At 35.5% G+C, this 243,516-nt stretch overlaps 2 protein-coding genes across 3 annotated transcripts; one reads left to right on the top strand and one right to left on the bottom strand.

Annotated features, from left to right (window-relative positions):
- Positions 1 to 23,001: 23,001 nt before the first annotated feature.
- LOC150105858 (protein ILRUN) lies at positions 23,002 to 144,938 on the bottom strand. The gene is made up of 6 exons (XM_090393630.1): positions 144,661 to 144,938; positions 92,029 to 92,183; positions 67,622 to 67,819; positions 46,113 to 46,259; positions 31,355 to 31,491; positions 23,002 to 23,652 (listed from the first exon to the last, which is right to left on the bottom strand). The coding sequence occupies exons 1-6, from the start codon at positions 144,813 to 144,815 to the stop codon at positions 23,563 to 23,565; spliced, it is 882 nt and encodes a 293-aa protein (XP_090249756.1). The 5' UTR covers positions 144,816 to 144,938; the 3' UTR covers positions 23,002 to 23,562.
- Positions 144,939 to 192,874: 47,936 nt separating this feature from the next.
- Positions 192,875 to 225,123, top strand: LOC150105857 (uncharacterized). Of its 2 annotated transcripts, none has more exons than XM_090393629.1 (3): positions 192,875 to 193,007; positions 195,981 to 196,047; positions 221,658 to 225,123. In XM_090393629.1, exons 1-3 carry the CDS (start codon positions 192,999 to 193,001, stop codon positions 221,855 to 221,857), a joined length of 276 nt encoding a protein of 91 aa, XP_090249755.1. In that variant the 5' UTR covers positions 192,875 to 192,998; the 3' UTR covers positions 221,858 to 225,123. The 2 variants fall into 2 exon arrangements, with proteins under 2 accessions (XP_090249755.1, XP_090249754.1); XM_090393628.1 differs by lacking the exon at positions 192,875 to 193,007 and adding an exon at positions 194,856 to 195,229.
- Positions 225,124 to 243,516: the final 18,393 nt, after the last annotated feature.

Below are 243,516 nucleotides of genomic sequence, written 5' to 3'. Positions count from 1 at the left end.
TGATGAGTATATAGGGCAAATGATTAATATGGGGATTTCAACTAATGGGACATGGATTGGGAGGAGGAATGGTCACAGCAGGAGGAAAAAATGGAATTTATGCAGCTGCTGAGAGAGAATTACCTGAGGCAACACATGAAGGAGGGGGCACGAGGTTCGAGTGTGTTGCATGTGATCATTGCATTAGAGAACTTAACATGAACCAATCTAGCTATGTTGCTCTGCTTGGAAAAGTAAAAGTTGTCTTGATCTAGAAGATTGCCAGACATGCAGAATTTTCTATTAAGAAAGGATATATGTGGAATTACAAAGCAAGTGATTGTGATAGCTTTCAGCAGAGCAGTGGCATAAGAAATTGGGGGAGGTGGGGAGAGATGTTTATGCATTGGAGATGGTCAAAGGATGTTTGAAGAGAACAGTATCTGAATGTATGCCTAGAGTCAGGATGAATAGTTTAATTGAGCAGAAGTTACACACAAAGAAAAGATTGTGGATGGATTATAAAGAAAATGGTGATTGGCATGTCCATGAGTAGTATATATATGGTGTAGGCAAGAAAGGTAATTGGTATGGTGAGGAAGGCCAAAATTAATTATGAGAAAGCTACCTGAGGCCAAAAGAAATCCTAAGGAAGTCTTTTGCTGTGTCAAGTAAAAGGAGAAATGACTGAAAAGTGCTGATAGTGGGGAGGTAAGAGGTAACTGAACCAAACCATTTAGTTGATTTACTGAGTAAGTATTTTTCACAGGTGCACCATCCAGATGGTGACATTGACCGATACAAGAATGGAGGTGCTTAAAATATCACAAACCTCTACGAATTCAGGCATGGGATTAGATGGCATGTTGGTCTGTGTATTATGAGAATGTTCAGTTCCTCAGACCAAGCTGTTTAAGCCTCAGTAGTGAGAAAGTGCCATTGGAGTGGAAAGAGGACAAAATACTCCCATTCCATAAAAGAAAGCAAGACAGAAGTAGCACTTTCAAAATGAAGACAAGCAGCAAAATGTCATTGACATAAAACCAAAGAGAGAGAGTTGGGGGTAAATGGATAAGAACAGCATGTCTTTCAAATGGTTATAAAAATTGCCCAAGGTGGAGTGCCTTCAATCTATTTATAGATCTTGTTTTTTTCCACTGAAAATCTCAGGAGTGCTATTAGGGAAATTGGTGAAAGAATTCAGAACTGTGTAGATAGAATAGTGATACTTTATAAGGAACAACGTGGTTTTGTGAAGGGTAGGTCTTGCCTTCGTAATTTGCTTACTTTTTATAATCAAATGACATTGGAGTAGGATAAGGAAAATAGCTACTGGGTGATGTTGCTAGACTTTGCAAAAGCATTTGGCAAGATTCCACGTAGAACTATCGCATGATTGGAGTAGATGGGGATATTGGATGGATGGATATGTGATTTGGATTAGAGTGGCTGATGAACAGATATCAAAGAATGGTTTATGGAGGAGTTGAATCCAAGAGAAGCAAGTGACCAGTGGTATGCCACAGGGCTCAGTACTTAGTCTTCTATTGTTTAATTTGTATATCGATGGTATAGGACAGTGGTGGGGAACACGTGCGAGTGCCAAAAATTTACAAATCGAGTTACTGACATGCCGGGCAGTTTTTAATGGGGGAAAAATTAATCTAACTTTATTTATAATTATAATTTTATAAAAAAATATTTATTTTATTTATAATATAAATACTTTGGAGAGCCTGTGTAACTCAGTGGGTGTGGCGTTTGCATACCACGGCGCTTGGCTGCACGAAGGAAGACTTGGTTTCGAGTCTAGTCGGCGACTAAAGGAAATTTTTCTAAGCCTTTTTTCGACCGGTTCCCGAGTTAGTCGATCTCTGGCACGGGCAAGCGGGTTTTTCGTCCTGTAAACTCATCGACCGTAGAACCACATTATTTCAGACATTAAATATATTGTGTTAGGGTTAGGGACCACGAGATGGCGGCACATTTGAGCCGTCTCTCTTCACTGTGTACCGCTTAATTAGTGATAGCCTTGGGGCATCTATCTCTGATTGGTACCAGTGGAGATTGAACTGCCCACTCAGTCTCCAAAAGTTAGATAGGGCTAAATGGCCTCGCCTACTCCCCGTATACGGGAATAAAAAGGCGTTAGCTGATTTTTTTTTATTTTTTTTTTATAAATACTTTGCAAAGACATTTTACAGGATTCCATACGGAACTCTATTGCATAAATTAGAGCAAATGAGTATGGATCCGATGCTAGTGATTTAGATAAGAGAGTGGCTAGTGGATAGATATCAAAGTGGTGTATGGAGGAGCTGAGTCCAGGAGAAAGCAGGTGACGTGGTATATCTCAGGGTTCAGTGCTTGGTCCTGTATTGTTTAATTTGTACATCAATAATATTGGGAATACTTTGAAAGGAAATATCCACTTGTTTGCTGATAATGCAAAATTAGGAACAGTGATAGTCAATTCAGATGATGTAGATATCTTGCAGGATGACTTAAATAGGCTGATGGTATGGAGTAAAGTAATGGACTAAGGCTGTCAGTGTAAGGTGATGCACTTCAGGAGGATGAGATCACATGCTGTTTACTATAGTGATGGAACTGAACTGCAAGAAGTTGACAAGACAAGGGACGAGTTGGGAGTTATTGTAGACTGAGAACTTAAGTTTAAAGGGCATACATATATCAAAGATTGCCTAAACATCATATCAGATTACATGGTTGAAGAACACACTAACAAGCAGGGATAAGGAAGTTATTGTTTCACTTTGTAAGGCATTAACAAGACTGCATTTGGACTATTGCACACAGATTCACCTGGATTTCTTGGTGATGAAGAAATGGAGAGGATTCAGAGGTGAGTTACAAAGATTATTGCAGGTCTGTAGGATGTTCTCTACGAGGATAGATTGAAGATCTGTGGGCTCCAAAAACTCGCTGATAGACGTAGGAGAGCAGATATGATAAAGGCATATAAATTGTTAAAGGCATAAAGGGATTTTATAGGATTGATACTGATGACATTTTTAAGGAATGAGGGCCATCCCTGGATATATATAAATTTATAATATTATTCAGTGTAAAATTGATTATGTATTTATTAAACTTATTTTAATGATGTTGGTTTGAAATTAAAAAAAAACGGTAGTGAGAAAAATATTTATGCATTGTAACTCACCATACACGTCAGCTGATCAGGGGAAGCAGCAGAAGGATGTCAACTTGTGGGTGAAACACTTACCGTATTTACTCGAATATAACTTGCCCTCGCGTATTACTCGCGCCCCTGATTTTACTTTACGAAAAAAACACATTAAACAGTGTGCATATACCTCGCACACGAAAAATATTTAAACATATTCACGGCGAGACGATAGTAACTCATTCCCTCGGTTAACCACACGTCCTCCCCAACAGCCATTATACTGCAGATGCAAGAAAAACAGTTTTATTGTATCCTTGAATAAGGCACAGAGCCTTTTGTAGTCTGTGTAATATATTTCTCAACAAATAGTGCAATTAGAAACAACTGAATAAAAACGGCGCTAACTAATGAATCACATGTCACCTCCCACACACACACCCAGAAACTATGCTGTATAGACTCGAGCAAAACCATATGTTGCACCAGAAACACAGTATCTAACTAAAACTATTGTCCATTTTTTCAATTACATGAAATAAGTGTTTGTTGTATTGCATTTGAAATTCTCAATGTCATTATTAACTAACTTCAAATAAAATTCTACTACGAAATAAAATATGCCATATAATTCACATGTGAGTTCGCCTGCCTGCTCAAATGCAAACAAGTAGCAATAAAATTCAACCAAGGGTTGAAACTTTGTGCGAGTTGAGCCCGCCAGCAATGAGAAGTTCCCGTCAGAACGATAAACGACACCCCATCGTGAATGTGTTAAAACTAAGAATATATAGTGAATGTTATGGAATTCGGTTGAAGAGAATTAGCATTTCAACTCAAAACTTGGTTGCATTTGTATTTGGGCCGCATGATCTTTTTTTAATAATGCACCAATCATATGCACGTCTTCATAGCTGCTCTCTCATGTAAAACAAAATTTAACTTGTAGCTATTGTAACAATTTAAAAAAAAAGGCTGAATAATTTATAAACTTATAAAAGGATATCACCTGTAAATCGTTGACTTGCCAGCAAAATTCTCAGATGTTCCTCCTCTGGCATGTGTGCCATAGGTTCGCCATCTGGGATATAGGAAATGATTTGACAGGAAATATTCAGTTTGCTGACGATGCTAAACTGGGAAATAAATGAAGGTGATGCAGAGATCCTGCACTAGCAGTACAGGTAAATGGCTGCCAGTTAATGTGGCCAAGTGTAAGGTAATGCAGTTTGGGAAGAGATTAGAATTAGAAGCTGTTGTACTATATTAATGGTGTGTTGCAAAGGTAACCAAAGCATATCAGATTATATGGTTGTTGAAGAACACTAACAAGTGGGGATAGAGAAGTTATTGTTTCCTTATATAAGGGGAATGGTCAAAAACAAGAAACTGATCTTGAACTTTGATAAAACAAAAACAATAATATCCGGAGAGAAGAGAAATAAAGGTCAATTGCCAAGAGCTGGAAGGAGTCAGGAACGTCACATATCTAGCAAGGAACATGATGCATGAGTTAGACTCTAAAAAAGAGATAAGATCCCCGATAACAAAATCTAAAGTAAACCTACAAGCAATGGACAAGATATGAAAAGTACACGTAAATCAGTAAGCCTCCCCATAAAGCAGGAAACATTTCCCAAGTGCTCTCTTTAGCTGTGAGACATGAGTAATGGTCAAAGATAATAACAGACTCTGTGAGATGAATATTGGCTTTCGAAATAACATGTTATAGAAATATTCTATTGGATATGTACAACACCCAAATATAGCAAAGAAAATCTAATGCACAAAATAATTCCGAGTAAAGTATTTTGGACATATCTGTAGAATGGTAACAGCAGAAATATGCCTAGTACAATGAACAGTATAAATAGAAAAGGATGTACAATGCGAAAGTGGATAGACGGGGTGAAGAGTTTGCAGGATTTGAGTCACCTGGCAATGGACAGAAGTAGCAAAGAATGGTGAAACAAGCAACAGGCATTAGATCCATGGACAATGATGATGATGTACTATTAGTCCTCATTTTTTCATGTCTTCGATACGTTCTGCCATACATCTCTCTCCTGACCAGACTGTATCACAGCAAATTCCACATAAACAACTTTCTTATATTCTTGGTAATTTCGAATGGTGTATTCACCATTTAGCAGTGAGAAAGCATTTTTTTTAATTTCTTGTTGGTACAATACAATATCTTTGTGATTTTGTCTACTCCTTTTTTTTTTATTCATTTGTATCTCTAGAGAACATCAACTATCTGTCAGTTCATGTTACTTAAAGTTAATAAACTTGAAAGCTTGTGCATGATGCAAAAAACTTCATTAATAAACTAATGTATACCTTATCAGATAATGATGTAACCTCTGATTCTTAAGATTAAACTATAAATTTATCTCCAGATGAGCATATTTTATCTACCAGAAAACAAAAGTTTCTCTCCTCAAAGAGTGTATTAAGTGTCAGGTTTCATTTATCCAATCTCGATGAACGGGCTTGCTCCAGCCACTAGAATTAGCATCCTTACCTACAGAAGTGGAACATATATATAGACAAACTCACTTCATAACTTTCTCACTTTTAGTAACTAATAAGAACAACGTGAAGCAGCTGCTTCGTGATCCATATATATGTATATCTTTATGTGTACTTCAAACATTGAACTTCATATTTTGTCTAAAGGTTTCAACTTTGCCTTACCTCTGTCTAACATTCCAAAGGTAAACATCATTATAAACATAGACACAAGGACTAACGGAATTACTTTTTGGAATTGAAGGTGCAAATTCACTTGCCATCCAACCACTAGCAGTACTTTTCAAAACTAAATAGCCACTCATAAATATGCAGGCAAAAGAAATATTACAGTAGTCATGGACACAGACACATATGTTGGCATATATACAAGCAGAACACACTGATGCATCCCACCACCTATTATCGTACTGGAAGAATATGATGCTCCTAAGTCAGTGCAACTGTGTCCGTGTGAAATGACTACGAGAAGGGAACTGACGGAGTTTGAAAGACGCATTGTGATTGGATGCCATGTAATAGACTTATCTGTTCGGCAAATTAGGCTGTTCCAGATCAACAATCAGTGATACCAAATTATAGGCCAATAAGTATGTTACGAGTGATAGTAAAAGTACTGGAAAAATTGTTCAAAAAGAGAATTCCAGAATTTGTGGATAATAATATTATCCTCTATGAAGGATATCATGGCTTTGTGAAGAGTCTGTCATGCCTTAGTAATTTAAGAAGTTTTTAAAATACAGTGACAGCTGAGCTGGATAAAAGAAGCAGTTACAAGATGATTCTGCTGGATTTTGCAAAGGCATTTCGGAGAATACCACACTGAACTCTGTTACGCAATTTTGAATAAATGAGAATATATATGTGACATTTGTTATGTGAATAAGAGGCTGGCTGATGGACAGATATCATACACGGAGCAATAGAATCTAGGCAAAAGCTTATTAGTTTGCCACAAGGTTCAGTGCTTGGACCACTGCTGTTCGATTTATATATAAATGATATAGGAAATACCCTGAAAAGAAATATTCAATTGTTTGTTGATAATGCGAAATTTGGTAGAGTAATAGTTAATCAAATCGATGTGGACGATTTAAATAGGCTATTAGTATGGGTACTCGTAGTTTACAAGCTGTATACCACATTAATGGAACTGTACTCAGGAAATAGATGAAGCAAGGGATTTAGGGGTAATGGTAGTCAGAGAGCTGAAGTTTTGAGGATATATTGCTAAGATAGCTCATAATACAGTATTATTTGGCTGTTGAAAAACACACAAGTAGAGATAAGGAAGTTGTTGTTCCTCTTGATACTTCCATATCTGTATTACTGTGCATAGGTCTGGTCTCCTGAGTTTCTTGGTGATGATGAAATAGTGGAGAAGATCGAGATGCGAGCAACCAAGATGGTGAATGGTTTGTGGAACATTCTCTATGAGGATAGATTGGGGGGGGGGGGTAGGGGCAAGCTGCAAAAGTTGGTTGATAGGCGAAAACGAGAGGATATGATAGAAACATTTAATTATTTAAAGGGTTTTATATGATTGAAGATATAACTTTAGAACTATAGTTTCTAACTATAACTTTATATAACTATAAAGTTATAGTTTATAGGGGTATGGGGACTAGATTTTTTTGCTTGGAGAGTTGTGAATGAGTGGAATGAGTTGTCGGAGTCAGTTGTGAATGCTTTGTTTGTTAATGGGTTCAAGGAGAGGTATGATAGTTTGTGGATAGTTTGGGTCTCTCGCGATGAGTCTTCGGACTCCATGAAGGTGCCACCTACAATAATAATTTCTCTCATAGTTTTCACAAGCAAAGCAATGGGCACTCAAAATAGTATTTTCGTTTATCACATGTAAGTCAAGCAATTATTCAGTCAACATTAGGAGTAATTTTGCACTTTCATTAATGTATGCATCGGTATTATTGAAGACATATTAACACAGCAGCATGTTTTTTTTTGTTTTTTTTTTAATCGGCTTGCAGAATCTTTCTAGAGATTTCGTGCAACATCTAGTAGAAAACATCTTTCTCTGACGTGTTGGGATGACGTTCTAGTGGTACGAATTAAAAATACGTTGTTCATGCATAATGGATATCCAAGTACACTTCAGTTGTGAGGCCTAAAGATATTTTAATCAAAGATTTTCTGGAAGAATTGGTTCTGATATAAACGGGCTCTTTAGCCTACCTAAATCTTGTAGATTATTACTTGTAAAGCTGTTTTAAATGAGTGGTATAATTTATGAGTTATTAATGGGTGGTGTAATTTTTCACCTTTTAAGAACAGAAAATTGAACGTTATATCAAATGGGTGGGAGTCTCGAAAAATTAGGGCCAATTTAAGGGCCCCAAACAATGAGATTTAAAATTGAAGAATTAAAAGTAGATGTGATTAAAATTGAACATTAAAATATTATTTTCTGTTAAATTTCTTATCAAAAAAATTTTAAACATCAGCTAACTCCTTATGTCCTGGTTTTCCCTTTCAGTCGTTTCCGACCATAGGCATTGCCCATTAAGTATTCCTGGTAAGATTTTTACAAGGTAGTTCATCATCCCCCCCCCCCCACACACACACATACACTTTTATCCGGGCTCTGCATATGGCTGGGACGTATTCATGATGTAATCCATGTGTTCAGGGCAGTCGCCAGATTACATCGCGCCCTGAGGCAAACAATTAAATATCTTCCCTGATGGATTATAAGAAAATTAAGAAAATCTCCAATTGCTATTTTGTTTTTATTACAAGAGAAACATTAATGCAAAACGATTACATAATAATAAAATTAAATGTTTACTCTACGGGGATATCGCACAATAAAACTGTTTATAAGCTCTTCTAAATTTAAATTATGAGCTATGTCCGCCTCTATCGAAATAGTTGCTACCAACCAATCTTTATTGGGTAGTTGCTGTTCGCAAATAATTTTTAATCAGTTTAAGCTTGGAAAAACTTCTTTCCGCACCTGCTACGCTAACAGAAATTGTTAGCGTAGCTGAAAACGAGCGCCCTTATTAAGCCGCGCTATGCTACACCTTGTCGACGGTACTGCACGTGTGTTCACGGGGCCCGTTTTCCTCTTCTGGGGGATGAAAACCATCCTACCTTCGTATGAGACTGGCTAACTCGCCTTTTAGTCGAACGAGAGCAGAGGAAAAGTTCCTCACGTCACTAACGAGGAATCGAACCCAGGTCTTCGTCTATACTGACTGCGCTACGGAGGCTCCTTATATGTCCCCTTTTTTATTATTTTCATATATTTTTGGGGTCCATGACCTGCGGCATAACCACAAACTGGTCATAAGGCAGTGGTTGTATTCAACAGTGCTTTTTTTTATTTATTTATTAGGCCTTCTCATTGTGATGTAATGTTGCATATAGATCTGTAGCTCTCATCTAGGTGGTTTCTCATTCTTTTGGAATTTTAGTACAGTTGTTGTACATAATGGGAAATATTTTTTGAATTATTTTTGGCAAAGCATTTATACTTCACTAATAAATTAGTTTTTTTGGAAGTTCTTTGAGTTTTTCATTTTTGTCTTTAGGTATCTTGCTGTTTTCACCCTTTTCTCCCCTTAGTCTTTTGGATTTCTTTTCTTTGGTGCACAAGGAATTAGCTACCCAATATATTTTTAGTATCATATGCCGCTCGCATTGGAAGCAATTCTTAGCCATAAATCAGCACATTGTTTTGTCACAGGTCCAGTAATAGCAGAACCTTTCATCTCTTTGTGCTTACTATTATACCTGCATTATCTTCAAAATAAAGAAACACACCACCCATTCGTCGAAATGGTTTGGATACAGTTCTAATTTCTGACAGGCAGCCTGGATGTGGTTTCCCTTATTCGCTTGAAAAAGCCATATAATAGTTATTTAGTTGAGTATGTAGATATGCATCCTTTGATTCCTGTATCGCTGTTTAATGTCATTGCGTTTACTTATCAATTCTTCAGTGGTTTGCGTTACCTATTTTTATTGAGAAGATAAAGTCTTGGTGACCAAAGTTCTAGCTACTACTCCATGGATGGATTGTGCTATACTGTATAAGTGAAGTTCTGGGATGATTCTCAGTCATTAGACCTGTTTGTTTTGCAGTGCTATATACCTGATTTATATGTTAGTAAGAGTTAGGTCATTCCAGTGACATTTGCTATTCTTGTTTTAGGTTTAAAAGTACTCTGCAATTTTGAGCTGGTGTCACCCATTTTTCCATTCAAATATGATAGATTTGTGATCTTTCATATTTGAAAGATCCAAATACACCTGCATTTGGATGTTCTCTTCAAGGTTTGTGTAGAAATTTGCTCTGTAAATTGGCAAGGTTATGATTGTTACATAGTTCGGCTAGAAAATATCCATTTTCGTTTGTATTGAGATACATTAAAAGGTCCAATGTCTTTTGTAATTCCTAAAACAGTTTATAGTTATGGCCATTATTTTTTGGCAAAGCATTTATACTTCACTAATAAATTACTTTTTTGGAAGTTCTTTAAGTTTTTAATTTTTGTCTTTAGGTATCTAACTGTTGGAGATAAACAATTCTATTGAAGATAAACGAGATGTAATTATTGATACTTCTGATTAGAATTTAGTTTCCTCTATTATCGTATTTGTCTGATGATGAAAGTCAATTTTTTGAAGTTTGATATGACTTCACTCCATTCAAAATCTGTTCTTTGTGCTTAGAATTACACCTGCATTATCTTCAAAATAAAGAAACAAACCACCCATAGATGAAGACCACATAAAGGGTTTCAGGCTCTGCTCCAATGCAAAGTTCATGAAATTTTCCACATTTCATGAGGGTACAAACAGTATGAACATTGTAAGTGGATACAATGAGTGGATTTCTCCAGAGTTGATGTTTGAGTGCCTAGCTCTTGCTTCAGCTTATGGGCCTCCACCAACAGGCTTCATTCTCTTCGAGAAAATGGATTGGGGTTACACCATAGGATTCTTCTGTATCTCGTTTCTTTTGCATAATCAGCAAAAACCTACATATGGGGGTGATTTACTGACATGCTTCACCAGAAATGCTAGCCTGCTGGGAGTATATTAAGCATTTCCTAGGGGTGTAGGGTAACAACTGGGAGGTATTGCTCAAGTTTTACTCCCCCTAATCACTATTATCTGAATATATATATAACATTTTATAATTGTTATTCAGAAAAATCTGCCTATTTTTGTCTTCTCTAAGTAACACTAATTATATTGATGTGTTACCTCTCTAATGCTGCTAGTTCGTTCCACTTCTTTTCCACTGATACTTCTGCATTAAAGGTGCCATCCTGGAATCTGATGAGTTGGAGTTTGTTCCAGTAGTTGAATTTTCCCTCTTTGCCCTATTCTCTAACAAAAATAACAGGTCCTTATCTTATGCAGTAAAGACAGAAACTAACAAAAAGAGACAAGTAGAATACAAAGATGGAAGTTTTGAGGATATTAACACACATAGGAAAGACAGGATAAAAAATGTAGGCATTAGAAATGTTACTAGAAACTCATGTTAGAGGATTAATGGAGTGAAACAGCACTGAGTAAGGATTAACATTAATTCTTCTGTTATTCATCTGTCACTGAGACATCAATAGGGAGTGAAATATGAGACGTAACACACACAAAGACGACATAAAACCCAAATGAAACTCGTGGACGAAAGACCAGAATGCCAACTAGGTTGGGCACCTGTTGACTGCCTAGGATTTACATCCTAGGTAGTAACTGGGATCCTGAAGCACTGATGGCTACGTTAGCCTACTGGAATTCAATATAATTTATTTAAATTAGGCTGAATTCTGAGAGCAGCTGCATATTCCAAAAATAGCCTTTCTCTTTTAAATTTACTACAATGGAGCATGGTGGTTTTTTCCCAATTAATTCTATGAGCTATATCTAAAGTATGGTCCACAAGACCTGGTTGACAACAGATGAATTTTTTGTTCTTCCATGTGGATGTTGATTTATCTTCCTGTCTATCCATGGTAGGCCAACTTGCAGGAACAGGGCATTTTATGAACTCTGGGCACAGAGCGAGCAGATCTTTAGTAGAACATATAAGGATATCATACCGCCCCCACCCCCTCATTGGTCATATCACTTCCTCTATATAAAAAAATTCTCCATTTTAAAACTTCTGAGGGTTTAATGTTAAATAACAGATATGTTAGTTCTGTTATTGCCTCACTGCTCCTCAATATTCCCTTAAATGACACCTCTAGTTCACTAAATCACTTCGTTTTTCCTTCCTGATATTAATGTTCCTTTGCTATACATTCTGGATATTTCTCTTAGGACAAAATTTATACACAGATAGAGAGTACACCATTATGGGTTCTCCCCTTCTCATAACCTCCCCTGCCAATTTTTTTTTTTAATGGCATATATTTTGAAAAACAAGCTATCGACTTAGCCCCCCCCCCCTCAAACTTTTATCTGGTTAAGATATGTGGATGAATGATCTGTTCTTCATTTGGCCTCAAGGCCCAGACACATTACTCTTTCCTCACCCACCTCAAATAGTCTTCTTCCTAAAGTCCAGTTTATCATGGAAAAAGAAACTAATAATAGTTTAGCCTTTCTAGACATCTTGGTAATACAACTACCCAATGGTAATCCGATTTTTTCAGTGTACAGGAAACCCACCCATATTCATAAACTTTCCCATTACCCTCCCTCTCAACAATACAGTATCATTAAAATATTATAACAAGATGACGAATACGTTGGACAAGGGGTATGCATATACAGTAGTATATTTAGATTTTGCAAAGGCTTTTGATAGATTGCCACATGCCAAACTAGTAGTTAAACTGTAATAAATTTAGTTTAATTCTTTATCCAAGTGTAAGCAAACAAAGTTTGTGCCTGAAGTATCTTCAGGACTGAGGCAACTTGTGGTAAAGGTGGACCAAGTTCTCATCACTCCTTGTCTCAGTATCTCCCATAATGCAAAACACATCTCCTTGCAGACATGTATAATACTATGCATTAAGGGAAGGGCCACTACCCAGACAAGTTTCGCCCTGTATTGAGGTCTCGTCAGTGGGAGCCAGACCCAGAAGCAATGGAGAAGTCATATTTACCTATACTAGTAGTATAGTAGTTAAACTGGAACATATGGGGTTGGATAGTAGATTAGTGCACTGGATTGGAGATTGGCTGTCTGATAGGTATCAGCAAGTTGTGTATGGGGGAGTGCTATCACAGAAGAGGAAAGTCACTAGCGGCATGCCCCAGGGGTCTGTTTTGGGCCATTGTTGTTGTTTAATTTGTATGTAAATGACATTGGAAAGGGCTTAAATGGTGGTATACAGTTGTTTGCAGTGTGAGTTATGAGAGTTATGGTGAGAAGTAGAGCAGATGTATTTTTTGGTGAGAGTTATGAGAAGTAGAGCAGATGTAGACAAAGTGTGTGGAGATGTCAGTTTAATGTTGTAAAGTGTGAGATTTTAAAATTTGGAAAGCAAGATAGACTACAGGATTGGTGGGAATATTTTACAGGAAGTTGAGAAGATGAAAGATTTTAAGGGTTATGGTAGATAAGGTCACCCAGTTTTCAAAAGGATGATGAGATGTTAGAGGGAGTCCAGAGATAATTGACTAAATTGGTTTCTCTTCTCTGAAATATGAGGACAGATTGAGAGAATGCAAATTACAGTAGTGGATAGAGAAAGATGAGAAACATGAACAAAACATATAAAGTTGGTAATTACCGAATTATTGTGGATGAGATTTTTCATAGAATATCTGTTCACAGGGGAAGAACAGGAGGCTATCCCTGGAAGCTGTATAAGGTGGGTGTGAGCAAGGAGAATTTTTGCATGGATAGTGGCGGGTCAGAATGCATTGCCTGAGAGTGTGATGAGTGCATTTAAGTCAAGGTACAATGAGCTGTCCATGTGAGAGTGGGAACTCCTGCGATGAGTCTCTTGACTCCATGGAGGTGTGTTGATAATAATAAAACACTGACCAATAGAGCCTGTAACCACTGTTCTAATGAGTCTTCTCTTAAAGCAGAACTTAATCATATACACCACACTTTCTATTGTAATGGCTACAGTTTTTGCAGTATCAAAAAAATAAGCCAACCTCCACATGGAAGAACACAAAAAGTACATCTGCAGTCATGACTATAGTCAATCGGGCCTTGCATAACATACTTTAGATTTAGCTCATAGAATCAATTAGGGAAAAAAAAACTACCATGCTTCATTGCAGTAAATTTAGAAGAGAAAAACTATCTTCGGAATATGCAGCTGCTCTCAGAAATCAGTCTAATTTAAATAAATATAGTTGCATTAATTTACCCAAAATACAAGAAACACCAATACTGCGAGATCTTGGTTTACATCCTAGGCTGCCAACAGGTGCCCACAGATGACCCACCTAGTTGGGACTCTGGTCTTTCATCCACTTGTTTCACTTGGTTTTGTGTTGCCTTTGTGTGTGTGTGTGTGTGTGTGTGTGTGTGTGTGTGTGTGTGTGTGTGTGTGTGTGTGTGTGTGTGTTACAAGTCTCATATTGTACTCCCAATGATGTCTCAGTGACTGAGATGAAATATTGGAAGAAGTAAATAATATTGTTAATCCTTTCTCAGTGCTGTTTTACTCCATTAAGCCTCTAACATGAGTTTCTCCCAGCACTTAAGCTTGTGAACTCTCCCTTGAAATGGTTTGAACATGTAAAGAATAGGAAAGGACCTTGGAACTGTAGGAGCAGTTATTGATAAAGAGGAATTAAAATACAAAATGAGAGGAATATTAAATAGAAAAAAAAATTCATAATATAAGTAATATTGGGTAGTTTTTACATAGCAAAAACTAGTACAGTAATTTATATCATGAATATTATTGAAAAGTATATTATTTTATTTTCAGTATGAAATTAATGTTAACTATTATCCACAGAGTAGGGTAACAAAATAAGAAACCAATACATATATTTGTTCGAATCTTTTTTATTTGACATTTTGTGATCCCAAATGGGCGATTTTGCAGCATTTATTCACCGTAAAGATACAATCTCACAGGTTGCACACAAGTTTTTATATATATATATTTGTTTATTTATATATATATATATATATATATATATATTAACATCCACCACCCTCAAAATATTTTTCAAGCACACTATTCATAATGTATGATACAACAGATTTCATAGAGCAGGAAAAAAAGATCTAATTATCAAAAATAGCTAAACTGGTATTTAGGAGTAGAATGCTATACATTAATAATTGCTAAACTGAATTCACTCAAACATTTGGTGAACCAATGTGAAGGATATCTGATATATATAGAAAGTAAATTTTGCAGATAGAATTTAAAATGTTAGAATTTGAATCTCTTAATAATTATACATAAATACACATCTAAATTTGGTGCATCATACAATGATATTGCACACGGTAAGCAAAGGTTAATTTGTACAATTTTTACATATGCATTTCAAATAAAGTTTCTGAAATTAAAAGAAAATAAACATTTACAGGAGCCTATTGAAGTAAGTAATCTAGCAAAAAAAAAGGTGATTTTTTTAAAATCTCTCTCAAGGAATATAAAGAAAAGAATAATTTATAGCACAGCATCACTCATGCTCATCGAGAAGCTAACATTAATTATCAGATTGATTTCATCATACAAAGGTACATTTGCTCCACTTTTATATTTAAATACTTTCATATCATTACCAACTAGATATTTTATACTAAATACATAATTTGCACATATCACTCATCATGATCTTGATTCTGATGAAAAATTTTACAGTCTGAGTTATGAGTCATTCACACAGTTATCTCACCCACTATATAACTTGTATTTAGTTACAAAGGTGAACAGTGATAAAAAGTTGCAAATACGGAGCTGAAAAACAATGCAAAATGGCTAACACAGTTTCTCCCTCCCCCCTTCCCTCCCTCATATTTCCATGTCCAAAGGAAAGTGGTAGCACATTTGCAGATTTAATGTATTTTGAGTTTATCCAAAAACGATTAGAAAATTTATCCAAACTACAGAAGAACAGTACATAGTTAATTTCTTTCTTTCTTAATTTCACTGTATTATTCCTTAAATCAAAAAAGTTTCCTGACAAATCTTTAAATTAGATTTGATGAAAACAAAGCATTATATAAAAAAAGAATGAATAAACAGATAAGCAGGCCTATATTAAAACTCCATCTACAGCATTCACAAGAATATGCCTTTACACTGAACGCTAAACATCAGAATTTAACAATCATAAAGCTACACACACACACACCCCACATACATATAATACTATTACTTGCAGAACCATTCATCATTTACTGTTATTTAAAATTAATCTTCCCTCAGCAAAATACACTGGGAGCTAAAGATATACTCCACTGAAAACCGGATTAAGAGCCCTTTATAATTAAGAAAAAACAACAAAATTGTGGACAAATGAGTGTGTGTGTGTGCATGCACACGCAACACACACACACACACACACACACACACACACACACACACACACACACACACACACACACACACACACACACACTCATTTGTCCACTTTTATATATAAAAAAAAAATAATAATTTGTTGTCTTATCTCCTATATTTAGGGATCCATACAATTTCAACAGATTTGCATAAATCAGCCCACAACACATTTATTTGCTATGGGCCTTGCAGCCTCGTGTGTGTGTGTGGGAGTGATTAATTAAAAAAAAAAAAAGTGTATAACTAGAAACCTCTGCAATCCAATTTATGAATTGTCACATTATCAGCAAGGGCTTATGAAAGCTTCCCAGTAACAGTAATAATAATTAAATAAGCAATCAAAATAAACATTTGTGCATTTTATTTAGTGTGTGTGCACATTTCCAATTCATTTTTTTTAATTGCACAAAACAAGTATTTACAGCATGCAACTTATAAAAATTTTCAAACTTTTAAGAATCACTTTACATTTCATAAATTTTGCAAAAAAGAAAAATGGAAATTATCACACAAAAAAAATGCACCGCAATAATTTATTTACAAAAAGCCAATCACACAGAACATTTTATCTTTCATTTACACCACTAACTCACAAGCTTTTAACAGCTGTCATTGAGTGTACAAAGGAACAGTTCACAAAACTTCCTTGTTAAAAGAATAGCACCTTTCACATAATAAATCATTTGCATAAAGAATGCAAAACCTTCACATTACATGCGAAAGTATCATATAAGCAAAAATTAATTTATTAAGAAGTAATTCAAACCAATGAAAGATGATAAACAATGTCTCACTTAAATCTGTAAAAATAGTAGTTATGCCAAGAAAAAAGGACAATCATAAAAGAATAACAACAACAAAAAAAACTTCTGCCTCCAGCTTTTATATGTAAGTAGGAATCTTATAATTTTCTCTTAACAATAATATGTACTACTATGCATAAATATACACCACAGTTATAAAACTTCCAATCAAGGCCACTACATTTTTGTTAATACTGAACATTACTGTTAAACTGGAGAATTCACAATATTCATAAGTCTTTAAGAGAAAATTGTTAATGCATAAAAAAAGCTGGTACACAGTTACAACCAATGCAAATGGAATTTACAAAGGAAGTCTTTAAAAGGTAGCATAAAATCTTACACAAAAGCTTAGACAATGTCTGATAACAACCCCAAGTTAAGACTCATTGGAAAAAGCAAAATACACCACCCCAATAAACAGCAGCAAATGGTTCACTTGTTCAAATTATTTTCAAAAGATAAAAAGATGAACTATATCAACATCAAAATGATCAATTAAGACACAAGAAGAGACAGAATGAAGACAGTCAGTAAAAAAGTGTGTAAAATACACGAATGACTAATAAGCTAAAACAATTCTGATTCTGCTGCAATTATAAAAAGAGTTTGAAACATGCTACACCTTTTCTCACATTAAACTGGCTAAAATAACTATTTTGAAATTACTATTTGTAACAAGTTTTCCTTGCTGGAATAAAAATCAAATTCTCAATGTATCAATAATAACTAGTATCTAAACTTTAAAATACTAATTTCTCTATCACTGCTTATGCACTTCCATTGCAAGACATTACATACATAATACATTCATACATACATACATATATATATAAACATGCATATGTACGTACAAGAAAACTACTTAGAAACAACCATACCATTACTGAAGCCAAGAATGATAATTACGTATAAAGGTGTAAAACATCTCTGTATAACAATCCTGATTTAGATTAAATACTCAGCTAAAATGGCCTTGACTCTACTAGAGGACAAAAATGTTTGCAATTGTGAATATTAAGTCTTCTTTATCAGAATTTCATATCTTATCAGTGTTAAGAAAGAATAGTAACTTTACTTACCAACTACTATTTAATAAAACAACGGTAAAGGCTGTATGGAGTATAACGATTCAAAATGTTCCACCAAATACAAACTCTAATAAAGTTGCTACAAGGAAAAAGCTATTTCATAATCCTAAAATGTAGAGTATCAAAGAAGCAAATTCTAGTGGGGAAAAAAACTATGCTTTAAAGTAATATAAAAAAAAAAATGCTAATACATGATAAAAAGGACAGAAATTTTGTTGTTTGCTTGACTTTCAAAACCACCTCAATAATCCATAAATATTATTCGTTTTCAAACAGCCTCCAGACTGCTATTGAAATATACTGCTACTTAAAAAAAATAAAAGGAGAGGAAAGTGACCACAAATTAAAGTACACTTTTCTTTATCAGAAAGAAAGGAGGCTAGCATACTACTATAAGAACTGGCTGAAAAATTACATGCCTAATTTTCAAAAAACCAGTCATATTTGCATTATCCTTAGCTCAACAAAATGCTATAAACATGGTATATATTCTCTATTAGATAATAATCAATAAAAGAGAGAGAAAAGGTGTGTAAAAAAAAATCGTTGTATTACTTCCTTAATGTCTCATAACAGAATGGTCTAGCCTCATCAGTCTTAAGGATCCCAGAGGCAATCAAAATCAAGTTCAGAAAACTGGGCATTCAAAGTAATGATACTCAACATTTTAGTTGTCCAATAATGAAAATATTATAGAGCTAAAAAATTTGTAAAAAAATGTGTTAGATATGTAAAAAAAACTTGTTTTTGTTTACTATTCTTAACACTGAATGCAAAATTAATTACATATTTTCAATTTTATTTGAAAACAGAAAAGTCAGTTTTTCCTTATTTAGACATGCTTGTACAAGGTTGCAATACAGTACACAATTCATATATAGTGGATAAAATTTATATCTTCAATATTCTTCGTATGTCTTTTTACTTTTTTTTTTAACTTTGGTTTAATACATTTTAACTGAAGCAAGAAATTTGGTCATCTTAACATACTGACTAATCAAAATAACTGCTTGAATTACACAAACAAATGATGCTGTAGAATATGCAAAATTGCATACAACATATACTTAAAATGGTGCCATGTAAAATAAACACTACTTAAGATCACTTCCACCCCTCCCACACATAGCATGTTAAGAATGTTCCAAAAATTTTGAAGTGAAGAAACAATTCTAGCTATGCAAAATAATTTTCATCAGAGTTTCTCCACAATCAGCTAACAGTTAATATGCACTTAATAAAATTTTACTTTCTGAAGTCATTTTTCTCTCACTATCAATACCATATTTGTTGAGGACAAATCCTGAAAGGAATCTCACAGTAACACAAATGAATGGAATAAATGAGATGAAGATGGATGGAGTAAATTTTATTCTCAAATATGCTTTAATCTTCAGCCAAAAGTTAAACAATAACAATTCGGAAGCACTATCAAATCGCATTTTTAAAGGAATTATACAAACATATAGAACCTAATGCTTCTACTTCAGCTGTCATCCAAAAATATTTGCTGATCAACAATGGAACTTTTCCTCTCATTATTTTATTTTTTGCAACAGTGATACATTTTAACTTTATAATCATTCTGTCATAATTTGCATAGCAAAAAATTATTTCTACATGATGGCTTTAAGTAATACAGTACTTCAGTCAAAACAACAATAACACAACAATCAGTGGCTATATATATTGCAATACCTATTTCTAACTTAATAAATGTGATGTATGCTGCACCGGTCTTATGATAATGTACTCTAAAGTGCAATTCTAATGAAGTACATTATCTTTTATTGTATTACATTTTAAATAAAATCCAATAATTTTGAAATGACTAATATGGGTAAATGTTCTTAATGTTTTGAATTAAAAACATTAATTTACTTCAATTTAATGAAAGGTTACAAGTGCAATCTATTTCTGCCAAAGGTAATCTATATAAATCTTTCAATATGACACTTAATTATTATCATAAAATGAATTTTTGCCTGAATTAAAGGATTATCAAACTATGCATTTTATGAATTAAAACTATAGGATGCAAGAGTTATTGCTATTTTTATTTATTTTTTTCCCGAATATAATAGGAAATTCTATATCCTATATTCAAAGAGGTAGAGATGAAGAGAATTCTGTGCATGATCTTGTACAAGAAAGAAAAAACAATATAGGTATTTATATGATGGTGCGACATAATAACAAGCACATAGTAGTATTGCTATGAACAATACTGAAGAATTATTATGAATCTTGTAAGTACATTTTCTGATTTCTTTCAGAGAGAGAGAGTTTCCTTCCTTCTCTTAAATAATACCATTTTATTTTATTTTATTTATTTTATTGTTATTTTTTGGCAGTTGGTTTACATGCTTACATTTTTTGTAATTCGTTATCTACTTCACCTAACCATACTTTACATTTATAATTTCCTACTGATATACTTTAAAGCAGAGCAATAGTTATAAAACTTCATCTTAGCTTTAGTGTAACTGACACTTAAGAACTTTCAGATTACCAGCCATACTTCCTTTTATGTGTTATAGCATTAGTTTGAAAGAAATTCAATAATTTATGTCACATTTAGAATAATTATGCCTAAGCTGTAATTATAGTTCTACAACCTATTTAATATCAATTGGAAAAGACCCAATAAGTCCTGTTCATTGGCTAAAGAAAGATATCGAAAGCATATACAGAAATTCCAAATGTGCTAAAGAAATGCATTTCGTTAAAACAATTCCATAAAAACTATTTATGAAGAATTCATTTTCTTTCTCTATTCAATTCATTCATTCTCCCTCTATTCCAAAACCCATTTATATATATTCAGTATACTTGATTAATTAAAAAGTGTTAAACCAAAGTTTTAAAAAAAAATTCAGGATTGAACATTGCAATGTTCATTTCTCTATGAACAGACAGGCACTTCATACAAGCATGTGTATTCTAATAAGCTACCCTTGGAATACATGCAGTTAATAGTTGCTGCACAATTCCAAAGAATTAAATAGGAATTTTACAGAGTTCAGTGGACAGTGACTGCTTTAACATCTTAGGAAAAGTACACGATAAACTAACTACTGTGACTTTAATCTTAATGCATTATGACGAAATGCAGTTATTCCACATACAAGCAATCTATTTTAAACAGACTGCATTGATAAAATCTATTTACAGTGAACATGTAGGCTCCTGCTAACAATGAGAGTGAAGGATAGAATATAAGGGTGATTATATAGTAACAGTGATTTAAGTAACAAAAAATATGCAAGTTGAGCAAGTTTCCTCGATAAAAATTAACACAATCACATCGCTAATACCATTTCTTTTTCAAAAGGGATTACACTGCCTTTTAAGTCTTCTATGTCAACATTTGCAGTATCAAATATCTGCTGAAATTTCAATAATGTTCATAATTGCATTTCACCAGACAACTTAATGTACTATTTTTGTAAATATATTAATGGAAGACCCCAATAGTGGACTTACATTTTTGGAAGATTAAAGATGACTGTTTAAAGCCTGTACAAATATTGCCCAATTTATTTATAAGAATATTTTAATTTCATTTTTATAATTGTTCCTTAGTTGATCTGTTACTAAATAATTGGTTTTAAGATAAACTCCAAATCATAAATCTGTTAATGCATGCAGTCTGCAAGTACCAGAGGCTAAAACTGAACAACCTTAGCACTTACACAAGTATTTTTTTTTTCTCTTGCAATATTTTATCACAGATGATGTGAAGTATATGGCTACAAAAAAAGTAGCCTCAGTATAAATATCAACAAGAGGTGCCAAAAGGCAAATATTTTGATAGAAGTTAAATATTAGGATAAACTTTCTAGCTCTAAAGACAATTCTTCTTCATTTGAACACATACATTAATAGCACTACATGCAAGAAAGTCAAAATGTTTTTCATATAATTAGCATGTTATGTTTAAAGTAAAACTAATGAATGTCTTTTTTATTTCATTAGACCATAAATATTATTGTGAAGAATTTTCCTTAAATTTGATGTCAAGGAGATCATTAATCATTTTGTAATTATATATTCAATTATACAGATTTACAAAACTCATGCATAACTTTTTGCTATCTTCCTTGCCAATCTACCCATTAAAGGAAAAATTTCTTACAAAAACATTTTATAGCTACTCAAAAAACCATTCTTTCAATAACTTTTAATTTTAATAAATCTAAACTGAAAATTTTTATGAAATATAATTTTGAATTTCTATAAAATTGAAAATGAAAGCTTGTGATATTTAAAAATCTTTCTTTGTTCCATAACAGCTTCTGTGTTCCTTATAAACAACACTGCATGATTTATACATACTACAATACTGAAGGGCTGTATGACAGAAAGAAAATGCTTTGTATACTAGATATCCTGCTTCATTGCATGAAACTTTTAATTTTGTTTATTACATATAATTTTTGGTAATCAAAAAAGTCCAGCTTTGTTTCAGTTATTTTTAAGCAGAAGTTTTTTATGTTTATTTTAAAATAAGAGAAAACATTTTTAAACCTAAGTTTTTTTTGTTAATGATATGATTAAAAATATAATTTTGAGTATAAAGGCAAGCAACTTTTAAAAAAGCATTAATAAGCCAAACAGATATACATATCCTAATGGAAATGTAGTCAGACCTGCTTTACTCTCAACTTAAAATACCTAAAGATAGAAATGAACAAATACACACCACACTAATGAAATACAGAAACATTCCAATAATAGTCAGGATCAGTTTACACTAAACAAAATAATCTAACTGCCCCCCCCAAGAACCAATTTTTATAGATATGTGATAACTGACCAAATGATGGTAAAGGTACAAAAGTATTAAGGAGATAGTTATTTTAAAATATATGAATTAAGTTATTCAAAAACATATAACCTAAAAGTTATATTAAAATAAATATTTTTAATGCCAACAGGTCTTCAAGGCTTAGATGAGTTAACCAAAAATAAAAGGTGATAAAAATATTAACGCTTATTAAGTGCAGCAATAAGCCAAATCATCAATATTATAAAGTTTTTTCACTGATAGATGTTAAAACATTAATAGTACATATTAACAAATCTAACTGAAAACAAAGTTTATGCTGTATTTCCAAGCCATTTTAAAATTAAAAAAAAATTTTTTTTCAGCCTTTTCAAAAAAAAGAAAATTCTGATCTATGCTAAAAATTTAATCTGAAAGTTTACAAACTTGACAAATGTGAAGCATTTCAAAGCTAGGTTTTAAAATTTGTGAAGACCAGAATATATATCGAGAACTGAGTGAAGAAAAAAGGGCACAGAATAACATGTTATGTAATCCCTCATGAAAAACTGTAACTGATGTGCATTTCTAGGCTAATATTCCTGGTATGTGCCACAGTATATGAAGTTTTACTTTAAGGCAGAGAAAATTTATCGTCATATACTGCATATACGACCAACCTCTGTAACAGGTACAATGAGATCATTGTGTTAAGGAAAGGAACAAAAATAATTGACAAACTGATCCTATATTATGGCATCATTTCTTCACTGGATGGTTCACAATTGTGGGGCTGTTGTGGCAAAGTACATGAAGTTAGTTGTTGCTGATCACTAGATCCCTGAAAAAAAAAAAGTTTAATTGAAATTATGAAGTATACATACATATACACACACATCATATGCAATGAGCGAGTCATCTTATGCTTTGCAATGAAATATAACTGGAAAATAACTCATTATGGGTGTTTAATCTTTTTCTTTTAAACAAAATAATTTTCATAGAAGATTAAACTTGTGCTCCATACAGTTTTATAATTACTCACTGCATAACATAATTTTAAAGGAATATACATAACCTTCTGCAAAGCAACATGATCATGCTTGGCACAGTCAAATATAAGATACCAAGGAAGAAAACAGTAGCACAGAGAATTTCGAAGTGGATCATATAATTTTCCTCATGAAACTATAACTGAAGTGCATGTCTATAAATCAGCCTTAATTTCAACATACAATGGCTATAATGCATAAAAAAAAACAACTAACTTTAACTTGTTAACAGCATACAGAGCTATAATTTTGAAAAATATATCATATTATGTGATAATTTTTTTATGAATTTTTAATGGAATTTTGTACCATTATAACATTTATTAGACACATGTATTCACAAGAATATAATCATTTTATTACTGCAAATATTTCGACCTGAGACTAACCCTGAAACTAATTGGTCATCATCAGTGTATCAACATAATCACAAGGTGAAGATACAACAAAGAATGTTAATTCTATTATCTCAACTGTAACTGCCCACTAGGTGACTTCTGGTACGTGACTCAGTTCCGTGAATAGTAAATTATATATTTAGTTTAATCCTTTATCCAAGTGTAAGCAAACAAAGTTTGCGCCTGAAGTATCTTCAAGAGTGGGGCAACTCAAGACAACGTGGACTAACTTCTCATCACTTGCCTTAGTATCCCATAATGCAAAGCACATCTCCTTGCAGGTATAATGCTATGCATTATGGGAAGAGTCACTACCCAGACTGGTTTTGACCTTTATTCAGGTCTCTTCAGTGGGAGCCAGACCCAGAGGTGATACCAAGGTTGAAGTACTTCAGAAGTCATATTTCTATATACGAGTTGCCAAAAGGTGTCACATCTTATTATTAAATTACTCTAGATTAGAGAAAGATGTTGGAAGATTTTTCACTTGGTTAGACTATAAATTATATATTTATTTTAATCCTTTATCCAAGTGTAAGCAAACAAAGTTTGCGCCTGAAGTATCTTCAGGACTGGGGTAACTCGTGGTAAAGGTGGTATACTTCAAGCGCAAACTTTATTTGCTTACGCTTGGGAAACTAAAAGTGAAAAAACTTCCAACATCTTTCTCTAGTCCAGGGTAATTAATAATAAGGTGTGACACCTTTTGTCAACTCATATATGGAAATACGACTTCTGCATTGCTTCAACCTTGGTATCACCTCTGGGTCTGGCTCCCACAGAAGAGATCTTAATAAAGGTTGAAACCGGTCAGTAGTGACCCTTCCCATAATGCATAGCATTATACATGTCTGCCAAGAGATGTGCTTTGCATTATGGGATACTAAGGCAAGTGATGAGAAGTTAGTCCACCTTTCCCACGAGTTGCCCCAGTCCTGAAGATACTTCAGGCACAAACTTTGTTTGCTTACACTTGGATAAAAGATTAAACTAAATACATAATTTATAGTCTAACAAAGTGAAAAAAACTTCTATAAATAGGATTAACAATTGACTATTTAGACTTACGTGCTGGGTTGAACTCATTATGGGGTTTAATGGAATAAATACAGCACATATAAATAATAAAACACATTTAGTCACTCCCATATTTCATCTCAGTTATTGAGACATCACAGGAAACAATAGTAAAATCGCAAAAACACAACACACAAATCTGCACAAACACTAAGTGGAAAAGATTAGCCTGAAAGCCTAAAGTCCTATGAGAAGTGTCCTCCATGGGCACTGTTGGCTAGTCTTAATTGGATTGGGTGAGAAGCCTAAGAATCAGTTTCCCAAATCTTGGGAAATTTAATATAATCATATTTGTTAAGATTAGGTCGGTTTTTAATTCTGCTTCCAATTCTAAAAGAAAAATCTTTCAAATTTGTATTTTTTGTGTGAAGCATAATAATTTTTTTCCCATTTGATTCTGTGTAAAGTATCCAAGGCATGTTCAGCAAGCCCCTAACTGACCTAATACTAATGGCGATAGATGTATTTTTTATGTTCTGCTAGGTAGATGTTTGCAGATCTCCCAGTCTGGCTATAATAAGATAAGTTGCAGGAACAAAGAACTTTGTAAACAACTGAACTGATAGAGTAGTTAGAATGGTAGAATGCCTTTACATTTACTGACACTGAACTGATATCCATTTTCCCATGCCCATAATTCCAGCCTATTAGAATCATTCTGCAAGTAGTGCATATCGGCAGCATTCCTGATTACCCTACCTATCTTTGCATCATCAGCAAATAATTGTATGTTACTTCTTCTTGATATCATCAATGTACAGACTGAATAACAGTGGACCAAGCACTGATCCTTGTGGTACACCACTGGTTACCTTAAATCTTGAAGACTCACATCTTTCCCGTAGACCACTTTTTGATATCTGTCAGTTAGCCATCCTCTTATCAATGCTAATATTCTATAATCCAAACCCATATTCTCCAATTTAAGCAACAGTCTACCATGCTGTATTCTGTCTAAAGCCTTAGCAAAATCCACAAGTATCATGGTGTATCCATGTCTAGTTACAGAATGTGAGCAAGTTGCTAAAACATGACCTTCCCTTAGTAAACCCATGTTGTTCATTGCAAAGTAGAGATTTGTTGTCAACCCATTTCTGAAAAAGCCATAACCAATGAATGCGATCCATAACTTTTCCATACCTCTGAAATCTTCCCTGTTCTGAGACTCATATTAAACAGCCTGGTCAAAGGAATAGCCAGTTCAGCTGAACACTTATTCGGTTTGTGTAACTGCTCTTTATACCTCATCATCATGCACCTGAGTTTCTTCATCCAGTGAAGAGATAGCAGTGAGCTCAATGTAGCATACACTAGGTTGATAGCTTTAAACAAATTTTAAATAGTTATTCTTTCATATTCATTCTTTCTTTTACTTGCAGCATATCCATGGAATTCTTGTGGATTGTTTTTAGCATGCAGAGCCAGTTTCTTTTCATAGTTGCGACTATTTTAGTCTGCTGCTTATAATTTTCATAATGGACATCATCCTTATGCATACGGTATTCCTTTCACATTATCCTTTTCTTACGAATCTCTTGCTTAATAAGATTACATATCCATTTGACTCCTACCCTATTTATTCCTCAAACTCTTGGGATACATTCTGATATCGCATCATTTAAGTATTATTTAAATGCTTCCCATGTACTGTTGATATTCTTCCCATTCAGCAACCGATCCCAATCCACTGAACTCAGTATATTCCTCACTTGGTCATAATTCCTGTGTTTTTAGTTCACCATGTAACCTTTTCTGAATGGAACATTCATAAACTTATATATGGATATATGATGACTGTTTCCTGCCAACAGTTTCTTTTCTTTTTTTTTTAATTAGTATATTATTTGTCAGGTCTTCAGTTTTTGATCTGTCTTTACTTTTATGATCCTTTAAAGCCACTCTAAATGCACTAATCTCCACCTCTATCTTAGTATCCCTCTGAGTCTTTTTCCTGTTTTTACATCAAACTTCTGTGTCACTAATCTTTCATCTGCTATCCTATTTGTTACCTTACCATCTTAGATGTCTTTTCTGATATTGTCATTTTTAATATGAGTCTTCCAATGAAGCCATCTATTTAGTCATGTGATTTTTCTTAGGACTCTCATACACTGAAGTGCCACTGAATTAGGGATACTATCTAGTAATGTGTAATGTGTAAAATTTTGTTGCCGAAATGAAGCTTATTAGCTCTTTATATTTAAGTAACTTAATGGTTGCACCTGTTTGGAAACTCGTATAGCAGAGTATAAGTTCTTTTCGCTATACACTTTGGTATTAACTTGATCTAGCTACTCACTGATGAAGCCTCAAAAAAGGCTGAAACCGGTCTGGGTAGTGACCTCCCCACCATAATGTAATAACAGCATACATTTCCTAGGAAATGTGTTTTTACATTATGGAAAATACCTAAGAATAGTGATCAGAACTTTACCGACTTTGCTGCGAGATTTCCGGTATTGCACTACGTGCTAGGGTCACTTGCATTTAGCGGACGCTTAGTGATCGCCGATACTTTATAGTTTACTATACTATATTCGGCAAGAAACTCTCTGATACCAATCTTTGAGTTTCTTATTCGGTTTTAAAACAATGTGGGGTTTAATATCCCCTTAATTTAAATAAATAGTATACTGATACCTCTATAGTTTTTAGGGTCATCTCTATTACCTTTCTTAAAGATAGGAATCACAGTTGCTTTTTTCCATTCTATTGGGGGGATACCAGTTGAGTAAATTTTATTTAAAAATAATAAGAGTCTTTCTTTGAATCTTGTTCCTGCGTATTTATATAGTTCTGAACCTAGCTTATCTTCTCCAGGTGATTTTCCGTTTCTTGTTTCTTTCAGGCTGATTTCTAATTCTTCTTCAGTTATTTCCTTTTCATTAATTGTTTGCCAGTTGTCTCTTTTAAAATATTTGTTTGTCCACAGTTCTGTGTAGTAATTTAGAAATTCTTCTAATTTCAATTCAGTGTTTAATTTTATGTTTTCTTTGGTATCTGCATTTAGGTGTTTCAAAATCTTATATGCATTGGGTCTTATTTTATATAAATCATGTTCTAAATTAGAAACAAATTTATTCCATGATTCTCTGTCTTTTTCTGACTTCTCTTTTAGCTATGGCTCTTATTCTTTTATATTCTATTTCATCTTCTAATCTTTTACTGCTTAACCATTTGTGATAGGCTTCTTTTTTCTTTTTGATTATTTCTTTGATTGTATCATCCCAGATCTTCAGTTTTTTCCTTTTATTGAATTTTTTGGTCTTTCCTAAGCTTTCATTTGCTGCTGCATTTAGTATCATTTTTATATTAAGCCATTCTATTTCTATTTCTTCATTTTGTTTTATTTTATCTAGATATTGGTTAATTCTTTGTTCATATAGCCATTGTACATTTATGTCATTCAATAGTCTAGTTTTATAAACAAATGTTTCAATTTTTCTTTCTGTTCTTGTTACTTGTAGCCATTTAGGTGGTAATCTTAATTTTATTTTAACAAGGAAGTGGTCACTGCTTATTTCATATCCTCTGTGAACTCTAACATCTAGTGAAAATTTTGATGTCTTTTCATTTAATATGAAGTAATCTAATATTGATTTCCATCCTCTTGCTGCCCAAGTTTATTTATGTATGTGTTTATGTTTATAGAAGGAATTCATTATTTTTAGGTTATTATAAACTACAAAGTCAATCAATTTTTTACCATTCCTGTTTAGAGTATGTTCTCCATGTATTCCTATATCAGTATTAATTTTTGTGTTTCCAATTCTTGCATTTAAGTCTCCTGTTAAAATTATATAATCATTTTTATTTATTTTATTATATATGTTTTGTAGCTGATTATAAAAATCAATATTATCCTGTTCTCTTCCTTCTTCTGGGGCATATCAACAAGTTATTGTTAAATAGCCTCTATCTATTTTTATTCTAGCTTCTATTATTCTTTCATTCCATAATTTAAAATGTTTTAACTGTTTTGAAAGGGAGTTATGAATCCAAATCATGACTCCTGCTTGTGCTCTTTGGTCTCTGTCGACTCCACTGTATATCACATTAAAATTTTCAGTTCTCATAGTTCCTTTTAATTTCTTTTTTGTTTCAGTGATTACTGCTATTTTAAAATTTCTTTCATTTAATAACTGGTCTAATTCTATTTCTTTATATGCTATTCCTCTTACATTCCAGTTTGCTATGTGTATTATATTTTGTCATTTCCATTTTCATTTTCCCTTTTCCATTCCAGGGTCGTTTCCCATAGATTCAATCCGATTATCTTTTTCTGTCAGCTTACAAGTAGGATTATGTTCTCCATGTCAGGGGACTAGCCTGACGATGGAATAGTTCAGTGGTAGGGCTGCTACCTTAAGGCTTCTGAACTAGCCTTCTTCTGAATTTAAACCCATAGGAGGAATAGGGTATATTGAAGGGGCAAGAGTAGATTATAGAAGAAATATAGTAAGGTTTATAGAGAGGGCATAGTTGTAAGGCCAGAAATGAAAAGACCCCATGGCCCTCGAGTACTCTAATAGCATAAGGGTCATAAAGTAAGAAGAGTTGGCTGATAAGGACTTATAGGAAAGATTAAAGTAAGTGGATCTTCCTCAAAGTAGAAGAAGGAGAGGATAGATCCAGCTAGGGATCCATGGGAGTGCCGCTCCCCTTACAATCAAGATGATTGCCCCTTATGGCCCTGTTGGTCCATGAGTCCTTATTCAGTATATTCGGACCACCCCACCATATATATATACACACACGCACGCGCATGTACACACACACACACACACACACACACACACACACACACACACACACACACACACACACACACGGTGGGCTCCCCTATCTGCCACCCAGGGGACGCGCTCTTAAGTACAGATAACTAAACTAATGCCTATAGGAAATTGTAGATAAAGGAACTGGAAGGACAAGCCATTAAAGTTTGATAGTAATGTTTCTTGATAGGGTCTTACTGTATAGATTACAGTTTATTACATGTTAATTTCTCCAATCTTGGAATACGTTAGCTTAATTAAGTGTAAATATTTTGCTAAAATGTATAACATGAATTTTCTTAACAAACCCTTGTGCTTTTACCTAATTAGTTGCCTGATTTAATGAATCCAACGCACCACTCATTAAAATTCGGACCTAAATGGAAGTTAATTGTTTAGTTAAGACCACGACTGCAAACAAGGTTAAATACAGAAGGTATTGATATTTGGAAACTAGATATATGTGTAGAACGATTGATCAAGTGCCTGTCTGAGAGGTCACTGCTTGACTGAGAAGTTATCCAATCTAAGGGTTCTGGGTGGTACAGCGGAACAAATAAATTTTCCCAGGACCTTAAGAGGATGTAACTCCAGATTTTTGCATCTAAGGAATTGGCTCTGCTCAGAGACAATCCCTTTGTTAATTTAATTCGCGCACGTGACAATCTAAGCGGGAGAAGTACACATAGATCTCTATATAACTAAATTATAATAAAGGACAAGAAAACAAAATAAAATAAGAACAAAATAAGAGATCATAACCCCCCCCCCTCGAATTTTTTAATGATATATCAAAATTAGTCAGTAGGAGTTCCATAAACTGATAATTTGTACTGCATCTGTGTTTTTTAAAGTTAAATAGACTTTGTTTAAAAAAGTTATTTTTTATTAATTTTGACCAGTCTACTGTTACTCACCAGGTAACAAAATCTTCTCACCACAAGGGATGACAGAATATCTGTCATGCCTTGGAGATGTCTGTAAATATCATTCATGATATTTATAGTTGACTACCACTACAGCAAACACCACTAAAACAAACTCACTCACCACAACAAATTACTGAACCAGTCATGATCAAAGTCCCATCTCATAGGTACAATACTATGCTAAAAGAAATCCATTATAGCAAACTATCCACTAAACAAACTGTTTCTGTGGTTCTTTATAAGTTTGTTACAGTGAGAGTTCACTGTACCTACGTTGTATCTAATGATTATTTTTATATCTTTTATACTTACATGAATTGTGATTTGTCTTACAGGTGAAGAAGGTATGCTAGTGTTATGGGGAAATGATGAACCCATGGTGGACATCACAGGGTATTGACAATTATGGTCATTGTGGGCAGGTGATATTAATGGGCTAGATGATGTCACTACAAATAAAATCATTTAAAATTTTATGAGTAAACAGTGTTATCAATTTATCAACAAAACAGTGTTTTGTTATTTTCAAAAAGAAAAGAATATAAAAAAAATAATGAACATATAATGTACAACTGCTTAAACATAAAATTGAAAATATCATATGTTTAAAACTTCTATTTCTAAACAAATATCAATTATTCTTTCTTTTAAGAGACTATAGAAATTGATGGTTCTCAATTAATGGGGTATTCCTGTGGGGCACATATCAGGATACCAAGGAATTTGTGCATATGTGCATACACTTGTATGTAGTTTAAAAAACATTTCATATTTTTGTATTATTTTAAACTTCAGTGATTTTTAAATTATATAATTTTGTATTCTGAGCCCACGTAACTCAGCCAGTAATGACAATGCCCTTTAATAGGAAAGACCTGATTTACTAGTCTAGTTGGCCTGAGTGGTTAGCATAACCTCTCTCCAACCAATAAAATGAAGGTGCATCCTGTTGTGGAAATGGGATGTTTGTAATTGTCTTTAAGAGTATATGAATTTCATCGCCCAGTAACAAATGTCCCCCGAGACAAACGTCCTGCTTAATAGAGGCCTGAAATGGGTTGGAAAAAAAATCTCCGTTTGGTCTCTAGAGCAGGATTTCCAAATTAGCTAAAAACTAAATTTAAAAAATATCAAATTTTTTAATAATAAAAAGATCCATTAATAATCAAAAGATCTACTAAGTGTATTACTGTACTACAGGTTCACAACTTTTTGTGGATGGGAATAACATAAAAAAATAAATAAAATAAAATAAAAATATAAGAAAAATCTTTACAAGTGCATCTCAGGTGAAGGTGAGTTAGTTATACAAAGATGGAAGGGGGGAAGGGTTTTCCCTTCTTGGAAATTCTGGGTTTATATCCCACAAGCAAGTAAGATGGATCCCATGAAGACAAATCTGCAGACATAACACACATATCCATCCTTCGAGGAAGCAGCAGAAGAATGGCAAGCCAGCTACAAATCAAAAATGACTGTAAATACCTAACCAGGGGACATCCTTAGATGGAAAGGAAAATTTTGTATTTGAAAAGTTGGATATTCTTTGGGAGTGTGACCTACGATAACTGAAGAAAACGTGTTTTATATACACTGCTTGGAAAGAGGACGTGGGCATGGGATGTAGGACCTCATTTTGCTGCGATGACTGCAGCAATCCTATGAGGCATATTTTCCACAAGTGTACGTTAGCAATCAATGGGAATTTTAGACCATTCTTCCTGTAGGAATGTAATGAGGTCCTGGACTGTTGTGGGGGTGGAGGTCCATTGATCACACCCGATGGTCTAATTCATTCCACAGATGTTCAATAGGGTTGAGATCAGAGCTCTGTGGAGGCCAGTCAAGTGTGGTGATGTTCGTGTACACAAACCATGCAGTTACAGCAGCAGCCTTATGACACGGTGCATTGTCTTGCTGAAATAGACAATGTCAGTTCAGTGGAAATGCCACAAAGTAGGAGGCAATGCATTGTCCAGCATGTTCAGATACCTCTTGGAGTTCAGAGTTTGTGCTCAACACAAACAGAGGTCCAAGACCAAACCAGGAAAAACAGGACTAAACCATCACACTTGCACTTCCGAATTTCATCGTTGGGCTTATGCACTTTGGTAAGAGACCCACGGTCGTCCATCTACTCAGCAGAGGATGTGGTGTGATTCGTTGCTCCATAACACAGTTTTCCAGGCTTCCAAATTCCATACACACTCTTTGCATCACCATTGAAGATGATGATGCTTGTTGGTTCAGGTAATGCGGAGCTTGCATATTGTCATCCATGGAATACCACGCCATACCATGGAAACCCACGTTGTCAGACTTTGTTCTGCATGTTTTTGTACAGATTCATGTTCCAGTCGATGCCCGGAACTCCACATTCAATGTGTCAGCTAACGAATGGCAGTTATGAAATATTATCCTTCATAGCACCCTACGATCACATTCAGTGAGTGTGGTGGGTCATCCACTATGGGTAGCACTTGCAGTTGACTCCATGCACTTCTTCCATCTCAGTATGGTATCACTAATTGTTGACCTCAGATGGTCCAAATGTCAACAATTTGCTGAACAGATAGGCCTGCAACATGGCATCCTATCACAATAATTTTTTCCCCATTTAAATTGGAGGGGGGGGCCTGAAAATTGCAATCATTATTTTCATAATAATCCTCATCCAAGATATGTACAGATTCTAATCTTTTGAAATAACTGCAAAAATGATTTTCTGTTAAGCTGTTTAAGAGAGCCATCATAATTTTCTGGATATCTTTTAGGAATGAATGAATGTATTATTATTATTACCTGACACCTCCAGGGAGTCCAAAGACTCATCGAGGGAGGGCACCTGCTCTACAGCTCTCTGTCATCACCACTCAATCCACATAACGAACTGCAACTACACCAACACCATCTAATGTCCATCACCACCACTAGTATTTTCAGACAATCACAAACATCCATGCTCACGGCAGGATTCGAACCCGCAGCCTTTTGACTGGAGAGCACATATGCTATCTGCTCAGCCAACCAGGGCGGTATGATCCTTGAAATAATTTTAGGAATATAAACAAATCACAGGGCCAGGTCTAGTGATTATGGATGATTTTCTAGAACTACAATATTTTTTTTTACCCAAAATTTCTTGACTGAAAGAATAGCTACTGCTTTGAAAATTGTTCATTCATCCACTGCAAAATATCTATCCATAAATACATTTCATGCTCAGAAAGATTTCTCATTACTACACAACAAGCTTAGGTTTGAAATTACACATTTTATAACTATAGCCATTTACATCACCACACTTACTGAACCAACTTCTCTTCACTTACATTCCACCTACTTCTGTTCTTTGAAACAGCTTCTCTATGTCTTCCTAGTCTAAGTCTGGTGTCAGCAAATTATGGCTTGTAGCCCTGATATGGCACTCTGCCTATTACTGCATGGCCTGCAAGTGAAGGATGGCTTATAAATGAATTTTGTCAGAATCATAAAATTACCATTCAGTAACCATAGAGTAGTGTTAATTAATGTGATGCAGCCATGCTCATTTGTTTATGTATTGTGTGTGGCCACTTTTGTAGATGTGGCAGTGATGTTTTGGAGAGGGGCTGATCAATTTTGATCCCAAGTTTTTTTTTTTAAATCAATTAATGTATTGTAATTACCAGAAACAAAATAAATAATTAAAAATTAATTTTTAAAAAATTATATATTTTGTTTAATAACTTGTATTAAACTATCTAGCCCTCAGAAAATGTATTGATCCCTGCTCTAACACAACTGGCAACTGTTCAAAACACATGTCAACAGATTTCTCCTTACTCTATTTGCCCACACATGGCACTGAAGTGCTACAAGTCTTGCAACCTTTTATGTGTGTGTGGATGGGTCAGATATATATATACACACAGCAGATGTACACTACAGCAAATACCACTATAAAAACTACTGAAAAGTCCTGACATAAATCCAATATAGTAAAATATGAATAGTAAAAGCTCAAAAACTTCACAATAGCAAAATGAATTTCCTGGTAAATAATATCAAAATTAGTAGAAAAAATGAAAGTTTGAATTCACTTGATGACAGAATGCCAAGGATTGGCAGGAACCATATATAAAGCAAAATGACAAGATGAAATTTTAAGATAAAGCATGAAATTATAAAAATGAAAATCCAGAATTAATGTTTAAATTTTGAAATGTTACATTACCTTAAAATAATGTCACTTATCTGAAATCTTCATAATGAACTAAATATGTACAAATGGTACTATTAAAATCAAAAACTGAGGTAAAAAAAAACTCAAAATTCTAAAAAACAAATTTAGGATTTTTTACATTATGAATAAAGAACAGTTCATTCTACGCAAAATGAGCTGTTGACCAAACAAATTTTTATTATTATTACCTAAGACGTCCAAGGGAGTCAGACACACATGTAAGGAGGCAATATATCACCCACACAAGCTCTCATAACTTTTCTCATAACAAATTCATTCCCGATTCACTTCTTTCCTGATTGCATTCGTTCACAACTTCCACGGATGTCCTCTCCACTTCCATGGATATCCCCACCCCTCTGTGAAATAAAAAATCCATCTACTGGTATCCTATATGACTCTTTCAGAAGTATGAAAGCCGCTGTCATGACTCCCCCCTCTACCTAATGTTCATTGTGTCTATAGCCCACAAATGCTCAGTCTCTCTTCATAATCCACATTCTACTGTCCCAACATTATCCCTACCTCTCCTTTGCACCCTTTCCTTTTTTTTTTTTTTTTTTTTTTTTTTTTTTTTTTTTTTTTTTTTTTTTTTTTGCACCCGGCTCCTGGTTTCCACCCATCATCTTGGAAACCAGGAGCCCAGATCTGCACACAAAAGTCCAGTATGTCAAAAGCCTTGTAGAGAAACAAAAATTACTTCCTTATCCTTCCATATCAATGTTCATTTCAGCAATGTAATTATCCTCTGAGCATCTCTTTTACTTAAACTTCAAATTAAAGAAACACTGTAGATTGTGAAATATTTCTTTAATTTACTTCTAAGGGAAGTAAATTCTACTAAGCAAATTATTCTTCTTTGCAGTTCTGTGGTTAAAGTTTATGCTAGCAGTACATCAATTGGTCTCTGTCAAATTAGGAAGCTGGCATTCACTCTAAGTGAGTCAATCACTTTTCTCTCAAACTGACAAATGTTCATCCCTTGTGTCTCCTTTCAATTTGGTAAATGAAGGTGACCAATTATAAATTTTAATGACTACTGAAGTTTTTAGGTTATCTTTGATTTTAATGGTAAAGATTGTACATATTTAGTCTATTATAAAGATTTCAGGTAAGCAACATTATTGAAATTAATGGAGCATTTCAAAATTTCATGTTAATTCTGGATTATCATTTTTATCATTTCATACTCGCACTTTTTTCATATTATCATTTTGCATTTTCTATGTAAGATTTTTGCCAATTCTTTGTGTTCTTGTCATCAATGTGTAATTTCCTGCTATTTCCCTGCCTTTGTTCTGTTTCCCCATGATACTTTATTTTCTGTGATTGCTTCTGTTCTGTTTTCCCCCATTTTTTTTTTTTTTCCCACAGTTCATTTTGCTCCATTTCTTACAATTTCTTTTGTTCTGTTTCTCATGATTTCTTCTGTGTTATTTCTAAAAGTGTATTTTTTATTATTATTATTTTCTGCAATTTCCTTTGTTTTATGGGAATTTTTATTTGTTGTCAGGAAGGGTACTTTTTTTTTTTGCATGCAACCCTGTCATATGCACCATTAGTAAATTACTCCCTCAATTCATTTTGGTTTAACTCAACTTCAAAATAAAAAGAAAACAACTGAACCTAAGTTCCCAATCATACTTGCACACATATTCATATCCCAAGATATCACATATCAACTTATCCTCTTAATCTATTAACACGTTCATTGCCAATCACACGATGCGAGTTCTCACCAAACGGCCGATCACGCGTTATCGCGTGGACGTCGCTAACTAAATGAAAAAATAAAAAAAATTTGGCCACCACACGAAATTCCAATTTTCAGCTTGGCAATGAAAGTGTTAACCACCATTTAAGTCATTAAGAGATTGAGTCTTCAGATATCTTTATAATCAAAAGTAAAATATCTTTAATTTACAATCATCATCATCAAATTTCTGCCATGTACCCTCAAGGGGTGTACAGGATATGATAGTACTACATGAAAAATTTACATCATTACTAACTTCCTATCTACAATTTTCCTCCGAATCAGTCTGTTACTTGTCAAGATTCCAACATTATCAGATCTTATATTTCTATCGTCTAAGGCACTTTGTACAGTATCAATCCACTTATATCTTGGTCTTCCTAGGGATTGTTTTCCTGCAATCCTAGCAGAGAACACTTGTTTTGCTAATCTTTCCTTCCCATTCTATTTAGGTGACCATACCACCTGAGATTAGCTTTGCTAACACATTCCTGGATGCTGACAATGTCAACTTCTTTCCTAATATCCTCGTTTTTAATATGATATTGCCATTGATGCCATCTGTTCACACCTGTAATCTTTCTCAGGACTCTTATATCTGCGGTCTCTAGTCTTTGGTCAAGTGTTTTACTTCTGACCCAGCTCTCAGATCCATAGGTTAAAACTGGTTTGAACACTGTCTTGTATACAACTAATTTAGTGTTGCTATACAACTGAGAAGAGACCTCCACATAGCCTTTAAAGGAATGCGGAGAACTGACCAGGGCTTCTGACCTAATGTCCAATCCTCACCCTTCTTGTGGTGCACCCTGTTGGGTATCTACCTGGATACTGAACAAACGAGGATGGACTGGCAATTTGGGATTTAGCCAACCAAATTGTATTCTTATTGGTTAAACCAAATTACAAAATGATGGCACAACATGACAAAATTAATTTACAAAAAGAACACAAATATATAAAACAAGAAATCAATTATAACTTAACTAAGCAAGCACCAGTATATACTTCAGATCACAATTTAAGTCATTCTTTTTACATTGCTACTTTCAATTATATAAGACAACAGTTATCTTTTACAGAAAAAACTACTGGAATTGTTTCCTTTCTTGTTTCCTACAAAACTCTCTCTCTCTATCTATTGGATTCATACAGTGGAAAAAATTAATACAGAAAATATTTGTTATATAAGAACATAACTCAGCTGAATTTTTTCTTGTACCCCAAATCAAAGAATAAAGAAAAGTTTCTCTTCATGCAAAACAGCTGAGTAATTTAATTTACTTTCGTAAGTCACAACAAGCTTTGTTGAACAAATTACTAAACCGTATCATTAGTTCATCACTTTAGAATGAATTTACTTTCTACATGAAAGTCTCGGCATACTTCACTGATTAAATAATTAAAACCATATCACCAGCTTCAAATCATCTTTCAGACTGAGAATCTTAGATAAAACAAATTATGACTCGCAATCTTACTTTACTGGGCCAATTTCTATATGAACTGAAAAGCCTAATACATTTGTTACTTTCAGTTTTAACTAAATAAATCCTATACGGATTAATGACCAAAAAAACTTTATACTGATTCTCTTTTTTAAAGAATTTTCTCTCTCTCAGTCTTCCATTTCCAACTTTGCATCTAATTTCTTTAATCTTCATATACTGAAGACACAGAACTCCACATTTCTCCTCTACTGCATTATCTTTTCCTTCTTCCAAAAAAGCTCCAGAACAGATGATACTTAGAGCAGTCAATTAGCATTCTTTTCACTTCTGCACATGCACAAAAAAGGTCCAACATCATTACTGGTCACAGAAAATATAGCACTAAAGTTCTATTTCACAGTACAGGGAAGTTATTTAATTATAATTTTGTAATGAAACAAACAGAGAAATGAAATGAAACAAGAAACAATTAAACATGAAAGAATGAAACAAAATAACGTTATTTGGTTCATAAGGATCATGCACCAAGGTAAGTTCATTTAATTACTTTCAAAATGTGAATAAGGCCACATTGGCTTTTCTCGTAAGCAGTGAATTGTACAAACACTTTTATTCACTAAACTTCTCATCTTAATTTTATTTATACATAAGCAGGAGTTCAGTAGCCACAATTAAAACATTTCAAAAGGTTTTAGCTTGTAACATAAAAAAAAAAGAAAACATTTAAAAAACTATAAAATAATAGCTTTTTTTAACTTCTTAACTTTAAAATTGAATTCATTTTTAATTTTAATTAGTGGGATATTCAAACTTTAATACAGATATCCTACAGAATAAAGTGGAGGGGAGTCAGTATTTATTTATTTTTTACCTAAATTCACTATAGTGAAAGTTGTACTATAAAAAGCCACCTAAAAAAATTACTGCAACAATTACAGCAAACCTTGTGCTTTAACAAGCTATGTCTTCATTTACATCGATGATATTTTCGTAATTTGGTTGGGAACGGTGGATGAGCTGACTGCTTTCAAAGATTATCTGAACAACTTGCATCCCAATATAAAATTCACTCTTGAACTAGCACAAAAAATTACCGTTCCTTGATATCCTTGTTGAAGTAAACATAGAAGAAAAAAGGTTATTCTTTTCATTATACAGAAAACCTACCACAATGGGAAGATTTTTGAATGCCACTTCACACCACCATCCATTGCAAAAGATAGGCATAATTAAAACTTTACAAGACAGTATAACAACATGTCAAGCATGTCAATTAAAAGGAATGAAGAACTGCACTACCTCAGACAGAACCTCGTGCTTAATGGTTTTGAACCTAAGATGATCAGAAAAATTCTTAATGCATCTCCTGCAACTCTCTTACTTAAACAAGATTTCCAGAATACAATCATGCTGCCTTACATCAAGAATGTCACAAATTGGCTACATTGATCCATAAGTACAACATAGAAGTGGCTTTTTTACCTTTACAAAAAATATCAAGATTCTCACATTCACCAAAAACCTCCACATCACCCCATGAAAAAATCAGCCATATGATATTCATTGCTCTTGTGGCATTTGTTATGTAAGCCAAACAGGAAGTTTGAGAGAGATCTGCATGTCTGAATATGTAATAAATGTCGGAAAAAAGAAGAGAGCATAAATCAAGCCACACAACCACTACTGGCCATCAAGTACTTTGGCAACAAACAAAAATGACATACATTCAACCTAACTGTTTTACAAGAAAATTTAAAGAAGTCTCGCAAATGCTTAGGATACCTACAAAATGCAATAAAAATCAAGGCTTAATTTTACATCAAGTATGGTCTGCTTTCATCAAAAATTTAACTGCCATAGACTTAGGATATAACACATGTGATACCACAGAACTTGATAGAAACAACTAGCAATGGTCCAACATGCATATAGTAACAAATCTACCATCATTTATATTCTGGTTTATCAATTATATTTAACAGTTGTGAAGCTATCAAAAACATCTAATGTGTAATTAATTGTTAATAAGCTTTTGTTGTGTAAAACTTTTACGTACCGCTACCGCTGGTGATGTAACTCTTACGATGTACAAAACTTGTTGGATTTTAATTGCTTATTTTTATTAAACTCTTTATATTGTAATGTGGTCTCAATACTGAAAACTTCCCACAACACTATGCCTTACGTATTCCCTAGAGATTTGCTATAGGAAGCATCTACTGTATAAAAAATTGTTGCTGCAACTCATTAATTTCAGTTGATCATCTGATCAGATAAAGCAAGTTCCCAGTGTACAATTCAGATAAATACTGTTTAACTTTGCTTTACTGGAGAGTTGTGGTGATAGTGAAGTTTTTCCATGAGTGTTCTATCCATTTGTCAAAGATGATTCAAAAACTAAGTATTTTTGAACCGAAAATACTTAGTCTGTCAAAAATACAAAGATGACATGAGCATGGTACTTGACAGACACTTGGTAAGGAAAGAGGTGGAAATGTATCCTTTGTAGATGGTACAAAGGAATACCGTTTCCAAACTGGTTTGAAGGAAGCATACAGATTGAATTTACGAAGAATCCATGCTTTTTGTTTTGAGGTATTGAAATTCTTTTCACATTAGATTGTAATCTGATAGAAGGATATCAATTATCATTAATTTTTTTTTTAATGGCAGTTGAGTTGTATCCATTACACACAACATTGCTTTTAATTTTATTGCTGTTCTTTCATGGTATCATATCCAGCATTGTCGGAATAAAAAAAAAACATTTGTCACAATATACGAACAGCAACAATTTGGTTAACAGTGGGGTCCGATTAAAATAATTGTAACAGACAACACAAGGAACTAAAGTCCTAATTATCTATAGATGGCACCATCTATTGTTGGATAAAGAGAAAGAGAGAGAGAGAAAAAACAAGTATTAATTTGATCCTAAGAAACAACTGTCTCCCAGATTTTTGATAAATTGATATAGCCATACCTGTTGAGCTCAAACACATGGAAAGGCTTATGTGTTGGCAGTACATGTTAACTTATTTTCATGGTATTGATTACAACACAGAATGATAAGAAAATAATTAATTAAATTAAGGGGATATTAAATCTCACATTATTTCAAAGCCAAATAAGAAACTCAAAGATCGGAATCAAAGAGTTTCATGCCGAATATAGTAAACTATAAAAGTTTCGGCAGATTGTAGCATAAGCTAAAGCACATAGTTCAACACTAGGGCAACTCGTAGCAAAGGTGGGTAAAGTTCTGATCTTATTTTTAGAGGGACCTGTGGCATAGTATATTATTTTGGACAAACTGGCCATTCTGTGGATAAAAGAATTAAAGAACATCAATATTATATTGATTACAACAAACCCTCAGAAGTCTGGTCTAGCACAACACAGTATTACCACTACCCATAATATCCAGTGGGATAAAGCTATTCTACTTCATAGATGCAGGTTCAAATATGAACACCTCTTTAAAGAAAGTTGTGAAGCTTTTTTTACACTGACCGAATTTAAATCGAAATGATTGCCTCTCTCTCTCCAAAGATCTGGGAGATTTTTATTTTATGTAATCATTAAAAAACTAATTATCTTAAATATTAATTATATATTAATTTCTTTCATTTCGTAGCTCGCGACAACATTGTATTTTAATAGGTGATCCACCGAATATTTGTTACTTGTATTCTATTCCTATCTTTTTGTAACACTGAAGATGTACTATTATTTTTAGTACGAAATATCTACCTTATTTATTAATTAAAGTTATTACTGTGGACTTACGTGTTGTTTTTAATAAAGTTCTGATCACTATTCTTAGTATTTACCATAATGTAAAACACATCTCCTAGGAGATGCATGATGTTATACATTATGGTGGAAGTCACTACCCAGACCGATTTCGAGCTTTATTGAGGTCTCACCAGTGAGTAGGTAGACCTAGATATAATACTGAGGTTATAGCAAAAATAACTTATATACTTTGCTATACGAGTTGTCAAAAAGGTGCATCCATAAATTACTTAAATAAAGAGCCAATAGGCTTCACTTCGGCGATGTAACATTATTTAAATTAAGGGGATATTAAATCTCACATTATTTCAAAGTCAAATAAGAAACTCAAAGATCGAAATCAGAGTTTCATGCCAAATTTAGTAAACTATAAAAGTTTCGGTGTATTGTAGCATAAGCTAAAGCACATAGTTCAACACTATTTCGCTATAACCTCAGTATTATATCTAGGTCTACCTACTCACTGTTGAGACCTCAATAAAGGTCGAAACCGGTCTGGGTAGTGACCTTCCACCATAATGTATAACATCATACATCTCCTAGGAGATGTGTTTTACATTATGGTAAAAACTAAGAATAGTGATCAGAACTTTACCCACCTTTGCTACGAGTTGCCCTAGTGTTGAAGTATGTGCTTTAGCTTACGCTACAATCCACCGAAACTTTTATAGTTTACTATATTCGGCATGAAACTCTGATTCCGATCTTTGAGTTTCTTATTTGACTTTGAAATAATGTGAGATTTAATATCCCCTTAATTTAAATAATGTTACATCGCCGAAGTGAAGCCTATTGGCTCTTTATTTAAGTAAAATAATTAATATTTATTAATATTTTCAAAAGAGTTGAAAAAGAGTTACAAAAGAATTCAAAAAAGTTGTTCATTACAATTTTTTTGAAACTAGTCCTTCTGTTATACCAAACTGTTGTTGTGAATTTTTGATGCTCCATACTGTGACAAACTGTTCTTGTGCTCTGAAGATGATGGATATAATACTAGCGAAATATCAGCTAATAAGTTAATACATATTAATTATTTTCTTATCATTCTGTGTTGTAATCAATACCGTGAAAATAAATTAACATACCTGATAAGGTTCGGAGAATGTTTTAAAGCTGCTGCTGATTCCAAAAATAATCTCTCTGACTTACAATGACTTCTGTGTAGCACTTTTGTTTTCTTCCATTTGATTCTGTGTTAAGAGGTATCCAAGGCACGGTCTGCTAGTCTCAGATTGCCATAACAATAGTGGCGAATGTATTTTTTAAGTTCTCCAAGGCAGATGTCAACAGTTCTTCCTGTCTGTCCATAGTAAGCCAGGTCACAAGTACAGGGCACTTCATGCACTCCTGAATGTGAAAAAGGAGAGAGTTTTTCCTTAGGTGAACGGATGAGAGTTGCCAATTTGATATATGGTTTAAATGTGGTGTGGAGTTGATATTTATTAAGCATTCTAGATATCTTTTCAGATGTGCCCTGAATGTGTAGGATGGTAACAGTTTTACTGTAGTCTTGCATATTAAGGCAATGAAGGGGATTTCAGGAAACATTTAGTATTTTGTCAATTCTTTTAGGGATTATAGCCATTAGCTAAAAAAGTGTGATGGACGTTAGTGAGTTCAATGGTAAGAACATTATCATTGGAACAGACAGCTCTGGCTTTGCGAGTTAGAGTTTTAGGATACCATATTGTTGAGCTGGATGAAGTGTGATTGGTTGTGCAAATATCTCCCTGTATGTGTAGGTTTTCTATAAACAGAAAAAGATAATGAACTATCAGGAAGGCACGTGACTAGTATTATCAAAGAACCGCAGACAGTCATTAGCTTCCTGTTCCACTGGGTAATGGATTTTAGGGTGTTGGCGATTTAAATGCACTAAAAATGTTCTAATGTATCTGAACCATGTGGCCAAAAAGCAAATACAGTGCAGCCAAACCAATTTAACCCCTCTTTTTTTTATTGCTTGGTTTTCTAAGTCTTCTGTGTTGAAATGGCTAAAGGAAAAGAAAGGGGGGGAGGCATAGCTGCCCCATCTAGTTGTTTATATATCTTCCTTTTCCATGCAAAATGACTAACTGTACTGTAAATCTGAATAATTCAAATTATATCTGGGGGGGGTGACTTTAGCAAATCCAGGATTTCAATTAATGGTACATTGGTAAATAGTGAAGTATTATCAAAACTAATCATCATGTCTGAACTTTTTAAAATATGATCTTTTAATATACTTTTTTTTAGATGAACAGAATTTTTAAGAAAAGAGGAAGAATTACCTGTGAGAGGAGCTAGTAATTTAGCCAAATGTTTAGAAAGTTTGTATGTAGGACTGTTTATACTATCCATTGGGCATAGGAGTATATATCTTGTTTGTGAATTTTTGATGCTCCATATTATTCTGAGTGTTTTCACATGAAAAGGCTTGAGTTTGTTAACAGGTTCTTTTGGCCAGGAAGTGACTTTTTTCAGTAATTTACAAATGTTATTCTTTTGTTAATTAGTAGGATCATGATCTATGATTTGGTATGACTGATCTTGCAAAAGTATGTGCATTTTGCTTTTCATATTCTGTTAGATTCATAATTACAGTTGCATTACCTTTGTCTGCTTTAGTTATTAATATTGTCATTACTATATAGGTCTTTTAAAGCATTGATTTCTTTTTTTTTTTTTTTTTTTTTCATATATTGTTTCTGGGAGGTTTGGATTGAATTAAGATGTTGGTTACATCCAAACGAATGTTATTGGCTAGAACTGGAGGCAGATCGCAGACCCCACATTCAAAGGACACTATCATTTTCACTTTTGGAACTTGCCTAGGTGTAATTATAGCAAAGTTATGTCCTCAAATTAATGCACTGGCAGCTTCATCCATTACCAATTATAAATTTACAACGATGTGATCTTGTTATAATTGCAGTTGTTCCATAGCAATACGTTGGAGGATTTCAAATTTTTTTCTGATGCTAGTTTTTTACTTTTTTTTTTTAAATGTTTTATCTGCCATTGCATTAGATGCTGGCAAGGATTGTCCATGGCTCATGGTTTAAAATAAATAAAAAAAATCACTTCTTTAAAAGAGCTATACAGTAATAACAATATTATAATAACTAAAGCCATTAATTTAATTATTAATGTGTACATTTTGATAACACTTGTTGACATGGAATGTCAATGAGCGTCATCAAAAAGTCTGTTATGATCATCACATAACAGACCTGTGTCATTATGGCCTCCTGAGCAGGTCATACTATCTTGACTCAACTGCCTATAAATGAATAAATGAGGTATGACTAAATTCCCTTCAATAAATTTACTATAGATTAATGAAATTTTGAATTATAAATTTCAACAGCAACTTATCACATTGCTAATCAACAAACATGTTTTAACAAACAAACAAATAATGTTGAAATAATAAAAATGATTTAAAAAAAGAGAAATAATAATAATGATGATGATGAAAAAAACAGGAATGGTAAATGGATGTAAGAATTACATCTTACACTTTTTTTTTTATTTTGTGAAGCTTGCAAGAAAGAATATAACAGTCATTTATCTAAGAATTTAAAATTAGCTATATACAAGACATTGGTCAATCTCCAAGTGTAAAAGATGAAACCAATCTTTCAATGGAAAGATTTGAGTCCAGTCCACAGCAGGCACCTGCAAGCCTAGGAATACACTCTAACATGTGATCGCTGATCTTAAAATATGACTATAGTGAATTAAAAAATTTCAACTCTCCGATGAATTACAGATAATCTAAATAAGACAGAAAGAATTTTATTAATCCAGATGCAAAAATAAACTATAAAAAAAATAAAGTTAAACAGTTACCTCCGTATTTACCAGTTGGGGAAGCGAAAGGATTAACAGTCAGGTGAGATGTACGTGGTGGTGATCCTAACTGATGAAAAGCTTCCATCTGCTGAGTTAACCCTAGGAGTCCTCCTTCAGCCACTGTGATGATCACCCATATTACTTCTATAAAGGAGATGAGAAGAGAAAAAATAATAATAAAGATACAGCATATAATTTCTAGAGTCACATTTAAGTATTATTCAAAAAATATTTTCTATTATTAAGACTGTCATCTGTCATTAACCTACTATGATAAATAAATATCGATTTCCATGTGCCTCTCTTCAGCTGAGAACAAAAGCTCTGGCTTTTTTGCTAACAATATTTATTCATTTATTTATATATATCAATCCCACATACATAGGTAAAAGAACCTATGGCACATAAGCTGTGTGTGGTGGGGGACACTTAATGGGCTAGGTTGTTCCAGAGAACACAGGTAAACAGAATAAAAGAGGAAGAGAAGCAGGTCCAGTAGGTTCACAGCTGTACTGGAAAGGAATGTTGAGAAGCCACTCCTCTTGTTTTAACAAACCCAGCAGAAAGTGGAAGAATGATCATGAAGTGACCAAAAAATATTATTATTATTATTATTATTATCATTGTTCTGGGAAACTCCAAGGAGTCGACAGACTCATCGAGGGAGGCCCTAACATCATGTCAAGAACAACTAATCAACATTCACACAGTATCTATCATACCTTGCCTTGAACTCATTCACGGTCGTAGCACCCACAACAGACTCTGGAAGCTTATTCCACTCATTTACCACTCTCCAAATAAAGAACCTAGCTCTAACACCCTTGTCAACCACGCTCTTGCCCAGCGTCCATGCATGGACCCTAGTCCTCCCACCACCAGTCATATTTTCAAAAATAACTTCTGGATCAATCTTATAAAAACCCTTCAGTAATTTGAATGTATCAATCATATCACCCCTCCTTCGCCTATCGTCCAATTTCTGCAACCCACAAATCTTCAACCTATTCTCATAAGGTTCATTCCACAGACCTGCTATCATCTTGGTCACTCGTCTCTGGACCCTCTCCACTTCCTCCCCATCACGAAGAAACCCTGGTGCCCATAGCTGGGTACAGAAGTCCAGATGGGGTCTTATCAAGGCTCGATACAGAGGAACAACAACTTGTTCGTCTCTGCATGTTAAAGTATTTTTCAGAAGCCAAGTGATTTGGTGAGCTGTTTTAGTTACTTTTGCAATGTGTGCCCCCTAAACTTCAACTCCCTATCCACCAACACCTCCCAAATCCCTGGCCTCATCAATCTCCTGGAGTATGGTTCCACCAATGCGATATACTGCTGCTATTCTTTTCATCCCAAAGTGCATAACCTTACACTTTGCCACATTAAATTGACATCCATTTTTCCTAGCCCAGTCCTCCAAACTATCCAAATCATCCTGTAAAATTTTGACATCCTGTGCACTCACAATTGCTCTACCCAACTTTGCATCATCAGCAAACAAGTGAACGCTTCCTCTCAGATCCTTTCCAATATCATTGATGAACAAATTGAAAAGCAGTGGTCCAAGAACAGATCCCTGTGGCACTCCACTAGTCACAAGACGTCTTTTAGACTCCACTCCTGAATAAACCACTCTTTGATATCTCTCTTTCAACCACCCTCCTATCCATCTCACCAACCCTATATCTATCCCCATCTGCTCCAGTTTACTGATTAGGGTTCCATGTGGTATCCTATCAAAGGCCTTGGCAAGGTCCAGTAGTATCACTGTAAACCCATTACCCCTATCCAGTTCAGCCGTCACTGTGTTATAAAACGTGAGCAAGTTACTGAGGCATGATCTACCCTTCACAAAACCATGTTGTCCCCCATACAATATCCCATTTTCATCTATCCAATCCTGTATTCTTTTCTTGACTAATTTCTCTAAGACCCTGACAATGATTCCTGATATGCTAATCGGTCGGTAATTTACAACAGCAGTCTTGGAACCACCTTTATGCAGTGGAACAATTTTTCCCTCTTTCCACCCGCTCGGGACTAACCCAGATCCGAGACTCAAATTAAACAAAATGGTCAAGGGTACTGACAATTCTTTAGCTGCTTCTCGTACAACACTAGCTGGTATACGATCCAATCCCACAGATGTATTGACATTGAGGTTATGCAATAGACTACTCACCTCCACTTCATTAACCACAATTCCCGTATAATCTACTGGTTTATTCGTTTCTGCAATGTCATCACCTGGATGATATATTCTTGCAAAGTGCTCACTCAGTAACTCAACTATCTCAACTGATTCAGTTACCTCCCTACCATCGGCATTCTTTAAAATCAATCTGCCATGTACATTTTTCCTTTTACTTGCTACATATCTAAAAAACTGTTTAGGATTCTCTTTAGCCTGCATGGCCAATGTTCTTTCGTAATCCTTTTTTGCTTTTCTTACCACACTCATCACCCTTCTGGCCTGCGCTTTATACCATTCATGTGCCTGCCTGTCACCCTTCTCCTTAAATTCCCTCCATAGTTGTTTCTTTTTTTGCAGCTCAAGCTTAATGGTGTTATTCATCCATTTAACCCCTACTTGATTTATTATTCGGACTCTAGGTATACAGTCAGCCATTGCTTCATGCAAGCACTTCTTAACTACCTCCCATGCGCTATCAACTTCTAGTCCTTGCAGTTGTACATGCCATGGCACTGAACCAATCAAACTCCTAAGCTTGTCATACTTTCCAGCCTGATAATTCCACATGTACCCTGTCTTAATTGAAAATCCTACATCCATTTAACCCCTACTTGATTTATTATTCGGACTCTAGGTATACATTCAGCCATTGCTTCATGCAAGCACTTCTTAACTACCTCCCATGCGCTATCAACTTCTAGTCCTTGCAGTTGTACATGCCATGGCACTGAACCAATCAAACTCCTAAGCTTGTCATACTTTCCAGCCCGATAATTCCACATGTACCCTGTCTTAATTGAAAATTCTACACCTTTAGCCACCTCCCAAGTTAAGACCCTATGATCACTCTCACCGATTGGTGGCAATGTGGTCATATTTGTTACAGCCAACTCCTCAGATGTAATTACTAGGTCAAGCACTCTCTGACCCCTAGTATTTTCCATTACATGCTGTCGCAGATAGTTATCCCTTAATAACCGCATAAAATCCAGTTCCTTCCTTCCGTGTGTCCTCTCCTCACTCCAATCAATGCGACCATAGTTGAAATCTCCCATAATAATCACCCTCCTTCCACTCATTTCTTCTATTTGCTTGTGCATACTGTCGCCACCATCTTTTCCATCACCTGGTCTATAGCAGCACCTAATTGTATATTTAGTTCTGCTAGCCACAATCTCACACCAAATGGCCTCAAATGTGCTCTTTTCTCTATCCTGCAATTCAACTTCTATTCTCCTTGGCTGGAGCTCATCAGCTATCATCAACAATACTCCTCCCCCCATTTTATTCTCTCTGTCATTCCTGAACACACTATACCCATCACATTCAATCCCACTAGTTATATCATCTACAGTCAGCCATGTTTCACTAATACCTATAACCTGTGGTCTGGAAGTGCCAACCATGGCCAAAAACTCTTCCTTCTTGTTCCTAATACTCCTAGTATTAGTGTACATGAATTTAAGACCCCCATTAGCCCCAACCCTACCCTGATGCCTTATATTAACTATCCCACTCAGATTTGTTGTCCTTATTTGCTCTAGCATATTATATTCATTCTTACATTCAACTGCCTCCATAAGGACTGTATATCTACCCCCCCCTTAACAAATCTAGTTTCCCTGAATTTGCACATCCACTACATTCAGCAACACTTTCTCAAGTCTTCTTACACCGTAACCATTCAAATGCAAGCCATCCATCTTATATAGATCCTTTCGCCCATCAAACTCACTCCACAAATTCCACACCACTCATCATACATAACCCACGCATAAAGTCATTCGCAATTATGGCCCTCCTTTTAAACATTTCACTGTCATACCGTGGCAAAAGACTAATCATTCTAACTCTCTCACTCTTTTCTTTTGCTATCTCAAACAATTCATTCAGGTCTTCTATCATTTCCATTTTATCTCCTTTCAAATCATTCGTACCTGCCACAACAATCATTTCTTTCACCCTTTCCTTTTGCTCTCTAATAGACTCAGTTACGTCCTTTATGGTCGCACCAGGTTGGTATGATTTTGTCAAATCCTCTACTAACACACCTCGTACTAACGAGTCTCCATACAGCACTCTATTCTTCATTTTGTTCATGTTCACATTCATACGTCTATTTTTCCTGTCATACCTTTTATTATTGGTTGGTTCATTCAGTCTACTTTTGTTCATGCACTCTAGCTGCTGTTTTGCTCTTTCTATCGCACTATTCAACAACGTGATCTCACTCAATGCATCCATCTCATCTTTTTTATTCTCTGAGAAACCATTTATACTATCATTCACACTTTCTACATTCACACTCTCACAATTTTCATGTACAACCTTGCCGTTTCTTGTCATATCCCTATTTCCTTCATTCTGAAGGTTGACAAAAATATCACACTCACGATCCGAAATACACTGCAATTCCTCATTCTCCCTACATTTTCTACACACATTCAATCCTTTATTATCATCTAACCACACTCCGACCGCACTCCGCAAAGCGTACATTTCATAGCTAGTACACTGACTCATTTCTTTTATACTACCATTCTTTGATAAGGATGGCGAACCATCATTACTGGCCGCCATTTTCCTTCGCACAGGTACCATACTTATTTGCAACGTGTTTTGTCAAATTATACGTTATAATACACCAAAAACAGACGCACTAAAATACGCAAGGCAAACAAAACAAAACTACACAATATTAAGTAATTTGTATCGATAACTGAAAATGATACTTATCTTATCTGGAGCTTGCACGAACACTACACATTACGAATTCATCTAGCGGCGACTTCCCGACATAGATTATGTTATAAAACACTTTAGTACACTAACCACGCTAATAAAGCTCCAATAATATACCAAAATTACACACTTAAGTCCATTAAATTGAATCCAAAACATCAATAAATCAACAAAAATCACAAATCTCTCAGGAGCTCTCCGATAGCACGTCCGTTCACCGGCTAGCCTCGACACCCGAATCCGCAGAAAAATATCTGCAGAAAAAGAAGACACGGAGCTGAAACAGCATGCCTGTGAGACAGAGGCTGAAGAAGTGAGTTAGTAAGGAAGGGGTCATCCACCAGGTAAATCACTCTCCAGCATCAAGAACTTCTTAAGCAATTTGAGGTGCACCACCTCAAACACATGAACATTATTCTAAAAAATGAGTAGATTTGGGATTTATACAGAGGGGGGGGGGATGGTGAAAGGTAGCATCTACAGTGGAAAAGAACACCTAGTTTTTTTAGATGGTGAGGAAGCTATCAGTGTAATGTGTTTGAGCCAGGAGAGAATGGAAGTAAATGTCAATCCAAGGAAAAAGATTTGATCCTGTTTGGTAATTCATGTATCACTGAGGATAAAGAGAGGTGAGCTGAGATCACTTTTGCTAGAGAAAAAACAAGATTGTGTTGTAGTAGCACTGAAAGTGACCAGGTTATCCTCACTTCAAAGAAAGAGAGTATGGAGAGAGTTTAAAGTACTGGTTGCGGATGATCTTGAAGCTTGAGAGGTCTGAGTACTGCAAAGTTTGTCAAATGAATAGGACAAATGGAGTATAGTATTACCATCAGCAAAAATGGATAGGATTAGTGGTGACTAAGAGTAGGTTACTTACATATAGGAGAAAGAGCACAGGTGATGGAACAGAACCAAGAAGAACTCCAGCACTGGTGGCAAAGCACAAAGAAAGAGAGTCATGCTCCATGACAAAGGAAGCTAGTTAATTGTGGGGATAGGCCAAAGGATGACAATTTACTGAGCAGTCCTCGATACCAGATCCAATCAAATGCTCTGGAAATATCAAGAAGAGCAACACATTTCTCCAAACCATTCATTGGACAAGATGGATGATGTAGGCTAAAAGGTGAGGTGTGGATCTAGATTGGTGGAATCCATACTGGTGGCTGTTTATTAACTGGTAGGCCTTTAGGCAGTGGAGAAGTTGATTGTTGATAACTTTCTTCATTATTTCAGACAGCATTGAGAAGATGGCAATAGGAAAGTAGTTTGATAGCAGACTTATCCTTTTTTTGGAATAGACTGAATATGTGCTTGTTTCAATGCACTGTGATAAATGCCAGCTCTGGAGTATAACATTTAAATACAACTGGAGAGATGACATCAGGACCAGAAGACTTTTTTAGGGTCTTAGTTGCTTAGTATTCTTCTAATGTCTTTTTTTACTGAATAACTGATCTGCCGATAAGACCGACACTATAAGTTATAGCTGGTCTGTGTGCCTGCGATTATGGTTAAGGTATTTGAGAAGTTGGTGTGGACTAGGATTCAAAAGTGATTCTCTATGATTTCAGCATGGGTTTGTTAAGGATTTTAGCAATCTCAAAAAAAAGTGACAGTCACTGGATAAGGGAGATGCATATATACAGTGGAAGAGCTGAAGTCCTTTAGCTGGAAAAGCCTAGATTCAAATTCCATCTGACTGCAAAGAATCTTTATCAGGATTTTTCAACTGAAGGTGAGTTAGCTGGTCTCATACAGGTTTTTCATCCTGCAAAATAAACTGGCCAGAAGAATGCATGCAATTTATAGCCACAGTAGATAATGCAAATAGGATTAACCACCCTATTATAAGTAGTATCAGATTTCTAGAAACAAAGCTACTTGGGAATGAATGGGATGGCATATACCAGGGGTGTTCAACCCGTCGATCGTGATTGACCAGTCGAATGCAGAGCGATTTTTGGTCAATCTCTTGTGTATTCCTCCTTACTTACAAATTTAATTAAAACTGAAAACATAATATTTTATTTATCATTATTTTGTATTATTTTTAATTCGCTTTAAGTGTATTGCTATTGTTTATTTCTTTTTTGTGAAAATTGTCAAATCAGTAATTTTCTTATAAGTCCGGGTAAATGAGTTAATTTGAATCGGTGGAAGTCAAACAGTGAGCCGAGTGAATACGATTATAAGCAAAGTGTAAAAACTCTATTGTAGCTTAAATATTAAATATGCCAAAGCACATTACATCAATTTTTTACTTAGATTAAGTCCCATGTGAATAGTATAAAAAAATAAACTTTGTTTGTCTTGGTATAGTTTGTATTAGATGTTTTTGTAAATAACTCTTTTGAAGCTAACTGTATATACTGCTTTAATAAGAACATGTTAGAGTGTTAAAAACAAAGGCAATGTTTTTGTCGCCGAAGCTGTACATGGCAGCATTAGAAAGATTGTTATCGAAATTTGTATGTACGAGAAAGGCTTGCAGGCTCTAAGTGTAAACATCTCTGAAGTCAGTCAGAAAGATTTCAAACAACTTTCCGATGGCCGGCAACTTATGATCAGAAGAAAGCGGAGGAGAACAAAAGGTGTGCCGAACTTTAAACTTAAGATGAAAGACTCATACTGATTCTTTGGAGGTTGCCAAACTTCATGCAGGGTCCCAGAGACCTAATAAAAAGAGACTGAAGCAAGCAGAAGGGGCCCCGGTTCCAGAATTGCTCTCAGAAAGGAGGCTGCCCGGTCCAGAGTCGCTGTCAGAGAGACTGCCCGGATCCACGTTGCTTGAGAGAGGAGTTTCTCGCTTCCAGAAAGGAGCTTCTTGGTTCGAGACGTCGCTAGAGAGAGAGACTACTTCTAGGACGCAGACAAGGTTTCAAATTGCCGAAAGGAAGAGTTCCAATTGCCGGAGAAAAGTTGTTGTTGTGTTGTTGCGTTTTCATTACAATTTGATGAATCAAACAACTTCACTGATATTGCTCAGTTAATGGTATTTATTCGCATGGTATTTCAAGATTATTCAAGTAAAGAAGAACTAGGGGAAAAGACATTTTTTCGGCATTTGATGAATTTGTGAAACAATACAAACTTCTGGTTTTTAAACTTGTGTCAATGGTGCTCCTGCAATGATAGATAATAAATCAGGCTTCATTTCATTATGTAAAAACGATGGCAAATATCCAGATTTTTTAACGTACTGTATTATTCACTAACAAGTACTGTGTAGTAAAAGATTAAACACAAAAGATGTTTTGGATATTACATTTAAAATTGTAAATTCTGTTCGAGGAAAAGCCCTGCAACGGTTATTTAAATTACAGGCAGATGATGATGATAAGGAACTTCTATTGTACAATAATGTTCGCTGGCTCAACAGAAGTCAATTTTTAGAAAGATTTCTTTCTTGATTAACGATATAAACAAATTTTCTTGATGAAAAAAATTATTTATCCACAATTGAATGATAAAAGATGGTTGTTGCACTTATCATTTTTAGTAGATTTCTGTACAAAATTAAGCAATTTAAATTCAGAGTTACAAGGTAGAGATAAAAAATTTAATTGACATGTTAAGTTCAATAAAAACTTTCCAACAATACTTACTTTTATTAAAGAAAAATATAAATGACTGCAAATTTTGACATCTCCCATATTTATTAAAATTTTTTAACAAAATCAAGAAATGCTTCGCTATGATTTAAAAGAATTTATTCATGAAATAGAATTAATTGAGGAAGAAATAAATTCAAGATTTAAAGATTTTAATAAAACTGAAATGATTGTATCTTTTATCAATAATCCATTTCAAGAAAACTTGAACATCACAGAAATTTCAAATAAAATTAGTGGGCTGTTTGATATAAACCAAGCTGAAGTAGAACTTGAGATAATAAACATTCAGAATAGTTTACATTTAAAATCAATAAACAATGAAGTCATTTGGAAGTATGCACATGAGAAATTCCGAATATTAACTGATATTGCGCGAAAAATTCTGTCGTGTTTCGGATCGACATACTTGTCAGAATCCGCTTTTTCAAATATGACCGTCATAAAAAATCAACTATGAAACCAAAATACAATCGATCATTTGGGTGATTGTCTGCAATTGGCCACTTCTTCATATCAACTTGACTATGAAAATATTGCGAGGTCCAAACAATGCCAAATTTCACATTAACTTTTTTTTTCTTTTTTAATCAACCAGCATTTCCCATAACTTGTGAGTTTGTAATCAATCTGTTATTTTTTCTAACTTTGGTTTTCTAAAATAGAGAAATAAATATTTTATTCCAATATATTTGTTTTTTTTTTGTTGTATTAAAATATTTGTTGTATTAAAATAATTAAAAGTGATAAATAAATTTTTAAATACACAAATAAAGTTTTTAGTTGTGCATTTTTTTTTTAGTTGTTTATTTGTACGTAATCAGATATCAGGTTGGGGAAATGTGATCTATATAAGAGAGTAGATCGGCGAATGACTTTTTATAGAAAAGTAGCTCGTGTAGTAAAAAAGGTTGAACACTACTGGTATATACAATGGTATATACCAGTAGTGTATATACCAATTTTTAAAAGGTTTCTGATAGATTGCACATGAAGCTAATAACTAAATTGGAACAGATGGGATTAGATAAAAGATTTGTGAGCTAATAGGTGACTAGCTGTTAGATAGGTATCAGCAGGTTGTGTATGAGGGAGTGCTATCCCAAAAGTGGTTTGGTTGGGTTTAATGGCACAAGGACATGCCAATACAGATTATAGCAGTACACAAAGTAATAATTACTTAATAAATAAATAAAGCAGTAACTCAAAACAGGCATAGAAACTGGTATATAAAAAGTTTAAAAAAGTTGTACAAGAAAAGCATAAAGTTCATAAAAAAAACAAACTAAACCAATTAAGTATTAAAAGCTTATATATAATAAGTATATTCCATAAATACAAATTATATATATACAATGATAAATACTGATATTCTGTAAAAATTTAAAAATGAAAGAAACACTTCAAAGAATCTGATAAAATCTGCCTGGGCTTAGATAGATTATGAATAGAACTAAAATAGTGACTGCTCAATGACAAAATAAGGGTAGTAGATTAAGATGTGAATGATGGTTAAACTGGTATCAAAGAACTCACACACAGGTGTGACATCACTTCTCAATAGGAAGAAGTGTGTAAGATGAACTGTGACATGTGCAGGGCCAAGCAAGCAAGAACAACTTCTTCTTTACATTCCCCATAGAAATTAGACCATGACAATTTGATTTCTGGTTTCAGTTGATAGATTTTTTCTTTTATGGTTTCACAGTGGTCAGCATTCATAGTGAATGAATTTATGGAGACACAACACACGTGTTACAATAATTACTTTACTTAACATTAAGCAACTAACAATCGACGTTTCGACCTCTGTATTGAGGTCATCATCAAGAAAACATACATATGAACAATATATAAACTACATGCTGCTGCACTATACAAAAGTAAAATGAATGTAAATGTTTGTTAATCATTTATCCTAGCCTGACCTCTGTTGGAGGGGAAAAAAAAACTACATTACACAATTTTTAAAGTCCTCTCATATTAAGATTTTCTTCTGTTTGAGGTTGTTCTGGATGCTATATGGGTTGAAGATGGATCCTCCAAATTCTTGGAATAATTAATCCATCATTTTTGTTCAGATTTGGATGATGTTTCAGCATTTCACAGGCTTCTTTGAATTTTCTTTCACACTAGGTTTTAGTGCAGTGTAGGGGACTTGGTGCTTTTCCAGTTAATTCTGTGACATGTTTGGGGTGCATGGTCTGACAGGCCTGTTTTACCATAGTGGAGGAATTTAATGTGCCGTTTGTGTTAATTTTTTCTAAATGCGATGGTGCATCCTGTTTCCTACCTAGGTAAGGTTGGTTACAGGTACACTGAATTTTGTAAATCCCTGGGTGGGCAAGATATGGAAAAGGATCTCTGGAGGAGCTAAGTAAATCTTAATTGAGTTAAGGGATATTACATCCCATATTGTTTCTTAGCTGAATAAGAAACTCAAAAGAGTTTCATGCCGAATATAGAAATTATATAAAGTTCGGTGATTCCAAGCATAAGCAAATACCTGGATAGCAGCAACTGACGCTATCCAGGTATTTGCTTGCGCTTGGAATCGCCGAACTTTATATAATCTCTATATTCGGCATGGAACTCTTTTGAGTTTCTTATTCGGCTAAGAAACAATATGGGATGTAATATCCCTTAACTTAAACAAGTTATATGTCACCGAATTGAAGCCTTTGGCTCTTCATATATTTAGTGAGTAAATCTTAATTTTGCTGGGAGTTTGAAGGTTGTCTTGATGTTGTATTTAAGTAGTGTTCTACCTATTTTTTCTGAAATACTGCTAACGTAGGGTATGGCTATGGCATTCTTGTAATCTTTTTTGCTTTTAATGGCTTTTTATGGAGGATCTTGCAAACTTTTTTTTTTTTATATTATAGCGAAGTTTCTAGCACTAAAACAACAAGAAAGCAACAGAAAATCTGGATGCAATGTCTAGAAGAACAGCCAATTACAAACCAACGAAACAAGAAGCAGCCAATTACTATAAGCGAAATTAGGAGCAATCAACCACCAACAGACCACAGCCAAATAATCAACAAATCCAGCTACAACCTTAATGCCGGAGAACTCTCGCTTCTGGAGAAAGGCTTGAACTATGCTATTGCATCGAGGTCAGTTAACAAATTAGATTTTATTTATAACATTGAAAGAGGTCAAAAATCCCTCCCCTCCAATTTAGCCGACAAAATATGAATGGAAACATCGTACATATTAAACTCTAATAAACAAATAAATTGCAACCTAACCAGAACAGAAAAATTAGCACTTAAATCCCTAAAAAAATAACACAGACATCATGATTACAGAAGAAGATAAAGGTAATGCTACTGCTGTCCTTGATTGTACAGCATACCTGGATAAAATGAACCTACTGGTATCTGACCACAACACATACCAAATGGTGAATTACAACCATACAAACTGCATCAAAAAGAAAACAACAGAATTAATCAAATCGGTGATCACATAGCCAGAGGAAACAACCAAAAAACTTATACCACATTACACCCATGCTCCCAGAATTTACGACCTGCCAAAAATACACAAAACAAACACACCACTACAACCAATAGTTGAAGGAATCAAAAGCCCTAATTATCACTTAGCCAAGAAATCAGCGGCCACACTCAAGGAGTTGGTAGGTCATTCCTCCTTCAACATAAAAAAAAAAACAACACTTCATGAACAAGATTAGAAATATCACACTCAATGACAAAGATTTATTAGCTAGCTTTGACATAACTGCCTTTTTCACTAATGTCCCAATCAATGATACTATTCTTCTCTTACAAAACATATATCTGCCCAATATCACATCCCTCTTTGCCCATGTACTCTGCTCCGGGTATTTCGCGTGGAAAGATAATTTTTACCTACAAAAAGAAAGTATGGCCATGGGCTCACCCACTTTCTTTCCCAATAGCTAACTTTCACATGGAAGACTTCAAGCAAAGAGCTCTAGATTTGGCAAGCCTAAAACCCAGAGCATGGCTCAGATATGTTGATATTTTTGCCATTTAGCCCACAGCCGCAAAACATTAAATACATTCCTAAGCCACCTGAACAAACAACATAAACGTATCCAATTCACCATTGAAATCAAATTTGTATATTAAAACAAATCAAACATTTCTAAAGTATATGAGGTAATAAGTAAAACAGCATAAACGGACAAAAAGCAGTTTAGAAAAATAAAACTTGAAGATGTGTATAAAACAGATGTAAAAAGTGTAAAAAAAAGTATTAAAATTCATAAAACATTCAGAAAAAAAAAGTTTTTAAAAATATATATACAATAAATTACCCTATCTATTCTTCTTATTTCAGGCTTCTCCACTTGTCACCAGCTGCCTGTTCTCAGATTCAACTCTGTATGATTCCTCTAGTCCTCCTTCTATAAGCCTCTTTTCTGAATCGCTTTCATAATAGTCCCTTTCCATGTAGCACTTTTTTTGTAGTGCATCATCATCAAATTCCCGCCATGTACCCTCAAGGGGTGTGATATGATAGTACTACATGAAAAATTTACATCATTACTAACTTCCTATCTACAATTTTCCTCCAAATCAGTCTGTTACTTGTCAAGACTCCAACATTATCAGATCTTATATTTCTATCGTCTAAGGCACTTTGTACCATATCAATCCATCTATATCTTGATCTTCCTCTGGGTCGTTTTCCTGCCAGACTGGCGGAGAACACTTGTTTTGCTAATCTTTCCTTGCCCATTCTGTTTAAGTGACCATACCACCTGAGATTAGCTCTGATAATGCATTCCTGGATGCTGACAATGTCAACTTCTTTCCTAATATCCTCGTTTTTAATATGATATTGCCATTGATGCCATCTGCTCATGCCTCTAATCTTTCTCAGGACTCTCATATCTGCGGTCTCTAGTCTTTGGTCAAGTGTTTTACTTCTGACCCAGCTCTCATATCCATAAGTTAAAACTGGTTTGAACACTGTCTTGTATACAGCTAATTTAGTGTTCTGACTAATATCTCTCTTAGTGTTCTGACTAATTTCTCTCTTATTCCATATGAATTTATTCAATTGACTTCCTACCATACCAGATTTGTTAAATCTGTTGTCTATTTCCATATTTAATTTACCATCTTCACTAAAAATCGTGCCTAAGTAGCTGAAATGTTTTACTTGTTCCACAGGTTCTCCATTCACAACGCAGTTGACATTTTCAACGATTCTGCCAATTTTCATTGTCTTTGTATTGCTGACCTTAATACCATATCTATTACAACAGTTATTCAATTCAGTCAGGGAATCTTGCAGACTTGTAGCAGATTTATTTAGAAGTATAACATCGTCAGCATAAAGCAAAAAGCTGACATTAACATCTCCAATTTTGATATCATGTTTAATACCACTTTCCTTCATAATGTGATCCATGTTGTTAATGAATAACAGAGGATAATGTACATCCTTGTCTCACACCAGATTTAACATTAAACCATTTTCCTGTACTACCATCAATTCTAACTGCTGATTTACAACTCAAATAAAGACTAAGTATTGCTTGATATAATGCCCCATTGACACCATATAACTGCAGTGTATTGAATAGCTTCTCTCTTGGCACCTTGTCATATGCCTTTTCCAGATCGACAAAACTTAAATACAGATCTTTGTTGTATTCCCATGATTTCTCGACTATTTGTCGTAAAGTGAAGATCTGATCCTGACAGCCTCTATTTGGCCTGAATCCAGCCTGTTCTTCACCAAACTTTTCCTCCACAACTTTTCTCAACCGTTTCTCAAGAATAATAGTATAAATCTTACCAGGAACACTCAGTAGGGAAATACCACTGTAGTTCTCACATTCGGTTTTCTTTCCCTTTTCATATATGGGTACTATGAAAGCTCTACTGCAATCATCAGGAATTCGTCCCTCTGTCCACGCCTTCTGAGCTGTGCAGTACAGCCACTGTAAGATTTTTATACCGCCATACTTAAGCATTTCTGGTCGAATATCATCTATTCCTGCTGCCTTTCCACATTTCAAGCCTTCGATGGCTTTTTCTACTTCAAGTATGGATATGTATTCCTGATTGTATGCCTCTTCAGTGTTTTTTACCAATGTGCTATCACTATTTGTTCCATTTAGCAATTTTTCGAAGTAATAACTCCATACTTCAAGGATATCTTTTTCTCCTGTTTTCATGTCACCTTTATCATCTCTAATTCCTTTGACAGCACTCTTTCCTCCATTTCTGAGCTTCTTCAACAACCTCCAGAATATCTTACCACCTTTTTGATATTTAATTTGTATGTTCTTGCCAACATCCTCCCATGACTTTTATTTAGCTAGTTTTACACAGTGTTTAGCTTTCTTACATTTGTCTCTGTATTCTCTAAGTACACATGCTGACATTTGCCAGGAATTTCTGGTATGCTTTCTTCTTTTGCTTCACTGCCTCTTTTACTTCCTGTGTCCACCATGGAGTTCTGATTTTTCTATCCTTGCAGACAACCTCACCACATGCCTCTCTGGCTGAATCAATCAAGGTTTTCTTCAAGGTTTGCCACTGAATCTCCAGGGTTTGGTTCCTGTTCTCAAACTCTTTCATTTTATCTTCAATAATCTTTGTGTATTTTAGTCTACAGTTCACATCTGAGAGCAGCTCAACTTTTATTCGCTTTAAAACTTTCTTACATGTTATTCTTTTCAATATGAAATTCAATTTTATTCTGCTCAAGACTAAATAATGATCACTTCCAATTTCAAATCCTCTGTACACTCTGGTGTCCTGCACCAGGGAAAAAACATCACTATCAACAATAACATAGTCAATAAGACTTTTCTTATTCCTTGCTTCTTCTCTCCATGTGAATTTGTGGACATTTTTATGTTGGAACATGACGTTAGTAATAATCAATTCATGTCCTGAGCAGAAATCCGACAGGTATTTGCCATTATTATTAGTTTTGCTCTTTTCTCCAAATTTTCCCAAAATATTTTGTATGTCTGACAATCACTACCTACTCTGCTATTTAGATCCCCAACAAGGACCAACTGTTCCTTTTTCATTATTAGTAGCTTTCTCTAGAGCCTCAAAAAATTCTTCCACTTCTACCTTAGCAGAGCCTTCTGTGGGACCATAGGCACAAATAAGTCTCATTGTCCAGTTTCCCATTCTGATATCAAATTGTCAGCCCATCCTCATTTGTTCAGTATCCAGGTAGATACCCAACAGGGTGCAGCATGAGAAGGTGAGGATTGGACATTAGGTCAGAAGCCCTGGTCTGTTCTCCGCATTCCTTTAAAGGCTATGTGGAGGTCTCCTCTCAGTTATACAGCTTTGACCCTTAAGCACCCCCATGCTTAAGGATTAAGAATTATGACCAGTTCATAATTCTCAACAGCCATTGTTTTGTCATTCTCTAGATGTGTCCATACCATTTCAAAGCACATGTCTCTATCTCTCTCCATAACATAACTAATATGCATATCATTTATATTAGAAGGTAAACATTAATGCTCTGCAAAAATTTAAAAACCAGGGTGACATTCAATGAGTCTGATAAAATCTGCCTTAGTGTACAGGACTCAGATAGATTATGAATATGACTAAAATAATGACTGGTAGTGATGCAATCTTATATATTTTAAAGCAAGCTCTATAGTGTACAGCTCATCTGTAAAGTTATTACATTCTAGTAGGATCTGAGCAAATATCATGCTGTCTAGAAGATGCCACTAGTGCAGATTTTGAACCATCTGTATAGATAGGTAAAAAATCTAGTTATTCAATTCTATGAGCTCCAGAACAGTGAGTAGACAACAGGAGGTGTGGAAATTTTTGGTATCCTGCAGAAAGAAAAAAAAACTACATGGTGGTACATACGAATACTGAAATGGAAGTGTTTAGTGTCTGGGCTACATAGTCTATCCCAATATCTAGGGCTTGTAAGTGAGCATTTATTTGCAAACCAAAGGGTCATATGGCAGTTTGATGGGTATTGTACAGATTCTCCCATGGTATACATAAAAACAGTTGGCCACCTGGGATGGTCTGGCAGAGACTTTCTTTTTTGTAGCATATAACAGAGACAACTGTTGACATCAAAGTTACAAAGGTGTTTTTCATTTGCCTCAACATACTTGGATGGTGAAGTTCAAAATGCACCAACTGCCAATTCTTATGGCTCGATGGTAAACAAGGTCTAGTCATTGTAGTATTCAGTGGCAGACCCTAGACTTTTGACCCATAATCAAGTTTCGATCATATAAGTGACAACAAAGGGAGTAAAACATATTTATTCCTGGGATACAAAACATATGTCTGCCTCACAAGAGGTGGGAGATGCAAAGGATGTTCATTGCCATGAGTGGTCAAGACCATGTCTGCAGAAAAAGTGCACATAAACTATCTTCTGCTGTGAAAATCTGAACCCATTTGCAAGAACCCATTTTGGATGACCACTAGCTTGCTGCAGCTGTCTTTCTATGATCCTACTGTATGAATGAAACAGAAGATAGTCAAGTATCAACACAGAGGGCATCACTTATGGTTAGAGGGAGTTGCTCGGTTAGCGAGTTCACGTTGATTGCAAAAAGCCTGACACTTAAAACTGAACTTCATGGCACCCCTTCCTCTTGCATGCATGGTTTGGAGAAAGCAGTTCCCACTCAGACTTAGATTGGTTAGATAAAAGGTTCTTGATAAAAAGGAGATTCCTTCTAAAACCAAAATTGTATATGTCTTTCAGTATTGCAAATCTCCAAGCAGTGTCATATGCTTTTTCCATATCCTAGTGATACTAGATACTTGCATTCAGTAAGGTATCTTTAATGGATGCCTCCAGCAGGATCAGATGATCAATAGTAGAATAATATTTTCAGAAGCCAGATTGTGTTCAGTAAAAAAGGTTGTTTCTCTCCATAAGATGAGAGGTAGCCATTTTTTCCAGAATACTGCACAAACTCAGAGCAATTGGATGATAGTTATTTGGAGATTATAGATCCTTCTTCCTGGATCCTGAAAGGCAATAATAATTGCCTTTTACCAGGTATCCAGAAATATACTCTCACAGAAAATTCTGTTGTAAAGACACAATAGTTGATTTATGGGTGATGGCGACAGATGTTTTGCCATCCTGTAAATAGATATTATCTGGTCTGATAGCAGTTGGACAGTACTTAAGTAAAGCAGCATTTCTTCTTTACTGAAGAGTCTGTTGAACACTCAAGTTGTCACTGGAAAAAAAGTGAATTTTCTATTTTTCTGTATTTACTTTTTTGGACATATTGGTTTATCTGCAATTGAGCTTTGAAGTCAATGTTTTGTTATAATCCACGACAATTCCATTGCAGGAATGCTTTCATTATTTCTTTTTGGTGGTATCATCCGGATTCCTATGCTGAGAGGTTTTGTTTCAATCGTCTTGTTTTTTTTTTTGTTTTTGTTTTTTTTGAGAATTGTGGACAACTGGTATAATCATTTTTTCTTCTGGAAATATCCAAGATGCTGTCAAATTCCACTCCCTCTAGGACAATCAGTAAATCAGTATAGTAATTGTTTTAACTTTCTGAGGGTGGAGCAGAAGTTGACAAGTCTACTAAAGGGTTGGGGAGGTATGGCTTTGACCTTCTGTGATACATGTTCCATTATTTTTTTAATAAGAGGATTTTCCTGTAGTGGGACCATTTTTGGCATATCTTGAGAGTCCATATTGATTTTTCTCTTTAATTTGTTCTAAGGAGATAGCGAGCAAGTCATATCTTTCCAGGATGTTATAGTTGTTAGAAGTGACATATGTATCAACATCCTGACTGATACTTTCTTTATAGTTGCCTTCTTGGCATAAGATAGTTTAGCAGATGTTGTTGCTACTGTTGTGGTATACTGCCTCTTCACCTCTTGACAGGTGATACATTGCTGCTTTTAATTTTTATCTCATTTTTGTCTTTCCACTTCAGCATGTTCAGGAGTATGCTGGGTGGTCTCCCTTACAGTTAGAGCATTTCATGTGTTGCTATGATTACATTCTTTATTCTCATGATCTTTACTGCCACAACAGGAACAGATGGCAGAGCCACAACAGGAACAGATGGCAGAGCCACAACAGAAGTTTGAGAATGACCATATTTCTGACATTTAGAGCAGCATAAAGTTTGGGATATAGAGCATTACTAGACAGCTGGGATAACCTGCTTTGACAGATGTTGGCAGTTTTGGCTTGTTGAATGTAAGGATTCTGCTTATGGCTGTCAATCCTTGGTCCTTGAGTTCAGAGCAGATCTCTTCATCAAGAAAATCAAAGAGGTTACCCTCAAATATTTCACTTCTGGAAAAGTTCAAAGCTTTGTGAGAGGTGACTTTGATTGGCAATCCCTCAATACATGTCGCACAAAGTGGTTTTTCAGCATTAGAGGATTTACTACCAGATTGTTACTACTTTTGTGGCATAAGGCTTCTTCACCTCGTAATAAGGGGATGCACTGCTTAGTCTTTTTTTTTTTTTTTTTTTTTATTTCCTTTTCATTCTTCCACCTTTGGCATACTCAGGAGTAGGCTGCATGATCTCCTTCACAATTAGGGCATTTCGGTGTTTTGCACTTTCAATCTTTGCTCTCCTGATCTTTACTGCTGCATCAGACAGAGATGGCAGGAAGAGCCATATCAGGTAGTCTGAAAATGACCATACTTCTGACATTTAAAGCAGTGCAAAGGGTTAGGATGTAGAACCTAACTGGACAGCTGAGATAACTTGCTGAATGTAAGAATGTTCCTGGTGGGAAACCAGGTGTCCATTCCTATCTATGAGGATTCTGCTTATAATTGTCATTCCTCGTCCTTCAAATTCAGAGCATATCTCTTCATCAGGAACGTTAATGAGGTCACAGTCTGATATTTCACATCTAGAAAAGTTAAAAGTTCTATAAGAAGTGACTCTGATTGATATTTCAACAACAGATGTTACACAAGTAGTTTTTCAAATTGATTTGCTGTTAGTGAATGAAGTTTCTTGATTAATTTTAGAGATCCTGCCAATCCTTTTGGATGAATAAACGTGATATTTTTTTATGGATGTTCCCCCTGTATAAGAAAAAGGGTGTATTTGTTGCTGTCTCTCATGTTTGCATGGTTTCTGAACTTCGTTGGACTTAATGAGCCCCCCCCCCAAAAAAAAAAAACAACAACAACAAGAGGATGAAAAATTATTCCTTCTCAGGAGGAAGTAGTTAAGCATTAGAGCTCCCCACAAGCAGTGACTATGCTCAGAAGTAGAATGCCACACCAGCACCACAGTAAGCCTTGGGCCCTGTCCCCAGACCACAGGAAAAGAGACTTACTGCAACACTGATTACCCCTTGCAGATAAGCCCACCAGCTGAATGAATGAATCTAGCTGGACCATTAATGCCTGTCTTGCTGAAGCAGAGGCCAAAGTAGTGCAAGACTACAAGGCCCTTTATGATTGTCCATGGATCACACCATGGATATCAGTGATTTGGTCTGGTGAAAAAAAAGTGAAAAAAAAAAAAAGACTCAGGAGAGAAGCAGAATAAAAATAAGGGAAGAAAAGCATAGAAAAAGAATAAGGATGAAAAATGCCAGTACCATCACTGGGAGGTCTCCTCCACCACAAACTGGTGTCTCACATGGAGGAGGACCCAAAAGAAGAAAGTATGCTGCAGGAATCTGTTTTGGAATAATTATTATTTATCTTGTATGTTAATGATATTGGGAAAGGCTTAACTGGAGATATACAGCTGCCTGCAGATGATGCAAAGTTGAGAACTATATAAAGAGCAGAAAAGATGCAGCCTTACAGGAGGAGCTAAGAGAATATGTGAGCAAGTGAGCAGAGCTACCAGTTTAATGCTGCAAAGCAAAATCTTGAGATCTGGTAGGCAATGATGGGATGCAGAGTATACGATTAATGGAAAAATTTTAAAAGAAGTGGAAGAAATAAGAAATCTGAGAGTGGTGGTGGATAAAGTCCTGAAGTTTAGGAGGTCACACTGCTAAAACTGTGAGACCATCACAACAGATTATGACAATGAGGAAGAAAACCTTCACAAGCAAAAAAAAAAAAAAAAAAGAGGTTATGGCTCCTTTGTATAAGGCTTTGATCAGGCAGCACATGGACTATAGGCAGATCTGGTTGCCTGGTTTCAAAGGCTTAAGGATATCTTAATGAGGCTCCAGAGAAATTCACTAAGTTGGTGTTGGGTCTCGATATGAAGTACAATGAGGGAAATATATGAGTTTATATGAAATTCTAATTTCCCATACATGTGCTAACTGTTTTTTAAGATCTATTACAGGTAGGGGGAGAGATGTAAACTATTTACTAACCAAGCTAACAAATGGGTCTGAGAGTTGTGTTACAAGTCAAAGACAGGGGATCACAAATATGACATCAATGGCAGAGCACATTAAAAATGATAGAATCATTAAAAATATAAAGATAGAAACGAACCTGACATTGTTAACAAGGAACATGTAAGCAGAGCTAAATCTCAGATAGCATGGTCACTAAAACAGAATGGGAAAGGAAAGATTAGCAAAAGGGGTGTTTGATGCCAGAAAAAATTCCACAGATAGACCAAGATCTAGATGAATTGATTCAGTTAGAAGTGCCAGGAAAAAACTGAGATATAAGATCTGACAATACTGGAGTCTTGACATACAGCAGAGTAATTTGCAGGAAAACTGTCAACAGGAAATTAGTAATACTGCAATCCTATCAAAATCTCCAATCTAATAACCTAATATGTCTATGTTCAAGTTTTAAAGGACACTCCCTAGGACTAATTATAATTTGTTACAATTTTTGGATGTTTGCTGAATACTTGGTTGTGTCTATGTATACAGCTATTACCATATAGCACTCTTAAGATGCTGATGTAAAGTTTTGCAAAATATTAGCAAATCTACTAAAGTCTGGTTTATTAATCATTTAAAAAACAATTTTTACCTCCAAAAAACTGTCCGGTAGCTGTACTCATTCTCCATTGTCCCTGATAAATTCCTGCCATTTGTGGGCTAACCATTTCCACTGACACATCAGTCATTTCCTGAGGTTTCAAAGCATTTACTAGAACTCTGTCCTCATGTGCTAACTGATCTCCAGAAGTAAACCTTAAACAACAACCAGGAGGCCACACTTCATTACCTGAAAGAAAATTGAAAAGTAAAATATAATAAGATAAAAGAAAAATGCATTAAAAGCTGTATAATATGGATTAAAAGCTGAATAATATGTATAATAATACATATGCTTAACACGTTCGATGCTATGCTACTTTGTCATAGTTTGTTCCCATACGCCAAGCAATTTCACTTCTTCAAGGTCAGTACGGGGCGGTAAGCGACATACGAGTATACTCTTAGTTGGCTTGTGTGGAGCATATACTTTCTACGAGTATACTCATAGTTGGCTTGTGCAGAGCATATACCTTCTATGAGTATACACAGTTTTGCTGCTAGCTCCACAAGCCAAGCATTTTCACTTCTTCAAGGTCAGTATGGGTAATCTCGTTGCCGGCGGTAAGCATCATACGAGTATACTCGTAGCTGGCTTGTGTGGTGGCTCATATACCAACTACGAGTATACTCGTAGTTGGCAGCGAACGTGTTAAATGTAACAAAGATCAAGTTATGTTAACCTTTTCATCATTCAATTAAAAAAAAAGAAAAGAAAGTATCACCTAAGTCTTTAAAACTTATCAGTGCAGGCTAATTATAAATATCATAAAATCAACACCCTCATGTTTTTTTTTTTTTTTTTTTTTTTTTTAACAAAGAGAAAACATAAGTTTTGCATCAATACAAAAACTAAGGAAGAAACGTGTTGTTGGAATAATAAATATTAAAGATGATAAAGGAAGAAATACAGAGAATGTAAAAAGCTTTAGCAATTCTGTTACAGTTATTAGATTGATGGAAGAGATCAATTTGCATTTTGAATATGTTCATTAAATCAAGTGCTTTTTCAATTATTTAGTTGCATTTTCAACTATTTAGAAGATAGTTTTCTCTGTAAAGGATTGATATTTTGGCAAATGAAGAAGAAATCAAAACATCTAACAAGCAATGAATACATTAAACATTTTGTGTTCATGTTTTCAACACTGAAAATGTGTGAAAATATTTAAAGGTATGTTTAAATGTTTTATAGTTAGGTTGAGGGCTCATTATTCTTGTTCAAAGTAATATGATGGTATGGACAAAATTACACTGCACTGTTTATTGAATTGCAAAAATTAATGGGCTTTGATGTGCTTCTTTAAATGCATTTGTACAAGTCACTTATAAAATACTTTTTTTTGACAATATACTTTATATAGTTTCCTTCTACATATATCTTACATTTTGTTAATGCAAGCATAATCTTATATGTGTGTGTTGTTTGTGCGTGTATAGCTTGTATTACAATTGCACGTATGTGAGTGCAATTATAATACAAAATTAATAATGGAAAAAACTCACGTACAAAGATTATTTAATAGTATAATTTTCGCCTTCAGTACATGTTAAGCTCAAATTAAACAATAACTGACAATTCCAAAAAGCGCCACCTAAGTAGCTGGTGTAAGATAACCAAAAAAGGTCAATAAATTTCCTAAAATAAAATAAATAAAATAAAATAAAATAAATCAACACAATAAAAAGTTAGGAGAATGAAGCAGAGTTTCACGTTTCTTTATAAAGGCGTTCCATGAGGAACCGACTTTTGTGAAGAACTCTTGTGTTTCTCCAATGAACTCTATGTCTAGTGAAGATGGCATGTTCTGCAAGTCCAGACTTTTCAGGTTTAAAGTATTCAATATAAGATTGGTGTTCTTCTAGCCGAATAGAGGCAGATTTTCTCATTTGTCCGAAATAAGATAATCCACAAGAGCACGGAATCTGGTAGACACCTGGATGATTAAGATGTGGAAGCTTGTCCTTAGGAGAAGTGAGAAAGGTGGAGATTTTTCAAACTGTCGAAAGGCAACAAAAATATTCAGTGGTTTTAAAACTTTTGCTATACGTTCGCTGATGCCTTGTACATAAGGGATAGGAATGTGCGTTATTTCTTCTGTGTTTGAAGAGGAAGACATATTAAAACTACTCAAAGTTCTTTTAAGAAGCAATTCTTATAGCCATTAGATAGAAAGGAAGAAGTAATATATTGCAATTCTTTCTGTAAAAGATCGTCTGAAGAACAAAAGGAGTGGGCCTGATGAATCAGTGTTTTAATAGTTCCTGCCTTTTGACTGGGATGGTGATAAGATTCCGCATGGATATAATGGCCTGTATGAGTCTTCTTTCTATAAACTGAGAAATGTAGGTTACCATCTGGTTGGCGAAGAATTTAGAAGATCTAAAAAGGCTAACTGCTTATTTCATTCTACTTCTAAGGTAAACTTGATCCTAGGATGAAGTGTGTTTAACTTAGTGAGAAATTGTTGAAGTTCGTCGCCAACCAGATGGTAATCTACATTTCTCAGTTTATAGAAAGAAGACTCATACAGGCCATTATATCTATGCGGAATCTCATCACCATCCCAGTCAAAAGGCAGGCACTATTAAAACACTGGTTCATCAGGCCCACTCCTTTTGTTCTTCAGGCGATCTTTTGCAGAAAGAACTGCAATATATTACTTCTTCCTTTCTATCTAATGGCTATAAGAATTGCTTCATTAAAAGAACTTTGAGTAGTTTTAATATGTCTTCCTCTTCAAACACAGAAGAAATAACATGCATTCCTATCCCTTATTTACAAGGCATCAGTGAACGTATAGCAAAAGTTTTAAAACCACTGAATATTTTTGTTGCCTTTCGACAGTTTAGAAAAATCTTCACCTTTCTCACTTCTCCTAAGGACAAGTTTCCACATCTTAATCATCCAGGTGTCTACCAGATTCTGTGCTCTTGTGGATTATCTTATTTCGGACAAACGGGAAGATCTGCCTCTATTCAGCTAGAAGAACACCAATCTTATATTGAATACTTTAAACCTGAAAAGTCTGGACTTGCAGAACATGCCATCTTCACTAGACATAGAGTTCATTGGAGAGAGACAAGAGCTCTTCACAAAAGTCGGTTCCTCATGGAACGCCTTTATAAAGAAACATGTGAAACTATGCTTCATTCTCCTAACTTAAACAGATCTGACGGCTTACGTCTGCCCCCTTTATGGAAGATAGTACTTTATAAATCAGCTAATCTTTCCTAACTTTTTATTGTATTGATTTTTTTTTTAATTTAATTTAATTTTATTATTATTATTATTTTTTTTTTTTAGGAAATTAATTGACCTTTTTGGTTATCTTACACCAGCTACTTAGGTGGTGCTTTTTGGAATTGTCAGTTATTGTTTAATTTGAGCTTAATATATACTGAAGATGCCTGTGACACACAGGCGAAAATTATACTATTAAATAATCTTTGTACGCGAGTTTTTTCCGTTATTAATTTTGTAACGATATGTCTACTCACGGTATACCTCTTTTAAAACTTATTATAATACAAGCTACACATACAATCAACTTTTTACATAAGAACAATCATTGTCATAATAAGCTAAATAACTTACAATAAACATCTAAAAGCAATAGCAAATGAAGGTTTAATATTTAAAAATAAAAATTTATGACCATCTCAAGCCAAATTACACTCAAGAATAAAGAAAAGAATTACCTAATGTACACAAAGAAAGCAAACACTACAGATCTTCATGCAAAACAAACGGTTAATCCTTAATATTATAATAAGTAAGGCTATTTAATAATTTTAAAGACAGATAATAAATTTATTATTATTTCACATTAAGCAAGCAAACAGTATTTAAACTTTGAAACTTGAAAAGGTTTGAAAGTAATAGCTTATATAGTACTTTAAGATATTGCTTTCTTATTATACTTTCTTCAAATAATCTATAGCATGAAATGTCTCAGTATTACATTACTATACATCAACTTCAAAGAGTATATATATATGTGTGTGCATGCACATATGCTTTAATTAGTACTTTTAATTAAAATTTTATTGGTCTGATAATTGCCTTGAACTGCTGGTTCTCTTCAAGAATAAGCAGAAATCAAGACTACATGCATTCAGGTCTAGAAGAATTATCATTTGTAAGTGGCAAGGTTCAAGGTTTTGACTCTTCTTCTTCATGAAATAATACTTAACTAATGAAAAAAAAAATTAATAATAAGCTGTGCACAAAAGTTAATTCATTCATGGAATTAAACTTTCCACTGATGATGTAACCTTTCATAGAAAATCCTGAAATAAAGTCTAACTCTTAGTTAAGTTTCATATAATCAATTTCAAATGTATGAGGATGTCAGTTTAATACAGCTGTAAGATTCTGAAATTTCAGATCCATAGATGGGATGATTGCATCTTCTCTTGGCAGGGCAGGGCTATACTGGAAGAGGTAGAAGCAAAAGATCATGGGATGATGGTAAACAGAAATTTGAAGTTCAAAGAATATATTCCAAAGGTTGTGAAAGCAAGCCCAGAAGACTGCTGCAGTATATTGAGGAGGAAGTTGATAAGAGCATACTTGTAATACCTGTATAAAGCCTTGGGCAGGCCAAATCTGGATTATTGTGCTCAGACCTGATCACCAGAACTTGTAAGGAGATGAAATAACTTCAGAGGTAGATTAAAATGATATTGTGACTGCAAAACACAAGTTGTGAGAATTGACTGAGTGCAAAAATTTGCAGTTTAGTGGAAAGGAGACAAAGAGATGATAAAACTGAGACATTTAAACTGTTCAGAGGCATTTACCAAATTGATACTAAGGAGATATTGCATGCAGTAGAACATATGCTATCCCTGGAAACTGGGTAAAGATGTAATGAGTAAGAGGATAAAAACATTTTTGTATGAGGAGTGGCAGGATGATGGAATGCATTACTTGAGAGGGTGGTTAAGATGCAGACAGTGAACAAATTTAAGGAGTGGTATGATAAACTATGCTGTTTAAAGCAAATCTGCCAAGATGAGTCATATAACTCCACAGACATCCATAATAATAATAATAATGTAAAAGAGCCTCAACATTGTTCAGCACACAAAGACTGAATTGCTAAATTTTAGTACCTGAGTAAGCTAGGGTTCATATTAAAATTAAACACATTTAGCTAACATACACATATTACATTAGACTTTGGATAATAATGCTATGCATTTCCAAAAGTTTATCAACTATTCCTTTTCTGCAATTAGATGTTTCAATAAAAATGAAAACATCAATGAAATATTTCAGCAATTATATTCAACAAAAGTGAAATGAATTGCACTTTTCATAAATTGAGCAGTAACCCCTGCATAACATCAAAGATATAATTATGCCTGCACTTACTGCCTCAATTTGCAAAAGGTGCAATTCATTTCACTTTTGTTGTCACCAAAATATTCCATTATGATTACATTAAAAAAAAAATTTTTTTTCAAGTAATCATCATCATTGCAATACTGAAAAGTTATTTTTATTTTATTTTATAACAAAATTCATTTTATTATACAGTGAATTATACAACCTAAATGAGTCATACAGTGAGTTATTATAGAGTGGGCCCAATCTCCTGTTATTACTGCAGTTTGACTACACTCAAGATCAAAGACAGAATTCCAGAAAGAGGATAAGAAGAATGATAATGTTCAGAGGTGTTGTCTTTTAGTGAGGGCTGTTTAAAAAATTGATAAATGTATGTGTTCCCTTTTTAAAAAGGAATGTGGTTATTTCATTATTTTTGTGTGAGAATGATCACTCTAAAAACAAAAATTAAAATATCAAAAGATACTGGACAAGGTCTCATAGGGTATCACAAAGAAAATATTTTTTATGTTAATGCAGCAATACTAAATACGGTTATTTAGTCTATTTGTCAAATGCATAGTTACTGCAGGTTATCACAAAGGGAATCTTATTAATACTAATAAATAAAAATAAAATAAAATAAATTTTAGCCTATTTTTTCTACCCACTACTGGGTGAAGGCCTCTCCCATTGTGGGAGGTTTTGGGTCTACTGCTCCCATGGTGACCCAGTCCATATTGGGAGAGGACATAACAAACATCCATGCCTACGTGGGATTCGAACCCACAGCCTATTGGCTGGGAAGCAGATATGCTAACCACTCGGCCAGCCAGGCCGACTATTAATACTAATAATATGATCTTATTAATAATAATTATTTTAAAATAAAAAACAGAGCTCTATGTGACTGCACACAATAAGAAAATAAGACCTGTGAAAAAGAAAAAAAAAAAAACCACTATCCATTTGAGACATATCCTAATGAAGTGCAGCTTAACTAACAGATTTTCCTCTAAATAAACTTATTATGCTGCCTACTATATTCCTACATACATCTTCAAGGCCCACTCTTCCTAACTGGGTTGTGGGGGCAACAGCTGCAAGAGGAACTTCCAATGGTCACGATCCTCTGCCACCAAGCTCAGGTGTTCTGGTGGGATTCCCAAACGTGTCCACCCAAGGTTTTGGATATAATCTATCCAGCGAGTCCTTGGCCTTCCACGTGGCTTGCCAAGCCAGAGGCCTGCTGAGGGAGCCTCTCATGTGGCATTCTGACCAGGTGCCCGTACCAGCGTAACTGTGATCTCTCAACATGGAGAAGCAGCGGTTGAGTATTGAGGGTTTCCCGAATTGCAGAGCTTCTGACTCTGTCGAGTTTTGTCAGCCCCGCAACCCCTCGAAGGAACCTCATTTCAGCTGCTTGGGTTTGTGTCCACATTCTTTCGGTCATTACCCAACTCTCATGACCATAGGTGAGGATGGGGACATAGACTGTATTGAAGACAGCCAACTTTGCCTTCTGGCTTAACTCCCGCTTCAATACTACTGAACGGCCAAGCTCCCGCAATATTGAGCTTGCTAAGCCAATTCGATTATCTAGCTCTACGTCCCATTTTCCATCATCCGTGAATATGGAAAATGGGACCCAAGGTATTTAAACTTCTCCACCTGTCTCATTGGGACTCCACTTACATTTAGAGTGCACTGGGATGGTTGTCTTGAGACCACAAATGTTTCAGTTTTGGCCACACTGATCTTCATTCCGGCGTCTGCACAAACAGCTACAAACCTATCCAGGGTCCGCTGGAGGTCACCTGTGGAAGAGCTAAGCAGAACTAGGTCATCTGCAAAAAGCAGACGTCCAATGCTACATTTTCCAATTCTGACACACTCACAGCCTCGGCTGTGCCTATCAATCCAGTCCATAAATATTATGAAAAGGAGGAGTGACAGAACACACCCTTGGCGGAGGCCAACAGAAACTGTGAAAGGTTCAGACTTTGTACTGTTTACCCTGACACAAAACTCTGGGCATTCATACAGGGACTTGATGGCAGGTAATAGTTGACCATCCACTCCATACTCCTGTACTACTTGCCAAAGCTTATCCCGAGGAACCCGGTCATATGCCTTCTCCAAGTCCACAAAACATGTGTAGACATTCTTGGCATATTCCCAAAATTTCTCAAAGACTTGCCTTAAAGTGAAGATTTGGTCAGTTGTGCTTCTACCAGGACGAAAGCCACATTGTTCTTCCTGGAACTTTGACTCAACTATGCTCCTGCACCATCTTTCCAAGCACTTAGCATACACTTTCCCAGGCAGGCTGAGCAGAGAGATGCCACGATAGTTACTGCAATCCTTCTGGTCTCCCTTCTTAAAGACTGGTATTATTATGCCTGTCTGCCATTGCTTTGGTGCTCGCCCAGATATCCAAGCAGCCTGACACACTCGAGTCAGCCAGAGAACACCGTCTCGATTTAAGGCTTTTAGCATTTCGGGCCGAATTTCATCATCGCCAGCAGCCTTGCCCGATTTTAGCGATTTTATTGCTAAATGGACCTCTTCTGCTGTGAGACTAGTCATTGCCCCGATCTGCACCTTTTGGATGTCCACAACTGCTGGGCCACCCGGGTTAAGAAGGCTCTCAAAGTATTCCCTCCATCTGTGGAGGATATCCTTCTCAGTTGTTAAAAGTGCACCATCAGAGGCCTTAATTGCCCTTGCTGTGCACGATTTCCTCCCTCGAAGGCGGCGGATGGTCTGCCAGAATATTTTGTTTGCATTTGCATAGGATAAGTCTAATCTTTCTCCAAAGGATTCCCAAGCCTTCTGCTTTGCTGTCTTTACTGCCTTAGCAGCAGCTTTTCGTGCCTCAGCATACTGCAAACGCATCTCAGGTGACCTGATTCTAAGCCATGTTAGGTAGGACTCCTTTTTTGCCCAGACAGTTTTTCGGACTTCTTGATTCCACCAAGGTGTCCTTTTCTCACTGCCCGTTGCCACACCGAGCCACTTTCTGCCACACCATGAGAGTGCAGAGGCAGTGACAGCTGTTCTGAACAGCTTCCATTCCTCCTCAACATCTGCAGTATGCTTGGGAATCTCTTTGAACCTGGAGGAAATGTCATCTGCAAAATTCTTCCTCACAGCCTCATTTTCCAATGTCTCCCATTTCACAATTTCTCCCATATAGCTGCTTAGGCCTACCAGCGTTGATGGTAGCATCTGGTTTCTGAAGCCGTAGAGTGCACACAACAAGGTGGTGGTCAGTTGACAATTCTGCCCTTCTTCTCACACGACTGTCCAACACTGAGGAAAATAGGTCTGCTGAGACTATAAAGAAGTCAATCAGAGACCTTTGTTCTAGTGTATCCCTGTACCAAGTATACTTATGGACTTCTCGGTGCTGGAAGAATGTATTCATTATGGACAAGCTGTTAGTACAGCAGAAGTCCAATAATTTCAACCCATTCACGTTAAGGTCAGGGGCACCGTTCCTCCCAACCACACCCCTCCATGTCTAGCCATCTGTTCCAACATGTGCATTGAAGTCACCCATTAGCAGGACTGATTCCATGTCTGCCACCCTGTCAAAAGCAGCATCCACTTCCTCTAGGAAGGTAGAGTATTCTGACTCCAGATTAGGTGCATAGGCTTGCACCACAGCCAAATCATGGTTTTTCATCTGAAGCCTTAACACACATACCCGTCCCCCCAATGGGATCCACTCAGCAACACAGTCTGACAGCTGGGGGCTTGTGAGTATCCCCACACCCACCTGAGCAGACATTGTTGGGCTCACACCAGAGCATCCACCCCTTATCCAGGTCGACAGTTCCAGAGCCTCTCCTCTTGGTTGAAGAAAGCCCGACTAAGTCTAGCCGGTAGCGCTTGGCTTCCTCAATCAGTTCCAACTCCTTCCCTGTCAGAGAGAAGATGTTCCAGTTGCCTAAAGCCATAGTCTGGTGCCGTTGTCGTTGCCATTTCCATCCTTTTGCAGAACCATTTCTTTGCGCTGCCCCTAAACACCTCCCCAAACGGGTAGCGGGCCCATTAATGAAGTTTCCTCTAGCAGTGTGCTGAGGAGTGGTGTCTAAGGGAGACTGTAACATATTTTTCAAACAGGTCCCTCTGCCTAAAATCCGAACACGTCCCTTGGTAACCTGCATGATGGACGATGCGGTATGAACATTTTTTGATGGCCTGATCATGTTACAGTGTTTGATAATGTCCTGTTAGCACAAGACGAAATGACATAGAAAAATAGGAAAGATTCCCCTCGAATACTCTAATAGCATTCGGGGGAAGGAGCAAGAAGAGAAGAAAGAAAGAATCAAGGGACTAGTCTACAGATAATATAACAGATATATATTACATGAAGTAAGGCATGGTCCAGCATCAGGTACCTCGGGTTTGCCACACCCGTACTCACTAAAGTGAGCCCCTGAGGGCTAATATTAAAGTGAAATTTCTTCTTCATCTTACATTAAGTCTTAGACCTATTGTAATGATGTTTAACACATAGTTACTGTTAGTTATCACAAAGGGAATCTTATTAATACTAATAATATGACCTTATTAATAATAATTATTTAAAAATAATTTATTTTTAAATGATGTTACTGTAATCCACTGTTCCACCATTTTTAAGGTTTTCCCTACTGGAAATCCCACTATTCAAATCAATAAACTATAAATTCATGTAAGTAGAAAAATAATTCATAAGTTTATGGATTATAATCCCTGAGTTATTCGGCTGATATATTTGGATCATATATTCCAGCCTTCAGCAGCTGCCAATCAACCTTTTGTTCATCAGCAGTGACAATCAATGATATCCACAGCTCATGACACACATATACACACACGCACAGAGTGTGCACATGTGCTCTTCATGATCAAACAGTAAACTAACATTTTATCCCCCACTCATTCCAAATTATAATGCAAGAATAGTCCTGCACTTGTGTTTTGATATTTAGTATTTGAGTTTTCAAAATATTAACTGCAGAAAGTAAATTTTTGTTTGTTGTTAATGCTGAAAGTAATTATTTGCTATTAATTTATTGCATATGAAACTGGCAAAGAGCTCATATGGTACAAAGAAAAAAATTTAAACAAACAAACACACACAGGGTGATACCCCCAATAAATAAAGTTAAAAAAAAATAATTAAAAGCCAGATTTGCTCAAATTGTGAAAATTGGATATAATACAGTATAAATAACTTTTTATAAAATAAAACAAAAATCATTTAAAGACAGAACAGGTGACAGTTTAATTAATTAGTTGGTATAATAACAGACAAACATATAGATGAAAATATAAATTTCAGAAAATCGGTGGAACAATTAAAAGGACATTGAATAAATAAAATAAAAAAAAAGATCGGAAACCTAACTTAAATTTTATAAAGTGATGGACACTCCCACTCTATCTAGTCTAGCCATAAATACTGTTACAACTTGAACAGTGCATAAACCTTTAATCTATCAGCAAATCCTTTACCGCTTTCAGCACATAAAAAAACAACACATGCATAAGATGCATATAGCAAAACTTGATATTTGAAATGTCCTCATTTTGCCTTCACACATGCCTGAAGTCCATGAGGCCACATATCGATGGTGGCACTCACAACATCTAACAGAAATGTTGCCAATGCTCGCTCCAAATCCACCTTCAGGATGGCAATACTGGGGTATCATTTCTTGCAGGCTACTCTCTTGAGCTCCAACCAGAATATGAAGTCTAACTGATTCAAATCCGGACTTCCAGACAACCAATCTGATGGTGACATGTGGTCATATACATTCCCACCAACCACTGTTGTGTGGTCCTCGCCTTGTGTGCAGGGACTGAGGACCTGTTCTTTGACAGTCAGATATGTCTTTTCTATTGTTATAATGATTAATAGTTCAAACAGCCTACTGATCCCAAGTGATTTTAGCATGTTGAAGATAACAGGTGGCTACATTCCAACCTTGTGAAGTGCTATTACAGCTATACGGTTCTCATAATCTCCCCTCTGTATGTTAACCGTGGTCTAGATAATTCTCTACTGATAAACAAATGAATGTTGGCAGTACACATCACCACTAATGGAACCGAGCTCATGCAATTCTATGAGCAGCACAGGTATGCAAAAGTTGTAACAATATTTACAACATGATTGTGTTGTGTTTCATCATTATCATTAAATTCCTGATATATATATATATCCGTAAGGGGTATATTCATGAAAAATTACATCATTACTAACTTCCTATCTACAATTTTCCTCCAAATCAGTCTGTTACCTGCCAAGACTCCATTATCAGCTCTTATATTTCTATCTCCTAAGATACTTTTTTACTGTATCAATCCACCTACCTCTGGGTCTTTTTCCTGCCCACCTGGCAGAGAACACTTGTTTTGCTAATCTTTCATCTCCCATTCTGCTAATGCATTCCTGGATGGTGACAATGTCAAGTTCCTTTCTAATATCCTCGTTTTTAATATGATATTGCCACTGTTGACATCTGTTCATGCCCCTGATCTCTCTCAGGACTCTCATATCTGCAGTCTCTAGTCTTTGGTCAAGTGTTTTACTTCTGACACAACTCTCACATCCATAAGTTAAAATTGGTTTGAACACTTTCTTGTAAACAGCTAATTTAGTGTTTTGGCTAATTTCTCTCTTATTCCATATATATTTATTCAGTTGACTTCCTACCATAGCAGCTTTGTTGATTCTGTTGTCTATTTCCATCTTCATTAAAAAGCGTGCCTAAGTTAGCTGAAATGTTTTATTTGTTCTATAGGTTCTCCATTCACAATGCAATTGATATTTTCAATGTTTCTGCCTTTTTCATTGTCTTTGTCATGTACCATATCTATTACAACAGTTATTTACTTTAGTCAAGAAATCTTGCAAACTTGTAGTGGATTTATTTAGAAGTGTAACATCGTCTGCATAAAGCTAAGAGCTGACATTAACATCTCCAATTCTGATATCATGTTTAATACCACTTTTCTTCATAATGTGATCCATATAGATAATGAATAACAGAGGGGATAATGTACATCCTTGTCTCACACCAGATTTAACATTAAACCATCTTCCTGTACTTCCTTCAATTCTAACTGCTGATTTACAACCCAAATAAAGACTGAATATTGCTTGATATAATGCCCCATTGACACCAAATAACTGTAGTGTTTTGAATAGCTTCTCTATTGGCACCTTATCATATGCCTTTTCCAGATCGACAAAACTTAAATACAGATCTTTGTTATATTCCCATGCTTTCTCAACTAATTATCGTAAAGTGAAGATCTGATCTTGACAGCCTCTATTTCGCCTGAATCCAGGTTGTTCTTCACCAAGCTTTTCTTCCACAATCCTTCTCAACCATTTCTCAGGTATACTTGCATAAATCTTGCCAGGAACACTCAGTAGGGAAATACCTCTGTAATTCTCACACTCAGTTTTATTTCCCTTTTTATATATAGGTACTATTAGAGCTCTACTCCAATCATCAGGAATTCGTCCCTCTGTCCAGGCCTTCTGAACTATGCAGTGCAGCCACTGTAAGACTTTTATACCACCATACGTCAGCATTTATGGTCGAATATCATCTACTCCTGCTGCCTTTCCACATTTCAAGCCTTTGATGGCTTTTTTTTCTACTTCAAGTATGGATATGTATTCCTGACTGTATGCTTGTTGAGTGTTTTTTACCACTGTGCTATCACTGCTTGTTTCATTTAGCAATTTTTCGAAGTAATTACTCCATACTTCAAGGATATCTTTGTCTCCCATTTTCATGTCACCTTTATCATCTCTAATTCCTTTTACAGTACTCTTTACTCCATTACTAAGCATCTTCAACACCTCCACAATATCTTGCCACCTTCTTGATATTTATTTTCTATGTTCTTATCAAAGTCCTCCCATGACTTTTGTTTAGCTAGTTTTACACAGTGTTTAGCTTTCTTACATTTGTCTCTGTATTCTCTAAAAGCACAAGCTGACTTATTTGGCATGAACTTTTGATATGCTTTCTTCTTTTCATTCACTGTCTCTTTAACTTCCTTTGTCCCCTATGGAGTTCTGATTTTTCTAACCTTACAGACATCCTCACCACATGCCCCTCTAGCTGAATAATTCAGTGTTTTCATCAGGGCTTGCCACTGAATCTCCAAGGTTTGGTTCCTTTCTCAAACTCTTTCATTTTATCTTCAATAATCTTTGTGTATTTTAGTCTACAATTCATATCTGAGAGCTGCTCAACTTTTATTCACTTTAAAACTTTCTTACATGTTCTTCTTTTCAATATGAAATTCAATTTTATCCTGCTCAAGACTAAATGGTGATCACTTCCAATTTCAAATCCTCTGGCAATAACATAGTCAATGAGACTTTTCTTATTCCTTGCCTCTTCTCTCCATGTAAATTTATGCACGTTTTTATGTTGAAACATTGTGTTAGTAATAACCAGTTCGTGTCCTGAGAAGAAATCCAACAGGCATTTGCCATTAGTATTAGCTTTGCTCTTTTCTCCAAATTTTCCCAATATATTTTTGTATGTCTGAAATCATTTTTTACTCTGCTATTATGATCCCCAACAAGGACCAACTTTTCTTTTTTCATTGTGTCAGTTGCTTTCTCTAAAGCCTCAAAAAATTCCTCCACTTCTACCTTAGTAGAACCTTCTGTGGGACCATAGGCACAAATAAGTCTCATTGTCCAGTTCTCCATTCTCATATTTGCCCACATTACTCTACTTGAGACTGCCTACCATTCAAGAAGGTTAGCCTCATATTTAATGTTGAATACTATGGCTACTCCTTTTCCTTGATTGTCATTGCCTGAATATAATATTTGTATTTATTGCTCAGGAAGATCTCACCAGTTTTTGCGTTTTTTGTTTCAGTCAACATTATTATGTCAATCTGGTACTTATCCAATTCCTCAGCTAGCTCCATTTCTTGGCCATTTAGGCTTCTTATGTTGATAGTACCGATCTTGAACTCTGGTGATGTTGAGTTGGGGTGGGTTTTAAGATTTTTCTTCTTTTCACTGACTTTTGATCTAACTTTTCACTGTTTGACCTGGTTCCCTGGCAAAAACAATGGGGTCCTTGTTTAACCAGGTGACACCCCAGCCGGCATGACATTCTGTCATGTTGTACCATCATTTTTTACTTTGGTTTAGGTCAATAAGACTACAATTTGATCAGCTAAATCCCAAATTGCCAGCCCATCCTTGTTCGTTCAGTATCCAAGTAGATACTATATACCTAACAGGGTGCACCATGAGAAGGTGAGGATTGGACATAAGGTCAGAAGCCCTGATCGGCTCTCCGCATTCCTTTAAAGGCTATGTGGGGGTCTCCTCTCAGTTATATAGCTTTGACCCTTAAGCATCCCTACTGTGTATTATAATGGTTCAGAAATACGGATTGTCAAAAAGATAAAGTGGAGAGATCAAATGACAATAGAAAAGAGATTTTTTAAGAAGAATTAAAGGATGCACAAAATAAGACTATATAAAAAATGAAATCATCAAAAGAGAACTAAGTGTTTATGGTTTAAATGAAAAGATCAAGGAATATACAAAGAAATGGAAAGAGCATTTATATAGGAGGGAAAGATAACGGCCACCAAAAGAAGTGGATAAGTATAGACCAAGTGAAAAAAATAAAGAGAGAGAGAAAGAGAAGAAGATCAGAACAGGTAGATGCCTAATCCTTGATGACAAGAACTTTTTTACAACTTTTAAAAATTATATCTCCAATACTTTTTGCTTCTAAAGCTAATAACATACATTCAACATAGTCTCCTCCCACCCCCACATACCCAATTAATTCTATCATTTTTGAGCCTAATGGTAAAATTATGCATCACACTCTTGTATACACACTCAGAATTGATCTCATCTCTTCTTTGAATGCTTCTTTCAGTTGTGCTATGCATTATTTGTAAGCTTTTTTTTTTTTGTAAATACACAGTCCTTTAAATAGTTTATTGCAATTGGCTAGCGCATTCTGCTGTCAACTGAAAGGTTGGGGAATCAAGCCAACCCAGGGACAGTGAAGTAAGTCTTAATATTTCTGGTGCAAAAATTCCCGATATCAGTCACACCATCTGGATGCAAGGCCAAGGAACTGATTGTTTTGGTTGGCACAAATGATTTGAGAGGTGAGAAGTAACCTGCAAGGAATGACATAAAGGTATTGTTAGAAGAGGCAAAACTGAAGAAGCGAAAAGGTGATGATTGTAAGTGTCCTTCCATGATATGATAGAGGGAAACTTGGGAGGAAGGCGTTGCTAGCTAATGAGTCTATACAGGTTGTGCAGAAGGAATGATGTAGAATCTGTGGTCTGTGTTTGATGGAAAGAAGGATTTGTAAAAATGCTGATGGACTGCATCTAAATGGTTTTGGTGTTAGGTGTGTAGACAGAGCTTTGTTCACAAGTTCACAATGTTGAAGAACAAATTCAGGAAAATTTAAGCAGTTAGAGTGAACAGGTGAGTTTGTGTGAAGGCACCCATGAGGTGAGTGTGAGAATGACTAAGTGTGGAATCTAATCTCTCAAGCAAACTATTGAATAGGGTAGTCAATTCAGGAAGTAAAGGTGGGTGCCTAAAGGGATGCTGTGGTTTCTACGTACTAATGCCTGAAGTATCAGGAACAAGAGGGAGGAGTTTCTGGCATTGGTTAGTGCAACCTTACCAAAAGTTATAGACATTAGTGAGACTTTGCTAACAGCAGATGATGTAGTACAGGGTGAGACTGTGAAAGGTTTAGTATTTCAAAGAAGACAAGAAGAGTGGAAGCAGTACTGTGATGGTAGCTGACGAATTGCAGCCAAAAAGAATAGGAGATAGGCAGAAGGGTGGCTGTTCATTTGAAACAGTCTAGTGGAAAATCAATGTTAGTAAGACAAAATATACAGTTGGTTGTTGCTATAGGCCAGGGGGTTCCCACAGATGATCTGGAACACACGAATTGGAAATTAGTACAATGAGTGCAGGTTGAGTGATTATTATGGGGGACTTCAACTATAGAGATATAGACTAGAAAGAAGAAAGATCACATGGCAGGAAGGAAATGGAATTTATACACCTACTGAGAGATAATTACTTGAGGAAGCATGTGATGGAAGGGGCTAGAGGAATGAGAATATTGGACATGGTCATGGGATCAGAAGAGCTTTCCATAACCACATTGCCTCTGATTGGCAAAAGTTACCAATCAATTTTGACCTGGGAGATTGTAAAACATGAGGAACATACTGTCAGGAAGGGGTGTATGCGGAACTAAAAGGCAGGTGATTATGACAAACTTTGGAGGAAGCTGATGGAAGATAGTTAAGGGTCATCTAGAGGAAGCAAAATTATATTGTATACCTAAAGTAAGGAAAATTAATCAGGTGGGAGTTAGATGGATGAGTAATATCATTAAGCATGAGCTGCAAAAGAAGAAAATGCTGTGGAGAGTATATAAGGAGAAAAGAGCAAACTCACGAACAATACAAGGCTCAAGCAAGAAAGGTGACCAGTATGGTAAGGAAGGCAAAATCGGATTATGAGAAGAAACTAGCTGAGCAGGCCAAAGGAAATCACAAAGAGTTCTTTCATTGCATGGCAAGTAAGAGGAAGAATGACTAAGGAAGAATTACTGCTTTAACATATATGACACACACTAATGTGAGAACGGAGGTGAATGAACTGGAGGTTCTTAGGATAGTGCAAAATCTCAATGTAAATACAGTTGTGGAATTACATGGGATATCAGCTCAGGTTTTGCGAGAATGTGCACAGGAACTGGCAATGCCACTGATTAAGCTCTTAATTTAAGTTTCAGTTGTGGTAGAGTTTCAAGGGAGTGGAAAGAGGGAATAATTCCTTTGCATAAGGGAGGTTCTAAAACTGCAGTAGCAATTATAGACGAATTAATATCTTAGGCATGGTGGTAAAAGTACTGAAAAAATTGGTCAAAAAGAGAATGCAAGAATGGGTGGATAAAAATATGATACGGTATGAGGGATTTAGAGTAACAATGCTGAGTTGGATAAAGGAAATGGCTACATGATGATTTTGCAAAGGGATTTGACAGAATACCACAGAGAACTCTGTTAGGCAAATTAGAACTAATGGAGATAAATATGACATTTGCTATGTGGATAAGGGGGTGAATGCTAGACAGATATCAAAAAGTGGTATATGAAGAGGCAGAATCAAAGCTAAAATAAGTGACTAATGGTGTGCCGTAAGATTCAATGCTAGTACCACTACTGTTTAATTTATAAATTTATAAATTAATTTTATAAATTTATAAATTTATAAATTTATTTATAAATTTATTTATAAATTTATTTATTTATAAATTTAAATTTATAAATAAATTTATAAATTTAATTTATAAAAATACATAAATGATATACAAAATAATCTGCAAATAAATACTGTCGTTTGCTGATGATGCAAAATTAGGTAAAATAATAGTTAATCAAGGCAATATGAAGAGTATGCAGGATGATTTAAATTGGCTGTCAGGATGAGCAAAAAATAATGGGTGTCAGTTTAATGTGAAAAATGTCAAGTTATGCATTTTGAGATAAACAGATTACAAGCTGCATGCCACATTGATGGAACTGTACTCCAGGAAATAGATGAAACTAGAGATTTAAAGTTTAGAGGACAATTGCTAAGGTTGCCCATAAGATTACTTGGCTACTGAAGAAAACATTAACAAGTAGAGATAAGGAAGTTGTTATTATTATGCTCAGGTCTAGTCTCCTGGGTTTCTTGGGGATGAGGAAATAGTGGAGAAGATTCAGAGCCATGTGATGAAGGTAGTGAGTGGTGTGTAGAATGTTCCCTATGAGGATAGATTGTGGGTGTGTGGATTGAAGAAGTCGGTTGATAAGAGAAAAAGAGGGAATATGATAAAAACGTTTAAGTTGCTTAAAAGATTTTATAAGATTGATGCAGAGGAAATGTTTCAACACTTGACTACAGAGCCAGAACAAGGGATCATGCCTAGAAGTAGAATAAAGGTGTAGTTAGTAGGGGTGAGAGGACTAGATTTCTTGTTTGGAGAGTTATGAATGAGTGGAATGGGTTGTCAGAGTCAGATGTGAGTGTTGTCTGTTAATAGGTTCAAGGGGAGGTTCTCATACAATAACAATAATAATAAAAAACCTCATAGGCAGAAATCAGTAAAGTTTAAATCAAGGCTGTTGGTAGTTTGGGTCTACTGCGATGAGTCTTCAGACTCCATGGAGGTGCCTATACAATAATAATAATCATCAATAACCTCATAAGAAATCAGGACAATTTAAATCAGGGCTGTTGGAAGTCCACTCAAATTCATTCTTGTAACTGATTACCCATATCCCCAAGTGTTTAGGGGTAGAGCACCATTCTGCTGGAATCAAAATTTGTTTAAAAATGAGAGATAAAGCAATGCTAGTTCTTTTCAAAACATCTCAAGCACATCCACATAGTGTTCGTTTGTGATGGTAATGTTTCTTCCTCTTCAAAGAAAATAGTTTTCAATTAGACCTTCTGAGGAAATTGCCACCCAAACAATGCATTTTTTTTTCATGTAAACATCTTTCTGCAACTTCTTGAGGTTGTGACCCCAAAAGACATTTTTAGAATTAACATTTTTATAGAGATCAAAGTGAATCTCATCTGAACATAGAAAGACAACTAAAAAAATTTAGACTATCCTTAATTTGAGCAAGCAATTTATCATCCATAAATTTCTTTTATTTATTTTAGTTTATCTTCACAAAGAACTTCTACTTGATGTACATACACAGTATGGGCATTTCCTGAAATCACCAGAATTCCTCTGTCTTGGTATTCAAAGTGATTGACTTATTTTTTTGTAATGAATCGTATTCTATAGATTCTCATACCATTTCAACAATTTCTTCTTCTGTTCACTTTCTCAGTTTTCTTAAATGGCATAGATGATCATCAGATTTTGAATTAAGAAAACAGGCCCATAATTTCTAAATATGGGAACTGTCTTAAATTAAATAAATAAAAAAATTAAATATTTAAAAAATATATCTGTAAATCAGACCTGTTTTTTTGTGGGGCATGCAAAAAAAACTATATACAGTGGTATCTCGCGAATCTGAACTAATAAGAACCATGCTCGTTCGGATTAGCGAATTTTCCCCCAAGAGACAACAATAACTAGCGTAAGACAAAAATAATCAGATTCTAATGGCACATCAATTTAATTCTGTAAATAAATGAAGTAACTGATAGAAAAAAGCTGCTGTACTGTAATGTAAAACTTAAAAAATAATACAGTACACAAGTTTATTTTAGTAAAAAATTTAGTTTGTATGTACCTGTATTGTTGAGGATTCTGATTTAATAAAATTGCATAGTTCAGAACATAACTTAATTTGAATAAAAAATACCACTTTCTTGTAGACAACAAAAAAAGTTTCACAAAATAACACACAAAAAAGTTTTTTTGTGTGTATTATTTTAACACAAAAAAATACTCAAATGCTTCTTATCGGAGCTGCATTAGCAATAAAATTTTGTGGAATGGTGTGTCATTCCACTTAGCCCATTCTATACATGTATTAAAACTGTCAACTGCATCTTCATGTTTTACTTTTTTTTCTTCAAGTTCTTAATCGTCATCATCGTCTTCTAATTCATTTGGTAGCATCATATTTATAATTTCAGCATCTGATTTGATTTCGAATTCACTTTCGGTTCTACCTGTAATCCATTCCGTAATATCTGTTGGTGAAATTTCAACATCTTGACTTATATTTTTAACCAAATTATGAACATTTTGAATTTCCTCTTTTTGTGTATCACCATAGTTATACTGTATTGTAATAATAATAAAATAAATAATAAATAACAAGTTCTTAATTGTCATCGTCGTCTTCTAATTCATTTGGTAGCATCATATTTATAATTTCAGCATCTGATTTGATTTCGAATTCACTTTCGGTTCTACCTGTAATCCATTCCGTAATATCTGTTTGTGAAATTTCAACATCTTGACTTATATTTTTAACCAAATTATGAACATTTTGAATTTCCTCTTTTTGTGTATCACCATAGTTATACTGTATTGTAATAATAATAAAATAAATAATAATAGTTAAAATAATAATTATGAAATAAAAATAATAGTGCACAAAATAATAATATGTAGTAAATAAAACTTTTTTTTTTCTTTCAAACAGTACTTCGGATTACTGGAGGGTTCGGACTAAAGAGGTTCGGATTAGCGAGATACCACTGTATGTTGATTTTTTTTGCATGCCCATAAAAAAACAAAAGTTCTTCATGGTTGCTGAGTAGCTACAGTTCCATTATCATCATTAATATAAAACTCATATTATCATGAACTGGTTTATTATAAAACTCATATTGTCATGAGCTCAACACAGTTTTTCATTATTGCCAAACTGAATATTTCCATTTAAATCATTACCTGTCATTGATGTACAAATTAAACAGCAGCAGTCGAAGTACAGAGCCTTACAGTACGTCACTAGTCATCCATCTTCTTCTGGATTTAATTTCCCCATATACTACTCTCTGATTGTCCATCAGCCATCCTCATAACCATATCTATTTCCATTTGCTCCAATTTATGAAATAAAGTTCCATGTGGTATCCTGTGAAATGCCTTTGAAATAAAATAAATGCCTGTAGCCATTTATTTTATCCAACTCTATCACTTTATTATAAAAATTCAGCAAATTAATAAGGTGAGCCTACCCTTCCCAAAACCATGTTGCCCACTTAGAGTATAATATTCATGTCCACGCATTCTTGAATTTTGCCTTTTACCAATTTCATCAATGCCTTAACCACCACTTCTGAGATACTGACTGGTCTGTAATGTGCTACCTCTGCCATGGAGCCTCCTTTATGTAACAGAATTCCATCCTGTTTCCACTTTTTTTTTTCTTCCCCAGAGCTGAAACATAAAATAAACATCTTGGTCAGTAGAGCCACTAATTTCCTTGCACATTGTTATAATGCATGGGCATATCTCATGGCTATATCTGCATTAAGATTCCGCAATATCCTAAGCACCTCCAATTCATCTACCTTTATTTTCACATCAGTCAATATCACATTTGCCACTGCATTATCTCCACCTGATTGGTACACTTTTACAAAATGATCACTCAAAACTCAACTATTTCATCTGCTTCTGCTAACTCCCCACCATCAGCACTCATTAAATAGCCATTCTTCCTTTTACCTGCTACATAAACTTTGGGATGTTCTTTGGTCTGTTCAGCTAGCTTCTTCTGCCTGTGCTTTGTATCACTCATGATCGTGATGAACCATTTTCTCTTTATATACCTTCCATAACTTTTTCTATTTTTTGCAACATTCACTTAATGATGTTACTCATCCAATTCCTACTTGATTTACCTGTTTTGTAATTCCACATATACCCCTTCTTAACTGAAAATTTCACATCTGGATCTCCCAGGTCATGACTGCATGATCTCTCTCTCTCTCTCTCTCTCTCTCTAGCTGGAAACAACGTGGCTAACCTAGTTACTGACAAGTTCTCTGCTTTCATGTAGAATGTAATATATGATCACGCTGTTATAATTTACTGTTTTGTTATTAATACCATTGCAGCCATGCCATAAGGCAAGTATTTTATGTCAATTATATGTATTCACCTTGCAGGGTAAAAGCACATTTCTGGGGGAGGGGGGAGCAATCTCCTTTGTTACCAGCTAATTCAGCTAGTCATAATTACCTCACAGGGATGGAAGGGGGTGATGAAGCACAACACATAACCTCTCTCCTACTGAAATGCCAACCTCAACCTTCTCATGGTCCATCCTTTTCTAAAAGTACAAAAGAGGCACTGGCGACCAAGTACGGTCGGTATAACCCTAACAGAGTAAATGCTGTTAGATCTGCCTGTCCACTAGCATTGGACTTACCCAGCGACAGGCTAGTAACTTGCCCTGGGGAAATTCAATATACATTCAAGTCTCATCCAAAGAAAAGCCGTACAGATTATCAGGGAAAAGCCGTACAGATTATCAGGGAATGAACCACAATTCAGGAAAAGGTAAATGAAATTAGAAAAAGGAATACATATTGAAGATTGCAATATGGAATGTGAGAAGCAGCTCATACAAAGAAGAGGAACTTGACAAACAACTAAATTAAGCTATGTATAGTAACAAAAACAAAGAAAAAACAAAAAAGGTACAAAAGAAACAACTATATACAAATCTACAGTGGGATAAAAAAAAAAAGAAGAAAGAGCAAATGCAGGTATAATAATTATGGTACATAAATCTCTAAAGAACAATATTGTATATTATAACTATTTGAACAAAAGACTAACAGAAATTAGACTCAAGATAACACATAACAATAATTGGTGCATATGCACCAGAAGAGGGGAAAAGAAGATAATAATATATTTTATAAAGAATTACAGAATGCCATATATAAAGCAAACAAAACTATTTACTACTATTTTGTAAATAGTAGTAAATATTTTACATAGGAGATTTAAATGCCAGAATAGGAAACAAAAATTACAAAACAAACATAGGTAAATTTGACGAAGATACTTGTAACAGATACTTGTAACAGACTGCGAGATTTTGTCATTTATAGTAATATGAGAATAATGAATTTGGTGTTTACGCACAAGGAAATATATAAATATACTTGGTTAGCCAGAGGATGCAAATCAGTAAATGACTATGTTATTTCAAATTTTAAATTAGCGGAGTTAATATTAGACATAAGAGCATATTGAGGCTTTAAATTAAACTCTGATCGTTATATGGTATCAGCAAAAATTGAATTTAAACCAAAGTAGCTAAAAATACATAAAATTAAAAATTCTTATCAGCCAAGTTACAAAATTTCTTCATTATAGGATCCCCATGTTGGACAACAATATCAAAAATGCACAAACTTAAAAACAGAAACCACAAATGAATCAAGTGACATAGAAGAGGAATAGGAAAATTTGAAACAAATTCTCACGAAAGCAGCAACAGAAAGCTTAGGAATAAAGTGCAAATGGATTAGAAAAAAAAAGACTACGAGACTGGAACAAAGAAATAGGAAATATAATAAAAACAAACAAGGACAGTTACTAGAAATTGCTAAATTCCAAAACAATAGAAGCAGAAATAGATTATAAAAGACACAGTGCAATTGCAAAATGAGAAGGAAAAAACAGAGAAAGATGGAAAATTTTGTAACAGAACTAGAAAAGGACATATTTAAACCACAACCGAAAACCTATAAAGTAATAAAATACGTGAACAAAGAAATAAAAGAAAAGATAAAAATACAAACAATAGATATAGAAAAATGTGTGACCTATTTCCAGAATCTTTAGACAGATGAAAACAATGAAATACAATTTTTATAAAACAAAGAATGACCTAACAGAAAATATCACAATGTTAGAACCGAAAAATACAATAATAAAGAAGATGAAAAATAGGAAAACACCAGGAGAAGACAATATAAATATGGAACTATACAAAAATGCCGGTGAAAAATTTAATGAAAGACTTGTGAAATTTTGTAATATGGTTTGGATGTCTGGAAAAACTCCTAACTCTTGGACAAATGCACTGGTTATCCCAATCTATAAAAAACGAAATAAAGGAGATTGCAATCACTATAGAGGAATTAGTCTGCTAAATACAGGATATAAAATATATGTAGGAATACTAAAAGAAAAGCTAAACAGTATTGTAGAGGACAAACTATTGGACTAACTTTCCCTTAATACTTCAGAATGTTTAATGGCTGAAATTGCTCATGCTGATATTATGAATAAACTGCAAGAACAAATCAAAAACACACATATATATATATAGTTTTGTTTAAGTACAACAAAATAAATGAAATCTCCAAAATATTCATATTTTATAATAAACATTTCAGTATCAATAGTAAGATTAATAATTAATACGTACAACACAAAGCACATATTAAAATCTTAATTTTTTTGTGAAATACATTTTAAACAAAAGATTTTTACCCGAGTTCTGAATTTTCCACGTTTTTAAAAACTTAGTATTAGGAGGAACTGCTTCTCCTTCACCAATTGTTACATCCTTTACAAAGGACATAGAAGGAAAATGATCTTTAGGGGATTCAAAATCAAAATATGCACATACAGCTGCTTGAAGATTCCTGGAAATATATTTAAAAAAAAAAACAATTTTAAGAAATATATAACTTAAATATTCCTAATAGGGTAGAAAGCCTCATTCTGGAATAAATAAGCATAATAGATTACATAATAATACATTTAACCTTTTACTGAAGATGGCAAACCAAATATGAAAACGGTGAGAAATGAGTTGAATAAGTTGATGTGGAGATGAAGAATTAAGTAGCGCATACTATGAGTTGTGTGGTGGAGAGTATCCTCCCAGGGTGAGTCCTTAGACTCTATGGAGATGTCAGGTCGTAAGTCAAGGACAGCCTGTAATAACACAGACTGTCCTTACTTACGCCCATTCCTATTTATGATGGCCATCGCACTAAACCTAATTATATTATTTTTGACTCCAGACTTTCAACTGTAAAGTCTAACAGTGACTATTCCATCCACCATTTGATAGAATCAGTTTGGCACACTGCAGTAAGACAGCCAAGTTTGTTACTGTTTGGATATGTCTATAATCACATGTTGACTAGCATTATTTGCAAAACTTTTCATTTTGTATGCATGGTACATACGAAACTCGTTAGAATGTCAAGGACTGTCTTGTTTATTAAGTATAAACAAGATAGTGTAAAAAATAATTTTAACATGTAATACAAGATTACAGCTGAAATAAAATAGCTGATCCAAGAATGGAGTACCACAGGCATGAGAACTCTGAAGAAAATTGAGAGAGTGAACAGATCACATCAGTGGTAGAACCAAATAAAAATGAAACTATCAGAAAAGAACTTGACATTATTAATATTCAAGAACATGTAAGTGGACTTATAAGAGATGGTATGGTCACCTAAACAGAATGGAAGATAAAGATTTAGTGGTCCCATGGACTTGTCTGAAATTCCAACTAATTCCCATATTTGATTGAAATCAACTGTTGAATAAGTACTCTACAGGTGTCTGCAGAGGAGGAAGGAAAAACACAATCGATTTTTTTTTTTTGTTATATTCCAAGTGCTCTAGTTATTTCACTGATTAGATTTAATGAATTGGGTAGGCTATGTCCAGTTGAATACCTCTGATGATTAAAGTGTGAATCAATAACATTCACATTAATCATTCTTGCAACAAGCATATTCAATAACTGTAAGAATCTCTGTTATATCTGATTTTTTTTAAAAAATACTCTTTTTAAAACAGATGAACTCTCCACAATTGAGTTAATTAATGTGTATTATTGTTCTTGCAAACTATATTTGAAGTAGCATATAAAAGCTTCAATTAAATTTACCACACTACTTCATCAATAATACATCACTGTTGGATCTTTTAAAATAGACATCCTAGAAGAAATCACTACACACGTTCCCACAGGAAACAGAAAACAAGCAGTTCTCTGGATGCTGAATTACTCAAGAAAACAGTGCAACATTTATAGTACAGCAAGTTATATGGCATCGGTCTTCTGCCAACTCACTACCACTTCTGCCAATTCTCTATTTTCAGAATGAGAAAATGTAAGATCAACTTGAAACAAGCATTTCACCTGCCAACAATCAATCATAATGTGCACTAACAAGTCACTGCATCAATCAAGATCTATATGCATGTTTTCCTTCTTCTATATCCAATTTGTTTTTAGAAAACATTTTATTTTTAAAAAGAAATGCCTGTCCATAAAACTTCTAAGTCAATAAGCAGTGAAATTCAAACTAACATTGTCCAGCATGGGAGGCAACAAATGCAACTGGTATACACTAAAAGACATTTATATCAATTAACTGTTGAATTAAATTATGATTTGTAAATGCCATCAGATCCACAAGTATAGCTTCAACTAATAAGTCTGAAAGATGAAAATTACCTAGTTTCAATTTTGAACAATTCAAATTGCACTCCCTTCCTTCCCCTCTGCAAAGGATTTACTAATTTTCATAATTTATCAACATCCACAATTTTATTTCTAAACATCTAAAGTTGGAAATGGGCCATTCTTAACTGATTAGTTCACAATAACCATTTTTTACACTGAAATATGAAACTTTTATAAGGACTTTTTACCTTCCAAAAAATCCATATTTTCAGAAAAAACACACACAATTAAAAAACAACATGGTAGCCTCATTTGTAACTCTAATAAATCCCGAACAATCTACGATACAGCTTGTAATGTTAACTAAACTTCAAATCTGATCAACACATGACTATTCGTGTTATCTTATAAACAGTAGCATGATAGTATTCAAATGAATGAGCACATCCTTCCTTTTCCTCCACTTAAAGTTCTCTAACTATCCTATATGTCAGTGATATATGCCAGCCTGATTAGTTGGTTGGAGAGTAGATAGCATTTCCACTCTCCAACCGACAGGTGGCAGGTTTGAATTCCACTGCCCAGTGTAGATCACCCACACCGGAAACCTGAAAGGACTTGGGAAGAAGTTCCATGTTAGCTTTGTATGAAGACTTGAGCAAGAATGCTGCAGATTCAAATTTTTTTATTATTAATAATGGTAAATTAACTGTGGATTTTATATGTTTATATGTAAGAGCTACTGTAGAAGTTGCGTGCTTGTAGTATTTGTAGTGTGTGTGTGTGCGCGCGCACTTGTTTGGTTCAGGTTTTTTTTTACTGCTCTGCTTTGTCTAGTAATAGAATTTTGATTTCAGTCATTTTGCAAAATTTGAGGTGTATTACATGTACTCCCTGGATTATCCACACGTGATAAGTTATGGATTTTTAAGGCAAATGAAAGAAGATATATGTAATGTAAGAAATGAGACTAGAATGTGAAATTGATGGGCAGTGATGTACTAGAGACTGAGGATAAGGGTAGAGAGAATATAACAAGAAGAATAAATGCTCATCTGATAAAAAGCAATGAGAGGTAATGTGAAAAAGCAATTTGTAACCAATAAAGTTATGAAAAATCAGTCAAGTGATCTGGTGAAAGATGCAACTGGTAGTGCGAGTGACATAAGCATTACAAGCATAGCAAAAGCGATACAAATGTGGTGAATGACACAGCAGAATAGTAAAACAGAGAAAGATGTGAAAGACAGAAAAACAGCAGATGAAAGACAAAATGGTAAAGAAACTAATATGAAAGCTATGAACATGAGGGAGGATATTAGAGAAGAAATGGTAAGGTTGAGGAACGAATTGAGGCATGTGCAGAATGAGATAAGATATTTAAAGATGAGATTAGTGGTGGGAGGGGTAAGAATGAAGGTGCCAATGGTAGATAAGTCAAAAACGAATGACTGCAGCAGAATGATCAAAAGTAGTGTAGTGCTGTATGGGAAATTTGTGGTGAAAAACATGAAAATGGGACAAGTGCCAAAAGTATGTCTGAGAGACGAAGTAACAATAGGAAGATTGATCAAGGATATGCCAAAGAGAGGAAGTGCAGAAGAGTTGACTGGCTGCAAGGAACAAATAATTTGCAAGGAAATGTAAATCAGGTAACGTGGGATTTATGAGTGTTGGCAGAGACAGTGAAGTGAACATGTGTAAGAGGAAGAATTGTGTGTTGCCAAGGTATAAATAGTAAGGAGCTGAGAAGAAGAACAGCAATGATTATAAATGGTATGAGAACTAGAATGTGCAAAAAGACAGGATTTGAGTATGTAGATATATGGAATAAATCTGCAGATGGTCTGCATTCAAGTGAGAGTAGCTATGTGAAGCCGTGTAGATTGTTGATGAGAGAGCATAGCCAGGGAAAGTCAGGGAAACAAAAACTGCTGTGTTAGTTATCAAGATCCTTATAACATAAATAACAAAGGAAGACAGGGATGTAGGGATGGCTTCAATGAGAGCAACAGAATCAAAGGACTCAAATGACGAGGTGAGGAATTGTTGAAAGGAGAGGAGGACCAGGAAAAAGGGTGTCAGTAAAAATAAATAAATTCTGTGTGATGATACTGAGTTCCCCCCTTTTTAAGGGAGTTGACGGTACCATCTAGCCACCCCAAATTTTATCCGGGCTCTGGAACCGGCATAGGCTGACGAATCAGACCTATGGCTGGGTCAGTATTCCTGACTAATCCGTGTGTATCCTCGGACCGGTTTGCCTGCTTGCGGGATGAAAAACACCAGATAAACTGGTGGAAAAAACCCTGCTGTCCACGCCCAAGACCGGCTAACTTGGCTATGGCTGAGGAAGATCCTTAAGCTCCTCACGTTGTTGACGGGAATCGAGCCTAGGACACTCCTTCCCCAGGCATATGGTTGCGAAGTGCAAAGCCACTAGGCTAACCGCACAGACACTGATGTCAGTGAGATGTGGAAGATGATACTTGTATGACTAGAATATGATGATTATAGCATTTTTCAAAAAAGACAGAAAAAATAAAAGAGGAGGTGGGATACTCATGATTTCAGAGAGTTGGATGCCCTTCATGTGGAACTTAAAAGAAAGCAATGATGATAATGGCTGTAGAAAGTTTTTTACCACGGGTATACTATACATTAAAGATACCAAGAAATTTTATAAATTTGGTTTTAATCCTTTTTCCCAAGTAAGCAAACAGTAGTGTCAGTGTTTGCTCCTGAAGTATTTTCAGGACTGAGGCAACTCGTGGTAAAGGTGGAGTAAGCTCTGATCACTTTCCTTAGTATCTCCCCTAATGCAAAGCACATCTCCTTGCGGACATGTATGATGCTATGCATTAAGGGGAGGGCCACTACCCAGACCAGTTTCGACCTTTATTGAGGTCTTGTCAGTGGGATCCAGACCCTGAGAAGCCAAGGTTGAAGTAATGCAGAACTTATAAATTTGTGGCAACTTGTATAGATAAAATTTATAAGTTCTGCTTCAACCTTGGCATCTCAGGGTCTGCCTCCCACTGACGAGACCTCAATAAAGGCCGAAACTGGTCTGAGTAGTGACCCTTCCCTTAATGTGTAGCATCATAGATGTCAGCAAGGAGATGTGCTTTGCATTAGGGGAGATACTAAGGAAAGTGATCAGAGCTTACTCCACCTTTACCACGAGTTGCCTCAGACCTGAAAATACTTCAGGTGCAAACTTGACTTACCTGCCTGTTTGCTTACTTGGGAAAATGGATTAAAACCAAGTTTATAAAATTGCTTGGTATCTTTAATAAATAAAATAATAATGGCTTTCAGGCCATTTGGCGTGAGGTTGAGGATAGCATAACCTTTACAGCCCAGGAAATGGAGAGGGATATTATTCTGGAATGTTTAAACAGATGACACTGGTAAGTGACAGGAGGGTGATAATAATGGGTGACTTTAACCATAAAAGCATTGATTGGAAGCAGGAAACAACTTGTGCAAGTAAGGAGATTGAATTCCTCAAGTTATTTAGAGACAACTACCTTATGTGCAGGATTTGACAAATACACTCATCCACTTGCCCATGGCAAGTACATTTTGTCAGTTGGTGAGTAGTTACAGACTGGACAAAATAGAATACTTTTTATAGGAGGAATAACAGGAGTCAGTAGAACTACCACTGACTTAGTGGGGCATATCATTAAAAACTGGGGTGAGAGATTCTTGGACAAGTATATTTTTTGCATAGCAAGTAAGATTTTGCATAATTTGTTGAGCTCTACTTATGTAGCATAGTTGAAGCAACATGTGGGAGGTGATTGCTGGATTTAATATCTCATACAGTGATAATAGAAGATGTTGCCATGACACCACCAAATAAGGAAAGTGATCATGTGGTTTTGACATGGGGAGTGGCTACACAAGTATGAGCTTCAGGAAACAAAAGAGAGGTGGAATTACAGAACAGGTGACTATGATAAATTAAGGAAACAGGTTGGTTTGATCAATTGAAGAGGAGAGAAATCAGCAGCGCATAGGACTTGGTGAGAAATGAGCTATTTATGGCACTGTAAGATAGTATCTCTAAGGTTAGGAGGAGAAATAAAGTAGAGGTGAAATGGATGAATCAGGGAATTATGCAAGAGCTTCTGAGAAAGAGGATGTTATGGAGGAGATATAAAGAACAAGGTTCCTAGCCTATGCTTTCTACTCCTCATACAGCAAGAGTAAAAAACATAAGCTAGGAAACTGACAGGTACAGTGAGACAGAAGAAATTAGCATACGAGAGGAGACTGGATAAAGCAGTAGAGCAAAACCTGGGAATTTTAGAGTTATGTCTAGTATAAGAAAGGATGAATATAGAAGACTGACTTTAGTTGCTGGAGATGAAACACGGGTCACATCTGCTGAAGATATAGTGGAAATGTTCAATGAGTATCTCTTGAGTGTATTTCATGTAGGGGGGGGGGTAGGAGTAGTGTTGAATTATAATTAGAAGGAAGACAGAAGACTAACAGTTGAAGAAGTGTTTAGAATATTATATAACCTGGATGTTAATAAGGTTGCAGAACTGGATGGGATATTACCATGTATATTGCGAGCTGATGGTGCCCTTGACTCCACTCAGGAATGGTCCCAAAACAGTAGAAAGAAGGAAAAATTGTGCTACTGCATAAGGGAGAATCCAAATGACTGGTGTTGAACTATAGGCCAGTGTATATATATCAGGTGTAGAGGTAAATGTGTTAGGGGAAGATGGTTAGAGACACAGAATACAAATTTAAGATTGATGAGAATGGAAACCTTTTAAGAGAGTGGCATGGATCTGTTAAGGGAAAGTCTTGATGTAGTAACCTGATTACATTTTTATAATAGAATGACTAGTGTATTGGACAGAGGAAAGGGTTATAGAGTGATTTATCTGGATTTTGCTAAAGCAATTGATAAGAGTACTACATGATAAACTACTGTTGAAATTGAGCAGAATAGTGAGTTGATAAGTTTGTTACAGAGATGGTTAACTGACACAGGTCAGTAAGTTGTGTATAAGGGTGTAAAGTCCTCCCCAAAAAAAGGGAATTATGCAAGGTGATAAGTGAAGTACTGCAGGATTCTGTTCTGGGACCACTGTTGTTTAATTTATATATCGACGATATAGTTCAGGGTATGAGAGGAGATATTTAGTTGTTTGCTAATTATGCTAAATTAGAAAGAGCAATGTCAGGAAGTTCTGACATGATGTTGTTACAAGACGATCTGAATAGGCTGGTGCTTTGGGATGATTTTTTTTAAGTATCATTTTTCTACTCCTCATACAGATATTTTTTATGACAAAAAAGAAATCAAAGGTCATACTACGACAAAACACAGGTCACAGCAGTACATATGGTAATTGGTTAGTAGGACAATCACAAATATCCATGCCCTTGGTGGGATTTGAACCTGCAGCCTACTGGCTGGAGAGCAAATATGCTAATCACTCAGCCAACCAGGCCCGTGCTTTGGAATAAAGAATGGGAATATAACTTCAATGAAACTAAGTATAAAGCTATGCACTTTGGCCAGAGAATGCACCTAACATGGTAAGTAAAAATATTCTGTTTATATGCTGAGAAAGGAAAAATCTGAAAGCAATATAATAACTCTATAGCCTGCTGGCTGTGTGAATAGCATCTATCTAAATTTGTTGGAGACAGATGCTATTCATTCAGGCCATGAGTCTAAATCCTATGGCAGACAATTTTTATTGTCCAGTGCAACACCAATACTGTATATGAATAAGTGTGGTATATATAGATTACTGTGTATAAATTTATTTAAGGGATGAGGATATAGTGGAAAGGGTCCAGAGACAAGAGGGAAAATGCATGAAGAAAGTTCAGGGAATGTAGTTTCAATTAGCAGATGATTGGGGGGGGGGGGGGCTGATCTGATATAACAGACATATAAGTTGGGTATAGCATAATAAGCAGCAGATTAATGGAGAAATTTTTCATAGAATGGGAAAGACAGGTGTAGAACAATAGACCATATCTAGAAGTTATATAAGGGTATGAGAAATGGACTGAAGAACAAGTTTTTTGTGTAGACAGATGGATAGTGTGGCTGGTGAATGGAATGCATTGCTTGAGAAAATAATAAGCAGAAATTTGTTAAAGAAAGGCTGCAATGAACTACAAACAGTCATAAACAAAACTAGTCAAGTGGATAGCATCTCTGCACTCCAATGTGAAATGGACATTTGGGAATATCTTTAGGTGGCTGATCATATGCATATGTGATATCACCACCACCTCACTTATTGGAAGCCTAAAAGTAGTGTCATACTAATCTCTGGAGAATGTTTTACAGATTATATAATTCTTAGCCCGAGTCTCCGTAGCTCAGTCAGTACAGACGAAGCCTTTTGGTCGGAAAGACCTGGGTTCAATTTCTGTCAGTGACGTGAGGAACCTTTATCTGGTCTCTTTCGATGAAAGGTGAGTTAGTCTCATACAGAGGTAGAGGTTTTTTCACATGGAAACTTGGGGTTTTGATCCCTCCAGAACAAGCAAACCAGTCCCGTGAACACACATGGAATAAAGTCATGAATATGCCCCAGCCATATGCCAGTCCGTGATTTAACCATATGAAACACGTTATTGTGATTGATACAGATGATGAAAGCAGTGAAATATATACAGTGGTGCCTTGGTTAACAATGGCCTCAGATAACGATGAGTGGCTGTAAGAAAAAAATTTCTTGGTTAACAACTCTTGATTATGTGAACCTCTATCTGAATCTAAAAAACCGGAATTTTCCAATCAGACTCAGCCATGCGTGGGAAGACATTGTCAAATAGAGAACAGCCACACGGCATAGCTGTGAAGCTCAGATATGTTTGACCTATCATAGCCAGCTGTTTACTTTTTCTGTTTATTGTTTCTTTTCTTGTAGTGTACTGTGCTTTATTTTAAAAATGTGGTCATAAATGCGTCTTATGATGAAAATGAATATTTAAGCATTTATTTTTTTATGTGTTGGTTCATATAGACAATAAATCAGCGGGTGCGTGTCACTGTTCATTCGCCATCAAAAGGCAAAATCAAATCTCATCTGTATAATAATCGTTGTATCTATAAGCTGCTAATCAGTGTGTGTTACGGTAAGTGCGTAGCTAATATTGTCACCTTACAAGCAAAATGCACTAAATCAAAAATTGCAGGTTTTGAATTTAACTGTTAACTTTTATTTCGAAAAGTTTTTTTTTGAACTTTTATTTTCAGGTGATGATATGTTCTTTGTATCCCTTGTCTTAGTGTTGTACAATTTGTAATAATACCGTATTTTGAGTATCTTTTTTTTTATAAAGTGAATTTTTTTACCGTGTGACAAAATGGGTCCCAAAAAGAAAGCTAGTGAGGGAAAAAAAACAGAAAAATTTTCTCTATTGAACAGAAGAAAGAAATAATAGCAAAACATCATGAAGGTGTGAAAGATATGCAGCTAGCTCGAATATATGAAACCAGTCATTCTACAATATCAACCATTTTGGCTAAGAAAGAAGAATTTATGGTAGCTAAGGTTGCTAAGGGAACTTCAAGGTTGAATGTCAGAGGGCTTCTTTTTGAGCAAATAAAAAATCTATTACTAATTTGGATCAAAGAATGAGAAATGGCAGGCAATACTACATCTCAAAATGTAATCTGTCAGAAAGCTAAACAGATTTATCAAGATTTGAAAAAGAAGACTTCGGGGTCAAGTTCTGAGGTAGATGATGATGATTTCAAAGGTAGCAGAGGTTGGTTTGACAACTTTAAAAAAAAGAACAGGAATTCATGGTGTAGTCAGACACGGAAAAGCAGCAGCAGATAAATTTGTCAATAGCTTTACAAGAATTATAGAAGAAGGAGAATATCTACCCCAATAAGTCTTCAATTGTGATGAGACTAGGTTATTTTGGAAGAAAATGCCCAACAGGAAAACACTTCCTGGGCATAAACCAATGAATGATAGGTTAACATTGCTTTTAGCAGCAAATGCAAGTGGAGACTGCAAGGTTAATCTACCACTCAGAGAATCCCCGAGCATTCAAAAAGTTCAATGTCTCTAAATCCAATCTCGGTGTTTTGTGGAAGTCTAACAGCAAAGCCTGGGTCACAAGAATAGAATTTAGAGACTGGATTCGCGAAGGGTTTGGACCAACTGTCAAAGCCTATCTTGAGCTAAACAATCTGCCTCTAAAAGCCATTTTAACCTTGGATAATGCACCTGGCCATCCAACGGGCATAAAAGAAGAGCTACCTTAATTTTATTTTAGGTGATTTTTCTTCCTCCCAAGACTACATCTCTGATTCAACCTATGGATCAGCTGATAATTGCAAATTTTAAAAAACTTTATACAAGGGCACTTTTTATTAAATGCTTTGAAATGTGTAAGGCTACCAACATAACCCTAAGAAAATTTTGGAAGGAAGAATTCAACATTGTCATAGCAATTAGGCTAATTGTAAAGGCTTGGCAAGAAGTAACAATGAAATGTCTCAAGGCAGCATGGAGGAAACTGTGTCCTTCCTTTGGTAATGAAGAAACTTCAGATGAAGGACACAAATTGGTGGTCAAGGATATTGTGGCAACTGCTCATGATCTTAACTTGGAAGTAGAGGAAGATGTAGAAGAATTATTGGAGATGCATGACCAAGAACTGACTACTGACAAGCTTTTCAAGCAGCAATGTGAAGAAAAGGAAATGGAAATTTCATCTGAAGATGAGGACGGAGAGAAAGAACAAATTACGACTGCTGAAATCAAAAATGTTTTGGCAAAGTGGGAGGAAGTTCAAAATGTTGCTATGAAATGGAATCCAAACAAATCTGAGGTTATCAGAACTGCAGATCTATTTAATGAAAAGTAATATTTTCATTAAATAGATCTGCAGAAACATTTTCAGAAACATTTTAAAAAAGAGGCAGAAGCAAACAAACCTAGACATGTTTTTTACAGATCCATTAGTCAAAAAACTCCGAAGTGAGCCCAATTGTCCTTCTGGTGAAGATTGATAATTAAAAACTGTTTTCATGAACAATTCATTTTATTAATGTTAATTTTTTTGTAGCAAATACATATACTGTATAATAAATAAATGATATTTACCATATTTTTATGATATTTTAAATGAGTTTTATCTGTATTTTTAATATGTACTATGGTTGTGGGGAGGAGCCGGAACAAATTAATCGATTTTCAATTAAATTTTATGGGGAATCGCACCTTGGATAACGATGGTAATCCTGGAACGGATCACCATCATTAACTAAGGCACCACTGTATGTACATATATATATATATATATATATATATATATGTACATATATATATTTTTTGAAGTTCGATGTAGAAGTTCAATGTAGTGGTTGAGACAGTTGTAGGTATCCTCCCGCGAGGAGTCTTCGGACTCCTTGGAGGTGTCAGGAATAATAATAATATATATTGTAAAACAATATATATATATATATATATATATATTGTAAATATCCTTCTAATTAAAATTAGAAGGATATAAGAAAACTAAAATATATTCAGTGATATTTTTATTTAACAGTGTGATAATGTTTTTGGAATAACAGCAAATTAAGTATCAATTTATTGTTACAAGTATATAAAAAAAATAAAATGTGATCATTTTTAATATGAAATTTATATATAAATCTAAATAAAATGTTTTATATTAACAAAGATCTTAACAAAAGGCAGTGCAAAATGAAATTTCATTAAAAACAGCTTATTTGCATACTAAGTTGTAAAAATTTACTGGATATTGCAAATTTCTAAATGTGCTGCATCTATATGTCCAGTGCCAGTATTAGCCAGTCTCATACAGAGGTGGGAGGTTTTTTTCACCCAGAAAAAATCTCCTATGCACCATCACAAAAAAAAAGTAATGGCCAGAGTTTATATTTTGATCTTTTTAATGCACTAACTGCATTCACCATCCAGATCATGGTCTTTCAATTGGGCATTTTTTACTTACCACCCCAGCATTAATTAACTGTTTTGATACGTGACTACTATACTGCCTTAGATTATGATCTTAAGGTGATGTGAACATTTCATGCTCACATCACCTTAAATGCATAACATCAAGATTATTCCTAACAGCTTCAATTTTTTCATATTATTCAGCCACTGACACTATCTGTTCATGTTGCTAATATTCATCGGAATGCTCATATCTATTGTTTCTAATCATTAATCAACTGTTTTATTTCTAACCCAACTTACTTAAAACTGGTTTGAATTCTCTTATATACAACTAATTTAATCTTTTGGTTAATTTCTCTCTCTCTTTTATTCCATAAAATTAATTTAACTGGCCCAGCACAATACTATTATTATTATTATTATTATTCAGGCCTCCAAGGAGTCAAAAGACTCATCGAGGGAGGTCCTTCCTAAGACATAAAGTCTGTCAAGACTCATCGAGGGTAGGTTCCCCCCCCCCCCCCGAGAAACATAAAGTCTATCATACCACTCTTTAAACTCACTGACCGTTCTCGCTCCCACCACTCCATCAGGCAATGCATTCCACAGCTCAACACCCTCCACACAAAGAAACCACTCCTTACCCTCTTGCTCACAGTTTCCTTTCGTAACTTCCAGGGATGGCCTCTTGTCATCACTCCTTCCCGCTGATCAACCAAGCGAAAGAACTCCGCAGTGTCAACCCTGTAACCACCTCTCAACAGTTTAAAAGTCTCAATCATATCACCTCTCCTTCTTCTATCCACCAAACTCTGCAGTCCACATTCTCTCAGCCGATCCTCATAACTATCCTTGTAGAGTCCTGAAACCATCTTTGTCATCAGTCTTTGTATCCTTTCCACAGTTAATTTATCCCCTTCAAATCCTGGGGACCAAATCTGAGAACAATAGTTCAAGTGTGGTCTGATCAGAGACTTATACAATGGAATGATAACCCTCTTATCTCTGCAGGTCAGTGTCCTTCTCATAATAGCAGCAATCCTCTGTGTTACCTTCACCACCTTTGCAATATGTCCCCTAAACTTCAGGTTTCTATCAATCATCAACCCCAGATCTCGTCTCCCCTACTTCCTCCAGTATAACTCCTCCCATAGAGTATGCAGCATCCCATTGATGTTTCCCAAACCTCAAGACCTTACATTTTGCTGCATTAAACTGACACCCCCATTCATTTGCCCATCTATCTAGCTTATTTAAATCCTCTTGCAGGGCTACCACATCTGCACTATTACTAATAATCCTTCCCAGCTTTGCATCATCCGCAAACAACTGAATATCCCCCTGCAATCCACTGGCTATGTCATTGGTATAAAGGTTAAACAATATAGGTCCTAGTACTGAGCCCTGTGGGACCCCACTTGTAACCCTCTGCCTCCTGGAAACTGCTCCACCATACACAACTCTCTGATACCTATCAGACAGCCAATCCTGAATCCAGTTGACCAATCTGACATCCAGACCCATGTGCTGCAACTTAAATATCAGCTTATCATGTGGCACCCTGTCAAATGCCTTCGCCAAGTCTAAGAAAATTGCAGTATATGCCTTTCCCTCATCTAATGTTCTTGTAACTTTATTATAAAAGGCTAGCATATTGCTAAAACAAGAGCGTCCTTTCACAAATCCATGTTGATTCTCACAGATAACATTACCCTCATCTGCCCAATGCTGTATACGGTCCCTCACTACTTTCTCCAAGATCTTAACAACTACTGATGACACACAGACTGGCCTATAATTAGACACTTCCAGTCTGTTATCACCCTTATGCAATGGCACTATCTTACCTTCCTTCCATTCCCTGGGCACCTTTGCCAAAGCCAGACTTTCATTGAAAAGCCACGTTAAAGGTACTGTCAATTCCCTAGCACATTCTCTCAAAACTCGTGGTGAAATACCATCCAGTCCCACAGCTTTACTGACATCCAGAGTACTCAGTATCTGAAACACACTCTCCTCCTGTACCTCCAGACCTCGAACCAGTCCTATCCCTCTAGCATTAAAACTGACTCCTCTAGGATGAAATACTCCAATAAAGTGTTCATTGAACAATTCCACTATGTCCTCTGCATCAGTCACTCTATTCCCATTTTTATCCCACAATATCATTCTTCCACAGTCATTTCTCCTCCTACTGGCCACATAGCTAAAAAATTCCCTAGGATTTTCTTTGGATCTTAGGGCCAATCTCCTCTCATATTCCAGTTTCGCTTTCCTTACCACACTAGTCACTCTTCTGGCCTGTGTCTTATATTCCTCATGCATTAATATTGTTTATTAATATTGTTTGTCATCCACTTTACTCCAAATTGCGTCCTCTTCTTCACTCGTGGTATACAACTTACCATTGCTGATAACAAATATTCTTTCACAATTTCCCACGCACTGGTGATATCCCGGCCTTCCAATTCCTCCCTCCATGAAACTTCCCGAAGTTGACGTCTAAGACTATTATAATCACCTGCCTTATAATTCCACATAAGTTCCCGTCTCTTTGATACTCCTGCATGTCTATTCATTTATACAATTGCTTATTCTATTATATATTTCTAAAGTGAATTTGCCATCTTAACTAAAACTTGTGCCTAAATAGATGAAATGTTTTACTGAGAATACAGTTGGTGTTTTCCATATTCCTGCCTATTTTCCTAGCTTTATATATATATAAAATGACAAATAGTTATCAGGATAAGATTCTCACTATAAATCAAATATATATATATATCCGATCATACCAAATTCATTACAGTATTATTCAATTTAATTCAAGAATCCTGAAGACTTACACTAAATTTATTTAGGAAAAAATCATCTACATAAAGTAAAGAGCTGAGTCGAATATCTCCAATTTTGATATTGAATTTAATACCAAAATGTGGGCCTTACAAATGAATAAGTGTACATAGTTGGAAGTGAAATCAGGTATCAGGTGTGAGAAAATGGTGCACACTATCTTCCTGTACCTACTTTTAATTGCTGACACTTAAACTATATATGCCCCAATTACCTCATATAACTGAAGTGTTTTGAACAGCTTTTCTCTTCTTGGCATCTATCTTGTCATATGTCTCTTAAAGATCTGCAAAACTAAATATGGATCCACATTATATTCATCAGGATAAGATTATCCTGATAACTATTTGTCATTAAACAAACTGTCCACACGGTTAGCCTAGGGCTGTGCACTTCACAACCATATGACTGGGGAAGGAGTGTCCCAGGTTCGATTCCCGTCGAAGACGTGAGGAATTTGAGCATCTTCCTCAGCCATAGTCAAGTTAGCCGGTCTTGGACACGGGCAGTAGGGTTTTTTCTGCCAGTTTATCTAGTGTTTTTCATCCTGCAAGCAGGCAAATCGGCCCCATGAACACACACACGGATCTACAGCCATAAATACTTAACCCCCCCATGAGGGGGGGATCAACACGCCCCAATAGGGACAGGAGAGAAAAAGGGAGGGAACTCCATACGAATAAATAAATAAATTAAAACAAACATATATTTTGCATTAAAGTAGACATTGTCAGCATGGTACCAATGTGCAATAGAACAGTGGTGACCAAGACATCTTGTTGTATTTCTTGTATGTATTTCAAGTATTTCTTCCGCAATTTAAGTCTCTTCTTAAGTATGCTTGCATAATTAGCACCTAGAACACTGTAGGAGAATTCCTCTATAATTGTGAAATTATTTTACAGTATTTTCCCACTTGGTTACAAAATAGTATATTATAATTACAAGAAATTATATTCTTGCTTTAATCATTACCTAAGCATAAAGGACTGCATCATCATCAATTTCCTGATATGTACCCACACAAAGTGTTCAGGTTACAATGACAGCACTACATGATTACGTTTACATATTATTAATCGCCTATCAACAATTTTCTTCTAAATCAGTCTATTGCTTGTAAGCATGTCAATATTATCATATCTAATATTTCATGCTTCTAAGCCACTTTTGAGTGAATCAATCCACCTAGACCTTGGTCTTCCTCTGGGTCTCTTTCCAGCCATCTTTGCATCAAACACCTGTTTTGGTAAACTTTCCTCACCTCACTCATGATTCTGCCATTGATGCCATCATTTCACTCCTCTAATTTTTCTCAGAATCCTCATATCTGTGGTCTCTAGTCTTTGATCAAGTGCTTTATTTCTAACCCAACTCTCATATCCATAACTTAAAACTGACTTGAACACTGTCTTGTATACTGCTAGTTTGGGGTTTTGACTTATTCCATATAAATTTATTCAGCTGGCTACCCACCATACCAGATTTGCTTATGCTGTTGTCTCTTTCCAGACTTAACTTGCCATCATCACTAAAAACTGTGCCTAAATATCTGAAATATTTTACTTGTTCCATAGGATCTCCATTCAGAATGCAGCTGAAGTTTTCTATGTTCCTGCCTATTTCATAGTTTTGGTCTCTTTATTGCTAATTTTCATACCAAATTTGTCGCAGTTGTTATTCAATTTAGTTAGAGAATTCTGGAGAATTGCACTAGATGTGTTTAGGAATACATCATCTGCATAAAACAAAGAATTAAATTTGACATCTCCAATTCTAATATCTGGCTTAATGTCAATTTCTTTCATAATGCGATCCATAGATGAAGAATAAGAGTGGAGATAATGTGCATGCTTGTCTTACCCCCTGATTTTACATCAAACCATCTTCCTGTATTTCCTTCAATTCTAACTGCTGACTGATAACTTAAATATAGACTGTATTGCTCTGTATAATGCTCCATTCATCCCATACAGCAGCTGAAGTTTTGAAAAGCTTTTCTCTGGGCACCTTGTTGGATTACTTTTCCAAATCTACAAAACTTAAGTACGTCATATTCCCAATGTCTCAACTATTCTTACACAATCTTTCTCAACCTCTTTTCAAGTATGCTTGCATAAATCTTACCTGGAACACTTAGAGAAATTCCTCCATAATTCTCACATTCAACTTTATTCCCTTTTTTATAGATGGTACTATGAGAGCTCTACTCTGATCATTGGGAATTCGACTTTCTGACCAGGCTCTGAATTATGCAGTGCAGCCAATTCCAAATTTTATACCTCCATACTGAAAAATTTCTAGTCAAACATCATCTACTCATCATAAAAATCACACAATGACATGAAGGGAGAAGGAGGTTATGGTGCATCTATATAAGGCATTGGTCACACCACACATGGACCACTGTGCTCAAATTCGGTCAACTAGTTTTCACTGTGATGTGGAAGCACTAGAAAGGATCCAAAGAGGAATAACCAAAGTGATATTCAGACTCTGACGTGTTGGTTATGCTATGCAGAGTGAATATGGGAATGTGGATTTAGTTTGGTAGATAGGAGGAAAAGAGGAGATATAACAGCGATCTTCAAGTTGATTAAGAAATTCTACAGATTAATACAGATGGAATTATAAAAAGAGTGGACAATAAGATGGGAATACCAAGAGGCCTGGAAGTTGTATAAAAATGTGGTGAAGAAGGATGTGAGGAGTAGATTTTTTACATAGAGAGTTGTTTGCACTGTGAGTGGAATGCAAAGAGTGTAAATGATTTCAAAGTTCAATATGATAAACATATTGCTGGTTGAGTGAGCCTCCCATGATGAGTCTACTGACTCCACGGAGATTACTGTAGTAATAATAATAATAATTTGCAGAAGGAAAGCAAGACTGGTGAATGAATATGTAGGAAGTGTTTTGAAGGTGAGCGAGTTGTATGAAGAGAGTAAAATACATGACAATGCAGTAGAGAATACTGATAAAAACCTGGAAAAAGTTAGTGTCAGAGTGCAATGGTGGAAGATTAGGAGAATAAAGAGAACCTTGTGAAAGAAACAACACACTTACATGAAGGGTAAAGTATGAGATCAAATGATTGCAGAAACGTCAAGAAAATAGTAGAGAAGAAGAGAAATAACAAGAGATGCAAGTAAGAAACAAGTCTGACTAAGTAAGAGAAGGAGAATAAAAGGAGATAATTTTTATGATAACTCTATAATAAGAGGGGTACTTCTTGTATCCCTAGTGTGACAATTAATATTAGTGAATCTATCAGGATGCAAAAGAGTAAGTTGAGAGAACTGATTGTTTTGGCTGATGCTAATGATTTACAAGGTAAAAAATAATGTGTGAGACAAGATATTAAAAAGTTACTGGAAGGAACAAAGAAAAAGAGCAAGAGAATAAGTCTGCTGCCATGCTACAATAAAGGCATGTTGAGGAAGACAGCAATGATTGCAAATGAATCAATGGGTAGGTTGTAAAGAAGGAATGTATGGAATTTACACATCTATCAGCTGAATTTGATGGATGGAAAGAATAATATAATGCAAAAATGGATTGCACTTAAATGGATTTGAAGTTAGGTGTCTCAGGAAAGCATTGTTCACTAAGAGAGTAGAAGTCCAAAGTCAGGAAAACTAAGGCTATTAGAATGAATGCAGGTGAGTGTGAGAACTGCTGAAAAAAAATGCAGGATCTAATTCCTCAAGGAGAAATTTGAATGGAATACAACCTTTACACACATTGTAAAGGTTGTATTCCATTGGGTCTGATGAAAGCTCTTCTCAAATAAAAGCTCTTCCTGACCCATATCTCACCAAACTATGTGCAGGGAATTGAACACGATTGGTACTGGCAGTCACATGACTATACAGAAACCACTGATTTCTGCAAAGAACTGGAAAGTTCATTTACAGTGGTGTTAGGAACACCGTGACTAGACACTAGAAAACAGGAAAAAAGTCGTGATCTGACAGGTCACAGCACATCTTATTCTATATTGATGGTAGATAGAAAGTTTGGCAGGAATCCCATAAAGTAATGAACCTAGTTTGCTTTGTAAACACAACTCAAGGTTCTGGAGGTAGTATCATGGTGTGGGGTATGTTCTGTTGGTACAGAATGGGTTTCCCTGATAATGCTGGAAGGCCAGTGTCCAAAGAATATCTGAATATTGTTGCCCATCAAGTCCATCCTGCAATGTTGACTTCTTATCCAACAGGTGGCAGTTGTTTCATGAAAGACAATGCTACTGTCCATCGTGCAATTGTTCAGCAAGCATGACAGTGACTTCCACCTTCTTTCCTGGCCATCGCAAAGTCCAGTTCTGAACCCAATTGAGAATGTATGGGACATGTTAAAAAAACATAGCTGGGAGCAAGTCTTCTTCCATCAAATCTAAACCAAGTTAAAGGACTGTCTGGTGAATACCTGGTATGTTGTAGACATAGATGCAATCCAACACCTTGCAGAATAAATGCCAAACCACATGTGCTGTAATTCTGGCTAAGGGAGATCCAACATGGTATTAAATAAGTTTCTAATTCAGTGGCCAGTATGTGTAGTTGGAGCTAATGGGGATGCTTCAAATTATGTATACCAATGCCAGGATTATCAGGAATAACAGGGTATAGTTTTTGGTATTGGTTGCTGCAACCTCACCAAAACTTAAGTATTTGTGAGATATGGCTAACAACAGATAATACAGTTACATAGTTAGAATGTGGGGAGTACAGTGTTTTCACAGAGGGAGAAAATAAGATGGGGAAGTGATACTTTATTGATGATAGCATATGAACTGCAGCCAAACAAGAGTAGGCAATCAGGAAAACAGGCATGTGGATGGCAGTTCACTTGAAGCAATCTGATGTGAGATAGAGACCAACAGGATAAAACATACAGTCAATTGTTGCTATAAGCCAGGAGGTGCAAGGAATGATGTGGAAAACATGCATCAGCAAATTATCACAATCAGTGCAGGTGGAAGAAATTATTATGGGGGAACTTCAGCTATGGAGTCATAGATTGTCTCCATGGTTGGTCCTTCATCTGGTCATAGGATCAAAAGATATATCTATAACCAAGGTGGGCCACACTGCCTCTAACTGGGAAGAGTGATCCTGTAGTCTTGAGTTGGGAAGTTGCAAAACTTGAAATTTTCATTTAAGTAAGGGCATATGTGAAACTAAGCAGATGATTATGACAAGCTTAGGAGGCAGCTTCAAGCAGTGATATATATAAGAATCTCTGAGAGGTGCCTGAAGGAAGCACTATTAGATTGTATCCCTAAAGTCAGGATGCTGAATCAAGTAGATTCGGCATCCTGAATGAATAGTGTCATTAAGCAGAGGCTGGGAAAAAAGAAGTAAATATCATGGAGGATATATAAAGAGAAAGGTGATCAGCATGGTAAGGAAGAAAAAAATCAGATTATGAGAAGAAATTGGCCAAGGCAGTTCTAAGGAAATCCTAAAAAAGTTCTTGCACTATGTGGCAAAAATGAAAATTATCATGGAAGGATAACTTTTAATGAGTACTGCTGATTATCCTCCCAAACGGCTAGGACGTCTATAAACGTCCAACTAAATCTGGATATGTTTCAGCCCACCTGTTGAAAGAACCTGGATAAGAAGTGCAATTTGACTGTCATGTCCATTAGAAAGTATGATAAACCCTCACGCTGAAGAGAACGGTTAATCGGATTATCTCGCGTTCCTAACTGCCTCTCAATTGCCTATATCAAGAAATGCACTTCCTTGTTCCATGCTGGTCAACTGGATTTTAGTTATATAGGATAGACTAAAAATAGACAAATTATTTATATTTTTGTTTTCTCTTTTTATTGTACAATACAATTTTAATGTCTGGACAAAATAAAGATCTTGTATAATTTGTTCACTTAAAAATATTTAAGTGAACAAAGCCTTACCTTGGAGAACCAATTTAATTTTTTTTTTGTGCTAATTTTTTTCTAATCGCTTACTAGACAAAAGATTTTTCTTTGTTCTCGAAGAAATAATTATTGTGAATAATTAATTAATTATTCACGATAATTATTTGAAATATTCTTTTAAAAAAAAGAAAAGAAAACCGGCTGCCGACGTTCCAGTTTATATTATTTTTATTTTTGTACAAAACCTTTGAAATCGAATAATACTTCACAGATTTCCTTTAGGATACACTTGAGCAACTTTGCTTTATAGAGAATAACATGAAATTCTTTAATCATATTACTAAATTTTTTCTTCATGTTGTATAGTAATCTACTGTTCTTTGTATTTTCGCTTTCTTGGTTTCCTTGTATAATTGGTCATTACAAAATGATAACAGTTATGATTTAAATTTATATTTTCTGCATAATTCAGATATTTTAATCTCCAATTTTTAAAGTAAGCGATACATTTGCTTATTTTTATCATTCAAAATATGTATATCAAAATTTCATTTCCTTTCACAATAGAATTGAACTTTATTTTGCCTCTGACAGTTTAACCCCCCCCCATGGCATTACTATCACACACCCGAAAACTGTTATGAAACATAGGTACAGTTTTTATTAATTCGTTATTTTCTCTAGCAATTGTTCCACATAACTTTAATTTTTTGATACTGAAACTATGTGGTGATTATTATAAATTAGCAAATTATAAATCAGACAATATACATATTATTTATGTATATTGTCTGATATTCAGAGACCCTTTACTGGGGAAAGGTTACTGTATTACAATGGATAATTACTATGTGTCCTGAACTCGCTGATTTGCTTTTACAGCATTGTACAGATAGTTATGGTACTGTAAATGCAAAAAGGTGAGATATGCCTCCAGATCTGGCTTTAGAAAAGCTATCGAAGGAAGAAATCCGAGCTTATCAATGAGGGAAAGTCTTTGCACTACGTTGGAAAGACAAAAAAGATGTTTTTCTGCTGTCTTCCCTGCACAATCCATCAATGGAATCCATGGAGAAGCATGGTTTGAAGAAAGAAAAACCCATTGCTGTGTGTGCATACAATGACACTATGGATGGAGTCGACAGGTGCGATCAGCAGCTATCATTCTACTCTGTAATGAGGAAACAGCATAAAAAATATCACAAAAAAGTGTTTGGACATGTATTAGATTTTGTTATTTGGAACAGTTTCTTCCTGCACAAGAAAAAATGTTTGTCTACCATAACATATCTATAATACAGAATAGAAATTGCGAAAGCATTGCTGCATGCACATGCGCCTTCTTCAGCAAGCAGAAAAACAAGAAATCCTGCCAGACATCTGAGGTTGAACGCTGCTAACTCCAACCATTTTCCTGAAAATCTACCACCAATGGCTAATAAAAAAAAAACACCTGCACACAAATGTTATGTATGTAATAAAAAAAATATCAGAAAGGAAACAAAAATCTGGTGCCCTGAGTGTAAAACTGCTTTGTGTGTTTAACCTTGCTTCAAGGTGTTCCACACTGTTCAAGAATTTTAAATTCTGAACAGTATGAAATAAAAAAATTTTTGTTTTCAAGGCCATCAAAACAGTCCTTTTCAGGACTACAAATATTGATAGACGGATACCTGAATGAACTGTTTCCTTTTCATCTTGAAGGCAAATTTTTAAGTTCTTTTTATGACGCAGAATGATTTTTGAAGGAATAAAATATAAGAGGAACTGGAATACTCCCAGTTCCTCTCGAACTGGAAAGAGTATTCCAGGTAAAGCATTTCACCGAAACAATAAAAAATAATGAAATAAAATCTACCCTATATACATATAAAATGATAAGCCTTTTTATGTCATGTTTTTCGAAACGTTTTGAAAACTCAGGGGCTACCCTGAGTATCGAGTCTTCAAAATTCGAGTCAATTCAGGGGCGGAACCCCCTTTCGAGTTATCACAATTGAAGAAGAACTGGCCTACCAGACCGGAACACGGGGAGGTTGGGCATAGCTCCTGTAGTTAATAAATGAAATATATAAATAATAACGGGAACATTTTCACCTTGCCAACACTCAACATTGATGGATATGGGTTCCAAATTTCTTGTTTCGGAGATAGATATTACAAAGTTTTATAATAAAAATTTCTGCTACAATGAAGTTTGACATAATCAACAATATTATTACTACCTTATTTCTGTTTCTTGTGTGGGAGAAAAACGGTAAAATGTCACTCTTATAATTATATGAGATGTTATAATGGCAAAAATAGTAAGAAAAAAGTCATTTGCACTTTCTCTTCAAAACACAAAGAAAGAACATTGAAAATTCAGCCAGTTGAAAAGAAAATACTACATATTTTTCTTCTGTTATCTGATTTTTTTTTTTTTCTTGTAGTACAAAGAAGAAATCACTGAATATAACATGGAGTCTGCATGAGGGAAAAAATCTGGAAATTAGTTACATTATAACGAATAGAGAAATCATGTCAGAAAAATTATTCACGTAAGATTCTAATCTCAGCAGACATAACATTTTCTTCTAGATTACATATCTAAAGTAACTGAACCTTTGCTACTATTTTACACTAAAATGAATGGGTATGTTCCCCAAGTGATTTATGTGTAACAGCTGTAACAAGTGATTATGTGTAACAAGTGATTTGTAACAGATATGTGTAACAAGTGATTTGTGTAACAGCTGTCTTGCGAATGATTTATGAAATAAATTATCTGAAATATCCGCAGATTGATTAGGTCTATACCCCCACCCACCAAAAAAAAAGAAGATTATGAAACACATATGCACCTTTTCTTTGAAAATAATTCAAATCCTCTTTTTCAAGATAATTGTATGATTTAATTTCTAATTTTTGATAATAAAAGTGAAACTGATCATTATAAATTAAGCAATTATTTTGGCATAAATAATGTATAAGCATGTAAACGAATTGTCAGTATTTCTGTTAGGATATAGGTAATCAACAATCGAAAAGGAAACAAGACATTCTTGACATATTCTGGACTACAGCCTGAGGCACTTTAGTGTTCTCCCCTTTCTTCTCAATAGCACTGAGAGTAATAAGCCTTCAACTTTTCCTCCAGCTAAGAGGATATTACCAAATATTTATAAGACGTAGATTATTTCAGAAATAGCTTCCAGCAGCAGAAGTAATATTTAGATTTTTTTAAAGAAAAACAAACAAAAATAATACTACTGAACTTTCTTTTGTGTGGTATGCATATAAACAATTTTGCATGGTGAAAATATAGCATATTATTTCTAAAATTGCACATAATTTCAGCGGACAGTAGAACAGCTGGTTTTAGATTGCAAATAAATAGAACAGAATTAGAAGCTTCACGGTACAATCTGATTGCCGTATATCTTTTGTCAAAATGGTAAAATGAAGTAATTGATTTTGAATGATGTCTAGAAAAGCTTTCAAACCTGTACAGAAATTTAGAGTAGTTATGCAATTCAGTTCCAGGAGAGGATAAGGAGGGGGAAAGCATAAGAAAATCTTCAAAATGAGCAAAAATTTTGAATCATTCCGTATATGATATTTTTCACATTATATTTTCAACATATCTACGAGGATATGCACTAGATATTATCGTAATATGCATAATACAAATAAATAAATAAATGACGAAGGTGAAGAATCACTGCTAAAATATCATTGGATATAAATTTTTGATACCAAAAAGACAAACAATTGGAAACCGAGTAATGCAATTTAGCATTTTAACATTTTTTTTTATGTTGTCTTTATGAATAACAAAAATCGTTTCTAAAACTGAAAAGTGATTATCCATATAATACTATTTGGTTAGAAACGAAAGCAAAAGGACATATTTATTTCAATAATTATTATTTAAAAATATAAATATTTGACATAATATTTTCAAAGCAAACATTTGAAAATTCTGAAATTCGAAAAAAATTATTCAATTATTATACGTAAAGTGAAAGAACAATCAATGCAACTCTTCCAGTGCACTGATTTGTAGAATAAAACACACCAAATTTACTATCACTAAATAGATTCATTACAAAAGCTGATCAGTGGTCATTTCAGGATTGATTTTTTTCGCATATGTGAAATTCGTTTCAATTTTTGGGAAGAGACACAATAAATCATTTTAGAGGCAAAAAGGTCAAATAACTTAGGACATAAATGAAAATTCTAAGCAACACAATAGACGTAAAGACAGGGGGACACAAAGGTCACTCAGCAACAGTTAATCCACTAATGGCTATAGAATAGCCGTAACGAGATTAACGGCGGAGGAAGGTAATGGCATGATAAAAGGTAGAATGCCGACGAAGTTTTGATCCGTGAAAAAAGCTAGGGAGAGCTGACTATATCATCCACACCAGCCGGTTGGGAGGTTATAACAAAGTAACAGAATCAGACAAAATAGTTGAGTCACTGAGCGAGAACTCTGCAATGTCTATCACCTGAGGATACTGCTATGAGAGATGTGATAGGAACTAATATGAAAATAGAGGCTAATGAATTTGAAGTACTTAGAATACTGCAGAATCTCAATGCAAATACCACTTCAGGATTAGATAGGACATCAGCTTGCATATTATAAGAATGTGCAAATGAATTGGCACTGCCTCTAACTAGGCTGTTTTACTCAAGTCTCAGCTCAGGTAAAGTCTAAGGGGAGTAGGTAAAAGGAAGACAGAATAGTTCCATTGTTTAAATAAGGCTCCAAGACTGCTGCAACAAATTATGAATCATTCAAGTATCTCGGAAATGGGGTATTCAAGAATACAAGAATAATAGATAAGAATATGAGATTCTATGGGAAGGGTAGATCATGACTTAGTAATTAACTTTTTATAACAGAGCGACAGCTGAACTGGATAAAGAGAATGGCTACATGATAATACTGCTGGATTTTGCAAAGGTATATGATACAAAGATGGCTGATGAATAGATACTAAATAGTAGTACATAGAGAAACAGAATCTAGGAGAAAGCAGGTGACTAGCAGTGCAGCACAAGGCTTGGATAGTACAGTGATCAAGTTATAAATAAAGGACATAGGAAATTATCTGAAAGGAAGTAGTCAGTTGTTTGTTGATGGTGCAAAATTAAGCAGCATAATAGTTAATTAAGGAATGTACAGAGATTGCAGATTGATATAAATGGGCTGAAAGTATGGGCTAAACATAATGGATGCTGGTTTAATGTGGAAAAGTGTCAAGTTATGCATTTTGGGTTGAAAATATCACAAATTGTGTACATTGGTGGAACTGCACTCTAGAAAATTATGAAGCTAGGAATCTGTGGGTATTAGTAGATTTAGTTGTAGTTCAGAGGACATACTGCTAAGGGGAACCAAGATACTGCATAGCATTACTTGGTTATTGAAGAAACACAAGCAGAGATAAGGAAGTTATAATTCTTCTTTAAAAAACCTTGATACATCCACATTTGAATTACAATGCTAAAGTCTTCTGATGGCCTGGGTTTCTCGGGATAACAAAGTAGTAGCAAGATCCAGAGGCAAGTAACCAAGCTGGTGAGTGGTCTGAGGAATGCTCCCTATGATGATAGGTTAAAAGATGGTTGATGCAGAAACAAGTGGAAAAGGTAGAGACATTTAAGTTACTATCAGGTAACCAAAAAAGTATGTACAATTTTTCATAATAAAAATTTCACAACTGCAGAAATTTTCCTAAATTGTTTTATTCATTAAAATAAGCACCTTCACAATCTACAACTCTTTCCTAATGAGATACAAGTAGTAAGACTTATACGTTGGTTAGACATAACTGGTAATTAATTTACGGAATTGACAACGCATATAAAGTAAATTAATTAAAGATAACTTTAATGAATCACTTCTATATTTCGGCAATGTCACATTGCCATCTTCGGGAACATAAAGATATGGTATGTGCACTAAGGAACTAACAAAGCAAATGAGGAAGAAAATAAGAACTAATTTTGTTCCTAAAGTCCTAATGGTGCCCTCTTGCGGGCTAATTTGGTAGTCTTGGCAGTTGGGCTGAAGTTCTCAAAATGAAAGTCTCCCAAATTTGGGGCAGTTTCATGCACCCAAATTTGTTGAGGTTAAAAGTTTATTTTTTCCACTTGGTTAGAGTATAATAAAATTAGTTTAATCCTTTATCCAAGTGTGAGCAAACAAAGTTTGCGCCTGAAGTATCTTCAGGACTAGGGTAAAGTGATACAACACCAGGGCAACTCGTTGCAAAGGTGGAGAAAGCTACCAACACTCCTAACTCAGTATCTCCTATAATGCAAAACACATCTCCTTGCAGATATGTCTAATGTTATGCATTAAAGGAAGGGCCACTACCCAGACTAGTTTCGACCTTTATTGAGGTCTCTTCAGTGGGAGCCAGGCCCTAGTGGAAATACCAGGCCGAAGCATTAGCAGGTCATCTCTACCTATAGGAGTTGCCAAATGGTGTGCCACCCTTTTTTAATAAATTACTCTGGATTTAGAGAAAGATGTTGAAAGTTTATTTTTTCCACTTGGTTAGAGTATAATAAAATTAGTTTAATCCTTTATCCAAGTGTGAGCAAACAAAGTTTGCGCCTGAAGTATCTTCAGGACTAGGGTAAAGTGATACGTATCACTTTACCCCAGTCCTGAAGATACTTTGAGGCACAAACTTTGTTTGCTCACACTTGGATAAAGGATTAAACTAATTTTATTATACTCTAACCAAGTGGAAAAAATAAACTTTCAACATCTTTCTCTAAATCCAGAGTAATTTATTAAAAAAGGGTGGCACACCATTTGGCAACTCCTATAGGTAGAGATGACCTGCTAATGCTTCGGCCTGGTATTTCCACTAGGGCCTGGCTCCCACTGAAGAGACCTCAATAAAGGTCGAAACTAGTCAGGGTAGTGGCCCTTCCTTTAATGCATAACATTAGACATATCTGCAAGGAGATGTGTTTTGCATTATAGGAGATACTGAGTTAGGAGTGTTGGTAGCTTTCTCCACCTTTGCAACGAGTTGCCCTGGTGTTGTATCACTTTACCCTAGTCCTGAAGATACTTCAGGCGCAAACTTTGTTTGCTCACACTTGGATAAAGGATTAAACTAATTTTATTATACTCTAACCAAGTGGAAAAAATAAACTTTCAACATCTTTCTCTAAATCCAGAGTAATTTATTAAAAAAGGGTGGCACACCATTTGGCAACTCCTATAGGTAGAGATGACCTGCTAATGCTTCGGCCTGGTATTTCCACTAGGGCCTGGCTCCCACTGAAGAGACCTCAATAAAGGTCGAAACTAGTCTGGGTAGTGGCCCTTCCTTTAATGCATAACATTAGACATATCTGCAAGGAGATGTGTTTTGCATTATAGGAGATACTGAGTTAGGAGTGTTGGTAGCTTTCTCCACCTTTGCAACGAGTTGCCCTGGTGTTGAGGTTAGGAACGTTTTTTAGAGCTGCTGAAGATTCTTTGAATAGTCTTTCATATTTAAACTTGCTGCGATGGATTATTTTTGTCTTCTTCCAACGAATTTTATGGTGGGTATCTAAGGCATGGTCTGCCAGCCCAGAGCAGCTGTACTGGTGAAACCGGATGTAGTCTTGGTGTTCTGAAATCCTGATATTTGTTGTTCTGCCTGTTTGGCCAAAGTAGGACAATTTGCAGCTGCAAATTGTCCTACTTTGGCCAAACAATCAGAACAAATATCAGGATTTCAGAACACCAAGACTACATCCGGTTTCACCAGTACAGCCGCTCTGGGCTGGCAGACCATGCCTTAGATACCCACCATAAAATTCGTTGGAAGAAGACAAAAATAATCCATCGCAGCAAGTTTAAATACGAAAGACTATTCAAAGAATCTTCAGCAGCTCTAAAAAACGTTCCTAACCTCAACAAATTTGGGTGCATGAAACTGCCCCAAATTTGGGAGACTTTCATTTTGAGAACTTCAGCCCAACTGCCAAGACTACCAAATTAGCCCGCAAGAGGGCACCATTAGACTTTAGGAACAAAATTAGTTCTTATTTTCTTCCTCATTTGCTTTGTTAGTTCCTTAGTGCACATACCATATCTTTATGTTCCCGAAGATGGCAATGTGACATTGCCGAAATATAGAAGTGATTCGTTAAAGTTATCTTTAATTAATTTACTTTATATGCGTTGTCAATTCCGTAAATTAATTACCAGTAATGAGATACAAGTTTGTAAATTCTGCTTTTATAAAACGTTTTGTCTTCAGAAGTTAATCCTAGCAACCTCCACTTCAATTTCTGTTTTACTGTGGAACTGTCTATTTCGCATATGACTGTCTAAGGCAAAAAAAAAAAAAAATCACTTGGAAAAATGTCAGGAGAATGAGGAGGATGAGGGAGTATATCCCATTCTAAAGCACAAATCTTCTCACAGGTAAGTTTTACAGCATGAGGTTTTGTGTTATCTTGTAAGAAAAGCACTTTCTTCTAATCAACTAATCCTGGATGTTTCTGAAGTAAAGCATTCTGCATACACATACTCAAGTTGCATCCCTGCAGCAAGAAACTCGTAGTGAACAATACTGGCTCCAGTCCACCACACGGAAAGCATAGTTTTCTGAGGATGAAGTGGTGCCTTTGAAGTGTACAGTACTGATGACAACCAATGATAAGCGTGTTTCTTGTTACGAGTACAAGATCCATTTTTCATCACAAGTGAGCAAGTAATCGAAAAAATCTCGTTTTTATGATGTGAAAGAAGTAAAGAACAAATTGATAGCCTTTGAAGTTTATTGTCATCTGATAATGCATGTGGAACCCATTTGCTTAGCTTCCATGATTTTCCCAGTTGATGCAAGTGTAAACAAATTCTTTCACCACTCACATTAAGTATTTGTGAAAGTTCTTGACATGTTAATCTTTAATTATTTTCAACAGCAGCAGCACATAATTCTTCATTATCAATAATGGAGGGGTTTCCAGAATGTGGTGCATCTTCAAGTGAATAATCACCAAAAACAAATTTTTTAAACCATTTCTGTGCAGTATGTTCTGCTACCACATCTTTTCCATATGCCACACATATCTTACGAGATGCTTCTGAAACCTTTGAACCGAGTTTAAATTCATAAAGCAAATAAGTCCGAATTACACCAGGTTCAACTGACATTTTAAAAGGTTTCAAAGTTACAGAAAAAGAGTACACACCAAGTTAGAGTGCACTGATTGACTGACACATATCTATGCCTTATGATGCATATAAAAAATTGCACTCTGCAAACCACTACAAAATAAAATAAGTCACTGCAGTGAACTAACTTTTTTGGTTACCTGATAAAAGGGTTTTTGTAGGATTCATGCAGAGGAAATATTTCAGTACTTGGCTAAAAAGAGGTCATCGCTAGAAATTGGATAAGGATGTGGGGGACTAGATTTTCTGCTTGGAGAGTGGTTAAACTGAACAGAACAGGATGCCAGAGTCAACTGCAAGTGCTTTATCAGTAAGTTCAATGGGAGGTGTGATAGATATTGGGTGAATAGTTTAGGTTTCCTGTAATGAATCGTTGGACTCTGTGTAGGTATCCCTGCAATAACAATAATAATTTGGCCTCAGCGTAGCTTGTTCTTGAAGTTTCTCTTCTACAATTTGTTTCAGCATGTTATCAAGTATGCATGTTTAAATCTAAAAGGAGAGAAAATTTTCAACTTAGTATTTCAGATATCTTCTCTCACTGTGCTTTATTTTCCTTACTTATACACTAATAAATGTTCAGAATTTGACCATCTCAGCAGGCCTTCTGAATAACCACCGTAAAACCTTCTTCACATCTAAGTATTTTTAGTTGAATATCTTCCTCCGTATTTGAACATTACTAGTCAAACATCTATTCCAGCTGCCTTTCCATATTTCAGGTTTCTGGTGGCATTTTCTTACATAAAGTATTGCTATTTACTACTGAATGCATTCCTCTTGAATATTCTACCACTGTTCTATCACTGTTTCTTTCAATTAACAATCTTGGCCTAGAACAAATACTAGACAAATAATTACTCCAGAAATTGAAAGTATATCTTTAGTTTTTACATCTCCTTATCATCTAAGCTTTTTCACTAACCTCCAGTGCAAGAGGGTGAGGAGTGGTTTCTTTGAGTGGAGGGTGGTTAAACCTTGGAATGCATTGCCTGAGAGAGTGGTTGGAGCGGGAACGGTCAATGGGTTCAAGGAGTGGTATGATACACTTTGTGTTTCTTTAAAACGACTTCCCACGATGAGTCTTTTGACTCCATGGAGGCCTGGATAATAATTTTGCCACCTTCTTGAAATTTATCTTCTATGTTTTCACCCAAGACTTTCCATGGTTTTACCATGTACTTTCCAGAACTTGCAATATTTCTTCTTTAGCAGGACCGAGTACTTTGAACTTCTCGAGTCCACTATGAAGTTCTGATTTTTCTATCCTTGCAAACTACATGCCTTCCTGGCTAAATCAATGTTTTCATAGGATTTTGCAACTGGATCCCCAAAATTTTTCTTGTTTTCAAACTCTTTTATTTTGCAGTTTTCTTCAATAATATGTGTATGTGTTTGAGCCTGAAGCTCACCTCTGAAAGGTGCTCAAGTTTGATTCTTTTTCATCTACTATGTGAGGACATTTAACTCAGACTACTAAAGACTCAAACATCTATGTCACAGTGAGATTCAAACCTATAACTTCTTGCATGAAGAGCAGAGACAGTCCACTTTGTGAACTAAGCTGGCAATCTGTCAGTTTAACTGCATAAAAGATAACATGCTAATCTTTAAATAAGTTAAAACATTTGGATATTAAACTTTAATAAACCTTCAAATATTTTTAATTACTGTAAAAATCACTTAAAGGTCCATTTTCAACCACTGTGTGGTAGTGGATGAAAGATAGTGGCCTGTTCAGCAGAGTATTATCCATGGAATAATAATGCTCACCCATGGAATACTGCTCACACATTTGGGATGGTGCATTTAAATCCTCTTTAAGATTGCTTGATGCTAGTCAGAAGAGAGCAATCTGGCTAATTCCTTATTTAGATGCATTATCCCAAATTTCTCAGCAATTTTCCATGAGTGGGTGGGTGGATTTGGGATTTATTATTAACACCAGGCCTCCATGGATTCAAAACGCTCACAATGTAAGGTACACAACATTATATGCAAAGCTCATCAATTGCTTTAAACCTCATTCAACATGTTCACATTTGCCACATTCTTGGGCAATGTGCATTCTACTCTCCATGTAGAGAAACTGTTTCATACTCCATTGCTCACATCCTTGTTATAGTTTCCAGGGATGGCCTCTAGTTCTACCCGTGTCTCTCATTCTATGTAAAATTTCTTCCGCAATAACCTGGGAACAACCCCTTATCAACTTATTATACCTCAATATCCCCCTCCTCATTCTTCAATTTATAATGCTCTACAAATTATATTCCCTCCATTTGTCTTCATACCCCCTCGTTCCAAAGACCAGATACCATGATCAATCTTCTTTGGACCCTTTCTAATATATCTTAATCTCCATGAAAATCAGATGGGTAAATCTGCACACAATAATCCATCACAAAGCCTGATCAAAAACTCATACAATGGAACCATAACCTCTTTATTTTTGCATGTCAAGGTCCTCTTTATTGTCACAATCTAATGCAATGACTTCACAACTTATGCAGCATAATTCCTAAACTCATTGACTACCTCCCTCAAAATTTTTGCCCCACATATATACTTCACATCTCATCCCTGCCTACTAAATTTCACATCCTTACATTTTACAACACTGAACTGGCAGCTGCACTCACTTGCCCACTCATTCAGTCTATTCAAGTCCTCTGGTAAGGCCACATCCACTTGACTCCTTATTGTTCTTGTCAATTTTGCATCATCTGCAAACAGGTGCATTTCTCTAGTTAAACCCATCCCGATACCATTAATATACAAGTTAAACAACAACAACAACAGCACCACTAGTGACAGCCAATCACCTATCCAACTCTCTAATCCAGTATCTAATTTCATCCATTCCAATTTAGTTGCGAACTTGTTGTGCAGCAACAATGCATTCATCACTGTTATTCTATTAACATTATTAGTGAAGCAAAATATTTGCAGTTAATCTATTTGAACTTTTTTTTCAACTGTGTCTACATGTAGCTTTAGTAGAATAATGCATAGTTATCCCTTAATGTATTCATCACCCTGTTGTAGTACATACACAAACGGGTAAAAACATAACCTTCCTTTAACAAACCTATGGTGACATCACAGAGAATGTTGCTGCTATCAATCAATTCTGTATCCTCACTCTCGCTAACCTCCTCCAACACCTTAATCACAACAGCAGATACACAGACTGCTATAATTTGTAGCCTCAGCTTATCACCATTGTTTTGAAGTGGAACAATTTTATTCTCTTTCCACCCCCCCCCTCGAGAACCATACTGTTGTAAGACTTGTTAAACAGGTATATAGTTCGCCCACCGATTAGAGATCCTTTGACACTTCTGTGCATCCCAGAAAAAGGAGAATCCATTCCGATAATAGGCTAATCAGTCCGTATTGTGGGATGAATTGTTTATTATTACCGGTCGGAAAATGAACTTCTCTTTTATGATTATTGTAGTTAACTATGTTGCTTGTATGACAGTTGGAAAATTTTACCTATAAAGCACGTGATTTCGCGTGTTGGCGACCAATTCGGACGTCCTTCATTTCTTTCTCCCCTTCAGCATGAATCGACTATTCTTGGAAAGACGCGAAGCAGGGACCTACAAACGGTGGGCGAACTATACTAAGGTTGCCATTAACCCCCAGGAACATTCCCTTAAGACACATGGTGATATGTCATGAAGTTATATTGTCTAATTGACATCAAGTTTACTTAATTTTCATATATCTCTTGCCTGCTCAATAGCAGTCCATCCTCTCCCATTCCTTCCACACTTGAGACAATATAGATGATACTTTCTCAATTTGGCACACAGTCTTGACAAATTAAACATCATTCTAATGCATATGTCAACATCCAAAAATCCAAATTCATTTTAGAAAAGAAAATAACAGTCTTCACTTCCAAGACTGAGGATATCTCAAAATTGAGAAAGTTGAAGTCATTATTATTAAGATTTGGTCTACGGATATGAGCTTCAGAACTTTCTTTATATAGTTTTTCAAATAAAAAATAACTTTTGTCAGACTTGTGAAGTGGAATATAATCTTGATGCTCTTCTAGACCAGCGGTCTCCAAACTTTTCGCCGTGAGGCCCACATTGGATACTTCAGCACTGTTCAGCGGGCTGTAGTAAAAAAAAAAAACTCTAGAACTAGATATATGAGTTTTATTGAAAGCAGATAAAAACTGATTACAGAGTATGTGAGATTAAATTATCATATATTAATGACAACGAACACTATCAGCAAATTATCATATTTTTATCACAAATTATAATAAAACCATTAATGTGAATGATGTAACTGTGTTTGTCGCATTGGGTACTTCAACTTTTAAAATCTTATTAAACTCAGGTTTCAAATTTTGAAGTGCTAATTACAAATAGCGATTTCAAATGATAAATTTGCCCCGTATTTTGACTTGATATATCATTTGGGAAAAAGTTTGTTCGCAAAGATACATTGTCCCAAAAATAGAGATAAATTTGCTCGTAAAATTTTATAAAATTCAAATTTTTTTTCTTCGTTAGTCCATTTTAACCAACCTTTTACAGTCAGAAAGACCGTAACTTGGATTACGATTACTTTTTGCTATTCGGGAATATATTTTGAACACAATTTTAATTAATGCGTTTGAAATCTATCAACACCCCGTGTCTTTTTGCGGATTCTTATTGAAAAATTAGTCCAATTAGCGGGCTGTATAAAATCTTATTGCGGGCCGCATCTGACCCACAGGCCGTAGTTTGGAGATTCTTGCTCTAGATGCATCTGAGCTGAAACGACCCATCTGCTCATAATAACGAAGACTGCATGAGCACAGAATTCTATAAACTCTAGCATGAAAAAGTGGAGGATCAATCCTGGATTCAATCCTATAAAAGCCTTTAAGCAACTTAAATGTTTCTATCATATCCCCTCTTTTTCTACTATCAACCAACTTTTGCAGTTCACACACCTTCAATCTATCCTCATAGGGAACATTCCACAGCAGTTCACTCATCATCTTGGTCGCTCACCTCTGAATCTTCTCAACTGCTTCCTCTACCACAAGAAACCCAGAAGACCAGACCTGAGCACATTAATCCAAATGTGGACATATCAAGGCCTTATAAAAAGGAATAGCAACTTCCTTATCACTACTTATTACTGTGTTCTTCAATAGTCAAGTAATCTTATAGGCTACCTTAGCAATATGTGCTCTAAACTTCAACTATTCTGTCTACCACCATCCCTAAATCTCTAGCCTACATCTATTTCTGAAGTACAGTTCCATCAATGTGGTACACATTAAACTGACACCCATTAACTCGTGCCCATACGGACAGCTATTTAAATTGTCCTGTAAGCTCTTTACATTGCCTTGAGTAACTATTACTCTATCTAATTTCACATCATCAGCAAACAAATGAATATTCGTTTCAGGTTATTTCCTATATCATTTAGGTACAAATTAAACAGTAGCAGTCTTAGCACTGAACCGTGCAGCACACAACTAATCACTATTTCGCCTTGATTCTGCTCCTCCATATACCACTTTTTGATATCTGTCCAGCCGCAACACTCTTATCCACATAACTAGTGTCATATCTATACTTATTTGTTCAAATTTGCATAACAGATGCAAATTTGATGGAAAGATGCAGATGAAACCATGTGGTATTCTGTCAAATGCCTTTGCAAAATCCAGAATCATTGTGTAACCATTTCCTTTATCCAACTCAGCTCTTACTCTATTATAAAAAGTTAGTAAATTACTAAGGCATGACCTACCCTTCACAAATCCATGTTGCCCCTCATACAGTATCATATTTTTATCATATTTGAATTCTCTTTTTGACCAATTTTTCCAGTACCTTTACCACCAACTGAGATACTGATTGGTCTATAATTTGCTACTTCACTCTTAGAATCTCTCTTATGCAAGGGAATTGTTTCCTCCTCTTTCCACTCCCTTGGTACTCCATCAGAGCTGAGACCTAGGTCAAAGGCATGGCCAGTTCCCTTGCACATTCTTGCAAAATTCTGGCTGATATCCCATCTAATCCCACAGCTGTATTTGTGCTGAGATTCTGCAATATCCTAAGAACCTCCAATTCATGCAATTCTATTCACACATCAGTGTCTGACACATACTTTACATCAGCTCACTTGGATGATATAACCTTGCAAAGTGGTCACTCAGTAACTCAACTATTTTATCTGCTTCTGTCATCTCATGATCATCATCACTCATTAAGGTTAATCTTCCATAGCCATCTTCCTCTTACTTGCCACGTAATGAAAGAACTCTTTTGGATTTTCTTTGGCCTGAAAGAAAGCAACTGTGTCACTTTTTGACACAATCTCTCTTGACTTCAACACACTTTTCACATCTTTGAATTAACATATCTATGCCCTTGAAAAAAATAGTCTGTACTTCTGTCTGCAAAATGGCCTAAAACTGCATCTTTTGTCTTATTGTCATCTGCAAATTTTCTTCCTCGAAAGTCTTTCTTCAGTTTCGAGAATAGATAGTAGTCATGGTGCTAGATCTGGACTGTAGGGTGGGTGTTCAATCTCCTAGAAGCCACAGTACTTCACAACAACAGCCGTATGGACTGGAGCATTGTTGTGAACAGGCGAACACCATGACTCAGCACTCCCTGTCTCTTCTCCTTTATGGCATTTTTCAGTTTGTGCAGGCAGGAGTGAAGCATAATATTCTGCATTCATGATGGTGTTCCTTTCCTTGAAGTCAATCAAGAGAATTTTTCAGCAATCATAAAAGATTGTTGCCATTATCTTCTTGGAGGACTGAGTGACATTGGATTTTCTCAGCGGTGCTTGGCCTGGTTTGTGCCACTCCATGAATTCCCTTTTGAAAAGAGGATCATAATAAAGGACCATGGTTTCATCTCTGGTGATAATGGATTCCAGCACTTCTCTCTGATTACCTTGGCAAAGCTCTAAAAACTTATGGGAACAGGTCACACAATGCTCCTCCTGAATTGAAGACAGAAGTCAAGGCACCCACCTAGCAATGACCTTTGTCATGTGAAGCTTCTCATGAATGATGCGAAAGATGATTGTTATAGAAAGCTCCAACCTTTCTGAGATTTCTCCGAGATTCAGCCATCTGTCACCGAGCAGTTCCTACTCAGTCATCACTTCCACGGGCCATCCATCATGAGGATCATCTTCAGTGTTCTCTCTCTTCCTAGGTGCAGTACCATCAACAGGGTGTAGCATAGAGGCAGCCTGCCTCAGGGCACAGCTTAATAAGGGCACTCATTCAGCCATATTGTGGTGGGTGCCATCGCTACACTAACAATTCCTGTTAGCATAGTAAGTGCAGAAGAAGTTTTTCCAAGCCTAAACTGATTAAAAATAATTTGTGACAGCAATGACCCAAGACAGATTGGTTGGTCTAGCAACTATACAGATAGAGGTGGACATAGCTGATCTGGTGACAGCCCTGCCTAGGCGAAACTGTTTATAGCCCATTCCTTCACAGCGGAATAGGAAGGAGAAGCTTCCCCATAAACACCATCCAATTGCTGTTTAAAGCACTAGGAGAAAGCCCTTCTTCAGTGTAAAACTTTATCATAGTGCAGTACTCAATTTTTAACATTACAGCCACTTAGTGTGCCACATGTTAGTCAAACAAGTGCCTCCAAATGAATGACGTGGGTAGAGAGTTGGAACTGGCACACTAACCTCCCCACAGATGATGCTATCTGTCATACATGGGGTTTTAAAATTGGCACTAATTTTATATTGCAGGCTGGAAACTTTTCTCCTATCTGATTAACACTCCTTACCTAAGGTATACAATTTAATATTGCTTCCTCTAGATCAGTGGTCTCCAAACTTTTTTTGATCGTGTACCCCCAAGACAGAAAAAATAAAGAGCACATACCCCCAATTGATTGAGCAAAAATCTATTGTAATAAATATTATAAAGAGGAAATATGCCTTGTATCATCATATAATAATTAAAAACGCTAGATATTTTTATACATTATTTTTATTAATAACAGCTTACAAACATATTTATTACAATATTTAATGTGAACAATGGCCGTGCATTTCTTTCATAATTTCTTGAAATTCTGGTTTGATGGCTTCTGATACTGCGATACGTTGCTTCTTTAAATTATCTACAATGATTTCTATACGTCTACCAATAGTATTTGCTGATAAGGGAATACATTTTAGTTTATCTGCATATTCTTTTCCATGGATTATTTCTAGCATTTTTATGGCGGTTGGGAGTACAAGTGTTTCCCCAATCGTGTGTGACTTTTGGTCTTTTGCAATTAAGAATGCAACCTCAAGAGATGCCTCCAAATATTTATCGTTAATTTTAGTGAATTTTTTTAAGTTGTTGGATTGAGAATTACGTCTTCAAACATTGTTCAAAGAATTGTAAAGATTTGTGTTCATGTTCAGGATGTTTAGTTTTTAAGTGTCTTACTAATAATTGAAGAATTGAGAATTGATAGTTGTGGTGGGTACGAATGAATTGAAAGGAGATAAATTTTTTATGAGAGAGGACTTGAAAGTATCGTTAAAGGTAGCGAAAGAAAAGAGTGACAGAGTTAGAATGGTGAGTCTGTTGCTGCGGTATGACAGAGAGGAGTTTAGAAGGAGGGCCATAATCACGAATGACATTTTGCACAGGTTATGCAGACGGTGTGGTGTGGAATTAGTGGACGTGTGGAATGAGTTTGATGGGCGAAAAGATTTATACAAGATGGATGGCCTGCATTTGAATGGATTTGGTGTGCGGAGACTGGAAAAGTGTTGCTGAATGAAGTGAAAATGGATGTGCAGAACCAGGGAAACTACCAAGGGGGGGGGGTGGATATGCGGACATCAGTGAGACAGTTGAGTGTAAGAATGTATATAATGTACCCGAGCCAGAACTAAAGACAAAAAATCGGAATGGGATAGTTAGAATAACGTATCAAGATGGGGGTGGGACAAAGGGATCACTGCATGTCATGTATACTAATGCCAGGAGTATTAGGAACAAGAAGGAAGAATTTTTGGCCTTGATTGGCTCTTCCTGGCCACAGGTTATTGGCATCAGTGAAACATGGCTGACAGAATATGATATAGTTAGTGGGATAGAATGTGTAGGTTATAGTGTGTTTAGGAGGGACAGAGAGAATAAAATGGGGGTGGTGTAATTGAAGTTGTATCGCAGGATAGTGAAAAGAGCTCGTTTGAGGCTATTTGGTGTGAGATTGAGACTGGCAGAATAAAATATACAGTTGGGTACTGCTATAGACCAGGTGATGGAATAGATGGTGGAGATAGTATGCATAAACAAATTGATGAAATGAGTGAAAGGAGGGTAATTATTATGAGGGATTTCAACTATGGTAACATTGATTGGAAGGAGGAGAGGACACATGCAAGGAAGGAAATGGATTTTATTCAATTATTAAGGGATAACTATCTGAGACAGCATGCAATTGAAAATACTAGGGGGTATGAGAGTGCTTGACCTGGTAATAGCACCTGAGAATTTGACTGTAATGAATATGACCATATTGCCACCTATTGGTGAGAGTGATCATAAGGTCTTGACCTGGGAGGTCAAGACCTTATGATCTTGACCTCCCAAAAAATGGTGACTAAAGGTGTGGAATTTTCAATTAAGACAGGGTATATATGGAATTACCGTGCTGGCAAGTATGACAAGCTTAGGAGGTTGCTTGGATCAGTGCCATGGCATGTACAACTGCAAGGGTTGGATGTCGATAGAGAATGGAAAGTGGTCAAGGAGCATTTACAGGAGGTTATGGCTGATTGTAACCTAGGGTCCGAATAGTAAAACAAGCAGGGGTTAAATGGATGAATAACGCCATTAAGCTTGAGCTGCAAAAAAAGAAACAACTGTGGAGAGTATTTAAAGAAAGAGGTGACCTGCAGGCACATGAACAGTATAAAGTGCAGGCCAGAAGGGTAACAAGTGTGGTAAAAAAAGCAAAAGCGAATTATGAAAGGAAACTAGCTATGCAAGCTAAAGAGAATCACAAACAGTTCTTTCAAAATGCTGCAAGCAAGAAAAAACTGTACATGGCAAAATGATTTTATGACGATGGTAAGGAGGTCACTGAATCAGTTGATATAGTGAAGTTACTGAGCGAGCACTTTGCAAAAGTATATCATCCAGGTGGTGACATTGAAAAAATGAAGGAATAATTAGTTTATACGGGAATTGTGATGAATGAAGTGGAGGTGAATAGTCTATTACAGAACCTTAATGTGAATACATCTGATGGTATACCGGTACGGGTCTTGCGTGAAGTAGCTAAAGAATTATCAGTGCCCTTGACCATGTTGTTTAATCTGAGTCTCGGGTCTTGTTTAGTCCCGAAGGTGTGGAAAGAGGGGAAAATAGTTCTACTGCATAAAGGAGGATCCAAGACTACGGTTGCAAATTACTGACTGATCAGCATATCAGCAGTCATAGTCAAGGTCTTGGAGAAAGTAGTCAAGGGAAAAATACAGGAATGAATTGATGAAAATGAGATACTGTACGGGGGACAGCATGGCTTTGTGAAGGGTAGATCATGCCTCAGTAACTTGCTCAAGTTTTATAACACGGTGACGGCTGAACTGGATAAGGGTAATGGGTTTACAGTGATACTGCTGGACCTGGCAAAGGCATTTGACAGGATACCATATGGAATTCTAATCCGTAAACTACAACATATGAGAATGGATATAGGGTTGGTGAGATGGATAGGTGGGTGGTTGATGGAGAGATATCAAAGAGTAATTTATTCAGGAGTAGAGTCCAAAAGACAGAATGTGGTGTGCTGGAGGGTTCTGTTCTTGGACCACTGCTGTTTAATTTGTCCATTAACGATATAGGGAAGGATCTAAGAGGAACAGTTCATTTGTTTGCTGATGATGCAATTGGGTAGGGCAATAGTGAATGCAGAAGATATCAAAATCTTTCAGGACGACTTGGATAGATTGGAGTTCTGGGCTAAGGAGAATGGATGTCGATTTAATGTGACAAAATGTAAGGTTATACATTTTGGGGTGAAAAGATTAGCAGCAGTGTACCACATTGGTGCAACTGTACTCCTGGAGATTGATGAGACCAGGGACTTGGCAGTATTGGTGGATAGGAAGATGAAGTTTAGGGGGCACATTGCAAAAGTAGCTAAATCAGCTCATCAACTCACTTGGTTGTTGAAAAATACCTTGACGAGCAGAGACAAGCAAGTTATTGTACCTCTGTACCGAGCCTTAATAAGACCTCATGTCGACTACTGTGGCCTGATTTGGTCACCTAGGTTCCTTCTTGATGGAGAGGAGGTGGGGAGGATCCAGAGGCAAGTGACAAAGATGATAGCAGGTCTATGGAATGAACCATATGAGAACAGGTTGAAGATTTGTGGGTTGCAGAAATTAGTTGATAGGCAGAAAAGGGGGAGATATGATTGAGACATTCAAATTGCTAAAGGGGTTCTATAGGATTAACTCAGAGGATATTTTTGAGATCAGGAATGGTGGTGGGAGAACTAAGGGACACCTATGGAAGCTGGGCAAGAGTGCAGTTAGCAGGGGTTTTAGAGCTGGGTTCTTTACTTTTAGAGTGGTAAATGAGTGGAATAAGCTGCCAGAGTCTGTTGTGGGTGCTAGGACGGTGAGTGAATTCAAGGCAAGGTATGATAGATATTGTGAGAATGTCGTATAGTTGTGTGGACAGGATGTTCAGGGCCTCCCTCGATGAGTCTAAGGACTCCCTGGAGTCGCCCGTAATAATAATAATAATGGTTTCATACTTCCATTACATAACATTTCATGACCCAATACACATGACTAGGTTTATTGTTGACTATTGCCGATGTAAATCCCCATTTCAAGTAGTCTTCTGGATAATTTCGCATTTTTGCCCAATGCAAAATTTTGCATTTTGCATTGGGCAAAGTTTTGTTAAGTTTCAGATTAATGTTTTCATCACTTAATTTGACTGATAACGAACTTGTTTGAATAGAAGAATCAATCCTATCTTTTCCTTCTTGTTCATCTGATGTAGAAGTACTATCATAATCATCTTCAATTCGCAGCTTCTTTGGAGGAAATTTTTTTAACCATTTAGCCATTTTGTAAGGGTTAATTTGTAAAATTTAAATATAAATTCATTTACTATTGATAATATCAAACACTTTTAAAAAATGTAAGCAATTTTGATAATATTAATTCACTATTTCTAGTGTAAACGTAAAAGTAAGCACAAAAAGGCGTTGGAATTGTACAGAAATAATACTACTAAAAAATCGTTAAACTTACTACTAATAGTCAAATAATTAATATAACTTTAGTGTCATCTGTAGATAGCAGGATAACTAAGCAATTTTCCTTCTCTAGTTGGGCTTGTCAACACTAGGATGCTCTACAAACAATGGCAATGATAAGAAGCAAGAGATTTACTCCCTAGTTTTAAAAAACATGACAGCTTTGCCACGGATGATTATGTGTGCAAAGTTGCCCAATGTGCGCTACTTGCAAATTTAAGTTTACAGGATCTTTATAACGTCTTTGTCTATATTAGATATATGTTTAATTGATGAAAGAAAGTAATATTCTTTATCTTTAATTAATTAATTTTTTTCCTATCAATATAAAACTTTTTTTGACGTACCCCCGAGGTACGCATACCACACTTTGGAGATCACTGCTCTAGATCATGGGTGTCAAACTCGCAGCCTGCAATGAATATTTTTGCGGCCCAGCCAAACATTTGCCAATGAAAGTGATTACTACATATAGCCGTGTTGCATGCAGGCGAACCGTTTCCCCCATTATTTCTACCAGCCGATTATATACCTACTATCACATGCCAGTGCCACGCCCACGTCTAGTCGTCAGTCTTGTTTGAACTGACTTGTTTGGTGTGCGTAACAGGAAATACTTCGCTTTCGGTAAACAAGAAAAATAAGTTTATTTACGTTATGCTTATTAATTTGTGCAGTTATTAAGTGTCTGGTAAGTTGATGTTCAAGAAAAAATATCATTTTTATTAAAATATTCAGCATGTCTCTATCGAAACCAAGTGATAGTAATAAACGAAAAATTGCTGACAAACATCGAAATTTCCAAGAAAAGTGGGAATTGGAGTATTTTTGCTGTGAAGTAAAAAAAAAATAATCTGCTTAATATGTAATAATGTTATCAGTGTACCAAAGTTATACAACATTAATCGTCACTATGAACAACATAAATCAAAATATGATAATTACGAGGGATTAATGAGACAAGAAAAGTTGAAAAAGCTCAAGTCGGGACTGAAAAAACAACAGTTCATGTTTACTAAAGTATCACCAGAAAGTGAAGCGGCGGTGCATGCAAGCTACGTCTTGTCGGAGTTGATATCTAACACTTGAAACCTTTTACTGAAGGTGATTTCATTAAGGAATGTCTAATTAAAGCTGCAGAAATTATTTGTCCTGAAAAATATGAAGGCTTTTCAAACAATCTCTTTGTCTTGAAATACAGTTGCGGAAAGAATTACTGATTTGGCCGACAATTTAGGTGTTCAGATCAAAGCAAAATCGTCTAGTTTCGAAGCTTTTTCCATTGCCAGTGAACGAGAGTATGGACATTGGGGGTGAAGCTCAATTAGCTGTGTTTCTTCATGCTTGCAAGATGGATTTCAACATGTTTGAGGAATTATTGGAACTAGTACCAATGCATAACACTAGTACTGGACAAGATATATTTAATTGTTTTTGAACTTCTGCAAAAATACAATCTACCTCTGTCAAAATTAACTTCTGTAGTTACAGATGGAGCTCCTTCTATGACCGGAAAAAACAATGGTTTCGTGGCATTACTGCAAAAAAAAACAAAGTGAAATTTATGCCGGATCCAAGATTCATCATACGCATTGCATTATACATCAAGAAGTATTATGTGTGAAAGTAATAAACATGGAAAATGTGTTGAAATCTATCAAAAAAATCATTAATTTCATAAAATCTCGAGGCTTAAATCAGTGACAGTTCTCTGCTTTCTTAAGTGAATTAGCGAATATTCCTGCTTGTCCTACTATACCGAGGTACGTTGGCTATCCTGCTCCAAGATTCTTAAACAATTCTGGAACTTGAAAGAAGAAATATGTCAGTTCTTAATAACTAAAAATCAAGACAAGCCTGTTTTTTGACACAGTGTGGTTGCAAGATTTATCCTTCATGGTTGATATAACAAAACACTTATATGATTTAAATTGAAAACTGCAAGGAAAAGATCAGATTATTACGAACATGTGTGACCAAGTTAAGGCATTCAAATGTAAACTAGTTCTTTGGGAAAAGCAGTTGAAAAATGAAGATTTAACACACTTTCCGACATGCAACATGAACAAATCAAGTTTAAGTGAAACTGCATCATATCAAAATTACACAGAAAAAATTATAAGCCTTAGAACTGAATTTGAAACAAGGTTTGCAGATTTTAAATTTTTGGAAGACGAGTTTCCTTTGTTTTCTTCAATTTTTTTCAATAAATATTGAATCAGTACCTAATCAAATGCGCAAATGGAGGTAATTGAGATCCAGTGTGATTCAGATTTGAAGGCAAAATTCAGTGAAGTTGGCGTGCCTGGATTTTACAAATATTTACCTACCAGGTTTAAAAATACTCGAAAATTCGCATATGAAATTATATCCATGTTTGGAAGTACTTATCGGTGTAAGCAGTTATTTACAATTATGAAGGGAAATAAGTCTCCTGTCAGATCCAGAATTACTGACATTCACCTTGGATCAGCTTTGAAAGTAATCACTGCGAACAAGATTTCCCCTGAAGTAGGAAAGATAGTAGCAGAGAAGAGATGCCAAGTGTCAGGGAGAAAATATTAATTTTATCGTTGTTCTTGTTCTTTTTTTATACTGTACTTTTCAAAATAAACTTGCATTTTTATGAAAATTAAAGTTTTTGTATTTTGCGGCCCACATAAACTTAAAGCTAGTTTATTTGGCCTGTGTTAGCCTTTGAGTTTGACATGCTTGCTCTAAATGAATCACAACTATCTCCAATCCACTACTAACATCCTTTCCTTGCAGTATTTTATGCCATGGCAGAAATTTAGGCTTCCTTCTAAGCTTATCATAATCATCTGCCTTGTAGTTCCAAAAATACACTTTCTTGGCAAAATGTTCCTTGTGTTTTACAATCTCTCAAGTCAAGACTACACAGTCACTTTTGCCAATTGGAGGCAATGTGGCCACCTTGGTTATGGATGGTTCTTCTGATCCTATTACCAGTTCCAATACTATCACACCTCTAGTTCCCTCCATCTGATGCTGTCTCAAGTAATTTTCTCTAAGGGAATTGAACAACGTAGATCCAAATATAAATTAATTTATACTTTAATAAATATTTCCGATATTTCGGCAACGTCACATTGCCATTTTCAAAAGGAACTTGCAAAAAGGCACGTGCACGCAGGCACTACAACACAGTAACTGAGAATGAAGATATGAAGCTATCATTCTCCTAGAAGTCCTGATGTGCCCTCTAGCGGGCTAAGTAGGTGTTCTTGGCCGTTGGGCTGAAGGTCTGCTGATGTATGCCTCCCAAATTTGGGGCAGTCGCATACAACCAAATTTGTTGAGGATTGGAGAGTTTCTTAGGGCTGAGGCTGATTCCATAAATAGTCTTTTGAATTTGTATTTGCTACGGTGTATTACTGTAGCTTTCTTCCATCGCATTCTGTGGCGTGCATCCAAAGCATGGTCTGCAAGACCAGAATGGCTGTACTTGTGAAACCAGATGTAGTCCTTGTGTTCAGAAATTCTGATATTCGCTGTCCTGCCTGTTTGGCCAAAGTATGACAGTTTACAACTGCAAGGGACCTGGTATACACCAGGGGTCTAGGGGAAGTGGTTGGTCTTTGGTGGAGCGGATAAGGGATGCCAATTTTCTGTAAGGCCTGTAACAGGAAGTGAGGTCATGTTTTTTTAAAATTTTGGTAATTTTTTCCGAGGTGCCTCGGATGTAGGGAATGGTGATGGATTTAGAGTAATCTCTGTTGTGGAGGGGGGTTGTGGTTTGTAGGTTTTAATATTTTTTGGATTTTTTTGGGGGAGGGGGGGGTAGCCATTGGCTGAGAAAGTGTTGAGGATGTGATTTAGTTCAGTGTTTAGGGCCATGTCGTTAGAACAGATCAGTTTAACCCTGTTGTATAGTGTTTTCACCACTCCATATTGTTGTGAGGGGGGGATTGTTGGTGAATGTATCTGTCTGTATGGGTGGGTTTTCTATAACCTGAGAAAACCAAGGTTCCACCAGGCTGGCGGGTGACTACTGTGTCTAGGAAAGGGAGGCTGTTGTTTTCCTCTTTTTCCAGGGTGAACTTGATTTTGGAGTGTTGGTTGTTTAAGTGTGTAAGGAAGGAGAGGAGTGTTTCAGAGCCATGTGACCAAATAGCGAACACATCATCAACGTAGCGAAGCCATATGGTTGGTTTTTGTGGGGCAGAGGCTAAGGCTTCAAAGGTCTCCATAAAGAAATTGGCCAAGGGTGGGGAGAGTAGTGAACCCATGGCTGTCCCCTCTATTTGTTTGTAGAATTTTCCCTGCCAAACGAAATAGCCTGAGTTCAATGTGAGCTGAAATAAGGCTGAGATATCAGGAGAAAATTTAGCTTGGATTAGCTCTAAAGTTTCCTTGAGTGGGACATTTGTGAATAAAGTGGGTTTTGATTTTCACGAGAGAAAAAATAAAATAATTTTAACCAAATGCGCATTAGATATTTTAACTCTATCACTAATCGATAATCTCAATGTCTGTATTTTATTTGGTGATTTTACATCACTATATACCCACGTGTTTATCAAATATTAGATGTGTCAAAGAAGCATTCTTACATTGTTTTGTTCCAACGCACATGCTCTGGCCGCACACAGGAAACGTGAGCCCAAGATTAGTTTGTTCAGTTATCGAGGTTGTATCACTGCCAGTCACTAAATTATTAGATACTCATTGGATGAGGCCCTCAGATAAATCTTTTTTTATTTAATGCGGCCCTCGGATTATCTTAGATCGGACAGCCCTGATCTACACTCATGCATCTACTGCCACCACTATTTTTTTTTGTCGGTAAATTGCATGTGTTCTTAACTGATTGGTCTGTATGCGGATTGAAAACCCGAGTTTTAGGTAGAAAAAGCCCTGCTACCTCTATATGAGATTGGCTAACTCACCTACAACTGAAAAAGCCCATATAAAGATTCCCCCTTGTCACAATGAGAATCGAACTCAGGTCTTTTTATAGTTCAACATCCTTTCATGCCAGGGAATTCTACATGTTTAACAACCTCTCCAAACAAGAACAAGACTGCATGGTCAGTCTTCCCAAATGGAAGAAGAGTGTCTACCTTTGTTATGAATACATCTTCTGATGCTATTGCTAGATCCAGCAAACTTAAACCCTTGGTTCCCTCCATGACATTGTTTCAGGTAATTATCCTGCACCAACTGTATAAATTCAATTTCCATCTTCCCCTTTCCTGCTTCCTCCCTCAAATCCATGTTCCTATAGTTGAAGTTCCCACATAATAATTGCTTGGCCTGAAATCATTGTGCTAATTTGCTGATGAATGGCATCCACATCTTCCTGTGAACCTCCTAGTCTGTAGAAGCAATATACATTGCTTAGAAAGAAGTCAATAGACATCTCCATAAGCAAGGTGCATTGTGCATTATAATGAGTCAAGTGTTGTAGCTAGTATAAATTGAAGGAATATGATGTTACCAAGTCAGTACAACTGTGTTAAGAGGAAATAGCTGCAAAATGGGAATTGACAGACTTTGAAAGAGGTGTTGTGACAGGATGCCATGTTGCAGGCCTATCTGTTTAGCAAAATAGTCCATCCCAGGTCAACAATCAGTGATACCATACTGTGATGAAAGCACAGGGTGTTAACTGCAAGTGCTACCTGCAGTGAATGACCCACCACACTCACTGATATGAAGGATAATATGCAAAAACCGCAATTCTTCAGCAACACATTGAATGCAGAGTTCTAGGCATCGACTGTAACACGAATTTGCACAAAATTCAGAACTGAGGCTCACAACATAGGTTTCAATGGTTGGACCACAATATGCAAGCCCCACATGACCTGAACCAACAAGCAGCATTATCTTCAGTGGTGCAAAGAGCATGTACAGTTATGGTAGCAAAGAATCACACTACACCCTCTGCCGAGCAGATGACAGGTGTGGGTATGGCAGATGCCCAGTAACATCTCTTAACAGAGTGCAGGTGGCAGTGTGATGGTATGGTCCTGTTTTTCCTAGTATGGACTTGGACATCTGTTTGGTTTATAGCGCCATCTACATTGAACTCCAAACAGTATCTAAACAATTTGTACAATTCAATACTTGCTACTTTATGGCTTAATGGCTACTTTCTGGATAATGGTCAGTTCTACAGAAGTGACGATTATCTCTTTTAGCAATACACTGTGTCATAAAGCTGCTGCTGTAACTGCATAGTCTGTGGACATGAATGTCACCACACTTGACTAGCCTCCACAGAGCCCTGATCTCAACCCTACTGAACATCTGTGTGATGAGCATCAGGTGAGGTCAAGGGACATCCGCCTACAACAGTCCTGGACCTCATTACATGCCTACAGGAAGAATGGTCCAAAATTTCCATTGACTGCAGTGAAATGAGGTTCTACATCTTATTAAGGTGGACAGCATGCTGTTTGTTCCTCACACTATGGTATCTGTTGACTTCTTTTCAAGCAGTGTATATTGTCTCCTATTGAGCTCTATATTGTGTCTATTAATTATATTTGTTTTCTAGATTGATTACAGGATGAAAAATGAAATGTTTCTTGGTGGAAAAATCCTTCCATCTCCATATAGAAGGACTTTCTAATGAAAAGATCTAATAAAAGTTCATGATCTCTAAATGAGATTCAAATTAAGGTCTTTTCAAATGAAGGCAAAATTCTCATAGCTGTACTACAGAACAGTCTTGGTTTGAAATTTTATACTTCAAAATATAATACCACCTAATATATCTGTATATTCCACCTATTGGTAAATCTGCCAATTTTCCATATACATAAGCATTTCTTTTGGAGCTTGGGAACTTTGACCTTGAATAATTATCATGAATAGTGCTGAGCAAATTTTATATTTCACTAAATCTTACGTATCTGTATAAAGCTTTGCAGTATTTACAATGTAATGAAATATTCTAAATCTTTTTGTTTTTCATATTTTAAACTAATTTATATCGATTTCCAAATTTTAAATAAATAACTAAGAGTAAGTTTTAGAAGACCTGTGTAAATGTCATTTCCAAAGAAAGGTAAGGTTATTGACAGAGATAACCTTTAACTATTGATTACTCACTCATCTGAGAAGAACACAATTTGTTTTTACTGTAGCTCCTTATTGGATAATGAAATTTCCTTCTTAGTACCCTTCAAATGATATACCCCCCCCCCTCCCCCAATCATTTGTGGCATCTCAATATAGATTTATGTGTACATAAAGAATCTGTAAAGTTTTCAGTCATCTAAAATAAATGGTCTGTGACAGTGATCCTGTTTTTTTTTAAAATTCATCTTTATGAAGTGATTACATCTGCTTTTGAGATTATGTTCCGTGATTATGTGAGAAGTTTTATTTCATATAACATGAGGCAGGCCATTCTGCTTTCAAAATTACAACTAAAAGTGGTGCCTTATATCAGTGGTGCACTCGGGATTTAATCTTTGAGGGGGGGGGGGTTTGAGTAGACAATTTGAGAATACACACTATGCATCGCATATGACTGAGCATCTTCAATGATGGCTAATTCATAAGTAGTATAGAAATAGAGAGCATGACACATCATAAATAAAAAAAAATTCCTTTTTTTTTATTTATGTTTTTTTTTTTTCCTTTTTCTTTGGGGGAATGCAAGGGTCCCTTGGCATCCCCCCTCTGGGTGCACCACTGTTATACTTATATAGTCTATAACACAAAATAGGATTCTTTCAGATATTTATAAAAGAAATCTTGTTAATATATATGGCTCAAGCATGAATAAATCTACTCTATAATATAAAATGATAAGCTTTTTTTGTAACATTTTTGTGTCACTTTTTTGTCAAGTTATTTAAAACATTTTGAAACTCAGGGGCTACCCTAAGTGTCGAGTTTTCAAAATTCGAGTCATCAGGATTCAAGGAGAACTGGCCTACCAGTCCGGAACTTGGGGGTTGGACGCTGCAAGCACCGGGGGGGGTGAACCCCTTTCGAGTCTTCAAAATTCGAATCATCAGAATTCGAGGAAAACCCGCCCACCAGTCCGGAACTTAGGGGGGGGGGGCAGTATAAATATAAAAAGATTAACAATCTCTGATAAAAGCAACGAAAATAACATAACTACAGTAACAAACTTGAATGAAAAGCACAGATAGTTTGTACCAAAAATAACAGTCCATCATCAGTGTATGTGGAAACAACAAGCAATTCAAAGAACAGGAATACAAGGTAAATACAATATTATTTTTCTACCATGTGGTAACCATTAATATAAATATAACAATATATTATTAGTAACAATATTAACAATTAATTATTAATTAATTAACAATATATTGTTTATTGTTTCCACACACTGCTGATGTACTGTTATTTTTAATACGAAATATCTGTGCTTTTTATTAAAGTTTATTAGTGTGGTTAGTCAACAAATTATGCAAAATCCTACTTGCCACAAAAAAAAGGTAATTGTCACCCTGATGTTTTTTCAATGATAAGTCCCAATAAGGAGTTCCAGAAAGTGATCATGATGCTGTATTGTTATTTGGAGAACATTTGCTTTGTGTAACAACCATTGCAAAAAAGGAGAAGTCAATAAATAATAAGAATAGGAAGAATAGTAACAACAACATTGATGATTTTTTTTGGAAAATATAATTTGTTACATTAATTTTTTATCATTAGAATGACCTTTTATATTATGCATATTCTTGTGTTTCCTTAAATTTAAAAAAAAAAAAAATTGGTTTAGAAATTTAATGCTTTATTAAATAAAAAGTTATTTTACTTTGTCCAATCAGCAGCTACTCACCAACTAGTAAAACTCTTCTTGCCACAGGCAAGTAGGCGAGTGCATTTGTCGAGCCCTGGTTATTGTGTTATTTTTGTTGTTTTATAGTTATGCCACAGGCACCTTTCAAGAATAATCTCTGATACAATTTAAAATTGAAGGTTGTAGGTAAAAGATTAATGTAGAATTTTTGCTTTGGCTTTAGTGCATATCCTAATTCAAACTTAACATCCGAGGTAAATTTTTCTGTTTGTTTTTCAATCCTATAGCTTACTTCCTGAAAATTGCAAACAATGCAGAAGATCACTGGTGTTAATTACAATATACAGAAGAATTAAAAATGATTTACAACATCATGAACTATTATATTCACAAATGAAAATGAACGCAAGAATGAAATAGCAAATTATAACAACTCACAGCTTAAGAATTCTGAGAGACAAAATATTATTAGTATTGCTGTTATTAACTGAATATCTCCATTGATCAGGACTCATCGTGGGATGCCCACCATGATTCAGGATTTATCTATCTTTCCTGTCTTGATGTGTCAAAGACTCACTGCAAGAGGCCAAATCTAACCACCCATGCAATACCACTCAAACTGACTCAGTGACTTAGCACTGACAATCCCTTTAGGCAACCCACTCACCACCCTTGTAGTAAAAAATCTAAACTTCACATCCCTATTAACTATTTACTCAACTTTTAACGATAACTTCTAGTTTTTTCCTACTGCCATATAATGAAAATTTTTCTCTACATCCATTCTATAAAACCCTTTTAGCTGATTATATGTTTTTGTAACCCACAAACTTCAATCTATCCTGATATGAAGGATTCCACAGACCTGAAAGCATCTTGGTCATCTGTCTCTGAATCCTCTCATCTGCTTCCACATTCCCCAAGAAACCCAGGCAACCAAATTTGAGCATGACAGTTCAGATACAACCATATCAAACCCTTAAAAAGAAGGATGATGATGACTTCTTTGTCCCTACTTGTAAAGAGGTTTTTAAGTACCCAAGTGATCTGTTATGCTGTTTTGCCAATTTCTGCAATATGGCCTGTGAAGTTCAGCTTCCTGTCAACCTATACATCCCAAATCCTTGAACTCATCAATTATTTCCAAAATTAAAAATCCATCGATGTAATATAAATTGAAACCTTTTCGATCCAAAGTGCGTAACTTTACATTTTGCAACGCTGAAAAGGAAACCATTATCTTTTGCCAACAATGTCGGCATACGTAATTCACAGATATGCACTACAGATATATTTTATAATCAATGACGATTTAAATAAATCAGGTGGTCACATTAAATTATAACAATAAACAGGGATATAACACTTAAATATCAGCTCCACCGAAAATCTAAAACTTGCTCAAAGATTAAATGGCCAATGTGCAACCAGAACAATATGTAAATACTTATTGCTTATTCTGAAAAGACTAAGTGTCTGTAGTACCTTCCACTGACAGGCCTACAAGTAAGTTGAGAAATAATTATTATTTTACCAATTATTTCCCCCAATAATCCACATACAGAAATTAGTGGAATGCCCCAGCATTTTATCTACAGCTTTCAAGCGAGTCCGGTTTCCAATACAGCTGCAATCACATGCTGAGTTGCGACTGCAACAACAACTATTTCAAAACCGAATAGAAACTCACTATACGTAAAATAAAGATTACCAGTTATTCATATCCAAGAAAAACGCACAGCCAGCAGCATTCAGCTGATTGCCTAAAAGTTTCTGCAATTGAGAAACGAGAACATCTCGATCCGTAGTCCCAAGACAACTAAACTGCTGCAAAAGCGCAGCGTCTAGATCAGTATCTATGTCCATTTTTCGTTTCTAATTTTTTTCATTCAGACTACATTAATGCTGACGAACAAACACTTTATCAACCTTTCAGTGAGTATTGCTACAGCTTTTTCTTAAACTTCACCATAATAAATATTTTTTAAGCCTAACACACATCAGTACCACAGTACACAGCATACACGAAGCATCATGTGACGTCATAACGTCACAGATAATGCACCTTGGGATATATTTACACCAACTGCAGTCAAAGTTTCATCCACCATCGATTATTTCATCATTGTAGTTTTGTAAAGGTATATTTCACAAATAATTAAAATAAAGGATATGAGAGATCGGTGATGAAGCTATATGTTCGAAATTTCCATATAGCAACGATGGTTTTCAAAGCACGAAAGATAAGACGAAATTTACGATCTCTATAGATTACGTTTATATACTCAATGAAAACTGATAACTGTAAACGCATAAGACTTACGCCACCAAACATGCCAGTGCTTCGAGTCGCTGAAAGTAGAGTAACTTTGAAGGCTGTTTGCTAAGGAAGAGAGAGAGAACACTATGCATCATTATCTATTTTGGATGAAAAAATAAATAAATAAGGGGAAAAGAAAATAGGTAATAAGTTGCACACTATTACTTTGCAAATGCTTCTGGTGGAAAATTATTTTGTATAAGAGCTCACATACATATTCATATTTCTGTTCAACTAACACATTATCTTGATAGTGGGAGGGAAGAAAATTCTTCCTTGCTCACTCTGCTCCGATCTATTCCAGCTCTTCAGAAAGAATTATTTTAAAGAAAATTATTATAGAATTCACGGTGGACCTTAAAGGAAAACCTGTCGTTTGGAAGAAATAAGATTCTTCACTCCACAACGTTCCTGCCCCTATAACTAGTCGCTTTCATGCATTTATTATTTTTTAGAGCCTTGGTAGCTTAGTCGGTTTCGACGATACCCTTTGGTTGCACAGATCTGGGTTTTAATCGCTTCTAGGACGCAAAGAAACTTTATCAGGACTTTTCAATTAAATGTGAGATAGCCACATACAGAGGAAGCAAGTTATTGGTTGAATGTAAAAACTCGAGATTTTCATTCTGCAAGACAGGTAAACCGGTCAGAACACACACAATTTACAGATATAACAAACAATGCAGAAGAGAATTAACCGCCTTATCATAACGAGTATCGTGTTCATAAGAAGCCAAGTTACTTAGCCGTAACAGGAAGTTGGGTCCAATTCAAAAAGAAAGATTATATTATTATATTATTATTAAGCTTGTGTAGTTCACTAGAAGTAGAATTTGCACCCCCATGACACTTGGCTGCCAGAAGAAAGACCTAGGTTCATTTCTAGTTGCCAACTAGAGCTTCTAAATCTTCTAAGCCTTTCTTCGACCAGCTTCCGAGTTATTCGATCCCTGGAATGGGCAAGTAGGTTTTCCTCCCTGAAACTAGAGTTTTTCGTGCCATAAACTCAAGAAAATCGACCGTAGAACCCATGCTGTCCCAGACATTTAATATATAGTGTTTGAATTAAACCACAAGATGGCGGTACTCCTCAGCCGTCTCTTCACGGGAGGCTGTTTATAATTAATTGATGATAATCTTGGGCAAGCTATCTCTGATTGGCTTACTGGTGAAGATTGAACTTTTTCCACAGTCTCCAAAAGTTAGATAGGGCTAAATCGGCTTCGTCTACTTCCTATATGGGAATAAAAGGCGTTAGCAGATTTATTTTTTAAAAAATCAGCTAACACCTTTTATTCCTCCTCATAGAGAGTAAGCGAGGCAGTTTTAGCCCTATCTAACTTTTACAGTCTAAGTGGGCCATTCCATCTCCACTGGTTGCCAATCAGAGATAGCTGCCCCAAGGCTATTACTAATTTAAGTGACACGCAGTGACAAGACGGCTAGCAAGTGCCGCCATCTAGTGGTCCCTGACCCTAACACAATTTATTATTATTATTAGTAGTAGTAGTAGTAGTAGTAGTAGTAGTAAGGCATGTGTAGCTCAGTGGAAGTGACGCTTGCATCCTCTGCGCTTGGTTGCTCGAAGTTAGACTTAAGTTCAAGTCTAGTCGCCAGCTGGAGGAAATTTTTCTAAGCCTTTCTTTGACCGGTTCGCTAGTTAGTCGATCTCTGGAACAGGCAAGTGGGTTTTTCCTCCCTGAAACTCGGGTTTTTCGTCCCGTAAAAGCAAGAAAATCGACCGTAGTACTCACATTATTTCAGACAGTAACATATCTTGTTAAGATTAGGTACCAAGAGATGGCAGCACTTGTTTGCCAGCCTCTTCATCGGTAGCTTAATTAGTGATAGACATGGGCCAGCTATCTCTGATTGGTTACCGGTGGAGATTGAACTGCCCATTCAGTCTCCAAAAGCTAGATAGGGCATAAAGGCCTTACCTACCCCTATAAGGAAATAAAAGGCGTTAGATGATTTAATTATTATTTATTTATTACATGAGATCACCAAGTAGTCAGGATCTCATTCTGAAAGGTCTCATCTCACATCACCTGCCATGCCTTTTCTTGAATTCATTCACACTATTTGCAATAACCACCTATAAAGACAAGTCATTCCAATCGTGTACAGCTTTATGAGATTTTTCAATCTAGCTCTCACTGCTTTCCTGACTGTTTCGTTATGAACTTCCAAGGATGCTCTCTGTCCTCTCCATTCCCATAAAACAAAAAAGTCCATGTATTGGTATATTAAATGATTCTATCAGATGTTTGTTAGTCTCTATCACATCATCCCTCTTTTTACTGTGTGTCTGCAATTCAGAAAGTTCTGCAGTTCAAATATTATCCTTAAACCTCTCCTTTGCATCCTCTCTACACTTTATCTGAAGCACCTTGAAAACAGGAGACAAGAACTGTGTACAATAAAGTTCACACTACCTTGAATTCTGAATAGTATCAAAGCCTTCCTGACTTACACATCAGTGGGTGATTTCAGCATTGCAATTATCCTGTGAGTTGTTTTTGTAATCATTGCTACATGGACCTTGAACATCAACTTCATACTAAAACTCAATGATTTCTAGCCTGATCAGTTTCTTAAAGCATATTCAATTCTGTAAATATAATATGCAACAGGATTTGCCGGCCTGGTTAGCAAAGTGGTTAGCATATCCGCTGTCCAGCCAAAAGGTTACGATTTCGAATCCCGCCGTGGACATGGATGTTCGTGATTGTCTTCAATATACTAGTGGCGGTGGTGCGTGGTAGATGCCGTTGGTGTAGTTGTGGTTCGTTGTAGTTGATGGATTGAGTGATAGAGTCAGAGAGTTGTAGAGTAGGTGCCCTCGCTCGATAAGTCTTTCGACTCCCTGGAGGTGTCACGTAATAATAATAATAATAATAATATCTCAAAAATACAAGTACATAACTCTACATTTAGTAATATTGAACTGATAGCCAGTCATGATGAGGGAAGGATTCCCCCAGGGCAGCAATTTTAAGGGCCTGGAACCACTTTTTTTCCACTTCAGAGGGCCCAGTAAGATCTTTTCACCAAGCCCACAGTTAGCTGCCGATTGACGCCTCTGCTGATAGCCATTTTCACACTCCCACATCCCTTGAGTATTCACATCAGTAAATTGGTGATGATTATTATTATTCATATGAAATTCACTATTCTTGCTGTAAAAATCTTTAATGTAGTTGGTTGTCATGTTATTAAATATAGTTATTTGGGTTTATTAACAATGGATATAATTTCCCTATATAATTTTTTTTGATAATAATAGTTTTTCTATTATCATCATGCAGTGTATTTACATATATACAGTTAAGACCTATTACATTTTCTGCTCTGTACAAAATTTTGTTTAAAGTACCTTATTTCTTTTTAATATTTTTTCTTTAAATATAAATACAGACAATTTTTTTTTTCATATCAGTATCATCATTTATTATTATACACAGTGTTGACATATACATTACAATAATTTACAGTCTATGATTATGAGGTTAGTTGAATGATGTAGGCTAATCCCCCCCCCCACTTCGAAGCTAGGGTTAGCTTTTATGGAGAGAGTACGATTAGACTTCGCTATTTATGTTGTTTGGTACTGTATATGGATGGAATGTGGGCGTTAGATGCTGGTGATTTGTCATGTGTGCATACGTGTTAATGCTATATTAACTGTGTTGGGAGCCTGTGTAGCTCAGTGGATGTGGCGTTTGCCAGCCACGGCACTTGGCCGAACGAAGGAAGTCTTGGTTTCGAGTCTAGTTGGCGACTAGAGGAAATTTTTCTAAGCCTTTTTTCGACCGGTTCCCGAGTTAGTCGATCTCTGGCACGGGCAAGCAGGTTTTTCCTCCCGGAAACTCGGGTTTTTCATCCTGTAAACTCAAGAAAATCGACCGTAGAACCCACATTATTTCAGACATTAAATATATTGTGTTAGGGTTAGGGACCACGAGATGGCGGCACATTTGAACCGTCTCTCTTCACTGAGTACCGCTTAATTAGTGATAGCCTTGGGCCATCTATCTCTGATTGGTACCAGTGGAGATTGAACTGCCCACTCAGTCTCCAAAAGTTAGATAGGGCTAAATGGCCTCGCCTACTCCCGTATACGGGAATAAAAAGGCGTTAGCTGATTTATTATTATTATTATTATTATTATTATTATTATTATTATTATTATTCCTGACACCTCCAAGGAGTCCGAAGACTCATCGCGGGAGGACACCTACAACTGTCTTAACTGATAAAACTGTCTCAACCACTACACCGAACCTCTACTACGAATCATCTCCATCAACGCCATCTACCGCCCACTACCACCACAACTGGTATTCTATGTCTGTAAATTGCGTGTGTTCTGAAGGGCCGATTTGTCTGTATGCGGGATGAAAAACCCGAGTTCCCGGGAGAAAAACCCTGCTACTCCGTATGAGATCGGCTAACTCACCTTCGATTGAAAATCGTCCAGATAAAGATTCCTCCTTTCGCGACGAGAATCGAACTTAGGCCTCTTCCAATTGAAGGGTGCAATGTACCGTCGTTCTTCCAATTGTAAATCCAGAGTTTGTTTTTTAATGTTCTGTAGTTGTCTATGTGTTTTAAATTTCTTGGTAGGTTGTTGAGTAGAGTGGGTATCAGATGCGATCTCACAAAAGAACCGTATGAGTTGTTGAAGGATCTAGGGAATATAAAGAATTGTTGTGGGTCCTGTTATACGTTATGCATCTCTGTTGTTATGATAAGTGATGGTGAAGTAATTTCTTAGTAACATTATGTAGTGTTTCAGATTTTTAATGCTCAGGATTCTTTGTGTCGCCATAAGCGTTTCGGATATTGGCTATTGTCTATAAAGTCTCCAAATCACTGTTGACACGATTTTCCTGTGTAATATTTCTAATTTTGTTAGGTGGCTGTTTGGTGTGTTTGCATAGACTGTTATACCGTACCTGAGTAGAAATTCACAGATACCGTGGCATAGGAGTTTTTTTATGTTAGATGGAATCATGTCTTTTACTTGGAAGAGTTTTGCTGCGATGATGCGGAATTTAGTGTGTTGATAATCTATATGTTTTGTCCATTTAAGGTGGCAGTCCATGTAAAGGCCAAGGTATCTTGCATGTGTTCCGGGTTTCCTTTCGGGACATTGGCAGGTATTTTTGTTGTTAATGCAGTGGTATGTGTGACAGTGTAGCGATAGTGGTGTGGGGCACGAGATTCTCGGATTATGTGTTATTATTATTAACATCTGTGTCTTGGTGCCGTTGATTACAACTGAGTTTTGGTCGAAATATGTTGTGATTTCATTTAGGTCTTGTTGTGCTTTGGCGAGAGCAGTGTTGATGTCTGTGTTAACTGCGTGCTAGTAGCGCGGTGTCATCTGCATACTGAAATATTTGACTTCGTGTGGCCAGGTTATGAACATCGTTAATGTATATGTTGAATAGAGTAAGTAATAAAATATAATAATGTGATAGAATACTACTACTACTACCCCTACTACTACTACTACTACTACTACTACTAATAATAATAATAATAATAATCCCCCCGAAGGAACACGGCCTTGTCGTGACGTTGGGGCTTGCATGCTTCAATGATGTTGAGAGCTATTCTGGTGGTTGCATAGCTGCCAGCAGGGCCACCCTTGTCAGACAGGTCTCAACTGAGGATCCAGACTAAGTGTTTCATCCCCCATCTTAATGGTGAAAAGGAAGAAGAGATCCATACCGGATCAGTCGACGCCCGGGTCATCCAGGACTGCGTCAGATGTTAGGGATCCTAGACATCAGGCAACAAGTGGGCTACAGGACCCAGCTCTCTTTGCTGGGCAATCAGGGCAGGAAGCTGAAATGCGACTGGAAGAAACCAAACGTAAAAAATGGACTGTAGAAGAAAACAGAAATTATGAAATGTTTTTACAGATCAACACCAGAAAAACAAGGTTTCAGAAAGCGTATGCATTTAATTTGGTGACATAAATTCCCAGAATCTGCAATAACAGAACAAAGACTTATGGACCAAACGAATTTTATTTTCCGTAACAAAAAAATTTACTGAACTTGAGCTGCAAGAGTTACACAATAAACCAACAACTCCAATAACAGATAATCATCAGGAGGTAGCTACATCAATCTTTGGAATTCAACTAAGTAAACATCAAGCTGACGACATACCTCAGAATGTTTTGACAGAAGGGAAGTGTAAAATGAAGTCAAGGATATTGGAACATATGAACTCCATAAATGACCGTATAAGACTACCAACATTAAAAGCTTTACAACAATCTAAGCTAAAACAGTTCTTCTTAGACGCAAATGCTGTAATTGAAACCATCACAACCAACAGTATAAAGGAAACAAATCAGCTCCTATACAGCACAGCTTATATCATTTCAGTGAAGCTTGGTTGCAAACCGAAAGAGCTAAAGCCGAGAATGAAACAATCTACACCATGGAAAATCCGGTTAGAACGAAAGGTGTCGACAGGCTTCGAGCTGATCTAAGCAACTTAAAGAGTTTTACAGAAGGACGGTTGAAAAATAATAACATCAAAAACAAACTGATTAACACATATAATTTGGCCAACAAAACAATTGCTGAAGTTACTGAAGAGCTAAAACAAAGAATTACAGCGACTGCACAGAAAATTAAAAGATATGAAGCAAGAATAAACCAATATGTACAAAATATTCAATTTCGACAGAACCGACGTCAGTTCTTTCAGTCTCTCCAGAGAAATACAAATGCAAACCATCGTTCACCCGGAAAAGAAGAAACCCTCAAATTTTGGAAGTCAATCTGGGATAATCTTATTGAACGCAATAAAGATGCTTCATGGATTAAGGAAATATATTCAGAAATGAAACAAAAACAAATGCCAAATGTCATTATCACTGAAGAAATGGTCAGTGCTCAAGCTAGAAAATTAAAAAACTGGAGTGCACCTGGCAAAGACGAACTACATGGATTTTGGTTAAAACATCTAACCAGTCTACAAGATCAAATGGCAGAACAATTTAATTATTTGTTGCAGTTAGGCTCAGTGGAAGACTGGATGATATCTGGGCGCACTTTTCTCTTCATGAAAGATAAGAAATAGGGTGCAGACCCAAGTAACTATCGTCCAATAACATGCCTACCAGCTATGCTTAAGCTGTTCACTGTAATCATAGCAAATTCCATATACCACTACTTATCAGATAATCAGATTTATCCGATTGAACAAAAAGGCAATTTTCAAAAATCTAGAAAAAAAAAGAGACCAGATCCTTATAATAGAATGATTCTCAGAAACTCAAAAAGACGAAAAACTAATTTAAACATGGCATGGATAGACCACAAGAAAGCATTCGATTCTCTCCCACACTCCTGGATCCTAAAATCACTAAAATATTTGCAATTAGCAAAAACATATGTTCGTTTCTGGCTACTGCTATGAAATCATGAAAAACAACATTAATAATGAATAATGAACGATTTGGAGATCAGCATTAAACGTGGAATTTTCCAAGGTGATTCCTTGTCACCATTGCCCTTCAACATTTCTTTGATACCTTTGTCTATGATTCTGAAGAAAACAAAACTTGGATATGAAATTCCTAAATGTAATATTAAAATTTCCCATCTGTTGTATATGGATTACTTGAAGCTATATAAAAAATCGGCCCAGCAAATAGATTCTTTATTGAACACAGTTCGTATTTTCAGCCAGACAACAAAATGGAATTTTGTTTAGATAAATGCGCAATTTTATCTATTAAACGAGGAAAAATTAATGACACTAGAAATTTTAATTTTGATGAAGAGAAATATATAAAAGCAATTTCAGCTGACGAACACTATAAATATCTAGGAATTTTAGAAGCCAATGATATTCTCCACTCGAAAGTTAAACAATAGGAAGCATCAGAATACATTAAAAGAGTTAGAAATATTCTGAAAACAAAACTAGATGGATTAAACACAATTAGAGCAATGAATTCTTGGGCTATACCAGTGATCCGATACACAGCTGGCATAATAAATTGGACAAAAGAAGACCTGGACAAACTAGACCGCAAAACTAGAAAATTAATGACTATGCATCATGCATTACATCTACGAAGTGATGTTGACCGGTTGTACCTACCGAGGAGAATAGGTGGACGGGATCTGCTGCAAGTGAGACAGACTGTGGAAGAAGAAGAAATTGGTTTAAGAAATTACATCAACAATAGCTCTGAGCCAATGCTTCAAGCAATTGCACAAGAGGGTCTTCTAAAAGCAACAGGAAACAAATCCGATTACAAAAAGGAACAACAAAATATCCTATATGTGCGCTGTAAAAATAAACCCTTTCATGGCCAATTTCTTCGAGATACTGAGGACAAAATTGACATGAACATGACATGGCAATGGCTACAAAACGGATACATTAAAAAAGAAACAGAAGGATTTATTCTAGCAGCTCAAGAACAGGCATTACAAACTAATGCAATGAAAGCAAAAATTTTCAACATCAATAATAACAGCAAATGCAGATTATGCGATCAGAAAGATGAGACTGTAGAACATCTAATCAGTGCCTGCAGCAAAATAGCTCAAACTGACTATAAATACTGCCATGATCAAGTGGCCAAAATAGTTCATTGGCATGTATGCAAAAAACATGGCTTTCCTACTTCTGATAACGGGTGGCAGCATAAAATAGAGACTATATTGGAAAACGAAACAGCAAAAATTCTCTGGGACTTTAGAATACAAACTGATCGACATTTGGAACACAATAGACCTCTCATCACAATTATCGAACATCGACAGGTTTGCATTATCGATATTGCAGTACCCAGTGATAACAACATTAACAACAAAGAACTGGAAAAAATTACTAAATATCGAGATCTGGCAATCGAAGTTGGTCGGCTGTGGCTTAAACACACCAAAGTTATCCCAATAGTTATCGGTGCACTTGGTGCAACTTCAAAGAAGCTGTCCAACTATTTACAGCAATTAAAAATCAATGAAGTGACCCCATATGACCTACAAAAAAAAACAGCATTATTTGGAACAGTCCATATTTTACAACGCTACCTGACGGACTATTCTTGGATTCTCGGGTAGAATCTAAATTGTTCTGAATCACCAGTCAAATTTTTATTTACATGATATCTTGTTTTGACTGTGTATCAATTATGTGAATAAAATAATAATAATAATAATAATAATAATAATAATAATAATAATAATAATAATAATAATAATAATAATAATAATAATAATAATAATAATAATAATAATAATAATAATAATATGAGTTAGATGGATGAATAATAATAATAATTCATTGAATATTCCTTTAGAAACAGTACACCACCAAATATAAATTTATTTATTTGATATTTTATATAATTTATTTGTATCCTGGCTTTCTGTAGTCACGAATGTGTCCCACACATATTATTCTAGTTGCATCTCTCCCAACAAAAAACAAATCTACTTTGTTTTGATAAAGTATAAGGCCACTCAACAAACTATTTAATTAATAATTTGTCAAACAATATAACCATTAATGTAACATTTAATTCTGTATCAGTTGAATTTTGGTATTTATTAATTGATTATAGAGAAATTCTGGTTCCATACTGCTAAACAGCCACGATAAAATCCACTGGTTCCATTATTTAGCTTCCTACAGAAACTTTTCTAATTATTTTGCAGGTTGCACATTTGTTCAATCTTTAAAGCAGAAAGGGCTAACTCATTCTTAGATACTTGGGTTTTAAAACCTTCAGCTCAGAATAAATCATCAATTAGGGTTGTCTGCCGTACGCTCATCCCGAAATCATGAAATCGTCGGTAACCATGAACTCAGTTACTGTCAACAATTAAGAGTGGAGTAGACGGTATAATAATTTACAAAAGTTTAGCTAGGGAGTAGGCAGAATAAAGAGTTTGCCTACTCCCTGTAGAAATTCAATGGCATTATGGGATTATTTTTGTAGAGAGATTTTTTATATGTCCAGCATAATAGTATTTCAATAAGTTGTCTTTCACAGAATGTGTGGCAGAGAAATAAATAAAGAATATGTGCTGTGTAGTCTTTCCACAGAGAGATAACCCATTTTCTGAACACGCGTAGTCTATCGCCTGCAGAACAATGTATTTAGCATGTTCTTGAAGAGTGTCACCTACAATTCACGTGTAAAAAGAAGGGAGATGCCACCAATAACCAAGCTGGTGGTGTTTAACCAGGCGATAAAAGACATCTACCACAAAGAGGTTTGTGTTAATTATTATTATTATTATTAGTAGTAGTAGTAGTATAAACTCCATTGCGTCAATAGACTCCTTACAGAGGTCTCACTGAACGAGTAACATGTCTTTTCGTAGTGAATCTTCAACTGATTCACACTCCTAGCATTCACACAACTTTAAACAATTTCCAAGATTGGCCACTTGTCTTTCTCCTCTCACTTTCCAATTTTTTCCTTTTTTTTTCACAATCCTCCTGTATTAACTCATAATGTTCATTAACCCTATGGCCAATGACATACAGAGGCACAACCATCCCCAAATCCCTACTTGCCAGTGTGCATATGATCATAATAGCAATGTGCTGTGTAGTCTTTGCAACACGTGCAAATTCGGATCGCTGTCGACCATCCATCATTTTATGATGAAAAACTGCAACCCTCCGAACATGGGGGGTTTGCAGTTTTAATGTCATGTGGGTGTGTATGTGTTTGTCCTCCCACAAAAGGTAGGAAATAGCGAGCTGTAAATTTATAATATAATACATTATTACTCTGAATCCACTAAGATTTTTTTTAACTTTTATTACTTGTCATACCTTTACTTATTTATTTATAATCTGTAAATCATGCTCTAGAGAACAGGGAATTTTCAAGCCTCCAATAAGTGTGATGTTGGTGGTCTCACACCGGGAAGTAAAATTCCTCAACTACCTAAAAGCATTAACAAACATTCGAACCCCCCTACGTGTTTGTACACCAAGGATTTAGTGTCTGAAAAGTGAAGAAGCTATCTACTCGACCAATCAGAAAACCATCCAAAAAGGAAATATATTGTTAGTTAAATCGTTTGTTGGTTACATGGAAGTGCGTGTATTTTTAAATGAGCCAATTATAATGTCTTGTTGTGGTATTTGTAAGGAAGTTATATTTCCGATATTAGATATGCCGAATACAAAGTCATTAATTGATGTAAATATATGGGAGCCATATTTCCAAATATACAGACAGCCAAACAACTCTTAAAACTCCCCTAGGCGAGTCAAATATCAGATAAGATGGAATTCCTTTTCTGGAAAAAAACAAACGAACAAACATGGTGTGATACGATCAGCGCAGTAAATGAAGCAATTTGATATTAGTTGGAACTATGACAGAGGCAAGCAACTGTGAATACAACCAGTATTACGAGATTATCTTCCTAGGAGACTTAAAGTTCATAATACAAATGATTTCCCTTCTCTAGCTTCGCAGATCAAACTGGAAGAGAAGACCCGAATCAACCATTCATGATGTAATACAAAAAGATTAACCTACCAACAAAAATACCAGACAGTTTTCATAATTCTTCCAATATGCTTGACGTTTTGTAACTAAATCAACTTTCAAACACCCTTCAGAGGTTAGATCCTCTTGGTAATGGCGACCACAATCTTTTCCATGTCTCCTTTTCTACAGATCAATTTCCTCTTAACCATGTATCTTAGGGCGAGTGGGAACACCTCCAAGAGTTCTATGCCTCTTTTCCATGGACCTTGGAAAAGAGAATGTATTTTTATAAGCGTATTTTTGTTTATGATTTAAAAACAATACGCAACGCTGGATTAACCATTAAGCAAGTGTGCTTACGATACCAAGGGAAGGGAGACCAAGGAATTTTTTCTTCTTGATATCATGCCATTCATTCTCAACTCTTTCACTGCCACAACCACTTTAGTCGATTTTTTGTAATTGTCCTTATCTGCCGTGTTTGACTTTAAACTCAACTGTTAAAAAAATTCTTTGCTATGATGAGTGACTAAAGTTTAAAAGTTTGAAAGTGTCAGACATAGACTTAGATTTCGGATAAATTCGTATCAAATTGCTTCAGTAGTGCATCCCTTTCGGCCATGTAGTTTGCCATGTATCATACTAAAATATTAACGACTAAATCGATGCAGGGTTATATTTTTTTGTATTCATGCAACAAAATGATTTGTCACTATATTATTAAATATTCTGGACGAGAGCATACATATCAAGCTTTTTTTTTTCTTATTCAGAAAGAAAATTATATTTGGCAAGAAATTATATTCTTGTTTTAATATCTTCTCCTGGGGAAAGCAAACAAAAGTTTGCGTGTGTTGTATTTTCAGTTATAAATATTTCGTTATAAATTACCTAAGTATGTGATGTATTGTAGAATACTGTGGAAATTTAATGTAAATTACATTTATATAGAAGAAGCACGTAGTACTGAAAATACATCCGAAACTTTTGTTTGCTCACTCTGGGGGAAAAGATTAAAACAAAAATATAATTTCTTGTCAAATGATTTATTTTATAACCAAGAGGTGGTGAGGGAAGCCTACTACTATAATCAACAACAGAAGATTCCGAAAACGAACCCAAGAACGCCAGTAATTGCTTTTTATCTCTAAACAGTCATTAATATAAATTTGACGCATCTTAATGATCAGATTCGTACGAAGAACACTTAAAGACTTTGCTGAAATAAAATAAATAAATAAGTAAATAATAATAAAATCATAAATCCATGGGTATAATCTTTCTCTCCTGACTTCTTAAATCATGTTCTTGGCCGAACATATATTTATGCACCAAAGATACGTCATCACTACCTTTAGCTTTATCAAATCTCAGACATCTTAAAATGTCAACAAGTTCATTATCCTATGTCATAATCAGACTTCACACTTTATTATCTCTTCTTTAATCTTGCCATAGTCTACCTAAAAACTCTCAAAGTAGTTATTCAATTCCTACGCTGTTTCGGAGTCTCTCCAAGTCTTCTAGAATTAATCTCCGCTTTTGTAACTGATTACTAAACTTGTAGCTCAAATTTAGCTTTACTTCTATTTATATAATATTTGCCAGTTAATTTTTCAGTTTTGTAGGTTTTTTTTTTTTGAGAACTTCAATTTACTCATATTCAAAGATTATTAAAATTATAATATTTTGGAATAAATTATAAAATTAGTGATTTTTGCCATTATTTGCTCTACTATAATACGACAAAAATTAGATGTCTCTGTTAGTACACGAATTAGTTTCATTGTTTCTTAAAATAATTACTATTATAGTTCATGCTAACTTAGGGTGACCAGACGCTACATTTTTTTAACGATATTGTGCCCTTTTTCAGCCAATGATCCTATTGTTCCAAGAAAATACAAACGGGATGACAAATATCCCGTAAAAAAAATAAAATAAAATAAAATAAAATAAAATAAAAGGCGTTTTATGTTTCTTATTTTTCCTCTTTATCGTAGACTCTAACCTAGCTACTCATTTTGTTACAATTAAGTAAAGAAGTTTACTCTATTTCCAATAGATGGCACTCTAATCCATGCACATACGTTTCAACTGGAGATACAGGAAAACCTTGCTTAATGCGATCAATTAATCCATCAGTTAATGCACTAAGTGAAATCGCCTTAAGCGATTACAATAAACAATAGGAATAATTATAATTCATCCATCACTTAGCGTAAATTTGGAGAGAAAAAATTACAGTATAAGCTATATTAGAGGATAAAATCATCAAAGTTAATTAAAATCAATTGCTTAAATTTTTATTTAATGTCTAAACATTTGAGTGAGCTACTCTTTTACAAAAAAATTAAGTAAAGATGTTTGAATCCTGCTCGACTTTTTTCATCTTGTCATGCAATAGCTGGCGATCGCTTTATCAATAATTCTGCAGTCATTAAATCCAAGACGCCTTCTGCATTGCCTCCTAATAAAAGTGTCAGACGATCTTTAGATACTTTCTATCCTGGTTGAGATGCTTCAGTTTTAGTTAGGAAAGTTTTTGTTGGCATACGCTTCTAAAGAGACCACTTCCGTAGACGTTGAATATTTTCCGATCGTTATAATCACCCTCCTGAATTATGCTTTGCAATTCTTCAGAAAACTTGGCTGCAGAATCTTTATCAGCACTAATAGATTCCCCAGTTATTCTTACGTTATGCAGTCCAGGTCGATTTTTAAAAGGATCAAACCATCCTAAACTCGCAGTGAAGCTTTCACATTGCTATTGAAATTTGGACTTTTTCAAAGAGGTAAAAACATTGAGAGCTTTTGCCTGAATATCCCCCTGTACTAAGAGGTATTCTTTTTTGGGTTATAATCCTCCATCCAGAGTGATAGAAGACGTTCCATCTCGATCATTAAATGGCTTCTATTTCGGGTGATCTGCATACTTAAAGAACGAGTAGTAACTTTTCTTTGTTCTTTGTATTGTTTGCTGTTATTTAATATAGTCCAAACTGTAGATTCGCTGTATCCCCAGGTCTCGCATAATCATTGTATTACTAGTGCCACTTTCATGTCTCTTAATGACTTCTAGCTTTTCCGCTCGCTGCAGATTGGCGACGTAAAATTTCGAATAACGTAAAAAAACCGCGTTAACTGATTAATCATTCGCTTACTGAGGAAAATAGGAGCATTTCACTTAATCGAGCTAACTGATTATCGCGCATATCGAATTCACGTTAATCGAGGTTTCCTGTATTATAATACATACAATAATCTAGAATACCACACTCAACTTTTGTGTGTAGCATGGTCTACGTGATAGACAGGTGCAAATGAATTCTACTATTTTCTTTGGTCTTTTTTTAAAGTATTGATGTGTCAGTGGTGGTGGTGTAAACACCGTTACATTATTTGAAAGGTTTAGTAATTAATTATAAATGCAGTTTGTTGAAAATAGGTTGTGAGATGCCAAAGCAAAAGTGCAGTTTCAAGGATACGTTTCCAAACAACGAGGGTGGTCTGAAAAGTTCTCGCCCTAACAATGAAAAAACAAATTTATAATTTCAAAATTATTTTTATTTTTCAACATAATCTCCCTTAAGACTACTGCATTTATTCCAGCGATACTTCAGAGCCATCACTGTAGTGGTTCTCAGTACAGTGATGGCTCTGAAGCTGCAATCACCTCTTGATTCGAAGAAAAACGCTGACCAGAGAGGAAGCATGTTTAGTTTTGGGAAGAAATCGAAGTCAGAAGGAGCAAATCTGGGGAATAGAGTGGATGTTCTAACAATTCATAGTGCAGATCCCTTAATTTTCCCATTGCCAAACCACCTATGTGGGCAGGTGCATTGTCCTGGTGAAAGATGATTTTTTTCTTCTCCAAACCGGGTCTTTTCTCACGAATTTTTTCGTCTGATCTGGTTAAAAGATCCAAATAATATTCCGCGGTTATTGTTTTACCATTTTCAAGATAATTAATAAACAAAATGCCTTTAGATCCCAAAACACCGATGCCATGACCTTTCCTACTGATGGAACCGACTTTGTCTTCTTTAGCGCTGAACAACCGGCTTCTGTCCACTGTTTTGACTGCTGTTTGGATTCTGGTGTGTAATGGTGAATCCAAGTCTCATCCATAGTAATAAATCGACGCACAAAATCAGTTTTATTCTTGTTAAAACGCATCAAGCACTGTTCAGAGATTTTCATGAGAGTGCGTTTTTGATCTGCTGTGAGCAAACGCGGCACCCATCTTGTGCAAAACTTTTTCATTTGCAATTCTTCATGCAAAATATATCCTAAACGTTCTTTTGAAATGCTATAGTCCTCAGCAATTTCACGCACTGACTTGCCGGTCATCCACACCATATCGTGCACTTGATCAATGATTTCTGGTGTTGTTACACGTTTTGGACATCCTTCACATGGATCACCTTCAAGGCTTTTACGGATAACCTCGGCAGCCCAAGGCTAGTACGGATACGTTTAAACTCGGCAGCCAATTTCTAATTGTCGAAAACGAAGGAGAAGAGTGCCCATGAACTTTTACGAACTTCGAATGAATTTCTTTTGGCGTTAGACCTTCTTTTACCAAAGAATTTTATAACCGCATGATACTCAATTTCAATCAAGTATCGCGCAGTATCCCTTGAAATCCATTTCAAGGGATATACAGACAACACTTTTGCTTCAGACAGCTATATAAAACAAAGTTCTTGATAAAATGACTTACAATTTCACATGAATGCTTATGACAGATGTACCAACTTTGAAAAAAAAATCGTGCCGATAGTGTTACCATCTATGGTCGAGGCCGAGAACATTTCAGACCACCCTCGTACAGGGTGGTCTGAAAACAGGTCATAGTGTTAACGGTAAAATTTTATGCACTCTTTATAGAGCTAAATTTTCTATTGAACATAGCAGTCGTTCAGATATTCTACAGCACACTGCTAAATAGAAGCACAAAGAAGCAGTTGCGGTTAAAAGTGCAAACTGGAAACTAATCTCTTTCATTGCAAAACAAGATGCAAATTGTGGACGGAAACTTCTCCTGACACAAGAAGGATTGTTAGCTTTCCATAATATCATGCATAAACATACGTTGTGATCAATGGATTGTGCATCTACCACCATACAAAACTTATTCTCAAAAAGATTTACATGGGCATGAACGAAACGTTAAAGTATAGCTGCGAATGCACATACTAGCTCCGTTTGCAGTTTGTGAAGTGATAAGCGTTTATGTGAGGCAAACTATGTATCTGTGATAGAAGATTCATCAAACCACTCAATGCTGAAGTTGGTCCCAGTGTTGGTGACGTATTTTATACCTATGAAAGGGAAAAGAATATAAGCGAAATTGTTGGAATCCCAAAATCTCGTCGGAGAAACGTCTGAGAGAGTAATGAATCGCATTCTATCCATACTGGAGAAACGTAAATTAACCGACAAAATAATAACATTTTGCGGTATAACTACGACACCAATTTCGGTGACATTGTGAAAAAAACACTAACGTCTTTCCTAAGTTGAGTAAGAACATAAAAATGAACATCTTGGGAATAGGCTGTGCCACACACACATATCGTGTATAGCACTTTGTAAACAAGTGAAGATATGTTGCCAGTTGATGTGAAATGAATTATTAAAGTAACGTTTTCATGTTTTCACTATTAGAGTTGAGGCATTGAAATCCTGCACTTTTGTTGAAGTGGAATACAAGCAAGTTTTAGGAAATGTGAAGACGAGATGACTTTCCATGCTACCTGCTCTGGAATAATAATCGATATGTTTGATGTCTCGAATCATATTTTCTATCATCATAAGATAAGACTTATACTCTTGAGGAATTTTTTAATAATCCGCATCTCATTCTCTGGTCTATGTTCATTCACTGCCAACTTAAAATGTGTAATAACACTTAAAAGATTGAACGAAAGAACATTTATGGCAGTGTAGTTGTACAAGAACTGATTGCCCTGACAAGACACAGAAAGAAGCAACATTTTTTTAAATATATCTGCTTTTCTGGATCTCAAAAACTAACTAATAACTGTCGACAATTTCTATGATGTACTGTCTATAGACATACTATATACAGTGCATCATAGAAAACTGGTCCGAGCCTTTCGTAGAACTATGCAGGTTTTATTAAATATCCCACCTTTTTGGTGTGTGGTTCAATAATGCGTCCAAAACATATACAATACTGACATCAACATATTAAAACGAATAGATGAAGATGAACTATTCAATGAATGAATCATGTGAAGAATATATGTGGATTTAAAAATTGATCATTGAAAGAAATGGTGTGGCGACTAGCGAGAGGTGAGCTGAGGCACCTCAGACAATGAAGACATTAGTTTTGAGAACATAATACACATTGTGAGTTTTGTTTTAAGAACAATGAGTACAAGTTCACCATGAAGAGAAAGTGTTTTCTTCAATGAACGCATTTTTGACTGATGAAAGAAAAGTTGTCATTTAAACAGTAAAAACAAAATTACTAACAAAAATACATTTTAAAGACATTTCGCGTATGGACTTTTACGATTTCATAAAGGAACAGCCAAAGTTTTCGGAAGAGATTCAGTCATCTGAAAAATATGACAAAGATATTGAGAGTGTATATCCTCGCCCACCTGCTCAATAAAGTTTTGTAAAAATTTGACAATGTTAATACAAACCAATACGGCGATATTGTGCACATCTTCACACGTGTTCAGTACATCTTCAGTACATCAAAGTATCACTTAGTGATACATGCCGGAAGTATCACTAAGTGATAATTTGTGATGGAATCCACTGTAATGGAATCTACTAGGATAAAAATATTTATAAGATTTCGGTTGAAAAGCCTTATAAATTGAGCTAGCCTGTTTCATATGGTAAAAAATAAATAAATAAATAAATCTACCAACTCCTTTTATTACTCAAAGGGAGCAGGTAGAATTCCTTTACCCTTAACTAATTTTGAAGAACGATGGGCACACAGTTTCCGCTCTTCAATCCTTCACTGACAGCAAGCGGAAGCTATCAATGAATCAAGGCTTTTTCAGGATAGAGTACGACAAACAGACAACTGCCGCCATCTCGTGGTCTTAAAGTATAACACCCGTATTGTTGTCTATAATGGTATATTCTACGGATAATTTCTTGAAATTCAGGATTAAAATCCCCAGTTTCCCGAAGAAAAAATTGCCTGAATACTAGAATCTAGTTTGTAACGGTGTTGATTTCTTCGAGTATTCTTGTAACATGAATGTAGACGCTATTTCTACACGGATACTCATGTTGGAAAAATTTTTGCTTCATCAAAAAAAAAAAAAAAAAAAAAAGACAATAAAGAGAAACACAGTTAAAAAATCTTAATTAATTAATGGCCTTAACTGTATTAACATAATCTAAAAAAATACAAATAACTTCAGATACTTTTGGAGGTATAGTGTAAATTTTCCTTTTCAAAAATATACTGGGCCTCCTTTGGTCGGAAAGACCTGGGTTCGATTCCCATCAGTGACGTGAAGAACCTTTATCTGGTTTCTTTCGATTAAAGGTGAGTTAGCCGGTCTCGTGCGGGAGTAGGGGTTTTTGTACCCGGAAACTCGGGTTCCCCCCCCCCCCAGAACAGGCAAACTGGCCCCATGAACACACAAGGATTACAATCATGAATACATCCCAGCCATATGCCGGTATGCCATTGCCATATACTCGAGCCTGGATAAAATTGGGAATGGGGAGAGAAAGCAATGGTGAACTACCCTGTAAAAATCTCACCAGAAATACTTTGTGAGCAAAGCCTACAAAGTCACCTAAGCTCGGAAACGACTGAAAGGGAAAAACCAGGACCAGGAAATATACTTGATGTATGAAATAGTATATTAATCAAACAAATTGAGCAACAAGGTAAAAAGTTATAAGTATCGTAGACACAATATATGCTTTTAGTTATAGTTGTTGATTTCTTGATTTGCATGTTAAACTCAGCTTAATTAATGGTCACCTGGATTTCTTGTTGATGAAGAAATGGTGGAGAGAATTCAGGGGCGAGTTACAAAGATTGTTGCAGGTCTCTGGGATGTTCCCTACCAGAATAGATTGAAGATCTGTGGGCTCCAAAAACTAGTTGATAGACATAGGAGAGGAGATATGATAGAAGCATATAAATTATTAAAGGGATTTTATAGGATTGATACTGATGACATTTTTAAGACCAGTGCAGGAAGGGAGAGGACGAGGGACCATCCCTGGAGATTATTTAAGAGTGAGGTTAAAAAGCGTGTTAGGACTAGATTTTTTTAATTGGAGGGTTGTGAAGGGGGTGGAATGCGTTACCAGAGGTGGTTGTGAATGCTTCCTCTGTGAATGAATTTAAGGAGAAGTATGATAGGTATTGTGTAAATAATGGTTAGTGTGCCAATGTGGGGACTCACTGGATGGGTCTTCTGACTCCATGGAGACACCTTTATAATAATAATAATAATGCATATCAAGGATTTAGGCCTAGCATGGCTTGTTTCGGCCTTAGAAGTCATCGTTGAATCATTTAAGAGGACGTCCTGGTTTTCTTTTTTCTAATGGCTTGTACTTTAAGGCTTCTTTTGGTGATCTTTCTGTTTTCATTTTTTGAACGTGTTCCATCCATTTATGTTTATATTTTTTTGATTTTTTCTATTACTGGTTCATAGTTTAATTCATTCATAATTTCTTCATTTCTTTTGCGATCAAATAGAAGTTTATGAGAAAAACTTTGCAGTTTTTCTCATAAACTTCATTTCTGCTGTTATTAATCTTTGTTTGTCTTTTTGTTTTATTGTCCAGATTTTGCTTCCATACATTAAGACTGGTATGGCTAATTTATTGTATACTTTTAGTCTGGTTTGTTTTTGAACTAAGGTTTGGTTTAAATATAGAGTTAATTACACCTGTTATTTTTAAATATTTTGCAATTTTTACGTTTATATCTTTTTCATTTTCATATGTGATCATACATCCTAGGTAGTTAAATGAATTCACCTGTTCTAAGATCTTGTTATCTATTACTATTTTAATTATTGCTGGATCTTGTCCTTTAAAGGCCATAGTTTTTGATTTTTCTGTTGATATTATCATACCATAATCTTTGGATATCTCATTTAGATCTAAAATAACTTTCTGTAAGTTATCTTGAGAATTTATAATTATTATTTGGTCGTCGGCAAAGAGGAGAGTATTTAAGTTTACTGTAGGAGAAAGTTTAATTCCTTGATCTAAATTTTTATTCCATTTTATTATTATTTCATTTAAGTAGATATTAAAAAGAGTTGCTGAGAGGGGACATCCCTGTCGGACCCCTTGGTTTATCTCTCTCGTATATGATAGCTCGTGATTTAATCTTATTTGTATTTGATTATTTTCATATATACTTGTGATAGCTTTTAGGATATTATTTGGTATTTGTCTTTCTTTTAATATGTTAAATAATATGTTTCTTTTAACTTTGTCAAATGCTTTTTCAAAGTCAATAAAAGAAGAGAATAAATTGTATTCTCTTCTTTTCTCTTTTCACTATTATTAATTTTAGGCAAAAGGCCGGGTCTATACATGATTGTCCATTTCTAAAGTCAGAATTTATTTAAGATTCTGGTATATATTTTGTAACAGGAATTTAGTATACTGATACCGCTATAGTTTTTAGGGTCATCTCTATTACCTTTTTTAAAGATAGGAATCACAATTGCTTTTTTCCATTCTATTGGGGGGATGCCAGTTGAATAAATTTCATTTAAAAAAAATAAGAATCTTCCTTTGAATATTTTTCCTGCGTATTTATACAGTTCTGAACCTAACTTATCTTCTCGGGGTGATTTTCAGTGTCCTGTTTCTTTCAGACTGGTTTCTAATTCTTCTTTAGTTATTTCCTTTGCATTTTCGTTAATTGTTTGCCAGTTGTCTTTTTAAAATGTTTGTCCGTCCACAATTCTGGTAGTAATTTAGAAATTCTTCTAATTTCAATTCAGTGTTTAATTTTATGTTTTCTTTGGTATCTGCATTTAAGTGTTTCAAAACCGTATATACATTGGGTCTTATTTTATATAAATCATGTTCTAAATTAGAAACAAATTTGTTCCATGATTTTCTATGTCTTTTTCTGACTTCTCTTTTAGCTATGGCTCTTATTCTTTTATATTCTATTTCATCTTCTAATCTTTTACTGCTTAACCATTTGTGATAGGCTTCTTTTTTCTTTTTGATTATTTCCTTGATTATATCATCCCAGATCTTCAGTTTTTTCTTTTATTGAATTTTTTGGTCTTTTCTAAGCCTTCATTTGCTGCTGCGTTTATCATCGTTTTTATATTAAGCCATTCTATTTCTATTTCTTCATTTTGTTTTATTTTATCTAGATATTGTTTTACTAAATCACTTAAGGAATTGAACAACGTAGATACGAATATTAATTAAATTACACTTTAATAAATATTTCCGATATTTCGGAAACATCACGTTGCCATTTTCAAAAGGAACTTACAAAAAAAGGCACGTGCACGTAGGCAATACAACACAGTAACTGAGAATGAAGAGATGAAGCTATTGTTCTCCTAAAGTCCTGATGGTGCCCTCTAGCGGGCTAAGTAGGTGTTCTTGGCCGTTGGGCTGAAGGTCTGCTGATGTAAGCCTCCCAAATTTGGAGCAGTCGCATACAACCAAATTTGTTGAGGTTTGGAGGGTTTCTTAGGGATGAGGGTGATTCCATAAATTCGAAGTCTTTCGAATTTGTATTTGTTACGATGTATTAAAAAAACTTACTGTGTTGTATTGCCTACGTGCACGTGCCTTTTTTTGTAAGTTCCTTTTGAAAATGGCAACGTGACATTGCTGAAATATCGGAAATATTTATTAAAGTGTAATTTAATTTATATTCGTATCTACGTTGTTCATTTCCTTAAGTGATTTAGTAATGCATAACCAACGTATAAGCCTGTCTACGAGAATCAACATCATCCACGGAGATACGATCGCACGGAAGGCCCTCCAATACGGTAAAATGAAGTTGAAGCTGTCTAAACAATTAAATCGTCTAACTTTCCTGAAACGCTGCGGGGATAATAAGGTAATCCCGAACTGTGTAAAATTCAAGCACCTTTGTTTCACAAAAAGCTCTCCGAATATATAACCGCGCTAGCTACGCGTTGCTTCGCGAACAAATTACCGCCGTGCGGTTTCTCTTAGCGAACATTGACGAAGCTATTCGTGCTTTCGTATTTTACATTCGTATTTTACACGATGTCTCGTGTACCGCTGCAGACAAAGAATTTGAAAAAATACGAGGCCGACAGATGAAAAAATTCGAAAAATTAAAAAAGAACTCTACCTTCAATCCAAAATTTGCTACCAACACCGTAATCAAACTTTTTTCAGTCACCCTGAAGCCTGAAGCACTCAACGCACTTTCATGTGGTCACAATTTCGCCATTGCTCCCAGAAAAATACCTAGCGAGGATATTATGATCCAGATCGAACGCGGAATCCGCCACCGTCCACATCAAATCGCCAACAGCGTATGACTGGATGTAGCTTGTGTCCTCTCCAAAGCAAAACCACCAAAACCCACCACATCCAGCAAGGAATATAAAGCTCTACAGGAAATGAGGAATAATAAAGAATTAGTTATCACCAAAGCGGATAAGGGAAATGCAACTGTAGTACTTAACCAAAAGGACTACACAGGTAAGCTTAATGTTCTTCTATTAGATCGGGCTACTTACCTCCTTATCGAATACAATCCCACCAACTCACAAATTAGAAAACTTCACAAGCTCCTTAAGAAAGTCACTTCTTGGCCTGTAGAAATTACCAACAGATTAAAGCCGTTTAACTCTATCCCCCCCCCCATATTTACGGACTCCCAAATATACATAAAGAAAATGTGCCATTACGTCCTATAGTGGATGGCGATTCACCCACATACAAATTAGCTAAACATTTGGCCAAAGAGCTCACACACTATACTGGCAACACACCATCACACATAAAAAACTCAGCCCACTTCAAAGATAGCATAGAAAACCTTACACTCCAACATACTGACATAATGGTCAGCTTTGACGTCTCCTCCTTATTCACAAACGTCCCACTCAAGGAAACTTTAGAGCCAATCCAAGCTAAATTTTCTCCCGATATCTCAGCCCTATTTCAGTTCCCAATGAACTCAGGCTATTTCGTTTGGCAGGGAAAATTCTACAAACAAATAGAGGGCACAGTCATTGGTTCACCACTCTCCCCACCCTTGGACAATTTCTTTATGGAGACCTTTGAAGAAAAAGCCTTAGCCTCTGCCCGACAAAAACCAACCATATGGCTTCGCTATGTTGATGATGTGTTCGCTATTTGGCCACATGGCTCTGAAACACTCCTCTCCTTCTTAACACACTTAAACAACCAACACCCTAGAATCAAGTTCACCCTGGATAAAGAGGAAAACAACAGCCTCCCTTTCCTAGACACACTAATCACCCGCCAGCCTGATGGAACCTTGGTTTTCTCAGTTTATAGAAAACCCACCCATACAGGCAGATACATTCACCAATAATCCCACCACCCCCTCACAACAATATGGAGTGGTGAAAACACTATACAACAAGGTTAAACTAATCTGTTCTAACTACATGGCCCTAAACACTGAACTAAATCACATCCTCAACACTTTCTTAGCCAATGGCTACCCATCCAAAAAAAACCACAGTCTCCTCCCCCCTTCACAAGGATTATTCTAAATCCATCACCATTCCCTACATCCGAGGCACCTCGGAAAAAATTACAAAATCTTAAAAAAACATGACCTGACCTCATTTTACAGGCCTTACAGAAAATTGGCATCACTTATCCGCTCCACCAAACACCCACTTCCTCTAGACCTACCTGGTGTATACCAGGTCCCTTGCAGTTGTAAACTGTCTTACTTTGACCAAACAGGCAGGACAGCGAATATCAGAATTTCTGAACACAAGGACTACATCCGTTTTCACAAGTACAGCCATTCTAGTCTTGTATACCATGCTCTGGATACACGCCACAGAATACAGTGGAAGAAAGCTACAGTAATACATCGTAGCAAATACAAATTCGAAAGACTCTTTATGGAATCAGCCTCAGCCCTAAGAAACTCTCCTAACCTCGACAAATATGGTTGTATGCGATTGCCCCAAATTTGGGAGGCTTACATCAACAGACCTTCAGCCCAACGGCCAAGAACACCTACTTATCCCGCTAGAGGGCACCATCAGGACTATTAGTAGAACAATAGTTTCATCTCTTCATTCTCAGTTACTGAGTGTTGTATTGCCTACGTGCACGTGCCTGTTTTTGTAAGTTCCTTTTCAAAATGGCAATGTGATGTTGCCGAAATATCGGAAATATTTATTAAAGTGTAATTTAATTTATATTCGTATCTACGTTGTTCAATTCCTTAAGTGATTTAGTAATGCATAACCAACGTATAAGCCTGTCTACGAGTATTTAGATATTGGTTAATTCTTTGTTCATATAGCCATTGTACATTTGTGTCATTCAATAGTCTAGTTTTATAAACAAATGTTTCAATTTTTCTTTCTGTTCTTGTTACTTGTAGACATTTAGGTGGTAATCTTAATTTGGTGGTAATTTTATTTTAACAAGGAAGTGGTCACTGCTTATTTCATATCCTCTGGGAACTCTAACACCCAGTGAAAATTTTGATGTCTTTTCATTTAATATAAAGTAATCTAATATTGTTTTCCATCCTCTTGCTGCCCAAGTATATTTATGTATGTCTTTATGTTTATAGAAGGAATTCATTATTTTTAGGTTATTATAAACTCCAAAGTCAATCAATTTTTTTACCATTCCTGTTTAGAGTATGTTCTCCATGTATTCCTATATTATTATTAATTTTCGTGTTTCCAATTCTTGCATTTAAGTCTCCTGCTAAAATTATGTAATCATTTTTATTTATTTTGTTATATATGTTTTGTAGCTGATTATAAAAATCAATATTATCTTGTTCTCTTCCTTCTTCTGGGGCATATAAACCAATTATTGTTAAATAGCCTCTATCAATTTTTATTCTAGCTTCTATTATTCTTTCATTCCATAATTCATAATGTTTTAACTGTTTCGAAAGGGAGTTATGAACCCAATTCATTACTCCTGCTTGTGTTCTTTGGTCTCTTTCGATTCCACTGTATATCACATTAAAATTTTCGGTTCTCATAGTTCCTTTTAATTTCTTTTTTGTTTCAGTGATTACTGCTATTTCAAAATTTCTTTCATTTAATAATTGGTCTAATTCTAGTTCTTTATATGTTATTCCTCTTTCATTCCAATTTGCTCTGTGTATTATTATTTTGTCGTTTCCACTTTTGTTTGACCTTTTCCATTCCAGGGTCGTTTTCCATAGATTCAATCCGATTATCTTTTTCTGTCAGCTTATTGTGAAGTAGAATTATGTTCTCCATGTCAGGGGACTAGCCTGACGATGGAATAGTTCAGTGGTAGGGCTGCTACCTCAAGGCTTCTGAACTAGCCTTCTTCCGAATTTAAACCCATAGGAGGAAAATGGTATATTGAAGGGGAAAAGAGTAGATTATAGAAGAATTATTGTAAGGTTTAAAGAGAGCATGGTTGTAAGGCCAGAAATCAAAAGACCCCCATGGCCCTCGAGTACTCTAATAGCATAAGTATCATAAAAATGAGAAGAGTTGGCTGATAAGGTCTTATAGGAAAGATTATAAAGTAAGTGGATCTTCCTCAAAGTAGAAGGAGGAGAGGATAGATCCAGCTAGAGGTCCATGGGAGTGCTGCTTCCCATACAATCAAGATGATTGCCCCTTATTATTATTATTATTATTTGTATTACGGGAGACTTCACGGAGTCTTAGACTCATCGAGGGAGGCTCTAAACATCATGTCCACACAACTATACGACATTCTCACAATATCTATCATACCTTGCCTAGAACTCACTCACCGTCCTAGCACCCACAACAGACTCTGGCAGCTTATTCCACTCAGTTACCACTAAAAGTAAAGAACTCAGCTCTAACACCCCTGCTAACCACTATCTTGCCCAGCTTCCATAGGTATCCCCTAGTTCTCCCACCACCAGTCCTGATCTCAAAAATATCCTCTGAGTTAATCCTATAGAAACCCTTTAGCAATTTGAATGTCTCAATCATATCTCCCCTTTTCCACCTATCAACTAATTTCTGCAACCCACAAATCTTTAACCTGTTCTCATATGGTTCATTCCATAAACCTGCTATAATCTTAGTCACTCGCCTCTGGATCCTCTCCGCCTCCTCTCCATCAAGAAGGAACCGAGGTGACCTAATCTGGGCACAGTAGTGAGGATGAGGTCTTATCAAGGCTCGGTACAGAGGTACAATAACTTGCTTGTCTCTGCTCCTCGAGGTATTTTTCAACAACCAAGTGAGTTGATGAGCTGATTTAGCTACTTTTGCAATATGCCCCCTAAACTTCATCTCCCTATCCACCAATACTCCCAAGTCCCTGGTCTCATCAATCTCCTGGAGTACAGTTGCACCAATCTGGTATACTGCTGCTAATCTTTTCACCCCAAAATTCATAACCTTACATTTTGTCACATTAAATTGACACCCTTCTCCTTAGCCCAGAAATCCAATCTATCCAAGTCGTCCTGCAAGATTTTGACATCTTCTGCATTCACTATTGCCCTACCCAACTTTGCATCATCAGCAAACAAATGAACTGTTCCTCTTAGATTCTTCCATATATCGTTAATAAACAAATTAAACAGCAGTGGTCCAAGAACAAAACCCTGAGGCACACCACTAGTCACAGGCCGTCTTTTGGACTCTACTCCTGAATAAACTACTCTTTGAAATCTCTCCATCAACCACCCACCTAAATTATGGCCCTGTTGCTCCACGAGTCCTTATTCAGTATATTCGAACCACCCCACCATATACACACACACACACACACATGGTGTGCTCCCCTATATATATATATATATATATATATATATATATATACTATTTATAATACATTAGAGTTGTGAATAACAGATAGTTGCAAGTTAATAATATTTTTAAATAATTTGTTTTTATTAGAGAAGTAAAATAATTTATTTTATCATTATCTTACTGAGCATTTACATGTATACACATATTTACATATTATATATATATATATTTACAGTGAATTTCACACAGATTTTCCGTTTTCGTATTCTAAAATGCGTTAGTAATAGTTGCTATGGATGGTAATTTATAGTTTGCAATTGGATAAGGTTACATTTTATAATGGCATTTATAGTATAACAGTAAGTTCAATATATTTCACAGTTTTTCTTTTTCATATTTTTAACCGCTGTAACTACAGCACTTCAATGTAATAACTATTTGTTGTTGTTGTTGATCTCAGTTGAGATGTGTCTGCTTGCCCTCGAAGCTCTTTTTAATGAACTTATCTGAGGATGACACCAGTTATATATATCTATTTTTTTTTTAATTTGATTGCTGTATTGGAGTAGGCTGATGTTTGAAGGTCAATGAATGATCTGTCTTGGTGGTTCACATTCATTTTTATTTTGGTCTTCTTTTTGAACTAATTAGGAGGATTTTTTTTCACTGTGGCAGTCTTTCTATGTCTTCTGAGCTTATAATTTGTATCGGTTTTGAAGTTTGTGACTTCCTCATGAATATCTTGGCATCTTTGATCCATAAAAATTGGTAATTTTTTTCTGTTTTTGCTTTTTTTCGCTTGGTACAAGAGATTCTGGTTGAATGGTGTTAAATATTCGGGTAGGTAGATTGGTGTGTTGTCTTGCAATGCGTTCAAGTCCTTGGCAACTGGTTTTTTCTGTCTGCTGGCTTTTATGAGATTGTCTCTTGTGGATTTGCTTGTAAGACAAACTATGACTGGTGTAGGTCGTGGCAAGCCTTGTTTTTTGCTATTCCTAGGAATCTGATTTATGGTCTCAATGTCGTTAAGCTGTAGGGGGATGTCAATTGCATGGCCGAATTTTAATACTACGTCTCTGAGTTTTTTTGTAGGTGCAGTTTCAGGAAGACCGTTTATGATAAGATCTTTATGTTATTGCTGATTTAAACGTTCATATTGTAGTTTTAACGAATGAATGAATGTTTTAACGAATGAAAGTTTGGATGTTTCTTTCATCGGATTGTGTTGCCTGTCATTCAGTGCGTTAATGCTGATTTTAATGTCTTTTACCGTTTGCAATACCTTTATCACTGCTAAATTATTATGTTTGACCAAATCTTCATATTCGCTAGTTTTTTTGTTATTTGTTCGTTCTGTTTACCGAAGAGTTCTTGCACAAGATCTACTCAGCTGGTTTTTATAGTCTCTAGACTGTTTTCTATTAGTATATTTAAAGAGTTGAAATTATAGGACTCACCTGCAATTTTTTGTCAGTTCAGTTCATCATCTGGTTTTGCCTCCGGTATAATCGGCTGCATCGTAGGTGGCTGCCTTAGGTGATTTTCTTTGTTCCTCCCGCAGATTACACACTTCCATTCCTCGCTAGGTTGCCAGGTTGTTTCTGAAAAGCGGGCACATTTTAAGTGTAGAATCCTACTGCATTTCGTACAGGTTATTTGATTTTCTTCGGACGATAAATCCTCCAGGCATTTGATACACCTCATGACTCACCTTTCTTCCCTTGAGCAGTGTGGCGTGATTGTAAAGATGGAGATGTCCTTTGTTCTTCGCTCGTTGTTGACCACGGTCCTCTCTGCTCACTTTTCAACACTTCCAGATTTGGTTTCTTCTTAGCCGATTTCGGTGAATTTTTATAGCACTGTCTTCGGTGTGACTGGTAGAGTTACTTGGGAACACTTTCAAATTAAAAACAGGAATTGGAACCACTTTAAAACTATAAAAAACGTGGACAGCGATATCATCGTGCGCCCGGTCGTATGCCTACGCTAAGAAGCGTTAATTGTTGTTGAGAAAATTATTTACGAGTATTATACCTTATTACTTACTGCCTTCGGGTCCCTCACATTGCAAGAGGGTGCTTTACGCACAATAACACCACAGAGCCACCATTTACCCTATATGTACTATCTACAATCCACAATCCACCGTCCTACTTTACTGTTTCTTACTTTTTTTCAGACTGAAGAGTCCTTTATAAACACTTCTTTTTCACGCAATCGTTATGAAAATTTCATTAAAAAAATCATCGCAAAGGAAATTATGTCATTCAACGTTATATGTAAAATATTTTAATCAAGAAAACATGATACATATTATTACAGATAATAATAAGCATAACTGTTTTAGAAATAACTCAATTTAATAAAAAAAAATATTCATTCACTAAATGCGCATTTTTAATGAGAAACATGAGCTTGTATGGAACAAATTATCCGCTTTTGGCATAATGTTTGTTAGAAATAGTCTTAACGTCAAATTCAACTTATTTCGGTGTTTCGTTAGGATTATGGTGACTGATTCGAATCCCCGTGTTCAAATACAGACTACTGTTGCACTTAAAGGCTTGCATTCGCTTTGAATTTTTACCCAAAATTTATTAAGTGATAAATTCTTAAAATTTTCAGTGTTATGTCCGAAAAAGCTCTGTCAACATATATCCTTCATTCATATTATTATTATTTCGTGACACCTTCAAGGAGTCCAAGGATTCATCGAGGGAGGGAACATAGTCTACAACTCCCCATCTCCGCCATTTCATCCACCAACTACACCGAACAGATACTACCATCATCATCATCATCATCATCTATACTGGTTGCTATCACCACTGGTATTTTTGTCTATAAATTGCGTGTGTTCTGAAGGAACATTTTCTGTATGCTGAATGAAAAACTCGAGTCTCCGGGAGAAGAAATCCTGCATCTCCATAAGAGATCGGCTAACTCACCTTCAATTGGAAAAGCCCATATAAAAATTCCTCCTGTCACGACGAGAATCGAACTTAGGCCTCTTTCAATCGAAGGGTGCAACGTTCTGTCATTCTTCCAATTGCGCTGCGGAGACGCTTAGCAAATTCTATCATAGATAGAATATATTAGAATAAAAGCATCATTTTATGCTTTTGTTTGTGCCTGTTAAAACATGAGTAACAGCTGCTTGATACACTGCAGATAGAGTGACCATTAATTCTTCTTGGTTTTTTTTTTGTTGTTGTTGTTTTTTTTAATTCCATCTACTTCTGTCATCTAGGTTAACTTCCTCTTAAAGTGTTTCCAAAAATCTTTAACCTAACTTTTCAAGAAAACTGCCAATATGTTTATTTGCTCCACAGAAAGACAGTTATAAGTTCGATTGTAACCGCCAGTTTGAAGAACTTTTTTGACGGTTTCTTTTCGAGTTAGTTATCTTTGGCACATGCCAGTAGAATTTTGCTTCCTGAAACATCTAGTTTTTAATACGGCAAGCGAAAAAAAAAATAGCCCATAGAACTCACAACACTTCAGACGTATTATCTACCGGTTAGGTTTAAAGCATGAGATGACGGCACTTGTCTGTCATAATCTCTCCTTTGAAAGCCTATGTTCAATGATAACTTAAGCTCGCTATCAATGATAGGCAACTTCCTGTAGAACTAAAAGGCATTAGAGGATTTGTTTATTTTATTTATCTTCTTTCTCTGCTCTCACCTGCACTCCACACACGGCCATATATATATATATATATATATATATATATATGTTAAAGATACCAAGCTATTTTTAACCTGGTTTTATTCCATTTCCAAGTATGCAAACAGACAAATAAGTCAAGTTTGCCACGGTCTACACATAAGTCACGGTCTGGGTAGTGGCCCTTGCCTTTAATACAAAGAATCATACATCTCCTCCAGGAGATGTGTTTTACATTAAGGGTAAATATTAAGATTAGTGATCAGAGCTTATTCTACTTTTACCATGAGTTGCCTTGGTCTTGCACTACGTGCAGAGTCAGCTAGACTTGCATCACTTGCAGGCGCAAACTTCACTTATTTGTCTGTTTGCTTACTTGGGAAATGGAGTAAAACCAGGTTAAAAATAGCTTGGTATCTTTAACATTTATTATACCCAGGGTAAAATACTTTCTACATATAATATATACACTCGGGTCTCTTTTTATGCGGATCTTTTTTATGCGGATTTGAAGTTATGCGGTGCACGCCCACAGATACGAGACCTTTCGACACTTCTGCGCATGTCAACAGAAGGAGAATCCATTCCGATAATATGGTAATCCAGTGTTTCCCAAACATTTCCTACAACGGAAACACTTCACAAATCCTGAAATTTTCAAGGAACACCTTGGTTATTTTGTAATGTATTCATTAATAATTAATTGTTAATTTACCCGATTTTTTATTATTAATTAATAATTGATCATTAATTATTAATTAATAATTAATTAAATTTGGCCCAATGGAGAAAAAAGGACCAAAAAAATTGCTTTTCTTTGGAAATGAAAATTGCAATTTTAGCTCACTTAGCAAAAGGAGAAGGATCTACGGTGATTGGTAAACATTTTAATTTAGGCGAATCTACTATAAGAGCAATTAAAAAGAATGAAGTCACAATAAGAATATCTCTCATTACTAGCACAAAACTCTGAGTGCCAAATTATCATCATACTCAAGAGATGCTTTATTAGAAAACACGGAACGAGCAGTAGTAATTTGGATTGAAGAATCAACTCAAAGGGGAATTCCTATAAGTGATTATTTAATTAAACAAAAAGCTCTTCGGTTATATGAACAGATGAAGCAATTGGAGCCATCTACTTCCGCTTCCCATACTCGTAAAGGATTTTCGGCTAACAAAGGATGGTTAGCCGGGTTTTTAAAATGGAATGAACTTCATAACGTGAAGATTACAGGCGAGGTTGCAGCAGCAGATGAAGAAGCAGCCAAAAATTTTCAAGAGAAGTTAGCCAAAATTATTGAAGATGGTGTATATTGTCCAGATCAAGTGTTTAACGCTGACGAAACAGGATTGTTTTGGAAGAAAATGCCTAGTCGAACTTACGTCGCAAAGTCTGAGAAAAAAGCAAGTGGGTTTAAAGCAAGCAACGATCGAGTGACGTTGTTACTTTGTAGCAGTGCATCAGGAGATCTAATGTTGAAACCCTCCTAGTAAATCGATTTCTAAGACCACGTGCTCTAAAAGGCAAAGATCTAAACCAGTTGCCGGTACATTGGATGGCTAATACAAAGGCCTGTGTAACAACTGCTGTATTTACTGAATGGTTCAATAATTGCTTTGTACCAGAAGTGAAAACATATGAAGCAAAAAGCTCTCGATTTTAAAGCTTTATTAATTGTTGACAATGCACCAAGTCATCTGCATTTAGAACATCCAAATGTGCAGGTAGTTTTTTTTTTTCCACCCAATACAATAAGCATTATTCAGGCTGCTTCTTCAGATCAAGGCATAATTACTACTTTTAAAAAATATTACGTTAAGCACACTTTTCAATTTATATTGGATAAACTAGAAAATGGATCATTAACAGTAACTGACGTTTGGAAAAAAATTTCTATTTTGGACTGTTTAAATCATGTTGCATTTGCTATCGCTGAAATAAGACCACAAACTTTCAAGGCTTGCTGGAAAGCAGCTTGGCCTGGATGTATTGCAAATAATGTAACCATGAAAACAGCTACATTATCAGCTGAAATCATTACATTGGCACATGAAATTGGAGAAAGTTTTGATACATTTAGCCATAACGATGTAGACCAGGGGTCGCCAACCTTCTTTGACCGTCGACCCCTTCAAGAGTTTCTTGACTTTTTATTGACCCCCCTCTATTTTACTATTACGTAATTATAATAGGAAAAGCAAAAAAAGACGCTTATGTGAGTTTTTAGACTGTTTATTTTATAGTTACAGTGTTTCTTGTATGTATAATATAGTATATATTATTATATTGGCTTAACGTCAAAGGGATACGTTTTTGTTTTTGACGTCCTTCTTAACATTACATATTTGATAGGAGGGATAAATAATATATAAAATTTAATTTAGATAACAAAATAACAATAATACAATCTTCCTATAGGTATATACAGTATAGGATGTACAAAATTACAGGCTTGCTCAACACTTCAAAATAGAGAAGTTTAGTTCGTGAATGAATAACGATGGAATTATAATATGTATGTTGATGAATTTTAGAGCATCAAAGCTCACTTGTATGTCGAGCAAAAATGAGACTGGGATCGAATACGTGCAAGTATAAGTAAATAAGCAACCATGCACGTGTTGCAATCTCGCTCCCGCTGCGCCGCCAGGTGGGAACCACCGACATCCGTTTATTGGTAAATACGTCATTTTGGTCTACATAATAGGCCTTCGTAACTGTTTTCGTGACCTTGCTCCATCTTACAGGTCCTATTCATGGCACTGTTCCTACGATTCACTCTTAATTGCATTGTCATTCAGGATGGAGGTAATCCAAGTTAACCGAATTAAATATTACCCGTACAATGATGTCTTATATTTTTCTATCGACCCCGGAGCCCGAATCTACCCCTAACAATGTTATATCGACCCCTGGGGGTCGATATCGACCACTTTGGCGACCACTGATGTAGACGAATTGCTTGTGGATAATGCCTTAAGTGACTATGATATTATTGGATATGGATTAACTTTAGATATCGTCGAAGGTTCAGAAAACGACAGAGAAGCTGAAGAAAAACTTGTCTCCCTCACTGCAAATATAATTCGAGAAGGTCTTAAACTGTGCAATAAGGAAAATCATTTTCTTGTTAATGACACAAATTCTAAACGAGCCTTTAAATTCCAACGTGAGCTGAAGAACTGTATTTCTGGATATTGCGAGCTGTATAAAAAATACAGCTCGCGATAATCATCATCGCAAAGTTTAATCACTGATTACATTGTCAGAAGAAAAAAATCAGCACAGAACGAGGGTGAAGCTAATTCTGTTTGCAAAGAACCATTGCCTTTACCATATAGATCTTATGTGCTGACTATCATCTTCTGGTGATGAAAGTGATTTCGCACCAGTTCGCAAACGTTGCCGAATATTGTCTAATAGCGACGATAATTCTGATGACAAAATATAAAAAAAAAAAAATTGTTACTTTTCAATAAAATTAAACGAATAAAACTTCAAAACAAACTTAGGCATTAAATTAAGGGGATAAAAATCCCTTATTATTTTACAGCCAGTGTGCGAAACTCTAAAGATCGAAAACTGCGATTAATTTAATTAACTTCGCCAGGAAAAAAATAGCCGTTTGGCTTTTCAAACTTAGGCATTCTTATTTTCCTGAATTTTCGCAAACTTTTTTATGCTATTTTAGGTTTATTTTAATTCATTGCTTCGGTTTTATGCGGTTTTAGAAAATTAGGCAACGTATCCCTGATTTTTCAACGTAAGTTAGGCTTTTTTTGTGCGATTTTTTATATGCGGTTTTCTGTGGAACGTATCTACCGCATAAAAAGAGACCCGACTGTGTATATATGTATATATATGTTAATGATACCAAGCTAGTTTAAACATAAACCCGGTTTCAATCCATTTTCCCAAGTAAGCAAACAGACAAGTAAGTCAAGTTTGCGCCTGCAAGTAATGCAAGTCTGGGTGACCCCGCACGTAGTGCAAGTCTAAGCAACTTGTTGTAAAGGTGGAAGAAGTTCTGATCACTATTCTCAATATTTACCCTTAATGCAAAGCACATCTCCTGGAGGAGATGTAAGATGCTATGTATAAAAGGCAAGGGGCCATAGCCCAGACCGGTTTCGACCTTTATTGAGGTCTCGTCAGTGGGAGCCAGGCTTTATATCCAAGGTAAAAAACTTTCTATATATATATATGGTAAACCGCCATATATATATATATATAATATATATATATAAATATATATAATATATATGTGTGTGTGTGTGTGTGGTAAACACAGTGCTGCTAGCACTGTGTTTATTACAATTAAAGGATTTAATTGTAATGTCCAAAAATTGTAAATCCATTCCTTTAATTACAATTAATAGAATGGATTTCATTTTTAAGTAATTTTGAATTATACTAAACTGTATAATTTTATCGATAATAAATAATATTTTTTCATGATTAATTTTTTTTTTAATTTTTACGATTTTTGATAATTTTGATATTTTATCCAAACACGTATACACTGTACTTACAGTGTGTGTGTGTATATTTCGAAAGTTGCAGCAAACCGATGATTTCAGCCAAGAGCCGCCACTGTTAGTAACATAAGGAAATTTTGTTCGGAGACGAATTTTTTTTTTTTTTTTTCGGGGATAAGATCGATTTCTACACTTAATGGTAATGCACCATGCATTTTGGAGGGAGAAAAAATTAAATGCGTTATATTCGGCGTAATTTTTTTAAAAAATGTTCTTTCCTTTTTTCAAGAAACTTTATTTAAATGAAAAGAAAGAAAGTCTTATTTATAATACATCATTCATATATTTTTATTATTATTATTATTATTTGCATGCAGGGACAGCAATCCCGTTTGGATAATAATGTAACGATATTTAAAAATATATAGGAATAGCAGATATTTATAGACTTGAAACCTTCCTTATATCTTATCACACTTTTAATGAATAATATGTGGGAGGGAAAAAAAAAAACATAACGGAGGTTTTTTTTTTCCTTAAAAAAATTATCTCAGATTAGAATGCGGCGTTTAAGTGCATTTTAAAATTTATAATAAATCTTGGAATATCTGTTCATTCCCCAAAGGTGTATCTCTTTTAATTTTAACCTTTAGAAATTGGTGGGCTTCCTGTCTTCGCCTATGTAGCCACAGTTCAGTAAGTTTCTAATCTGTGCTAAATAGCAGACAATGTTTCATAATCCCACTATCGTAAGTTAAGCATGTGTGTGTGTGTGTGTGTGTGTTTAAGAGTTGGCAGTTTGTATCCAACTCACAGTACCTCTAGTTGGTGTAATGGTCACTGCTGACGTAAACAAAAAAGCCTAGACAAATTCCTGTAGATATAGTGACTAATTACGAACGTGCAAGTTTTCTACAGATTTATCGTCATGAGAATTATCATGAACTACGTAGGTACTTGTTATAAAAATTATTAAAATATATATATATAAATAAAATAAAATAAAAACTGCTGTAAACTAGTGGAATCCAGTTATTGATTTATCTTACGTCTGCAAAATTTACAGATATTGTTATTATCAATAACAATTATTCAATTAATACGAGCAGTTACCTTTCTCTATATAATATTGAAATAGTTACTTTCTTTGAGTGAGAGGTGGATAATACAAATTGCTATGTTTTCGTGGAAGCAATAAGCTAATATAGCAGAATAATTGTTTTTCTCTCCAAGAATGAAATAAACGGGAAGAAACGAAAGAACAATTAAAAAAACAATTTGGTTCATTTTTATTCATTTTTGACGATATCATGGGTGAAATGGAAAAACGTAAAGCTCATTATTTGGCAGTCGAGGATAGGGATCCAAACTCTCTATTAAAAATAAATAAATAGGAATAAAATAAGACGTGTGATATCATCATAGACTACCGCACTAAATTGCAACAGTAATAAGAACTTAAAGGGGGGGGGGGACCTATTGATGCATTTCGAAATTACAATTGCTCGAAATTTTGGAATATATAGCCATCGTTGTGAATGACGTAACAGGGCTTCAGAGTTTTGTCTGAACAGACAAATATATATACCCAATTAACATAATTTTAACATAATATATATACCCAAGGTAAAAAACTTTCTACATCTTACTCTCATCCTGAGATTTTTACTTAATGAGGTCAAAGCACCTTATGGCAACTTGTTTAGGTAAAATTTATATAAGCTCGGTATTACTTCACCCTTGGCATTTTTAGGTCTGGCTCCCACTGATGAGACCTCAATAAAGATCGAAAACCGGTCTGGGTAGTGACCATTACCTTAATGTATAGCATCATACATCTCCGCAAAGAAATGTGCTTTGCATTAGGGGAAAATTCTAAGGAGAATGATCTGAGCTTACTCCACCTTTACAATGAGTTACCTAGTGTTTTACTACGTGCAGCGTGCAGCGGCAAACTTGACTTACTTGTCTGTTTGCTTACTTGGGAAAAAGGTTTAAAAACCTAGCTTATAAAATTGCTTGGTATCTTTAACATAATATATATACCCAAGGTAAAAAAAAACTTTCTACAATATATACCAGGTGATTATAAAATAACGACAAGTGTTCAGAGCCCTCTAGCGAGTAATGTATTGGACGAAACACACCAATATTCGGTAGACGTACACAGTGGAACATGGGGATTCGATTTAACGAAAAAAAAGTACCAAAAGTCGCCAACAGGGGAAATTTTGGCGCTGCCAAATTAATTTTAGTAGATGTGACTAATGAATGACTAAATGGCAAATGAACGACAGCACACATCAATTTCATGACGTTTATTGCTAATTACAAATGAGGTTCAATATGACCACCATCCTGATGTTCCAGGAACTGATATGGTGCACGACATGTTCCACAGTGGCTCGCAACATATCGGAATTGATTTGTCTCACGTGTAACGTTATCTTTCAAAGTTGGAATATCGGGTACATGTCCTTGATGCACAATGCTTTTAAGAAATCCCCACAACCAAAAGTCACAAGGATTGAAATCAGGCGATCTCGGTGGCCATGGCATGGGAAATGCACAATTAATGATTCTTCTGTCAGAGAAATGCTGTCGCAAAACACGCTGTACCTGAAGTCCGGTGTGGGGTGGTGCACCATCCTGCATGAAGATGGTCGAATCGAGACATCCTCTTTGCTGCAGTTATGGAACCGCAAAGTTCTGTAGCATATTGGCATACCTGTTAGTATTGATGGAACAGGTCACTGGCCATTTTGGCGATTTTCCTCATAAAAGTATGGACCGATGATAAAAGATGCCGTAAATCCGCACTACACTGTAACTTTGGGCGGATTAGTTGCAGCCCAAATGCAACAGTTGCGTGTGTTAATATCGCCGTTTAAATAAAAGTGAGCTTCGTCACTCCATAAAATCTGCCACGGCCATGCATCATCCACTTCCATGCGTGCTAAGAATATCAAAGATAAGTCGATTCGTGTAGTCGCATCACCAGGGCGCAATTCTTGAACATGACTGATTTTATAGGGGTAAAACTTCAACATCTGATGTAGGAGTTTCCACACCGTTGTATATGCGATATCCGTTTGCCAGGATATTGCTTGTGCACTGCTGGTACCCTGCACATTTGTCATCTCCTGTTCCACAATAGCAGTTGCAACTTGTTCAACTTGTTGGTGATTGATTGGTTTGTGTACCCCTGCCTACCTGCACTGCTAGAGTTCCAGTAGTTTCAAATCGCCGAATCAGTTTTCGTAAGTTTGTTACGCTATATTCAACAAAAAAATAACCTAATAATAGCAGGAGATATGAACTTTACAGAACAACCACAAAAGGATCAAGAACACCCAAACTTAATTCCGCAGAAAAATTTTACAAGAGTTTTCACCCACTGTGGCCTATCAGATGCCTTCAGAATCTTGCATCCCCAAAAAAAAGAATTCACATATTTTGCACCCGGAAACGCCTCTAGAATAGACCGCATATACATCCAAACATTCAGAAATATAAAGGTCAAAACTGTACAACACACACCTGTCATGTTCAGCGATCACCATATGGTGATGGCTGAACTACAATATCAACAAACAGAAACAGCTGATAAGTTTACAAACAGAAATTTCCCCCTATGGAAATTTAATAAACACCTTAAAGATGACGATGAATTCAACAATAACATAGAGAAAATAGTTGAGGAAATAGAATCCATAGAAAATGCTGTAACAGCCTGGGAAAAATTTAAACACATGACAAAACAAACAGCAATCAAAGTTAGTAGAATAAAAAAAGCAGCAACAAAGGAACAAACAGAACGCTGACACGAAGAAATTATCAAAATTGTATCACCACCATGACAGAAATAATGAAAACATCAGAACAGAAATAGAAGAAATTAAAAACCGCATAATAGCGAAACAGTTTCAGGAAATAGAAGGAGCGTGGCTACGTGCTGGTCTCAAAATAATTGAAAATGATGAAGGGAAGACCTCGACAGCATGGCTGTTTGAGAAACAACGGAACGCAAAACAGAGAATAAAAACCATAACATACGAAGGCCAAACCCTAAATAAAGACTCTGAAATAATTCGTGGTGTTCAAAAATACTTTTCTTCACTATTTCAAGAAAAACCCAGCAGTCAGGAAGAAAGAGAAAGATTCCTTTCACTCCTCCCCAAAATCACTCAGCAGGAGGCTGAGGAGATCGACGCACCAATCACCGTAGCAGAATGCCGTCTTATAGTGAAACAGCTCCCTGATAACAAATTAACAGGTGAAGACGGACTAATAGGCGAATTCTATAAAGAATACTTCCCAAAATTTGAACATATTTTTATTAAAATGATCAACACGATGATTACAACACAGACAACGCCAGCAAAATTCAACACAGGACACATTGTACTACTACTAAAGGTCGGGGATCAACAGAAGTTACAAGACATAAAAAACTGGAGAGGCATAACCCTACTGAATACTGATTACAAAATAATATCTAAAATACTTACAAACCGAATACAAAAGCACCTCCATAAACTTATCTCACCAGCACAATCATGTGCAGTGAAAGGAAGAAATATTCTTGACACAATAATGCACCTCCAATGCATTTGCGATTATTACAGCCTCACATAAAATCCATGTATTGTAATGGGTCTAGATATTCAAAAGGCATTTGACACAGTTAGCCACCAATACCTGTTTGAAACACTAGACCGAATAGGAGTTGGAGTAAACTGGAAAGAAACGATTAAGCTTTTGTACAGAAACGCGGAAAGTAGGCTGATCATCAATAAAAATCTCTCAGCCTCTTTCCCAATAAAATGTTCCATCCGGCAAGGACACCCACTATCCATGGTTCTATTTGTTCTAGCCCTAGAACCACTCATTATAGCCATTAACACAAACAACAATATCAAAGGAACACATATACACGGAGAAAGTGACGCCAAAATTTTGGCATATGCTGATGACGTCACTTTAACACTAGGAACACAAAAATCCTTGGACACAACACTCAAAATATAAAAGACTTCAGCAAAGCCTCAGCACTGAATGTGAATCTGGCAAAATCCCACTGCAAAATAATTGGCAAGTGGGAAAACCAACCAAGGATTCCTTCAGGAATACAGGTGAATAATTACATACCAGTTCTGGGCATCAACATCGGAAGCTCAGAATCACACGAAGAACAGTGGAAAGAACTCCATGATGGCATAAAGAAGAAAATTAATGCAATGCGCCCTAGACAGCTGTCCGTCAGAGGAAGAGCCCGGGTTTGCAACATCTACCTAACATCTCGCCTGTGGTACAAGATACACAACACCCCGTATCACGGAAGGTGGGCCGAAAAAATACACAGGCTATGCGCTACATACATCTGGGGCTCTCAGTATGAACCCATGCGCAGATCAACACTCTTCAATGAATTTGAAGCTGGAGGTTTAGCATTGCTAAACATCCATCTGAAAACTCTCATCGGCAGGGCAATAACAGCAGCCCGAGCACACACAAAAACCTATCATGCCTATGCGGCAACATTCTTACAAAAGTGTTTGCTCACTTCCAGATATAAAAAAACCAAGCCCGAGAATGTTCAAAGAAATAGCCGAAAGGTACACATATATAATGAAACACTCAGATACCGAAACCTTACTGACAATTAAACCAAGAAAACTATATAAAACATTAAGTCAAGTGATGTTCCCACCTCCCCAACACAGGGAAATAAGAAAAGGAGAAATTAGGCTAAGTCCAGTGCTTAGCAAAGTTTTCCGACTTCCAATATCACCAAAATACAAAACATTCTTCTATAAAGTACACCATGCCTGTCTCCCCACAAAAATGTGGTGTGTAGCAAAAAAAAAATCCCACTACAAGGCCCAGCGAAGTGTCATTTCTGTCCCGACCCAGAAACAATATATCATATTATGATGTTCTGTAGCAAAACGTCCACAGTATGGAACACCATACAGAAATTCCTACATAAGACACAACCATTCTCTGAAAACACATTATTTTGGTTGGAAGACCAAAAAATGAAAAAAACAGAACTAATAATCATAATAATAACAATGTATGCCATATGGTCCCACAGATGTGACAAAATACACGGAAGAGACACCAGACCAGACATACTAGCAAAAATTAACAATTATTTAACGGAAATTATCATAAACACTACACAAACCAAAAGCATAACAACACAGCAATGGAGGAAACTCGGCCTAATTGAAGAAGGAGAAGAAGAAGGAAAAATAAAACTTATACCGATAATGGAACCCCCATAGTTAGTGGTAGACAATAATGATAATCCACTATCTGAACAAAAAGCATAATCCCAGACAAAGGTGCTGTTAACGTAGGCTCATTCGCCACAACGAGAGGAATAATGACAACAAGATATCAAATCTAATAAAAAAAATAAAATAAAAATAAAAAAATTAAAAAAATTAAAAAAAAAGTATATATGTATATAAAATAATTAAAATAAATAAATAAGTAAAAGTTTAAAAAAATAATAAAAATATTAATAATAATATATAGGTACGCCTTATATAAGGGATAAGAATGTTATATAATTTCAGCAATATATATATATATATATATATATTGTTGAAATTAGGATTTACTCGGTATGTATACATTTATAAAAATAAATTTAACTGACTAGAACCCGAGAAAGTATAACAAAAACCTTTAATACATCACAACTAGTTTCATCGGTGCTCCGACTTCTTCTTATGTTTTTATTTCTCACCTGAAGAAGTCGGAGCACCGATGAAACTAGTTGTGATGTATTAAAGGTTTTTGTTATACTTTCTCGGGTTCTAGTCAGTTAAATTTATTTTTATATATATATATATATAGTGGCCGCACGAAGGAAGACTTGGTTTCGAGTCTAGTCGGCGACTAGAGGAAATTTTTCTTAGCCTTTTTTCGACTAGTTCCCTAGTTAGTCGATCTCTGGCACGAGAAAGTGGGTTTTTCGTCCCGTAAACTCAAGAAAATCGACAGTAGAACCCACATTATTTCAGACATTAAATATATTGTGTTAGGGTTAGGGACCACGAGATGGCGGCACATTTGAGCCGTCTCTCTTCACTGTGTACCGCTTAATTAGTGATAGCTTTGGGCCATCTATCTCTGATTGGTACCAGTGGAGATTGAATTGCCCACAGTCTCCAAAAGTTAGATAGGGCTAAATGGCCTCACCTACTCCCCATATAGGGGAATAAAAAGGCGTTAGCTGATGTAATCGTTTTGCACTAATGTTTCTCTTGTAATAAAAACAAAATAACAATTGGAGATTTTATTATATTTTTGTCTTATAATCCATCAGCGGCGATATTTAATTGTATGCCTCAGGGCGCGATCTAATCTGGCGACGGCCCTGTCCAGATATTATATTATTTGAGAACTTTGGCTAATTTTGGCGAAACGGAACTGATATATGGTAGGGATATGTAGCCTTTTACACTATTTCTATCTCCAATATGGCGAAGAGGCGGATTAGATAGTAACTTATTTACTGTTTGTTTTGAATAAACATTTTGCTGAAAGGTTGTAAGAAGAAATTGAAGTTCTTTATTGATATCTTCTTCTTCACAGAGGAGGGAGCGAGCGAGCACATTTGTCTAGCGTAGAGATAATACCAAGTTTTTGAGGCAGATAGTGATGAGACTGTGCATGGATATATCTATTGGTGTGAGTGGGTATTTTCCTGTAAATAGAGATTTTTAATTTCTCAGACACACGAGTGAGTTTGTCATCTAGGAACGGAAGAGAACCATCAATCTCTAATTCTGTAGTAAACTGAATTTTTGGGTGTTGACTGTTGAGATGATCTAGGAAATTCTTTAACGGCTCAGATCCATGACTCTAGATTAGGAAGATGTCATCTAAATATCTTTTCCACAATCTACGTTTCAATGGGAATGAAGAGATAGCTTTTCCTTGAAAAGATTCCAAATATAAATTCGCAGTATAAGTGATAAAGGATTGTCCATGGCTAAACCAAACTTCTGTTTGTAAATAGTGTCTTTAAACTGAAAATAAAACTTTAAAACAGAATTAACACAATGGGTTAATACATTACTTTTTTTTTTGATAATTTATCTTTTAACAGAGTAAGAAGTTCTTCTGTAGGCACATTCGCGAAGAGTTTTCCTCTACAGAAGAACTTCTTACTCTGTTAAAAGATAAATTATCAAACAAAAAAAAAAGTAATGTATTAACCCATTGTGTTAATTCTGGTTATTTTCAGTTTAAAGACACTATTTACAAACAGAAGTTTGGTTTAGCCATGGACAATCCTTTATCACTTATACCGCGAATTTATATTTGGAATCTTTTAATAATTATAAATATAATTTATATTTGGAATCGACATAAAAACTAGTCATGATTTCTTCTTTTTGAATATGAATATGTAGGTTTTTTGACACTCGAAACAGAAATCTACAGAATTTTTGAGGAACGAGGAAGTCAAACCGAATGGTTGAGTTTCATGGAGAGGAAAGTGAAGAGGTCTTTGTGGTTTTCGGAGTATCTGGCCGGTAATTGCAGCAGATGCATGTTATTAAGTTCGACAAGGAAAGCTTCAACCAGAGGTGATCAAACGCAGGGATTCTATATTTGCCATTCAATGGCAGGGCAACAAACTTTGTATGTTGCCCTGCCACCTTTGAGGAAAAATGAATTATGATGAGCATAATTTGGGCATTGAAGGTGAACTGTGTTTCATGTAGCTGCAGTTTGGGTTTCTGCTAAGAGAAGGAGATTTGGTTTGGATGTCTATAAGTGGTGATGAATGTCCTTTCTGTTGGAATTTATAGCGCGGGTGTTGAAAGTCGATGTGTGCATGATTTTTTTTTTTTTTTGGTAGGTATCCTGGCAAGTTTGGAATATTATTAATTATATGACGAGCCAAAGGCTTCAATTCGGCGACATGAACTGGTCTGGGTAGTGACCTTCTCTCATAATGTAGAACAGTAATACAGCTCCTAGGAGCTGGGTTTCACATTATGGGTAAATACCAATAATAGTGATCGGATCTTGCTCCACACCTTACTATGAGGTTGTCTCAGTGTAGCACTACCAAATGGGTAAGATGTTGCACTATCCAGGTATTTGCTTACGCTTGGACTTGCCGAACTGTATATAGTCTCTATAATCCGCATGAAACGTTTTGAGTTTCTTATTCGGCTATGAAACAATATGGGATGTAATATCCCTTAACTTAAATTGGAATATTATGTTTGGTTTGATTTGTTTGAATGAACTGGTTGTTGATCGGGATTCACTTTGTTCGCGGTGTGACCTTCATTGTTTGTCAGGTTCATTTTTCATTTTTGGTTTATTATTACATGAAAGTAAGGAGTGGGACATATTCCAGTCATATATACATAAAACATTTGTCTTTCTCAGCCATATATCTATATTGATGAAAGGCACTGACACCACTACTGCAAAAAAAAATTTCCGTTGCACCACTGCTTCATAGAAATATTATAGACTTCTATTTAGGATAAGTTGAAAATGTTGTACCTTTCTTCCTCTTCCCCTAAGGAGAGTGTGAATCTCAGCGACTAAAGATGAATTTCTTTAGTCAGTCAGAAAAATGTATTTCTTTATGTTACACAGAATTTGTGTGTTTGTTTTTTGCTAGTTTTATTTGTTGAACTTCTAACAAAGGGGCATGATTTTTTACAGGCTAATATTTTCATGTCACTCCCGCACGTATGGTAAACTATTGGTACCATGGATGGACTAAAGAGTTTATTTTCTATTTTATTATTTATATTTTACTTATTTCTTACATAATTCGGAAACTCTACTCTAGACACCAAACATGGAACCTTCTGAAGCCAGTTCAGCCTCCAATAAGTGGGGCGATCGTCTCACACTTAGTGGTGAAATCCTTCTCCTATCTAAACACATTCACAAGCATCCATGACCATCAGCGGGTTGGAACCCGTAGCCTGTTGACTGAAGAGTAGATACATTGACTAAAGACTCGGCCAACCGGACGCCACTCCACTACACAATTCACCCACTTCATACCGTGGATTAAATATATTTTCCTCTGCTAAATGATAATTTCCTCATCCATAGCGTGACATTTGCCTTTAGTTGGAAAGACCTGAGTTTGAATCTCATGTAGAACAAGATGAGACATTCCACTTTGTAAGGATTTTGCGACAGAAAATGTATTAGCAAATCGCATGCAAAGATAATATGGTCTTCTTCCAGGAAATTCAGGTTTTTCATATCCCAAAACATGCACAGTTAATAGGTATTAATTGTACATATTTCCTAAATAGTCTTAGTTGAGTTGACAGTAATTCCAACCAACTCAATCAATCCATTCTTTTACCTGTGTGTGTGTGTGTGTGTGTGTGTGTGTGTGTGTGTGTGTGTGTGTGTGTGTGTGTGTGTGTGTGTGTGTGTGTGTGTGTGTGTGTGTGTGTGTGTGTGTGTGTGTGTGTGTGTGTGTGTGCGTGCGTGCGTGCGTGCGCGCGCAAACTGGTTTACAAAATGAAAAATTCACTGAGTGCATCTCGTTGACGTGGAAATCTGTCCACCCTGCTTGAGACCAGTTAATCGAAACTCTCCTTCAATTGAAAAAAGGCCTTACAAATGGCTCTCACCTTATTACGAGATTCGAACCCAGGTCTTTTTCAACCAAAAAGTGCATGGAGTGTCTTTCTTTCAGTAAGAGTAATAGAAAAGTTGATCACCCTTAATGAGTGAAATTATCCTCAGTGAATTGCTATTTAAATTTTCGCACGCGGGATAGAAACTGTATAATTTGTTTTATTCTAGCTCGAGTTAGTAACTTCCACCAGGATGCATGTCGTTCTTTCAGTCAGAATTGTATAAAAAGTTAATTAAGAAAAGAAAACGGTGACTACTCTCAAGAGCTGAAATCATTCTCAATGATCGAGATAGGAAAATCCTGAGTACACAATTGATATATTTGTTATTTAAATTCTGACACGCGATATATGAAGATATTTTTTTAGATTGTAATACAATAATTCGAGTTAGTAAACAGTAAGGTAGCTTCAAAGTCGTTGTTATCAACCGCTATCATCGGTAACTCTGACCGCAACACATTTTAAAAACCATTAAAAATATATTTAAAAATAATGACTGCATTGTTGATTATAAATAATAATACCCGAACTGCCACATATAATAATAATGATATGTGGCAGCTCGGGTATTATTATCTATAATAACGACTGACGTAAATTACTAGCACAGAACTGAATTTATTTGGAAAATTTAAAGGGAAAAAACTTTCAGTAATTTTAATTTTTTTTAAGAGGGACCTTGAGAATGGAGGGGATCTAAAGTTCTTTGACATCACATAGAAACAGAATAAATAAAATAAAATAAAAGGCCCAAAAGCGTGTGATATCTTTTAAGGGCAAATTCCTTACTTGTCTATTGTGCCTGGGTAAGGAAAAAGCGTTAAAGATGCTTGATGTCAACTGTAAATTTAGCATGCTTCGATTAAATCAACTTATTTTTGTCAGTGTAAAATGTAAAACGCCTCATGATATTATGCGAATGCAGCTGTGCTAAAACATTTAATCAGGTCACTGTAGAGGAGCAGTAAGAATCTTCGAACTAGAATAACCTTGCGTACACATTCCTGCTAAAGAACCTAGATATGCTTGACGTTAAGTTGTAAGCGACCTTAGAATTGCATGCTATCAAATGGTATTTTAGAAGATTGTACTGCTATTATTAGTAATCATTCTAAAATAAGGGTTGTTATGTAAACTTACAGGATTAAAAAAAAAAAAATACGATAACTTACACTTAAGAATCAATATCCATTTGTTAATACATGTGCCATTAAACAGCAGGAATAATAAAATATTAACCGATAGATGGCACCACAATTACTAAGAAAGTATGTATAATATAAAATAAAAGCTCCGCAGTCGTTTGAGTTACGCTGTGTTGTTACGTTTCGTTGTTTGGGTTTTTTTACGTTTATTTTTTAATTAGCTCGTTTTTTAAAAAATAAAATAAAAATCTCGTTTGCTGTAAACTTGACAAAGTGTAAGATAAACGGTGGCATGCCCAAGGTAGGGGATATAATTATTTTGGAATCATTTAGACAAATATAAGCAATGCTTGAAGTGAGAGAAAAAATGAAGTGAATTGGTTTATCTTCGTTGGTATAAACTATTTCAGTATTCAGTTCGCTGAACGATGAATGCTGATAATTTAATATTTGCGGGAAAGATGGGATAGCATCCCGCACTGCTTCACACGCGGATGTATATACATTTATTATCTTATCACACAAGTCTTATCCGTTGGAATTTTCTGGATACGCTTGATACAAAGAATGCACATATGCGAGTATTGTAATATACTGAATCATAATTGAATGTATGGTTCAAGTCTATTACGAATAAATATAAAATATTTTATAAAATAAAATTAATGTCTTCAAACTACTATCTCAGCTGTGAAACCTGAAATCTTGGATAGGTTCAGTGTATTTAGTACAGAAAATATGCAATTTGTGCATGTGAGGAGGGAGAAATCAGTTTAAAACAAAAATACTTTTATTTTTAATTAATGTGAAATGCTTTCGCACCACCACCTTACCGCGTCAGGAATGATCTTTTGTAATGTGCTGCAGCGCTAGCCTTAGTTTAGTATCTTAAAGTGTTAATGATAATCATTAATGAATTCCTTTTTTTTTTTTTTTCTCCCTCTTCTTCCTCTCTTAAGTTTTGTTTGCCAGAACGGGCAAAACGATATTTACGTCAAGAACTTCGGACATAAATCTTTCCATTGATATTAAAACAAAATAAGGAGCTTAACACATTTATTAGTAACACTAACAATTCTTTCATTTTAAAATCCATGTTTGAGCTAAAATACGGCACTCATGTTGAAGTTTAATGGAGAAAACACACGTCTAGAGATAATAATTACTAACTAAAGGCAGTAACTAGTTTAGTTAGTAATTATTATATAGAGAGATGTTTTCTGCATTTAGAATGTTGATAATCAACGTCATGTATCCATACCAAATAAAATATGGTACGTAAATTCTCCAAATAAATGCCATTCTCCATGCCTTTGAAATATTTTACTAATTGTGAATTGCTATGTTAATAGAAAATTACAGCCCCTGGAAGAGTAAATGTTGATAAAATTTGTAATCGGTTTTTGTGTTAGGAAAACTAGACAGAAATACAAAGGTCTTGGCATTTATCTAGATTCCTTTTTTTTTTTTTTTTGGTATGTGTGTGTGGGGGGGGGGATAGTTGCACTTTAAATTAACGGAATATTCACATCTTATGTTGATAACTACCTTTCATTAAAAACTGTAGTTAATTAACCTACCAGAACTTAATATGATTAAAGTGAGTAAAGGGAAGATGCAGTCATAATGGTTTATTGGTAAGTTTTATTAAGAATAAAAAGCTGTTCATCTCCCTACTTGCTGTCGCCACAAGTATTCATAAATAAATACAAATCCAACTTATTTCTCCTCTTCCCGCTCTATCCTTGAAGAAGCGTAAGTGCTTGGAAAACTTGGGGATTATAAGTTGTTTACTTTTGACCTTTAAACTGTTGTAATGATTGTCTGATTATTGGAGTCAGAGTTTCGCTAACATTTAATGAATTTAATAACATTCGATTTTCTTTAGGTGCTTCAGCAGTGTTTTCTCTACAATTAATGTGTTTTTCTGAAATTTAATTTGCTCCTCATAATTCAGCCATGCAGTGAAGCACATTTCTCTTTTCTGGTGATGTGGCATATGAAAATCAAGTGTGCTTCTCGGTAAAAAAAATTCACATCTCCTTAATTATCACCTGAAAAATCGTCATCTTGTATTGGGAGGGGAATAAACAATCCAATACTTAGGGTTATCTTATAAGCGTTACCTTTTTTTTTATGTCAAGTATTTGGTGAAACCTTGACGGACTACAGCTCGCTAGCACAGTGAACTCTGTCGCTCTTCGGCGTCATCATTCGACGTCAACGTGTACATATTTACGTCTCGTAACAACTGTGACCAAAGCTTGTTTTGAGACGTGGAACAATGTAAACGCAAGTGAAACTCGGATGGTTCAAAAGTAGTTTTGTGTCGTTCAGTGCCTACTCATGAAAGTATATTTAGATAGGCAAGCAGAAGAAACGTGTCCTCATTTTGACACTAGAAATTACCTTCGAAAGGTCAGGCATTAACTAGGCCACGTCAAGTCAGCTGCTTCGCTTATAACTAGTTTATCCTGTGGTATGGCGAAAATCTATCAGCCTGTGGTATCTTGCTTGAGAAAAGTAAGTTGAATGAGTCCACTGTTCTGCTGGCCATAGGGCAATAGACTTTATGGCATGGTGATTTTTGATAAAACAGCTCAGAAAATAAGATTAATACTATTCCAAATTATTGCTAGAAAACAATGTATAATTTTTGTAAGTAAAAACAGGCAGATTTTATTCCCTCAATTCTAATTGCATTATTTAATAGGGAAAAAAAATGGAAGGCATCGTTTTTGATAAGAAAAGTAAGACATTTATCACTTAAATCCTGCATTAGAGAATAATTTTAATAAATACTTCAGGATCTTAATTGAAACATAAGAGCAGAATTCTAATTTTTTCACTCAACTTAATCTTCTGATATTTAATCCATTTGCATCAGTTTTTTGCCTTTATTAAATAACAAATATTCTTTAATTAATAATTATAAATTAAATAACAAATGTGCTAATTATTAATATTAAACTTTTTTAAAATATTAATAAGTACATTTGGTGGTATAGCAGATGTAGAGTTAAAATGCCTTCAGAAAGTAAAGATAAATAAAATAATTGCAGTAATCATTATAAAATTTCTGTGTTTAATTTTAAGATAATGTGAGTTACCAAATTTATCATTATTGGATTGCACAGTTTTCTCTTTATGAACAATTTGAAGCTAATTGGGAATAATGAAATGCTGATCAGTTGTTTTGTTCTTGTATTTATCTTAATGAGTTTATAAGCTTCATTTCTTTTTTTTTTTTTTTTTTTTTTTTTTTAATCCATAGGTTGACACTAGTGAGGAACAGTCCAAAACTGACAAGCAGGAAGATACCAAAAAGAATGATTCTCCAAGTAGGTCCTCAAACTGAAGAATGGTTCACTTACATAACGATTGAGAATTGATTTAAACTATTGTAAAATTTTGAAATCCATTTGTATGTAAATCTCATGAAAAATTGTAAACATCTTGCAATGTAATATCATTGGTAGGATGAGAAATAATGTATGATACCAAATCCAGAGACCAAACACAGAACTTTTTCAGGCCACTTCAGATCTCCAGGATAGTAGCCTCATACTGTGAAATGAATATCTTTAGGTGATGACTTTCAATCTTAAAATTACTAAATACATTAAAAAAAATTCCCATCATTAAAATCAAATTGAGACTTTTGGAAGCAGCTTATGTTAGTCTGTTTTCACTTAATTGTCTTTTAATTCAGTTTCTTTTGGCATGATTTTCACTCCTTCATATTTAAAAATTTAATTTCTTCATCCTACAACAGTATAGAAAATTCCATTCATTATTATTAAATAATGCCACATTTTGAAAATTATTTAATCATGCAATAAACTATCCTTTTTTCAAGAATGAATTGTGAATGTACAAAATTACTTTAAATATATATATACTACTTACAGAATTAAATATTTATGTAATTTGATTACTGCTAATTACCTATCTTACAATATATATAAATAGGTTTAGGGTTTAGGGTGGTGAATTCATTTCCAAGGCCAATAATATTGTGTTACAATCTCAATCAAGTATTGTACTATTAATTCATTAATAGAAAGGGCTATGGGCTAAATAGCTGTTCAGTATATTAGTTACTGATCTAATAAACAGCAGTGTTCACTTGCATAACATTTGAATGTAGTTATATAAATCCCAAGTATGATATACAAATACAGTATGCAATTTACAAAAAAAAAAAAAAAATAATAATAATAATAAATAACTTTCCATATCTGTTAATGAAGCTGTTAACAAGTTCCAGCTTGCATATTTGCACTCCTAGACATAATACTAATCTAAAGGTAAAACTGTACTTGTTTTAAATGAGCCATTTCATATAGCAAGGTTTAGAGTAATATGATGAATCAAATTGTTTAATGTAGAACAAAGGAAAATCTGAGGCATATTTCAGTAAAAAAAATGTATGTACCAAATTCTATCAAAAGCCGTATTTTTTTTTTTTTTTAATGATATGTTGTGAACATAATATATGCTGGGAACATAAGAAGTTCCATTTCTTTGCCATTCAGGCAAAGAAATGGAACTAGCAGAAGAATTGGATAAGTACCAGGTTGACATAATAGGGGTGACTGAAACAAAAAATACAAAACTGATCGGATCTTTCTATGCAATAAATACAAAATGTTATATTCAGGCAATAACAATTAGGAAAAAGGAGTAGCTATAGTATTCAACACTAAATACAAGGCTAATCTTCTTGAATGGTAGGCAATATTAAGTAGAGTAAAGTGGGAAAATATCACATTGGGGAACTGGACAATGTCTTATTTGTGCCTATGGTCCCACAGAAGTTTCTACTGATGTAGAAGTGGAGGAATATTTTCAGGCTTTAGAGAAAGAAATTAACACAAATGAAAAAGGAAAAGTTGTTTCATGTTGGAGATATAAATAGCAGAGTATGAAATGATTGTCAATACATACGGAAATATTTTGAGAAAATTTGGAGAAAAGAGCAAAGCTAATAATAATGGCAAATGCCTGTTGGATTTCTGCTCAGGACATGGACTGGTTATTACTAACACCATGTTCCAACATAAAAATGTGCACAAATTCACATGGAGAGAAGAGACAAGGAATAAGAAAAGTCTCACTGACTATGTTATTGTTGATAGTGATGATTTCTCACTAGTGCAGGACATTAGAGTGTACAGAGAATATGAAATTGGAAGTGATCACTATTTAGTCTTGAGCAGGATAAAATTGAATTTCATATTGAAAAGAAGAACACGTAAGAAAGTTTTAAAACAAATAAAACTTGAGCAGCTCTCAGATGTGAACTGTAGACTAAAATACACGAACATAATTGAAGAAGAAATAAGAGTTTGAGACAGGAACCAAACCTTAGAGATTCAGTGGCATGCCCTGAAGGAAACTGGAGAAAAGATATCTTTGATGTACGGAGTAATTACATCGAAAAATTTCTAAATGAAACAAGCGGTGACAGCACAGTGGTAAAAAACACTCAACAGGCATTTAATCAGGAATACATATCCATGCTTGAAGTAGAAAAAGCCATCAAAAGCCTGAAACATGGAAAGGCAGCTGGACTAGATGCTATTCAACCAAAAATGCTCAAGTATGTAGGTATAAAAGTCTTGCAATGGGTGCACTGCATTGTTCAGAAGGACTGGACATAAGGATGAATTTCAGATGATTAGAGTACAGCTCTCATAGTACCCATATAAAAAAGAGAATTAAAACTGAATGTGAGAATTACAAAGGTATTTCCCTACTGATGTTCCTGGTAAAGTTTATGTAAGTATACTTGAGAAACAGTTGAGAAGGATTGTGGAAGGGAAGCTTGGTGAAGAATAATCTGGATTCAGGCCAAATAGAGGCTGTCAGGATTTTCACTTTACATTAAATAGGGATAGGGAGATGAAGTTTAGGGGACACATTGCAAAAGTAGCTAAATCAGCTCATCAACTCACTTGGTTGTTGAAAAATTCCTTGACGAGCAGAGACAAGCAAGTTATTGTGCCTCTGTACCGAGCCTTGATAAGACCTCATCTCGACTACTGTGCCCAGCTTTGGTCACCTAGGTTCCTTCTTGATGGGGAGGAGGTGGAGAGGATCCAGAGGCGAGTGACTAAGATGATAGTTGATAGGCAGAAAAGGGGAGATATGATTGAGACATTCAAATTGCTAAAGGGTTTCTATAGGATTAATTCAGAGGATTTTTTGAGATCAGGACTGGTGGTGGGAGAACTAGGGGACACCTATGGAAACTGGGCAAGAGTGTGGTTAGCAGGGGTGTTAAAGCTGGGTTCTTTACTTTTAGAGTGGTAAATGAGTGGAATGAGCTGCCAGAGTCTGTTGTGGGTGTTATGACGGTGAGTGGTTCAAGGCAAGGTATGATAGATACTGTGAGAATGTCGTATAGTTGTGTGGACATGATGTTTAGGGCCTCCCTCGATGAGTCTAAGGACTCCCTGGAGTCGCCCATAATAATAATAATAATTAAATAGTTGAGAAATTGTGGAAATATAACAAAGATAAATAAAAAATGTTAATTTGTATATCATTAATATACAAATTAAACAGCAAAGGACCAGTGTACTGAGCCTTGTAGTACACCACTGGTCATTTGCCTTTTCCTGGATTCAACCCTCCATAAATGACTCTTTGATATCTGTCCATCAGCCACCCTCGAATCCAAATCACCAGATTCATATCCATGATCTTTGTCCAATTTATGCAATAGAGTTCTGTGTGGAATCTTGTCAAATATTTGTGTAAAGTCTAACGGTATCACTGAGTTATAATTTCCCCTATCTAACTCCATTGTCACTTGATTATTAAAACTAAGCAAATTACTAAAGCAAGGCTTTAGTAATTTGCCTTCACAAAACTATGTTGACACTTATAGAGTATCATATTCCTATCCACCCAGTCCTGAATTCTCTTTCACCAGTTTCTCCAATACCTTAACCCCCCCCCCCCCACTTCTGAGATACTAATTGGCCTATAATTTGCTACTTCTGCCTTAGTCTCCTATTGTTTCCATTCCACTGGCATCTTTCCACTACTGAGGCTTAAATTAAACAGCTTGGTCAGAGGGGCTGATAATTTCCTTGTGCATTCTCATAGTACACATGTTGATATGCCATCTGATCCCACAGCTGTGTTCTTATTGAGGTTCTGCAATATTTTAAACACCTAGTAATATTAAAAAAAAATAATACAAGTAATATTAAAACTAGTAATATTAGAAAAAATAATACAAGTTTGAATAGGGATGTACCATCTAGGTCAGGGGTGTTAAACTTGTTTGGCTTTGCTGGCCTGGTTGGCCGAGTTGTTAGCATACCCGCCCTCCAGCCAAAAGGCTGCAGGTTTGAATCCCACCATCGACATGGATGCTTGTGATTGTTTGTAAAAATGCTAGTGGTGGTGGGCAGTAGATGGTGTTGGTGTAGATGGAGCATTGTAGAGTAGGTGCTCTCCCTCAATGAGTCTTTGGACTCCTTGGAGGTGTCACATAATAATAATCCATATTCCCCAGTTGGTGAGAGAGAGACTGCATAGTGTTAGTTTGGAAAATAAATATGCACGAGAAAGTTAAGAAGAAAGGAATATATTCCAAATTATTATTTACTGACCCTGCAAATTGGAGGACTGAAATGAAAGAGTTCCATATTTGGTCTCTACAGCAGTTTTCCAGATTATGTAAAAATATATGAAAAAAATTATGAAAAAATAAATTTTCAAAAATGTAAAATCTAAAAGTTCACCCTAGTTTATTACTAATAAACTATAATTACTAATAAACCCTAGTTTATTACTACAAACCTAGTTTATTACTAATAAACTAAGTTTTCAACCTTTCATGGATGTGAATCATAAAAATAAATTAATTAATTAAAAGTGATTATAATAGACTTAGAAACTAGCTTGAAGAGGTTCTGTAGATGGAAGAACTCAAAGAAAGAAAAATTGCTAGTTCTTGGAAGCTAGTTAAGAAATATTTGTTAGCAACATTGGCAAATTGCATACCCACCTTGAGAGAAAACAATAGATTCTGAGTAAAATGGATGACTAGGGAAATGAAACAAGAATTGAAGATGAAAAGAGGATAAGGAAAGAGAGGTTGAGAGCAGTTGCACTAAGGCTAAAGCTAGGAAAGTGATTAATGTATTAAAGAAGGAAAAATTAGAATAAGTGGAGATTCATTATAATGACAAGCAGGAATATCCCAAGGAGCACTTTCATGTAACCAGGATGAGGGGGAATTGTGGATGAATAACCTTAATAGATAGAGATAGTGTTGGATGACCAATGCAAATGATATAGTAATGCTGTTTAATTATCACTTTATTTCATTCAGATAAAGCAAATTTTATTCCTAGAAGGGCATGTAATTTATTGCAAGTACTCGCATGATTTACTACTAACCAGTTTTAAACCTCATGATTATTCTATCTAGTTGGAAGCAAAACTGCACCATGCAACTATTTCTCTCATGCTGCTTAAGATAGTTCTCCCTAAATAATTATAAATTCTCTTTCCATTGTCTTGCATGCTTCCTTCAGTGATTATCAGCATTAGTCCTAGTTTATAAAGTTTATCTGTTTATACAGTAATCCTCTTTCACAATGATCATGGCCTGTAGCACATGCAACTTTGAATTTTGTCCTGTTAACTTCCTACCAAAACAGTTATGTTAACCGGTATGTTAACCTCATACCAAACAGCTTCAAACCCATTGTTTGTTTTACTCATGCTATCATCTTTCAGAAATCTGACCAAGTTGGTTTTAATTCCTCTGCAGTTATTAGTAGTGCTCTCTACCCTTTCTTTTCTCCCCTGAATACATTATTCATCACATTCTATTTTTATAAAGATATCTTCTGTTAGTCAGGAAGCACATAATCAACTTTGTTCACTAAGCTTTATTGAAGTTGACTGAGCAAGAATTCAAAGCACTGCAAATAATAAACATTATCATCACCACCACTGATGTTCTGCATAATATTTTCAGGAAAGCAACACCAATAAGTTATGCTTTGATGTGGAAGGGGATCATATAATCATTAGTAAAAACAAAGTGGCAAAAATAGTTTTAAACATTCTTGGATGTGGACACAGAAATAGATTGAGACTTGATTAATTGCCCTGCACTTAATGCCACTTGACCCTCTTCATGGTGAGGAGGGGGTTCAAACCTGTCATCCCATGTGAAATTAAATTGAAGCTACATAATTTTGTATTTTGATGAAAACAAGATATTTGGTTATCCTGTCCTTCAGATGTCTTTGGATTTTTCCTGGAATCTTATTAATTATTATAGCCAGTTTTAATTGATGGATCCACATCACTTTTTATAATTTCAGAGTTTTTAAAATTAATTACAGTTTATAATTAATTATAGTTTCAAAGACACTTTGAAACATCTAAAGCAGCCAACTGCTTTAGATGTTTCAAAGTGTCTTTTATCATCAGACCAGTCAAGACTCACTGCAGGAGTTTCCACTTGTGTACCCACACAAAAAAGCTACTTCTTACCCCTTTACTTGCCTTCCAGGGATGTCCTTTTGTTCTCCCTGTGTCTCCACTCATTCTGTGAAAAATCTCATCTGCATCAATCCAGCAATTACCTCTTACCAACTTATGTCTCTCCCTCCTCCTCCTCTATTCACTAGACTTTGCAGTCTGCATTCTCGCAATCTGTCCTCATACTCGGCATTCCAGAGACCAGAAATCACCTTAGCCACTATCATCTGTGAACCTTTTCCAACATTTCTTCATCCTTTTGAAAACCAGGTGACTGAATCTGTGCACAGTAATCTGTATATGCTCTGCTCAAAGCCTTATATAATGGAACTTCTATATGTTATTATCATATGCATCATTGACATAATCCATTGTGCTACCTTAAATTTTAGCAAAATGTCCCCAAAATTTCAGGTCTCTATTTCTCATCATCCTTAGATTCCTCATCTGCTTCACCTCCTCTAAGATATTTACATCAATCTTATACTCTGCATCCCATCTTTGTTTCCTAAATTTTAAAACCTTGCACTTTGCTACACGGAATTGGTAGACCCCTACTTATTCACCCATCTATTTCAAGTCCTCTTTCAAGTTTACACCATCCATTCTCTCCTTAATAGTTCTTCCCAACTTTGCCTCACCTGCAAGCAACTATATATCACCATTCAAGCCTTTCCCAATATCATTTACATACAAATTAAACAATGGGCTTAAAATATACCCTTAGGTCACACCATTAGTGACTTTCCTCTTCTGGGATATTGCTCCCTCCATACTCAACTTGCTGATACCTGTCAGACAGACAATTCAACATATAATGCTTGGAAAGAAGTCAACAAACACCATAGTGAGGTACAAACAGCCATGGTACTAACAAGATGTAGGACCTCATTTCTCTGTGATGACTGCACCAGTCCTATGGGGCATATTTTCCACAAACTTAATAGCAATCAGTGGTAATTTTGGACCATTCTTCCTGTAGGCATGTAATGTGAGGTCCTGGACTGTTATGGGGAAGATGTCCCGTGACCTCACAGTTCATCCCACAGATGTTCAATAGAATTGAGATCGGGCTCTGTTGAGGCCAGTCAAGTGGGTTGATGTTCATGTCCACAAATCGCACAGTTACAGCAGCAGCCTTATAACGTGCATTATCTTGCTGAAAGAGAATGATTAGTTCCATAGAAATACCAAAAAAGTAGAAAGCATTGCATTCTCCAGAATGTTCAGTTACCTCTTGGAGTTCAATGTTCGTGGCACCACAAACAGAGGTCCGAGGCCAAACTAGTTGTGGGTTATGCACTCTGGTAAGAGATGTTAACCGGGTATCCACCATGCCCACACCTGTCTATATGCTCAGCAGAGGATGTAGTGTGATTCTTTGCTACCATAAGACAGTTTTCCAAGCTTCCACATCCCACTCACTGTACATGATCTTTGTACCACTGAAAATGGTGCTGCATGTTGGTTCAGGTAATGTGGGGTGGCATATTGCAGTCATACTATGGAAACCCATGTTGTGCACCTTGATCGTGAATGTTTTTGTGCAAATTCATATTCCAGTTGATGCCCCAAATTCTGCATTCAATGTGTAAGCCAACAAATGATGGTTTTTACATATTATCTTACATATTCTTTTACATATTATCTTCCATAGCACCCCACATTGACATTCAGTGAGTGTGATGGGTTGTCCACTGCAGGTAGCACTTGTAGTTGACTCCTTGTGCTTCCATCTTAGTATGGTATCATTAATGTTGACCTGGGATGGCCCAATTTGTCTACAGTTTAGTGAACAGATAGGCCAGCAACATGGCATTCTATCATAATGCCTCTTTCAATCTCCATCAGGTTCCCTTCTTGCAGCCATTTCACCCAGACACATTTGTACTGGCTACGTTCATGCCATGCAGTGGGATGATGTAACTTGCTCATGGGGATGTCTGTTGACTTCTTTCCAAGCAGTGTACTGATCTACTATTCAACTCCCTCTCTTCCATTTTATTACCAATTTATGTGGTAATCTATCCACAGCTTTTGCAAAATATAAATATACCACTGTGTATTCATTCCCCTTGTCTAATACATTTGTCACCTTGTTATAAGTAAGTAGATTGCTAAAACACAATCTTCCTTTAGCAAATTCATGCTGTACATCAAAAAGAATACTGCTTGTGTCAACAATGGCCAATTATCAATCCTAGTCCTCGTTAGCCTCTCTAACACTTGACCACAATGCCAGCAAGTAGATTAGACTATAATTCAAAGCATTAATCTTATCATCATCCCCTTTGGAATTTGGTCTAGTCCAAGACTCCTGTAAAAATGAAGTTAAAGCTGTTTTTAACTCTCTGGAATCCTCAAGATGTGGTGATATACCATTAAGTCTTACAGCCTTATTGACATCACTCAATGCACTTCCTCTTCACTCACCACTAGTGGCTCCTTCACACTACTCTCAAGTTCTACATTATCCTGTTTTCATAGTAATTTATTTATTTATTTATTCATTCATATGGAGTTTCCTCCCTTTTCTCCCCCGTCCCTATTGGGGTGAGTTGAGCCCCCTCATGGGGGGGTTAAGTATTTATGGCTGTAGATCCATGTGTGTGTTCACGGGGGCCAGTTTGCCTGCTTGCAGGATGAAAAACCCCAGATAAACTGGGGGGGGGGAACCTGCTGTCCACGCCCAAGACTGGCTAACTTGGCTATGGCTGAGGAAGATCCTAAAGCTCCTCACGTCAGCAAACGGAATCGAACCAAGGACGCTCCTTTCCCCAGGCATATGGTTGCGAAGCGCAAAGCCACTAAGCTAACCGAATGCCACTGTTTTCCCCTCATTAGTGCATTGTCACTAACCACTATCATCCTTCCGTAATGATTCTTTCTTCTATTGGCTCAGTATCAAAAAAATCTCTTGGATTTCTTTTTGGCCTAATTAACTAACTGCTGTGCACACTGCATGCTACCTCCACAATTCCTTTTTCTTCCAGATTACATGCTTTATCTCATCAGTCATCCATTTCACACCTACCTTATTTAATCTCCTGCCCTTCAGAATACATTCAGACATTACCTCTGAATGTATTCTGAAGTTTGTGAGTAGTGACCAAGCAGTATTGATCTCCTTCCCATTCAATTCCTCATTCCATGATATAGCTACAAGCCATCTACTGAGTTTCTCATAATCACTGGCCTTATAGTTCCACACACATATCTCTTTCTCTCAGAAGTCCTAATATGGTTGGCCACCATCAAAGTGATCATGGTCACTTTTGCAAACTGGAGGAAGATTTGACATCTCCTTTATAATAGCATCCTCTGGTGAGATAATCAAATCTTAAGACCTTTGATCCTTATGTACCATTTTATGTACAACTAAGATAGTTGTCCCTCAAAAACTCAAATGCATTCTCTTTTCCCTCCATATGATCTCTCTTCATTCCAATCTATATTTCCATAATTAAAATCACCCCTAATGATCACTCTTTCTTTATTAGCCAGACCAATTTGCCTGTATATTTAATTCTTACTGTCCTCCACATTACCAGGTCTATAATAACATCCAGCTAAATATTTCATTCCTGTCCACCTCCACCTCACATCGTACTGCTTCAAAATCATGGTCACTATTTGCTCCTTGCATCTCCTCCTTTGATGGGCACAATTCCTCTGTCACCATCAATAGCACTCCTCCTTCCCCCCGCCCTTTCTATCTTCACAAAAAATATATCCCTTCATCTCTATTCCTGTCAGAAAATCATCATCTTCCAACCACATTTCACTTATTCTGACAGTTTTTGGCCAAATGAACTCTATCAACACTACAGTTTCTTTCCTCTTATTTTGAATACTTCTTGGCATTTGTAAACATACATGCTAACTCATTTCTTATTCTATAAGTCCCACTAACCCTACTTCTCAGATATGACTGCTACATATTCAAATAAATTTAAGCATCCACCTCTCAAGAATTTCAAATAAAAATTTGAAATTCTTTATGAGAGGTGGATGGTTATAAAAACAAAACAAATTTGGTTTTTCAGTTATTTTCATTCCTCCACCTTTTGAAAATAAACTGCAATTTTTTTTAGGATCATAAGTGATGTGCTGCATGATATTAGCAAATGGGAGAACAAAAAATAAGTGAATGTATGCTTAAAAAAGAAAAAAAATGTATAGATGCACGTATATATATAGATCAGTGGCAGCTCATCCATCCTATCTAAAACAATCTACTACAAGACTTCATTAGCACTATTAAGAGAAAGGATCCAGCACATCAGGTATGAATTAAACTTTATTGATGTGAAATGCCGAGATCAGTTTGACGACATTTCCAATAGTTTAGACTACACAACTTGGAATAACATAGACAAATTGTTACATTGTAGTTATGAAAAAACTTTCAAGTCGAGTAAAACTACACAAATTAAAAAATTTGAGGCATTTTACAAGAAAAAATACAAGTCTAACCACAGTCTCTCAGACAACAAAGTGATTTTTAACTCGTTGGATTACAGGCTTTCAACTCATGAATCCGATATCCTAAAAAAGAGTTTTAATTTTTCTATCACCCCGAATTACATTCCAAAAATGGACTTCATATGTGGAATAGAAAAGAGTCTTTACCCTCTTCCAGAGGCTACAGCTAATATCATTAGATTTAAGAGTATGATTATTCTTTCTACGGCAAAACTACCAAAGCCAAATACTACTCCATATGATAAAAAAGCCATTCGTAATTTACGTAACAACAAAGATATCATAATTGCCAAAGCGGACAAAGGAAATTTCACAGTCATTCTGAACTCGAAGGATTATTTTAATAAGATTAACTACTTATTGTCAGATAGTGCCACATACAAAATTATCAACAAAAATCCTATCATGACTAACCACCTTGAGACAAACTCCCTAATTCGCAATACGACTGGTTGGCCAGATGAATTAAAAAGAAATCTCAAATCCTTGCACCCCATTACACCTTGCCTTTATGGGGCACCTAAAATACATAAAGAAGATGTTCTGTTCCATCCGATTGTAGATGGAAGATCCTTACCCACTAGCCAAACATCTTGCAAACTTGCTAAAAGATAAAATTAGACAAACAGAGACTTATATTAAAAACTCTCAACACTTTGTTGAAAAACTTAAGACAGTCAAATTATCACAAACGTACATTATGGCAAGTCTAGATGTAGTGTCCTTATTTACAAATGTACTGGTCGATGAGGTTATTAACATTCTAAAAGATCTCTTCCCTCAAGACATCACCCATTTGTTTCATCATTGTCTCAAATCCAATTTCTTCAAAGTTAATGACGTAGTATACCAACAATTAGAAGGACTAGCCATGGGCAGCCCCTTATCACCACCATGTGTGGACCTGTTTATGGAAAAATTTGAAAATGATATTTTCTCTAACATTTCTCCCAAACTTTCGATTTGGTGGAGATACGTGGATGACACCTTCATCCTTTGGAAAGATAATATGGAAAACTTCCTGGTGTTTCTTAATAAAATCAACTCACTACACAATAAAATCAAATTTACTATGGAACTCGAAAAGAACAAAGAACTACCCTTTCTGGACATACTGGTTAAGAGACACTATAACAATTTCCAACTTTCTATCTACAAGAAACCCACAGATACAGGAAGATATCTACATTATTTGTCAAACCATCATAAGTCACAGAAACAGAGTATAATATACATGCTACGCAACAAAGCCCAAAAGTTTATTTCAAAAGAAGAAGATGTACAGTTAGAATTGGCTCAAATCGCAAATACTCTATCTCTTAATGGTTACCCTACAAACATTTTAAAGAAATTCCTGTTTAAAAATAGCCTTCAGTGTGAAACGGTGCCCCAACACGTGTCCACAGCAGTCATACCATATGTGAGTACAGTGTCCAAGAAATTAGCAAGAATGTTAAAGGATCATAACATCAGAGTGGTTTCAAAATCAACTACCACGATCAGACAAATCTTAAGTTCACCTAAAGATATGGTCCCATTTTTTAAACATCCAGGAGTGTATGAAATTCCATGCATGTGTGGCCTTTCTTATATTGGACAGACTTCTAAAAGTCTTGAAAAAAGACAGAAAGAACACGTGAGGGATGTCACTCACAACAGAATCGTTACATCAGATTTAGCTCATCATTTTTCAACTTCCAACCACGTTATAGACTGGAAAAACAGCTCTATGCCTTACATCGAAGATGACTATAGACACTAAACTTTCAAAGAAGCAGCAATAGTACTACGCACAGGCAATAATTTAAATAGAAATCAGTGTAATATCCTTAAAGATATATGGAAAAACTATCTCTTCTCTCAGCTCAACAGAACTACAATTAGCGAATAACCATGTGACGCGTAGTCATGTACTTGATACTGACTGAAGCAGCCGAACGCATGCACGCTACACCACATGAAATATCAAATGGAGCAGCTTGATAGTTGCTAACGTTTCTGTATTTATTAAATTTTTTGCATTTGTATTAGCACAGTTACAGCCTTGAGAAAGCTAGTCAGAAGCTAGCGAAACTAGTTGGCTATTTGTATGATCTTTATTAAAAAACTTATGGTCTCATTAAAATAAAGTTATTAGTTGTAATATATTTAGACCAAATATGAACAATTTGAATAATATATATGTATAAAAGTTAAACAAAAAAAAGTATTTACATATAAACAAATTTATGGTCAAATGTGTTTGTACAAATTAATTCTTTCTAAAAAATTAAAAACATCATGCAATTTGCCTGAGTCTGCTAGCATTTCCCTGAGTGTATATGGCTTGGTTAGATAGGTGAAAATTTCATTCCTCTCTCGTGTAAATTTTTGACAATCTACCAGAATATGATGAATAGTGAGATGTGTGTTGCAATTTTCACATATGGGAAGGTCATTAGCTCTCAGTAAATGAGAATGCAATAAGGTGACTCTGACCTATGCGGAGCCTAGCAAGGACAACCTCCTCCCTTCTCTTTGTACATTGACTAGAATGCCAGTGTTTAATTTCAGGTTTAATGTTATATAATTTGTTTGTTGATATTTCTTGCCATGTTAACTCCCACTGAGCAATTAGCTTTGATCTTATAAGTTGTCTGTAGTTTGTATATGGAACTGTCAAATAGTATATGGAGAAGGTATGGGCTGATTTAGCAGCTGCATCTGCAGCCTCATTTCCTTTGATTCTGATGTGGCTGGGAATGCAGAACTGAACATCGAAATTAAGGATTTTCATTTTGTGAAGCAGGTATAGCACTTCATAAAGTACTGGATGTGGATTATACATAGGAGAGAAGATAGCCTGTAAAAAGCTCAATGAGCCTGTATAAATTATACGCTTTTGGTAGCAGTTTTCTTTTATATGCACAAGTGCAAGCTGAATGGCATGTAACTCTGCTGTATAATTACTGCAGTCTGGTGGGATCTGATTTGAGATAATAATGTCAGGAAACACAGCAGCACAGCCAACAGAGGTGTTAGTTCTTGAACCATCAGTATAGATGGGTAAGAAATCAGCGTGTGCTGCTCTGTGTGCATTAAACAATTGCAGGTAAATGGATGATGGGGTGTAAGATCTCTGTAGCTGACAAAGTGAGAGGTTGCAGGATGGTGTGCAAACCTGCCATGGAGGAATGCTGTTATGTTTAGTGTAGCTAATGTTGTCAACATTTATACTAACAGCTTGCACAGTTTCTTTAATACACATACCAAAAGGATGTATAACAGTTTGATGTGTGTGATATTGAGCTTCCCAATGCTGGGAGAAGATACTATTCCATGTAGGGTGAGGTGATCTGGGAGAGATTTTATTTTTAGGGCGTAATTAAGAGAGAACTGTTTCTCTCGAAGTGATAGAGCCAGTTCATTTGCTTCTACATAGAGACTTGGAGTGGGTGAGGTGCGAAAGGCACCAGTAGCTATCTGTATACCCTGATGATGGATGGAATCCAACCATCGTAGGTTACTCTGGCTTGCCGAACCTGATTTGGGACCCATAATCTAGCTTTGAACGTATAAGTGCACGATAAAGATGAGCATTGAAGCTCGATCAGCACCCCACCCAGTAGAGGATAGAGTGTGAAGGCGGTTCAAAAGTTCTTTTGCACTTTTCTCTTAGTTGACGAATGTGTGCTAGAAATGTGAGTTTTCTGTCAAAGATGAGTTCCAAGAACTTGGTTTCTGTAGTTACTGAAATAACAGTAAGTCCCATTCTTAGTTTAGGATCTGGGTGATGAGTGCGTTTTTGACAGAAGTATACATAGACACTTTTTTCTGTTGAAAACCTAAACCCATTATTAACAGCCCACAGAGAGACATGATCAATTGCTTGCTGAAGTTGTCTTTCAATTACCCTCATGTTACGTGAGTGACAGTAAATTGTGAAGTCATCAACATATAGCGCATTGTCTACAGTGGGAGGAAGCTGTTCAATGACTGAGTTGATTTTAATAGCAAAAAGGGTTACACTTAAGACAGAGCCTTGGGGAACACCTTGAAGATATGGCCGAGATAGCATACTTCCCACTCTGACTTGGAAAGTTCACCTAGACAGAAAGTTTTTAATAAATATAGGGAAGTGCCCCTTTGAGACCTAGGTTATAGAGGTCTTTTAATATGCCATATCTCCAGGTTGTGTCATAAGCTTTTTCCATGTCAAAAAAAACCGAGACAAGATGTTCTCGCTTCAGAAATGCATTTCTTATACAAGTTTCTAACCGAAATAAATGGTCTAAAGTTGATCGATGTCTACCGAAACCACATTGTGTATTGGAGAGAAGACTGTTGCTTTCTAAATACCAGAGAAGTCTGGCATTAACCATTTTCTCTCTAGTATCTTACAAAGACAGCTGGTCAGAGCAATGGGTCGATAATTATTTGCTTGTGTTGGATAGCAATGACAATTGACTTATGCCAAGAATTTGGAAACTCTTCCTCTGCAAGTATTCTATTGTATAATAAGAGAAGAAGATCCATAGAAGATGATGGTAGATGTTTTATCATTTCATAATGGATGTCATCAGGTCCTACTGCACTAGGGTGAGATTGTAGGAGAGCTCTTTTTAGTTCCTCCTTGACAAATGGCTGAAGAATGTTGGTAGAAAAATTAAGCCTTTGTTTCTCTTGCTGCTCTTTCAATATTAAAAATTCTGGAGAATATGAAGCTGTTGCTGAGATTTTAGCAAAAGTTTCTCCCAAAGTATCTGCAATAGCTTTGGGATCATGGGTCCAATTTACTCATCAATTAATCACATGACCAGTCCAAAAATTGTATGGAATAAAATCCAGAAAATGAAAGGCAGATATAGAACACTTCCATTATAGTCTACGGTGGACAAACAATGTGTACTATATCTGCCTTTCATTTTCTGGATTTTATTCCATACAATTTTTGGACTGGTCATGTGATTAATTGATGAGTAAATTGGACCCATGATTGTTTTTGACTCTGACGTCTTACATAATGTGTTTTCGCTCGAGCACGCTTGAAAGTTATTAAATTTGATGTGGTGGGGTATCTACGAAATATGCTCCATGCTGATCTTTTTTGGCTGCCTGACATTCTGGGCTCCACCAAAGCTTTGGATAGACTGGAAATAGAGATGATGTTTTTGGGATGGAGGTTGTTGCTGCCTGGACAATGCATTCTGTTATATATTTTACAGCTTCATTGATAGGTGTTTGACTGATGGCATCAGCATTAAATTTTGCAAGATGAGAGAAAGTGTTCCAGTCAGCCTGGTCCATCTGTGTGGGTGAACATGGTTCCTGTGAAGACGTTGTACAAATAACAGGAAAGTGATCACTTCCATATATGTTCTCTTCAATGTCCCACATGAGCAGTGGAAGAATAGAAGGGGAACAGATTGTAAGATCAACTGCAGAATATGAGCAGGTAGGCATATGGAAGAAAGTATTGAGTTTATTATTTAGAAGGGAAAGGTTATTATTATCAAAAATTTTTTCAATGATTCGACCTCTTCTATTAGTGTTGGCACTACCCCCTAGAGTATCATGACCATTAAAGTCACCCATCAAAAGTATGGGTTCAGGCAGTTGCAAGATAAGGTTATCAAGATCAATTTCATTTAACTCAGCATTTGGTGGTAAATAAATTAAACATACTGTAATAAGAAATCCCACAGAGAAGCGAATCACTATCGCTTCCAGAGAAGTATTAAGTTGGGACCTGATGGAAAAGTATGACTGCCCACTAGGATAGCTACTCCTCCATGAGCAGGACCATCTCCAGTTCTATCCTTACGTACAACAGTGAAATTCCTAAAGGTACGGTCCTCATTGGTCTTAAGTAAGTTTCTTGTAGACAGAAACAGAAAGGTTTGTGTTTCTGCAACAACATCTTGATATCGTCGATATTCTGGCAGATCCCACGACAGTTCCATTGTAAAAATTTTCCTATTGTCTTGATTTTATTGACTTGTCTGGTTTTCGAGAGGTTGTTTGCTTACCTTTGTCAGATTTATATTTATCCACTGTTTTAGGGAAGTATGGACGGCTAGCGTTCATCTCTTCCTCTGGTAGAGTGTTCAAAACATCAAATGTGTTAGGGTCATTTGGTATGTATGGTTTGCTTTCAGTGGGTATCAAGATATCCATTTTTTCTGTGCCACTGTTTGGTGGTTTAACTTTGAGTGAAGTCTCCACCATAATTTTTTTGACAGGTGAGTTTTCATCGAATGGGACCATTTTTGAAGTTGTCTCTGGAGTAAGGCCATAAGTCTTGTGATTAATGCGCTCAACAGAGAAGCACTTGCAATCGTAAAGTTAGAGTATGGTGGAATAGACATGTTTGAGTTGCTGTTGGCACTTTTTTAATTGTTACTTTTTCAGCATAGAACAGGTGTAATGGTGGCCAGCTTCCTTTTTGCATCCTGATATGTTATGTTTTGTATCTCTTTTTCATCTTTCCATTTCTGACATGCATGAGAGTATGCTGGATGATCTCTCCGACAGTTGACACATTTAGCTTTTTTTTCACATCAAGATTTATTATGTTCTTTACTACCACATCGGGCACAGGTAGTAGAACCACGACAGGCAGTTTGGGCATGTCCATATCTTTGACATTTAAAGCATCTCACCTGGTTAGGGATGTACATTCTAACAGGACAGCTGAGATACCCTGCTTTTACAGATGTCAGAGGCCTAGGTGTATCAAAAGTAAGGATGATGTTCTTGGTTGAGACCAGGCGAACATTCCTGCGTATCAGGATGCACCTCACACCCGTCACTCCTTGATCTTTAAGCTCTGAACATATCTCCTCATCAGGAACATCAAGGAGATCCCATTCTGATATCACTCCTCAACTGGAATTGAGTGCACTGTGAGGTGTTACTGCAATTTGTATTCCACCCATTGTCGTTGCTCTGTAGTTTCTTGGAATGTTGTTTGCACATTGTTTCCACGAGGATATCACCAGAATGCAATTTCTTGACAGTTTTAGGAGGTCCTGCCAGTCCTTCTAAACCTTTTTGGATAAAGAAGGGTGTCATTTTCCCAATTGGTTTTTCACCTGTCACATGAATGATTAAAAAGGTTGGTATGTTAGTATCCGATATCTTTTGTTTCTTACTTCTGTTTCCATATGCTGTGTCTATATTATCAGTACTTGGTTGGGACTTTGTTAGGGTCCCTGAAACATTTGAGGATGAAGAATTCATATTTAAGGAATTTTTAATTCAGCGCCAGAGCTCCCCACACACCATGGAGCCACACGTGGATGCCCACTACCCGGCAAGCAAAGACTGCGCTCAGGAGTGGAACGCCAGGGCTACCGTGGATGCTATACCAGCACTGCAGCAGGTCTAGGATCCCGACCCCAGACCATGGGGTCGGGATCCTAGACCTGATGTTCCTGGGTGAGAGACTTACTGCAACACCGTTGACCCTTGCAGGCAAACCCACTAGCCGATTGATCCTGGCTGGGCCATCCAGTACCATCCGTCTTGCCGAAGCAGGGCCCAAAGACTACTTTGGGCCCTGTTGCACAGGTCACACTGCATGGCAAACACGACAGCAGGGCATTGGATCCCAGTGATGGTGATCTTGAAAAAGGATAGTGAAAAAGACTCAGGAGAAGTAGAGCAAATAATAAGGGAAGAAAAGCAAAGAAAAAGAGGAAGAATGAAAAGAGCCGGTACCATCACTGGGAGGTCCCCTCCACCACGAACAGGTGCCCCACATGGAGGGGGGGTGGCAGAGTAAAATGGGAATGTGTGGAATAAGCTTGTTTCCTTTAAAGGATTAAATTTCACAAATTCCTTGATAAGAGGTTGTGTCCATCAGAAGTTCAAAGATCTTTGAATTTCTGTTTATTAAAATTTTATCAACATCATCAAATTCTTGACATGTACCTCGAGGAGTGTACAGGATATTATGATAATACTACATTAAAAACTTACATCATCACTAACTTCCTGTCAACAATTTTCTTCCAGATCAATCTGTTATCTGTCAAGACTTCAATGTTATCAAATCTTATATTTCTGTCTTCTAGGCACTTTTACTGTATCAATCCACCAATATCTTGGTCTTCCTCTAGGTGGTTTTCCTGCCAACCTTGCAGAGAACACTTGTTTTCCTATTTCCTTTCCCATTCTGTTTAAGTGATCATATCACCTGAGATTAGTTCTGCTAACACATTCCTGGATGCTAACAATGTCAAGTTCTTTACTAATATCCTCGTTTTTAATATGATATTGTCATCTGTTCATGCCCTTAATCTTTCTCGGGACTCCTGTATCTATGGTCTCCAGTCTTTGGTCAAGTGTTTTATTTCTAACCCACTCTCGGATCCATAAGGTAAAAGTGGTTCGAACACTGTCTTGTATACAGCTAATTTAGTGTTTTCACCAATTTCTCTCTTATTCCATATAAATTTATTCAATGGACTTCCTACCATACCAGCTTTGTTGATTCTGTTGTCTATTTCCATATTTAATTTATTATCTTCACTAAAAACTGTGCCTAAGTAGCTGAAATGGTTGCCTTGTTCTATAGGTACTCCTATCACGATGCAGTTGATATTTTTAATCTTTCTGTTATTGTCTTAGTCTTGTTATTGTTGAATTTCATACCAAATTTATCACAACAGTTATTCAATTTAGTCAGGGAATCTTGCAGATTTGTACTGGATTTATTTAAAAGTATAACATAACATCATCTGCATAAAGTAAAGAAATGAGATTAACATCCCCAATTTTGATATCAGGTTTAATACCACTTTATTTCATAATGTGATCCATATAGATAATGAATAACAGAGAGGATAATGTACATCCTTGTCTGAAACCAGGTTTAACATCGAACCATCTTCCTGTACTTCTTTACATTATATCAAGCAATACGTAGTCTTTATTTGAGTTGTAATTTGACAGAATTGAAGTCCCATTAATTAATGTTCCATTGACACCATATAACTCTAGCATTTTGAATAGTTTTTCTCTTGGCACCTTGTCATATGCCTTCTCCAGGTCTACAAAACTTAAATACAGATTTGTTATATTTCCATGATTTCTCAGCTATTTATCTTAGAGTGAAAATCTGATCATGAGAGCCTCTATTTGGCCTGAATCCAACTTCCCTTCAGCAATCCTTCTCAACTGTTTTTCAAGTATACCATAAACCTTACCAGGAACATATCTCTGTAATTCTCACATTCAGTCTTATTTCTTTTTTTATACATGGGTATTATGAGAGCTCTACTCCAATCATCAGGAATTCGCCTCTCTGTCTAGACCTTCTGAACTATGCAGTGCAGCCACTGCAAGAGTTTTATACCTCCATACTGGAGCATTTCTGGTCGAATCCCATCTATCTCTCTCTGCTACCTTTCACATTTCAGCCTTTTTCTACTATAAAGATTCCTCTGAGTGTTTTTTACCACTGTTCCGTCACTGCTTGTTTCATTTAGCAATTTTTCAAAGTAATTACTCCCGTACATGAAGGATATCTTCTCCAGTTTTCATGTCACCTTTGCCATCTCTAATTCCCTTTTACAGCACTTTTCCTCCATTTCTGAACTTTTTCAACAGTCTCCAGAATATTTTGGTACCTTCCTGATATTTATTTCTATGTTCTTGCCAAAGTCTTCCCATGACTTTTTGTTTAGCTAATTTTATATAGTATACATTTTCAAAATTATGGAAACAACTTTGGTGTTAGAGTAAAACTTCAGTTTAATTTAAACCAAAATAATCACTCGATGTTTCGACCTTCACATTAAGGTGTATACACATACATACAAAGAAACAAGCTGCACTATAACCTATATAGTGTGCCGAACTTACATTGATTTAGTCAACTACATCAAAGCTAAAGATGTCCTGTCATTATGTTATTATCTATTAGGTTACAAAATTAAATTAAGCTAGAGAGCAAAATGTTCACACAAAGACATTCTTCATTATATATAACTATACATATAAATTAGAACAAACCAGTATGGATGGTAGCCAAAAAAAAAGCTGAAAAATTGCTTAGAGTCAGGGTTTGCTGGAAAAACATGGTAGTTGTTTCTATAATTTTTGAAGATTTATTCTGATCACCATGTAAGCATGAAGGAAATAATTTTATACAGTGTTTAGTTTTCTTACATTTGCCTCTGTATTCTCTAAGAGCACAAGCCGACTTATTCGCCAGGAACTTTGAATATGTTTTCTTCTTTTCCTTCACTGCCTCTTTAACTTCCTGTGTCTACTATGCTTCAGATTTTTCTATCCTTGCAGACAACCTCATGTCTCTCTGGCTGACTCAATCAATCAATGTTTTCTTCAGGGCTTGCCACTGAATCTCTAAGGTTTGGTTCCTGTTCTCAAACTCTTTCATTTTTTCTTCAATAATATTTGTGTATTTTAGTCTACAGTTCACATCTAAGCTTTAAAACTTTCTTATATATTCTTTTCAATATGAAGTCCGATTTTATCCTGCTTAAGACTAAATGGTGATCACTTCCAATTTCATATTCTCTGTACACTCTAGTGCCTTGCACCAGTGAGAAAACATCACATCAACAATAACAGTCAATGAGACTTCTCTTATTCCCTGCCTCTTCTCTCCATGTGTGCACACACATTTTATGTTGGAACATTGTGCTAGTAATAACCAGTCCATGTATTGAGCAGAAATCCAACAAGTATTTGTTATTATTATTAGCTTTGCTCTTTTCTCCAAATTTTCTCAGAATATTTCTGTATGTCTTGACAATCATTTCATACTCTGCTATTTAGATCTACAACATGAACCAATTTTTCCATTGTGTTGTCAACTGCTTTCTGTAAAGCCCAGTGGCAGCTGGTGAAAATTTTAAGTGGGGGTGCTGCATATACAAAAAAAAAAAAAAATTTATTTCCTAATCAGTAACGAATATATTAATAAATAAATTTACATAATAAAAGTTTTGTATATCACAGAAATCACGCGTGTATGCATACAATTTATCTGTAAGCGACACTGCCCAAACGAGCAATGTCGGAATCATTTGTAACGTGCAATGACAAGCGCAAACAAATATCGGCGTTAGATCGCAATGCATTTGTTTCGTGTAACGATAATTGAAAAAATATAATTCTTTTCATATTTTCAACAGTGACACTCGCATAATTCAGCCTTGTATCTATAATAAATAATTATGTTATTTTAACAAAATAAAATAAGATTTAGAAAAAATAGTTCACCCTCACCATGAACACGCACCAATAATAAAAGTTTTGATTCTCAGAGAAATAAAGCGTGCAAGCATATGATACACTGCCCAAACGAGCAGTGTCAGAATCACTTGTAAGGTGCAATGAGAAGTGCAAACGAATATTGGCAAGTCTAGATGCAATTGGCTGGATGTGATAATTATGACACTGCGTTAGATCGCAGTGCATTTGTTTCATAATCTAAAGCATTAATCGACCAGTTGAAATTAGTAACTATTCAATCAATGTCAAAACATAAGCCATAACCTTTATCGTGTTGCATTGCATTTATATAATGTTGTAAGCATTATTATTTATAAACACAAACAAAATTTATTTTTTTCCTTGGGGGTGCTGCAGTGTTACAGTGCTTACGTACGAGCTGCCACTGCTAAAGGCCTGAAAAATTCCTGCACTTCTACCTCAGTAGAACCTTCTGTGGGCCCATAGGCACAAATAAGTCTCATTGTCCAGTTCCCCATTCTGATATTTGCCGACATCACTCTACTTGATATTGCCTTGCCATTCAAGAAGATTAGCCTCATGTTTAGTAAGAATTGGATAAGTACCAGATCAGCATAATAGGAGTGACTGAATATTATAGCTATATCTCTTTTCTCTGATTGTTATTGCCTGAATATAACATTTTGTATTTATTGCTCAGAAAGATCTGTTCTGTTCAGTTTTGTCTCAGTCATCCCTATTATGTTGATATGGTACTTATCCAATTCTTCTGCTAGTTCCATTTATTTGCCATTCAGGCTTATGTTGATAGTACCGAAAGCTTGAGGCCTCTTCTTTATTTTCATATACTATTTCTCAACATATTCTTCTTTTTCAATACATTTTCTCTGTCTAAGTTTTTCAAAGCTCTATTCAGGTTTTTTTTTGAAACCATTTTCTCACCTCTTTCACCTGTCATTATTAAAATGGCAATGTCTTCTATTTAGGTAATTGCTGCGAAATAACTTTTATGACTAGAATAAATAATCTCGCATGTACACTTTATTATAGTCCCAACTCTATGCCTGACCCCTCTCAGAAAATAAAGAAATAACAATAATAAAGTAAAAAAAACACCATAATTATATTAGTAAAACTACATCTACAGTTGTTTCCTATATTCCTGTTATCTGTCTAAGAGTTACTATCCAATTAAATTTTTCTTTTGGTATTCACTGGGCAGGCTATTCTTCCTTTTCTACATGCTGTGGGTCATAGGTGAATCATCCAAATCCTTTGGACCATCATTTCTGTTGAGATTTGGTTGGTTTGAGAAATATTTCACAGGCTTGGCTTCCTTGAATTTATATTTGTGCTTGGTCCAATGTAAGAACTGGATGCCTTTCCAGTCAGTCCAGTGGTACATTTCAAGTGCATGGTCAAAAAAGGCCTGCTTTTTCATAATGAAAGTACTTGATGTATGTTCATGTTCTTTCTGTTTTTGAATTATATGACCTATTTAACATATAAGGTAAGTTACAGGTGTAATGGATCTTGTATACATCTGGATGGGCAAGATCTTTATATATGACCTGTTTAACATATAAGGTAAGTTACAGGTGTAATGGATCTTGTATACATCTGGATGGGCAAGATCTTTACAAGAGCTTAATATATACTTTTTATTTTCATTGGTGGCTTATATTATTGCCAGCCTTGTTGGCTGAGTGGTTAGCGTATCCACTCTCCAGCCAAAAGGCTGCAGATTTGAATCCTGCCATGGGCATGGATGTTTGTCTGTGGAAATACTAGTGGTGGTTGGAAGTAGATGGTGCTGGTGTCCTTAAGGTCAGTTGGTGGAGACAGAGTTGTAGTTGAGTCCTCCCTTGATGAGTCTTTGTACTCCTTGCAGGCTTGAAATAATTATAACCGACTTTATTTTTATTAATTTTCCACTGGAGGTCAAACTATGGTCAACAGTTGACCAAGCAGCTATTCCCAAGCCCACTGTAGTATGTATATATACCGATGTATATATATACCGATGTAGCTTGTGATCCAATATTTTTATTAATTTTCCACTGGAGGTCAAACTATGGTCAACAGTTGACCAAGCAGCTATTCCCAAGCCCACTGTAGTATGTATATATATACCGATGTAGCTTGCGATCCAATATACATATATATTGGATCGCAAGCTACATTGGTACAGTAATCCCTCGATTAGTGTTTTCTTTAAAACAGGCGCATTAATCGAATACAATATTTCGAATCAAATTTCTTTCTTGAACCTTAATTTTTTTATAAAAGAATTAAGGTATGTCTCAGGGCCTAGTTAAACAAAAACCATGAAACATATTCAGAAAACAAAAGCCAATAAAACATATTCAGAATATAAAATTTATTATTCTACTTCTTAACAAAGAATTGAGCTAGCATAGTTTGGCAGGCATTTTGTTTCTTTTCATACAACCAACAGTAATGCCATATTTTGTCTCTTCTACAAATTTTACTGCTTTTCTCTTCATCAGGGTCAGCCTCTAAGCATTGCTGCTTATAAACTTCGATTGTACAAAAAATATTTTCTTTTCAAATTGTTTCTATGAAATCACTTTTGGCTATCAGTGGTTAAATTTTCTTGATATTCTTCAGGATCTTCCTGCTGTGCATCTAAATTTAGGTCGGAACCACTCAATTCTTCAGAATGAGATTTAATTAACTCTTGGGTGTTATCATTGAAGGGGAGAAAGAAATGGATGTACGAATTGGTCGCCAACACACGAAATCACATGCTTTATAGATAAAATTTCCCAACTGTTATGTTATACAAACAAAATAGTTACCACTTTAAAAACTACAATGATCATAAAAGATAAGTTTATTATTACACATCGGAAAATTAACAACTCATCCCAGAAGACTGATTGATTACCCTAGTATTGGAATGGATTCTCCTTTTTGTAACATGCGTAGAAGTGTCTCGAATCTGTGGGCATGCTCTAAACGACAAATTTTGGTGGTAAAAATTTGGAACAGTGTACATGGAGGTAGTGTAGTATGCCATTAAAAATAACTTTATAAAATGTTTTAAATCGGTAACTAAATTATTTCTTTTTTTAAAATAGTTAGCCACTTATAATCTGTAACATTTATTTTTAAGATAGATATAGGCGCACTAATTGAGGGATTATTGTATGTTTTTGAAGTCAACTTTAATTAAAGTTCGTGAATCATAATGATTGCTTATCACCACATAAGCAAAAGTTAATTCTATCATGGATTATGTTACAAGTATTTTATTATATCACTGAATGTAGAATCTAATTTCTTCTTCTGGAAATTGAAGATTTGATTCCTGCCTAATACCTATTCCTGTAAATTATTACAATAAGGTCATAGCTTATGTATGTGGGTGAAGAAATTATGGTAATTGGAATGAATTTTGCTCTCAAAGACAATAGTTAACTTGTATATTTATGCTGGTTTCAGTTATTCAATATAACTGAATGCATTAGTTTTTGGTTCATTTAATTTTTCTGCAGTGATTTTCTACAATGAGTCCTGAGACTCTGCAGAGGTATATGTAGTAATATCAATTAATAATCACCCAGGAAGTAGTTTATATATATATATAATTAAGCCTGTTGAAAACATTTGCAAAATAATGTATATAGCAAAATGCTGATTTTTTTTTATTAATTGTTAAATAATTTTTTTAATCATATTGACATAGTTTTTCTCTGTTCTGTTGTGATAGATCAGCCCTCTCAAACCGGACTGATGTGGCGGGTATCATCAGGACTCTATAATGTTGGTGCTGGAGCAGTTGGTATTGGAGTAGGTGGAGTAAAATGGGCAGCTTCAACAACTTGGAATGTAGGTAGTGGGGTTCTTGGTGCTACAGGAAATGTTCTCACTAAGGTCAAGCAGAATAAGTCCAAACCAAAGAGTGAATGACAAATTGTGTTGCATGATTTGGCTATTGTGAAAAATAACATTTTGTAATTTACATATTACAAATGAAGAAGAGTCCTCATGTAAACTTCATTTTTTCTTTTCTCTTAAGTCACAAAAAAAAAAACTAGTCACATGACCTGCAGCTGTTATACATACAAGCAGTTTTGTAAAGGAAAATCTGAATTTCCCTTGGCACTAATGAACTATTCTTGTTTTCCCCCCTCCAAACACACAATCCAGCTTTGTTCCCCAGCTTGTTTTCAGTACTTTCAGCTCTATTTTAAAATATCTAAAAATACTGGACACTTGAATCCTAGTTTTTGAATATCTTTGCCAATGCCTTAATTCTTGTGTGTGCTTCTTTCTAAAGGGATCGCATCATATTACATCAATAGGTTTTAAGCAGATATCTTTGGGAGCTCTTTTAAATAAAAATCTTTGTAGAATGAATGATCTTCCATACTTGAGTAAACAGTGTACAGATACACATTCCAATTTTTAAAGTTTGATAAATTTCTCAAATACATTATCACTTGAAAGTAGCCATAAACAAATTCCTTAACAAAATATAAATCTATATCATAGCCTAAGCATAATATCCTAAAGCTTCCAATATTTCTACTGTTAATTTATGACAGGGGAAATATTTTACTATATAAAAATAACATTTGTTACTTGAGAGAAATGTTATCAGTCTGGTCTTTTTATAGGTACAAAAAAAATTTTACATTTCTAGTGTGACAAAATGCCGCATTTTTAATAAATAAAAACAGGAATATCAACTTTACATTTTCAAATTATGTAACACATAATTTGCAGTAAGAAAATAGTAAAGACAAGCACAGATGTTTTTACAGTTCACTTTAATTTGAAATTTTGCCATTTCAAAATGATTCTATATGCAACTCTTTGAATGTAGATTCTGAGTTGTGCAGGTTTTATTACATAGTAAATGACTGTGATGACACATAACTGGGGGAACTATTTTTAGATATATAGATAAAATTTTAGAAAGATATGCTGGAGTTTTTAACATTGTTCAGAAAACTAAAACTCATGTTGAGTTTCTATAAAACTGTGATAAACTATAGTTGTAAAAAACAGTTTCAGCATTTTGTATCTTTTTCAAAAACACCTTTAAAGTACAATTTTTTTTTATGCAAATTTTAAAGTCTAAACTTCGAACCATTCAAAATATCTGTATACTTTTACTTTGAAAATATGTTAATCTTCAATTAAATTAATTCAACTTATTGCAATTCCTAATATGAGCTATATGTAAACTGTGCTTATTTTGCCTGTTGTAAGAGAAAGAATCAATATTTACAACATTGGTTACGAGTAAATATTTACTCTAACACCAAAATGAGTAGAAAACACTGAAATTTCCTGAGATTTTGACATATGAGAAGATTCAAGCCCAGATCTTTTTCACTCACTAAATTAAAATTACTTAGAGATAATCTACTGTTGCTACAGTAAGATGAAGTGGATTTTGGGAACTAGAAATATATTTGTTTGAAGTAAGATTTACAATGTATAACAGTCAAAGCACAAGCTGAAACTTTTATTAAAGAAATAAAGGTTGATTTATATATAAAATGTAATAAGTTATGTTGACACACTTTCTAAGCAGTACCAGCTGAAAGTAGCCATTAAAAAAGATTGTGCCTTGGGAACCGAGTACAGTTTTGTGTGGCATTTAATATTTTAATTAATTTTTTTTTTTTTTTAATTTAATAAAAGCTGTGCTTTATCTTGCTGGATAGCATAACATGTAGAGTTGATATAAACTGTGTTGGGGCATTATGCTGTAAGACATTCAGAAATAGGTTAATTGCTTTTGCTTGAAAAGAACCATATTTTTAGTAGCCATTTTAAGATTTGCTAGGAAAAATGATTTATTCTAGCTTGATTTATATATCAGGACTCATGTCATTAATATCTTGGATTTCAAAACACGTTTTTAAAGCAACTTCTACCACAGCTAGCTGGAATAATCCTATTTTCCTAAATATGTTCCCTTGGAAGGGATAGAAGAGGAGACATCAGTCAACAACCCAGCAAACTTTGCATTCTGCTATCATTCTTTGCAGTGCTTTAGTTCATTGTCAAAATTTTGCATTTCTCGTTATTGCCATTGACTATCTGCCATGATAAAGAATTTCATGACCATCTTCAGGGGTGTTTACATCATACTATTACAACTCAATTTTGCTTGTACATTTGATAAGCATTTAAAAAAAAAACTTATTGTCTTGTTAGTACCATATCTCATACAGTATCTGGCCATACCTATTCCAATTCTTATGCTATAAACCAGACATTCAACCTTGTAATGTTAGTAACTGCCAGCCTGTTATCAACTGACATTCACAGTATAAACTACAATGTGTGAGTGGACATCCTATGAGTTACTGCATATCATTTCCTGGATTGCACTTTTTAGCATGCTGACATCTAATCTTGGTTCCAAGTTATGTTTATGGTACTTGTGAAAAAAATCAATTTAGTCCCTTTTTGCCACAGAGCTCAAAGGTGAATAAACTTGTTAAAAGGCATGTCCAATGTAAAAAAAAGCAAGTTTCATTTTAAGACTTCTTTAAAACAAAGTTTCATAAGTAGGCTTTGGATAAATTATGGTTCAGTGTTTGAATGCACTATTCATAAATGAAATTCTGTCATCAGTAGATGCACTCAGTAAATGAACATGAAAGAGAACTTCATTCGACTGAATCTTTTCCTCACAGACTTAAGGGATTCCAAGTTTTGATTTTCACATTCTTAGCTGTCATTCAGATATGTGGTGGTGAAAGATCTATTTTGTGCCATTGTGTTTTAAAAATAACTGTTAGAATGGAATATGTTGGAATTTTTACAAAAAATGAAATAGTAAATGTCACTATATACACATTTTTTAAGGTGTTTATACTTTATTTTATAAGATGTCCTTTCATAGTAGGGTAGCAGATAAGGTTTTTATATGTATCACCCAGAACCTGTGTGTAATTAAAGAGCTATATTTCTTTGTGCCATTATGCAAAATTTTCAATTGTTGTAGCTGGACAGTGTTAGCTTCATACCTGAATGAAGATTGTTAATGTTCCTGGCATCATGTAAACATTTGTGCAATATATTTGTATTTTTTTGCTGTTTTATTATCACATTTATATAGCCTAATGTTAAATTTTTGATCATTCAGAATGGGGAACACAAATCTGTTGTAACATCTTTATCTTGAATATCAATAAAACATTTTATTTCTATACTTATAGTATTTCTGCTGGGGAAAAAAAATGTGTGCATTTTAATGTACAGCATGCATTAAAATGCACACACATTTTTTATAGAAGAAATGTTAGTACACTGATCTTTCAATTAGCCAACCCTTGAATGGTTTACTGCATCGATTCCAAACCAGTGGAATGTGCTGGGCTGTTTAGGGGTACACGAAAAATAATCGGTAATGGCAGAAAAACAAAGTAAACTATTTTACATTAAGATAGGCACTGAACTAAAGTGTCAGTATTTAAAAACAGCTATTTTAAAAATTTTAAAAACAAGGGGTATACAATTTATATGTTATTATACAATTTAATGGGTACACAAGCAGGAAAAGGTTAGCAACCACTGGTTTTGTAATTGTACCTTCAGTTATAGAAGAGGCAAACTTCTCTCCCAATGTGGTTGGATATTTTACGGATTATTGTATATCTGGAAAGGAAAGCAGCTCCATCTTGGTGTGAAACTTACCAAAGGAAGGATAAAATATCCATATTTTAAGCAAAGGCTGTAATGTTTGCTGTATAAAACTTCAAGTTCTGAAAATAATCAATAGCTTAAGAGGCCATGGTTTAAACTAGAATTAGTTGCTTTGATCATATATGTATGAAGGTGGTGTGTATGGCTATTGTGGGTTTCTGTAGCAGGTGAGAATTTCCAAGAAGAAAAAGCTTGCCATTTATGAAATGGATACTTAGAGCACTAGCATGATTATTACTGGAACCCTTAAGGATCACTGAGGGTGAGACATCACCTGCACCTGCTTTTTGAATTCATTCACTACCTCAAAAAGGTAAGCCACTCTAATCATGTATACTGTTAAAAAAAAAAAAAAAAAAAAAAAAAAAAAAAAAAAAAAAAAAAAAAAAAAAGCTTTCATCCCTTTGACTCCACTTATTCTCAAGTTCCATGGATACCCTCTCAATCTCTTTCCATCCTCCATAAAGTGGAAAATTCCATCTACTGGTATCCTCTATAGGTCTATCATATTCACACCCCCCCCACATCCTATTTGCTGATATCTGCAGTTCCCAGATTTGCAATTCTATGTTCATAATCTACATTCCACAGCCTTGATATTATCAAACACTTTTGCACCCTCTGCACCTGAGGTGATGTTCTGCATCATCTCAAACTAAGACTAAATCTGTACATAGTAGGTGATGTCATATCAAGGCTTTGTGAAGAGCAGAATGACTTACACATGTGTTCCTGGGGTTTAGGCTTATACATTGATTATCATGCAGCATGTTACAGGAGATTGAACAGACTAAATAATTAAATTTTAATTATTGCTTCCTATATTTTACAAAAGTTAATTGGCATCTTCAGGGATTAATACATTGGTCTCAAACACATGCATACTTTAGTAACAGAAATAGAACAGAGATACAGGCTGGCTTAAAGTTCCTATAATTACACCACTGTGTTCTTGGCCATTGGTCTGAATGTCTGCAGATGAGGGTTTTTCATATGAGAGGTAGTTTGTTACAACCATATTTGTTTAGGTGGAGAAATTTGATAAGAGCGACAGTAGATTCAAGGAAAAGCCTCTCAAATTGAAATTTGCTTTGGTAGAGTAAGGTGGCTTTTGGAGTAACCTGTTCCAATCATATACACTCGAAGAGAAAAAACCCACCTTACTCTACCGAAGTAAATTTAAATTTCAGAAGCCTTCCTTGAATCTGTTGCAGCTCTTACCAAATTTCCCAATCAAAAAAAAAAAAATCAAACTGCTCTCATATTGGGAAACCCTCATCTGCAGACATTCAAGGCCAATGGCCAAGAACACCTAAAAGCCAATAGGTAGTGTAATTATAGAACTTAAGGCAGCCTGTATGAAGTGTGCCTGCATGCATGTGTTTAATATCAATGTATTAATCCCTAAAGATGCCAATTTAACTTTTGCAAAGTATAAGTAAAAATTTTACTAATTATTTAGTCTACGTTGTCAATCTCCTGAAACATTGCAGTTATCCTTAGTTGTATTAGCAGTCATTGCTATATGGCTCCTGAACTTCAACTTCAGTTCTTCTATCAACTGGTAGCCATTTTCAGTTGCCCACAATTTGTCATTTCTAGTTGTGCTCAGTGTCAGTTATATTTGATTACTCTTGCCCATCTCTGAATCATTAGTAAACAGCTGTCTGCTGTCATATTCTTCAGTGCCATTAATGAAAATGAATAACAATTGGACAATTACTGAGCCATAGGATACACTAGGAGTCACCTTAAATCTTGCAGACTTGGGTCCCAAATCACCATTCACTTTTTTCATGTCATCCTCTTATCTAAGCTGATAGTTTATAATCCAGTCCCATATGTAGCTTATGTAACAGCTTTTCATGTTGTATCCTGTCAAAAAATGTCTTAGCAAAAGTCCACATGCATCATCATGATGTATCCATTCTTGATTTGATTCATCTGTAAATTTGTTATATAGAATGTGAGCAAGTTACTCAAACTAGGTGAGAGGACAGATGGGTGACAAACCCAGTTTCAAAATACCATTAAGTTCTTCTGATGAAAAAAAGATAAAATTTTAAAATATCAAAGCGTAAAAAGTATGAGCAAGTAAAATGAAAAACTGTGCTATGCTAATACTGTGACCACATTCAATCATTCCCTATTACGTTCTTGTATAGGTTCTAACCTTATGTTTTTTTGGCTTGTTTTAACCTGAAGTACAGAGCCTCAGACTCATGCTGCTGCTCCTGTGGTGCTTTCCTTCTGTTGACAATCTTAAATTTCTTGTGCCAGCCTTCTACCACAAATGTTTTATCTGCAGCATCCTCAGTTTGATGAAATTGTCAAATTGTTTATCATTCAGCTGATCCAACAGGTCAGTTGCATCATTTATGTTACTGCCTTGTAAAAAAGCAACAACCCAATATTATACTTACGTAAGGTGGCACTATCTCTAAGTGATGCTCTGAGGGCTACTTGGCTGAGCCGAAGCCACTAGGTAGGTATACAGACTGATGTTCAGGTAAACCTGATATTGCAGCATCAGATCAGCTATGCTCTCAAGTTCTTCACAATTCAGTGCAATTAGATGTGCTGTTCGGTTGTTAAACAACTTTCTTTTTGTCCCCCTGCACCACAGCTTCTTTGCATCATGGTGTGTATATATATATATGTGTGTTCTTAGTTATTCACACTTAGATTTTATCTTTGTTGCTTATTAATGCTACTCTGCAATTTCCCTTTGATCACATTTCCAGCAGCTGTTATTTCCTTGTCCTGTACAGTGCATAATAAATACTGCAAGAACAAGTTTCTTTCCTTCTTTGCAAGGTTACAAACTCAGCCATAACTAGGGTTCAGAAAGTTCTGAGTTTTAACTCGAAGTATAATACATATAACATAATACTTTTCCTAGAAATGTAGTTGAATGTCATCCAGTTGTCCATGAACCATTCCTTCATTTAAGTGTTTGATGCTTCCCATGCATTACCAATTTCTGGAAGTAAACTACTAGGTAGTCTCCTTGGTTGGTCGTAATTTCCTGCATTTGAGGTGAGCATATAACCTTTTCTGAATTCACATACTTAGCCACTTTGTAGATCAGTACTGCATGACCACTGTAACTGCATCTGACATAATCAGGTCAGATGCAGTTACAGCTTTACCCTACAGCTCCTGTAACATGCTGCTTTAACTCAACCAGCCATGACATGTATACACATCAGTTACCAAGTATGTGAAGTGCATATTAAAATTGTAATATCATTGATATTACATTGAAATATATGGATATGAAATGTATGAGGAATGATGTACTTGATCCATATTGAAGTCAATGTGGTTAAGAAATCTTGCACATCTCAATAAATCTTATTTCTTCTCATGAGATTTAATCACTACAAAATCAATGTTGGAATAAAGTCAAAGATGAATACCTGTTTAGTACCCATCAGGTTGATTTGGTGATGCATTTCATTGTTACACAAATGATCCACTAGGTCTGTAACAACACTCCATGTATTTAATCTTGTTAGATATTTTTAAATTCACTGCTACGTAGAAAATTGTTACTAATATTGCAATCATAACTTTTTTTATCCAAAATAATCACCCACTGTTTCAACCTTCGCATCAAACTCATCTGCAGTACACACACACACAAAGAGGCAAGGTACATTTCAATACACATAACCTCTGCAAGGTTAGCTGAGTGGCTATGCACCTCTCAACCATATGCCTGGGAAAGGAGTGTCCTGGGTTCGATTCTTGTCAATGACGTGAGGAGCTTAAGGATCTTTCTCAGCCATGGCCAAGTTAGCTGGTCTTGGAGAGTAGGGTTTTTCTCCCCAGTTTACCTGGGGTTTTTCATCCTGCAAAGCAGGTAAACTGGCCTTGAGAACCCAACACCACTATGGACATAGGGCTGACCACCTTATCCTGTGAACGGTTGAGGTCCGTTGATTAATAACACCTCGACATTGAAAGGTAAAGGGGAGGGGGAGATGAGATAGACTAGAGTTCAAGCCAATTTGTTCAACCATTAATACTATTGGTCTGACCCCAGGCATATAAAAACCTACTACATCAAAGCTAGCCCTATTAACTGTTAGGCTACAGATTATCTCACAGATAAATTGCAACAAAAACAGTATTGATGGTGGCCAATATACGAAATATGGTTTATGTTAAATTGAAGTTAATACTCTAGCACAGTAGTTGTCTCCATAATTTATTTTAATGATTCATGTCATATTGGCCTTATCAATATAGTTTTCATTCTAATTTATCTGTGAGTAATCTCTAACCAAATAGATAACAGGATTACCCCCCCCCCCCCCAAGCAGAGGTCAAGCCAGTGGTGTTAACAGTTTGCCAAATTAGTGCGAGTCACTGTGTATTGTAATGTAGCTTGTCTCTTTGTATGCATGTACTGCAGATGACTTGATATGAAACATCAGGTGATTATATAAATTTATATTTATATTAACACTATTCACAGGGACAAATAATCCAATTCAATAAATTCATAGTCCACACTTGCACCACATATGCAATATCAATCTCTCTTTAGTCAAAAAGAAGCACACCAGGAAGTTCAAACATTCCCAAAAGAAAACTTAGCAAAATATTTTTAAGGAGAGAGAGAGAAAAAAATTTTTAAATAATGTTACAAGGACAGTAACATAATTGAGAACCACAGCAAGGCAAAATGCATTTCCATAGTAAACCCAACAAAATAAGGTTACTCTCATTAATATTATGCATGGCATATAAATATCAGGTTAGATTTATTTCTTGTCTTCTTTTCAATGAAGCTGCATTGGACATATGCACTTTTATTAAATTAAGAAACCCAAATTATATAAACAGTGCAACTTGAAAGAGGAAAGATGTTTAAAACTAATCGTGATACTTTTTTTCTTTTTTTTTTTTTTTTTTTTTTTTATTTCTACAGTGTAATGTAAAGACTCTTAATGAGAAATCAAAATACATTAACTAGATTTGTATACTTATAAAGAACAGATTGTTACTAATAAAACAAAGAAAATATTTTATTTACATTTTATCAGATAAAAGTTCCAAATATATAAAGTTAAAATTAAATGTACAAAATTTACATAAACATTCATTTTTGAATGTGCTGAGAGTAAGCAAGTTAACATAAGAATACAATTTTTATTTAGAGTAAATGTAAAAAAGATTCAATTTAATAAACTGCTCTCCTACAAAGGCTTAAAAAGCAAATAAAAAAAAATGAAATAAGAATGCAAACTAATAAAGATCATCCAGTGCACATCAATTTATATATATACAATATGTACATTAAAAATGTTCAGCTTGATTGTTAATTTCCAAATATATTTTAAAAGGATTTTAAAAATTACTGTATCCTAAAATATTTCAGGCATATATATAATAAATTCTGACACATCTTATTATATCAACACTTTTTCATATTTATAAATGTTTGATCACAGTAGCACCAGAATTACTCAATGACAAAACAAAAAAAATAATAATGAATAAATGACAATGGTATTGCAACTATTGCACTAGTAAGTAAATTTCAAATATTAAAATTCAATTTTTTTTTTGGAGAGGGAGAATAAATAAATATCTAAAATAAATATATTACATATATTTACAAATACAGGTAGTTCTCGACTTACAATGGCCAAAAATTATTTAAAATTCTCTAATTTAACTTTGCCAGAATCTCTAATTTCAATTTATTGGAACAACGTATGCAAGGAACTTGGAAGAAGTTACTACTGCAGGAGACACTCCGAGAGTATAATGAGCATAGTGTGTTAGAACAAATTGGTGAAGAAATAGTTGAAATTGCAAGAAAACTGAATCTATAAATCAATATTATCGATATAGAAGAATTAGCAGATCACTACGGTGAACTGACTGATCAAGACTTGATTTTCCAAAACAAGAGTTTAAGAAGAAAGGAATAATGAAGAAGATGAAGAGAAATTGTTAAAAAATTTACTGTAGAAGTGTAAAAATTCGATACCACATAGTTTCTTCCGTTTAATGCATCAACTTTTTACAGAATGTTCCCATCTTGAAACCTTTACAAAAAGGATTAGAAATATTTGTACAACTGTTGTGTATTGAATATGAAAAGGCCTAAGGGAATTAGCTTGCTCCTTGTTTAAACAAAAGATGTAAAATTGGTGAAGCCAAGAGCAACGCCTTGCAATCAGAAGGTTGCTTGATTCTTGTTTACGAGTTCAATCCCAGGTGACCTTCAAGGTCAGTACAGAAAGGGGCGACAGGAATCAAACGCAAGTTCTGCAGGCCACTAAAAATCAGATTAAAGACATGAAAGGGAAGACATAAGGTGGCGGCGAAAGTTCGAGAACCAAGAGTCGCAAGATAATGTCTGGGGGTCCTCATAACTGTATGCAAGATTTGAACAGGAAAGTAAGGGGGATTCCAAAGCTTTTGTCGTACAGAGGTTGAGGAGAATTGTCGACAGTCCAAGGAAAGGGGGCATTCTATTGAAGAGAGCCAGCTTCCAACAAGACAACAACTGTGATGACCTCCGAGATAGATAAGTAGAAACTTTTCATTGCTAGCTGTGGATGAAAGGAATTTGGTTAAGTGATCGATTTAAAGAGAGAGCATTAATGATAACATAAGACAGGACTGTAGCGATCAAAATCTTGAACGATAAATCATTGTAGTTTCGTAGCAGTGCTGAGTTACTGTACTAACTAGAAGAATGTTGAGATGATTCAGAAAAGGTTTTAAAGATTAGCTTTGAGGTTTAAATGATATATTACTACTAGAATTTTGTATTGAATTTAATGATAATGCTGATATCCAAGATAGCCTGTTAACATTTAGTTTAGAAGTGATTATTGCCACATGTATCTAGCCTTGTAAGAAAATTTATTGGTTAATATCATTGATAATGTTAAACTTTGAGTGAGAAAATTTATGTAAAATTTACATCTCATTCAGAATTTACCAAGTAAACCATTTCCCAAAGTCAGAGTTGTTAATCAGGAGTAATGCTAAAAGATTATTTAGCAATGTATATGTGAAGTCTGTAAATATTTACTTAAACTTGTAATTCAAAATTGTAAGTTAATTGATAAGAATGTTGTATCTTAAACATTTGCCATTGGAACTATACACTATTCTTGGAACATAATCCGATTAGCGGTAATTCTGCCTATGGCGAGGCACATGCGATGAATATTGAGTCATGCTCATGATGAGTGAAGCGTCCGCCAGTCGCAGCGGTAGTGCTGAACATCGAGCAAAGCTGCTACTCCGACTGCCAGAGTACTATTTGGCACTAATGACCTACTGTATGAGAGCTGATTTGAGGAATGAGTAGGCCCAATGAGAGAAAATAGCGGGAATTAAAAGATAATTACATGCCCTGGAACTCTCTCAGATTTTTTTCCCGATGTCTTGCCATAAATGACCAGCAGATATTCGTAGTCCGGAGTTCTCGGCTCTCGCCACTTAGTTCGAAGTTCGTAGGACCTGATCTTCATGAGATCTTCATGTTGTGTCGGAAAAAGTGCTGATTCACTTTTGATGAGTCATCCTTTTTCCGACCCAACATAGGGTAACATCAAAAAGGGATAGATAAGGACATGCTTATGCCTCCTGGTGGAAAATGTGCCTTTTATGACTCAGAACATGTATATAATCAGTTTTAGTAGACATTAAGTAATGTTACAGAAGCCCATAACTTGAACAGAGAATGTTTGTGAATTATTTAAGATAGAAATCTATGCAAAAATGCTAAAAAGATGTATATAAGTTGATACAAGTATTAGGCCATGTCAAAGACAATTCGGAGCCGCTGTAACCAATCGGTTGCCGCTGTGTGCATGACGACACCACCAAGAGAGAGCGCCGACTTGAGGTATATAGGTTTCGGCGCAGAATTCAATCGTCCTCTTATTCGTCTGTTCATGGTTTCCTGAGCGGAGAGCTGAGTAGCTGTGAAGCTTGCCGTCGTGCGCAGCAAGAATTTCCCCTTGCTGTACATGCCGCGTGGATCGTAGCTACAACTAAAATGCAACAAGAGTTCCAGAAGGAAGGGCTGCTGGTGAACCAATGCCAGTATAAGTCAGTGAAAGAGTGTTCTTTTCAAGTAGAATAAAGGAGTAGTGCAGATGCCATTGAAGCATGTATGGTGAGGAGATCCGAGAATCTAGCTAAGAAGGTCCTAAATTATCAGATAAAGCAAGAACGGTAAGCTGAAACCTTTTGTATTAAGATAGGGTAACCAGAGGAATAAGAAACTGAATGTTGAGGAAATAGCCAATTTCCATGTTGTGTTTAAAGAACTGTCTTCCTTTGGACATTTTGTCTACACTTAAAGAATAAGCAGCATCCTAAGCTTGAGCTGAGCTGGAAACCGAGGCTTCCGACTGTTTATATTGAAAAAAAAATTTAATGTTATGTTAAGTTCAATTTTAAATGCTAACTGAAATTTTGAGGGGGGGGGGGACAGGGTTTGAACATAAGGAATGTTATCTTGTGTAAAATTTGCTAGATGAAACACATCTGATATAATCTATGCCAGGATTGTAGAATAAGCCTGTATATATGTGTAATTTCTATGGATGATAACTGAGCAACTCAGTAGAAATTAACAGAGTCCAAGAGTAGATATATAAGGAAGAACATGATTTTGATAGCATAAGAAATTATAGAGTAGAACCTTTTTGGATGTGCTAACTTAAGAGGGGAACATTTCTCCTCTTAAGAGGGTTTCTCCTGTGATTATCCCAAGGCAAGTGTGCTGTGTTCCATGGAAGAAAGAATAACTCAAAGAAGGATCAGAAGTTTGAATGCAAAGGGAAGAAAGACAAATCCCTGCTCTGCAAGACCCAATGCAGGAACGAGGCAGAACTGAAGGCTAGGGAAAACACCTTGATTGAAACTCAATCTAAGGTTGACACAAATACAATTAAGAATGTAGATAGCAACTTGGTTACAAAAGAGAGAGAAAGCAAAGGGTTAGAAAATATAGTTTAAAGCCAGGGCACACGTCAGAGTGGGCGGTATATGCAGACCAAAAGGACCCCTACAGACATCAGGTCGCTGCCAAAAGGCAGTGCGGAAGGTAGAAAAATATCACCCCACCGCGGAGAACTGAGAACAGATTTTTTCGGGAGAAATTTCTTCTAATAATGAGAAAGGGGAAACAAAGGGTAAAGGGGCAAAGAGTTAAGTTGATTAACTGGCGCAGTTAATCAACTTAATCATGCCGACAAATTTATAATCATAAAATAATTATAAATTTGTCGGCAAACGAATAACTGATATAAAAATAAGAGTAAGTTAAGTTGAAACAAAAAAAAAAAATAGAGAAGTAACAGAGCTGTTAGATCGTGAATGGGAGACTTTATTGAAATAAGAATCACCCACGCAGGATCTAACAGGAGGAACATACTTGTCTTTTTTTGCCATCAACTTAAATTTAGTAGAGTAAATGAACTGATTAGTCACCACTATTGCACAGTGTTTGTTTATCTTTATGTTCTTTCAACGACTTTGCCTAAAGCCTGGCTATATATAATGCTCAGTTTTTCTTTGGTTATTGAAATGAAACGTCCGAGTTGCTGTTTATTGTTTTGTGTTTTCGTAAGTTTTCAGTGAATGATTATAATCAATTACTGAAAACTTTCACAATCGATAACTAATCGACTGTTTTAGTAAGCGATTTTATTTTTCAGATAAATTTTAAAAGTGACAGTTTTATTGTTTATTAACTTCATTTTTTATTTTACTGTTTCTAACACAAATTTATTTCGTTAAAATGGCTACTGGGTCGAAGCCTAACAATAGAAAACATGTAACATTATCATTGTCGGATAATGTGTAAAACAATTCAGTATCTGGAAAAGGGTGAAGCAGCCGTACGACTTGCTACTAAATAAGTCGGCAAATCTACAATCAGTGACATATGCAAGAGACAAACTCTGAAAACAAGCGATTTTTCTTTACTTGATTCTGCTGTTTACATGTGGTTTCTTGAAGAAGTAGTCATACTCCCATCTCCGGAGACATTTTAAAGCAGAAAGCTAAGCATTTCCATTCACAAATTTACCCAGATCAGAAATTCAAAGCAAGTGATGGTTGGCTAGAAAAATTTAAGACATGCCATGGTATTCGGTATCTATCAACATCAGGGGAAAAACTGTCTAGTGACTTTTCCGCTGTAGAACTATTCCAAAAAGCTTTTTTTAGAAAAAAATTCTTGAATTAAATTTAACTGATGATCAAATTTATAATGCGAACGAAAGTGGTCTTTGTTGGAGGTCGTTACCAGAGAAAACACAGAAATGAAGCCTCAGCACCTGGTCAAAAAATGTCCAAAGAGCGTGTCACGATCATGCCTTGTGCAAACGCCTTAGGAAAACATAAATTAAAGTTACTTATGATTGGAAAATCAAGAAACCCAAGACCATTTAAGAAATTGCCGTCTTCCAGTTTTGTATCCAAGTCAACGTAAAGGATGGATGAATATCTAACTTTTTTCAAACTGGTTTCACAACGATTTCGTACCGTCTGTTAAAACTTACATATTTAAAATCCCAGAATTTGGAACAGAAAGCACTTTTTTTTTTATTGGATAACTGTCCTGGACATCCTCCGGCAGATGAATTAATTAGTAAGGATGGAAATTTTATGGTTATGTTTTTGCCTCCAAACTGTACTCTGTTGTTGCAACCAATAAATCAGAACATAATACAATCCATTAAATTAAAAGATCGCAAAGACCTGCTTTTAAATATAATTTTCCGAAATTATGACGTTACCACATCGATAAAAAATATAAATTTGAAGGATGTAGCATTCTCAGTTGCTGCTTGGGAAGCCTCGAACCTGAAGCAATTCGAGTGTCACGGAAAAAACTGTGGCCTTCTAGAATTGACCAAGATAACTACGTGATACACAAAAAAGAGGAAATTCAAAACGTGCATAATTTAGTTAAAAATAAATCCAGATATTCATATTTCACAAACAGATGTTGAGGAATGGATTACAGGTAGAACTGAAAGAGAATTCTAAATCAAATCAGATGCTGAAATTATAAATGACGCTACAGAATGAATTAGAAGACGATGAACTCGGGGGGAAAAAAAGAGTAAAACATGGAGAGGCAGTTGTCCGTTTTAATATGTGTATAGAATGAGCTAACCAGAATGATATGCCATTCCACAAAATTTTATTGCTAATGCAGCTCCAAGAAGAAGCATTCGAAAAAAGTTCAGCTTCCAAGAAGCAAATTCTTATACACTCTGGCCATCCTTCAACAGAAAACAAAGCAGTTCGTGAGAGTGTTGCTGAGAGTCCAGGAACATCAATTCGGCATCGTGGTCTTGAATTGGGCATTTCGAGAAGCTCTCTACAGCGTATTCTCAAAAGATTTGCATCTTTATGCTTACAAAGTTCAATTGACTCAAGAACCGAAGCCTACTGACCACACACAGCAAAGAGAGTTCATTGAATGGATTATGGAACAAGTGGATGCTTATTTTTCGAACAAAATCATCTTCAGCGACGAGGCTCATTTTGATCTTGATGGCTTCGTTAATCGACAAAATTGTCACATTTGGGGTTCAGAAAATCCACAAGTGATTGTCGAGAAACAAACGCATCCACTACGTGTCACTGTTCGGTGCGGATTTTGGGCTGGAGGCACCATCGGTCCATTCTTCTTCGAAAATGCAGCTGGTAAGGCAATAACAGTTAATGGTGCTCGTGATCGCAACATGATAATCCAGTTTTTTGTGCCTAAATTGCAAGATATGGATGTGGACGACATGTGGTTTCAACAAGACGGTGCCACATGCCATACAGCCCGAGAAACAATTCAATTACTGCACGAGTCATTTCCTGGTGTGTAATTTCCCGTTTTGGTGGTGATCAGAATTGGCCGCCCAGATCATGTGACTTAACGCCGTTGGACTTTTTTCTTTGGGGTGTTTTGAAGTCTAAGATTTATGCCAACAAGCCCATGACCACCCATGCCTTGAAGGAGGAAATTGAGCGCTGTATCAACGAAATTCAGCCACATTTATGCAAAACGGCCATGAAAAATTTCGACAAAAGAGTGCGTATGTGCCAGCAAAGCCGTGGAGGCCATTTACCCGATTTGCTATTCCATGCATAACCCTATACTGTATACTTTATGAATCAATAAGAAATTACAATTTATAATTAAAAACCTGTGTTTTCTATCAAAATTACTTCTTGCATGAATTTTGGGATACCCTGTATGTGCCTTTAGTTTAAAAAAAAGTTTTGTGCCAGACAAGCACCAGTTTGTCTAATGTGAAACTTATTTATTAGATGTCTTAAATGTAATCATGATATGTATATATATTAAGTATGAGAGTTGAGTGTGAAACTTTAGACAGAATTTACCTTAGTATTACCTTAATATCTTATTAAATGATGTTTATATTTTCTTAGTTATTCAATAAAGATTGTTGTGTCGGAAAATGAGCTGACTCACTATTTGTAAGCCATCTTATTTCCGACCCAACACACAGTAACGATTAGACCTAAGGATAAGGACATACTTATGCCTCCAGAGAAAGAGCTAAGAGAATAGTGTACATGTATTCACTCAGAAGTATGTCAAACCAACTGAGGTTGTTAATATTAAGTAAATTTAAGAAATCTATATTTAAAGTTAATGTCTGTGTAAGATTAGCAAAGGGAAATTATGGTCCAATCACATTAACTATTATCACTATTGCAGGCATTATTTTGTTATCAGTCGTTTGTTGAATCACTACTAGTTTTGATTATAGTTTTACTGTTTTGGTTTTAAGAGTATTTTAATTGTTTTTTTAATAAAAAGTAGTGTGAAAATAAGTGAATATCTAATAGTTCTAATGAAAGTGAAGCTGATACTAAAGAAAAACCCACAAAGAAACGAAAAGACAGGTAGGACTAGAAATGTAATGAAAATTCTTCGTGCAACAACACATGAAGTTGGTCCTGACTGCTTATGCAAAAGATGTCGTTGTTTCGAAACTATTCCTGATGCCGAACAAAAAAAAGTATTCGTGATTTTAACTTATTAGGGAAATATAATGACCAAAACTCTTATTTAAGTGGACTAATTACAATCCTTCCCGTAATGAGAAAGCATCCTAGAAAAGGAGTTGAGGCGAGGGTGAATGGCTTTATTTGCTTTTCGTGTCAGATTACTGCAAGGTGGTGGATGAGGGGAATAGCGAAGATGTCAGAATTTGTCGTAAAGCATTTATTTCTTTGCATGGTATATCTGAAGAACGAGCAAAAAGGATTAAAAACTGTTTGATAAATAGTCAGTCACATAAAGATGGACGTGGTAAACACCTAAACAGACCCCACAAAATTTCAGAAGAGAACAAAGGTAACAGTTTTATCAAAAGTCTGAGGGGACGAAAATCCCATTATTCACTAAAAGAAACCCAAAAATTATACCTTTCAGAGGATTTGAATATTTCAAAAGTTCATTTAATGTACGTACAAAATAACCTAGAAAATAAAGTATCTTATGAAACATTCCGAGGAATTTTTGAAAATAACTTCAACATCTCTTTTGGTTATCCTAGAAAGGATACATGTAGCAGGTGTGACCTCTTAAAAGGGGGGAAATTTCCGTTTTGGAAGAAAAAAATTAACTCTTGTGCTGATTTAGATGCTTTGAAAGAAATCACAAATCAGAAAAAGCAAAAAGACACAGTATAAGGTAAATTTGACAAAAGCAGAAAGTTTTTATTCCTTAAAGAGACTTTATCGCAAATGTCCACTTAAAAATTCAGCTCTCGAAGCCGTCGCGATGGATTTTCAAAAAAATTTGCCTTGTCCAAATATTACAACTAACGTCAACTTAACTTCATAAGCTTTAACATCGATATTCTTTCAAATTCACGATCTGTATTTTATACTTAAGATGAGTCAGTCGCAAAGAAAGGAGTGGATGATGTTTGTTCAATGTTATTCCATTTCGTGTACATTTTGCCCTTGGATGTTAAAGAACTTTTAATCTTTTGTGACTCATGTGCTGGTAAAATAAAAATTTTACTGTTTTCCCAAATGCTTCACTTTTTAGTAACAAAAAAAAAAAAGAGAAAGATTTGATGTTGCAAAGATGATATTTCCTATTAGAGGGCATTCTTACTTAAAATGTGATAAAGGTCGGCTTATTCCGGGGCATATAAAAGTGCATCTATTGTAAAGAAAACTATAAAGAATCAGAAGAATAAAAAAATAAATAACAGATACTGCACTACAGAGCTTATACACTGCCAAAGTACCCATAAAGTTAGCTAAGTATAACAATCTACTCAACCTGTCTCAATTTTTAAAGCAGCCAAATTCAAAAAATTTTTACGAAGACTTGCTGTATAATGATGCTCCAGAGGGTGGCGATGACGACGACGTTTATGACCATCCAATAGATGATTGAAATAAATGATTATTTTAAAACTACAATATTTTAACTACTTAAATTTTTATTACTTTTTACCATATTTCATTTTTTGTGTATTATTGCTTACTTAATAAAGAAGCACTTACCAACCTTTGTTAGTATAATAATTCCCTTAGTACCCATTATCTTTAAAACAAGGGATGCGATCTGATCATTATAAATTAAATAATGAATTAAAAAATCAGATATTACCAATCCGATTAATAAAAAATGTGCATAACCATTTTTTTTACATAGGATTTACCGGGGAAAAACCACTTCGGTCCGGCCATTTCGACAAAAAGGCCATTATTTTTAATTTAAGTACTATTTAAATTAATTATGATTAATATACATGAATGTACCATATCTATTATTTTTTATTTCATTAAAATGCAAGTAAACATAGCATAACAACAACAACAAGGAAAATTTAATTACGTTTTTTTCAGAAGCCAATATCGTGGACTGAAGTTGTTTTTCCCCTGCACCCTACATATTATGTAAGAAGTAACTTCTGTGAAGAGCTTCCCTTGAGGAAATAATCCAGTTAGTTACCAAATTATGATGAATGCCGTCTGCAAATGGTGAGAGAAACTTTGTTCCTTGCTTTTTTGTATTATTATGACTGGGAAAATGTGCAGTGAATTAGTACAAGGACTCTAGAAAAAAAGGGAACCTCAAGGTTTAGTTTTATTCCATGTGAATGTGTCTTAAAAAATAATTAAAAAAATAAAAAATAGGAAAAGGAATTTGTCAGAAGACTAAATATCTCTAAAACTATGTAATACTGAGATCTGTAGAGAAAACAGTGCCTTGTAAATTAGAATATTTATGGTCCCCCAAGAATTTATGTAAAGGAGGGTAAATAAGAAATGTTAGTTCCTTACGAATGAGTTAAGTTGACATGAAGTTAACTTGGAATGGGATATTACTGTAATTAGAATTATAAGTCTTGATAAAATGCTAAGGAATTCCAATTGCCATTAAGAAATGTATTGTTGTGTCGGAAATAACTGGCCCACTATAAGTTGGCCATTTGTTTCAAACACATGAGAAAATAGTATCTTAACATAAAGACATGCTTAAACTCTCAAGAGCAGAAGCAGAGAGGTACTAAATAACTTTTAATTGAAAGGTATATTAACTTAATTGATAATGTTCTTGTAGTGTAATCCAAATACTGTTTAGAATCATACCCAATACAGGGGAAATTATGTTAACCAATCAGCAGAAGGTCTGATCACTATGCAATAGTCAGTGACAGCAGAAAACCTGAAAAGTCATCCGGTAACCCCTGCAGTAACAGTTCCGTCGAGAAGGCTGCCGAGAAAAGGACATAACCTCATCGTTATCTGATGAATCAAAGACAGCTCAGTGAGTGATGTAGACAGAGTGAGGGCACTCGCCGTTGAGATATAAGGAGCGGCACGCACTTCAAACGCACTCTTGTTTTCTGCATTTTTTCGGTGTTCCAGTTCGAAGGCCGGGAGGAAGCTTGTTGGCGGTGTCCAGCAACTTTCCACATTGCTGTGGGACCCGATGTGTACAGGACTAACTATTATAACTAAAGGACAAGCTCCCACATCAGCTATCCAGGTGTCTACCAGATTCCCTGTTCCCTGCTCGTGTGGATTATATTTCGGACAAACAGGAAAATCTGCTCAGGTCCAGTTAGAAGAACACCAGTCGTACATCCAGTACCTTGAACCCAAACAGTCTGGAGTTGCAGAAAATGCCATCAACACCAGACAGAGTTAAGTGGAACAAGACAAAAGTCTGTTCCTAATGGAATGACTATACAAAGAGACATGTGAAACATTACTTCACTCCCCTAACCTAAACAGATCCGATGGTCTACGTCTTTCCCCCTTGTGGGAAATAGTACTTTATAAAGCAGCAAATCTTTCCTAATATATAATTGTATACACATATATTTATAAAAATAAATAAATAAAAAATTTAATTATTATAATTGAATAATTAAATTTAAATTCTTAAAAATAAATAAATTTAGGAAATTTAACCTTAGCTACTTAGGTGGCGCTTTGTGAATATAACAGTTTAATTAGCCTTGTACCTGTACTGATGATGCCTGTGATACTCAGGTGAAAATTCTACGAACAAAGAATAATTTATGCGAGTTAATTCCGTTATTATAATAGTTAGTAATAGCGTGCAGGACATCCAACTGAACAGCAGGGAAACAGCAGATAGGGCCATCGTAAGTTTGCCGCCAATGTGACGATAGCGAAAGGGCCACATTTCGAAAAGAATGAATAGAGATAAGACAGCGGAGCAACAAGGAAATCTTGCCATGTCCGAGGAAGGACCAGATCTAAAACAAAAGGAACCACCTCATTAAGGAAAATAGCCAGTAAGGTACATATCTTTTACCCTATATATATATATATATATATATATATATATATATATAGGGTAAAATATATACAGCACTTGATATATATATATCAAGTGCTGTAGAACCAGGAAAAGCAAAAAGGAGGAGAACTTTGAGCATAGTGCTGCTCGACCCAACTAGAAGATAGATCCATTTTTTGGACTAAACGTCTTGATAGGACCTTCCTGGTGTAATATGTAATTGTGTTTTGAGTGATACTATAGTGGGACAGTTAAGAGATGATTTATTATATGAGATACAATGAGTGAAGGCACTGCTTTGTACATTAAGCCTGTGACTTGTATAAGATTTATAGCAAGGAGTTTATTTTTAATAAAATTAGTAATTGATAAAATTGAGTGAACATATCATGTGTAATCTGGTTAACTTTGTATTGCCAAAGCTTGCATAACCACTGGGGTATCATTTAACCTTAACGCAAACCACAGAAATAAGATTGATTAACTGATGCTCCTGGAATATAATTGTATGAGCATGCATATTAAGAAGTATGTGAGAGGGACTGAGTGAGCTTACTGCAGTTGAGTGAGCATTTGTGCACGAACTTATTTCTTTTATATTATTATTACATGATTTCCTGTATATGATCTTTAGTTGTATTAAATTGCATTATTCTAAATCAAAGTTTGTACGTTCTGTTGTTTGAAACTGACTTACCACTTATAAAAGTTCAAACCTGTGTAGGGGGGGGGGGGGGCTTTTGATTTTAAAAAAATTAAGGGGGAGCCGCAACTGCACACTGCGTGTTCCCAATGCTAAATGATATTGTCAAGATAGTAAGTAGAGTAAGCTTAAGTATCAGGAACTAGTTACCAGCTGGTGCAGTCAATTTAAAGTAAATAAATTTGTCGGAAGCTAACTTCTGGTACAAGTAACCTTAAAGCATAAAACTAAAAATAGAAGTAAAGAAAAGAAAGATAGTAAAGCAAGAGAAAGCATAGATATAACAGTATACCATACAGCATAATTTTCCATATGAATGGAATGAATCGTGATAATTGCATTAGATAATTGAAGGTCTTA

The sequence above is a fragment of the Typopeltis vanoorti genome, chromosome 6 (genome assembly GCF_054136105.1).
Source record: "Typopeltis vanoorti isolate ZY-2024b chromosome 6, IOZ_Tvanoo_1.0, whole genome shotgun sequence".
Taxonomy (NCBI): domain Eukaryota; kingdom Metazoa; phylum Arthropoda; class Arachnida; order Uropygi; family Thelyphonidae; genus Typopeltis; species Typopeltis vanoorti.
This window is presented reverse-complemented; position numbering and strand designations above follow the sequence as displayed.

Excerpts from the sequence above, each read along its gene's own strand:
- LOC150105858 (XM_090393630.1), bottom strand. The coding sequence starts at position 144,815 with ATGGACATAGATACTGATCTAGACGCTGCGCTTTTGCAGCAGTTTAGT. Across the intron at positions 67,820-92,028 it reads GTGGAAAATTCAGAACTCGG|GTAATGAAGTGTGGCCTCCT; the intron begins GTAAAAATCTTT and ends ATTTTCTTTCAG. Across the intron at positions 46,260-67,621 it reads TACCGGACAGTTTTTTGGAG|AAGTAATATGGGTGATCATC; the intron begins GTAAAAATTGTT and ends TCTCCTTTATAG.
- LOC150105857 (XM_090393628.1), top strand. The coding sequence starts at position 195,188 with ATGGCGAAAATCTATCAGCCTGTGGTATCTTGCTTGAGAAAA. Across the intron at positions 195,230-195,980 it reads TGGTATCTTGCTTGAGAAAA|GTTGACACTAGTGAGGAACA; the intron begins GTAAGTTGAATG and ends TTTAATCCATAG. Across the intron at positions 196,048-221,657 it reads CAAAAAGAATGATTCTCCAA|ATCAGCCCTCTCAAACCGGA; the intron begins GTAGGTCCTCAA and ends CTGTTGTGATAG.